The 288,358-nt window shown below is 36.9% G+C and overlaps 1 protein-coding gene and 2 non-coding genes across 5 annotated transcripts; all 3 read right to left on the reverse strand.

Moving 5' to 3' along the window:
* Positions 1 to 543: 543 nt before the first annotated feature.
* On the reverse strand, positions 544 to 649 carry LOC128592412 (U6 spliceosomal RNA). The gene has a single exon (XR_008381862.1). It is a non-coding gene; the product is annotated as a U6 spliceosomal RNA (small nuclear RNA).
* A 3,383-nt stretch (positions 650 to 4,032) lies between these two features.
* On the reverse strand, positions 4,033 to 4,139 carry LOC128592019 (U6 spliceosomal RNA). Its single transcript, XR_008381743.1, has one exon. It is a non-coding gene; the product is annotated as a U6 spliceosomal RNA (small nuclear RNA).
* Positions 4,140 to 78,583: 74,444 nt separating this feature from the next.
* RNF180 (ring finger protein 180) lies at positions 78,584 to 213,869 on the reverse strand. Of its 3 annotated transcripts, XM_053589936.1 has the most exons (8): positions 213,625 to 213,869; positions 174,063 to 174,197; positions 169,458 to 169,553; positions 167,119 to 168,078; positions 163,954 to 163,989; positions 114,022 to 114,247; positions 100,150 to 100,275; positions 78,584 to 79,601 (listed from the first exon to the last, which is right to left on the reverse strand). In XM_053589936.1, exons 2-8 carry the CDS (start codon positions 174,195 to 174,197, stop codon positions 79,402 to 79,404), a joined length of 1,779 nt encoding a protein of 592 aa, XP_053445911.1. In that variant the 5' UTR covers positions 213,625 to 213,869; the 3' UTR covers positions 78,584 to 79,401. The 3 variants fall into 3 exon arrangements, with proteins under 3 accessions (XP_053445911.1, XP_053445920.1, XP_053445929.1); XM_053589945.1 differs by lacking the exon at positions 163,954 to 163,989; XM_053589954.1 differs by lacking the exons at positions 78,584 to 79,601; positions 100,150 to 100,275; positions 114,022 to 114,247 and adding an exon at positions 149,366 to 149,438.
* Positions 213,870 to 288,358: the final 74,489 nt, after the last annotated feature.

Raw genomic sequence — 288,358 nt, forward strand, 5'->3', positions numbered from 1 at the left:
TGGGAGCTAATAAATGGGTGCAGACTTTTATAAAGGACATATGAAAAACCAAGAAGGGGGAAGGTTGGGAAAGTAAGTGAGGGATGAATACTTAACTTTTGTGTATGATGAACACTCTTCTGGTGATGGGCACATGAAAAACCCTGATGTAAGCATTGTGCAAGTTATCCACGTAACAAAAATAGTTTTGCTCCCTTAATTAATATTTATAAATAAAAGAATATGAAAGAACTCCATATGAAATCAAATATTAAGGTGAAAAGGAAAGTGTTTTGTTGTCAAATGATCGAATATTTTTTTCTGCTAAATTGTAGTTCTCTGTGCTTGAATCTGCATGGGCAGATATTGCTGAACCAAAATGTTTTTTCCTTAGCTCAAAGTGTTTACGAAACAATACACTAATTAGGTTGATACATGAATCGTTTTTACTTTCATTAACATTGTCAATCAGCCTAGCAATACATTTTATCAAAGTGGGCATTTCCAGTAGAGACGTTCTTTTTTTTTTTTAATTTTGAAGTTTTTAATGCACAAAAAGAACAAAAAAATATGGAACACTTCACGAATTTGCGTGTCATCCTTGCTCAGGGGCCATGCTAATCTTCTCCGTATGTTCCAATTTTAGTATACGTGCTGCCGAAGCAAGCGCTCTAGTAGAGACTTTCTGAACTAAACCACTTAGTTACCTTTCTGGGTTCACAGACACTCCATTCCCACTCTAAAACAGTCTGACTGATGCGTGACACTCATTGCTTTTAGCTGTAGCTTACTCCTTACAGTGCTCACCTACTTTTGTTACTGTTGTTTCATGTTCACAATCAGTTTTAGTTGTGCTCAAATTTGCTGATAACACTTGTGCTTAGATGTTTGAATTAAATATTGTATAAGGGAGACAAAAATAGAAATGCTTATTTCCCACATTAAGTGCAATTAAGAAGACTAAGCTATAGCCTGTCTTTCAAAGGCAGAAAAGAACATAATACATTTTAGTAAGTTTTCATAAGTAGTTGATCTCTTGATACTGAGTGTAGGCATGTATCTGCAAAGTGATTTCAAACATAGTTTTAATTGAGCCTAGATTTTATTTTTTTTATTTATTTATTTATTTTTTTTTTTGTGGTTTTTGGCTGGGGCTGGGTTTGAACCCGCCACCTCTGGCATGTGGGACCAGCGCCCTACTCCTTGAGCCACAGGCGCTGCCCTGAGCCTAGATTTTAAACCAACTTTTGTTTAGGTGGTTGGTTTTTTTCTTCAACTTATATTATATGACCTTACAGATCTTTATTCTATGTACTGGTATTGGTCATTTGCTCCAATTACGGAGATGGGAAGTAATAGGTTTTATGATGCTTACATGTATTTTGATCTTTGAGGCAGTTTTTCTTTCTTTTGGAGTTCTCCTCTTATGTCATTTGCCTCTTTGAATGTCCATGGTATCAAAAATAGCATCTTGTACTCAGTAAAGTATTTCATAAATGCTTAACTGATTTTATATATGGTAGTATGAGATTAGGAGTAGGCAAGAATTAATATTTTGACCTATTTTGCTGGAATAAAGGCTGAGAGGTAGGCATAGCAGGAGCAGGATGAAGTCAAATTTTCATTTTAAATTATTTTTTAGTGTGTCAGAATTGGGCTGACTGGGTTTTAGCCAAATTCTAATATGTTAATTTGAAGGTAATGTGATCTTTATTAGGAAGGATGAAGCAGTAGCAAGGAGATAATGTCAAATGTGTGGAACTACTTTTTTGTTCCTCTATAACAGCGTGGTTAATGGGTGTTCTAGGAGTAAAACTGATCTGAACTAGTTGACAGATGCTGCTGTTTGCCTGGAGCTGGGTACACTTAAACAGGCATCATTCAGCATTAATTGGGCTGTGAAGGGGAGACTGAGTCAAATGCCAAAATCAACTCAGCTTCAGGCACATAACACCACTTCATCAACTTTTCTTAGTTAATAGCTATTTGGCAAGCATTTGCATGTGCCCTTGTCAGGTAACCATGAAACTGCTGTGTACATAAATTCTTGTATTCTTTAGTGTTCACCACTAATGTATTTGCAGAAAAATCCTGAGTGATTCAGGTACTGAATCTGTCACTAGGGAAAGCCAGATTTTTTTCAGCTAAAGGTTAATTCTTTAATGCCAGAACTTACATTCTATCCTTTTGGATGAAAACTTACTAAAGTGTATTATGTTCTTTTCTGCCTTCAAATGTATCACGAAAGATTATCCTGTTTAACAACTCAAAAGTCAGTCATCATTAATTTCAGGTATTATAATGTACCAAAGATATACTTATTTTTATAATTATATATGCAAATATCAGTGATGTGACCTCTCAGAATTCATTTTGATTTTGCTTTCTTACAAAGTTTAAAATATTACTTTTAAGAAAATTTAATAGCTCTATTGAAGTATATTAATAATTCATGTACCATACTATTTACCCATTTAAAGCATATAATTGAATGATATCTAGTATATTCACAGAGTGTGTAACTATCACCAAAGTCAATTTTAGAATATTTTCATTATCTCAAGAAGAAACTCTGTATTCATCAGCAGTCATGCCCAATTTGCCCCCAAACTCCCAGACCTAGCAACCACTAGTATGCTCTCTTTCTGTATTGATTTGTCTGTTCTGCACATTTCAGAATTTGTAATTTGTATTTGTGATTGGCTTCTTTCACTCTGCCAGTATTTTCAAGGTTCATTCATGTTATAGTATGCATTTAATGTTTCATTCACTTTTATTGACAAATAACAGGCCATTATATGTATAAAGCACATTTTATTGAATTTACCACTTGATGGGCATTTATTTCTAATTTTGTCTATTATGCATAATGGTATATTAAATATTAATGTACAAGTTTTTGTGTAGACCTGTGTTTTTGCTTCTTTTGGGTGTATACCTAGGTAGAAGTAGTAGTTTTTTTTTTTTTTTTTTTGGCTATTTGCTTTTTTTCTCACAAAAATAAAGTGATAAGAGATGTTGGCCAGTATAGAATGTAGAATGTAGAATGGCTACCTTCCTATGAAATTAATTAACAGATAAAAGACTTGTTTGTTATAAATGCCTTTTCTTCTGTAAATTTATCTATTTATTTACTATTGTGTTTTCTTTCACTTGTCAGCACACTTTCAAAACATCATCTAAATATTATAAGATTGAAAGTCCTGGAAAGTACCTGCATGATGGAGCAGTGTTCTCATGAAGTATCTTCATAGTTTGAATAATACCCTTTTCCATAGACTGAGTTAGTGTGGGAACACTGGGGAACAGGAAAATGGAAAAATATTCCTACTCACCAGCAATACGTTTAGGGGTAAATTCTAGGTTTTTGTATTAACAGCTTTGATACCCTTTGGTAAGTCTGTGATTCTGAAAAGATTATTTAGAACCCCCCCAAAAGCTAATAAAGTGAGTGATAAATGTATCACTTCTTAGTTTATCACTTATTTATTAATCAAAAATTTGTTGAAATCCTGATCTGTGCTAGGCACTATAATTGGTTCTGAAGATTAAAAAATATATAGGGTATAGTTTATGCTCATGAGCAGCTTATGGTATAGTAGAGTTTATATTTATCTATATCTATATACACATGTGTATATATATTTCCTAAGAGTTACAGTACAGCAAGTCCTTGAATAATGCCATTTCATTCCACATCATTTCATTATAATGTTGATGAGAAAAAAAATTGATTCCTGTTGGGGCCGCTGACTGTGTGGAGTTTGCATGTTCTCCTCATGTCTGTGTGGGTTTCTTCTGGGCACTCTAGTTTTTTCCCACATCCCAAAGATGTGTGCCTTAGGTGAATTGGAGTGTCTACATTGTCCCTATCTGAGTGAGTGCTGAGCAGGATGTGTGTGAATGTGCTTGCAATAGGATAAACACCTGTCTGAGGAGCTGGGATAGGCTTCCTCCATCTTTGACCCAAAATGTGTAAATAATTATCTTACTTGCTTTTATTAATCTTTTTTAAGTATATGTATAGTGTACATTTATTTCTTTTTTTTTTTTTTAAATATGGAACGCTTCACGAATTTGCGTGTCATCCTTGCGCAGGGGCCATGCTAATCTTCTCTGTATCGTTCCAATTTTAGTATATGTGCTGCCGAAGCGAGCACGTGTACATTTATTTCAATGTGCAATAGTAGATGTATTTTAGGTCTTTATTTAGAACTTGAGAGATGTTTTTGTGACCAGAAATATCAGCCTGTGGTAAAATTGGTTTTTTTGTATGTCATTTTGCTGGAAGTTGCAGTTTACAAGAACTTATTGACAGTAGGTAAGGACTTAGTGTACACTCTAACTTTTATAATGAAACTATGTACTTAATATAGGAACAACTAATTTTGCATAGGGTATTTTCAGTGACCATTTAGTGGAGGCTAACTTTTAAGCTGGATTCTAAGGATGATTAGTGTGAAGTAAAGGGGGAAGGACATTCTAGGCAGAGGCACAGAGTGCTTAGATATAACACCATGAGCCATCCTAGTATGCTAAGCATTATAATGAAGTGGCCCTTATTAAATGTAATAGCAGAAGCATAGAGTGCATGTGAGAGAGAGAGATACAGCTTTGTAAAGATAAGGTAAGCCAACTTGGGAATATATATCCAAAATATTTGGGACCTTTTACTATACTTTATGGTGAGCTGTCACTCTCCTCTTTTTAGTAGGAGAGTGACATGATCTGAATAGTATTTTAGAAAAATAACTCCTGTTTTCTACTATGACAGAGTAGAGAATAATCTGTAGAGGTGCTGTGAGGGATGGAGGCATGAGATATTTCTAAGGTATAGTCAGTTGAAATTTAGACTTGTATGGTATGCTGGGATGGTGTCAAAACTTGCTTAGATTTGGTGGCGGGGATGTTGTCAGTTATCTTTAAATTGTGTTGAGGCAAAAGATACAGATATTTGGAGGCCAGTTAAATCAGTCTCCTAGTTATGTATTAAGTTGTTCAGTAGAATACTTGTTTTACATTCATATATCTTAATGTTCATTGCATTTCCTGAATCTGATACTCTGCTCTTTATATGTCTGTTTACTTAATTTCCTTAAAAAATCATTTTTACACCTCCAATTATATTTATAAGTGGACTAAAAATTACTATCTGATGACTGAATTTGCACACATCCAGCAAGTCTGTGTCATGCTAATTACAGGAGTGGTGGAGCTAAAGACAAATGTCTTTAATGTCTGGGTAAAACATATTGCTTCTAGTTGAGAAAAGAAGCGCAGAAGGAGGAGCATGGTTAGGATAAAAGCAGATAATGAACAAAAGAGAATTGTGTATCATTCTTGAAGTCTACATGGTAAAATGTTTTAAACTTTAACTATTTTAGGACTATGGAGCATTAGCCCAAGGAAGAATATCAATCTCTATTAAACTCGTAAGGTCTTGATTTAGTGGTTCTTGGCAGACCAGAAGTTGTGAAACATCAACAAAATTGTTATAGTTCATGAGAATTGTAAAGCTCTTGAGGGTATAACTTATCTTAGTACAACGTAAGTTAGACCATCATTTCTCTGCCCCAGACTCTAGTGTCTTCCAACTTAATTCAGAGTAAAATCTAAAATCTTTTTTGGGTGAGGTGGCTCATGTCTATAATCCTAGCACTTCGGGAGGCCAAGGCAGGAAGATCATTTGACAGAAGGAGTTCAAGACCAGCCCAGCAACATAGTGAGACCCAGTCTGTACATAAAATTGAATAATTATCCAGGCGTGGTATGGGTAATTGTTCATTGACAATTGGTGTATGCCAATTGTCCTAGTTATTTGGAAGACTGAGGCAGGAGGTCTGCGCTTGAACCCATGACTTTGAGAGTGTTGCCATTGTCCTCATGCCTTCATGCTCTCATGCAAGGCTCTGTCTAAAGCAACAACAACAAGAACAACAACAACACTTTACGTACACAGCCCTGCATGTACTGTTTCTTGTTAACTTTCTGTCTCCATCTTTTACTAGTCTGTTCTCAAGATTCTTTTGCTCCAAACTCAACTCTTATATTAAGTGTGATTCCTTACACAGGGAACTCCTTTTGCCTCAGGGCATTAGCATTTGACATATTTCTGCTTGAAATGCTTTTCCTCAATATTCACATGCCCTGTTCTCTAACTTCATTCAAATGTTTTCTCCATAGTTTTCTTTTTAGTGAGGACTTCCTGCCTCATTCTGCAAAATTCAATCACTTTAACATTTTATATCCTCTTCCTTTCTTTAACATTTATCACTGTCCAAATAAAATATATTTTATGTATTTATTTTATGGTCTCCTTTTCTCCGTTATTATAGAAACTCTTGTCAGGGCAAAGATTTTTTTTGTATCTTTTATATTTCCACTCTTACAGTAATACCTGGCATACAGTAGGTACTCTAAAATATTTATGGAATGAATAAAAGAGTGCATAAATTTTCTGTGATGACAGTACCCCTTTACTATGACTTTGATCAGCTATTGAGATCTTCTTTTAATTATCTGTCTCAATTTAAAAACTCAAAGCCAAAAACCTGAACATTAACACATGACTCAAACTCCATTTGCTTATACATTTTCTTCTGATTTTTCAGTTAACTTTGTACCAGAGGAAAGGGTACTATTAATGGTTGAATTGTTCTCTCTCTTCCTGTTACCCATTCTCAAATTCATGTGTTGAAGTCTTAATACACAGTACCTCAGAATGTGGAAACAGAGTGGTGGCTGATGTAATTAGTTAAGATGTGGGCTGAACCAGTGTTAGCCCATTATCAAATATGACTAATATCCTTAGGAAAGGGGGACATCTGGACAGAGACATACCAATGCAGAAAACATTGTATGAATGTTACCACAGAGATGTACAAGGTAGACTAATGCCAACAATTACCAGCAAACTTCCAGAAGCAAGGGAAAGGCATGGAACAAATTCTCCCTCACTGTCCTCAGAGGAATAGCCCCTGCCAACACCTTGATAGTAGAGTTCTACCCTCCAGATAATAAATTACTGTTGTTTAAGTCAGTTTGTTTGCAGTTATTTTGTAGGTCACCCACTCCTAGGGAACTGCATATGATATGGGCAATCTCAGATTCCCTCATTGGGAACCATTTATAAAGAATGATAATCTATAAATTTGAGTTTAAATATGTATTTTATATGGTATGTTTTTAGTTATGTCTTTGGAAGTATGTTTTAAAATACAGAAAAATGTTAAAGGATGAAAATAATCTATGTATAACACTTCAAATGAAATGATGGTCATTTATTCATATTTTCTTTTTAAAAGCATTTTATGTACAAATAATTGTACTGTCACATCTCATTCGTGATACCACTTGTCAGGGCCCAGGACCGGCCAGGTCTCGGGCCCAGTTTAACTAGGATCCGGACAGGGACCGCTAAGTTACCTTGCTCAGGTTTCTTAGGTGCCTGAGGGCTATCTACTTTAGCTGGAGAGAGAGAGTATGTCTTAGAGAGAGGAAGTCTTCTTAGAAAGATAGATTTTAGTCTTTAGCAGAGCTTGATAATCTTCAGCAGAGAGACACCGTGCTGGCGTTCTGCAGGCAGGAGAGGAGACAGAGTCAGAGTAAGCGGGTCCATGATAGAAGGTGCATGTTCCTGACTGCCTTCTCCTCCAGCCTAATATAAGGCTGATCTCGTGCCTCTCAACACCATAGGTGTAGAGATTGCCAATTCAACACTGCTCTCATCTCACGAGCTCTCATGCTTGTTAGGAGAGCTAAATCCCTCTCCGTGCCCTTTCCACCAAGGTGTTCCATTATTGAGCTATACAGGTATTTCTTTTTTTTTTTTTTTGTAGAGACAGAGTCTCACTTTATGGCCCTCGGTAGAGTGCCGTGGCCTCACATAGCTCACAGCAACGTCCAACTCCTGGGCTTAAGCGATTCTCTTGCCTCAGCCTCCCGAGTAGCTGGGACTACAGGCGCCCGCCACAATGCCCGACTATTTTTAGGTTGCAGTTTGGCTGGGGCCGGGTTTGAACCCGCCACCCTCGGTATATGGGGCCGGCGTCTTAACCGACTGAGCCACAGGCGCCGCCTATACAAGTATTTCTAATAACTCTCACTCCTCCTAGCCATAGGCTATACGGGCTGCTACATTGTACATTCACAGGAATTTGCAAAACCAGTACAAAGAGTCCCATATGCCTTTCCCTAAGTTTTCCCCAAGGTTACATCTCGCATGACCATGCGAGATCATGGTACCATGATCAAAACAAGAAAATTGATATTGTTTCAATGTGTATGTATAGTTTGGTGCCATTTTATCACATGTAAATTTGTGCCACTACCACCACAGTCATAATACAGAACTGGCCAATTATGGCAAAGGTCTTCTTCATGTTACCTACTCTTTATAGTCATACTCATCCCTTTTCCCCTCACCATCCCTAATTCTTAGCAACCACTACCCTGTTCTCCATCTCTATAACTTTTGGTTTTGAGACTATTAACTAAGTAATAAGACCTTTTGCAATTGGCTTTTTTGACTTTGTCTTATGCCCTTAATATCCATCAAAGTTATTGCATGTTTCAGCAATTAATTTCTTTTCATTACCATAATACATAGTATGGATATATAGTAGTCTCCCTTTATCTGAGGGGGATACATTCTGAGAGCCCCATTGGTTACCTGAAGCTGTGAATAGTACCAAACCCTTATATATTGTTTTTTCCTGTAGATACGTTACTGATTATATAGTTCAAATTATTAATTAGGCACAATACTCTTGATATTTGAGGCTATTATTAAGTAAAATAAGGGTTCTTTGAACATAAGCACTGTGATACCGTGACAATCTGATAACTAAGATAGCTACTAAGTGACAAATGAGCAGGATTTCATTAACTACTCAGAACAGATTTACAATTTAAAACATGATTGCTTATTTCTGGAATTTTCCATTTAATATTTTCAAACCATAGTTTACTATAGGTAACTGAAACTATAGAAAGTGAAACAGCAGATAATGGAGATTACTGTAGCATAGTTTAACCTTTCACCTGTTGAGGAACATTTTGTTGGTGTCTGAGTTTTGGCTACTACAATTAAACCTGCTGTGAGTATTTGTTCATGAGTGTTTGTTAAATGTAAAATTTCATTTCTTTTTAATAAATGCCCAGGAATACAGTTGCTGGAGCATGTCATAAATGCATGTTTATTTCCTTAAGAAACTGCCACACTTCAAACCATTCCCACCAGCAGTGTATGAGAGATCCTAGTCTCTCTGCATCCTCATTTCGATGAGCTACTGTCTGAGCATAGTTTGATGATGTTATCTCATTATGCCTTTAAAGTCTTTCCTAGTGAACAAGGATTCTACCATGTACTGAAAATAAATACACTTTTCTCAGAGATGTTAGGACATAACATGAACTGGGAAAATGTTCCTCCTCATCTGTTCATTATGTGTTTTTTGGATAAGATTATGTAGAATTAGTGTTAGTTCATCTTCAATAATTTTGTAGACTTTTTAATGAAACCCTCTGGACTAAGAGATTCTATTTTTTTGGAAAGATTACTACATTATAGGTATATACTAAAAAGTACATCTTTATTCTTTACCTAATTGTGGACCTAAGGATTGTTTCTGATTTTCTCCTTTTATAAACAGTACTGCTGTGTATATCCTAGATGTGCCAAGTTTATCTAGTATCTACAGCTAGAAATGGAACTGCTGGGCATGTATATATTTACCTTTACAAAGCCATATCCCATAGTGATCATAAAAATAACACTTTCATCTGCAGTGTTTAAATTTCACAGTTTCTCATTCGGCATTTTCAGATGCTTCATTTTTTTGCCAATCCCATCACTGAGGATTATTTTATTATAGATATCTATGGAGATACTGTACCATATAATGACTGAGCTTTATCATTGTGCTTTCTGTCTTTCCTTGTTTTATTTATTTTAACAAATTATCATATGATAAAATATTGCTATTTTTGTTGTACAGTTGTGAAATTTAACAACACATACAGATTTATGTAATAATCACCACAATCAGAAAAGTTCTGTTATTTTCCAAAAAACTTCCTCATGCTATCCTCTATATTGTACTAAACCCCTCCTTTCTACAACCACTGATCTGTTCTCAATCACTATCACTTCCTTTTACTAATGTCAACAAATGTAATCATACAATCTATAACATTTTGAAAGTAGGCTTTTTTGATTCAGCATAATACTTTTAAAATTCTTTCAAGTTTTTAAATATTTCAAAAGTTTGTTACCTTTTATTTTTGAGTAGCATTTAATTGTATAGATGTAGATCAGTATGTTTATCCACTCATCCATTGAAAGACCTTGTTGTTACCAGTTTTTACAATTATGAATAGAACTGCTATAAACATTTTTGTATAGGTTTTTGTGTGAAAGTAATTTTTTGTTTTTCTGGAGTAGGTGGCCCAAAGTGGGATTGGTTTGTAACATCATAAATGCCTATTTATTTTTACTACAAACTGCTATCGTATTTTTACATTTTCACAATCATAATATGAAAATTTTAGCTGTTCAGTGTTCTTGCCAGCACTTTTATTTTATCTATTTTAATAGGTTTTAATTTGCATTTTCCTTATAACTAATGATGTTAAGCATCTTTTCATGTCCTTATTTTTTATCTATAAATCCTTTTTGGTGATGTATTTAAGTGTTTTGTCCATTTTAATATTGGGTTAATTTGGCCACGCGTGGTGGCTCACACCTGTAATCCTAGCACTCAGGGAGGCCAAGGCGGGTCGATAGCTAGAGCTCACAAGTTTGAGACCAACCTGAGCAAAAGTGAGACCTCGTCTCTACTAAAATAGAAAAAACTGAGGCAAGAGGATCTCCTGAGCCCAAGTGTTGGAGGTTGCTGTGAGCTATGATGCCACGCACTCTACTCAGGGGCAACAGCTTGACACTCTGTCTCAACAAAAGCGTTAATTTGGGTGCAGTGCACACTGTCTGGGTGAAGAACAGACTTACAACTTTGACTCAGTCTCAAAAACAAAATATGTAATCAAAACGTGTATCTCCTAATACTCTGAAATTTAAAGAAGTAAAAATTTAAAAAAAGTATTCACAGAAAAAAGTCTGAAGTAGTAAAAAAAGATAAAAGAAAAAATTGGGTTATTACTGTTGAGTATTTAGAGTTTTCTAAATATTTTATACACAGGAAATTTAGTGTATGTTATTTGCAAATATTTCTATCAGTCTATAGCTTTTCATTCTTTCCAGTACGAGGGTGTTTTATAAAACATAATATTTTAACTTTGATAAATTTTAATTTACTTTTTCTTAATGGATCTTGATTTTGATATCAGATCTAAGAATGATTTGTCTGACACTAGGTCATAAAGATTTTTTTCCACGTTTTCCTGAAAATTTTATAACTTTATATTTGAGATCCATTTTGAGATATTTGTACAAATTGTGGGGTTGTGTTGAAGTTCATTTTCTTTTCCATATAGGTGCTCCATTGTTCCAGTGCTATTGGTTATGAAGACTATCCCCATTAAATTTCTTTTCCACCTCTGTTAAAAACCATATGGATTAGACAGATGAAGATCAAAAAGGGAAAAGACACAAATCATCAGCATGAGGAATGAAACAGGAGATTAGTACAGATTCTGTAGCCATTAACAGAATAATAAGGGAATTGTATAACTCTATACAGATAAATTTGATTCAACAATTTATATAAATGGACCTGGATTCCTTCAGCAAGCAGTGAGACATGAAAACTCTCACCCCTTTCTGAATTGCTGTGCTGATTCCAAAAAAAAAAAAAAAAAAAACCCACAAAAAACAACAACAACAAAAAATCCTTTCACCCCACAGGAAAGTGCCATGAGTGACCAGATAGCAGGCTTTCCTGCAGCTAGACACTTCCTCCTTTGCATCTCTCCAATTCCTAACGTCACAGAAAGCAATTTTGGCTCCAGCCAGCTTGTAGCCTTGGCCTCTACCCCATAGCAACTGTGAGTGCTGGGTTCTGAGAGACCTGCTTGTGCCAGTGTTTAGAGATACCATGAGAGTTCACTTCACCAGAGGCTTATTTGCTGCAGTAAGGGTTGTGCCCACTACTGAGAGCAGAGACACTTGCAAGCTCATCAGACTCTTGGACCAGAGAGCCAGTTTGCATGGCAAGGGAACTCACTGTACTCGGATCTGAGGAGAGAGAACTGTGGTATTCCAGGGAGCAAGTGCTTGCCCCACCCTGCAAAGAACTGAGTGAATAGAAAGGGATGGAAAGAATCTTCCTAGGGCCTTCACACACACAAATATGTCCCCCTCTCTCAGGGACAGTCTGGAGAAATTGCTTGGAACTGCATATTAGTGGCTTCCCCTAGGGGCCAGATTAATAAAGCTTCTCAGGCGCTTGGATTCTAACCGCAGTCTGTCTTGTTCCTCACCCATTTACAAGGTGAGTGGGGACCAAGCAAGCCCCTAGAACAGTGATTTTCAATTGGTGTGTTGCAGCACATGGCAGTGCCATAGGCGGATCTTAGGTGTGCACAAAAAAGTTTTAAAGATTATTGGTTAAATTATTTTCTAAAGAAGTTCAAAGCACAGTAAATATATTCTTCTTTTTTTTTTTGCTTTTTTTTTTTTTGATCAACATAATTTAAGTGTGCTGCAGAAGTTTAACTGTAGGTTCAAGGGAGCCAAGAGACGAAAAAGAAAGCAATTGAAAAATGCTTCTCTAGAGTTACAGGTTCCCTCCTAAAGCCTGGGGCATTTGTTTGCACCAAGGGGAGAACAACACCTTCAATAGAACATCTCAGCAGCTGGATCATCCACACAAACTTCAGTAAGAGAGAACAACTCTATAGCTAAACATAGTGCCTTCTAACTCAAGTAATTTGGGAACAGGAGATTTGTACCCACAAGTACAATCCACCAGCTTGCATATTAGGCTGGGGGACCAAACTCACTATACTTAATTGGGAAGAAGAGAAGACAACAGGCCAGAGGTAACCACAGAAGTTCATCAAACCTACTAGAGCACCCCAATGGCAACTCAGGACCAGCACTTCTCCCCCTGATCTGGTCAGGGATTGAAGTTTGGGGACTCAGAGATAGGTCCATAAGCCAGCCATAGTACCTCCAGCTCTTGATTAAGAGGCAAGAAAAGAAAGAACGGGGAAAAGAACCCTGGAAACATGAAAAACTAGAGGGAAAGAACACCCCCAAAAGAAATCAATACTCCTTACCAATGATTGTGAACCTAAATGAAATGGTTAAAATGATAGATGAAGAATTTTGATTATGGGTTGTTAGAAAGCTCAATGAAATAGAAGAGAAAATAGAAACACAACACAAAGAAGTCAAAGAAATGATGCAGGAAGTGAATGAAAAATTCTTTAAAGAAGGGCGGCGCCTGTGGCTCAGTGAGTAGGGCGCCGGCCCCATATGCTGAGGGTGGCGGGTTCAAACCCAGCCCCGGCCAAACTGCAACAAAAAAAAAATAGCCGGGCGTTGTGGCGGGCGCCTGTAGTCCCAGCTGCTCGGGAGGCTGAGGCAAGAGAATCGCGTAAGCCCAAGAGTTAGAGGTTGCTGTGAGCCGTGTGACGCCACGGCACTCTACCTGAGGGCGGTACAGTGGGACTCTGTCTCTACAAAAAAAAAAAAAAAGGAAAAAAAAATTCTTTAAAGAAATTGAATAGTAAACAAATTCTGGAAATGAAAAATTCAGTGGAGGCTTGGAGCCTGTAGCTCAGCGGCTAGGACACTGGCCATGTACACCCGGGGCTGGTGGGTACGAACCCAGCCCAGGCCTGCCAAACAACAACAACAACAACAGGTAGGTGGATGTTGTGGTGGATGCCTGTAATCCCAGCTACTTGGGAGGCTGAGGCAAGAGAATTGCTTAAGCCCAAGAGTTTGAGGTTGCTGTGAGCTATGATACCATGACACTCCACTGAGGGCAACAAAGTGAGACTCTGTCTCAAAACAAAAACAAAAAACAGTGGAAAGCTATGTTCTAGCTAGCCTAAGAATAGGCTAAATAACGTAGAAGACTCTTAGAACTTGAAGATAACACCGATGAGCTAAGTAAGTCAGTCAAACAGAGAAATAAGAGAAATGAGAAAAGTCTGCAGGAAATGTGAGATTATATAGAGACTCCAAAAATAAAAATCATAGGCATCCTGCAATCCCATTACTGAGCATCTACCCAGAAGGAAAAAAATCCTTTTATCATAAGGACACTTATAGTAGACTGTTTATTGCAGCTCAATTTACAATCGCCAAAATGTGGAAACAGCCTAAATGCCCACCAACCCAGGAATGGATTAACAAGCTGTGGTATATGTATACCATGGAATACTATTCAGCTATTAAAAAAAATGGAGACTTTGCATCCTTCATATTAACCTGGATGGAAGTGGAAGACATTATTGTTAGTAAAGCATCACAAGAATGGAGAAGCATGAATCCTATGTACTCAATTTTGATATGAGGACAATTAATGACAATTAAGGTTATGGGGGGGAGGACAAGCAGAAAGAGGGATGGAGGGAGGGGGGTGGGGCCTTGTTGTGTGTCACACTTTATGGGGGCAAGACATGATTGCAAGAGGGACTTTACCTAACAATTGCAATCAGTGTAACCTGGCTTATTGTACCCTTAATGAATCCCCAACAATAAAAAAAAAAAGAAAAGAAAAAAAAAATCATAGGCATTCTTAAGGGTGAAGAAGAAACCACACAAGGGTTGGATAATTTATTTGAAGGGATAATTGAGGAAAATTTGTTTGGATTTGGTAGAAATCTAGATATCCAGTACAAGAAGCACACAGGACTCCCAGGAGATGCACTATAAAGAGAAAATCACTATGACACATTGTCATTAGGCTATCCAAAGTAAAGGTGAAGGAGGCTTACCTTTGAGCAATAAGGCAAAAATAGCAAGTAACTTACAAAGGAAAAGCTATCAGACTAACTGCATATCTCTCAACTGAAACCTTACAAGCCTTAAAGGACTGGAGCCCCATCTTCAATCTTTTAAAACAAAACAATTACCAGCCTAGAATTTTGTATCCTGCAAAACTAAGTTTCTTATATTAGGAATAAGCAAATGCTGAGGAAGACTAGACCAACACTGCTGGAAGTGCTGAGACCTGGCTTGTACACTGATCAGTATAATAGACACCTAACAGTATAAAAATCATCCAAAGGTAATGCTCAGATAAGACATCACAATTGTTTAAGACATTTAAAAAAAGATAAGTAAGGGTCTATTTAACAGCATGAACAGAAATCCACTTATCAATTCTTCCAATAATTGGCTCAGCACCCATAGCTCAGGGGTTAGTGCACTGGCCACATACCCTGGGGCTTGAGGGTTTGAACCCAGCCCAGGCCTGCTAAAAATGACTACTACAACAACAAAAATAGCTGCATGTTGTGGTGGGCACCTATAGTCCCAGCTACTTGGGAGGCTGAAGCAAGAGAATTGCTTAAGCCCAAGAGTTGGAGGTTGCTGTGAGCTGTGAGGCCACAGCACTGTACCAAGGGCAACATAGTGAGACTCTGTGTCAAAAACAAACAAACAAAAAACCCAAAAACTTCCAATAAATGTAAATGGCTTGAACTCCCCACATAAGAGACATAGTCTTGTTGAATGGATAAGAAAACACAAGCCAACTATTTATTGTCTCTGAAAACACATCCAACCCACTAGTAGTTTAGATTCAGGTAAAAAGATGGAAAATAATATTCTATGAAAATGGAAACCAAAAGAAAGCTGGTATGGCTATTCTCATATTAGATAATATAGACTCAAATCAACACCACCAACAAAAAGACAAAAATAGTCATTATATAACGGTGAAGGTAATAATTCAACAAGATTTAACAATCCTAAATATTTATGCATCTAACATAGGAGCACCCAGATTCATAAAGCACATCTTACTCAACCTAAAGAAAATGATAAACAGTAGCACATAATAGTTGGAGACTTCAATACACCACTGACAGAAGTGGACAGATCCTCTAAACAGAATATTAGCAAATAAACAATTGACTTAAATGGAACTCTACAACAAATGGACCTAATAGACATTTACAGAGCATCTACCTCCCAAGTAATAAATAAATGTTCTTCTCATCAACTCATGGAATGTTCTTTAAGATTGATCATATCCTAGGCCACAAGACATGTCTCAATAAATTTAAATAAATTAGAAATTATACCATGTATCAGACCACAGTAGAATAAAACTAGAAATAAATTCCAACAGAAAAACTCATCTCTACACAGAGTCATGGAAACTAAACAACCTATTCCTAAGTGATAGTTGGGTCAAATAGGAGAAACAAATGGACATAAAAAGATTCTTTGAATTAAGTGATAATGGGGATACAGATTATCAAAATCTGTGGGATACAGCAAAAGCAGTCCTCAGAGAAAACTCTGCCTTAAATGCCTACATCCAAAAGACAGACCACAAATCAACAACATAATGAATCATTTGAAGGAACTGGAAAAGGAAAAGGAATGCAATCCCAAATCCAGCAGAAGAAAAGCAATAACCAAGATCAGAGAAGAACTACATGAAATTGATAACAAAAGAATTATACAGATTAGTGAAACAAAAATTTGGTTGTTTGAAAAGATAAACAAAATTGAGAGGCCTCTTGCTAGATTAACCAGAAACAGAAAACAAAGGACTCTTAATAAGCTCAATCAGACATGAAAAAGGACAAATCACCACTGAAATTACAGAACTAAAAAATATCATCTCAGAATGCTACAAAAATCTCTATGCTTATAAATTTGAAAATGTGGAAGAAATAGACAAATTATTGCAAACACATAACCTACCTAAGTTCAATCAGGAAGAAAAAGAACTCCAGAACAAACCAACATCTCAACATCCAACAGCCCAACATCTCTCTAATCATCAGAGAAATGCAAATCAAAACCGTAATGAGATATCTTCTAACTTGAATGAGAATGGCCCTTATCAAAAAAATCCCAAAACAAGAAATGCTGGCATGGATGTGGAGAGAAAGTAACACATACTGTTGGTGGGACTGCAAACTAGTGCAATCTTTATGAAAAATAGTATGGAGATACCTCAAAGAACTAAGACGCACCATTTGATCCAGCATTCCCACTACTAAGTATTTAGCCAAAGATAAAAAGCACATTTTATCAAAAAGGCACTTACATTTGAATGTTTATAGCAGCACAGCATACAGTTGCAAAGATGTACAAACAACCCAAGTGTCCACCAACATGAGTGGATTAATAAAATGTGGTATGTTTGTTGCGTGACCAGAGACACGAACGAGCAGCAGCTTTGGTGTAGGTGTAAACTCGCTCCTGTAATTATTATGTCAAGAAACAGACTATACACCGTGGGATGGCATATAGCAAAATTTTTTATTTCAAGTTTTAGTTTTATACTCTTCCAGTCACGTACACACCTAATCTATTATCTATTAGTTCCATCATCTTGTCTTCTTTTTTACATATCTGTAATTTAACTTGAAAGGAAATATTTATCATATCAATGCAACCATTTGTGTAGTAAATCTCTTCCTCTAAACAGTGACTAGTTTTCCGAGCAGGGCACAAAGACGAAAGCAGCCATAGGGGAACAGAGTTAATAGAAGAATATCTTCAAGCATTCACTCAGTTTACTCAGTATGAAGTAACGACTGTGTCCTTCCCTCAGGACAGAGTACCTATAGACCTCTGACAATATGTTGTTAACATATGTCAACCCTCTGGCCCATATCTCTGAGGAAGGGTGGCATACCCTTGGATCTCAGGCTTCACAGGGTGTACTGCTTCAGAGAAAAGGCCTAAGGAATTTTACAATTCCAAAAAAGCCTAACTCTGTGAGTAACCCAGGGGGGGTCCAGGTCTCTTTAAGCCTCTGGAAGAAAAGCAAGTCATTTTAAACTCACACTGAATTTACTTTGTGTGCTTGATGTAGGATAAGTTTATTTTTAAATATTAACCTACATATGTTTATATCATGGAATACCATTCAGATATAAAAAGAAAATGGTGATCTAGTATTTTTGTAACAAACTGGATGAAACAAGAGACCATTCTTCTAAGTGATGTATCTCAAGAATGGAAAAACAGTTACCACATGTACTCAATACTAAATTGGAGGTAATTGATCAACACTTGTGTGAACATAATGGAAGTGAAATTCAACAGAAATCAAGCAGGTGGGAGGGAGAGGAGGGAATGGATAAATTCACACCTAATGGGCATACTTATAACTTTGACTCAAACTGTACAAAAACAAATTACATAACCAAAACTTGGTACCCCTGCAATATACTGGGCTGGGGGTGGGGGAGGGGAGACATATAGAGATAGTTCACTAAAGAGATTAGTAAGATAGAAGATAATCTCACAAAAAGATATTCAATCTCATTAGCCATAGGAATAAAAAATTAAAACTATAAAATATGTCACTGAGTTCCTAACAGAATGGCTAAAGTTAGAAATAACAGTGACAACATGAAATGCTGATGTTGATGTGGAGAGACCATGTTGCTGGTAGGAACATAAAAAGATACAGCCATGCTATGAAAGAATATGGCAGTTTTGTTTTTACCAGAAAATCATGCACTTATCACATGACCCATCTATTGCATATTTGGGAATTTATCCCAGAAAATAAAAACTTACATTCACATAAAAATGTATACATAGATGTTCATAGAGCTTTTAAAATAATAGCCCCAAACTGGAATTAACCCACTGTTTTTTAACAGGTGAATGGTTAAAAAGAAATGGTACCTCTATATTTCTCCAAAACCTCATTCACTCTATTTTATAGTCTTGCATTTTAATTCACTGATCTATTCCCAACCACTGTATTTTTTCTTTTTAATGTCTCTATTTAATGTCACATGTTTAATCATACAGTATATTGCCTTTTAAAAGTAGGCTTGCACTCACTATAGTACCTATGAAAATCATTCGAATTGTTGATATACTATTCTGAAATAAAGAAATTGTTGATTCATTCAATAATTTGGATAGATCTTAAGGGCATTATGTTGAGTGAAGAAGTTAGTCTCTAAAGGCTTCATACCATATAATTCCATTATACAACCTTTTTTATGCCAAAATATGGCCATGAACTAACTAGTAGTTGCTAATGGGTCAGGAAGGCACTAAAAAAGGCTAGCTCTATAGGTCGTTGTAATGGAATTGCTCTGTATTTTTACTGCTGTAGTGTTCACATGAATTTGAACATGTAATAAAAGCACATATAATTAAATACACAGATCCATACTTAAATGCATTCATGTATTTCAGTTTTTTTTTTTGAGCTATAATAAATGGTAATTCTTTAAAAATTTTTTTTCTAGTGAACACTCATAGTATATTGAAATAGAATAGATTTTTCTTGCTGTTTGTAAGCAGTCACCCTCCTATATCTTGATGTAGAGTCCTTGGGATTCTGTTTGCAGATGACATAAACAGTCATATCATCTGCAAACAGGGACAATTTACTTTCTTTACATATTTATACATTTTATTTCTTTTTCTTACTTTATTGAACTGGCTAGGACTTCCAATATGATGGTGAATGTGTATGTCCTTGCCTTGTTTCTCATTCTAGGAAGAAAACATCCAGTCTTTCACTCTGGGTTTTGGGGTAGATGACCTCTATTATCTACTACATGATAGATGATTGAAGAAGTCCCCTTTTATTCCTAGTCACTGAGAGTTTTTTTTTTTTTTTATCATGAATAGATGTTAGAGTTTGTCAAAAGCTATTTTTTGCATTAATTTAAGGATCATATATTTTGTTCTTGTCTGGAGTATTGCTATGGTGGACTATATTGATTAATTTTCAAATGTTGAACCATCCATACATTTTTAGAATAAATTCTACTTAATTGTGGTGGTTTTCTTTTTTTGTATATTGTTGGATTTAATTTGTTAATATATTCTTGAAAAATTTTCATTACATCCATGTGAGAAATATTATTGTATAGTTTTCTTTTTCTCTATTGTCTCTGTCAGGTTTGATATAAAGGTAATGGTAGTCATATGAGTTAGGTAGTATTTCTTTCTCTTCTGTTTTCTGAAATACATTGTATAAAAGTATTGCAATTTCTTCACAAATTGGTGCAGTTTGTCAGGGAGACCATTTGGGCCCAGAGACTTTTTTTTTTTTTTCCGAAGGATTTTGACTGCAGATAAAATTTTTTAATGTAATACTATTCAGGTTGTCTCTTTAATTTTTGGTGTATTTGAGCAGGTTATGGTGTTTGAGGATCTGTTTTTTTTTTTAATTGAAGTTGTTAAATTTATTTGTGTAGAGTTTTTCACAGTATTCCTTTACTATATTTTACAATGTCTGTAGTGTATGTAGTGATAGCCTTTTCTTCATACTTTATATTGGTAATTTGTATCTTCTTTCTTTTATTCTTTATCAATCTTGTCTGATAATTATCAATTATTTTTATCTTGTAGAGAACATATTTTGATTTCATTTATTGATTCCCATTTTCGGTTTCTTTGATTTCTACTCTTATTTTTATTACTGCCTTCTTTGCTTTGTGTTTACTTTTCTCTTTCTAGTTTCTTACAGTGGAATCTTAAATGGTTGATTTGAGATCATTCTTCTAATATGAGCATTTCATGCTATAAGTTTCCCTCTAAGCTCTACTTTATCTGCGTCATACAAATTTAATATGCTTATTCATTTTTAGTTCATAATATCTTTAATTTTCCTTGAGACATCCTCTTTGAATAATTGATTATTTATAAGTATATAGTTTAATTTCTAAGATTCCTTTTACCTTCTTATTGATATATAGTTTAATTTGTGTAGTCAGAAAATATACTTCGTAGGATTTTACTTCTTTAAAATTATAAGATTTATTTTATGACCTTGGATGTGGTTTTACTTTATTGATGTTCCATTAGTACTTTCTTACTTACTTAAATATATATTCAACTGTTGTTGGTGAAATATGCTATATGTACATGTCAATTGAATTAATTTGGTTCAGTTTTTTTTATATCTTTGCAAATTTTCTGCCAACTACTTCTGTTACTGAGTGAGGACTGCTGAAATATTAAACTATAATTATCGTTTTATCTCTTCTCTAAGTTCTATTATGTATTTGTTTTTTTCTATTATGTATTTGAAGCTCTGTTGATAGGTACACGCATAATATACATACCCTTTTGACCAAGATAGGTATATTAAGACCATTTTACTTTTATATAAAGTGTATGATTCAACAAACTATGACTCTTTGACAAAATCCAGCCTGCCACCTGTTTTATTCATTTATGTATCTCTATGGCTTGTTTTGTACTATTATAACAGAATTATATTTTTGCAACAAGGACTGTACAGTTTGCTGCTTCATGATATAATGCCTCTATTTATCACCGATAATTCTTTTTGTTCTGATATTAATATATCCAGTCTAACTTTTTTGATTAGTGTTTTCATGATATATATACTTATGATATGTATATTATGATATATATACTTATGATATATATATATATATTTATCCTTTATTTTCAACTTATCCATGTTATATTTATCCATTTTTCAACTTATCCATGATATGTTTGAAGTCAGTTACTTATAGACAACATATAGTTTATTTCATTGTATTTCATTTTTATTGTTGGGGAATCATTGAGGGTACGAAGAACCAATTTACACCGCTTGCATTTGTTAGGTAAAGTATCTCTTAAAATTGTGTCCTTCCCCAAGAGGTGTGTCTCACCCTGTGACCCCATTCCCCTCCCTCCATCCCTATCTCTTCTTCTTCATTTCCCCACCTCCACCATGTACTAGCATTAATTGTCCTCATATTAGAGTTGAGTACGTTGCATTCTTGCTTCTCCATTCTTTTGATGCTTTACTAAGAAGAAAGTGTTCCACCTCCATCCAGGTTAATACAAAAGATGTAAAGTCACCATCCTTTTTAGTGGCTGAATAGTATTCCATGCTACACATATACCACAGCTTGTTAATCCATTACTGGGTAGGTGGGCACTTAGGTTTTTTCTGCAATTTGGCCATTATTAATTGAGCTGCAATTTCTGGTGAAAATGTCCTTATGATAAAATGATTTTTTTTTTCTTCTGGGTAGATGCCTAGTAATGGAATTGCAGGGTCAAATGGGAGGTCTAGTTTGAATTCTTTGAGGATTCTCCAATACTTCCTTCCAAAAAGGTTGTATTAGATTGCAGTCCCACCAGCAGTGTAAAAGTGTTCCCTTCCCTCCATAACCATGCCAGCATCTGTAGCTTTGAGGCTTTGTGATGCGGGTCATTCTCCTTGGGGTCAGGTGATATCTCAGGGTGGTTTTGATTTGCATTTCTCTGATGATTAGAGATGATGAGCATTTTTCATATTTTAGCCATTCATCTGTCTTATTTAGAAAAGGTTCTATTCATCTCCCTTGCCCATTGATAGAAGGGATTGTTGGCTCTTTATTTGATGATTAATTTGAGTTCTCTACACATTCTAGTTATCAAGCTTTTGTCCAGTGAATAATATGCAAATATTTTTTCCCATTCTGATGGTAGTCTGTTTGCTTTGGATGTTATCTCCTTAGCTGTACAGAAGCTATTAAGTTTAATTAAGTCCAATTTATTTATTTTTGTTGTTGTTGCAATTGCCACAGAAGTCTTCATAAATTCTTTCCCCAGGCTGATACCTTCCAGTGTTTTCTGCACACTTTCTTCAAGGATTTTAATTGTTTCATGCCTTAGATTTAGATCTTTTACCCACCTTCAATCTGTTTTAGTCAGTGGAAAAAGGTGTGGGTCCAGTTTCAGTGTTTTGCATGTGGTTATCCAGTTCTCCCAGCACCCTTTATTAAATAGGGATTCTTTCATCAGTGTATGTTCATGTTTGGTTTATCAAAGATGTGGTTGCTATAAGATATTAGTTTCACCTCATGGTTTTCTATTAGGTTCCAGATGTTGATGTCACTATATTTGTGCCAAATACTATGCTGTTTTGATAACTATGAGCTTGTAGTATAGCCTAAAGGCTGGTAGGCTAAAGCCTTGTTTTTATTACTAAGAATTGCTTTGGCTATATGTGATTTTTTCTGGTTCCATACAAAATGAATTCTTTTTTCCAAATATTGAAAGTATGCTGATGGTATTTTCTTTTCTTTTTTTTTTTTCTTTTATTGTTGGGGATTCATTAAGGGTACAATAAGACAGGTTACACTGATTGCAATTGTTAGGTAAAGTCCCTCTTGCAATCATGTCTTGCCCCCATAAAGTATGACACACACCAAGGCCCCACCCCCCTCCCTCCATCCCTCTTTCTGCTTCCCCCCCCCATAACCTTAATTGTCATTAATTCTCCTCATATCAAAATTGAGTACATAGGATTCATGCTTCTCCATTCTTGTGATGCTTTACTAACAATAATGTCTTCCACGTCCATCCAGGTTAATATGAAGGATATAAAGTCTCCATTTTTTTTTAATAGCTGAATAGTATTCCATGGTATACATATACCACATCTTGTTAATCCATTCCTGGGTTGGTGGGCATTTAGGCTGTTTCCACATTTTGGCGATTGTAAATTGAGCTGCAATAAACAGTCTAGTACAAGTGTCCTTATAATAAAAGGATTTTTTTCCTTCTGTGTAGATGCCCAGTAATGGGATTGCAGGATCAAATGGGAGGTCTAGCTTGAGTGCTTTGAGGTTTCTCCATAGTTCCTTCCAGAAAGGTTGTACTAGTTTGCAGTCCCACCAGCAGTGTAACAGTGTTCCCTTCTCTCCACATCCACGCCAGCATCTGCAGTTTTGAGATTTTGTGATGTGGGCCATTCTCACTGGGGTTAGATGATATCTCAGGGTTGTTTTGATTTGCATTTCTCTAATATATAGAGATGATGAACATTTTTTCATGTGTTTGTTAGACATTCGTCTGTCGTCTTTAGAGAAAGTTCTATTCATGTCTCTTGTCCATTGATATAAGGGATTGTTGGCTTTTTTCATGTGGATTAATTTGAGTTCTCTATAGATCCTAGTTATCAAGCTTTTGTCTGATTGAAAATATGCAAATATCCTTTCCCATTGTGTAGGTTGTCTCTTTGCTTTGGTTATTGTCTCCTTAGCTGTACAGACGCTTTTCAGTTTAATGAAGTCCCATTTGTTTATTTTTGTTGTTGTTGCAATTGCCATGGCAGTCCTCTTCAGGAAGTCTTTCCCCAGGCCAATATCTTCCAGTGTTTTTCTTATGCTTTATTGGAGGATTTTTATTGTTTCATGCCTTAAATTTAAGTCCTTTATCCATCTTGAATCAATTTTTGTGAGTGGGGAAAGGTATGGGTCCAGTTTCAGTCTTTTACATGTAGACATCCAGTTCTCCCAACACCATTTATTGAATAGGGAGTCTTTCCCCCAAGGTATGTTCTTGTTTGGTTTATCGAAGATTAGATGGTTGTAAGATGTTAGTTTCATTTCTTGGTTTTCCATTCGATTCCAAGTGTCTATGTCTCTGTTTTTGTGCCAGTACCATGCTGTCTTGAGCACTATGACTTTGTAGTACAGACTAAAATCTGGTATGCTGATGCCCCCAGCTTTATTTTTATTACTAGGAACTGCCTTAGCTATATGGGGTTTTTTCCAGTTCCATACAAAATGCAGAATCATTTTTTCCAAATCTTGAAAGTACGATGTTGGTATTTTGATAAGAATGGCGTTAAATAGGTAGATTGCTTTGGGAAATATAGACATTTTAACAATGTTGATTCTTCCCATCCATGAGCATGGTATGTTCTTCCATTTGTTAATATCCTCTGCTATTTCCTTTCTGAGGATTTCATAGTTTTCTTTATAGAGGTCCTTCACCTCCTTCATTAGGTATATTCCTAGGTATTTCATTTTCTTTGAAACTATGGTGATGGGAGTTGTGTCCTTAATTAGCTTCTCATCTTGACTGTTATTGGTGTATATAAAGGCTACTGACTTCTGGACATTGATTTTATATCCTGAAACATTACTGTATTTTTTGATGACTTCTAGGAGTCTTGTGGTTGAGTCTATGGGATTCTCTTAAGTATAAGAGAGAGGGAGCAAAGAGGGAGAGTTTGACCTCGTCAGCAAAGAGAGAGAGTTTGACCTCCTCTGCTCCCACTTTGATTCCCTTTATTTCCTTGTCTTGCCTAATTGTATTGGCTAGAACTTCCAGCACTATGTTGAATAGTAAAGGTGACAGAGGACAACCTTGTCTGGTTCCAGTTCTAAGAGGAAAAGCTTTCAGTTTTAATCCATTCAGTAAAATATTGGCTGTGGGTTTGTCATAGATAGCTTCAATCAGTTTTAGAAATGTGCCACCTATGCCTATACTCTTCAGTGTTCTAATTAGAAAAGGATGCAGGATTTTATCAAATGCTTTTTCTGCATCTATTGAGAGGATCATGTGATCTTTATTTTTGCCTCTGTTAATATGGTGGATAACATTTATGGACTTGCGTATGTTAAACCAGCCTTGCATCCCTGGGATGAAGCCCACTTGATCATGATGAATGACTTTTTTGATGATAAGCTGTGATCTATTGGCTAGGATTTTGTTGAGAATTTTTGCGTCTATGTTCATGAGTGAGATTGGTCTGAAATTCTCCTTTTTGTTTGGGTCTTTTCCTGGTTTTGGTATCACGGTGATGTTTGCTTCATAGAATGTGTTGGGGAAGATTCCTTCTTCCTCAATTTTTTGGAATAATTTCTGCAGTACAGGAATAAGCTCTTCCTTGAAGGTTTGATAGAATTCTTGAGTGAAGCCATCTGGACCAGGGCATTTTTTGGTTGGAAGATTTTTTATTGTTTCTTTGATCTCAGTGCTTGAAATTGGTCTGTTCAGGAGCTCTATTTCTTCCTGGCTGAGTCTAGGGAGAGGGTGTGATTCTAACTATTGATCCATTTCCTTCACATTGTCAAATTTCTGGGCATAGAGTTTCTTGTAGTATTCAGAGATGATCTCTTGTATCTCTGTGGGATCAGTTGTTATTTCCCCTTTATCATTTCTGATTGAGGTTACTAGAGATTTTACTTTTCTATTCCTCGTTAGTCTGGCCAATGGTTTATCTATTTTATTTATTTTTTCAAAAAACCAACTCCTTGTTTCATTAATTTTCTGAATGATTCTTTTGTTTTCAATTTCATTGATCTCTGATTTGATTGTGGATATTTCTTTTCTTCTACTGCGTTTAGGCTTAGATTGTTCTTCTTTTTCCAATTCCGTAAGATCTCTTGTGAGATTGTTGATGTGCTCTCTTTCTGTTTTTCGAATGTAGACATCTAAAGCGATGAATTTTCCTCTCAAAACTGCTTTTGCAGTATCCCACAGGTTTTGGTAGCTTGTGTCTTCATTGTTGTTATGCTCAAGGAAGTTAATGATTTCCTGTTTTATTTCTTCCTGCACCCATCTGTTATTCAACAGAAGATTGTTTAATTTCCATGCCTTTGAGTGGGGTCGACAATTTTTGTTAGAGTTGAGTTCCACCTTTAGTGCCTTATGGTCTGAGAAGATACAAAGTAAAATTTCAATTCTTTTGATTCTGTTGATATTTGTTTTGTGTCCTAGGATATGATCAATTTTGGAGAATGTTCCATGGGGTGATGAGAAGAATGTATATTCTTTATCTTTGGGGTGGAGTGTTCTATATGCGTCTATCAAGTACAGTTGTTCTAGGGTCTCATTTAAATCTCTTATATCTTTGTTTAATTTCTGTTTAAAGGATCTGTCCAGCTCTGTAAAAGGAGTGTTAAAGTCCCCTGTTATGATGGTATTATCAGATATCATATTGCTCAGACTGAGTAAGGTCTGTTTCAAGAATCTGGGAGCATTTAAATTGGGTGCATAAATATTTAGAATTGAAATGTCTTCTTGTTGTATTTTTCCCTTGACCAATATAAAGTGACCATCTTTGTCTTTTTTGACTTTAGTTGCTTTCAATCCACATGTATCTGAAAATAAGATTGCAAGTCCTCTTTTCTTCTGAATTCCATTTGCCTGAAAAATTGTCTTCCAACCCTTGACTCGGAGCTTTAATTTGTCTTTTGAAGCCAGGTGTGTTTCCTGCAGACAGCAAATGGCTGGCTTGTGTTTTTTAATCCAGTCAGCCAATCTATGTCTCTTCAGTGGGGAATTCAAGCCATTAACATTTATTGAGATAATTGATAAGTGTGGTAGTATTCTATTCGTCTTATTTTGTGAGAGTCCATTGCTTAGTTTTTTTTTTACCTTTCAAATACATTTATTTATTTATTTTTATTAAATCATAACTGTATACATTGATATGATCATGGGGCATCATACACTCGCTTCATAAAACATTTGACACATTTTTATCACAGTGGTTAACATAGCCTTTCTGGCGTTATCTCAGTTACTGTGCCAAAACATTTACATTCTATATTTACCAAGTTTCGCAAATACCCTGTAAGATGCACCACAGGTGTGATCCCACCGATCCCCTTCCCTCTATCCACCCCCACTTCCCACTTCCTCCTATTGTTAAGTTGTAGCTGGGTTATAGCTTTCATGTGAGAGTCTCAAATTAGTTTCATATTAGGGCTGTGTACATTGGGTACTTTTTCTTCCATTCTTGGGATACTTTACTAAGAAGAATATGTTCCAGCTCCATCCATGTAAACATGAAAGAGGTAAAGTCTCCATCTTTCTTTAAGGCTGCATAGTATTCCATGGTATACATATACCACAATTTATTGATCCATTCGTGGATTGATGGGCACTTGGGCTTTTTCCATGACTTAGTTATTACGAATTGGGCTGCAATAAACATTCTGATACAAATATCTTTGTTGTGTTGTGATTTTTGGTCTTCTGGGTATATGCCCAGCAGAGGAATTACAGGATTGAATGGCAGATCTATTTTTAGATCTCTGAGTGTTCTCCATATATCTTTCCAAAGGGAATGTATTAATTTGCATTCCCACCAGCAGTGCAGAAGTGTTCCCTTTTCTCCGCATCACGCCAACATCTGTGGTCTTGAGATTTTGTGATATAGGCTAGTCTCATTGGAGTTAGATGACATCTCAAAGTAGTTTTGATTTGCATTTCTCTGATGATTAAAGATGATGAGCATTTTTTCATATGTCTGAAGGCCGTGCGCCTGTCTTCTTCAGAGAAGTTTCTCTTCAAATCCCTTGCCCAGCCTGCGATGGGATCCCTTGTTTTTTTCTTGCTGATGCGTTTGAGTTCTCTGTGGATTCTGGTTATTAAACCTTTGTCAGAGATATACCCTGCAAATATCTTCTCCCATTCTGAGGGCTGTCTGCTTGCTCTGCTTACTGTGTTCTTAGCTGTGCAGAAGCTTTTTAGTTTGATCAAGTCCCAGTAGTGTATTTTTGAAGCTGCTTCAATTGCCCGGGGGATTCTCCTCATGAAATACTCATCCAGACCAATTTCTTCAAGGGTTTTCCCTGCATTCTTCTCTAGTATTTTTATAGTTTTATGTTTTAAGTTTAAATCTTTAATCCAATGAGAGACTATCTTAGTTAATGGTGAAAGGTGTGGGTCCAATTTCAGTCTTCTGCAGGTTGCCAGCCAGTTCACCCAGCACCATTTGTTAAATAGGGAATCATTTCCCCAGTGAATGTTTTTAATTGGCTTGGCAAAAATCAAATAGCGGTAAGTAGCTGGATTCATCTCTTGGTTCTCTATTCTGTTCCAGATATCTACTTCTCTGTTTTTGTGCCAATACCATGCTGTTTTGATCACTATCGATTTGTAGTAAAGTCTGAGGTCTGGTAGTGTGATTCCTCCTGTTTTGTTTTTATTTCTGAGTAATGTCTTGGCTATTTGAGGTTTTTTCTGATTCCATATAAAACGAAGTAATGTTTTTTCAAGATCTTTAAAATATGACAGTGGAGCTTTAATAGGGAGTGCGTTGAAATTATATATTGCTTTGGGTAGTGTGGACATTTTCATAATGTTGATTCTTCCCAGCCATGAGCATGGTATGTTTTTCCATTTGTTAACATTTTCAGCTATTTCTTTTCTTAGAGTTTCATAGTTCTCTTTATAGAGATCTTTCACGTCTTTTGTTAGGTAAATTCCCAAATATTTCATCTTCTTTGGCCCTACTGTGAATGGGATAGAGTCCTTAACTGCTTTTTCAATTTGACTGTTGTTGGTGTATATAAAGGCTACCGATTTATGAATGTTTGTTTTGTAACCTGAGACGCTGCTGTATTCCTTGATCACTTCTAGGAGTTTTGTAGTAGAGTCCTTAGTGTTTTCCAGGTACACAATCATATCATCTGCGAAGAGCGAGAGTTTGATCTCTTCTGACTCTATATGGATACCCTTGATCGCCTTTTCTTCCCTAATTGCGGTGGCTAAAACTTCCATTACAATGTTGAAAAGCAATGGAGGCAATGGGCAGCCTTGTCTGGTTCCTGATGTGAGTGGATATGATTCCAATTTAACTCCATTCAATATGGTATTGGCTGTGGGTTTGCTGTAGATAGCCTCTATCAGTTTAAGAAAAGTCCCTTCTAGAATCAAGTTGCTCATGTCTGTTAGAGTTTCTCTTATAAATTGAGGTGCATTCTGGTTGGGTGCATAGATATTAATAATTGAGATCTCATCATATTGAGTATTACCCTTAACAAATATGAAGTGACCATTCTTGTCCTTCCTTACTTTTGATGGTTTAAAGCCTACTGTATCTGCAAATAAAATTGCAACACCTGCTTTTTTCTGATTACCATTTGCCTGAAATATGGATGACCATCCTTTCACCCTGAGTCTGTATTTGTCTTTTAAGTTAAGATGTGACTCTTGTATGCAACAAATATCTGGCTTGAGTTTTTGTATCCAGTCAGCTAACCTATGCCTCTTTAGAGGACAGTTTAAGCCATTCACATTGATGGAGAGTATTGATAAGTCTGGTGGAATTTTGGGTATCGAGTTTTTCAAAGGTCCAGTGGACATTTTTAATCCTTTCGCCAGTGTGGAAGTTGGAGTTTGATCCGAAGTTTCTGAGTGAGTTTACTTTTGTGGTATAGGATTGGGTTGGTCATTGTGGAGGATAGGTCTGAGAACATCCTGAAGAGCTGGTTTACTTATGGCAAATTTTTTCAACATATGAATGTCATTGAAGTATTTAATTTCTCCATCATAGATGAAACTCAGTTTAGCTGGATACAAGATCCTGGGTTGAAAGTTTTTTTGCTTTAGGAGATTAAAAGTTGATGACCAGCCTCTTCTGGCTTGAAAAGTTTCAGCAGAGAGATCTGCAGTTATTCTAATATTCTTACCTTTGTACGTTATAGTTTTCTTTCGCCAGGCTGCTTTGAGAATCTTCTCTTTCATGTTAACTTTAGTGAAGCTAATTATGATATGTCTGGGGGATGACTTATTGGGGTTGAATCGTGCTGGGGTTCTGAAACTGTCTGCTATCTGAATTTCAGATTCTCTAGGCATGTCTGGAAAATTTTCTTTCATAATTTCATGCAGAAGGGCCTCTGTGCCCTTGGAGGCGACTTCATCATTCTCAGAAATTCCTATAATCCTTATGTTGCTTTTTTTCGAATTATCTGAGAGTTCTCTGAGTGAGTGATCCGTTTTTGCTCTCCATTTCTCTTCCTCTTTGAGAGATTGGGAGCGTTCGAAGACTTTATCTTCAATGTCAGAAATCCTTTCTTCTGCTTGCTGCATTCTGTTACTGAGGGATTCTACTGTATTTTTCATATCTTTGAGGGCTGTAAGTTCTTGCTTCAGTGTGTCTAAGTCTTTGATGGTTTTGTCTTTAAATTTGTTAAATTCTTGAGACAATTTTTGAATTTCTCCTCAAATTCCTAATTCCATTTTATTAATCTTGTCTGCAATCCAAATTCTGAATTCGATTTCTGACATTTCAGCCAGTTGTTTATGAATGGGATCTTCAATCATATCTGCCGTATCTTTTCTTGGGGGGGTTGATCTATTCTGGTTATTCATGTTACCGGAGTTTTTCCGCTGATTCCGCCCCATGGTTATTTTACTCCCTTTGGTTTTTCCCCTGGGGTTTTATCGAGGGCCTGTACAGTGTTGTGGCCTGAGAAAATGGGGCCCTGTCTGGTGTGGTGGAGTAAAGTGGTTCTGTCTTGCTTTCAGCTGGTTTCTGTTCGATGCTATTGCAACTTCTACTCTGGCTTGAAGTCTCAGCTGTGTGGAAAAATCAGCAATTAAGTCACCCCGCCTGCCCCCCTCTGGCCCCAGTTGGAAAAGGAGAATCAAACCTTCCTACAATCGCACACCCAGGGCACCACCTGAAAAGTCCTCAGTCTATTAGCCCAGTTCAAAAGGTCCAAATCCGCTGTCTCAATCGGCACTTGTCTCGGGTGGGAGAGTTCAAGAGGTCTCTGGGAACTGGATCACAGGGGCCTGGTGACTCCTCTGACATGGCTCACCCCAGTGCAGCGTGGAGTCAGGAGGAGCCACCCAGCAAACAGAACAGTCTAGGAAGGTTGATGTCTCCTTCCCCACTTTGCCCCTCCGTCGGACCCAGTCACTGGTATCTCTGCAGATGGCTAACCCAGTTGCCTGCAGTGAACAGACACTCCAGGGGTTTGCACCTGCCTGAATCACAAGGAAGTCTGCCAGGCCCCCGCAGACTGCCGCTATCTAGCAGGAGGAGATGGGGCCTGACATCTTTGAGTGTTTGATGCAGGTGATGGGAAGGAGGTGTTCACTCAGGCTTAGCCCCGTCCCTGATGGATGCTGCTAACAGAACAGAACAGAACAGAACAGAACAGAACAGACAACTTTGCGGGGTTCTGTCTCTGTTCCTGTCGAAATCGCCTACAGAAGACGGGCTGTTTTGAGTTCAAACGTCTTTGCTGCTGGAGATTTGCGTTCGAACACCTCTCTGGGCCGGCCCCGCCCTGGAAGTTTCCCGGGTTTGTGAGCCGTGTCAGGAAATCCCCCGCTCAGCTCACCAGTGGCCTCCTCTGGTTGCCCAGGGAGACAGGGGGTGTGGCCACAGAATATCCAGAAGTGAGCGTTCTGCCGTTAAAGAAAAAATGGCTGTCGATCTACCTCCAGGGAACTGCTGCTGTGGTGTGGGCACTCAGGCGACCCTTTTCTCCTCTGTCCCACGCCCCAGAGTCAGCACTGAGCGGCTGCAGTTTGTGCTGGGTCCACACCCCTCAAGAGATCCCCCAAGAATCAGAACTCTTGGGGGATGGGCCCCCAGTCCCCGATTGGGAGTGGGGGGGGAAAGCTAGAGTTTCATTCAGTTTTACGCAACACTACGGCCCGGGGAGGGCTCCTGCACTGCACCGCAGGGAAGTGCCACGAAGGCTTGATTTCCCCTCAGCAGAGTGCCCTCTCCTCGCTCACGTGTCCCAGAGTCAGCGCTGACCTGACGCAGCTCAGGCACTGTGCACTCCCCTCGAGAAATCACCCAAGGATCCGAACTCCGGGGGGATAGGCCCTCAGACCCCGAGTGAGAGTAGGGGCTCTCAGCTCTCAGCGGGGAAGCTAGAGTCTTATTCAGTCTTGTGCCCTGTAATGTTGCCCGGGGAGGGTTGGTGCACTGCACCGCAGGGAAGTGCCGCTGAGGCGTGACTACCCTTCAGCCCGGTGCCCTCTCCTCACTCGCGCGCCTCAGAGTCAATGCTGACCAGTTGCAACTTGGAGACTGTCCACTCCCCTTGAGAAATCACCCAAGGATCCGAATTCCTGGGGGACAGGCCTCCAGACCTCAGTGGGCGGGAGGGGAGCACCGGGGATTCAGGGTTGCCGGCAAAGGATTCCCAAAGTTTTATTCAGCCCTATGTCCGGCAGGAGAACGCCACGGCACCCCAGTAGGGGAGGTAGGTCCAGTTTTTAGAAGGTCTCTCCCTGGAGTGTAGTGGAAGGACCTTTAATTTCTGCCCGCTTGTTCAATTGTGGGCTCTTGAGCCGGTCTCATGGGGGAGGGGGACTCCCGTCCGCCTGGTGGTGGATTTTGTACCTTTTGTTTGTGTCCTTGTGATCACAGCTTGCCTCAGCGGTGTTGATGTACGTTCTTCAAACTTCTCTCTTGGTGAGGCTCAAGTCCACCAGGACACCTACTAAATTCCTGTCCCTTAACCCTCCTTCTGGACGGGAGCCTCTGTTGAAAGCTGGCTTCAGTCCGCCATCTTGTCTCCCTCCTACCCATTGCTTAGTTTTATCTTTTGCATCAGTGTGGAGGTTAGGTTCTGTCCTTTAATTTCTGAGTTCTTACTTTGCTGCTGATCCATTGTGGTGGTCAGTGTGCAGAACAGGTTGAAGTATTTCCTGTAGAGCTGGTCTTGTGGCGAATTTCCTCAATGTTTGTATATCCGTAAATGATTTGATTTCCCCGTCAATTTTGAAGCTTAGCTTTGCAGGGTACAGAATTCTGGGCAGGAAATTGTTCTGTTTAAGTAGATTAAAGGTAGATGACCATTGTCTTCTTGCTTGGAAAGTTTCATTAGAGAAGTCTGCCGTCACTCTGATGGATTTGCCCCTGTAGGTCAACTGGCGCTTACTCCTGGCAGCTTGCAGAATCTTTTCTTTGGTCTTGACTTTGGACAGGTTCATCACAATGTGTCTTGGAGAAGCTCAGTTAGAATTGAGGCGACTTGGGGTCCGATATCCCTCTGAAAGCAGTGTGTCAGAATCTTTGGTGATATTTGGGAAATTTTCTTTTATAATATTCTCTAGTATGGCTTCCATTCCTCTGGGGCATTCTTCTTCCCCTTCTGGAATTCCTATAACTCGTATGTTGGAACGCTTCATAAAGTCCCATAATTCTGACAGTGAACGTTCTGCTTTCTCTCTCTTCTTTTCTGCTCTTTTACTATCTGAGTTATCTCAAGAACTTTGTCTTCTACCTCTGAAATTCTTTCTTCTGCATGGTCTAACCTGTTGCTGATAGTTTCCATTGCATCTTTTAGTTCCCTAATTGACTGCTTCAGTTCCTTCAGCTCTGCTATATCCTTTTTATATTCTTCATGTCGTTCATCTCTTATTTGATTCTGTGTTTGGATTTCCTTTTGGTTGTTTTCCACTTTATTAGCAGTTTCCTTCATTGTTTCCATCATTTCTTTCATTGTTTTCATCATGTGTATTCTAAATTCCCTTTCTGTCATTCCTAACATTTCTTTATATGTGGAATCATCAGCAGTAGGTACCTCATGGTCCCTTGGCGGGGTTGTTCTGGACTGGTTCTTCATGTTGCCTGGAGTTTTCTGCTGATTCTTCCTCATGAATGATTTCTTTTGTCTGTTTTCTTGCCCTAATTTTCCTTTCACTTCCTCTTGCTCTTTAAGTTCTCGTGCCTGTGGACTAAGGGTTACAGGACCAGAAGGGTGAGAAGGTTGAAAAGCAAAAACGGGATGAAAGAAAGGAGGACCGAGTGATAAGAAAAAAAAAGAAAAATAGAGAAAGGAGAGGGAGTGGGTAAAAGGAATATTGACAAAAAGAAGAGAGGCACAGAAAGAGGGAGACAGAGCAATATAGGTGTACAGTATGGTACTTTGACACAACCTTAGAAAAACCCCACCTTCTGGGGGTGCCCAGTTGGGTGGTTCCCTTGAGGTCAGCAGCTCTTTGGTAACCTGATCAGACACAGTACCCCACCTCCACCAAGTAGAGAGGAAAGACAAAAATGCTATAAATCAAACCAAAACAAGAAACAGAAAACTTTACGGGATAAAATTGGGTGAAAAACCAAATAATAGTGGTAGAAACACTAGCAAAAATGAAGTTCTAGTTATTGAAAAAGGCAGCAATGGGAAATTATAATTAAACTAGAAAAATTGAGAAAGAAAAAGGGATCTGTATAGAAAAGGTTGAAATTAAAAAACAAAACAACATCAACAACATCAAAATATACAAAAAAAACAACCAAACCAAAAAAAAGAAGAAAAAAAACGCAACCAAAAACAAAGCGGTATGTATATGTTATTGAATATTGTCTGGGCAACACTTTGTCTTCTGGGGTATGAGATGTTAATCACAGTTCTGATACGACTGGAGGCTGCTGATTTCTCAAACCCCAGCAGGTAGACACCCTAAATCTCTCTTCAGCCCACTTAAAATGCACTTTGTACTTGTAAACTTGCTGAGCAGAAGCTTTCCCAGGAAAGTGCTTGTCGCTGGAATCACTGCTGAAGTGGCTATCCACTTACCCATTGTGCCAAAACCGGTCTCACTCTGTCCCTGAGGGTTAGGGCTGCAAGGCGGCTCAGACCCCACCCTTTGGCTACTTGGTCGCTGGGTTACCAGCTCCCACCTGATTCTAGCTCTGTGACCCTGAGGGCGGAGCTTGCCGGGGCAGATCTCTCACAATGGCTCCCTGTGACCCAGAGCCAAACACTATTAGCTCTGTCTGGCTCAGTGGCTCAGACTGGGGCCCTAGACAATGGCCAAAGTTCTCCGCACTCCTGCTCAGGCTCTCCCCAAGGCAGTTCAACTCAGTGCCAAGTCCAAAGAGACCAAAAAAGTTCACAGGTAAGGCCTTTCTGGTTTGCAGTCTCACTGCTACTGAACTTACAGTTGTGGGCGGGTTTAGACGGATTGAACACACGCGACCACTTGCTATTTTTCCACTGTTTTAGTCCTCCTCTTAGGGTCCAGAAGTCTCTCGCTGACTACCTGTATCCTTACAGGTGTGATGATAGGCAGATATACCAGCCAGAGATGCCTGGAGTCCTATCTCCCCAGACTCACGGTGCCCAGATGCAAGGAAGCTGTTACTCAGCTGCCATCTTGCTCTGCATCTCTGCTGATAGTATTTTAATGGGGATTGCGTGGAAATCTGTAGATTGCTTTGGGAAGCCGAGACATTTTTACAATGTTGATTCTTCCCAACCATGAGCATGGTGTATTCTTCTATTTGTTAATATCTTCTGCTATTTCTTTTCTTATGGTTTCATAACTTTATTTATAGAGTTCCTTCACCTGTTTTGTTAGGTATATTCCTAGATATTTCATTTTCTTTGAAGCTACTGTGAAGGGAATTGTGTCTTTGATTAGCTTCTCATCTTGACTGTTATTGACATTTACAAAAAGTACTGATTTGTGGACATTCATTTTATATCCTGATACATTACTGTATTTTTATATCACTTCCATTAGTCTTGGGATTGAGTCTTTGGGATTATCTAAGTATAATGCCATATCGGTGACAGAAAGCGAGAGTTTAGTGTCTTCTTCCCCCATTTGGTTGCCCTTTATTACCTTCTCTTGCCTGATTGAATTGGCTAGAACGTCCAGCACTGTGTTGAATAGTAGTGGTGAACGAGGACAACCTTGTCTTGTTCCAGTTCTGGAACAAGTAAAAAAAGTAAAAGCTTTCGGTTTTACTCCATTCAGCATAATATTAGCTGTAGGTTTGTTGTAGATGGCTTTGATCAGTTTAAGAAATGTACCCATCTGTGCCTATATTCTTCAGAGTTCTAATTAGAAAAGGATGCTGAATTTTATCGAATGCTTTTTCTGCATCTCTTGAAAAGATCATATGCTCTTTGTTTTTGCTTCTGTTAATATGGTGAATTATGTTTATGGACTTGTGTATGTTAAACCAGCCTTGCATCCCAGGGATGAAACCTCCTTGATTGTGATATATGACTTTTTAATGAGAAGCTATAATCTCTTGGCTAGAATTTTATTGAGAACTTTTGCATCTATATTCATTGGTGAAATTGGTCTGAAGTTCTCCTTTTTAGTTGGGTCCTTTCCTGGTTTTGATATCAGGGAGATGTTTGCTTCATAGAACATGTTGTGGGAAAATTTCTTCCTTTTCAATTTTGTGGAATAGTTTCTGTCGTATGGGTATAAGCTTCTCTTTGAAGATTTGATAGAATTCTGGTGTGAAGCCATCCAGACCAGTGCATCTTTTTGTTGGGAGATTTTTTATTGTTTCTTTGATCTTAGTTTGAGAAATTGGTCTGTTCAAAAGATCTAATTCTTCTTGATTAAGTGTAGGGTGAGGGTGTGATTCCAGGTATTGATCCATTTCCTCAACATGATCCAATTTATGGATATAGGGTTTCTTGTAGTATTCAGAGATAATCTCTAGTATCTCTTTGGCACCTGTTGTTATTTCTCCTTTATCGTTTCTGATTGAGATTATTAGAGATTTTACTTTTCTGTTTCTAGTTAGTGTGACCAAAGTTTTATCGATATTATTTTTTCAAAAAAGTAACTTTTTGTTTTATTAATTTTCTGAATGATTTTTTTTGTTTTCAGTTTTTTTAATCTGATTTGATTTTGATTATTTGTTATTTTCTGCTGGGTTTACAGTTAGATTGTTCTTCTTTTTCTAATTCCATAAGATGGTTTGTGAGTATGTTGATGCAGTCACTTTCTGCTTTCTGTTTTTTTGAATGCAGGCATCTAGTGCAATAAATTTTCCTCTCAGGACTGCTTTTGCTGTATCCACAGGTTTTGGTAACTTGCGTCTTCATTGTTATGTTAGAGGAATTTAACAATTTCTTCTTTTATTTCTTCCTGAACCCAACTATCATTCAGCATAAGATTGTTTAATTTCCATGCCTTTGTGTGGGAATGATTATTTTTGTTGGGAGTTAAGTTTCATCTTAATAGCCTTGTAGTCTGAGAACAGACAAGGTATAATTTCTATTCCTTTAATTTTGCTGAGGTCTGATTTGTATCCTAGGATGTGATCTATTTTGAAGTATATGCCATGGGCTGATGAGAAAAAAAAAGTATATTCATTTGCTTTGGGATGGTGTGTTCTATGTATGTCTGTTAATTCTATTTGTTCTAGAGTTAAGTTTAATTCCTTTGTATCTTTGTTTAGTTTCTGTTTGGAGCATCTGTCCATTTCTGTCTGAGGGATATTAAAGTCCCTGGCTATTATGGTATTATGGGATAGCATATTGCTCAGACCCATCAAAGTATGTTTTATAAATCTGGGAGCATTTAAGTAAGGTACATAAATATTTTAAATTGAAATGTTTTCTTGTTGTATTGTTCCTTTGACTAGTATGAAATGTCCATCTTTGTGTTTCTTAACTTTAGTTGATTTGAATCTATTTGTATCTGAGAATAAGATTGCAACCCCTCCTTTCTTCTGATTTCCATTTGCTTGCAATACTGTTTCCATCCCTTAACCCTAAGTCTTGATTTGTCCTTTAGGGCTGGCTATGTCTCCTGGAAACAGCATATGGATGGCTTGTGCTTTTTTTATCCAGTCAACCAGTGTGTTTCTCTTCAGTGGGGAAAAATCCGTTAACATTTATTAAGAGTATTGATAAGTGTGGTAGAATTTTATTCATCTTGTCATAAGACATTTGTGTAATTTTATCCTTTGTAGCATGGTGGAAGCTGAATTTTGGCTTTAGGTTCTAAGTGATTACTTTGGTGATGGTCCATTGTGGTGTTCATTGTTGAGAATAGGTCTAAGTATTTCCTGTAGAGCTGGTCTTGTTGTGGCAAATTTCCTCATTCCTTGTATATCTGCAAAAGATTTGATTTCTCCATCAATTTTGAAGCTTAGTTTAGCAGCATACAGAATTATGGGCTGAAAATTATTTTCTTTAAGGATGTTGAAGGTGGATGACCATGCTCTTCTGGCTTGGAGATTTTCAGTTGAAAAGTCTGCTGTCATCCTACTGGCTCTGGCCCTATAGGTCAGTTGGTGCTTAGTCCTAGCTGCTTGCAGAATTTTCTCCTTCATCTTGATTTTGGGCATGTTCATTCCAATGTGTCTTGGAGAAGCTCTGTTAGAGTGGAGATGACCCAGAGTTTGATATCCATCTGAAAGGAGTATGTCAGGGTCTTTAGTTAAAGACCTTTCTGTTAAATCTGTTAATTCTTTATAGCAGGAGTCTTCTGCAAAAGCTGCCTCATGGTTCCTTAGAGCAGTTGCTCTATTTTGCTTTTTCATGGTGCCTGAAGATTTTCTTGTTGATCTTTCTTCTTGTTCACTTTATGTTCCATTTTCCTTCTTACTTCCTCCTTTGCTTCAAATTACCTTGTCTGCAAGTTTAGGTAATGAATAAGCCTCTTGGTAAGAGGCCAAAATGAGGAAAAAGTTAAAGAGTGAGCAGGGAGTAACGAGGAAAAGAAAAAAAGAGGAAAAAAATGAAAGAGTAAAAGAAAAGAAAAAAAAAGAGAAAGAGGAGTAACAAAAACATCTTGAAGAGCTGGAGAGAAGGAAGTCAGGAGCAGAGGATAAGAATGATGGAAGAAATGGTATTGATCAGCATGTTGCTAAGGTGATGCCTGTAACTCAATGATTGTGAGGAGCTGGGCTGTTTGGGTTCCTTGAAATCAGGCATTCCTTACTAGCTTGAGCAGAGCCAGACTCTTCCTCTGCCAAAAAATAGAAAGAGAAGAAAGAGAGCAAAAACAAAAAACAAGAAGGAAAAATTAGGCAAGGATGAAAACAAAATAGCAAAATTATGTAGTGCTACCTTGCCAATACTTTCTTCCTAGGGCCAAAAGTAGAAAGGTCTTTTAGCCACCTTGAAGCAGACTACCTCTGTGGCCTGCCTACCAGACCATAGGTATTCACCCCAGCTCTCAGCAAAAAAAGAAAAGAAAGAAAAAAGAAACAATAATATAAGAATAGATAAAGGTAATTAAAAATATCTTTGTATTATCTTGTATTAAATAAAGGAGAGAGAGAGAAGAGAAGTGGAGTAAGGGCGGAGAGGAGGAAGACAACAAAAAGAGGAGGGGATATCTTAGCTGTTGGAGAAGCAATTTATGTGGGAGAGATGAGAAAGTTAGAAGAGTCTCTCTCCAAAGAGAGAATGTAGAGGAGTGAAATAGGGAGAGAGCATAAATGAGGCTAAAGTACTGTAAGCAAAAAATACAGGAGCCCTTGCTCTTGATGAAATTAAAAATGGAAGTTACAAAAAGAACCAACCAAACCAATTAGCAGGAAGCAAAACACATCAATACAAAATAACAAAAAGCTCTAATAAGCAACAATAAGCCATCTCAGCAACAAATAAAGGAACAAAAAGGAAAGAAGAAAAGAATACTAACAACAAGATAAAAAGAAACGAGAAAAAAATTATATATATATACACATATATACATATATGTAAATGCATATATGTATGGTGGAACAAGGGTCCGACTGTAGTAGAAATATATGTGTTGCAATGTGTTGCTGGACACCAGGTGGCGCTGTGGTTTTAGGGTATGGACAACATAGCTGGTAACTTCTTTTTCTTTTACAGGTATAAACCTGTTTCCCAACTTAATTGTCTGCAGTGATCACCTGATTATTTCCTCAGCTTTTAGGCCCTGCCGAGTTGGGATATCAAACCTCTCCAGAATCCTTCAGGGGCTGGTCTCATCATGCTCTCAGATAACAGTTCTTTTGGGTTGTGCGAGTCCCTGAGCTTATCACTATTGGAGGTCCAATCCCAGCAGGTGGAACTAAGAAGGCTGTGTCCCTGCAGGAGGCCTGCCCTCATAACCTTCCCCCAGTGGCTGCCCCCTGGTTGCCAAGACCTTCCCAGTATGTCTGTCTCTACTACTGCAATCCAACCAGGCCTCAAATCTGGCACTGTACGGGTACGCCCATTCTTCTAGGCTTTCCCCTTAATGTGCAGCTTAACCTGAGAAGTGAAAACTATAAGAAGGCTTCCTCCCATCCTGGATGTCTGCAGCAGAACTTGTTGCTCCCAACAGCTCATGCAAACTTGCCTGGTGTATCAGAACTTCGCTGCTTTGGTTCCTGCACTGTAACCAATACCACTCCCTGTACAACCTGAGCCATAGCTCCAGGCGAGGCCTCTGTGCTAAGCATAGCCTGGCTTTCTCCTGTTCCTCAGTTGTACTAGAAGAGTTTGGCTAAATGAACTTTGTGTTCCTCCGTCTTGCTCCTATTTTTTAAAAAATTAGTTTCACAATTTCTGTCTTTTCCCTTGTAGGTTAAGTACTTTTGCCTTTAATTTAATTATTTCAATGTTTGGAGTATTTCTAAAATTTTAGTTTTTAATTTTTTGTTTATTATTTGTTTTTCACTCTTGTCATCTTTTGTGTTATTTGAATATTTTCAGTGTTCCATATTAATGTATACTGCTTTACTATTTCATATTTTTTGTAGTTGCTGTAGGGCTTATTATATGTGTATTTAACTTTTCTATAAATACTTTGCCATTTAAAATAGGGCATAAATACCTTATCACTGTGTAATACTACATGCTCTCTATTTATGTTATAGTAGTCTTATACATTACTTCTAGTTACATTATAAATCTCACTATACAGTCTTATAATTTTTGCTTTCAACTGTTAGAACATATTTCAAAGAACTCGAGAGAAGAACAATCTCCTTTTTACCCATGTATTTTTTTATTTCTACTGCTTTTTCTTTCATTTTCCTATATTCCAAATTTATTTTCTAGTATTATTTCCCTTTCTCTGAAGAAGTTCCTTTAGAATTTCTTTGAAAGTATGTTAGTTGGAAGTGAATTCTCTTAGTTTTTCTTTATCTGAGAAAGCCTTTATTACTAAAGGAAATTTTTGCTGGATATAGAGTTCTTAGTAGACAGTTATTTTCTTTCAACTCTTTAAATTTGTTGTTCCACTCCCTTTTGAACTCAAGGATTTCCAATGAAAAATTTCAGTCTTTCGATTTATTTTTCCTTTATATATACAGTATTGTTTTTATCTTGTTTATCTTTCTTTTCAGCAGTATGATTATGATGTGCTTGGATCTAAGTTTTTTGCATTTCTAATCTTTAGGCTTTGATGAGTTTTTGAATCTGTTATATTGATGTCTTTTATCAAATTTATCAAATTTCTAATCATTAATGTCTTTAAAATTTTTTTAGTATCACAGTCTTTCTTCTCTTTATGGGACTCAGGTGACACAAAAATTGACATTTTATTATAGTCTTATAGGTCCTTGAGGCTTATTTCAATTTTGAAAAAGTCTTTTTTTCCCTCTGTTCAGATTAAATAATTTCTATTGATATATCTGCTAGTTCACTAACTATTTTTTTCTTGGTCATCTGCATTCTGCTATTGAGACTACCCAGTGAATTTTAAATTTTTATAATTTTATTTTCAGGTTAAAAATTTCTTTAGTCCTTTTTTATATTATCTGTTTCAGTGCAGAGAAATTGTATTTATTTCCAGAACGCTTTTGATTTGTTGCTGGAGAATTTTTATAATGGTTGCTTTGAAATCTTTGATAATTTCAACATCTGAATCATCTCTGTACTGACATTCTTTTATTATTTTTTCCCCTGTACTGTGACATTTTCCTGGTTCTTTGATGAGTAACTTTGGGTTATAATCAGAACATTTTCAAAATTATCTTATGAGACTTTGATATTATTTCAAGTCTAGGAAGAATGTTAATAGTTTTGTTTTAGTAGGCAGCCAACCAGGTTAAATTCAGGCCACTGAATTTGGATTGGTTCATTCCAACCCTCTTCTGTAGGCTATGGTTTCAATATTAGCACCATTTTCAAAGTCTTCATAGTGCTGTGTATCTTTCCTGCATATATGCCATCTAGGTGTTCAGTCTTGAACCTATATATTCAGTTTTCAAAGTCACTGTTAACACTGAATAGGACGAATTACATACTTGTACAGGTCACGGGTGAGCTTAAGAGTTCACAAATGATTTCATGGGTTTGCTTTCCTGAGCTTTCATCACTCTACAGTCTCTCTCTTATTTTCTGGTTTTCTAGGGGCTCATCTTTTCAGTTGTTTAGCCAGAAAGCTAAGACTTTACATTACTATACATTGCCATGTTCTTCTTCAGTTACCCTGCATTAAGGGCAAAGCGGCAGTGGCCAGGGGGATGGAGGGAGTAAAGAAGCAATTGGAGATTTTTTCATAGTCTTTGAAAACTTTCAGAGTTTTGCTTCTTGTAGTCTCCTGCTGGCTCTGCTTGTTGCCACCACCACTGTGTTGCCAGGGACATGGATGTAGGGGAAAGAAGCAGTCTCTTTGAGCTTTAGTAGTTATCTTTTCCTTTGTGGGATTCTCTTAGGGCTTTCAGTGCCTACATGCTGGTGTCCACTTCTGGTATGTGAAGGTTAGATTAGTAGTTACTGGAAGGGGAAAATTAGTAAACTCACTGCCAGTTCAATGACATTTCAAATTCTGTTTTAGTTTTTTTTTCCCCCAGAATCCACCTGCAACCATTTACTGTTCAAAGTCTTTAGCTATCTGTTCCATCCATTCTGTCAAAGTTTTATTGATGTATTCACTGGGATAGACATGATGGAGTATACTTCTATCTAACCTAGAATTGGAACCTCCTCCCTTAAATTGCAGATTGTGATTGTCTGACCATCTTTGCTCAGCCCAAGATATTATGCTATCAAAGACTTCCCAGGGCCAGCATCATGGTTCACGCCTATAATCTTAGCACTTTAGGAGGCCAAGGTAGGAGGATCTCTTGAGGCCGGGAATCCGAGGTCAGCAACATAGCAAGGTCCCATCTCTATAAAAAATAGTGTACACCTGTAGTCACAGGTACTTAGGAGGCTGAGGCAGGAGGATCACTGGAACCTAGGAGTTTGAGGTTGCAATGAGCTATGATGATGCCACTGCACATTAGTCTGGGCAATAGAGTGGAACCCAGACTCAAAAAACAAACAAAAGCTAAAAAGATGCATAAAACTACGAAAGGGCTGGAAAGGGTGGCTTACACTTGCAGTTTTAGCACTCTGGGAAGCCAAAGTTGGAGGATTACTTGAGGCCTAATTACTAATTGAGGCCAGGAGTTGAAGACCAGCCTGGGCAACAGAGTGAGGCCCTGTCTCTGCAAAAAGAATCTTCCCTATCCCCTTTCTTTTTAGAATCTGGTTGATTTTGATCTCTCACATACATTGGTAGAGGGGAAATAGAAGGGCATATGTGACTTTGTTTCTTTCTTTCATCCTAATGCCAAACTTGTTTTCTTAGTTTTCTTGTCATCCTTCCATTGGCTGAGCCTGCTCCTAGACATCTCTGTTAAAGTTACTCCATTATTGATGCCATGTCATCACTGCCAGCAGATCTGCTCACGGTCAGCTACCTTTATGCTTCTCATTCAGTTTTTTCCTCATTTTTATACCTTCCTTTTCTCATACTTCTCTACCTTTGTGAAAAATCCTACATGTAAGACAAGTTTTTCTTTTCTACCCATGTACTAATTACAGTGAAAATCAGGTATTTATTTTTCCTCACTGTCTCTGTGTTATTTCTCTTTGATCAGAACCTGTTGTGGGGTGTGTATGTGGAGGGGGTGGGTACTATATTTGTGATTTGGGGACATATTAGAAAGCCAAGGCTTTGAATAATACGGTTTTTGTTAAACCGTATTAAAACACCACTGCTATTTTTTCTTTTTTTGTGTGTTAGCAGGCTATATGGATTACTTATCTTAGTCTTGGTGTTGTATTTAGCACTTTACCATTACATGAAAGCTTAGAAGAAAGAATAGTTAGGAGATTTGTATCTAATCATGATTCTAGTACTATTTAGGTAATACTGAATATTAATTTTGCTACTTATTCCTCTTCTTTATTTATGAATGAAGTAATGCTGTTTGACTAATTCCTTCTGCAAATCTGGATACTGAAAGGTTAGTTCCTTTCAGTGTGAAACCCCAAGAAGCCTGGCAGGTATAAGTAGGCAAGGAAAAGAGAATACAGTGGAAAGAAAATGAGAAGTCCTCCAGGAAGGTCATGCAAGACTTGAGTTTATGAATTTACAAGGCAGACTGTATAGGAAGAAACCCATTCTGTATTTTCTTTCCCTACTTTTCCAGTCTCACCTAAAAATTACCAAAAGCCTAAAGAAAATTGAAATATCTATAAACAGAAATAATTATTAGAGAAAAATGAAAGATTATTTAGGTGTACATTTTAGAGATGAGAAAGGGACTTTGCTTCTTCCAGGCCAGGGTTTGATATTGTCTTTTTTGTGTGTGTGAATTCACAGCACCCTGTGCTCGCTTCTCTCTTAATTCTTATTACTCTGTGTAATCATTTCCTGTTTATTTAACTGTTTTCTAACTACATGACAGTATTCTTGATGGTAGGATTTGTATCTTTGTCACTGGATATTTCAGGTACCAAGCACAGTTCCTGATACATAGAAGGTACTCAGTGATTATGTTATTAATAAAATAACCAATAGCAATAAATTCACTGCAAGCAAAAGAAAATACATGAAAATTGCTTGTGTGTGGGCGGCGCCTGTGGCTCAGTGAGCAGGGCGCCGGCCCCATATACCAAGGGTGGTGGGTTCAAACCCAGCCCTGGCCAAACTGCAACAACAACAAAAAAAATAGCTGGGTGTTGTGGTGGGCGCCTGTAGTCCCAGCTACTCGGGAGGCTGAGGCAGGAGAATCGCCTAAGCCCAGGGAGTTGGAGGTTGCTGTGAGCTGTGTGACGCCACGGTACTCTACCGAGGGCCGTACAGTGAGACTCTGTCTCTACTAAAAAAAAAAAAAAAAGAAAATTGCTTGTGTATTCTGATTGTGAGGTTGAATAAGGCAGTAAATGCTTGTTGATATGAAAAGTTGTAACTTACTTATACGCTATATTACTCAGAAGAATAATTAACTATAATAATAACATTTTCAAAAAAGTCTACAGCTATTCACTTTGGGTACATTACATAAAGTTGCCCGAATGAGAAGCAGTTTGATTGAAATTTCAGATAATCTGTACTTAAGTTACTGAATTGGGGGTTTGTTGGAAACTATTTTTTTTCCTTCTGCCCAAGTTTTCTTATTTATGTCTTTAAAATGTCTTTAAAATTACACAAGCTTGTTATACTTTGTTCTCAGTTACTCTGGAGGATTTCAGCTCAACCCTTTTTTTTTTTTTTTTTTTTGTGGTTTTTGGCCGGGGCTAGGTTTGAACCCACCACCTCTGGCATATGGGACCGGCGCTCTACTCCTTGAACCACAGGCGCCGCCCTCAGCTCAACCCATTTAAGATGCTCCTATAGAAACCACCAAAGTAAAATTCACACTTCCTATAAAGTCTGTATTTCAAGACAGACCATTCCAATAATGGCCTAGAAATGTAGTAAAAAATCATTCTAGCCATTTTTTTTTTTTTGTAGAGACAGAGTCTCACTTTATGGCCCTCGTAGAGTGCCGTGGCCTCACACAGCTCACAGCAACCTCCAACTCCTGGGCTTAAGCGATTCTCTTGCCTCAGTCTCCCGAGTAGCTGGGACTACAGGTGCCCGCCACAACGCCCTGCTATTTTTTGGTTGCAGTTCAGCCGGGGCCGGGTTTGAACCCGCCACCCTCGGTATATGGGGCCGGCGCCTTACGACTGAGCCACAGGCGCCGCCCAATGCTAGCCATTTTTTAATGGCGTAATAATAGGTAAGCAGAAACTAGGTATTACTTACTTTTAGTATGAGCTGTATAAATAGCAAAAATTTTAACAGACAGGTACATTGTCTGCTTCACCACTGAATTTCTTTAGTAACTGAAGGTGCAAACTGAGACAACATAAGTTGTAGTTTAAAGTTTTTTTTTTTTTTTTTTTTGTAGAGGCAGAGTCTTACTTTATCGCACTCGGTAGAGTGCCGTGGCGTCACACAGCTCACAGCAACCTCCAACTCCTGGGCTTAGGCCATTCTCTTGCCTCAGCCTCCCGAGCAGCTGGGACTACAGGCGTCCTCCACAACGCCGGGCTATTTTTTTGTTGCAGTTTGGCGGGGGCTGGGCTTGAACCCACCACCCTCGGTATATGGGGCCGGCGCCCTACCCACTGAGCCACAGGTGCCGCCCTAGTTTAAAGTTTTAGGAGAATAGAAATTGTCAAAATTATCTTTGAGTGGAAGAAAATAGGGTAGAATTTATCATCATAGTTTTATTTCTTAAAAAAATAGGTTGTTTGGCCAGTTCTTTCTAGTTGTTCTAAATCTGTGAACATGTACCCACACTTTTGAGAGTTTAAGTAGCATAATAAAACATTCTTACACAAAATTTAATGTTTTCTTTTATTGGTAGTATTTCTTCTGCAGAATTATCAAAAATATATTTTTAAATTTCAGATTTCCTCAAGTTGCTGGAATAGAATTTGGATTTGATCCAGATGCAGAACCAGGACACCGAATCATAAGAGATACTGTAAAAGTTCAAGGACAATACTTACAGAAAAAAAAAATTTACCTCCTTGCTATTAAGGAGTACATTGCAAATGTGAGGTTACTTTCTTTTGAAAATGTTTTAAATAAAGTCATTGTCTTATGTTAATACATTCATGTAGATGGACATAACACATGTAGAATTTTCTGTCAATGATTTCGAACCCTGGGTAGTTTAAATATTTTCTATAGTATTTTTATGATTCATGAGTTAAATTTATTTTTATCTTACATGGAGGTATGATTTTACTGTTAATTTTTTGTATTATCAGATTTAAAAATACAAGATGCCCCAAATTTATGCTTATTAATATTCTTTAAAATGGTAGGCAAACAGGGCGATGCCTGTGGCTCAGTGGGTAGGGTGCTGGCCCCATATAACTAGGGTTGTGGGTTTAAACCTAGCCCCGGCCAAACTGCAGCAAAAAAATAGCTGAGTGTTTGTGGGCTCCTGTAGTCCCAGCTACTCGGGAGGCTGAGGCAAGAGAATCACCTCAGCTTAGAAGTTGGAGGTTGCTGTGAGCTGTGTGATGCCACGGCACTCTACTGAGGGCGATAAAGTGAGACTCTGTCTCTACAAAAAAAAAAAAAAAAATGCTGGGCAAATAAAGCCAGAGGGGGCTAAACAATTATAGAGAAAATGTCCTAATGAATTGCTGAACTTTACATAGTGATAAAGACTTCTAACACATTTAACATTCGTGTTTTAAATACATTTTGATTGCCTATATTTATATAATATTTAGTTATGTACAGTAAAGCTTAGATGGCTAAATATATAAGGACTTTTAAGTTTGACTTAGTGGGTTCTTTAATAATCAAGTCTAAAGCAGTGTTAGGGTAGTGGTAGGAAGCTTATAAAAGCTTATAAAAAGCTTATAGAGTTCCAATGCTGACAGCCATTTAGTAGATTTTAGATGAGTGTCAGTAGTGCTATTCTATAGAGACCTCCAGTTGATTTTATTTACAACCATGTTTAAGGATTATACCTAGCCCATTTCTAAAGCTATTAGGCAATAGAGATAAGAACAACAGGTTCATGGATGTCATGAGTGGATCCATGGAATAGGATAGGAATTTAAAGTGTATTAGTTTACAAATGTGGAAATGTTGTATGTAATTTTGTACATATATGTGAATTTGCATTTCAGTGCCAACTGTAAATTTAAAATATATATTCATTTGGATTTATTCATATTCCGTTTTAGAAAATTAAAATACGTTTTGCTATTTCAGGGGAAGGATGGTTACATTATGCTTAAAAGTTGTCCTCGAATGTTTGACACAGAAACTGCACAAGTACTTTCTACTGTGGTCATGAATCACTTTGAATCAATAAAAATTTTGCAGGGAAGAAAGCAGTGCCTTTCAGGCCATCGAATGAGTTTAATTACTACTACAAACAAATCACCATCACTAACAGGTGATAATATAGTTTTATTTTATTAGAAGCATCATTTTTTTGTGAAATTCTGGGCATTGTAAAAATAGTATTTAGTACTCTATTTTCTGAAGTTTGGGGAGATATAATAAAGGATAAACAGAATAATAAAGACTAAGCTTTATTTCCAAAGACAAAAGGTTAGGCCTGAGGGAAATATAGTTGTAAGATAGGCATAAATAAAAATTCAAAGTTAAAAAGCACAGGTCAGTTTTAGGAAATTATGTTTTTTTTTTGGTTGTTGTTTGTTTGTTTTGTTTTTTGAGACACAGTCTCACCATGTTGCTCTTGGTAGAGTGCCGTAGTGTCACAACTCATAGCAACCTCAAACTCACGGACTTAAGCAATTCCCTTGCCTCAGCCTCCCAAGTAGCTGGGACTATAGGTGCCTGCCACAACGACTGGCTATTTTTTGTTGCAGTTGTCATTGTTGTTTAGCAGGCCTGGGCTGGGCTTGAACCTGTCAGCTTTGATGTATGTGGCCGGCACCCTACTCACTGAACTATGGGCGTGGAGCTGAAATGATGTGTTTTTCAAGTCTTCTAATTCACAATCTTAATGACTTTTAAATCTTTTTTCTCTCACTTCTGTCTACATGAACTTTTCAGATTTGTCAAATTGGCTTACTTAGTGTTCTGTAAAATGTCTTACCTTTTCCTACCTAATAAGTACTGTACCTTGCCATACAGGGCCAATGTACATTATTTCTCTATATATGTTATTAGGACATAGAGAAATAATACATATATAATGTAGATAGAAAAATAATGTATACTTTCTGGTTTAGAAGGTTTATGCTTTTTAAGAAGTCACTTAACAATAATTTAAGACCAGATTGGACCAGATTCATGATGGGTTTTATATTGGTTAATTGCTTATAGAATAATTGTCTTCATAATTGTACCCAAATTCTGAAAGGAAAATCCATCATATTTTAGGAATCAATGTCCTTTTAATTATGTATATAATATATATATGTTTTTATTGAAATTTTATTCATGGTTATATAATTGTGGAGAATGGATATTCAGAGAAATTCTGGTTAAAATTTTCTAATTGATGTGAAGTTCAATTCATGCATTCTGAAACATTTTGGACTTAATTTTAGAATATTTATTGTGGGGGCCATGGTGTATTTTAACTGGTTTTACTGTACTCACAGCCTTTGAGGAAGACTCAAATAAACCATCAGCAGTAATTGCAGTACCTGGCATAGAAGGACGGATTTGTCATATTTCTCAGGACATGAAAGAACATTTGCATCAACTTAGAACTGAAAGAAAGCAAGGCTTAAGTGCTTTACCCACCATTAGCGATAAAATATCTGAGAATTCTGATTCGGATTGAAATACCTATAGGTAATATGTTTTATTAGTCAATGCCAAAATGAATCTGACTAATTAACATGCAACTTTAGCATTGTTAAGCATAGTAATATAATTTTGATTCTTTTTTATTGTTCCAGAATTATTTTTAATACTACGGATATTGCTCTATATGTTCTTCTATTCATTTTATTCTTATCAAGTCATGTAACTTTCATTGTTCAGTATGTTATACAGGAAACAATATATGTGCACTTATGAACATATTGTTTGTGATTTAAGTATACACATTGCATAATGTTTCCAGAGTAAATGACTTCTGTCTCACTTTTTCACAGTACGTATATATTTATATATTGTCCTTTCTTTTCCCTTTTAATCTTGCCTTGCTTATTTTTTTTTCTGTTGGAATGTCTCTTACCTTGTGGCTTAAAGTCACTTTATTCATTCGCTGTTATGACCCATACTTGATTCAGAATTGGGAAAAATAAGGTAAATGTATATACCACTGATTATTACTATTCTTTGTTCTAGTAAATGATGATGAAGTTGTAAAGTATAGCAATATGTTATAAAATATTTTCTTTTTATAAGTCCTGAGTCTTTCATCTTAATGAAATAATGTATACTTTTAATGCAATTTGCTTACCTATTACTATCATTTCAATCAAAACAATATTCTTGTCAGAAAGAAATGAGAGAGAATATTATAGCACTTATGAAGAAAATATGATACAAAATTTACTTCACACTAATTTAAAACCAGATGAAATTCATAATGAGTTTATAATTTATAATTGAGTGAAAAAATAATGTTCATTTCTAGATATACCTCATCTCTGGTAGTTATAAGTTTATAATTTTTGAAAGTAAAATGCACTACCCTTTTTCTATCATAGGAAGATAATTCCTACCTGATTAATGTCTAGATTAGAAGTAGTTTATAGTTTTGGATTTCATTTGATTTGTCAGATATCAGGTAGATTCTGAACTCTATTTTTAAATTAGAATGAGTATATAGACTCAGAGGACATAAGAACTTCATTTGAAATCCTCAGGCTATGTATTTGGCATTTAAGTGGGGTTCCAGTCATGGTCACTTCACTTAAGACTTGAGTATCATTTATAGAGTAAGTGAGCATTCATTCATGCAGTACATATTTATTGAACATATACTGTTTTTGCTTGTTGAATACATGAATGAATGAGGTGACTTTTGTAAATATGTGCTATTGCTGAGTTTTATTTGTATAGAAGTGTTATTTTATTTGAAAGTTTTAGAGTAAAGAGATATATAATTTAAGGAATTTAAAACCATAAATGGAGCTAATTCTAGAGGAAAACTGAAACAACAGCATCAGCTAGAATAAAAAGAAAAGGAAGCATGTGAAAAATGGAATATTACTTGGCTACACTTTAATAATACATTGATATTCATTCTGAACCTTCTATGTTATAGATAAAATTTAATTTCACTTGGGAAAGATGAAGAATGTAAAATGAACTTTCAAATCGTGATAATTAATATAGAAATTTTAGAGTTAAAGCTATTAGCTTAGAAAGGTAGCAAATATGATGCTTTAAAAGGTATCTATTCATTTAAATTGTTATTCAGACATAGCTGAATAAGAATTTATAATTTTTTGGCTCAGCACCTGTAGCTCAAGTGGCTAAGGCACCAGCCACATACACCAGAGCTGGTGGGTTCAAATTCTGCCCGGGCCTGCCAAATAACAATGACAACTACAACCAAAAAATAGCCAGGAGTTGTGGTGGGCACCTGTAGTCCCAGCTACATGGGAGGCTGAGGCAAGAGAATAGCTTAAACCCAGGAGTTGTAGGTTGCTGTGAGCTGTGATGCCACAGCACTCTACCCAGCATGATAGCTTGAGGCTCTGTTTAAAAAATAAAAAATAAAGAACTTATCATTTTCTTTGGAAACCCTATACAGTGCAAATGTATTTTATTATAGTTCACAATACTTAAGAGAAATTTTAAGCTAGCTTCTCAAGCCATTATGTATTGGCATGATTATTATAAGTCTTCTTTAATCTTTATAAAGGCAGATCCCTACTAGTGGAGGACTCTTAAAGTTTTCCTCTAGTTATCCTGAATGGATGAGTTTTATGGTAGTTTTTACTTTTCATAGCCTTGCAATTTAACACTCTATTTGCTTAAAGTTCTCTGTTTCACTTTTTTCTTCCATCAATCTACTTATCACTTTTTATCAGCGCTCAATTTAGCCATCAACTTTCTTTCAATGGACATGATGTCCATTGGGAACAGGCTTCCTATTGGGAGCAGGGGTGTGTTAATGGAAGCATCTATTTTTGGTTATTTTTCTCTGAATTGGATTGTCATTTTTGGAGATCCAGTAGTGCAAATGAACTAAAAAACATTTGAAGACCAAAAAGGTACAAGTGGGTAGAAATAGGAGATGCTATAGGTCACTTGTTCTCAAACTTCACATATTAGAATTAATTGAAGGAGTTTTTAAGAATTTCTATGGTTAACTAATAGGGTAGTTTGTTACTTAGCAATAACCAAGGTGTACATAAAACATCTAAATACTTTTATTGTATGAGAGAAGAATTATTACAAGTTCTGCTATAAACTTTTAGGTTTGTTCTGATTTTTAAAACCGGTTATTTTGTATCAATAGCCCAGGGTAAAATTTAGTGAAAGAGCACTTACTTGACCATGCCATGTGTGATGTGGTGTGTCATCTTGGCTAAGCTAAAAACTGTATTTCTTAGAATTTCTTTCTCAGTGGATTTCTAGATAAATGGCCTCTCAAGAGTTGGAGGATGGATGAGAAGTGTCAGCTGTTTTGTAGCACACACATGTTCTCTTAATTATTGAGTCAAGTACTAATCTAGCCTCTGCTGTGAAGCGATTCTGATCACAGCCTTAGTCATTCAGGGAGATTATCCTGGGTGGATCTCATTTAATCACTTGAAAGAGCTTAAAAGAGAATTTAGACATTTTCTGGAGAGAGAAATAAAAACTGCCTGTGGCCAGATGCGGTGGCTGATGCCTACAATCCTAGCACTCCAGGAGGCTGAGGCAGGAGGATCACTTGAGCTCAGGAGTTTAAGACCAGTTTTAGCAAAAGTAAGACCCTTTCTCTGCTAAAAGTAGAAACAGTTACTCAGGCTTTGCGATGGGAGCCCATAGTCCCAGCTACTTGGGAAGCTGGGGAAGGAGGATTGCTTGAACGCAGGGGTTTGAGATTGCTGTGAGCTAGCCTGATGCCAGGGCACTCTAGCCTGGGGCAAGAGTGGGATTCTGTTTCAAAAAATAAAAAACCCTCCAACCCCAAACAAACAAATAAACAAAAACCTAAGCAAAAAACTCTGCTTGTGGACAACAGCTTCATCCAGCGTCTGTGGAGCTCCAGCCTGTGATCTTCGCTTTCTGACTGCCTGTCTGCTCTATGGACTCTGAATTTGCTTAACCAGACTCCAATACTAGGTAAGGCAATTCCCTGTTACATTTACATGTGTGTTACACACACACACATATGCGTGGATGGACCTCTCCTACTGGTTCTGCTTGTATGGTTGAACCCTGACACAGATTTTTGTATCAGAAGTGGTTCTAGAGGAACAGATCTTAAGGATGAGTTTTCTGAATTGTTTCTGATTTTCTGGAATTGATTCTCTAATGTAATATAACTTAAAGGCACTAATAAGGCTGTTTCCAGTGATTTAAAAGATTCTGGTGATGTGGTGGAAGAGTTAATTAATTTATCACCTTCAGATACTCTAATTGAGTACCTGTAGAAAGAGAGAGATAAGGTGCCTAAATATGAGCCAGTTGAGAACATTTTAGACAAAATAATAGTAAAATTGAATTGGTTGGTTATTCTTAACTGCTCTTGACAAAGAGGGCAAAAACCCAAATGAACTTGTAGCTTTAAATTTTGAGTTAAATGATCTGAAAGTTTCAATATCTACCTTGAAATAAATTATATCCTATAGCTATAAGGCTGAGTTTTGGAAAATTAAAGCCAGAGATAAATTCCGTGAGTTGCAAACTGAATTCCCAGTCACTGCTTTTGAAGTTTAGTCATTGACTGGGAAATGATGGGCTCATACAAATGGAAGTGGGGGAATATGAATAGATTCTGACAGCTGGGGATCTCAACTTCCCAAAGAGACTGAATCTTTTTTTGCTGGGAAAAGTAGTCATTCCACCTTTGCCTCAGGAAGTGTGATGTTTAATTTTATGGGTCAACATGACTGGGCCACAGGTGCCTAGATAGTAATACTTGGTTAAACTTTATTCTGTGTTTACATGAGGGTGTTTTAGGTGAGATTAAGATTTAAGTCAGTAAAACAAATAAAGGTTGTTGCAGCCTCTATAGCCTTGGTCTCCATCGCCACAGGAAGGAACCAGGCGTGATGCGTAGTAGAAGTACAAGCTTACATGAGGCCGGCTAACTTCTTCTGCAGGGTAGCCCCGAGCAATCTCCGCAGTAGCCTTTTATTGAGACAGTACAAGACAGGTGAGGGGTGTATTAGACAATGACTGCATGCCTAAGGATCGCCATGGGCTCAGGCTCTTTCTTCCCAATGAACACCTGCAGACGAATTGCCCGAGGGTCCACCCTCCAGCTGCAAATCATCTTGCTCAGAGGTCTTTTGGTGTCCTCTACATTTCCCCCCTCTAGTGTACTAAAGACATTTCTGGGTAGGCAAGGGAGAAAATCTGTCGTTGGTTATTTCAGCCGTTCTCCTCACCGAGGAGCTTTCCTTCCTGTTAAGTAAAAGAAACAAAAGGGCATATAAGTATAACAAAATTACACCAATGGAACTAATCTGGGTATAAGGGAAACTATAGTAAGCAAACTAGGCAAAGGGGAAAACCTGTCCCCTTTGTGCTAATCACCACCCAACTACATGCTACAGACTGACTCATAGGGCCCATGACACTTTCATGGGAAGTATTAACCACCCGAAGTTATGTTAGGTGGGGAAAGGGCTGTACTGAACTCAGACCCTTTCCAAAGAGCAGTATAACTTTAAGATCGGGTGCCCAAATGAAACAGATATAAATCCAACAAGTGAACTTCTCTTACCTTGGCTAATACCAGTATAACCGTTACCTTGAAGCCTGCTGTTTGAGGTCTTTGTTGTCATAACCTTCAAAGGTTTAGAAGATGCATACTAAGCTTACCTGGAACTTGTTATTCAGCCCAAAATAATGAAATCCTGTATTAATCTTCCCACTCTGCATAGAATCTCCAACTGCCTCTTAGGGAAACAGGACGCTGACCCCTCTTCACTGCTTCCTGCTGAAGATGGACGGGGATATGGGAGAGGCAGCTAAAGTTCCCACAGAGGAGATTGATCCAGGGTTTCTCTATTATAAAATTACCTACGCTCCAAAAATCCTGTGAATAAAAGAAAAGTTAGTGAAAACAAATTTGTTAAGGTGCTGGCAAGGTGTCCTGCTCATGTTGAGGTTTAATCCAGTGGGCTGATAACTACTGCTTCTCTTGGTGCTCTATGATAATATGAGCAAACCTCAACCCCAATGCAGTACATAACCAGGCTTCCACTCTGACATGTCAGGTTTTCTATAAAAAATAGGTTGTTGTATTGGAGGGGTTAGTGAATGAATGAGAGATGTCCAATGGTGTTCTGCAGCTGTCTTTTGTTGTCGTTGAGATTCAGAAAATTGAGAGTGGAAAGCGCTCTAGTGAGCATGTACTTAGGACTATTATTTAAGGGGAGGATATCCTCTCCCCATCTCTATTTATCTAACATACCTTTCATTGTTTTATGATGTTGCTCAATGGCTTGTCCTTGAGAACTGTAAGGAATCCATGAGTTAATTGAATATTCCAAAAAATAGGAAGGTATTTAATTTGTGAATAGAATAAGAAGGTGCATTATCAGTTTTAATAGATTTAGGGAGACCCATAATATTAAAGCACTCGAACAAATGTTGAATGACATGGTGAGTCCTTTCTCCTGATAAAACGGTAGCCCAAGAGAAATGACAGAAAGTATCTATAGAATGATGATACCAAAGGATGAGACAATGGTCACATTCATCTGCCATATCTGATTTGCTGCTGCTTCTTTAGGGTTGGTTCCCTCCAGAAAGGGAGGTAAGTGTATCCTTGAACAAGAAGGGCTGTGAGGGGTGGTGCCTGTGGCTCAGTGTGTAGGGCACCGACTCTGCATACCAAGGGTGGCAGGTTTGAATCTGGCCCTGGCCAAACTGCAGCAAAAAAAAATAGCCAGGCCTTGTGGCGAGTGCCTTAGTCCCAGCCACTTGGGAGGCTGAGACAAGAGAATCGCCTAAGCCCAGGAGCTGGAGGTTGCTGTGTGATGTCATAGCACTCTACTGAGGGCAACAAAATGAGACTCTGTCTCAAAAAAAAAAAAAGAAAGAAAGAAAAAAAAGCAATTAGAATCTGAGACTGAATTCTTGTAAGTTGAAATTTCTTAACAGCGCATTTTCACATTAGCATGTGTATAAGAGGGAAAGGTAGAAGCTTTTTGAACAGTACCAATAAGGGCCTGATCTTTTTTGCATTCCATGAGGTCATTGGACCCGGTAGTATGGTGTGTGCTCCAATATGAGTTATGTAGATAGGGTGAGTACGATGTCTTATAAGTGCCTGAATAGACCGAAAGAGAGAAGAAATCTCATCAGTGGAAGTGATGGTTGCTGTCCTATCTTTCTATTAGCTATGCAGGCATACAGAGTCTGTGACCGTATTCATTGCACAAGGAAAGTCTGGAAGTAAAATAAAAATAGCATATATTTATTTCTTTGAACCAAGGTATAAGGACTTTGCACAACTTTGGAAGTATTACCATCTGTATATCCAACCATGCTTGCTTACATCTGTGTAAAAGATAACAGCGTCCGAAACTGGAGAGTCTCTAACAACATAAGGGAGAATCCAAGAAGTAAGCTTTAAAAACGGAAATCTTTTCTCATTAGGGTATTCATTAGTAATTGAGCCTGTATAGGATGCAAAAGCAATTTGTCACGATATTGATAATTGAAAATTGAGTTGAATTTGCTTTTCTGTGAAAGGAACAATAGAATAAAGAACATAACCTGTAAGTTTGCGAATTCTATTTCTACCCTTAGCAATCAGTTCACAAATTTTATCTAAGTATTGTTATAATTTTTGTGTAGTTCTGTTAGAAAGGAACAGCCATTCTAAAAGAGTATCTACTTGATAAATAACTCTGGCTGGGGAGTGACTAGTGGCTATAATTATTAGCCGAATCGTAAATCTGACATCAACCCTATCTAATTCTTTTGATGCAAACTCTTTTTCAATTAGCTGCAGTTCTTCCTTGGCTTCCAGAGTGAGTGAACAAGGACTATTTAAGTCCAAAGGTCCTTCCAGAATTTTGAAAAGATTAGACAAAGCATAGGTTGGTATTTCTAAAATAGAACATAACCAATTTGATATGACCTAATAGCTTTTGAAAGTCATTTAAAGTAGACAAAGAATCCAATCAGAGTTGAACACATTATGGAAGAATTTGAGTTTGAGTCAATGTATATCCTAATTATAAGGAGCTGTAGTTTGCCCCCTTTCTGAAGAAATTTGAAGACCATAAGACTTTAATATACATACAGCTTGTTCAAACATTTCCTGTAAAACCATCAAACTCTGATGTGCCAATAAGATGTCATCCATATAGTGAATAATATAGACTGTAGAGTATCTCCTTCTAAGAATCTGTAATCATTGATTGACAAACTGTTGACACAGTGTAGGACTATTCAACATACCTTGTGGCAGAACCTCCCACTGGTGATCACATTAGTGTACACAGCTATGATTTAATAAAAAAAAAAAAAACTAAAAAAAATAAAAATCTTTTATTTCTATTAATATCATTTGAAAATCTTATTTTAAAAATAAAACGTATTTTACCTTGAAAAAACAAACAAAAAAACCCAATCCTTTAAGTCAATAACATACCAATACCAATTGGAAGGAATCATAGAGGGTAAAGGAAGGCATAATTGCAGGGGTCCCATGGGAATAATAGTTTTGTTAACTTTGTGAAGGTCAGCAAGCATTCTCCAATTTCCTGATTTCTTATCACAAGAACAGGAGAATTCCAAGGGCTGGTAGAGGGCTTGATATGCCCTTGCTCGAATTGTTCCTATACTACTAATTTTAAAGCATCCAGTTGTTCAATAGTTAACAGCCACTGCTCCACCTACACTGGATTACTACTCTTCCAGGATAACCTGAGAGCAATATTTTGGGGCAGTGGCCTCTATGCTAAATTTGACATTTGCAAGGAATTAACATGAGGGAGTGGTATAGTTACCACAGCATTCCATTGTTGGAGCAAATCATGACCTCGTAAGTTAATAGCAATGTCATCTATATATGGTGGGATCTGAGCATTCTGCTTATCCAGCCCCAAGCAGGTCAAAGTAAAATACTCTGGAAGATTGAATCTAGAGTACCAATGTCAACAACTTATTTCGGCCATTCCCTGGGCCACTGATTTAGAGCCATAACCAAAACATCAGCGCCTTTGTCTAACAGGCTAGTAATGGTTTTATCCTTCAGAGTAAGAGTCAATTGAGGGCTACTCTTATCAACAGATGTTTGTCAGAAAATATGGTTTGTGTTATCAGTCTCACCAGTATAATTTTCCCCAGTACCTTGTAACTTGATGCACAGCAAGAGTAGCAATTGAGAGTCTTTTGTGCGGCCAAAATTTTGAGTTGGTTGGTTTTCCAAGATCATGATCTGTATTTCCCCTAAGTAATTACCATCAATTAACACCTGTGTGGACCAAACATTCCCTGAGATGCTAATTCACTTTTCCTGAGCAATAATCCAACAGTACCAGGGGGAAGAGGACCACACACTCCTGTTTTCAATTCTTTTGCTCCCATGCTGGGAAGCAAAAGGACATTATCATATGCCAGTAAATCCAAAGCGACACTGCCTGAGGTGGTGTTTAAAAGAGGCTGAACAAAGTGAAGTTGCTGGTGAATGAGTAGATACTCAGACTGTATTCTTTGCCTGTGGGCCCTGCCTACCAGTTTTTCTGTGATAAAGGTGTTCCTTTTTTATCGAACTGACAGCAGCACCCACTCACCCAATGGGGTGCTTTCTTACACCTGGGACACAACTCAAGGGGTTTCCATTTGCTTAAGTCTTTTGGTCATTGTTTTTTCTGTAGATCTTCTCTTTCCAACACTCTTTTCTCCTATGTCCCAATTTTCTGCAGTTATGACATCTAGGACTGTACGGACTGACCTCTTCTTTTAAAGCAGCAGTAAATAAATTAGCCTTGTGGGATTCCGTTCCTATATCAGCAAATGCTGGTATATATTCCTCTAAGAGAGCATTTTGTGCTCTCAAAGGTCACAACGCCTTTTGACACTCAGAATTAGCATTCTCAAATGCTAAAGTTTGGAAAAGCATGTCTCTGAGCTATGGCTGGGCAATGGCCTTATCGACTGCAGTTTTTAATTGGGCTAGAAAGTTGGTGTAAGGTTCATTCCCCGACTGCATTATCTTAATGAAAGATTTAGAGATATCTCCAGGATCCTGAACCTGTTCCCAGGCCCTAAGACAACACAGCCTTGTCTGGATTATGGCTGTGTCATTGTACTAAAGTTGATTCAGAATCCCCGGCCACTGACCAGACCCAGTGAGCTGTTCTGATGTTATAGGGACTCCTCTCTGCTGGTTTTGGTGACTCATCAGGTTGTCCTTCTCCTTCCACCAGGTTTTGAAGTGTAAATACTGTCCAGACTCAAAAACAGTTCTGACTGTCATGTCCCAATCATAAGGAATGAGCCGCTGCTCTTGTGTAAGCCCCTGTAACAGACCTCTAGAAAACGGGGATTGCAAACCATACCGTGCTACGGCCTTTTCAAGTCTTTCAGAACTGCAAAGGTGATCATGTGGTGATCAAAATGTTGGCCCCCTTGAGGGTGTTGTGGATCAGGAGGAATATCGGTAACTGTAGCCAGAAAAAGCCCCAAAGTATCTTCTCACTTAAAGTCACCAGTTTTACGCCCTTTTAACACAGCCTTCATAACAGAAGTCACAGGCACTTCATTTACATAGGGAGGCATTGAGGGCAATTTTGGGTGCTCTAAGTTGGCATTTTTGACTGTGAGATTATTTACTGGGTCTTCCAATTGTTTGATCTGAGCAGCCATAATGGCCACAGAGGTAATTCCTTGCTTATTTGTGTCTGTATCATATGCTCTTGATTCCCAGTTCTTCTTAGGTTGAGATTCCCAATGAACTTCACTATTCTCCTCACTTTCAAATTCTGCTTGAACATCACCTTCTTCCTCAGTTTCTAATTCTCGTGACTCCCCAAACAGGAAGTTGCCCATTGTTTATTTCTAAATGTCTTTGCTTATTTACCAAAGACGTCACTTATTCTGAGCAAGGTTCCCTAGTTTCTAGATTGGCCAAAGGTCCCACTTGCCTTGAGCAGAGTTTCCCTTTGGATTTCCTCCCACTGTCTTCCGAAAGCTTCACTTACTTCCAAGTGTCACTTTCCCCTTCAGTCCATGTCCCCGGTATCCTGTTGTGGCAGAATACACCAGATGTTGCAGCCCCTATAGCTCTGGCCTCAATCGCCACAGGAAGGAACTAGGCATGACATGGATTAGAAGTATAAGCTTGCAGAGGCAGGCTAACCTTGATTGCAGGGTAGTCCCAAGCAACCTCCACAGTGCCTTTTATTGAGATACTACAAGACAGGTGAGGGGAGTATTAGACAATGACTATGTGCCTAAGGATTGCCATGGACTCGGGCTCTTTCTCTGCAACAAATACCTGCAGATGAATTGCCTGAGGGTCCGTTCCCCAGGCACAAATCGTCTTGCTCAGAGGTCGCCTGGCTTTGGCATCCTCTACAAAAGAGGACTGTGTTCCATAATGTGGGTGGGCTTCATCTATCAGTTAAACGCTTAAATAGAGCAAAAGGCTGATCCTCTCTAATGAGAGAGAGAATTTTCTTGCTTGACAGCTTTTGAATTGGAAATCAGGTATAACTGGTTCTACCACATTTGGAGTAGCTTTTGGCCTTTGGACTTGAACTAGGACATCAAATATAAAGATTATAAACTTGCCAGTTTTCATAATTGTGTGAGCCAAGCATGTGTGTGTGTTGTTTCTCCGGAGAATGCTGATTCATACATGGCATAGCCCCTCTTTGCCTGAAGAACGTGAAATGGTCTCCTGAGGAAGCTGCTTGTGAAATACTCCTGATCCTCTTTAGGACCCTCTTCCCCACACCCTTCTTTGTTTCTATAAATAGACTCAAGTTGGTGACTCATGAAGAGGTATGGTATGTACCAAAAGAACTGCGTGACTTTTAAAAATTTATTAGAAATCTAGGGGATATAGGTGAGAATAGATATTAAGGGTATGTGATAAATATGGGGAAAAACATAAAGTTTTCAGGCTCACTAATCAGAGATTCAGTGTTTTAGCTTATGGAGTTAGGAAAGTCTGGTTGGTTGCTTGGTTGGTTGGACCAAAAGGGAGGCAGGCCTACAGTAAATAAAGTTTAAGTGCCTTTTTATATTGTAGAGGCTTGAGGAAATTGCAATGCTAGAGTGTATTTACCATGCAAGATTCTCTAATCCTGGGAGGATAAGCCTTTCACAATAGCTTGAAAAATAAATTTATTTGGGAATGTCAGCATCTTTGTAAGCTCTATGGTCTCTTTTTTCTCTAGGTCAGAAATTACAGAGAAAACTGTTACCATTCAACTAGTGTTTCTAACCTAAATAGAGATAATGGGTTCCTGGATGTCAGGGCACAAATGGTATTCCACTTATTTGTCAAACAGAGGATTTACACTGTTGGCATAATGGAAAGCAGAGCCAAAACAGTATAGAATTGTTTGACTTGCAGACATTATGGTACTGGTGAGTTACTATCATGTCCCTTGAATTGAAATAGATGGACAGCCTAATAAATTCTTAATCTGTATAAGCAAAGGAGTTCTAGTGAATAGAAGTCTGATTTGAGTTCCCCAAATTCCTTCAATCAATTCCAAATTTGAGTCAGGTAACAGACTCACAACCTCTTGAGAAAGGATACCACTCCACTGTCCAAACCAGTGTTAATATTCCTCTCAGTGTTCCTCCAAAGAAGCCTAAGTCTTCTCCCAGGTTGACTATGCATTGGGGAAAGGGAATTCTGGGGAATAGAGTTTATCCCAACTGGGTTGACAGACAACAAAGCCATCACAGTGTACTGTGATGTCAGCTTGGTACCCATAAACATTTCCTTAAAACATCTCATTAAAACATAGTGCATGGACATTTGGAGGGGGCGGAGCAAGATGGCAGCCGAGTAACAGCTTCCTTGCATCTGGGCACCATGAGTCTGGGGAGATAGGACTCCAGGCATCTCTGGCTGGTGGGATCTGCCTATCATCACCCCTGAGAGGATACAGGGAGTCAGCGAGAGACTTCTGGACCCCAAGAGGACGACTAAAACAGTGGAAAACTGGCAAGTGGTCGCGTGTGTTCAATCCGTCTAAACCCGCCCACAGCTGTAAGTTCAGTAGCAGTGAGACTGCAAACCAGAAAGGCCTTACCTGTGAACTGTTTTGGTGTCTTTGGACTTGGCACTCAGCTGAACTACCTTGGGGAGAGCCTGAGCGGGAGTGCGGAGAACTTTGGCCTTTGTCTAGGGCCCCAGTCTGAGCCGCTGAGCCAGACGGAGCTAATAGTGTTTGGATCTGGGTCACAGGCAGCCATTGTGAGCGATCTGCCCCGGCAAGCTCCGCCCTCAGGGTCGCAGAGCTGGAATTCGGTGGGAGCTGGTAACCCAGCGACCAAGTAGCCTAAGGGCGGAGTCTGAGCCGCCTTGCAGCCCTAACCCTCGGGGGCAGAGGGAGACCATTTTGGCACACAGGGTAAGTGGATAGCCACTTCAGCAGTGATTCCAGTGACAAGCACTTCCCTGGGAAAGCTTCTGCTCAGCAAGTGAACAAACTCAAAGTGCCTTTTAAGTGGGCTGAAGAAAGATTTAGAGTGTCTACCTGCTGGGGTTTGAGAAACTAGCAGCCTCCAGTCGTATCAGAACTGTGATTAACATCTCATACCCCAGAAGACCACGTGTTGCCCAGACAATATTCAATAACATATACATACTGCTTTGTTTTTGGTTGTGTTTTTTTTTTGGTTTGGTTGGTTTTTTTGTTTATTTTGATGTTGTGGATTGTTGTTTTGTTTTTTAAGTTCAACATTTTCCATACAGATCCTTTTTCTTTCTCAATTTTTCTAGTTTAATTATAATTTCACATTGCTGCCTATTTCAATAATTAGAACTTCATTTCTGTTACTGTTTCTACTGCTATTATTTGGCTTTTCCAGCCAATTTTATCCCGTAAAGTTTTCTGTTTGCTTGTTTTGGTTTAATTTATAGCATTTTTGTCTTTCCTCTCTACTTGGTGGAGGTGGGGTACTGTATCTGATCAGGTTAGCAAAGAGCTGCTGACCTCAAGGGAACCACCCAACTGGGTATCCCTAGAAGGTGGTTTTTTTTTTTAAGGTTGTATTAAAGTACCCTACTGTACACCTATATTGCTCTGTCTCCCTCTTTCTGTGCCTCTCTTCTTTTTGTCAATATTCCTTTTACCCACCCCCTCTCCTTTCTCTATTTTTCTTTTTTTTTTTTCTTATCACTCGGTCCTCCTTTCTTTCATCCCTTTTTTTGCTCTTCAACCTTCTCACCCTTCTGGTCCTGTAACCCTTAGTCCACAGGCACGAGAACTTAAAGAGCAAGAGGAAGTGAAAGGAAAATTAGGGCAAGGAAACAGATAAAAGAAATCACTCATGAGGAAGAATCAGCAGAAAACTCCAGGCAACATGAAGAACCAGTCGAGAACAACCCCGCCAAGGGACCATGAGGTAGCTACTGCAGAGGATTCCACCTATACAGAAATGTTAGGAATGACAGAAAGGGAATTTAGAATACACATGTTGAAAACAATGAAAGAAATGATGGAAACAAGGAAACTGCTAATAAAGTGGAAAATAACCAAAAGGAAATTCAAAAACAGAATCAAATAATAGATGAAGGATATAGCAGAGCTGAAGGAACGAAACAGTCAATTAGGGAACTTAAAGATGCAATGGAAAGTATCAGCAACAGGTTAGACCATGCAGAAGAAAGAATTTCGGAGGTAGAAGACAAAGTTCTTGAGATAACTCAGATAGTAAAAGAGCAGAAAAGAAGAGAGAGAAAGCAGAACGTTCACTGTCAGAATTATGGGACTTTATGAAGCGTTCCAACATACGAGTTATAGGAATTCCAGAAGGGGAAGAAGAATGCCCCAGAGGAATGGAAGCCATACTAGAGAATATTATAAAAGAAAATTTCCCAAATATCACCAAAGATTCTGACACACTGCTTTCAGAGGGATATCGGACCCCAAGTCGCCTCAACTCTTAACTGAGCTTCTCCAAGACACATTGTGATGAACCTGTCCAAAGTCAAGACCAAAGAAAAGATTCTGCAAGCTGCCAGGAGTAAGCGCCAGTTGACCTACAGGGGCAAATCCATCAGAGTGACGGCAGACTTCTCTAATGAAACTTTCCAAGCAAGAAGACAATGGTCATCTACCTTTAATCTACTTAAACAGAACAATTTCCTGCCCAGAATTCTGTACCCTGCTAAGCTAAGCTTCAAAATTGACGGGGAAATCAAATCATTTACGGATATACAAACATTGAGGAAATTTGCCACAACAAGACCAGCTCTACAGGAAATACTTCAACCTGTTCTGCACACTGACCACCACAATGGATCAGCAGCAAAGTAAGAACTCAGAAATTAAAGGACAGAACCTAACCTCCACACTGATGCAAAAGATAAAACTAAGCAATGGACTCTCACCAAATAAGACGAATAGAATACTACCACACTTACCAATTATCTCCATAAATGTTAATGGCTTGAATTCCCCACTGAAGAGACATAGATTGGTTGACTGGATTAAAAAACACAAGCCAGCCATTTGCTGTCTGCAAGAAACACACCTGGCTTCAAAAGACAAATTAAAGCTCTGAGTCAAGGGTTAGAAGACAATTTTTCAGGCAAATGGAATTCAGAAGAAAAGAGGAGTTGCAATCTTATTTTCAGATACATGTGGATTTAAAGCAGCTAAAGTCAAAAAAGACAAAGATGGTCACTTTATATTGGTCAAGGGAAAAATACAACAAGAAGACATTTCAATTCTAAATATCTATCCACCCAATTTAAATGTTCCCAGATTCTTGAAACAGACCTTACTCAGTCTGAGCAATATGATATCTGATAATACCATAATAACAGGGGACCTTAACACTCCTCTTACAGAGCTGGACAGATCCTCTAAACAGAAATTAAACAAGGATATAAGAGATTTAAATGAGACCCTAGAACAACTGTGCTTGATAGACGCATATAGAACACTCCACCCCAAAGATAAAAAATATACATTCTTCTCATCACCCCATGGAACATTCTCCAAAATTGATCATATCCTGGGACACAAAACAAATATCAACAGAATCAAAAGAATTGAAATTTTACCTTGTATCTTATCTTCTCAGACCATAAGGCACTAAAGGTGGAACTCAACTCTAACAAAAATGCTCGACCCCACCCAAAGGCATGGAAATTAAACAATCTTCTGTTGAATAACAGATGGGTGCAGGAAGAAATAAAACAGGAAATCATTAACTTCCTTGAGCATAACAACAATGAAGACACAAGCTACCAAAACCTGTGGGATACTGCAAAAGCAGTTTTGAGAGGAAAATTCATCGCTTTAGATGCCTACATTCAAAAAACAGAAAGAGAGCACATTAACAATCTCACAAGAGATCTTACGGAATTGGAAAAAGAAGAACAATTTAAGCCTAAACTCAGTAGAAGAAAAGAAATATCCAAAATCAAATCAGAGATCAATGAAATTGAAAACAAAAGAATCATTCAGAAAATTAATGAAACAAGGAGTTGGTTTTTTGAAAAAATAAATAAAATAGATAAACCATTGGCCAGACTAACGAGGAATAGACAAGTAAAATCTCTAGTAACCTCAATCAGAAATGATAAAGGGGAAATAACAACTGATCCCACAGAGATACAAGAGATCATCTCTGAATACTACCAGAAACTCTATGCCCAGAAATTTGAAAATGTGAAGGAAATGGATCAATATTTGGAATCACACCCTCTCCCTAGACTCAGCCAGGAAGAAATAGAGCTCCTGAACAGACCAATTTCAAGCATTGAGATCAAAGAAACAATAAAAAAATCTTCCAACCAAAAAATGCCCTGGTCCAGATGGTTTCACTCAAGAATTCTATCAAACCTTCAAGGAAGAGCTTATTCCTGTACTGCAGAAATTATTCCAAAAAATTGAGGAAGAAGTAATCTTCCCCAACACATTCTATGAAGCAAACATCACCCTGATACCAAAACCAGGAAAAGACCCAAACAAAAAGGAGAATTTCAGACCAATCTCACTCATGAATATAGACGCAAAAATTCTCAACAAAATCCTAGCCAATAGATTACAGCTTATCAAAAAAGTCATTCATCATGATCAAGTAGACTTCATCCCAGGGATGCAAGGCTGGTTTAACATACGCAAGTCTATAAACGTTATCCACCATATTAACAGAGGCAAAAATAAAGATCACATGATCCTCTCAATAGATGCAGAAAAAGCATTTGATAAAATCCAGCATCCTTTTCTAATTAGAACACTGAAGAGTATAGGCATAGGTGGCACATTTCTAAAACTGATTGAAGCTATCTATGACAAACCCACAGCCAATGTTTTACTGAATGGAGTAAAACTGAAAGCTTTTCCTCTTAGAACTAGAACCAGACAAGGTTGTCCTCTGTCACCTTTACTATTCAACGTAGTGCTGGAAGTTCTAGCCAATACAATTAGGCAAGACAAGGAAATCAAGGGAATCCAAATGGGAGCAGAGGAGGTCCAACTCTCCCTCTTTGCTGATGACATGATCTTATACTTAGAGAACCCCAAAGACTCAACCACAAGACTCCTAGAAGTCATCAAAAAATACAGTAATGTTTCAGGATATAAAATCGATGTCCACAAGTCAGTAGCCTTTGTGTACACCAATAACAGTCAAGATGAGAAGCTAATTAGGGACACAACTCCCTTCACCATAGTTTCAAAGAAAATGAAATACCTAGGAGTATACCTAACAAAGGAGGTGAAGGACCTCTATAAAGAAAACTATGAAATCCTCAGAAAGGAAATAGCAGAGGATATTAACAAATGGAAGAACATACCATGCTCATGGATGGGAAGAATCAACATTGTTAAAATGTCTATACTTCCCAAAGCAATCTACCTATTCAATGCCATTCCTGTCAAAATACCAACATCGTACTTTCAAGATTTTGAAAAAATGATTCTGCATTTTGTATGGAACCGGAAAATACCCCGTATAGCTAAGGCAGTTCTTAGTAACAAAAATAAAGCTGGGGGCATCAGCATACCAGATTTTAGTCTGTACTACAAAGTCATAGTGCTCAAGACAGCATGGTACTGGCACAAAAACAGAGACATAGACACTTGGAATCGAATTGAAAACCAAGAAATGAAACTAACATTTTACAACCACCTAATCTTTGATAAACCAAACAAGAACATACCTTTGGGGAAAGACTCCCTATTCAATAAATGGTGTTGGGAGAACTGGATGTCTACATGTAAAAGACTGAAACTGGACCCACACCTTTCCCCACTCACAAAAATTGATTCAAGATGGATAAAGGACTTAAATTTAAGGCATGAAACAATAAAAATCCTCCAAGAAAGCATAGGAAAAACACTGGAAGATATTGGCCTGGGGAAAGACTTCATGAAGAAGACTGCCATGGCAATTGCAACAACAAGAAAAATAAACAAATGGGACTTCATTAAACTGAAAAGCGTCTGTACAGCTAAGGAGACAATAACCAAAGCAAAGAGACAACCTACACAATGGGAAAGGATATTTGCATATTTTCAATCAGACAAAAGCTTGGATTTATAGAGAACTCAAATTAATCCACATGAAAAAAGCCAACAATCCCTTATATCAATGGGCAAGAGACATGAATAGAACTTTCTCTAAAGACGACAGACGAATGGCTAACAAACACATGAAGAAATGTTCATCATCTCTATATATTAGAGAAATGCAAATCAAAACAACCCTGAGATATCATCTAACCCCAGTGACAATGGCCCACATCACAAAATCTCAAAACTGCAGATGGTGGCGTGGATGTGGAGAGAAGGGAACACTTTTACACTGCTGGTGGGACTGCAAACTAGTACAACCTTTTTGGGAGGAAGTATGGAGAAACCTCAAAGCACTCAAGCTAGACCTCCCATTGGATCCTGCAATCCCATTACTGGGCATCTACCCAGAAGGAAAGAAATCCTTTTATCATAAGGATACTTGTACTAGACTGTTTACTGTAGCTCAATTTACAATCGCCAAAATGTGGAAACAGCCTAAATGCCCACCAACCCAGGAATGGATTAACAAGCTGTGGTATATGTATAACATGGAATACTATTCAGCCATTAAAAAAAATGGAGACTTTACATCCTTCGTATTAACCTGGATGGACGTGGAAGACATTATTCTTAGTAAAGCATCACAAGAATGGAGAAGCATGAATCCTATGTACTCAATTTTGATATGAGGACAATTAATGACAATTATGGTTATGGGGGGGGAAACAAAGAGGGAAGAAGGGAGGTGGGTGGGGCCTTGGTGTGTGTCACACTTTATGGGGGCAAGACATGATTGCAAGAGGGGCTTTACCTAACAATTGCAATCAGTGTAACCTGGCTTATTGTACCCTCAATGAATTCCCAAGGAAAAAAAAAAAAAGAATTACCAAAAAAAAAAAAAAAAAAAACATAGTGCATGATTCAAGTACCATGGATAACTGCAAAAATGCCAACCCTTTTCCCAGAAGAGGATACAAAATTCCTGGGTGATATTCCTCCTCTTTTTTGTAACTTGAATGCTAAAATTAACTATCATTAACACATTTTGTGTTATAAAGTTAGCTATTATTAACACATCTTTGTTAGATAAGAGGATAAAAAGGGGGAAATATTTGGTTAATATTTGTACAACATGTTCATATCAAGAGGAAGAAATTGTCATAACTAATGCAATCTACGTTTCTACAACTGGTTATGTGGTGGTCATAAGTATTGTAACTTCTGCCTTACACCACCCATTCCATTATACCTTTGCCTTCAGCACTCATCTTGGTAGGCCATGGTTTTAGCCTGGTGGGGTGACACAAACCCTTATTCCTGAAGGTCTAGACCAGTGGTTCTCAACCTTCCTAATGCCCCAACCCTTTAATACAGTTCTTGTGGGTTGCAACCCACAGGCTGAGAACTGCTGGTCTAGACCATTTAGGCACTAGTCCTACTTGAAATGCATTTTTGTAGTTTTTCAATTGACTACAATCACAAGATGTGAATAATAGGAGTCACTTTAGGGGAACTTCTGCGTTCCAGACATATTTTTCCTTGCCTCCATTGTGTAGTAGCAACCCAATCTGCTCTTAATAGGAACAATCGTCTTGGCTATTATAGTAAACCCCTTTGTTTGCTTGTTCATTCAGAGGCATAAGAAACCCAGGGACCAGGTGGCAGTTTCAACTTCCAATTCAGTGGAATTATTCTTGTATGCTCTAGTAGAAGCATTCCTTCCTCTGGAACTAAGACCTCTAGACCAGCAGAGTTTACAATTATGATAGGAAGCAAAAATTTTGCTAGTATATTAATGGTAGTACAGAGGCCTCTACTGTTTCCATCTCTTGATTCCTGGTCATGTGAATCTTGGCTGTGGGGAAAAAAAACACCATATACTGCATGCTAGTTTAGACCATATACCACATCCTAGAGACATTTAACCCAGGCTTGAAAAGTCATACCACCTAGGTTGGTGCCTGTAGCTCAGTGGTTAGGTTGCTGGCCACACACACGGAGGCCCAGGCCTGCTAAACAAGGACAGCTGCAACAAAAAAATAGCTAGTGTTGTGGTGGTTGCCTGTAGTCCCAGCTACTTGGGAGTCTGAGGCAAGAGAATCGCTTAAGCCTAAGAGTTTGAGGTTGCTGTGAGCTGGGACGTCATGGCACTCCACCGAGGGCAACATAGACTCTGTGTCTCAAAAAAAAAAAAAAAAAGTCTTACCACCTAGCTCTTACCTTATCTGGATCTTCAAAAGGCCCTTCCACAATTCTGTCAAACCAGCTACTTCTGGATTATGGGGAAAAAATAAAATGAACAGTAACTTCCATCAGCATGGACGCATTGCTATACTTCATTTGTTGTGACATGAGTTTTTGACTAAAAATGATACTGTGTGAGATACTATGACAGTGAACAATGTATTCTGTAAGTTTGTGTTTGATAGTTTTGGCAGAAGCATTGTAAGGAAGGAAAATTCATACCGAGAGTAAGTGTAATTTCTGCTGTGCCTCTAATACGTTTTGTAAGTTTATTAGAACTTTTGTGGACTAGTTTCAGAATCCTAATTGTAGAATTCTTCTTTTCTATGACAATATAGTCAATGTTCCAAATAAAATAAACTTAGAAGGAAGAGTGTCAGTAGAGTGTTTAAAGTATAAACACTAAATGACTTCAAAATGTGCTCTTATTATTACATCAAAAATTAATAGCCTTACATTAAAAAGTTTTACTCAGTCATAGTTGAAAATTATATAATTTTTAAGATCTTTATTGTCTTTGCCAAAAGTTATAACTTGCGCCAGCTACCATATACCGAGGGTGGCGGATTCAAACCCAGCCCTGGCCAAATTGCAACAAAAAGCTGGGCGTTGTGGCGGGCGCCTGTAGTCCCAGCTACTTGGGAGGCTGAGGCAAGAGAATTGCCTAAGCCCAAGAGCTGGAGGTTACTGTGAGCTGTGACAGCACAGCACTCTACCAAGGGTGATAAAGTGAGACTGTCTGTACAAAAAAAATAGTTTGGTATGATATTCTGAGAGTTTTGGCTAGACCTACAACTCAGCAATATAGTCTTAAGTTTTATGATTTACTATATTACTATACTTATAGTACTCTTTAATCTATAACTACACGTAGAATGAGGCTTCTTTTGCCAGTAATGACATGGAATGGCATGTATTATAGTATACATGCTACACTTAAAAAGTGCCAGTACAAAAAATTATTAAAAGCATTATTTATCGAATTTATGGTAATCAAAGTATGTTTGTAGGTTAAATACTATAAAATATAACACTGTAATTCAAAGTTTGCAAGTAGGTATCATCAGTACCATTTTAAATGTTAAGAAAATTAATGAATACCAAAATTGATAACAAATATTTATTTCATTGAACATAAAACTTTCTGGATAACATTAAATTTAAGAAATCATGCTCTTCAGCCTTTTGAGTAATTTTGTAAATTTAGACTAAGACAAATGCATTTGCTCTAAGTTCATAGTAAATTTCTTTTGGTGTAGTCATGTGGCAGTAGCCATGTGACACAATGCTATTAAATCTATGGTTAAAACCAAGTGGGACCCATAAAAGAATTTAAGCAGGCGGCACCTGTGGCTCAAGGAGTAGGGCACCGGTCCCATATGCCGGAGGTGGTGGGTTCAAACCCAGCCCCGGCCAAAAAAAAAAGAATTTAAGCAGGCTTTAGTTCTGTAGTCTGGAAAATTTGACCTATAATCCAGTTTTGCCTGAAGGCTCAGTTAATGGCTCCATATTTTGCTACACTATGGTTATTAACTTAAGGGAATATAAATTATAGTGATAATTAAATATTCTCGTTATTGTATATGAGCAACAAATGTATTAATACCCTATTAATATCTTTAAAAAAGTAAGACCTTTTCTGTAGCTCTTTCAAAAGTAATTTGTTATATAAGGGGAAGGAAAGAAACATTTATTGAGAGCTAGTAATGTTTAATGGTATTATTTCTTAATTCAAAATACTGTATTTTCCGTTTTTATAAATGAAGAATCAGAAGATCATAGAGGTTAAGTAACTTGCCTGTTATCAAATAATTGATAAGTATTGCTCCATCTTTGCATAACCCTTTTCTTTTCTTTTTTTTTAGAGACAGACTCTCACTCTGTTGCCTTCAGTAGAGTGCAGTGGCATCACAGCTCACAACAACCTCCAGCTCTTGGGCTTAGACATTCTTGCCTGCATAATCCTTTCCTTAAACACCTTTTTATCTGTTCCCTAATATTCTTGTGAATTGGATTTTATCCTAGCAAAATCCTGTGAAGGTTTGTTTTGTTATGCATTGTTTAGTTTTTTTGTTTTTTTTGTTGAGACATAATGCCTACCTATGCCCTGAGCAGAGTGCAAAGGCGTTGTAGCTCACCGCAACCTCAGACTCCCTCAGATTCGGGCTGTGGGCATCCTGCTGCCTCAGCCTCCAAAGCCGCTGGGATTACAGGTGCTCGCCATGGTGCTCCACTGGGTTTTCAATTTTTTCATGAATCAGGGTCTCACTGTTGCTCAGACAAGCCTCAAAGTCCTGAGCTCAAGCAATCCTCCTGCCTCAGCCTTCCACAGTGCTGGGATTACAGGCGTGAACCACCGTGCCCGGCCGTTATGTATAGTTTCGTAGATTAGGAAAATGAGGAAAGAATGGGTAAGCAAGTTTTAGTCATATAACTCAGAATGATAAGGTCTCTTGATTTTTGCAATTACACTGCATCATACTAATTAGAAATGAACAGAAATACCATAGCATATTTTCTATATCTACATGTGTGATATTATTAATGATATATCATCTCACATTAATTCTAGTCCAGATAGAGATATGAAGATAAAAGGATGAGTAATGAGAGAGAATAGGAAAAATGTAGGGAAATTTTTTGTAAAAAAGTTTGACTTACAGATGTTTTTTTTTTTTTTTGCAGTTTTCGGCTGGGGCTGGGTTTGAACCCGCCACCTCCAGCATATGGGGCCAGCGCCCTACTCCTTTGAGCCACAGGTGCTGCCCTGATTTATAGATTTTTTTAAAAAATAAATGACTCATATTTATAATACCTAGACTTTAAAATCCACCAAATAATTTCAAAAGCTTACTAAATAGACTTATATAAAAGTATTTATAGCATAATTCATTATAATTCCTTTATATTGGGTAGCCAGTATTATACAATTTTCAAATGCCAAAACAATGTGAAATTTGTCTTCTTGGGACATTTGTTTTTTTAATCTTAAGAAAGCAGGATTAATTGCCTTCTTATATGAGCCACTTGCGTTCCTTGCAATCCAAAATGTAGAAGAGGGGCCCACAGACTGGTGTCACTGATTGCTTATTAGCAATGCGAAGTCTCGAGTCTACTCCACACCTTCTGTATAAAAATACACATTTTAACAAGATTACAGGCCTATGAAGGTTTAATACTGCCGTTAACTTCTGATCTAGGTTGACTGCTAGACTATATGCTTTGCTGATTTAGCTACCTTTAGATATTGAAATCAGAATAGCCAGTAGCATCTATTTCCAAATAACTCGCTAATCAGAACTCCTTTTTTTTGAAATGATAGTTTATATTTTTCTGAAATGAGAAAATTAAACTACATCATTGTCTTTTAAAAATCTTCTACGTAGGGCGGCGCCTGTGGCTCAAAGGAGTAGGGCACCAGCCCCATATGCCAGAGGTGGCAGGTTCAAACCCAGCCCTGGCCAAAAAAACAAAAAACTCCCCCCAAAACTGCAAAACAAACAAACAAAAAACACTTCTATGTAATACACAGCTAGGTCCCTATTAATCTTCTGTTTAAAGGCAAAATGAGAAGAATGAGATTGGAAAGTATAATAGTTTACTATTAATTATATCATAGCTAAAGTGGAATACATCATTGTGTTATTATATATGTAGTAAGAAAACTATATTCCCCCCCAGCAGAAGGCAAGCCCAGATTCTAAAACATGAATGACTTTCTGTGCCCTTATCCAAGTATGAAAAATATCTGATATTGCTAGATTGTCCCTCAATAGTCTGTCTCTTGAATTTGAGGAGCAATGCCAGTAGATCAGAAAGCTTTTATCCCCCATGGAGCCCAGATGTATCCTCAGAATCCTTCTCAATAAAGCATTTTAGGCAGCCACTACAAATCTAATTTGGCACATAGAATGAAAGTTAGTATCAAATGTAATGTTGCATATTAAGTAGTGTCCTATAAATATTAAGAAGTTTTTAATTGGCATAAGACTTGTCATAAAGTGCAAGGAGTTCATTCCTGCATTCTTGATTCAGATCATCTCTTATTTTTCAAACCTCTTTGGTAGTATTACCAAAACTTCCTCAGTAAATATCCAAATTGATCAAGTTATCAGATATTACTGACAGTATAGAGTAGTAAAAGAGCACACATCTTGAAATTGGACAGAAAGTTAATCACTTTCTGTGTGACTTTGATCACATTTCTCCTTTATCTGTAATATGAGGATATCATCTTATTCAAAGAGTATTGAGAAGGCTTGGTGCCCGTTGCTCAATGGTTATGGACCCGGCCACATACACCGAGGCTGACAGGTTCAAACCCGGCCCGGACCTGCTAAACAATAATGACAATTACAACAAAAAATAGCTGGGTGTTGTGGTGGGTGCCTGTAGTCTTAGCTACTTGGGAGGCTGAGGCAAGAGAATCGCTTAAGCCCAAGAATTAGAGGTTGCTGTGAGCTGTGGCGCGACAGCACTCTACAAAGGGCGACATAGTGAGACTCTGAAGATTAAATTAGATAACATGTTAATAATGTGATCAGCTATCAAGGATTTAGAAATTCCACAAGTAAAAGTTAGCTGTTGTCTTTTCTCATTTCTCTTTCCCTCAGGGTTTTTTGGGATAGACATGTTTACAATATTTACAAGGTTCTTACAAGAATAATATTTGTTTTTTTGCAATGTTGTTATTTATTTATTTTTTTTTTGTAGAGACAGAGTTTCACTTTATTGCCCTCGGTAGAGTGCCGTGGCGTCACACAGCTCACAGCAACCTCCAACTCCTGGGCTTAGGCGATTCTCCTGCCTCAGCCTCCCGAGCAGCTGGGACTACAGGCGCCCGCCACAACGCCCGGCTATTTTTTTGTTGCAGTTTGGCCGGGGCTGGGTTTGAACCCGCCACCCTTGGCATATGGGGCCGGCGCCCTGCTCACTGAGCCACCGGCGCCGCCCCGCAATGTTGTTATTAATAATAAAAAGTCATCGTAGTAGCCAGTTTCTTACCTAATATGCTTTGGGTGATGTTCTCAGTCTTAAAAAAGAATAAGGGAAACTTAGAAGGACTGTGTCTTGTAGAACTTAATAGATAGATGGTTACTTGCGTAAAGAGAGGTAACCATCAACTTTATGGCAACAGTCCAACAACTATTTTATAAGTGTTAAAATAAGAAAAATGTTACCTACTGTATTATATGACAGATAATAAACAACAATGGGAATGGTAAAGTATTTGTTTTCCTGACCCTATAACAGAAACATGAATGAAAGAAAAGTACATTTTACACTGGATACTTATTGTAATAGGGTGTTAACACCATGATTTACTCTAAAGATACTTCTTTTTTTTTTTTTAATTTTTTTATTAAATCATAACTGTATACAATGATATGATTATGGGGCATCATACACTCCTGTGGTGCATATTACAGGGGTATTTGCGAAACTTGGTAAATGTAGAATATAAAGATACTTCTTGATGATGTTTCTTCTAGGATGTATGTAAGAAAACCTAAAAACTGAAATGTGTAAAGCAATTCTTATTATAGGTGTTGTCTTTAAGAAAAAGCAAAAACATACATATATATTTTGCAGAAAAACATACAGTAGTGGAATTATAATGTTCTTTAAAAATTTACTGAAAATCAGAAACTCTTCAAGAAGAAAGAATTGAGCTTGTTTAAGTACGCAAAACCTTCAGAACACTTTCTGACAGTGTTCTCTGGTTTCATCTGTAGAATTCTATGAAGAATCCATTGCATTTAATCAGAGAATGCTCTTCTATAAGACATTCCTTAACAGATGATCCATATAAAAATCAGGCTTTTAAGAATATGTATTCATTTAGGAGCAAGATTCCACGGCAGAAGTGAAACTGATGGTGGCACTATTGTTATATGTAGCATTTAATACTAGAGTGACATTAGTCATATAGCAGACACAGAAATATTGTTTCTATCCACCATTCTCGAATTTGATTTACAGTAGAGTCTCTGTAAAAACCTAAATTCTGATTCTTTTAAAATTTTGTCTAATTTAGATTCTCTTAACTTCTCCTGAGTATAAAATAAATGGATCTGGGATTGTGAATTTTCTTTCTTAAAATTAAGAAATAAATTACCTGCCAAAAGTATTCAGATACATACCTCAATCTGGGCATTGTTCTAGTGACTGCGTGAACATGTTTAAAATTAACCTTCCTCACAGTTAAGTTCAGCAGAAATAGAAATTGTTAGTGATAACACATAAAATTAAATTTATTAAATATTATACTACTAGGGAAAATTTTGTACTACATTATTAGTTTTAGAATTTTTCTTTTTCTTTCTTTGGTTTTTCATTGAAAAATTAGTTTTTATGTGATTAATTCTGTGAAAGACACCACAGAACAGCATAAGAATTTTTTGTTTTACTTTAAAGCTCATCCATGTATTTTACTTATAAATTCAATTATCTATTGAATGGCTATCATGTTCTACATATCAGAAGAAAATAGTTTTTCTTCATCTCTGGTTTTATCTGGCTTCTTATAAACTTGCAGCTTTAAGAAATGGTATACTTATGAATAGCAGTTTTTAGCTCCATTTGTATAAAAATTGAAAACACTTTAAAGTAAAATTTATGATTTATAATTTTCTAAATTTGCTTTTAATTTTAATATGCCAAATGACATAATTTTCAGATGAAGCTATTAATCAAGATGTATATAACTAAAAGATTTAGAATGCACTTCCAGGATGGCACCTGTGGCTCAAGGAGTAGGGTGCTGGCCCCATATACCAGAGGTGGTGGGTTCAAACCTGGCCCTGGCCAAAAAAAAATTATTTCCAAATTTTGTTTGTTTGTTTATTTGTTTTGAGACAAAGTCTATATCGCCCTCGGTAGAGTGCTGTGGCGTCACAGCTCACAGCAACCTCAAACTCTTGGGCTTAAGTGATTCTTTTGCCTCAGCCTCCCAAGTAGCTGGGACTACAGGTACCTGCCACAACGCCCAGTTATTTTTTGGTTATAGCTGTCATTGTTGTTTAGCAGGCCTGGGCCAGGCTTGAGCTATGGGCACTGAGCCCAAATTATGCTTTCTTTTTTTGAGGGTATTATATTTATTTCAGGCTTTTATATATATTTGTATATAATTTATAGGTGAAGAACTATAAACTGATAAATATTGCTGATAAACATCCCTATAACAAATATATAGCGAATCACCTTTGTTTCTGAGAAATCTGTTATCTATACTACTACTTATTTACTTTAATTTGTATATAATTAAATTAAACTTGTAAAGTCATTTAGGGATGAATCAATACATATTTGCTAGAACATATGCTCAATCTTGGAGTTCCTTGGGAAATGGATGCAATTTATTTAAAATTTTTTTAAAACATTGTATTCTCTATATACATGTTTTGTTAGTTTTAAATCTTAACATATATTTCAATATAAGGGCTGACATTATCCCTTATATTTTTACTTTGAGCAATAACTTAATGATTAAAATATCCATTTATGAGAATAAATTTATCTGTTTCTATGTTGTATTTAGTTTTCTGCTTTCTGGATTGGATGACATTTAATGTACACTTATTGATATAATTGTAAACAAAATGAAAACAGTATTCAAATACAAATTTGTAACATTCTTTTATATTTCTTAGAACATTTACATACCATCAGTGAAGTGCTTTTGTTTGAAGTACAATTAATAGAAATTAGGCTAAATTTTGAGTGGCTCAGCACCTGTAGCTCAGCGGCTAGGGTGCCAGCCACATACACTAGAGCTGTTGGGTTCAAATCCAGCCCGGGTATGCCAAACAACAATGACAGCTACAACCAAAAAATAGCTGGGCATTGTGGCGGGCACCTGTAGTCCTAGCTACTTGGGAGGCTGAGGCAAGAGAATTGCTTAAGCCGAAGAGTTTGAGGTTGCTATGAGCTGTGACGCTACGGCATTCTACCCGGGCGACGTAGTGAGACTCTGTTTCATAAAAAAAAGAAATTATGCTAAATTTTGACTTTTCATAGATTGAACTGTTAAAACCTGGCTGATCCCAACATTTTTTTGGATGGTGGTAGTATTTGTTGTGCCATGAGAGATTAATTTCTTTTATGTAAAAATATGCCTATTGAATTATCAGATATATGATATCATAGTGTAGTAATGTTGGATTAATAGTTCATAATTAAAACTTTTGTCCTAGGTTTCCCACAGATCACCTGAGTAACTGAGTAAATAAACTCACATCTCTTTGTACTTAAGTTTTCTCACTTTTAAAATTGGAATACCTGCCCCTGTTTCTTCCCACATTGTAATGATTCAGATCTCTTTTTTCTTTTAATAAGAAAAATATTACAAAATTATTATAATTATAGGTATAAATAAATGTCAGTGTGTTTTTTCTATAAATCCATAAGCCTATTTCCAACAATTCTTTATTCCAGACTTTAAGTCACTTAATAACAATAAAAATTTAAAAGCCATTTTTTTATTGCACATTACAATATATTTGACAATCTTCTAGTTAAATAAATCACTTAATTACATTTTGGACATACATTTTTCTTTCAGACTACTGAAAATTGGTGAATATTTTATTTCTTCAGGTTTTTTATCCTGCAATTTGCAAAGTGTTAATATAGCTCTCTAAAGTGTCCATAGGTAGGGGGTAGTCATATACTTTGTAGTATTAGTTTTACTGTTCTGCTTATAACAATGAAAATCATTGCACTAATTAGGTCTGTATAAAAAGGATAGTCAGTTTTCTTCGTAATAGAAGGAAACATAAGTAAAGATATTTGGAAGCAAATACTGAATATACCCTGCTAGTTTAGTTCCCAGAAAATGTTTAATGCATATAATTTGCTTGAGAATAAGTGATGATTGACCGAATGTTTTATCAGTTAAGATACTGTCTATTTAGATTATAATTTTTTTCTGTATTTTTACTATTTTTAAGAGAGAAAACCTCAGTCTTTACAATCAAAATAAGTATAAAAATTATATAGTAAAATTAGAACCCCAAATCCTAAACTAAGAACCGCTATGAAATTCATAGCGCATTGTTGCTAAGTTCTGGATAGATTAGCTCTTGAATAATCCATCCATCTTGTTACATGAGAAAACATTAATAAGTCCATTATTCTCAGGCTTTCTATAAACACCAACAATTTATATAGCACAACATTATAAAAATTTCAAAGCACACTTAAAAATGTTTAAGCAACTGTTATTTACATCATTTACGATTGTTCAACTGTAGTAAACTATGAAAATTCCTAAAACGGAAAGAAAAAATAGCAAAGAAAGCAGAAAACAAGGAATCCAATAACCCAGTTCACTGAATAAATATAGATGATCACCATATCCATGTCAAACCACCATCCACGGCTATCATCCTCAAAATGCAAGTAATCCATTCTATGTGCACCATGTGGGAACTGCCTTCTTGTAACTGGAGCTGCACGTCTGCGGAAACCTAGATGTATGAACATTAACAAAGCTTATTAAATTCAGATAAGTGCTCAGAAAGAAAGCTGCATTGTACAAGGACCATGAACAAAGCACATCTGATTTCACAGAGTGGTATGTTGTATTCCTGACTTTTTTCAATGATGAACACCTACCTGAAGCCTCTTCCAATTTAGGGTGTTAAGGGCTGGGACAGTAAAGTTAGCAAAGAGCACAGGATATAGACTCAGGAGACTTGCCTACTTCTGTCACTTAATTGGGGGCAAGTTATTAATCTTTGAGTCTCAGATTTCTTATTAATCACTTCAAATATTTGTGAGGATCAAATGTAATTATTTCTTCATGAGAACATTTCTAAATGTAAACTTTTTACAAGTGTTACTCCTTGTAATTTCTGATCACCATCTTAACCTTCTATCTTAAGCCTTGAGAATTTTATTCAGTCCAATTATTCAATCAAAATTCTGAGAAGAATGTTTCTTTTTTGGTTTGAGCATTGAATAAACTGGATGACATATGGTTCTGTGAAGCTCTAGCTCAGGGTGTCCATCCTTTTTTCTTTTCTTCTATACATTAAAAGAAGACTTGTCTTGAGCCCCACAGTATATATACAATCACTAACAAAAGCTGATTAGCACCAAAAAAAAAAAAAAAAAAAAAAGTCTATGAATACTTTTCATGATATCTGACACCACAGACAAGCAAAAAAAGTCCTTACAGAATGAGGATGCCTCTGCTAGATTGAAGCAAATTCTGGTTCATCCATTTTAACCGTTAAGTAATGTTAAATATTGTGCCGTAGACCAGGGTGTTTATTCTGACTGTAAGGTTGCATTCACTTGGGTATTAGAATAGTTATTTAGAGTCAAACCTCTTTAGTCAATACAATTCTATCTTGTTGCTTATGTATGCTTATTTGTAAATTATATTTACATGAAATTAAAAGGGATGAGAAAATGAAATAAGTGATGTCTTACAATAAATTGTAAAGTCACATTTCAAATAGTTTTGATAATTTCTAATTGTTTTTGGCTGACTTTCTACCAGATTTGGTTTGATTTTTAAAAAATGATACATAATACTTGTTTATGGAGTATAGGTGAAATTTTTTGCATGTATAGATTGTAATGATCAAGTCAGGTTATCTGGAATGTCCACTACATTGAATATTTATCATTTCTATGTGTTAGGAACATTTCAAGTCTTCTCTTTTAGCTATTTTGAAATATATGATAAATTGTTAACTATAATAGCCCTACTATGCTTTTAAACATTAGAATTTATTCTTTTTATCTGACTGATGTTTGTGGCCAGTAACCAACCTCTCTTTATTCCCCACCCACCCCGCCAAATGCCCTTCCCAGCATCTGATATCTATTACTCTTTCTACCTCCACAAAATCAACTTTTTAAAGCTCCCATATATAAGTGAGAACATGTGACATTTGTCTTTCTGTATCTGGCTTATTTCACTCAGTGTAATGATCTTCAGTTCCATCCATGTTGTTGTAAATGACACCATTTCATTCTTTTCTAAGAATTAAGAGTATTTCACTGGGCATATATAGTACATTTTCTTTATCCATCTGTTCACTGATGGACACTTAGGTTGATTTCATATCTTTGCTATTGTGAACAGTGCTGTAATAAACATGCAACTTTATATATTGATTTCTTTTCCTTTGGGTAAAAACCCAGTGATAGGATTGCTGGATCAAATGGTAGTTTTTAGTTTTCTATGAAATCTGCATAGTGGCTGTACTAATTTACATTCCCACCAACAGTGCACAAGAGTTTCCTTTTCTCTGCAAAGATATCTCATTGTGGTTTTGATTTGTATTTCCCTAATGATTGGTGATATTGAGAATTTTTTTCATATACCCTTTGGCTGTTTATAAGTCTTCTTCTGAGAATTGTCTATTCATTTCCTTTGCCCACTTTTAATAGGATTATACTTTTGCTGTTGAATTGTGTTCCTTGTGTATTCTGGATATTTATCCCTTGGTGGATAAATAATTTGCTGAATAGGTTGTCGCTTCACTCTGTTGTCCTTTTAATATAATCCCATTTGTCTTGGTTTTTGTTGCTGCTTCTTTTGAGGTATTATCTCATAAAATTTTTGCCTACACCAAGATTCTGGAATATTTCTCCTATGTTTTCTTCTAATAGTTTTATAGTTTCAGGTATTATGTTGAAGTTTTTAATCAATTTTGAGCTTATTTTTGTATCTGGTGAGAAGTAAAGGGTCTAGTGCATTTTTATACATATGGATAACTAATTTTTCCAGCACCATTAATTGAAGGTGCCAATGAATATTATCAGCATGTTTGTTGAAAATCAGTTGGCTGTAATAAGTACATTTTATTTCTGGGTTCTCTATTTTGTTCCATTAGTTTATGTGTCTGTTTTTATACTAATACCATCCTGTTTTAATTACTATATCCTTGTAATATGTTTTGAAGTCAGGTAGTTGTTCAGGATTGCTTTGAATATTCAGGCTCTTTTTTGGTTTCATATGAATTTCAGCATTTGATTTTTTCTATTTCTGTGAAAAAATGACATTTTGATAGGGATTGCACTGAATCTGTAGATTGCTTTGGTTAGTATGGTCTTTTTAATGATGTTAATCCTTCTGATCCATGAGTGGCCAGATGAGTATGAGATGCCTTTCTATTTATTTATGTCCTCTTTAATTTCTTTCATCAATGTTTTATAGTTTTCCGTGTATGGGTCTTTCTCCTCTTTTTAAAATTGATTCCTAGGTATCTTATATATTTATTTTTTTTGTAGCTATTGTAACTAGGATTGCCTTCTTGATTTCTCAGCTATTACATTATTGGCATGTAGAAACTGTATTCATTTTTTGTATGTTGCTTTCAGATCCAGCAACTTGACTGCATTTATTCATCAAGATACACTCATTAGAGTTTTTTGATAGAGTTTTTGTATTTTTCTAGGTCTACAATGAGGGACAATTTTACCTTTTTCCAATATGAACACCTTTTATTTCTTTCTCTTTTCTGATTGCTCTGGATGGGACAATGTTGTATATATTGGTGTGCTGAAAGTGGGCATCCTTATATTGTTCCAGTTCTTAGAGGAAAGGTTTCAGCTTTTCCCCATTGAGTACAATGTAGGCTGTGGGTTTGTCAGATATGGCCTTTATTATGTTAAAGTATGTTCCTTCTTTGACTAGTTTGTTGAAAGGTTTTTGTCATGACAGGATGTTGAATTGTTTTTGCATCTATTGAGATGATCATATAGTTTCTGTCCTTCATGTTGACTGTATCATGTTTATTGATTTTCCTATGTTGAACCACCCTTGTATCCCTGGAATATATATCCCTTATCATGGTGTATTATCTTTTTGATGTGCTGTTGAATTGGTTTTCTAGTATTTTGCTGAGGAACTTTACATGTATATTCATCAGGGATAGTGGCCTGAGATTTCCTTTGCTGTGTCTGTTTGTTTTGGTGTTAGGGTCATGCTGGTCTTACAGGATGAGTCAGGGAAAGTTCTCCTCTCTCTAAATTTTTGGAGTGGTCAGAGGAGAACTGGTGTTATTTTGTGAAATTTTGGTTTTGCAGTGAAGCCAACTGGTCCTGGACTTTTCTTCATTGGGAGAATTTTTATTATGGCTTCAATCTCATTACTTGTTATTAGTCTGTTACAGATTTCAGTCTTTTCTTGAATCAGTCTTGGTGGGCTGTGTGTGTCCAGGAGCTTCCCATTTCTGTCATGTTTCCAGTTTGCCAGTGTATTGATATTTGTAATAGTCCCTGATGATCTTCTTCTGTATTTCAGTGGCATCTGGTAATGTCTCCTTTTCATTTTTGATTTTTATTGGCATCTTCTCTTTTTTCTTGTTTCATTTTCTTTTTTTTTTAAATTTTCTTCCTTAATTTCCTCTTTGACCTAATGGTCATTTAGGACATTTTCTTGAAGATATATGGCTATGGTGTTGGTTGGGTAGAGCACTGGCTTTTGTCTGGTGCATACAGTAGTGTAGTCTCCATATGATTTCTTTGATTATAAACAGCATAAGTGGTTCTGTGATTTCCCTATTGGTTTAGGATGTGGTTAGTTGAGGTTGTGGTGAAGTTTTCTTGGGGACAGGGATTACCAGTGAGTAGTGGGCTTTCCTGGAGTCCCAGGGCACTGTAAATTTACACTGGTGTTAGAGGGTCTAAATGGGCTGATACTTGGGCCTGCAAATTTGGATGCTGGTGGTGGCAGTGGCTGGGCATCTGGGTGGGTTCTCAGGACCCTGGGAAGTATGTGTGGTGTGGGCAATGGCAGTTGCAGGAAAATATTTTGGCTTCCAAGCAGGCCATGCTGATGTTTGTGGCACCTGCAACATGATGGGCAGGCCAACTCCCAGGACCATAGGTAGCATGAGAAGATGGGTGTCAGCTGTGGTGGTAGTGGCAGGTAGAATGGGCCTGACTTCTGGCCCCTAAGAGGAATGCTGCACTGTTAATGGTAGGGAACTGAGTTTGGCAGTCCCCAGGGCCTTGAATAGCATGCTTAAGGAACTAAGGATTGGAGCTGAATCAGGTGGATCCGTCATCAGCCCCCGGGTGGTGCATGCAAGAGCTGGTTGTGGTAGGTAGGGGTGGGATGATCCTTAGGCTTCTGCTGTAATGCTTAGGTTGGGGTGCCAGTGGATGTGCTATACATCCCTGCTACTGAGAAGGACAGAGTTGCTTTCAGTGGCTGTTCGCAGGCAGCTGGGGAATGTGTGAAATCCACAGTGGCTGCTGTAGACAGGGGATTTGTCCTCAGGGTACATGAAAATGCATGGTGGTTTTGCTGCTGGGGGCAGCAAGATCAATGCCAATGGCTTACGTTTCAGCCCTGCAGATAGCATTCCACCACAGGTGGGGAATGTAAGTGAAGCTCCTGGGGGTGGAGAGGCAGAAGCTGAGAGGTCCCAGGACTCTGGTAGGGACTGTGCTCTCCATATAGTGCCTTGCTTTGGGTGCTTAAGACTTGGGGTGTGTGTGAGATGCAGTATGAGCTAACTCTCTGGAGCAATGCCTTTGCGCGGTCTCTAGGAGCTCCCTTTGTCAGTGTCAGGGCCCACAAGGGTATAGAGGAGCCTTCTCAGGGCTAGGATCATAGGAGTGTGTGGTGAGAAGGTGGACCAGGAGGAGTATTTCACTTATCTTTTCTCTGCCTTGGGAAGTCTTTCCAGGTTCCCAGCTGACCCTGCTGAGCAGGTTGCCTTGATTTTTCTCTCCTTTCCTCTATCATTTCTTCATTTATTTCTAGTGTTTTAGAGAGGATCTATCATTTCTTCATTTAATTCTAGTGTTTTAGAGAGGATCTAGTGTTTTAGAGATGCTGTGTTTGAAGTATGGTTACATATTCACTATGTTGGTGGTTCTTTGTGGAGGAAGCAAGTACCAGATGCCTGCATTCAGCCATCTTGAAACCCCTCCTCCTGATAACTTTGATTTTAATTATTAATTTTTATAGCTTATAAAAGGTTATATTAGGATGATGTGTCAGCTCCTCCATTGTTTTTGATTTGCTTTTGTTGGCATTATTAGTATTACTTTCGATCTGGTTCTGTTTAAGTCCCTTGTCCACTTTGTACTGGTCATTTAGCTAAAACTAGATTATCATTTAGCTGGGCATTAGTAAACTTTAAAATATGTAAACTTAAATATATTAGAACACAGAAAATTAATGAAGTCAGACCTTCTGTGTTGTCAAACTTCCAGTTGTTCCTGTCAGGCCTCAATAAATATTATTAAGGGTTGATTTTTCTTCCATCAGATAAACATAACATAAATGTTAGTGTTATCTTCCCACATTCCAATGGATTGCCATGCACCCAATCTGTGGGCATATTACTTTGCAGAGTACCTGTATAGGGAATTTCAAAACCAATAGTTTTTACCAGTGTGATGAAAATGTGTCAAACGGTCTATAAAACTAGTGTATGGCGCTCCATGATCACATTAATGTACACAGCTATGATTTAATAAAAAAAATAGTTTTTTCTAGACTAACCACTGTTTTTAAAACTATAGTCAGTATTTGAAGGGCAAAAGGACTTTTCATTTGTGTAGGTAGGAGAAAGGTTAAGTGGGATGAGTGTTTCCCACATATCAAATATTATTTATTGTATAAACACAAATATTCTCAGTGTAGTCATGTACCTTTTAAAAAATTTCCTCACAAATATAGGTGAGAAATTCTTATTACTAAAAATAGATTTTTTTTTTCTCTCTAGAGGATTTGTATAGGCTTTAGATTCTTCAGATTCAGAAGTTTTAGTTTGGGTCAAAGGAGTAAGGATATTAATGGTATAATAGTTTAAAAAAATACTACAGCTAAAAAAATACAGCTGAGAATAGATATGGCACAAAAAATGAAACATTTTGAGTAGGGTGATTATACATTCTGTTTTCTCTAGGACAGCCCCAATTTAATTTTGTTGTCCTGCCATAAAATATAATTAATGCTAACTTCCTTTGTTGGTAGAAGAAGGGAAAGAGAAGGCAGAAGATGCTGGATTAGAAATTTATCAACTCTGAATGTGAGAAAATGATGTTGACTCATGATGGCTTAGGAAACATGATTTTATAAGTAAGGTGTATAATGACTATTGGTTGGTTAATGTTAATTTATATTTTTTCAAGTGAGCGAGTAATTAGCTATTTAAAATAAATTTTAGAGTTCCAAAACTAAGTTGTATGGGATTAGTACAATTTTAAAATCAAAGTCAGATTAACAGAAAATCACCTCACAGATAACATGTTATTGTTATTATATATTATATGTTGCTATTATTTGGTAAGCATTAGATCAATATGATATTAAAAATTTCCAGAATACAACAGTGATTAACTGGAGATTCCACTGTAAAATGATAATTAAACTACCTAATTCAGTAGTTATGAGGAATAAGAAAATTAATATGTGTAAAGCACATGCCTGACCCACAGTAAAATTTCAATAAATGTTAAATTCTTTTTACTTTATTCATTATCTCCATAAGGAGAAAAATGTTATCTCTGTGTATCTGAACGTATTGCAGACAGAGGCAGCAACTGCCCGTGTTCTGGACTGTATTTTGAAAGATACTTATATAGCAAACAGTGTTGGAAGACAGTGTCCCCTTTGAGGCAGAGGGCAGGTTTGCTTATAGTCTTGGAACACAGAATATTTAATGCTTGTTATAAAAGATTTGAGTTTTGTAAGCCCACAGTTCTCTATAGCACACCTCAATGCATGTATATATATTATGATACACCATGGAAAATGAGGCTCAGGAATCCATCACAAGTGTTGCTACTCTGGCTATTGCTATGAGTAACAAACTACCCTTTGCTTTTGAACCATGAGGCTATTGTCCGTGAGCATCTGTGAAAATGGCTGAATATAACTTGCTAGCTTACATATAGGTAAAAATCTCAGGCCCCTTAACAGTTCTTACCAAAGGTAATCTTGCAATCTCTTTTAGTCCCTGAAACAGTTTTCATAAAATTAGAATCCTTGAAAAAAAATAGAATCCTTGACAGTTTGATAAATTTAGATTATGAAACCACTTGGGCCTATACTCTTTTCAGGTGTAGAGGCAGATTTTAAAATACCAATTGATTTATTTAGTTATTGGTCTACTCCTGTTTTATAAGGTGTTTTGAGTCATTTTTAGTCAGTTTTATATAAAATTACCCATTATATCCAAGTTTTCAAATGATTATGCTAAGATTTTTATATTGTTGTACACTTAAGACTCTTCACAAATATTCTAGTCTCTTTCTGAGTGCATGTTTTATTTGTACTTTGGAAGATAGGCATGGTCGCGAGACTTGACAAGTGAAAATGACTGCCAACGAAAATAATGTGTGTTGTTTCTGGGTAGAAGCATTTAGCAGTTTAAGATTCTGAAGGAGTCTCTTTTTCCTCTGCTACAACAATCAGCAGAGGTCCAGAAAGAGCTATTGTGTCATCCTGGGTCCCAAAGTTTTGGATGATGTGGCATGGAACCTTCAGCAGTTCAGGGAAAATTATTTCAATTTTAGTATAAATTCTGACAGAAAATAATGAGATAACTTATAAAACTATAGAAGAAATAGGTGATAAAAATGGAAGTTGAATTTGACGTGTTTTCCCACATGGAAAAAAAGCTCTTGGAGAAATTCATTGTGGTGAAGTCAAAGAGCAAGAAAGACCATGAAGAAAATCTCCAAGCTGCTATCAGGTTTAGAAGATTATAAAGATTACAAATAGATACTTCTGTCTCGTCTTAAATACTATACTGTAGAAACAATTTTACTTCATAATTACTTCTCTCTCATAGCCTAGAAAACAAAGCTATGGTTTTTTTCCCTATAGAATAATTCAAACTTACATTCATCATCAAGGACCATAAAGTAAGCTTCATTATTAATTTTTTTTCAGAGATAGAAAAACTGTCTCTGAACAGTTAACACTTTCATTTTTACAATTTCAGCCATTTGCACTGTGCTTATAGTGGATACTCAATGTTAGCGGAATGGATGGAGGAATGCCTGCATGTAAGGATAGACTTTAGAGAATAAGATGAATAATTAATATTTTTTGAGAATGTCCTAAGTCAACTCTTCTAAATGTATTTTCAGCAAGGGTTAAACAGTATTATGAATACACCTGAAAAACATTTTGTGGTTTTTATGAAAAAGTATTCCTTAGAAACTAATGTGGAGAGCCTTGAAATTGGTATTTGTGTTCTCTTTCACATGTGATGGGACACACAAAAGGTTAAGCACAGTGTTTTACTGTTCCATATTCTTCATATTACATAAGAATTTTGTTGTTTCAAAGTTGATTGATATAAGTAGGTCTTAGCAGAGGTGGAGTGATATATTTAAAGTCACAAATAGGTATAGAGCTACTTTCAATATACTTGCAAAATTAATGCAAAATAGATTTCAAATTTTATCTTTTCTTCTATATCTTTAGGCTCCCAGAGTCAAATGTATTATTCCTGTAAATATTAACCTTTTATAATGAAAACACTAAAATGTATTGTAGATTATTTGCAACTCTGTAACAACTACTCAATATAGTTTAGGAAGTTAGGCTAAATTACAAAATTTTTAAATGTTTTGGTTCTATAACCAGGTAAAAAGTGAGTACCAAGTGTTTTGTAAAAATATTTTTTATTGGCTAAAATATATATAACAAAGTTTGCATTTTAACCATCTTAAGTATATGATTAAGTTAGTAGCATTAATTATATTTATTTCTGGACTTTGTATTTGTGTTGTATAACTATCACTACTATTATTTCAATTTTTTTCATTATCCTAAACAGAAATTATGGCTATTAAGCAATAACTCTGTTCTCTCCATAGCCCCTGGTAATCTACTTTCTGTCTATATGAATTGGCCTACTCTAGATAGTTCATATAAGTGGGATCATATAATATTTGTCCTTTTGTGTTTGACTTATTTCATTATTATACTAATAATGTTCTCAAGGTTTATCCAAATTGCAGCATGTATCAGAACTTCATTCATTTTTATAGCCTTTGTTCTTTTTTTATCCAGCTATTTACCTGTATATACTACATTTTGTTTGCCATTCAACTATTGATGGAAGCTTTGGTTGTTTCACCTTTCGGCTATTGTGAATAATGCTGAAATTAACACTGGCATGAAAGTATCTGAGTCCCATTTTTCAGTTCTTTTGGGTATATACTCAGCAGTGGTACTGGACAGTCATATGGTAATTCTATGTATAGCTTTTTGAGGAACATCCAAACTGTTTTCATGGTGGGCTGCACCATTTTACATTTCTATCAGCAAAGTATGAGGATTCCAGTTTCTCCTTGCCAACACTTTATATAGTCTGGTATGATTTGCAATATTTTCTTTCATTCTGTAGGTGACTGGGTTGCCTTTTTACTTTATTGATAATGTCCTTTGTACAAATCTTTAATTATGTTGTTTAATTATTTTTTTGTTGCTTGTGCTTTTGGTGTTTTATCTAAGGGTCAATTGGTTATGAAGATTCACATTTTTGTTTTATCCTAAGAATTTTAAGACATATAGCTCATAATTAGGGTACTGATCCATTTCCAGTTAATTTTTGTACATATTCTGAAGTAGGGTCCAACAACATTCTTTTGTTATAAATCTAGTTTTCTTAGCACTATTTGTTGAAGAGACTATTCCTCTCCACATTGAATGTACTTAATTAGCAGTCTTGCTAAAAGCAATTTGCCATAGATACATGGGTTTATTTCTGGACTTTGTATTCCATTGCTCTGTGTATCTAGCCTTATGATAGTACCATACTATTTTGATTACTGTAGATCTGTACTATGTTTTGAAATGTACACTGTGCTTTTTCAAGATGTTTTTGTTTATTGAGGACCCCTTGAAATTCTGTATGAATTTGAGGATCAGCTGTTCCATTTCTGTAAAAAGCCCGTTGAAATTTTGATAGGGATTATATTAAATCTGTAGATGGCATGGGGTAGTACTGATATCTTAATATTAAATCTTCTAATCCATCAACATGGGATGTCTTTTTATTTATAAGGATCTACTTTGATTTCTTTCAGCAAATGGTTAAAATTGTTCCTGGGTGTCATATTCTTTCAGATACAGTTGCAAATGGAACTGCTTTATTTATAACCTTTCCAGATTATTCATTACTGGTGTACAGAATTTATTTTTGTCTATTAATCTTATAACCTGCAATGTTGCTAAGTTTATTAGCTCTAGTAGCTTTGTTTTGAACTCTTTGAAATTATCTCTATATAGAACTATACCATCTGTAAAAAATAGATTTACATTTTCTTTTCCAATTTGGATTCCTTTTATTTATCTTTCTTATCTAATTGCTCTACTTAGTAATTAGAATGTTATGATGAACAGCAGAGGTGAAAACAAGGATACTTGCCTTGTTCTTAATTTAAGGGGGAACTTTCAGTTTTTCACCATTGAACGTGATGTTAGCTGTGAGGTTTTCATAAATGTTTGCTACCAAGTTGAGGAAGTTCCCCTCTGTTCATAGTTTTTTTTTTTAAATAATTATTACATTTATTTATTTATTTATTTTGTTGTTGAGACACAGTCCCACCCTATGCCTTGAGCAGAGTCCAGTGGCATCTGCAATAGCTTACAGTAACCTCAGACATCCGCTGCCTCATCCTCCGGAAGCCACTGGGATTACAGGCGTTCGCCCTGGCGCCGGCTGGGTTTTCTATTTTTTTTTTTGGCCGGGGCTGGTCTTGAACCTGCCACCTCCAGCATATGAGGCCAGCGCCCTACTCCTTTGAGCCACAGCCGCCACCCTGCTCATAGTTTCTTAAGTGTTTTTTTTTTTCCTTATCATGAAAGGTACTAGATTTTGTTAAGTGCCTTTTCTGTATCAATAGAAAAGATCATTCTCCCCGTTTATTTCATTAAAGTGATATATTACATTGATTTTCTTAATGTTGAACCATGTCTGAATTCCCAGGATAAATCCCATTTGGTCATGATGTGCCATTCTTTTCCTGTTACTGGAATGCATTTGCTAGTGTTTTGTGGAGGAATTTTGCATCTATACTGGTATATAATTTTTATTCTTGTGATATCTATGTCTGGCTTTCATATTTATCTTTCTTATGCAGGGGGTATGCTGGCCATACAAAATGAATTATGAGGTATTCACCTCTCTTGAGTTTTGGGGGAAGAATTTGAGAAGGATTGGTATTATTTCTTTGGTAGAATTCATGAGTGAAGTTATTTGGTCCATTTTTGTTGGAAAGTTTTTATTACTAATTCAGCCTTTTATTATAAGTCTGTTGGGATTGTCTCTTCTCCTTGAGTTAATTTATGTGTTCCCATAAATATGTTCATTTTAAATAAGTTATTGAATTTGTTGGTATACATTTGCTCATAGTATTCTCTTATAATGTTTTATATTTCTGTAAAATTAGTAGTAATTTCTCCACTTTCATTTGTGATCCTGTTTATTTGCATCTTCTCTCATTTTTGTCAGTAGAAAAGCCTTGCCAATTTTATTGATCTTTTTCAAGAACAAACTTTTGGTTTTGGTGATTCTATTGTTTTTTCTCTCTCTCTCTCTTTCTTTTTTTTTTTGAGACATAGTCTCACTCTCACCTTGGGTAGTGCTGTGGCATTCTAGCTCATAGTAACATCAAATTTTTGGGTTAAGAGATCCTCTTGCCTCCAGAGTAGCTGGGACCACAGGTGCCTGCCACAATGCTTGGCTAATTTTTCCTATTTTTTTTTTTTTTTTTAGTTGAGACTAAGTCTGCTCTTACTCAGGCTGGTCTCAAATTCCTAGATAGAGGCCAAGTGCAGTGGCTAATGCCTGTAATTGTTCTTTTTTCTTTTTTTTTGAGACAGAGTCTCACTATTTTGCCCTCGGTAGAGTGCCATCGCATCATAGCTCACAGCAATATCAAACTCTTGGGCTTAAGTGATTCTCTTGCCTCAGCCTCCCAAGTAGCTGGGACTACATATACCCACCACAACACCTGGCTATTTTTTGTTGTTGTTGTTGTTGTCATTGATGTTTAGCAGCCCTGGGCTGGGTTCGAACCTGCCAGCCCTGGTGTATGTTAATGACACCCTAACCACTGATTTACAGGCACTAAACCTATTTTCAATTATTTCTACTTCCAGAGTAAATACAGAGTAAATATACCACAAGGCAATGTTTCTGTTAAAAAGCCAGGTGAACAGTAATTTTGCAATCATTTAGTGATACTACTTTTGACTGAGTGGTTGTTTTCTATAATTGAGATAAATACAATTCCTAACTTTGTTTTACTTAAAAAATTATTTTTACAAGAATACTCAGAGACCTAAAAATAGACCTGCCATTCGATCCTGTAATTCCTTTACTAGGTATATACCCAGAAGACCAAAAATCACATCATAACAAAGATATTTGTACCAGAATGTTTATTGCAGCCCAATTCATAATTGCTAAGTCATGGAAGAAGCCCAACAGCCTATCGACCCACGAATGGATTAATAAATTGTGGTACATGTATACCATGGAATATTATGCAGCCTTAAAGAAAGATGGAGATTTTGCCTCTTTCATGTTTACGTGGATGGAGCTGGAACTTATTCTTCTTAGCAAAATATCTCAAGAATGGAAGAAAAACTATCCAATGTACTCAGTTCTACTATGAAGCTAATTTATAGCTTTCATATGAAGGCTATAACCCAACTATAGCACAAGAATATGGGGAAGGGGCCAAGGGAGAGGAGGGGAGGGGGAAGGTTGGGGTGGAGGGAGGGTAATTGGTGGGGCCACATCTATGGTGCATTTAGAATGGGTATAGGCAAAACTTACTAAATGCAGATACAAATCTCTTCATACAATAACAAAGAAAATGCCATGAAGGCTATGTTAAACAGTTTGATGAAAATATTTCAGATTGTATATGAAACCAGCACATTGTACCCCTTGACTGCACCAATGTACATAGCTACGATTTAATAATAAAAAATAAATAAATAAAATAGAGATGATAATAAAAAAATTATTTTTAATATGGGTATATAATAGTTGTATATATTTATAGGGTACATGTGATGTTTTGATATAGGCATGTAATATGAATTAAAATGGATAATTGAATGTCCATCACCTCAGGCATTTATAATTTCTTTTTATTAGGAATATTACAATTCTACTTTTTTAGTTGTTTTATAGTATACCTGAACTTACTATTGATAATAGTCATATTTTTGTGTTATTAAATATTGTTAATTATATCTAACTCTCTATATTTTGTGACCATTAATCATCCCCACTTTATTTCCCCCCCTTTATAAGTATTTTACTTCAATGGTATTAAGTTGCTATATAATTAGATTCTAATGTGATCATATTTTATTCAAAATTTATGATTTTTTTATGTAGCAAAATTTAATGTTTATATTTCCAAACAAATTCCCATAAAACATTGTTTTTCTTCCCTAAGATATAGAAAATGTTTTGTTTTTCTTACTGTCAATATGAAAATAGATCAATTAAGAATTAAATTCATTAGTCAAGTTTTTTTTTTTTTTTTTTGGCCAGGGCCAGGTTTAGAACCTACCACCTTTGGTATATGGGGCTGGCGCCCTACTCCCCTTGAGCCACAGGTGCCACCCTTTGTTAGTCAAGTTTTAAGAGTATATGTAGCTCTTAAAATATCTTAACTCCTACGGTTCATCTTAGAAGGGTACAGGTGAAATTTACTAAATGTAGAATAAAAGTCTGAACACAATAACTATTTAATGCCATGAAGGCTATGTTAACCAGTTTGATGAAAATATTTCAAGCTGTATATAAAACCAGCACATTGTACCTTATGATTGCATTATTGTACACAGCTATGACTTAATAAAAATATATCTTAACTCTTAAATTTAATCTCTAACATATTATCAAAGAATGTCTTATCAGGAAATATGTAAAAGAACCTCATCTAGATTCTGAAACAGAATATTGAATCATTATAATTTTCAGTAAGTCATTTAGGATAGATATGTCCTCCCATTTTACAGATTAAAAATTTAAAAAGACTCTAGGCTTTGAGAGTTGTTGATTTGCCATGGGTCACATATAAGTGACAGAGCTGAATCTTCAGCCAGTTTCCGTTTATGTATCTATGACAGTGCTATAAATTTTAGATATTCCAAAGCTGTAAGATAATTGTAATACTTTCTCTTAGTAGCCTGATATTTTATAAAATATATTCACAAAATTGCTTTTTGAGAAGACAGCTATTTTTTTTAAATCATGTATTCTGTTCCCTCTGAATATTTAAATATATCTCACTTTAAATTCTTTCTGTGACATTAAAAAACAAGCAACCCTAATTAATGTTTGAATCCATTTGTAACCTCAGTAGTTCTCAAGAAGTGATGATGGAAGAAATTTGGAAATATGTGGGGACTATTTTTTATACAATGAATGGAGGATCTATTTCTGGTTAGGTATGTTAAATGATCTTGCTGTTAGATTAGCCTCAGCGCTGTTGGGTTAGAAAACACACCTGACCAAGAGGTGTGCTTTTGGAAACACTGTAGGAATCACTGATTTGGCAATCTTTTTGAAACAAAGACTTGACAAGAAAATGACCCATGGGTGGTTAAAATAATAACTAAACATTATTATCAAATAAATCTATCTTATCAGATCATAGCTCAGATGAGGTATCACTGAAGTAGCAATATATTATATCAAACATAAAAGTTATTGTTTCTATAATTTCTAAATGTACAAGTAGAACTTAGAATGACTTGCTGAATAATTCATGTTCTAAGTTATGTCTCTTGGTAATCAGGTTTATAAATATATATAGTCATTTAGAGAATGAAAAGGAATTTATTTTGTGATTTTTGACCTATTTAGAGATCTTATGTTATTTATTATTAATATTATGAATATCATCCTAACAGGATATGTTCAGAAAGGCAGACTCCACCAATTTAATGATAATTCAAGAAAAGCCATTTTATCTGCTTGAGAAATTATTTTCTTTTAGGGTTTAAAAGAAAAAAGCACCAATGACTCAGCTATTTATCTTTTTAAAGCTCTGCTAGTGTTTCTGACAAAGTCAATACCCATTTGACAGGAAATTATATTATCAAATTCAGCCTAAAAAACTTTTCATTATATATGGCCACCAGTTATTTATATAATCTTTTTTAAAAGTAAACTGTAATTTATCCTTTCATTGTGTGTGAATTCTTAAGACATACCCAAGGAATGCACAATAAAATAACGTGACCATCTAATGCATATTTCTTAGTGATCAAAATTTCAAGTCCTCTATATTCCCTTTGGAATGTTTTGAGAAATTATGCTATGGCCTTTCATTTTCTCAGACCAGGAAAAAGTAATAAAAGAGAAAGCAGTCCCTGTAACATGTATTATTGTTCTCTCTCTTTGCTATTTTAGGGAAAAAAGGATAAAATACAGTACTAAAGAAAAATTGAATGGGACAGAAACTAGTCAGATAGTTTATATTTTAGATATTATACAAATCTATGTAACATTACATTATATCCAATCTACCTATAAAATAAGCACATGAGAAATACAGATGGATATAGATTTGAAGTGAAAATATAATGCAGTAGCACTCTGTTGTATTACCAAAATGTTGGTCTTCTTCATAAAATACTAGTGTCTATTATTTTTCCACAAAACCTGAGTTCTTACAATATAATCTTAGTAAAATTAAAATATGTATGCAGAGTAACAATAAAAACAGTACATTCCCATCATAGTTATGAAGTTTTTCTATAACACTTTATTTTGGGGTGAATAAATTCTTAAGCTGCTTTGATTAGTTGTGGCACAAGCCTAATACTGGTGAGGGTAAAGAGTAAGTTTTAAAGTGTTCAGTTTTTTGTAAGTTTTCAATATCAAGTATAAATCTACAGATACTGAAACATTTTCATATTATCCTATGAATCTTAATGAATACTCTAAGGGTTGTTGAAATTTATGAATATATTGTGTTGTACACAATAAACCTTTACTTCCATATGCGCTGCAAAAAATGAAAGATACAGCTATAGCTATGGTATGGTAAATTATGGTAATAGCTCCACCAGCTGGTAAAAAAGGTCTGAAACTTTCAAGTATATCATTCCTTTTGTCCACAAAATAACTGGGACTGCCCTGATTCTCTTTTCCAGATACTTGTTACTTTTCATTTTGGAACGATTTTTCCTCTGCCAGGACACTTTGCTATCTATTTTAACCCACTTCTTTTTTACTGATTTTTTTAAAACGTAAGTTTTTACAGATGAAAGACAGACAAACTTAATGCCTTGGACACAATATTGAAATGCTAGAAACACTTTGGTCTCCCAAATCACATGGCATTCTCCCTGAGGTATTGCTTGTTCTCAACATATTGGCTAAATGCTAATTTGTGTGATTACTTGAAGATTTCTAAAATTTGCACTGTATTTTCAATTAAATTTGTATTTGCTATCTAGAACAAACAAAAAATTATCATGCACTATTAAACTCTCGCTATACTATGCCAGAGTTAACTTCATTTCACTGTAAGATAAACATTGTTCATTTTACTTGTAGCATTGCTTTCCTTCCAATTAATTCATTCTTTATAATAATTCAGATAAAGAGAGGTTCTTTCAAGTTTCCTTTGCATTCTGATCCACAATTCTGTTCTGCCTTATATTCCCCAGCCCTATCAGCTTCTAGAGCAGTGTATCTTATTCTTTATACTTTGGCAGCACATTAGAATCACCCAGGGACCTTTAAATAATACTGATGTTTGGAACCCATCTCTCAAGAGTCTGAATTAATTGGTCTGGGTTATTGGCACTGGGATTCATTCAAGGTCATAAGTGCAAAGGAATAGAACCTAGTACCTAGAACTGTTTTGCTTCAAAAAAACAACACAAAGCCTTAGGTATTCTTTTTTCTCATGTAAAAAAAAAATTCTTTTTCTTTCCCATCTGCCAAAGTGAGTTGAGGAATTTTCCAGGATTAGATGAAAAGTTCTTTTTCATAATCATAATAGTACTCTTATTTTATAGTTGCTCTGCTTTGGGAAACCCAATTCCTGAAATTTTGGATTAATTTTATGAATGTTGACAGTTATCTCTCCTGGAAGTTCTTTACGTCTTTATTGGTATTATCAAGCTAACTGCTCATTTGATTGATTGAAATGAGTCTGAGAAGTTTATTTTACTTTCCTTAAGGAATCAATGATTACAAACTAATTTCCTAGAAATGGTTATTTTATGTCATTTTGAAAAATATTTTAACTGTGCGAATACAATCATACTTCATATAAAAAATCAGAACAAAATTTCCTTCCATAACTTCAGGATTTAGGGGATTCTAAAATATAAGATATGATATATATGTATGTATTATATACATATGCATAACAGCTAATGAAAGATTGTGGACTTCTGGTCAGTAATGCTAGATAATTAACCAATCCTTAACTTACATAAAGGAAAAAAAAATGTTTATAGTGCTTCTTTTTGTGTCTGTCATGACAGGTGTTATGAGTGTTGCTGGTTAGAAGTAGCCCAATCTTTAAAGAGAAATCCTAGTTTTCAAATCATTTTATAAATGAATGTGTGGAAAAAATTTCACTAACAAATTGGTTTGACTACAGATAGCATATCTTCAATATCTTTAATATCTTTTATTAACATATTTTACATTTATTTAAAGATCATCTCATTTTTCTCTTATATAAATGTTTGGGTTACTGCAGTACTTTTTGATAAAGTTATACACAAAGGCCAAGAAATACCCCTATGAATGGTTATCTTTTCCCATGGAGAGGCTTTCCTCAGGATCAAGAAGCCAAAACTGTAAGTAAATATAAGCCCCGTTTATCAGCAAAGAGGACAAGATGTGGAGTGCCATATATGGACATTGCTGCTATGTGCTACAGAACTCTAGAGAGTGCCCTTCAGACAACTATGTCAGAGATACTTCCTGGACTTGGGAAGTAGCATCCCTGACTTCACTGCTCTCATTGCTTTCCAATTTTGAAGAATCCAAGATGTAGATAAACTCAGGTTGATGATGCTCTATGATGGGCTAGAAGCCTCTTAGAGGGATACAAGCTAAGGCTATGAGCCATATCTTAAAAAACTATATTATCTAGAGTCTGGAGAGTAGTTCACTAACCAAATGAGAAACACAGCATTGCTTTCATTAGTACAGGCAGTCATCAGTAATCCCCACAATGAATGCTTATGAGGAAACTGGCTTGAAAATGCAGGGGGGTCCTTCCTACCCTTTTCCTAGTCTACATCTTCGGCTCTATACAGAGAGTAAGAGGTAGAACTGAGTCTACAGACTGAACTCTCAGTTCATTTATTCAGGCAACTCAGCTGCATAGATGAAGGAGCAGAACTAAGAAAAGTACGGCATGTTTATACACGTATCATTCAACCTAGAACAGCCAGAATAGAATGAGAACACTGGACTGGCTAAAAAGCCCCTTGAATTTAGAGAGTGGAAGTGCCAGGCCACCCACTGAGCTTCGGTATAGGAAGTACAAGAAGTAGATGGAAAAAGAGTAGGCAGTGCCACTTCAAAGTACTGACTTTGAACACAAAGACCCAAGCTATTAATAACATGAGCCCCAAACTTTGAGATTAGCCTCTACTATTCCCTGGGGAAGGATCTTCTAGATCCTTACTGTATATGTGTATTTCTTTTTTTCTACCAGTTCCTGAGAAAGATGTATTGAACTCTTCAACTGTGATTATGGATTTTTATCTATTTTTGCTTTTGAGCTCTGTCAAATTTGCTTTATATATTGTATTTTTAAATTGTTTTAAGTTGTATGCAAATTTATGGTTTTGTATTTTCCAGTTGAATTGTCCCTTTTTGCTGGGATCAGAGCATGAGCCACTGTGCCTGGCAGTTGTTTTTATTTTTTAATAAATGTCTTATTTTAGAACAGTTTTTGGATTTACATAGAAGTTACAAAAGTAGTACAAAGTTCCTGTATACTCCACACTAAATTTCCCCTATTATAATCAACTTATATTAGTACAGTACATGCCATAATTAATGAACCAACAGTAATACATTATTATTAAAGTCCGTATTCATTAGGATTCCTCTAGTTTTTACCTAGGGTCTTTTTTCTGTTCCAGTATCCTATCTAGGATGTTATATTAGATTTAGTCATCCTGTCTCCTTAGGCTACTCTTGGTGTGACAGTTCCTAAGGCTGTCTTTGTTTTGAATGTCCCTCACCTGAGATTTGTCTGATGTTTTCTCCATGTTTATACTGGGATTATGGGTTTTTGAGAGGAATTCCTGAGAGGTAGAAACTCTATTCAGAGACTCTATTCACTTTATAATTATATGTTCCTTCATTTTTCTTTGGTTACTTCAATGAGTAAATGAGTAAATATGCTACTAAGTAAATTTAGTTTATAATAATGAATCCTTTTTATTGTTATTTTTGAGACTGAGTCTTGCTTGTTGCCTGAATAGAGTATAGTGGCATCATCATAGTTCACAGCACCCTCAACTTCTAGGCCCAAACAATCCTCCTGCCTCAGCCTCCTAGGTAGCTGGTACTACAGGTACGTACCACAATGCCTGGATAATTTTTCTATTTTTAGTAGAGATGGGGTCTCACTCTTGCTCAGTCTGGTCTTGAACTCCTGAGCTCAAGCAATCCCCTCACTTCCGTCCCCAGAGTGTTATGATTATAGGTGATCCACCATGCTAAGCTGATGATAATAAATTAAGAATCTTTATGGGAGTACTAGTGCTTCTGTCAAATACAGCTTTGGTCAAATCTGATACTTTTGAGATACATTTTAATTATCTGTATCTACATATTAAACATCGATGGCAATTAGAGTCAACTTAGTCATGGGTTTCTCACATTTGCATTCATTTTATAGTCTTCATTTTCTTCGTATCTATAGCTTTTTGTGAAGGGAAGTTAGCAAAATTACTAGTTAAAATTGATCAATACAGAAATACGAAATTACCTTTAAGAAAAGATCTTAGACTAAGTTACTATACGTTAAAAATATTAGTTTCCTTACCTCCAAAAAGATGGAATGCTTTTCTGCAGCTTGGTAGAGGCCATTTTGCACAGCTGGATTTATGAAAGCTTTGTTTTATTTTCAAATATTCTTTAGTAAAGAATGTTTTTGTGGCATTGTTCAATTCTAAAGGAAAAGAAAACAGCATTTTAAACCATAAATTTGAGTAAAATGGCAAGAACATGACCAATGATTACTGGAGTATTTTGATAATAAAGTTCGTATCTCTTTAAGTCAGTGAAGACAAAAGTAGATTCAACTTTTTAAAAAAATTCAAGCATATACAACTTCCCCCAATTCACATTTGATCAGCAATGGTATGCCCCCATGTAGTATAGACATCTACTGAGTGAACCCTACGTCAGGCCCTCTGCCATGTGGGGAATATACGTAAGACAGTGCTGACCCTCAAAAACACTGTAGACTAAAAGATGGAAATAAACTGGAAGACAAAAAAGGGGAATAATGTGCTATGGGGGTAACAAAAGAAGAGCTAGAGTCCATCAGGGCTCAGGAGTGATACTTTTTATTTCATAACTCATCACTTTTTATTTTCATAACCCATCTATTGTGCTTTTAATCAGCTCATTGCTACAGATTTTGTACAGCTCTGACAGTTTAAAAAATGTAAAAATACTCAAACTTTCAGAAGCTTACTAAGGAATTTAAAAGGAAATAGTCACTTGAAGTGCACACAGACCAATCAAAGAACACATACGATGTATTCACTTTAAACAGTAGAAAGTATATATGAGCCGTGGAAGACCAAAACTGAGTCTGTTTAAATGAAGAAGTTCCTCTTAGGCCCTTCAGAATCGGTTACTAACCTAAGAAGTAAACTAGGCTTTCCCTCACCCATCCACTGTTGCTTTTTATCCCCTAGTTATCACCTGCAGTGTATCCTTAGTTTTCTTACTACTTTAGGCTTTGAGCTTTAGCTTAAGCAAGTTGCATTATATTTTCTTTAATGTTCCTAATCGCTGCCTGAGACTGATTCTTAGTAATGCAAAGGGAAAGGGATTCACCAAGTTCATAATAAACAACAAAAGGAGCAATGTAAAAAACTGACTATTCTAGGTAAGTGATGTTATATATTAAACCTGAAACTCTAATTCCCTTCCAAATTGCAACCTATGAACCAGTATACAAGTTAGAGAAAAGGTATTTTTGTAGTCTCATCATGCATGCTGGGGTTGGAGGTATTATGGCAAGTGCATTTTTTCTCCCTTACATGTTTAATAGTTAAATCATTTCAGGTTGGATATTCTCACACTAGTTTCTACAGCAATGCACAGCTAGCTCTTTTATTAAAGTCCACTTTGCCTACTGCCTATTTACAGTCCTTTACTACAAGATGGTCATGATATTATCACCTGATTAAAAGGGCTCCTCAGCGCTATTCATGTGATGAGAATGAATAAAGTTATCAAATGATTTATAACACATTCATTTATAGTAACAGTGGTTTTCTTGTAGGACTTTAAGTACTGATGACTATTATTCAGAGTCATTTTCTGAGAAGTTAAAATCCCCTGGTCAGATTGACTAATGAGGAACTAAAAAGAAAATCTCCTGAGTACGGAGTAGTGTATTAATAATTAACTCTTAGGAAAACTGAGTTTACAATTTCCTTGTAAATGTGACCCACGTGGCAAGTGAACAACACAAGTTAGAGAAAAGTTTGGGTCTTCTGTTATATTCAACAGAACATGATCAGTTTGAATCACAGAAATAGGTAACATTAAGTTTGTAAGTCTTAGATCCAACTCTCATGACCTGGCAGTACTCACCATGTGGTTGCTGCAAGGTATGTTGATAAAGTGCACACCCTATGCAAGGGTCCTCAAACTTTTTAAACAGGGGGCCAGTTCACTGTCCCTCAGACTGTTGGATGGCCGGACTATAGTTTAAAAAAAAACTATGAACAAATTCCTATGCACACTGCACATATCTTATTTTGAAGTAAAAAAACAAAATGGGAATAAATACAATCACACCGCCACATGTGGCCCATGGGCCGTAGTTTGAGGACCCTTGCATAGGATTTGGGGGCTAAGAGGGGGTTTGTATGCTAGGAAAGGAGAAGGCAACCAGGAATATCTCACCCAATACTAACTAATACTTACCTATGAAGTAAGACAATTAAGTTTGAGAACTTGCCTCCATGCACTGACATTGGCAGCACTGCACAAACAACTTGGTAAGGTTTTTTAACCATGGCGTATCAGTGTCTCACATTGTGTTCATATCAATGTGTGGTGGTGTCTTACTGAGTGGCATTCATTACTGTTGTTGCATGCTTTTGTGTGCCATCATGACAATGCTGTAACTTATAGCAATGAATATACATTCATACATTTATTAAACTTGGCAAGAGTGGAAGTAAAATCAAGACGTGTTAGTGCAAGTGTATATGGATTATGTGATGAAGAAAATGGCCACGTACAAATGGATTAAATGTTTTTCTGAGGGGAGAGAAAACACTAATAAAGGGAGGTCAGGGCCAGTAACAAGAATTGACAAACATTGCAAAAATTTGTCAAATTGTGCATCAAAATCGTGGGCTGAATGTAACATTGAGTATACCTTTCAGAGACAGACTATTTTGAAAAAGATGAACAGAAAAATGAAAGAGTAGAGGTAAATATAGAGTCAAGTACAAAACCAGTATTCGCATAAGAATTAACAAACCAGGGCGGCTCCTATGGCTCAGTGGGTAGGGCACCGGCCCCCACCTGGCAGGTTTGAACCCAGCCCTGGCCAAACTGCAACAAAAAAAAATAGCTGGGTGTTGTGGTGGGTGCCTGTACTCCCAGCTACTCCAGAGGCTGAGGCAAGAGAATCGCCTAAGCCCAAGAGCTGGAGGTTGCTGTGAGCCACCACAGTACTCTACAGAGGGCAGCAAAGTGAGACTCTGTCTCTTAATTCTTTTTCTTTTTCTTTTTTTTTTAAACCAGACTTATAGATACAGAATAAGACTAAGTGTGAAATGGCCATAATGGAAATACGAACAACAGAGCAAGAGAAATTATAGACTCCTGATGGATAAAGAGAAAAGAAGTCTGATATTCTTGCAGATGAGCTGTATGTCCTGGAGAAAGCTTAGCAGGACATTAGAAGGACAGAAGATAAATTTCCATTGTGTGGGACTGGCCCCATAGGGTATCTGTCATTCTCACACTATGACTAGATGCTAGTAGAATACTCCAGTTATTGTGACAGCCTAAATGTTCCCAATGAAAAATCACAGGTCTGTTTCATGCTTTAAAATCATAGATAGCTTGTCAAAACAGGTTTTCTTGAATAAGAAATTTTGGATCAAGAATGCAGCATTACCCCATCCCCAAGAATTTCCCACAGATTTCAGAGCTGCCAGTTCCCATACTCACGTGAGCCTATTCTTTATACACATATTTATCTAAAATGCAATATAATTCTATACATATAAATATGTAAAATATTTATATTCTGTACTGGTGTCGCTTTACTGATTATTTCTCTGTAGAACCCTAATACAGCAAATTTTTATACTTGAAAGTGGGGTGCTGTGGTAATAAATATTTAAAACAGTGAAAAAAAATAAAATCATAGATAGCTTGTCATTTCCTTACTTATGTGGGACTTCTATAGACAAGGTAAAGCATTACCTATTTCCATCTCCTTTTCCAATGTAATTCACAAGCGTATCTGCTCATCAGCACCTAGTTGTACTATGTAAAGGCCCAAGAGTAATGGCACTGAAGGGTAAGTGGTCAAAGGGGAGAGTAATACTGAAGACAGGAAAATAACGGAACAGGGGTGGGAATCTTCCTTGCCAAGGTTTTGGTGCATTGTGACTGGGGAGGGGTGAGAGCAGGGAGTGGTTTCAAAGTGGGTAGGCTGCACTGGTCCTGTGACTCCCCTGGTAACCCCCCGAGAAGCTACCATCTTCCATGTGACTCTGGGCTGGGATCCCTGAACTGTTGATACTATGTTATATGTAGGTAGGAATGCCTGCAGGAGGGCCCTCCAGAGTCTGTTCACAATGGGGGAAATGGATGTTTGGTATGAAGGCTACAGTCAGAAAACACATTCAAGAAAAGCTGTTGTCTTCCTTCACAATAAGACCATGATCTCCTTGGTGGAGGGATTCCTCCTTACTTGGATAATGCCACTCCACATAATGTTCACAGGTTGGCTTTCTCTCTTCCTTGGTCTGTAGATTCTATTGTGAGGCATTTAGCACCTCCCTAAACAGGCCTACTACTCTTGGGTACTAGCGTGAGAGCTCCTAGTATGAAAATACAGAGTGAGGTTACCCCCGTTTCCCCGAAAATAAGACAGTGTCTTATTTTAAAGTGTGCTCCCAAAGATGCGCTAGGTCTTATTTTCAGGGGACGTCTTATTTTTCCGGTAAGTAGGTCTTATTTTCGGAGGATGTCTTATTTTCGAGGAAACAGGGCAGGGTATCAGTCAGTGAATGGAAAATGTTCCTCCTATCCTGAAGCTTTTCTCTCAAGTCCTACCCACACCAGGGTCCTTCTCATTTCCACAGATAAAAGAACTCTAGTTAGGTGGTCCCTGTAGCTCAGTGGCTAGGGTGCCAGCCACATACACGGAGGCTGGCAAGTTTGAGGCTGGCCTGGGCCTGCTCAACAACAATGACAACTGCAACCAAAACACAGCAGGCGTTGTGGCGGTTCCTGTAGTCCCAGCTACTTGGGAGGCTGAGGCAAGAGAATCACTTAACCCAAGAGTTTGAGTTTGCTGTGAGCTGTGATGCTATAGCACTCTACCGAGGGTGACATGGTGAGACTCTGTCTCAAAAAAAAAAAAAAAATTCTAGTTAATTTGGGACATAACAGTATTCTCCTCAATCCACAAGAAAACTTTAGAATCTGTAGTGTTGAAAATTAATTCATTTTTCCCCAAAGTGATTGCATATTTTAAATTCCAACCAGCAATTTACAAGGGTCCTGACTTCTGTCTCCCCACCAACACTTGTTGGTCTTGATCACAGACATCCTTGGGTGTGAAGTGATATCTTAAAACAGGTTTTGCTTGCTTGTCATTAGTGAACAGTGATATTGACTATCTTTTCATGTACTTACTGGCCATTTTTATATCTTATTTGAAGAATTGTGTATCATTTCTCTATTTTTAAACTAGGTTATTTGTCTTTTTATTGAGTTGTAAGCATTGACATATGCAGATAAGATTATTATATACATGATTTATAATTTTTTTTCATTCTGTAGCTGTCTTTTCACTTTCTTGATAACATCCTTTAAAGCAATAACATTTTCAACTTTGATGAAGTCTATATTTTCTTTGTTTTGTACTTTAGGTGTTGTATCTAAAAATCCACTTCGTAACTCAAGCTCACAAAGACTTATACCTGTGTTTTCTTCTAAGAATTTCATATTTTTAACTCTTACATTTAGATCTGTATTCTATTTTAAGTTAACATATGTATGGTATGAGATAAGGGTCCTCTTTTGGATAAGCATATGTAGTTGCCCCAGTACCATTTAATTTGGGATGTAACAGAATTCATCTCAATCAAATGACACAAAGACTTATTCCTGGAATATGTGTTACAAATCCGTTGACCACAGATGTATGAGTTTCTTTCTGGACTCTCCTCCACAGGGCTTGTTCTGTTATTGTTTATTTCTTCAATGACTTGGATGTACAGTTTAGTGAAGCCTATTTCCCCCACTGTGTGCAGCTTCTCAATAATGCTCCACAGAGTGTGCTCTGGCACAAGCTCAGTCTCACTGACCACAAGGGAAGATTGGACATAGTTTTAGCCAGGTCTGCTTTAACTCTCTTTCCCTGATCTCCCCTTTAAGCTTGGTCAGCCTTTATAATCATAGTATTACACACAGCTGTTGGCCACTACCAATTGCTTGGTGATTGCTTTATTGTTTTCCACAATGCTCTGTGATTCATTTAAAGTCAGGCTTTTTTGCATGGGCACTTTGTTGACACTCTTTGAGGCTTACTGCACCTTAGGAAGGCTGCTCTTGGTCTTTTCCATGATAAGTATTTTGTATTTTCCTTTTTGCTACTCGAGTCATGGAGCTACCAGTCTCCCCTAAATTGCTTACCATCTCCGTTGTTTTCAATAACAGACTTAGGCTTAACTTCCCCACATTCTGTTCTAAATAAAGTCAGCTCCCTTAGACAGAGCTGCGGAGCTCTCTGCTCTTACAGTCTGCCTCCCCCTTGGCAGAAACTCTGCATCACTGCATTGACGCTGGGCACCGGACAGTCTTATTCACTCCTGCTCTGAGTGGGGCACTATACAGGGATAGCAGCTCCAGATCATTTTTGACTTGGCTTGGCTCTCCGGGCTTGGAACCTCTGCCCTATGAGCAAACTGATGAGGGAGAGCAAGACTCAGGATACTTGGACTACTGTGACTACAGCAGAACTTCTCTGCCACGAGGGTATAGGTGCAGAAGGGAGCTCCAGCCTTCTCACCTATGACTGGCTGAAATAGAGCTTCTGTATCACAGAGCTAGAGGATGAGATATCAGTAGACTACTTCACCTAGGGTGAAACTGTAGCCTTAGACTGGGGGTGAGAGAAATGGATGGAGGGAGCCCCATCTTCCTGGATGCATCCACCTAAAGTAGAACTTGTAATCATGTTGAGCTGGCAATGGGGGTTTAGAAGCAGTCCTGTATCAAATCCTACAGGCTCTTGCTGTTCTTACAACAGTTTAGATAGATTTTAGTAACAACAGACAATTTTGAATAAATGATTTTTCATTTGCTCTATGTCCTTAGGCTAATTTATAGAGAATTTGATTTAAAAAAAATCATTTTTCATCAGTTAAATGGTTGTCTTGCTGGGGGAAGGGTCCATTGAGCATCTCACACCACCATTCTGGAAATTATCTTTACTATTTCTTGATTTATAAAATTGAAATATTATTTACTTCCTTCTAAGAGGATTTCATTCTTCCTTCCTTCTTGCCTCTTTAAATTTTTGTGAATGGTATCATTTTTATGTTTTTCCCCATGATTATCGTTATTATTATATGCTTTCATCATTTATTTTTCTTTATTTCATTGTTTGTTTGTTTTTTTTTGGCTGGGGCTGGGTTTGAACCCACCACCTCCGGTATACGGGGCTGGGGCGCCTACTCCTTGAGCCACAGGCACCACCCTCATCATTTATTTTGCTCTTGGTTGCAAGTTAACTCAAATTGACTTAATCAGTAAATTTAATATTTCACATAACAGAAAATCCAAAGGGAGGCTGAACTTTAAACTTGGCTGAACTAGTGATTCAACAATGTAGTTCAGTCATCCAAAATAAAGACTTCATAGTAAGGCTGGTTCCCAATTGCTTACAAGATGGCTGCCAGTAACGATCCCATTAAACTCTTTCTCATTCCTGTCCAAAGTCAGAAAGAATGGCTTTTCCATTTCATGTCTTTTTTTCTTTTTATTGTTTGGGATTCACTGAGGGTACAAATAATCCAGTTATACTGATTGCATTTATTAGGTAAAGTCCCTCTTGTAATTGTGTCCTGCCCCCAAGAAGTGTGCCATACACCATAGCCCCCATAACCTCCTCCCACATCTCCTCTACCCACTCCCTCATTCCCCTACTCCTCACCTTGTATTAGATCATCTACTGCCTTCATACTAGAATTGAGTATATTGGATTCTTGCTTCTCCATTCTTGTGATGCTTTACTAAGAATGTGTTCCAACTCAATCCAGGTTAATACAAGAGATGTAAAGTCTGCATCTTTTTTAGTGGCTGCATAGTATTCCATGATACACATACACCACAGCTTGTTAATTCATTCCTGGGTTGGTGGGCCTTTAGGTTGTTTCCACATTTTGGTGACTGTAAATTGGGCTACAGTGAACAGTCTAGTCTAGTCACATAATGCAAATGTCGTTATGATAAAATGATTTTTTTTTTCTTGTGCCTAGTAATGGGATTGCAGGATCAAATGGGAGGTCAAATTTGAGTTCTTTCAGGATTCTTCATACTTCCTTTCAAAAAAGTTGTATTAGTTTGCAGTCCCACCAGCAGTATAAAAGTGCTCCCTTTGCTCCACATCCACACCAGCACCTGCACCTTTGAGACTTCATGATGTGGGCCGTTCTCACTGGGTATAGGTGATAGTTCAAGGTGGTTTTGATTGCATTTCTCTGATCCGGGAAGATGAGCATTTTTTCAAATGTTTGCTAGCCATTTATCTGTCTTATCTGTTTATATCTCTTGCCCTCTTCATTTCATATCTTAAATATAGTTTCTTCTCATCCCATTGGCCAGAACTGGATCACATGCCCATTTTCAAACCAATCACTGGCAAAGGGAATAGATTACTGAGGAGCAGAGATGGTATCTGCTACACAGCTACCAGGTCTATGTTGAGAGAGTTGATTAATCAGGGTTATGTTAGGAAGAAAGAATGACAATATGGATACTAATTAGCAAACAACAGGGAGTGTTACAAATTTGATGTTTTCTATCAACTGTCAACAGTACGTAATGACTTCCATTAAAAAAAAAACCCAGATATTAATGCCTCTACCCTTTTTTTGTACATATCCTATACCACTTTAGTTTCTTAACAACCAACTGTGGTAAGTAATTTACACAAGAAACTAGTGAATGTTATAATTTAGATTTAAAGTCACTAATTTGCTAGACAACACTCTCTATGGAATATACCTTGGAGGAATTCATTGAACCACTGTAATATTATAGACTTATGTTACAAGTAACTTTTTATTCATTGTATTACAAATGAATACAATAAATACATTGTAATACAACTATACAAATATCTTCCTTTAAAAAAGGTAGTTATTGCCAAAGGTTAATGTGGTAAAGCTATCTTCCCTGGCTTGTACACAGTAGGAATGGACACACAAAATAATGGAGGCAATAATTAATTATTTAATAACTCTCAGGGTTCAGTAAGGTGATTGGTAACAGAAGAGTCTAAGACTGGAAGCTAAGTTTCTCATAATCTCAACAAAACAATAATGAACAATAATGAGAAGAGGGAAAAAAAATCTCACAATAGCAACACCAAAAATACGTAGGCATAAAGCCAACAAGAAATGTGGAGAGCCTTTAGGAAGGAATTATAGAACTTTACTGAGAGATGATATACCATAACAACAATACTTAATATTATGAAATGTTAATTAAAATGCCAATATCCTCAAATTAATATTAAAATAAGAATATAAATGAGAAGTAATATGATATGATAGAAGGATAAATGGAAAAGCATGACTGCTAAGAAACATTTTAATAGTAATGATTTTTTGAAGGAGAACAATCAGTATAGAAAGAATAGATCATTAAATGAATATTACTGGGATATATATCTAAGGAATGGAAAAAATGGTACTTTACTATTATTATTTTTTACCAAATCATACACCACAATAAACTGGAGTTCAATGTGGAGAAACAAGGACAAAATTAAAAAAGTTTGCTCACTTTATAGCCCTCGGTAGAGTGCCACTGGCATCATAGCAACCTCCAACTCTTGGGCTCAAGCGATTCTCTTGCCTCAGCCTCCCGATTAGCTGGGACTACAGGCACCTGCCACAACGCCTGGCTATTTTTAGAGACAAGATCTTGCTCTGGCTCAGGCTGGTCTCCAACCCATGAGCTCAGGCAATCCACCCACCCCCGCCTCCCATGTGCTAGGATTACAGGTGTGAGCCAGCATGCCTGGCCCCTATTTTCATAGGACACAATATTCTGGGATAGCTATTATTCTTTTTAAGAAAACAAACAAAAAATTGGACCCCAATTGCTTCTGTCTTGTAATTTTCTGCTGAGAAATCTTCCAATAGTCTGATGGGTTTTCCTTTGTAAGTTACTTGATTTCATCACCACAACTTGTAGGCCAATGACTTCATGTTGACTTTGGCCAGGCTGATGACTATATGCCTTGATATGACTTGGTGATGTATTTTGCAGTGAATCCCCTAGGAGTTCATTGAGCTTCTTATCCCTGAATGTCTAAACATCTAGGTTAGGGAAATTCTCCTCCATTATTACATTACCTCAAGTAGAGTTACTATGCTCTTTACTTTTGCTTTTTCTCCTTCAGGTGTACTTAGGATGCTTTACATATTCTCATATTTCTCCAAGATTTTATTCATTGCTTTTGATTTATCTTGCATTTTCTTAAAAGGATTTGTTCTGTAAAGTTTGGACTTGGTCAAAGGGCTGCACTTAGGGATCTGGAAGTCCACACATGGCCTTGGGGTTGCATGTTCCCATCCCAATTCCCTATATGACTCTTATGTTTCAAGAAGTTCTGGGTTTTTTTGTTTGTTTGTTTGTTTTTGGCCAGGGCTGGCTTTGAACCCGCCACCTCTGGCATACGGGGCGGGTGCCCAACTCCTTTGAGCCACAGGTGCCACCTGAAATTCTGGTATTTTTAAAAAATAGCTTTCTCTTTAGTGAATTTTTATTCATGTCCTAAATTATTATTATTATTTTTGGTTATTTTGTATTAGTTTTCAACTTTCTCATTAATCCCATTGAGCTTGCTTGTAATTCTATACCTGACTTCAAACTTCCTTTTGGTTGGAGTGCATTGCTGGAGAGCTAGCATAATCCTCTCGGGGATGTTCAAACAGCCTGTTTTTTCATACTGTCCAGAGCTCTCATGCTGTTCCTTCTCATTTGGAACTGCTTCCCTCAACTCAAAACAGATAGCTTTGCAATTCACCTGTTCTCCTCTTCTGGGAACTCGGTGTAGAGGACAGGCATCCTGACTTTTGGTTTGTGCAGGAAGTACCCAGTGAAGTGTAGCTGGAAACTTGGGTGGGTTTGGACCTCAGGCTCCTGGGATAGAGTTCATTGGTGGTGAACTAGGTTAGGTCATCCCCAGGGCCCAGGCCAATGGTGGGGTGCTTGAGTCCTGGGACGGTGGGGGCTCAGATTGAGAATTTCCCCTTAGAGTTCAGGTGCTGATTGTGATATGGAATGGTAGGGTCATCTACTTGTCTGGAAGAGGATCAGTAGGAGAAGGTAGGATAAGACGGGATGCACTGTGAGCCTGCCATAGGATAGGCGCGTTCCTCTTGATGAGATTAGCAGAGGCAGGCAACTGTGATATGCACAAACCCTCATACCTTTTATCCTCAGTTTAGGTGGTACTTTTCATCCTTAGGGCATCTGAAAGGGCTCAGATTCCCAGCTTCTTTCCTGACCTGGCCATAGGAGAAGTGGTGGAGAAAGCTCAAATGTCTATATGCTGGGCTCTCAGAATGGTTGGGCACTGGTGAAATACTCCAGCAGGGAAGGTGCAGTTTTACCCTGGACTTAACCTCCAGGGATAGTTAGAAGAGATAGACAGCTCAAGAAGGGGAGCACTTGTTGTAGCTTTTTAAAGGGAAAGGGGTTACCCCACACTCCATGGAAGGCTAGATGTGATAGGTGCTTTGTCAGGGGTGAGGGGATAACTTCTTCCTACCATCTTGGCTTCACTGTCCCTTGTAAAACCCTCATCAGCCCCAAGCAGAAACCTTTCTGTAGGCAGCCAGAACATTTAAAATCAAATACTTCATTTAATTGTAGTTACTATGTTCGACAGTGATTTTTCAACCAGTATGCCAGTTGAAAGATCATTAATTAAATTATTTTTGAAAGAAGTTCAAAACAGAGTAAGTATATTTTTACTCTTAAATTTTTTTCCTTTTTTTTTTTTTTTTACACATTTCTTTTTGAACAACATTATTTAAATATGTAGAGGAAGTTTAACTATAGGTTCAAGTGTGCTGTGAGATAAAAAAGGTTGAAAAATACTGAGTGACCATATGGCTTATATATGTGTCTATTCACCCTCACCTGGTCTTTATATTTCATTTTAATTTATAATTCCCTCATCCTGCTATTTCATTAAATGTATTTTATAAATTATTTCAAATCCTTTTCAGGATATAAATTTTAATTAATTAATTATGGACAAGGTCTTGCTTTGTCACCCAGGCTGGAGGTACAGTGTCTCATAACAGCTCACTATAGCCTCAATCTCTTGACGTCAAGCCATCCTTCTGCCTCAGCCTCCCAAGTAGGTAGGATTAGTGGTGTACTCCACTGTGCCCAGCTAATTTATTTTTTGTAGAGATGAAGTCTGTCTACATTCTCCAGGGTGGAAACAAATTCCTGGCCTCAAGCAATTGTCCTGCCTTAGCCTCCCAACACGATGGAATTACAGGCATGAGCCACTGTGCCCATGCAAGTGTATAAATAAGTAGGATAATCCCATTTTTATTATCAGTCTCTAAATGACAGTACACAATGAAATATAGTCTACATTGGGAAAGACTGTAAGTATTCCCAGTATGATTTATTTTAGAATCATTGATTTTTGAAATAAAAGAAAATATGAAATTATTTTGGTAAATGAACCAAGATAACTTGAGTGATACTATTTTATGATGTGAAGGAAATAAATTTTATAATTCCCACCAGTGTTAAACAAGATCATGGAGGGCAGGGACAATATCTGTACAAACACCACGTATACCATCTAGATGTTTCCTACCAAAACAAACTTCTAGTAAATGTTTGCTTGCATAGCTGGCCAGGAACAACATTGAGAAGGAGGTATCATTGGTGTTCTCTTTTTGGTCACCCCAACGAGGGGATTCAGTAGTGAGAAAGAACGCTTTTCTGCTACCTCAATGTTCCAGCCATAATTGAACAGAGGAATGTCCAATAAGCTTCTGCCTTCTCATGGAGTATTTCCTTTCCTTTCCCCACCCTTTACTTGCTCTTCCTCATAAAAGATGGAGTAACTGAAGTACTGGGCCGGCAGGACTGAGGACAGCCTTGTGTCCTGATTACACTTCTCTACTGGGTAGAATCACAGCTGTGTTTGGCGTGTCCTTTTGTCTCTAAATCTGCGTAAGCTCAGTGCAGGGAATTTGTGCAGCAGGCTACATGCAGTAGGCGGAGCAGGGAGGCATATCTTTCTCTTCATAATTTGATTTGAGCCTGTAAGGCACGTTTGTAAGTCTTCGTGCAGCTGGTGAGGTTAGAGCACTTCAAGCTTACTTTAATAATCTGATTCTTCTCTGCTGATTGTTTTTCAGGGAAGGAAAATGTGTTTTACTGCTAATGAAGTACATAATTTGATCCTCATTTGGCTTCTCTTAAAATATTTAAAATATTTTAATATTTTAAATATTCCATCTATATCTGACAATTAGACCAAGAAATCCTTGCTTCAATTTTACTTTTTTCTGGCTCAAGAAGGAAGACCTCAAAAGACTATTAAGAAGTTTCAGATTTGGAGTTTTGGGGAAAGACATAATTATTGTCCTCAGATATTTACAGCTCTATTCTCTGTGACTGCAGAGGAAATAACAAGGGCCAAAGAATGAGTAGTAGTGGAAGGCAGAAATGAGGAATAAGTAACACCTCAGATGGGATTTCCTTGACACTGGTAATGTTCAAGTAAAGATGGAATAACAACTAGTTATGATGCTTTAGAAAGGATCTGAATATAGAGGAGCTAACTAGAGATGAGGCTCCATTCTTATCTATAATTCTATGATTTTTTTTTTCTTTTTGTAGTTTTTGGCTGGGGGTGGGTTTGAACCCATCACCTCTGGCATATATATGGGGCCGGTTCCCTACCCCTTTGAGCCACAGGCACCACCCTATGATTCTATGATTTTAACATAGTTGTGAGGTGAATAACCACTGTTTAAGAGTAGAATCTAATCAAATTTAAAAGTGGAATTTAACAGATTCTGCTGTACATGATTTTTAATAATTTTTACATAGTTTATAAATTATAAGGACCTTAGAACTAGAACAAAGAAGCAGTCAGAATAATCGGACAATCATGTTAGTGAGAGAGAACAGTTACCTGTCTGGAAAAAGACTCTAGAGATAATTGTCCGACACAGTGGGCAAGGAGTGCTTGCAGGATTGTCTTTGGCCAGAGTTCGTAAGCAGGGCTCACAGAAGATGTGGTGGCAAGGGTAGCACATGTAAGGGTTGAAGTAAACATCCAAACACACTGCACAGATGTAGCTGTCCTTTTCTTCTGCATATTCATTGTCATCATCTGTGTTCATATCGTTATTCAAAGTCTGCAAAACACAAAAACAACTTTTATTAGTTCAGTACCAGGTTGGTTTCCTTGAGATTGCCTTTACATTTTGTTAAAATGAAAAGTATTTATGAAAAGCAAGTATCTTTTTCTGTGACATATTCAAAGTGACAGAAATGCTACCTTTCAAAGTGAAAAGAAACTGAAAATATGCATGAAAAACCAAAGTCTAATTATTCTTTTTAGTACTTTTACATATTGCTAAATGCTACAATACACCAAAGCACATTAAGTATATCTGTGTCTCTCCTTCCCTAGCCCTAGTTGAGTGTTAGATGTACTAGTCCCAGGAATATAGATCCTCCTCCTAGCCCACCTTTACACAGCAAATATGCTGATTGTCACAAAGTTCTAGACCTTACTATGGGCATCCACATATGATGAAAAGTAAAAGCAAGAGGCTGCCATACTTCATCTTCACCCTGTGCATGAAACATTGTCTATGCTGTACTTTGCAGCTTTCAGGACCTCAAAGTCAAGACAGATCCAAAGCCTAGAGTTGTTAGAAGGTAGACATGGCAAAGAAACTTGGGGTAACTATGGGATGAGCCATGCAGCTGGGAAATATGATGAGCTTCTCCACCTTCCCAAATGTAAGAGTTAGAAAGACAGTGTATCAGGTCCTCTGATAAAATTGTTTAATGTCATTTAATTATAATGTTGATAAGGAAAAAGATCACTTCCTAGTGTGTGGAATTTGCTTGTCCTATGTCTATAGGGGTTTTCTTTGAGTCCTCTGGTTGCCTCCCACATCCCAAAGATATACCTGTTAGATAAACTGGCATGTCTCCACAATCCCAGTCCTAGTGGGCATGCATGAGGGTGCACACTGCAATGGGATGATGTCCTATCCAGAGCTGGCTCTGCCTGGTGCCCTGACCTGTAGGGAGAGTCTCCAGCTACTCACCCCCTTGATCTGGAATAACTAGGTGGGTAAATATCTTACTTGTTTTTATTCATCTTTTAAAAATGTATGTATAGTTCACATATTTTAATGTTTAATAGTAGAAGAATTATTAACAAGTTTGGTGATGTTTTGTGACTAGAAATAAGCTGTAGGAACTTAACTCTTGTTAATTAGCCCATGGTAAAATTGGTTTCATTATGTTATTTTGGTTAAAGTCATAGTTTCCAGGAACCTATTGGTAAGAACTTTGAGGACTTACTATGGTTAGGAAATAGGCAGCTCAGAGGTTAGTAGGACAAAGTCTGTTAGCAGCATTCCTATTACTCATCAACCTCACAATTTCATCATTTTTGAAGTAGTTGTAAGGATGGAATGAGGGAATCCACTTAAAGGGTTTAGTATAATACCCAGCACACAGTAGGTATTCAATAAATGTTAGCCACAGTAATACTCCTGTTCCCTCACTCATGCCTTCTCTTCCTTCTCCACAGACTCTGTAGTTTATGCTAAATCCCTAAACACTTTTTCCCAAACCAGGCCTGGATTCCGTCCAGTAAGACATAATGGTAGTCTACAGGGTGTATTTCTTTTCTCCTCACTTTGATGTTTATAAAAATGCAGATCAGTGATTAATATTTGAAGGAGTCTTGGGTTTAATAAATATTCATAAGTTATAAGAAATGTATAAGTTATGTAAATGAGACAACAGAAGTTTGAGAACACAGAAAAACATTTTGCTATGGTTTGATGTTTGTGTTCCCTCCAAAATTCATGTTAACATTTTAAATCTCAACCAAACAGTATTAAGAGATCAGATATTTAAGAGGTGATTAAGTCATGAGGGAAGAGTATTATATTCACATAAGCAACCTTATGTAAGGGCTGAAAGGAACAGCCTTGATCTTTTTTGCTCTTTCACTATGTAAGGAAACATCTTCGAAGCAGAGATTGGGCCCTCTCCATACCCCAAACCTCCTGGGACCTTAACTTGGACTTCCCAATCTCCAGAATTGTAAGAAATAAATTTCTGTTCCTCTAAATTACCTAATCTCTGGTATTTTTGTTACCATAGCACAAACAGAGTAGAATAGCTTTCTATTCCTACTGAATAAACTATTATTTGACTTTTCCAGATGGCTTTGCTTCCCCTCTGCTATCTTTCTGCCACCTCCTGGGAATTTCTCCTTTGTGGAGGACATATTTAAGTCTTTAGCCTATTTATTTTTAATTGAGTTGTGTGATTTTTTTTTTCTTATAGACACGTAGGCATTTTTACGTGATCTACTTACTATTGGTTAAATGTGTTGTGAATATTTTTTCCTGTTCTCTTGTTTTCTTCACTTTTTTATGTGCTTTGATAAAACGAAGTTTTTAATTTAATGCAGTATGTGTAATCATGATATTGCCTTTATGGTTACCTTTTTTTTTTTTTTTTGGTAGAGACAGAGTCTTACTTCATTGCCCTCGGTAGAGTGCCATGGCGTCACACAGCTCACAGCAACCTCCAACTCCTGGGCCCAGGCAATTCTCTTGCCTCAGCCTCCCGAGCAGCTGAGACTACAGGTGCCCACCACAACATCCGGCTATTTTTTGTTGCAGTTTAGCTGGGGCCAGGATCAAACTCACCACTCTTGGTATATGGGGCCAGCCCCCCACCCACTGAGCCACAGGTGCCGCCGTTTGGTTACCATTTTTTATATGTTATTTAAAAATTCTTACCCTTTCCTTAGGTCATTAAGAGCATAATTTTGCATTTCATAATATTTTGTGATCCTATAACACCCCTCAAATTGACTTTCATGTATGACATACCATATGGGTAAATTTAATTTTTCTTTTCTATAGTTATTATTAATAATTGGCCTAGTTTATTTATTACAAAGATTTTCCTTTCCTGTATTGCTTTCAAGTACCAGTTTGTCATTAATAAGAGGTCATATTTGCATGGGCCTGCTTCAGGGATTTTAATTCTGTTCCATTAGTTTACCATCTATTCATATGATATAATCAGTCTCTTCTAGCTTTTTTTTTTTTTTTTTTTTAAGTCTCTTGTAGCTTTATGATAAGCCTCAATATCAGGAATGCCCTTCATCTTCTTGTTATTCTTCAGCAGTGTCTTGGCTATTTTTGGCCTTTTCTATGACTATATATTTAGAATGACCTTGGTATAATCTTTTTTAAAAAGTTAAAATTTTTATTGGAACATCTTTGAACCTAAAGTTAGGAAGAGTTACAAGTATTTACACTACAGTTTTTAAATACATAAACCACGTTTATTTCATTTATTAATTTTTTTTCTATGAAATTCCTCATACGCCTCACTTGAATTTTTCCTGTAATCATTTAATGCCTTTTTCTATAGATTTTTCAGGGTATAGACTCTTTTTTCTTTTTTTTTTTATTGTTGGGGATTCATTGAGGGTACAATAAGCCAGGTTACACTAATTGCAATTGTTAGGTAAAGTTCCTCTTGCAATCATGTCTTGCCCCCATAAAGTGTGACACACACCAAGGCCCCACCCCCTCCTTAAAAATTATCTTGGTATAAGTCTACTTGTATTTGAGCCAATATTTTCTCTCCACTTTTACTACTCTCCCTTTTCTCAACTAGACCATTCATAGTATATGTGACACACATGCTCTTATCCAAATCAAATTAATAAGCAAGTAAAAATAATCTCACCAGTTCATGTAACATTCTTCTATTCCCTTTCACAGCTAAACTTCAGAAGAGACTTGCCATATTATAGCAGTTTCTGCTTTCTTGCTCCTATCTACTCTTCAACTCACTTTAACCTGGCTTCACACTCTGCTGAACTAACCTCTGTATAGCTGAATCCTGGACTCTTTCCTGACCTATCTTCCTCACTCTCACCAGCATTTCCCATGTAGACCAGGACCTCTTCTTTCTCATCTGGTTAATGTTTTCTTTTTACACTTGAAAACATCAGACTCCCTACAATGATCTACAGGACTATGCATGATGCAGCCTACCTTGTTACTTGACCTACTCTGTATTCACTGGTCATCTTCTGGCTCAACAAACACAACAAATATTTTCTTGCCTTAGGATCTTGAGACATGATGCTTTTCTCCTCCTAAAAAGCTCTTATTCTGTGTGGTGGATTACAAAATACATAAAATTCTCCCTATCTTTTAATGCGCATCCCCATACATTTCACTAAGATGGAGAGATTCTTTTTCTTTTTAATTGCTCAATCTTGGGTGGCTGAATGACACTTGTCCCTCTAAGAGGTTGGGGGACGTGGACGCTCAAGGGTTGCGTAACTAATGGGTTACCCGCGCGTGCAGGTGTAGGCTGGGCACACGCTGAGCCAGTCAGTGTAGTACATGTACAGCCCTGGACATCTAAGGGCATCACAAACCTGTTATTGCTCAATCTTGGGTGGCTGAACGCCACTTGTTCTATTTTTTTTTTTTTTTTTGAGAGATTATTATTTTTTTCATCCTCTGAATTTTGGCTCTGCCATGTGACTGGCTTTGGCCATTGGGTCATTAACAAACGTAATACAAATTTAAAAAATGGGTATGCATTGGAAATGGCCCTCCCTTGCTGTTCTTGGTTCTGAGTTCATTATCATGTAAAAAAGGCTAGACTGGCCTGCTGGAGGATAAGTGACACATGGGCCAATTACCTCCATTGCAACTGCTGACAAGCAGCCAAACCCCACATGTGTGAGCCAGTAATTGTTAGTTGACTACAAATATGCAAGTGAGCCAAGAAGACATCATGTGGTACAGAGACATGGCATCACTGAACTCAGTCCGAAGTGCCAACCCAAAGTATACATGGATAAAGGTCTTCTGGGTTTTAAGTAACTAAATTTTAGAGTGATTTATCACAAAATAAAACTTCACTGGCACATCCTTTCCTACACTTGGCTAGCTTTGCACTTTATCCTTAAAATCTTAGCTTAACTATCAACTGCCCATAGATAATTTCACTGGCTGTTTTATCCAATCCCCATGTGATTCTCTGTCACTTGTTTCCTTTATAGTTCTTATACTTTTTATTTGCCTATTTTTCTTTCTTCCCCAATAGAATGCTACCATGTATAAAGGGAGTGTCTCACATATACTCTCGTGTGTGTGCATCCTTGCCGAATGAATTAGTAGATAGGTTCTAAAGCTGACGTTACCACTCAGTGGGTCTTGATTATGGGCGCTATCATCCTTAAAATGATCACAGGGTCAGCTTGTACAAAATTTTATTGATATTCATCCTCTAGTGAGTACCTAAGCTAAGCGTTTTTAAGTATTCTTGTGGAACTTTTGGATATTTCAAGATGGATAATCATTCTTTGAAATCTCATACAACATACAAAGTTTAACACGGGATAAAAAATAAATTTCCCTCACGAACAGAAAAACTGTAGCTATGAGTTGAACAATGATGAAAAAAATCTGCTGAAAAGGTAACAGGATCAGTAATTTTTACTCATTATTGACACATGACTCTTTCCTCCTGAATTTAAAAGACATTTAAAAAAATGATAGCTAAAAGTGGGGATTACTGGTACTGAATTGGGTGTCCCAGATAAAAACCTCTTTGAACCTACATGCTTACTTACCAAAATTTTATTTCATAATGTGGACTTATTCTGTTTCTATTAGACCCTCAGGATCGTGCCTTGAGATTTGAACTAATTAACCACAAAGAAACCTATGCCATTAAAAAAAGCATAATTTGAGGAACTTCTTATTCCATTACCAAATTGTGGCCCAAATTTGTGTGCAGATTCTATTTCCATGAAGTATCTTATACTTACACATATAACAAAAATGACTACACTTCACTAAAAATTGAAATATGTTATTTCATAAAAGTATTTTCAAAATAAACTTAGTGGTGGAAGTTAGAAAATAGAAAGTAAAGTTAAAACTATTCATCTGTTATTTAAATTAATCAAACCACAAAATAGAAATAACACAAACCTCTAGGATCACTGTTTTATTTTTAATTTTTTCAGGCTGTTTAACTTTATTTTTAAAAATTTGATAAGGTATACAATGTGAGTTAATCAAATAAGGGTAATTGGGATAAATATCATCTCAGGTATTTATCATTTCTTTGTGTTGGGAACATTCAAATCTCCTCTTGGTTATTTTGAAGTATATCCTAACTTACCATTGATTATAGTCACTTTGTTCTGCTATCAAATATTGTTCATTCTATTTAACTAGATGTTTGCATACATCCCCTCTTTATCCTTCTCTTGCTACTATCCTTCCCAGCCTCTGGTGATCATCATTTTATTCTCTGTTTCCATGAGATCAATTATTTTTAGTATTTACTTCTCACATGTGACTGAGAACATGTGAGATTTGTCTCTCTGTGCTCGGCTTATTTTGCTTAACATAACATCTCCAATTCTATACATATTGCAAATGGTAGGATTTGGGTTTTTTTTGGTGGCTATGTAATATTCCACTATGCATATATACCACAGTTTCTTCATCCATTCATCTGCTGAAAGACAGGTTGATTCCATATCTTTTGTGAATAGTGCTGTAATAAATATAGGAGTACAGCTATCTTTTTGATACACTGAATTCCCTCTCCTCTAGATATATACCCAGCAATGGGATTGGCAGATCATATAATAGTTCCATTTTTAGTTTTTAAAGAAATCTCCAAGCTGTTATCCACACTGGTTGCACTAATTTACATTATCACCAACAGTGCAGGAAGGTTTGCTTTTCTCTATATCCTTGTCAATTTTGTTACTGTCTTTTTGATAAAAGCCATTTTAACTGGGGTGATATGATATCATTTTAGTTCTGATTTGCATTTCTCTGACTAATAATATTGAGTATTTTTTCATATACCTGTTGGCCATCTGTTTGTCTTCTTTTGATAAATGTCTATTCAGATCCTTTATTCATTTTTAATCAGATTATTTGATATTTTTAATTGAATAGTTGGAATTCCATACGTATTTTAATTATTAGGTCCTTGTCAGATGGGTAGTTTGCAAATATTTTCTTCCATAGTACTAGAAGTTCTAGGTAGAGAAATCAGACAATTATCCTTGTTTGCAAGTGATATGATCTTATATCTAGAGCAGCAGTTCTCAACGTGTGGGTTGTGACCCACAGGAACTGTATTAAAGGCTCATGGCATTAGGAAGGTTGAGAACCACCAATCTAGAGAAACCTAAAGACCCTACCCCCCAAATTACAACTGATTAATAAATTGAATAACATCGAAGAATACAAAATCAACATACAAAAATCTGTCACATTTCTATATGCCAATAGCAAATAATCTGAAAAGGAAATCAAGAAAGTAATCCCATTTACAAAAGGTACAAATAAAACACCTAGGAATAATGTAACCAAACAAGTGAAAGATTGCTATAATGAAAACCATAAAACACCAAAGAAGGTGAAGAGAATAAACAAAAAAGGAAAGATATTCCATGCTCATGGCTTTGAAAAATCAATATTACAATGTCCTACTACCCAAAGCGTCTATAGAGTCAATGCAATCCTCATCAAAATATCAGTGACATTCTTCACAAATCCTAAAATTTATATGGAACCACAAAGATCTGGACTTCTTTGATGAAGCTTCTGAGAACGTATAGTGGAGAAAAAGAGTCTCCTCAATAAAGGTGCTGGGCAAACTGGATGCAGAAGAATAAAACTAAACTTTTACAGTCTGTCACCATATAGAAAACTCAAAATGAATTAAAGATTTAAATCTAAGACAAACTACTTAAAGGAAACATTGGGGAATCTCCTCAGGACATTGGTCTAGGCAAGGACTTCTTGAGTAATAACCCCACAGCACTGGCAATCAAAGCAAAATTGAGCAAACAGGATCACATCAAGCTAGAAAGCTTCTGCCCAACAAAGGAAACAACCAACAAAATGAAGAGACCACCCACAGGATCACTGTCTTAAAGAAGACATTCAAGAGTTTTCATTAATCCAGAAAACTGCACATATGTATATATGTGGTAATAAAAACTTAATACCCAAGGATAATAAATTACCTCAAGGTTAGAACTCCAGTGATTTTTCTCTAAAATGGAGAGATGTAAGGTTATAAAGTAAATTTGCTATTAGTTATATTTTTAAAAAATCACTTATTAATAGATGAATGTTAGCTTGCCTATGAAATCATTCTCCTCAGTAAGTTCTCATAGATGAAAACACAACTATGATTATCAAAAATATCATTGTTGAGGGAATAGAAAGATAGCTAGGCTGGTTAAGAACAACCCGAATCCTTTCTTGAACAAAGAATGGCATAAATAAATACTAAAAAAATATAAACTAGGCTAATCCAGATGGCAGCTTTTCTAAAAATTCTGAACAGGTTCCTGGGCTGATATTGAGATGAAATTTATTAGGAATAAATATAAATCCCTATTTAAGACTCTCAAATAGACTGCCAGTGTACATATAGAAGGAAAGTTAGCTGAAAGCAATTCATGTAAAGATGACCTGAGGATTTTAATTCACTAGAAACTCAATATACTTTGTTTGCTTAAAGAACAAATGAAACTTGGGTTTCCATCCCTGCCATCATACTTGGAACCATACAGACTTGGTAACGAATTTAAGGGACACAGACTAGAGTTATCCATAGAAACATGTTGAAGGCCCGGACAATACAAGTTCTGAAAGTATCTCATGTGAAGTATGGCTAAATGACTGAGGATTATGAATTCAGAAAAATATTAAGAGACAAGATGAGTACGTTTAAGCATTTGTGTGAGGGAGATCATAAATTTCTTCCATGTAGTTCTCATGATTAGATTTAAAGATAAATGGATATTATGAGAAAACAGACTGTGCACACTGTACCCCATAATTGCATTAATGTACACAGCTATGATTTAATAAAAAAAGCTTATAAAAGAAATATCTACTTATAAACCAAAGACATGAACACAGAATAACATGATCATTCTTATAATAGTATATTTATCGTGGAGCTAAACATTTATTTTGTATTCCCTACTAAATAGCTTACAAATAAGATGTTGAAAGTTGTACACATCAACTCATTTCCTCAACACAAAAACCCTACAAAATAGGTAGTATGATTATCATCAGTTTTCAGGTGAAAAGGAATTGATACATAGAATTTCACTCGCTCAAACTACTAGGGTATAAACACAGCCAACCTGGATCCAGAATAACACTCTTGACTATCACATTTTTAGGTAAATTAATACACTTCATATAGTCTTGGGAAATACTAGATGTTCAATAAATAATAACTGATGATATGGAAATAGGTTAAAAGATAGAGGCAAATTTATACAGGACCTATGGGGAAGTTAGAAATAGCAAGTTATATCATAATCAGCAAATTTATCACATTTATCATAATCAGCAAATGAATATAATAGGTGCCCAGGTGCCTATTTTTAACTCCATGGAGATTATTCTGTGAATGGAACCAAACACACTCAGGCGTCTTTCTTAAGAAATAATTAAGTTATACATTCTACAAAGCAAATAAGCTTTTTAAAAATCAGTAAAAAATTAGTATACAATTTAAGACTGTGTATTAACATTAAAAACAAAGCAGCAGTGACATTTAACTCATTTATAATGTTTGCAACCTTTCTTGCTGAATATGCCCTTAAAAGTTCATGTGTTGGAAACTTAATCCCCAATGCAACAGTATTAGAAGGTTGGACTTTAAAGAAGCGATTAGGGCATGAGAGCTCTGCCCTAAAAAATGGATTAATTAGATTATTACAGTAGTGGTTTCCAGATAAAGGTTGAGTTTGGCCTAATTTTCTCAGTCTGGTGCCATGCTCTGAACTTCCCTGTCTCCAGAATTGTGAATCAAATAAACTAGTTTTTTTTTAAATAAATTATTCAGTTTGTGGTATTCTCTTATAGCAGCAGAAAACAGAATAAGACATCTCCCCACCTTATTTTTTACACGAAGCAATAGTAGTATGGTGGTTAAAAGCACATACTCCAGAACCAATCTTTCTAGACTCTGACACTAATGCCTTTGTGACTTTATGCAAGTTATTAATTCTCTGAGTGACACTTTCCTCATTTGGAAGGTGGGGATACATAGAACTGTAAGAAGAAATGAGTTAATATAAAGCATCCATAATGCCCATAATAGAAAACATGTCATATGTTTTTACTCTGTTGCTATATCCTATTTCTTTTCTTATAAAGATCAATCTCAACTTTTAACACTTGAGATTTGAATTGAACAGTATCTGTTGTCCCCATTATAAACAAGGCAGAACCCATTTTACTGCTAACTCCAAAATGCAAAGACTGATCTATGCCTTTATTTTATATTTATTAGGAGTACCTTTTTCAAAACTGAATTAATCTATATTTAGTATTAACTGTTGTATTCTTTTTCTATTTTCTTCAACTTAAACACTCCATCACCCTTATTCTCCTCTTCCTTGAATTCATCTTCTGTTTTACTCTACTTTGTCCTTGAGAATTTTTATTCAGAAAATACTAGTGGGTGGCATATTCTTTCATATTGGATCTTCACATTTTCATCCTATTAGAGTGTAAAATTCTAGATTAAAAATAATTTCATTTAAACCTTTGAAGATATTGCTGCACTGTTTTGTAACATGTACTCCCTAAGAAAAGTCTGATATCAATCTTATTTTTGTTTCTTGTTGAAAGTCTTTACAGTATCCTTTTCTAAGTGGAAATGATTTCAATTTCACTCCATTCAATACGATATTGGCAGTGGGTTTGCTGTAGATGGTCTCTATTAGTTTAAGAAATGTCCCTTCTATACCAATATTCTTAAGTGTTCTGATCATGAAGGGATGCTGGATATTATCAAAAACTTTTTCTGCATCAATTGAAAGAATCATATGGTCCTTATTTTTTAGTTTGTTTAAGTGCTGAATTACATTTATAGATTTATGTATATTGAACCAGCCTTGAGACCCTGGAATAAATCCCACTTGGTCGTGGTGTATAATTTTTTTGATGTGTTGTTGGATTCTATTTGTTAAGATCTTATTGAGTATTTTAGCATCAATATTCATTAGTGATATTGATCTATAATTTTCTTCTCTTGTTGGGTCTTTCCCTGGTTTGGGGATCAAGGTGATGTTTGCTTCGTAGAATGTGCTGGGCTTTTTCTATATTTTAGAAGAGGTTCAGTAATATAGATATTAGTTCTTCTTTAAATGTTTGGTAGAATTCTGATGTAGAGCCATCTGTTCTGGGCTTTTCTTTTTAGGGAGATTTTGTATAGTTGATGCTATTTCAGAACTTGACATAGACCTGTTCAACATTTCCACTTCGTTCTGGCTAAGTCTTGGTAGGTGGCGTGCTTCCAGGTATTGGTCGATTTCTTTCAGATTTTCATATTTCTGAGAGTAGAGTTTCTTGTAGTATTCGTTAAGGATTTTTTGAATTTCTGAGGAGTCTGTTGTTATTTCATTGTTACCATTTCTGATTGATGAAATTAGAGATTTTACTCTTTTTTTCCTGGTTAGGTTGGCCAAAGGTTTATCCATTTTATTGATCTTTTCAAAAAACCAACTTTTTGATTTATTGATCTGTTGTATAGTTCTTTTGTTTTCAATTTCATTTAATTTTGCTCTGATTTTTGGTTATTTCTTTTCTTCTGCTGCGTTTGGAGTTGAAGTATTCTTCCTTCTCCAGTTGCTTGAGATGTCCCATTAAGTTACTAACTTCCTCTCTTTCTGTATTCTTGAGGAAGGCTTGCAGTGCTATATATTTCCCTCCTAGGATTGCCTTTGCAGTATCCCAGAGGTTCTGGTAATTCATGTCTTGATTGTTGTTTTGTTCCAAAAATTTGGTGATTTCCTTCTTAATCTCATCTATAACCCATCTATCCTTCAGCAAAAGGTTGTTTAGCTTCCATGTTTTTGTATGGTTATGCAGGTTCCTGTTGTTAGTTAGTTCAACTTTTATTCCATGATAGTCTGAGAAGATGCAAGGAATAATTTCTATTTTTTTAAATTTGCTGAGGTTAGATTTGTGGCCTAGGATGTGGTTGATTTTGGAGTATATTCTGTGGGATGATGAGAAGAATGTGTATTCAGTTTTGTTGGGATGAAATGTTCTATAGATGTCTGTTAAGTTCAGATGTTGAATGGTTAAGTTTAAATCTGAAATTTCTTTGCTTAGCTTCTTTTTGGAGGATCTATCCAGCACTGCTAAAGTGGTATTAAAGTCTCCAACTACTATGGAACTGGAGGAAATCAAGTTGCTCATGTCTGTTAGAATTTCTCTTATAAATTTAGGTGCGTTCTGGTTGGGTGCATAAATATTAATAATTGAAATCTCATATTGAGGGATCTTTATTTTCTAACTATAAAATTAATACATGGTAACAAATGAAACAATAGAATAATTTATACAGGCAAAGAAAACTGTGGCAGCTACTATTAGTTGGATAACCCAATACTTTTCCCAACCCTCTTCTTTATAGAATGATTCTCCATTACAGATCCCAAAACCTAAAAAGTTGTTTGGTGAGGTTTTCTTACAGCTAGAGTTGGCCTAGTTTTGGCCAATGAGACCAAAGGATAAGTATGTTAAAGGTTTCTGGGAAAGCTTTTGATTTCTTGGTGAAAATGGAAGGAATAGCTGACACGATCCTTTTTCCTCCCTTCAACATGATTTATCCTGATATATGGATCTGTCACCCATCTTGCAACAAAACGCTATATACAGGAGAAGAAAGGAAGTTGAACACAAAGTTATTCTGTATCTTTGATTACAGAAACTACATTTACTGAAATAAACATCAACTTACCAAGCTCCTGTCATTCTCCTTTCTGTTATCTACTGCTAAAACCATAGTAACCATCTCCATCCCACTTGCCCCTTCCTACCTTCCAGAGGCAACCATCCTTAAGGTAGCACTGGTGAATCCTTTCATGCCTTTTCTTGGTTCACACAAGCCTGTGTGCCCACAAATACCCAGCTTCTGTATTTTTCTCTTACCAGCACATCATGAATATTTAAGTTAGTATATATTGAACTTTTCCCTTTATTTTTTAACCTAGATACACACATATTTTAAATACAAAGGATGATTTAATATCCAATTTTTATATTTTGGCTTCCATTGATTTCCATTTTGATTGCCTTCCACACTCTTATAATCTTTTTTTTTTTTTTCATCATATTAGTTTATTGCTAGCCACACTATAGCTGCATCCTTGAATTTATCCACAGGTAGTTTGATTTTCGTTTTTTTTTTTTTTTTTTTATTGTTAAATCATAGCTGTGTACATTAGTGCAATCGCCTGTACCCATTCTAAGATGCACCACAGATGTGGCCCCACACATTACTTTCCCTCCACCAAAACCTCCCCCCTCCTTCCCCTTCCTTGGCCCTTTCCCCATAGTCTTGTGCTGTAGTTGGGTTATAGTCTTCATGTGAAAGCTATAATTTAGCTTCATAGTAGGGCTGAGTACATTGGATACTTTTTCTTCCATTCTTGAGATAGTTTGCTAAGAAGAATATGTTCCAGCTCCATCCATGTAAACATGAAAGAGGTAAAGTCTCTATCTTTCTTTAAGGCTGCATAGTATTCCATGGTATACATGTACCACAATTTGCTAGTCCATTCGTGGGTCGATGGGTACTTGGGCTTCTTCCATGACTTAGCAATTGTGAATTGGGCTGCAATAAACATTCTGGTACAGATGTCTTTGTTATATTGTGATTTTTGATCTTCTGGGTATAAACCTAGTAAAGGAATTATAGGATCGAATGGCAGGTCTATTTTTAGGTCTCTAAGTATTCTCCAAACATCCTTCCAGAATGAACGTATTAGTGGGCATTCCCACCAGCAGTATAGAAGTGTGCCCTTTCCTCCACATCCACGCCAACATTTCTGGTTTTGGGATTTTTTTATGTGGGCTACTCTTACTGGGGTTAGGTGATATCTCAGAGTAGTTTTGATTTGCATTTCTCTGATGATTAAGGATGACAAGCTTTTTTTCATGTGTTTGTAGATCGTGCGTCGGTCTTCTTTAGAGAAGTTTCTCTTCAAGTCCCTTGCCCACCCTGAGATGGGATCACGTGTTCTTTTCTTCTTAATACGTTTGAGTTCTCTGTGGATTCTGGTTATTAGACCTTTATCGGAGGTATAACCTGCAGGTATTTTCTCCCATTCTGAGGGCTGTCTGCTTGCTTTACTCACTATGTTCTTGGCTGTGCAGAAGCTTTTTAGTTTGATCAGGTCCCAGTAGTGTATTTTTGATACTGCTTCAATTGCCTGGGGAGTCCTCCTCATAAAATATTCACCCAGGCCGATTCCTTCAAGAGTTTTCCCTGCACTTTCTTCAAGTATTTTTATAGTTTCATGTCTTAAGTTTAAATCTTTTATCCAGTGAGAGTCTATCTTAGTTAATGGTGAAAGGTGTGGGTCCAGTATCAATCTTCTACAGGTAGCCAGCCAGTTTACCCAGCACCATTTGTTAAATAGGGAATCTTTTCTCCACTGAATGTTTTTAATTGGCTTGTCAAAGATCAAATAATGGTAAGTAGCTGGATCCATCTCTTGTTTCTCTATTCTGTTCCAGACATCTACTTCTCTGCTTTTGTGCCAGTACCATGCTGTTTTGATCACTATGGATTTATAGTACAGTCTCAGGTCTGGTAGCGTGATTCCTCCTACTTTGTTTTTATTGCTCAGTAATGTTTTGGCTATTCAAGGTTTTTTCCAATTCCATATAAAATGAAGTATTATTTTTTCAAGATCCTTAAAGTATGACAATGGAGCTTTAATAGGAATTGCATTAAAGTTATATATTACTTTGGGAAGTATGGACATTTTAACAATGTTGATTCTTCTCAGCCATGAGCATGGTATGTTTTTCCATCTGTTAACATCTTCGGCTATTTCTTTTCTTAGAGTTTCATAGTTCTCTTTGTAGAGATCTTTCACATCCTTTGTTAGGTATACTCCCAAATATTTCATCTTCTTTGGCACTACTGTGAAAGGAATAGAGTCCTTGACTGTTTGTTTGGCTTGGTTGTTGTTGGTATATAGAAAGGCTACAGATTTATGGGTGTTGATTTTGTAGCCTGAGACATTGCTATATTCCTTGATCACTTCTAGGAGTTTTGTAGTAGAATCCCTAGTGTTTTCCAGATATACGATCATATCATCTGCGAAGAGTGAAAGTTTGATCTCTTCTGATCCTATGTGGACAACCTTGATTGCCTTTTCTTCCATAATTGCAATGGCTAAAACTTCCATTACAATGTTAAAGAGCAATGGAGACAATGGGCAACCTTGCCTGGTTCCTGATCTAAGTGGAAATGATTTCAATTTAACTCCATTCAATATGATATTGGCTGTGGGTTTGCTGTAGATGGCCTCTATTAGTTTAAGAAATGTCCCTTCTATACCAATTTTCTTAAGTGCTCTGATCATGAAGAGATGCTGGATATTATCAAAAGCTTTTTCTGCATCAATTGAAAGAATCATATGGTCTTTATTTTTATATTTGTTTATGTGTTGAATTACATTTATAGATTTACATATATTGAACCAGACTTGAGACCCTGGGATAAATCCGACTTGGTCATGGTGTATAATTTTTTTGATGTGTTGTTGGATTCTTTAGTTAGGATCTTATTAAGTATTTTAGCATCTATATTCATTAGTGATATTGGTCTATAATTTTCTTTTCTTGTTGGGTCTTTCCCTGGTTTGGGGATCAAGGTGATGTTTGCTTCGTAGAATGTGCTGGGTAATATTTCTTCTTTTTCTATATTTTGGAAGAGGTTTAGTAGTATAGGTACTAGTTCTTCTTTAAATGTTTGATAGAATTCTGATGTAAAGCCATCTGGTTCTGGGCTTTTCTTTTTAGGGAGATTTTGTATAGTTTATGCTATTTCAGAACTTGATATAGGCATGTTCAACATTTCCACTTCGTTCTGGCTAAGTCTTGGTAGGTGGCGTGCTTCCAGGTATTGGTCGATTTCTTTCAGATTTTCATATTCTGAGAGTAGAGTTTCTTGTAGTATTCGTTAAGGATTTTTTGAATTTCTGAGGGGTCTGTTGTTATTTCATCATTACCATTTCTGATTGATGAAATTAGAGATTTTACTCTTTTTTTCCTGGTTTGGTTGGCCAAAGGTTTATCTATTTTATTGATCTTTTCAAAAAACCAGCTTTTGGATTTACTGATCTGTTGTATAGTTCTTTTGTTTTCAACTTCATTTAATTCTGCTCTGATTTTGCTTATTTCTTTTCTTCTGCTGCGTTTGGGGTTGAAGTGTTCTTTCTCCAGTTGTTTGAGATGTTCCATTAAGTTATTGACTTCATCTCTTTCCGTTTTCTTGAGGAAGGCTTGCAGTGCTATAAATTTCCCTCTTGGACTGCCTTTGCAGTATCCCAGAGGTTCTGGTAATTCATGTCTTGATTGTTGTTTTGTTCCAAAAATATGGTGATTTCCTTCTTTATCTCGTCTATAACCCATGTATCCTTCACCATAAGGTTGTTTAGCTTCCATGTTTTTGTATGGGTATGCAAGTTCCTGTTATTTAGTTCAACTTTTATTCCATGATGGTCCGAGAAGATGCAAGGTATAATTTCTATTTTTTTAAATTTGCTGAGGTTAGATTTGTGGCCTAGGATATGGTTGATTTTGGAGTATGTTCCGTGGGCTGATGAGAAGAATTGTATTCAGTTTTTTTGGGATGAAATGTTCTGTAGTTGTCTGTTAAGTCCAGATGTTCAGTGGTTGAGTTTAAATCTAAAATTTCTTTGCTTAGCTTCTTTTTGGAGGATCTGTCCAGGACTGCTAAAGGGGTGTTAAAATCTCCAACTACTATGAAAGTGGAGGAAATCAAGTTGCTCATGTCTGTTAGAGTTTCTCTTATAAATTGAGGTGCGTTGTGGTTGGGTACATAAACATTAATAATTGAGATCTCATCATATTGAGTATTACCTTTAACTAATATGAAGTGTCCATCCTTATCTTTAATTATTTTGGTTGGTTTAAAGCCTATTGTGTCTGCGAACAGGATTGCAACACCTGCTTTTTTCTGCTTTCCATTTGCCTGGACTATAGATGACCATCCCTTCACCTTGAGTCTATATCTGTCTTTTAATGTAAGATGAGATTCTTGGATGCAGCAGATATCTGGCTTGAGTTTTTGTATCCAGTCCGCCAACCTATACCTCTTTAGAGGACAATTTAAACCATTCACATTAATTGAGAGTATTGATAAGTCTTTCGAGAGACTGGTGGACATTTTTAATCCTTTTGCGACTGTGGAAGTTGGAATATGATCAAAAATATTTTGGGTGGGTTTACTTTTGTGGTGGAGAGTTACACTGGTCTTTATGGAGAATAGGTGTAAGAATGTCCTGGAGAGCTGGTTTAGTGTTGGCAAATATCTTCAACATATGAATGTTGTTGAAGTATTTAATTTCTCCGTCATAAATGAAGCTCAGTTTAGCTGGGTACAGGATCCTGGGTTGAAAGTTATTTTGTTTTAGGAGATTAAAAGTTGATGACCATCCTCTTCTAGCTTGAAAGGTTTCAGCAGAGAGATCTGCAGTTATTCTGATGTTCTTCCCCTTGTAGGTAATGGTTTTCTTTCGTCTGCCAGCTTTCAGAATTTTCTTCTTCATGTTAACTTTAGTGAAATTATGATTTGTCTGGGGGATGTCTTATTTGGGTTGAGTCGTGCTGGAGTTCTGAAACTGTCTGCTATCTGAATTTCAGAATCTCTTGGCATGTCTGGAAAGTTCTCCTTCATAATCTCATGTAGAAAAGACTCTGTGCCTTGTGAAGCCACTTTGTCACTTTCGGGGATCCCTATAAGACGAATATTGGTTTTCTTCAAATTATCCGAGAGCTCTCTGAGAGACTGGTCTGTTTTTGCTCTCCATTTCTCTACTTCTTTGAGGGTTTGGGAGCATTCGAAAGCTTTGTCTTCAATGTCAGAAATCCTTTGTTCTGCTTGTTCCATTCTGTTACTGAGGGATTCTACTGTGTTTCTCAGATCTTTGAGGGATGCAACTTCTTGTCTCAATGTGTTGAAATCTTTGGTCATTTAGTCTTTGAATCCATTGAATTCTTGAGATAACTTTTGGAATTCTAATTCGATCTTATTTGCTATCCAGATCCTGAATTCAATTTCTGACATCTCAGCTATTTGTTTGTGCATGGGGTCTTGTGCTATTTCTGCCCCATTGATCCTTGGGGGAGTTGATCTACTCTGATTATTCATATTGCCAGAGTCTTTCTGTTGATTTCGCCTCATGATTGTTTTTCACCGTTGCCTCTGGCTATCCTCAGAGTTTGGGGGGGTGTCTCTCCAAGATGAGACCCCAGCGGGATCACTCTATTGTTGCTGGATCTTTGTAGGGAATGACCCTGTGTAGTTCCTCTGGGGCTGCTCTAGCTAGGGAGTTCTGGTTGTGGAAGCAGCTCCGGTTTGCGACACACCCGGATCCAGCAACAGGGCTGGGGGTGGTGGGCACGTTTCTGGGAGTGCCAGGCACCTGGTGACTTTGGCACAGAGAGCCCAAGGCTCCAGCAGTCTCTGGCCAGGAGAAGATCTCTGCACAGAGGCAGGGAGGGCTCCAAAGGGCACGCAGCTACCACAGTCCCTGTCCAGATGAACAGGGTAGTGTGGAAGCTGGGAGGACACAGGAGGGAGGACGCAGGGTTGCGTGGCTCCCGCAGTTCCTGGTCAGGGAATGTGGACGCCCGGTGGGTGCAGGTTACCGGTCTGGGGTCGCTGCACAGCTCTTATGGAGGTCTGGGCGGTGCCAAGCCCAGGAGTTTGAGGTTGCTATGAGCTGTGATGTCACGGCACTCTACCCAGGGCAACAGCCCAAGGCTCCAGTGTGGCAAAACTGTCTCACTCTGCCCCTAAGGATTAAGGCTGTAAGGCAGCTCAGTCCCCGCCTTTAGGCTGCTCAGTCAGTAGGTTACTTTGACCCACCCAATCCTTGCTCTGAGACCCTGAGGGCGGAGCTTGCTGGGGCAGTTCTTTCACAATGGCTTCCTGCGCTCAGCTCAGTGGCTCAGTCTGGGGCCCCAGATAATGCCCAAAGTTCTCCACACTCCTGCTCAAGCTCTCCCCCAGGCAGTTCAACTGAGTGCCAAGTCCAAGAACACCAAAACAGTTCACAGGTAAGGCCTTTCTGGTTTGCAGTCTCACTGCTACTTGTACTTACAGTTGCCGGCGTGATTAGGTCCATCGAACACACGCAACCACTTGCCACTTTTCCACTGTTTTTGTTCTCCTCTTGGGGTCCAGAAGTCCCTTGCTGGCTCCCTGTATCCTCAAAGGGATGATTATAGGCAGATCCCACCGGCCAGAGATGCCTGGAGTCTTGTCTCCCCAGACTCGCTGTTCCTAGTTGCAGGGAAGCTGTTACTCGGCCACAGTCTTTAATCTCTCCCACACACCCTTATAATCTTGCTCCTCTTGCCACTTTCTCCTGTCTCATTTCTTGTGGTATTCTGTCTCACACCTTTTCATTACTCCATGAGGTCCATCATATTCTGTTTCACCCTCTTAAAATGCTCTACCTCTTTCTTTTTGTCCCTACTATTCTTTTTATGCCTTGTACAGCACCTGAATTGTTTAGCTACATAAGTCTTCCTCTGCTACATTTGTAAGATCCTAGTAGACACGGAATTTTATTTATTTTTCCATAATTCCTGCACATGAAGACTAAAAATTAGAATCAAGGAGATGAATGGAAAGCAAATTTGAGGCAAAGAGAACAACATGAAGTATGTGGATGAGGCACCTGTCAGTCTGTTTGAATGAGAACTTTTCCAAGTTAGGGAGTAGTGATAATCCTTGGAGAGCCAGATAGGTTATTTGCTGTTGGCAAACTGTGAACCTGTGGGCTAAATCCAGTCTGCTGTGTCTGCGAATAAAATGTCATTGGAACATAGCCTTGCTCCTTTGGGTATGGCTGCTTATGTGCTACAATGGCAGAACTAAATACAGATGCTCCTTAACTTATGATGAGGCTGCATCCTCATTTCATTTTGTTCTTAAATAGAATATAGTATGGTTAATTTCCACAGCAATCAACAAATATTCATTGAGTGGGCTAAGCATTATTCTAGGCTTTGACGATTATCTTAATCTGTTTGGGGTACCATAACAAAATACCACAGACTGGGCAGCTTAAACAAAAGAATTTTATTTCTTAACAGTTCTTGAGTACAGACGTCTAAGATGTGGTTAGTTCCCAGTGAGGGCTCTCTTCCCGACTTGCAGATGGACACCTTCTATGTGTTCAATGTGTGTGCGGGGTAAGAGATGAAAATAGAGAAAGAGATTGCTCTTGAGACCACCAATACTATTGGATTAGGACCTCACCCTCATTTAGCATGTTTACCTCCTATCTTCACATATAGTCATACTGGGGGTTAGGGCTTAAACATATGAATTTGGGGAAGATAAATTTCATCCACAGCAGGAACATACAAGGTACAAGTGATGCTATGGCAAACTAATTAAGACTTATGAACTAATTCTGTATAACATAAGAAAAACACAAAGAGAAGGTATCTTCAAGAATGTGAGTGCTGAGTAGAAAAAAGAGGCAATTATCAAGCCAGGGATACAAAGTGACTGAATCACAGCAATTACAGTCAGAATCTGATATGTTGAAAGCAAAATCAGGAGGAGTTAATTCTCATTTTAGAGGATGCACTACAATTGCCAAGGGGGTCTTCTTCATGAAATCTTTTCCCAGGCCAATATTATCAACAGTTTTCCCCAACTTCTTTTCTAGCATTTTTAGTGTTTCATGTCTTAAATTTAAATATTTTATTCATCATGAGTCAATTTGTGTAAGTGGTAAGAGACGCGGGTCCAGTTTCAGTCTTTTACATGTGGCTAGCCAGTTTTCCTAGCACATTTTATTAAATACGGATTCTTTTCCCCCAGTTTATGCTTTTGTTTAGTTTATCAAAGATCAGATGGTGATATGTATGTGCCCGGTTTTATCTCTAGATTCTTTATTCTATTCCATAGATCTGTGTATCTCTTTCTACATAAGTTTTGATCACTATAGAGTTGTACTATAACCTGAGGTCTTGTAACATGATGCCTCTAGATTTATTTTTGTTTGTTATAATTGCATTGGCTATTCATTTTTTTCTTGTTATGTATGAAATGAAGAATTATTTTTTCAGTTTGTCAAAGTATGATGTTGGTACCTAAATGGAGATTGCATTAAATCTGTAGGTTGCTTTGGGAAGTATGGACATTTTAACAATGTTGATTCCTCCCACTCATGAACACAGTATGTTCTTCCATTTGTTAATGTCTTCTGCTATTTCTTTTTGCAGTTCCCTCTGTAGAGATCCTCCATATTGTTTGTTACATTTATTCCCTGGTATTTCATTTTCTTTGAAGTTACTATGAAGGATACTGTGTCTAGGATTTGATGCAGCAACACCAAAAATAAATAAATGGGACATGATCAAGCTAAAAAGCTTCTGCACAGCCAAGAATACAACAACTAAAGCTAACAGACAACCTTCAGAATGGGAGAAGATTTGCATGCTACAAATCTGACAAAAGGGCTCATAAGTAGAATCTATAGAGAACTCAATCAACAAGAAAAGAGCAAACAATCCCATTCATAAGGGGGCCAAGAGACATGAACAGAACCTTCTCTGAGGAAGACATGAGCGGCCAACAAACACATGAAGAAATGTTCATTGTCCTTAATCATCAGAGAAATGCAAATCAAAATCACCTGAGATATCAGTGAGACTAGCTCACATCGCAAAGTCCCAAAGCTGCAGATGCTAGTGTACATGAGAGAAGGGAACATTTTTCAATGGCTGGTGGGATTGAAAATTAATACAGCTCCTATAGAAAGAAGTATAGAGAATCCTAAAAGAGCTAAAAGTAGACCTTCCATTTGATCCTGCAATCCTATTACTATGTATCGACCCAGAAGAAATAAAATAATTTTACCATAAGGACATTTGCACTAGAATGTTCCTTGAAGCTCAATTCACAAGTGGAGCAACCCAAGTGCTCATCAACTCATGAATGGATTAATAAACTGTGTTATATGTATACCACAAAATACTATTCAGCCATTAAAAAAGATGAGGACTTTATAAATTTTGTATTTACCTAGATAGAGTTGAGGAACATTCTTGTTAGTAAAGTACTGCAAGAATGAAAAGTAAGTTTCTAGCGCATGCAATACTAATATGAAACCAGCAGATAAATAATTATACATCCACATGAGAGAAAAACAATTAAATTTGGGTTCAGGGAGGGAGAAGTGGGAAAAGGGAAGGGGGGTATTTGTAAGCTCTCACCTAATGGGCACAATATAAGGGTACACAGCCACAGCACACCTAGGTGAAGGGCTCAAGGACAACTTGACCTTTACCTAACAAATACAAATAATATATATATAACCTAATCCTTTGTAACCTAATTTATATATATAAATATATGTAACCTAATCCTTTGTATCCTGATGTTAATCTGAAATTTAACAAAGAGGATATAGATTTTATAATGAATAGTTTTAACTTTTTTCCTTGTTTGCTTTAAAATAATTCAAACTTTAATTTTTATATGCTTTCAGTCATTTTGTTCAAAGATTTTACAAAAGGAGTTAAAGAGCTTCTGTTTTCCAGGTAGGTAAGAAGTCCCACTGGGCTGTCACTGAGAGAGAACATATTTCCATAACAAAAGTCATCTTTCAGCTGCCAGCAACAGTCCTTACACCTGTCAGCTGGTTCCAGAGCCACTAAATCCAGCTATTCCTAAGTCTGAATATGTCATGCATTTTCCATTTATTCCATCCTTCATTTATTTGTAGAGATGGGGTCTAGCTATGTTGCCCACGTATGTTGCACATTTAAAGAGAACAGACGTCTTTTAGTCTTCTCTCTTCTTTACTAAATCTCGTGAGCCTCTTTTCCTTTCTTCTATTTCATTTTGTTTCTTTGTAGAAAAAAGAAAATTTATAAATTAACCAATGTGGTTTTTTTGGTTTTTTTTGTTCCTAGTTTTGGTTATCTATGACCCTTCTTCATTAAGGCAGAGCAGATACTGTTTTACTGGCTCAAGAAACTGATGACGGAGCACTATGTAAATAACAAATTAAATTACTAAATTTTTGGTATTTGATTTTCAAAAGCCAAGGATTATGAGCACAACTGATCAATTTGGAAGATCTTTTTCCTGCTTCTCTTTTACACATTCCCTTATGCTTGACACACAGTAGATGAAGATTGTACTGGGTTGGGACAACATGAACTCTGGGAAGGTACTGTGGAAGATACTCATCTGGGCTGAGTATCTGTGGAAGATACTCATCTGGTGAGAGGATGATGGACAGGATAGAGCCTTCCATCAGGCTTGGAGTTTTGTCAGCAGCGAGGCCTACTCTGCACCATGTCCAGAATATAGTCTAAGAAGAAAGCATGTTCTTAGAATTTTCTCATGCTTAGGGTAATAAAGAATCAGCAGAGGATGACACTAATATGGTACTGAGTAGATAGTAAAGATTTTTTAGTCAGTACAAGAAAAAATACAGGGACTCAGTGAACTGACATCACCTGGTAGGCATCAACCAAGCCAAATAGTCATCATCTGCCAACATATTGACATGTGGAAGGCATTAGAAACTTAAGACACAGACTTAAGGGGCACAAGAAAAGGACTTGTATTGATTAAGAGGTGGTTTCAAGCCTCTGATAGCACATGTGCTCAAAATAGAAATTAATTCAATAAGTATAATATAGTAATTAAAATTAATATTTTATATTTCCTAAATATATGACCTTGTGGACCAATTTATTCTTAGAACAAATTCTTCCTTTTCATTATATCATTTAACCTTTTCACACAAACTTGAAGTATGTTTACTGTTCTCTAAATATTACTATTACATTTTTTATATGCCTGATACAAAGTCCACATATATCATGGAAGAAGTTTAGATACTAAGGTTATCAGAAAATAGCAGTGATTAAAAAATAACATGGAAGTTGCTTTAAAAATATAGACATATATGTTACAAGATTCTTTTAATTCCTGGTTCTTAAAGAATGTAAATTTTTATAAATGTCATTGTTGTTTCAGAATATGACTTCAAATTTACATAAATACATATTCTAAATCTGACAGAATTGGATGTCTAACATATGCTAGTTTCCATACCAGTTATCAAAATATATTTAAGAAACTAGAAAAGTTTTTTATATAATCATAAAAAGACTCCTGGACTATATGTGAAACCAACCTGAAACAGGAAGTCTCCCTCTAGTGCTAATTAGATAAAAATTCCAGTTAAAAGATTCAAAACCCCTAATAAACAGAGGGTACCAAAAAGTGTATACACATTTTAAGAAAGGAAAAACCACCGTATTAAAATTACAATAATCAAGTCACATTTGACTTTTGCAATTATGAGAGATATAAGATACGATACACAAGATAACAAATATCACTGGCATACATTAAGTATTATAATTTTAACACTTGTTTTTAGAGAAATATAGTTAATAAGGCAAGAATAGGACATAACAATAAAAAGTTAATTTAAAAAAAGTATTCAAATGGAGATTTTAAATATGAAAAGTTAACTAGGAAAACACTATTAAAGAAACATATAGAACAATTAACCTCTAAGGTTCTCAGTTTATTTTAGAGAGAGTAGGTAGAGGCTCCTTGATCCCTTCTAAGCATGACATTAGGGCTATAAATAATTTTTTAGAAAATCTTCTCATTCAAGATTAAAATCAGTTTCTCTGCAAATCTTTCATATTATGCTCTATACTTTTTCAATAATTTTGCTCTATACTTTTTCAATAATTTTACTGTATTCTTCTAAATTGGCAGTTGTTAACTCCAGTGATGAATCTGCACAACACTTCTAATGTATTTTTTATGGCCAAGTTATTAAGTCACTGGCTCTCTTATATGACTGATGAATCTTCACCATTCCTTTTTAATTCTTCCTGGTTCTACAACTTTTCTCCAATAGCTTCTCATATTTAAAAAACAAAAACACCAAATCCAATAGAACTTTCTTACTTTGCTTTCTCTCTCCAGCTACCACCCCCTCTTTCCTGTCCTAGCCAAACTTCTCAAAACACTGTACTACTTTTTTTATTTCAAAGTATTACCGGTGTACAAATGTTTTTTGTTATATGGGTTGCTACTGTAATACTCGAGTTAGGGTTTTAAGTGTGCCATTCACCTAGATGGTGTTCATTGTACCTGTTAGGTAGGTTTTTATCCAGCTCCATCTTCTGCCGCTCCTCTTTTTTGATTTCCATTGAGTTATAGTTCCCACTATGCACATGTGCACTCATTGATTAGTTCCAATTTAACAGTAAATTGAGGTGTTTCTTTTTATGTTCGTTAGTAATGTCACTTAGAATAATGGCCTCTAGTTCCACCCATATTGTTGCAAAAGGCAGTAAGTCATCCTTTATGGATGAGTAGTATTCCACGGTATACATATATCACATTTTGTTAATCCACTCATGAATTGATGGACACTTGGATTGATTCCACATCTTTGTAATTGTGAATTGTGCTGCAATAAACATTCTAATGAAGATGGCTTTTTGATAAAATGATTTTTCCTTTGTGTAAATACTCAGTAGTGGGATTGCTTGATCAAATGGTAGGTCTACTTTTAATCCTTAGTGGAATCTCTCCAACTGTTTTCCATAGAGGTTCTACTTATCTGCAGTCCCACAAACAGTGCATAAGTGTTCCCTTTTCTCTGTATCCACATCAGTATCTATTGTTTTTGGACATTTTAACTGGATTAAGGTGATATCTCATTGTGGTTGTAATTTGAATTTCCCTAATGATTAGTGATATTGAACATTTTTCATGTTTATTGGCCTTTATCTCCCTTCATTTGAAAAACTTAATGTCTTTTGCCCACTTTTTATTAGGTTGACTTTTTTTCCTACAGATTTGCTCAAGTTCTTTGTAGATTCTGATTATTAGTCCTTTTTCAGGTAGATAGCTTGTGAATATTTTCCCATATTCAGTAGGCCATTTGCTGTCTTGATTATATTCTTATCCATGCAGAAGCTTTTTAATTTATTCAAGTGGCAATTAATATTTTTATTGTTGTCGTTATTGACATTGGGCAAATTCTTTACCTAGGACAAAATCTAGAAGTGTTTTTCCAACATTTTTGTATATAGAGTTTTCATGACTTAAATTTAAGTCTTTTATCCATTTGAATTAATTTTGTGAGTGTAAGAGATATGGATCTTGTTTTATTTTTATGCATATGGTTATCAAGTTCCCTAGTGTATATTGTTGTGTGCTTTGTTAAAGATCAGTTAGCTGTATATGGATGGTTTTCTGTCTATAGACTTTGGGCTATGTCTCTATTTTTGTGCCAATACCCTGCCATTTTGGTTACTATACCCTTGTAGTAGTCTTTGAAGTCTGATAATGTGATGCCTCCACATTTGTTCCTATTGCTTATGAATGCTTTGGCTATTCAGAATCTTTTCTGGTTCCAAACAAAGCACAGATTTAATTTTTCTAGATCCTGGAAATACTGTGTTGGTATTTTGATGGAGGTTACATTGAATCTGTAAATCACTTTGGGTAGTACAGACATTTTAACAATGTTGATTCCAGTGATCCATGAGCATAATACATTTTTTATTCATTTGTATTGTCTGCAATGTCTTTCCTCAGTGCTTTGTTGTTCACTTTATATAGATCTTTCACCTCCTTGGTTAAGTATATTCTTAGGTATTTTATTTTCTTTGTAGCTATTTTGAATGGTATTGAGTTTTTTATTCAACTCTCAGCTGAACTCTTATTGGTATATAAGAATGCTACTGATTTAGGTACATTGATTTTTACAACCTGGGAATTTTCTGAATTTATCAATTCCAAGAGTCTTTCAGTGGAATATTTGGGGTTTTCGAGGTATAAGATCATACTATCAGCAAAAAGCAAAGGTTGACCTACTATTTCCCCATTTAGATACCTTTAATTTCTTTCTCTTGCCTCATTGCTATGGCTAGGACTTCTAGCACTACTTTGAATAGAAATGGTGACAGCAGGCATCCTTGTCTTGTTCTGGTTCTTAAGGGAAACACTTTCAGCTTTTCCCAATTCAGTATGATGCTGGCTGTGGATTTGTCATATATAGCTTTTATAATCTTGAGATATATTTCTTTGTATGCCTAGTTTGTCAAGTTTTAAAGTGGTGCTGAATTTTGTAAAATACTTCCTCTGCATCTATTGAGATGATCATATGGTTTTTGGTTTTGCTTCTATTTATGTGAATATTATTGATTTATGTATGTCAAACCATCCTTGAATACCTACAATAAAGCTCCTTTGGTCATGGTTTATTATTTTTTCAATGTGATGTTGAATTCAGTTTGTTAGTATTTTGTTGAGGATTCTTCCATTTATATTTATAGGGGACATAGTTTTTGTTGTTCTTTCCTGGCTTTATTATCAAGATGATACTGTCTTCATAGAATGAGTTGGGGAGGATTCTCTCCTTCTTGAAGTTATAGAATAATCTCTACAGTATAAGTACCCATTCTTCTTTGAGGGTCTGATGAAATTCAGCTGTCAATTCATCTAGTCAAGGGCTTTTTCTGTTTGAAGATTTTTTCTTGCTGCTTCAACCTCATTGCTCATTATTGGTCTATTTAGGAATTTCTATTTTTTTATTATATCATAACTGTACATTAATGCATTTATGGGGTATAATGTGCTGATTTTATATATAATTTGGAATACTTACATCAAACCAGTTAACATAACCTTCACCTCACATATTTGTTAAGACATTTATAGTTAATATAAATATAACTATAACTATATATAACTATTATATAACTATAATTTATAGTTAATATAAATGTCTTAACAAATATAAACTCTTAATAGTTTTCATGTGTACCCTTGCTTTAGTACACATTAGGTGAGGTCCCACAAAATACCATCCCTCTTTCTGGCTTTCTCCCTCCCCTCATCTCTCCTTCTCTCTCCTACCTCTTCCCTCCTTCTTTCTGGATTATAGTTGTGTTTTATCATTTGTATGAAAAGTGTAGGTGATTATATATAGGTTTTATAATAGCATTGAATACATTGGACACTTCTTCCATTCTTGAGATACTTTACTAAGAAGAATATGTTCCAGCTCCATCGAGGTACACCTAAAAGCTGTAACGTCTCCATCTTCTTTTTATGGCTGCTTAGTATTCCTTGGTAAACATATACCACAATTTTATAATCCATTCATGGGTCAATGGGTACTTGGGCTACTTCCATGACTATTTCTTACTGGTTGAGTTTTGGGACTCAAGGAGGTTGTGTGTCTAGGAATTTTCATTTTCTTCTAGAAATTTTAATACTGACATGGTATTTTATATTTCTATGGCATCTGTTATGTCTTTTCTAATCCTGATTAATATAAAAATAGGTTTATCAATTTTTATCTCTTCAAAGAACTGACTTTTTGTTTCATTGTTCTTGTGTATTATTTTCTTTTTCTCCATTTCATTTAGATCTGCTCTAACCTTAGTTATTCCTTTTCTTCTGCTGACTTTGGATTTAGTTTTCTCTTCTTGAGACAGGTCATTAGATTATTAATTTGTGATATAGGTATTTAAGACTATGAATTTTCCCCTTGGGACTGTTTTTGTTGAATCCCATATATTTTGATAGCTTGTGCCTCTTTGATTTACATCTTAATTTCATTTTTGAAATAATTGTTCAGCAGCAGGTTGTTTATCAGAGAAAATCCCAGAAATATAAAAAATCAGGAAAAGGACACCCCCAAAATGGAACATATTGGTATCCATTGCTCTCTAGCAAAACAAAAATATTGAAAGGTCAGATAAAGAATTCCAAATATGGATAACCAGGAAGCTCAATGAAATCTAAGAGAAAATGGAAACAAACTCGAAGAAACCAGAAAAACACTTTAAGAACTGAGTGAAAAATTCACTAAAGAGATGAACATATTAAATAAACACATAAAAACCCAGATAGAAGTTCTGGAAATGAAAAATTCATTTAAGGAAATATAAGCACAGTGGAAGTTTTAATAATAGACTAGACTAGGCAGAAGAAAGAATTTCAGAACTTGAAGACAAATCTTTGGAATTAAGTCAAAAATAAAAAATGGAGAATTAAGAGGAATGAACAAAGCCTACAAGAAATATGGGATTATGTAAAACAGCCAAATATAAGAATCATAGGTATCCCTGAGGGTAAAGACAAAAATGCAAGGCCTGGAAAAGCTATCTGGGAAAATAATTGAGAAAACATCCTGTTGATTCTAGTCCTTGAATTTCTCCATTCCTATTTTTCTATGTTTACAACCACCATTCACTCTCACTTTGACCATTTTAATAAGCTACTAAATGTCCCTTACATCCCTTCTTGCATCTAATAATTTTTATACACTTTTCCAGAATGCTTTCTTCAACCCATCGTTCTATCATGCCATGCCATAATTTGAAACCTCCAATGCCTTCCTATTGCTCTCAGGTTAAAGAACCAACATCTGGTCCCTCCTACACCACACAACTTCACCTATTTCATCTTTCACCACTTTCCTCTGGGTCCCAGCATGTCTTTTTTTTTCTTCCTTAAATGTATACTGCTTCTTTAGGATACATTTCTTGGCATGTATTGGTCTGTTTATATGTAATGTTTAGCCCTTATACCTCTTTACCTTACCAATTACTACTCATATTGGTTGGTAAGGTAAAGACAGTTTTTCAAGAAATCCTTCCCTGACTCCTCAATCTAAAATAGGTCCCACACTTACACATTCTCACAGCAATGTGTATTTCTCCTATATAGCATTTATCATAGTCTGAATTTTACATATTTATGTACAACAGCTTGATTCAATCTCTATGCCTAATACTTTGCCTGTTATATAGTAGCCACTCAATTTTACATATTTATGTACAACAGCTTGATTCAATCTCTATGCCTAATACATTGCCTGTTATATAGTAGCCACTCAATTTTACATATTTATGTACAACAGCTTGATTCAATCTCTATGCCTAATACATTGCCTGTTATATAGTAGCCATTCAATATTTACTGAATGAATCTTACAACAATGTGTTTAATAGTTACCCATATTTATAAATAACTTAATTTTTAAGTTCCTTATTTCTAGTTTATTCTGTTTTATATACTTGAAGTGTATCCGAATTCTAATATTGTTCTTGACTGGGAGAGACAAGGAAGGGCTGTTATAGGGCAGTTGGGAACTGTGCATCAACTTAGGAATGTTCCTGAGAATGTGTGTGAAATTCTCCCTCATTTGTATCATCATAAGAAAACAAAAAATAAAAAATAAAAATCAAAAACTCATAATTGCTGCTCTAAATTGCCAACCAGTAGCTTGTTTCTTTAAATAAAACTAAAGTCTAAGAATATTAAAAATAATGTTAAAACACAGCATGCCTGTTTAGGCTAGTCAGCAACATCTGACTGAGAGAAGTCACATTTTATTAACTCCATTGTATCTACTGTATGGCATCCAAGTTTTACTCTTTCCTCAAGGAATAACAAGCTTTTCAATAAGAAATTGTAATAGGCAGAATGTAGAACAATTCAGATCTCCCAAATAATGCTTCAAGTGTAGGGGATATTATATTCCTTGTACTGGTAGTTACATAAAGAAAAGGAAAATTGGGCGGTGCCTGTGGCTCAACAGGTAGGGCGCCGGTCCCATATGCTGGAGGTGGCGGGTTCAAGCCCAGCCCCGGCCAAAAATAAAAAAAAAAAAAAAGAAAAGGAAAATTAGGTTCATGCTTTATTATAGTTTTGTGAAGATCAATATAAATTAAATCTGCATACGTTATATGTACATTAGCCTTTCATGAATGATATAGTATGTAATATTCTGAAGTAAATTAAAAAATTTATTCTAAAGTAAATTTAAAATTTTTGCATTACCTGGAAATTTTAGTATCTTCCATTTAAATTATTGAATATTACATAGAATACATTATTTTTCTGATTAAAAAGGTAATAAATTAAAGGAAAAATGCAAGAAAACCCTAAATCCCATTTTAATCACTGTTAATATTTTTATATATCATTTAATTTAATCTTTGGGTTTTTAAAATATCCATAGATATGGATGATATTCCATTGTGAATATTTTGCAAATGTGTATTCTTTCCTGTTCTTCATAATGAATGCAAAGTACTCTACAGCAGTGGTTTTTAACCAGGAAAATTTTGTCCTAAGGGGACATTTGTTAATGTCTAGAAACACTGCTTTTTGTTATGAATGGGCAACGACTCGGGATGTGAGAATACTATTGGCATTTAGTGTGTAGAGGATAGATAGTTTGCTAAACATAATATAATGCACAGGGCAGCACAGTTATTCAGTCCGAAGTGTCAACAGTGATCAGGTTGAGAAATCCTGTTTTAGTATACGGTGCATTTTAAATGCTGCAATAAATTGATAGTGAAATTAAACTTTACACTGCATTGTCATTAATCTCTGAAGATATATTATTAAATCTTCGCTATACTGTTTCTATGAGAATGCATAAAGTGCCTTTTAATATTCCTAAAATTCTTTGTGATTTATTATGTGTATTGTGTAGTTTTTGTAAAGCAAAGAAAAATCCTGACAATCAATCCGTAAACATTCAATTGTGAAAAGTAATTCTTAACTCCGCATTTTATACTTTCATACTGCCATGAATTTCTTCTTCCTAGAATTTATAACAATGTAATTTTACATTGATTTATGTCTCTTTCACTAACTCCTATCTTTCATAACAACAAATACCTTGTCTTACCTTATGTTCCCTAGCACAAGGTTTTACACATAGTAAGCACTTATGAGTAACATTAGATACCAGTACAATAATGTACAGTTAAGTGTGGTTTAATGACAAAGATACATTCTGAGAAATGCATCATCATGTAATTTCGTTGTCATTATGCATACGTCACAAAGTATACTTACACAAACCTAAATGGCGTAGCCTACTATGTACCTCGGTTATATGGTAGATAGGCTATTGCTCTTAGGCTGCAGACTGGTGCAGCATGTTACTGCCTTATCGGATCACTGCCATAAATTCAATCTGTTAGTGACTGACACATCAACATATGACTATAATCACCTTTTATGCTTTAGCTATAAAAATCAAAGAAAATGTAAATAAAATGAAAGTGAAAATGTATAAATTGTATTCAATATTCAAAAGCAACATATCCATTTCTTACATCAAATATCTAACATTTGAGGGATTAGAATTAAAATGTAAAAAAATACCAATAGTGGGTATTTACATACCTGCACTTTGTGATTGTTTTTTTAAAAATAAATGATTTCATACAATAATCTTGTTCACAACTATTAACAGCTATAGTTTAATTTCTACAATTACTAATCAATCTCTTTACTTTTAGCTTCAAATTAGCACATAGGTATGGAAGTTCAATCATTAGCAAGTACATGAAATACTGAATTTCTTCAATTAAGTATTTTATTGACCAATTCTGTTTTGTTTCGTCAACTCTAATAGGGCTCAATGACCATGAATTACATTTATAGAAGTCAATTAAAAGTATTTATAAGACTATAAGCTAATATTTTAATGGTACAAAGTGAATAAAAAATAATTCAGTTATTTTGTTGTCATAATTTAATCATTTCCTTATTAATTATCTAAATTTACCTCAGGTAAAATTTTTATATGAGCATAAGATTTTGAAATTATACCCTTTCCTCAGTAACTAATTCTAAAGGGAAAAAGCCAAATTGACAAACAGCTAACAATTAGAGTATAGGTAAGATACAGACACAAAATTTAAAAATTTTTAAAAACTATTGCTTTAGAAAGACGTAAGTTGAATTCCCAATTTTGACATTTAATGGATTTTGTTATCTTAGACAAATTATTTAGCCTTTCTGAGTTTCAGTTTACTCATCTACACAATGAGAATAATGCTACTTCAGAGTTGTTTAAAGAACTAAATGAGATCATATACATAAAAAGCCTAACACAAGAACACATGAAATAAATGTGCTTCACCATGAGTATTTTCAGTAAATATAATCCAGATAGCCTCAAATTCCTGGGGAAGAGAGGTAATAACATTTTGCAGTAGTTCTGAAAACTTACTGGTTAGATGGCTGAACAGAGAATGAATAAGCACATTGATGCGATGAATTTTCCTTTGCCCTACCCAGCAATTTACTATCCTACTGAAGAAAAGATACTCACTGCTTTGGTGGTGTAAAATCTGGCACCACTGAAGCCCACCACTTGAATTTCTCATTTGGGCAGGGCTGGTTATCAATACTAATACTCCCCTCTAAAAATATGATAGAGACAAGGCAAATACGTGGTTGATTCGTTTATTCCAAAGGCATCTTTTCAAGCATTTCTGTGAAATATATTAATTCCTTTGTGATGTACTGAAAAAAAGAATTTGAATTTTTGTTTTTGTGGTTGTATGAGGAGAAGGGAGAAAGGAGGTAACTCTCCTCAGCAAGTCATTATGGTGGGCTGGTTTTATGAATGCCTGCAATACCTGAAAATTGATGGCTACCTTTAAGTTCCAAACTAAAGTTTTAAAAAGTAGGTCATTATTTCAGCTATACACCAGAACATTTGGCTCTCTATTGGAAAATCAGCTGTATTTTAAAAACAAACTCTGAAGTTAGAAAATAAAATCAGAGGTGAACTGTGGCCCTAATCATAATTTCCAAAGGCACAGATGATTTACTCTAACGTCCTACAGTTTAGCTGAATAGTGGCTTATTAGAACAATTTATCTCAGACAAACTCATCAGAGGCTTCAATAAGATTTTTTTAAAACAATATCCACTTTTACTTAGAAAGGAACGCACAATTTTTAAGCTTTTACCTGGCCACATAGGAATACTAAAAGAGACTGCAGTGCTCTCTGAGGTACAAGGAGACACAGAAGTACCTCAAATCTGCCACATGTGGCCTGCTGCTGGCAGTGACAGTTCATTATGGGGGAAATTTTAGGGACAGCAAAACCATCACACACTTCCTCTTTAAAATTATGACACAAAGGCATAATAATTTTCAATGAGGAAATATATAAATGAAGACAGCATAAAAATAGTGAAGGCATGTCCAAAAAAGTGGCTAAAGTAGGATGGAGTTAATTTAACGGTGTGTCACCTGGTGGACTGTTAGAAGTGACAGAATCGTGAAGAAGGGAGAGAGAGAACACACAGGAGACAAGAACAGCGTCAGCGAGGCTACAGCCGTGGGGACAGCAATGTGGATGTAGGAATACACGACTGGCAAGGACACTAGGAGGAACAAGAGACACGTGCGGGCTGGGAGTTCCTGAGAGGGGATTTTGATGCTGTGCCAGGAATCAGGGGAGGACTGCTAGGATAAAAAGTGCATTTAAAGAAGAATGTGAAAGGAAGACTAAGGAAGAGCTGGCAGGCAGCTCTACAAATAACTGACAGAAGTTAAGAGGGACTAGTCAGGACACCTCCCCAAGGCTGTTGCTATAGTCCCAATACAAAATGACAAGGGGCTACCAGACTATGTTTTCTCTGGTAACATTGTAGAGTAATGAGCAAAACCAGACCGCACATTTTGCTTTGGAAGGAAATTAGAAGGCATCAGTTCTTTGGGAATTGTCAGATGGTTCCTGAAAGTTGAAATTCAACATCTCACTTTGGTACGTTTTTCGTCATGTATAAGAGGTATTTTGATTTTAAAACTTAAAGATTCACATAGCTGGTAGTACTAGAAATGTCAGCAGAGGATAAACAGAGAGGTTTTTATCCCCTCCATATAAATTCTCTCTTTCTAAGATATATGGAAATTTATAATAAGAGGAAAAAGTATCTCTTTTTTCAACTACTTGAAACAAATATTATGGACTCTAAAAAAGGGAGGAAAGATTTGAATGAAAATGTTTCATTGCTTCCTAATTTATAACCTGGCCAGAAGAAGACAGATTTTGAAAACTAGTATTTTAGTTAGAATTCAACCTATAGATTCACATTCAAATACTTTATTATACAGTAAAACTCAGAATACAGAATCCATCTAAAATAACACTAGCTAAGAGTAAAGGTATAATTTGAACTCCAGCTTTATCACCTTGTGAACCTGAAGGAATCAACATCAAGATGACAGATGTATTTATGGTGAATAGAGTTGCATCCATGGTCCAAGAAACCAGGCTTTAAAACTGTGGCTCATGAATAAAATGCACAGGAAATGGTCTATGAACTTGGATAGAAAAAAGAATTACATACATATCTATTTTCTCTAACCCTCTATTTGAAATTTATCATTTCCTTGATGAATACAGGAGACAAATTTCAGCAGTATCAGTACATATTTCTGTGACTTTGTCAACAGAAATCAGATATTTACAGAGATTGCAGGTATCACCAAGTATCATTTACACTCATCACTGCAATGACTTTACAATAATACATGTCCGGGAGTAGACTAAGGCAGCATCCCAGAATCAAATATATTGCTATTTCTTCAGCAAAAAATATAAAAACCTAGTAAGTAGAATAAATTAAAGCAATAAATAATTTTCCATTAGTTCAAGTCAGGTTTTGCAGCCAAATACATTCAGATCAGGACAAGGTCTTTGATCAAATCAATTATGAAAACAAAAACTTTTGGTTTTAGTTTTTGAATTTTGGAATTGTAATAAAGTACTGTAGTCTTATTTTTTATAGATGGAAAATACTCATCTGCTCCACACTTTTCCCTATTTATAGCCATTCTCTACCTCTGTAATGCTGAATTAATTTTTACTCTGCATTAAATTTTGATCATTAATAGCAAGATATTCTTTAAAAGTTTGGTTTTAAAAAGTTAAATTTGTAGCAGAAAGCCATCCTATGCCCTTTCCTATAATTTAAGAAAATCAGATAATGAATTTGGATGACAGGTAATTATCCTGAGTGAGCATCATCTTTTTTAGTGAGAAGACTGTTTTTGGTTACTAGTAGCCTAAAATATTCTGTGCTCATTTTCTTAGTAACAATTTTTCCATTCAGTAACATATAAGAGATACACGTTATAATGGTGATAACGTTATAAAAGGAGCTGAAGCCTATATAACTAGTCTAGAACTATTCTAGTTATGAACTATTTAGTCATAATAACAGTGAAAGTAATTTGAAGTTGAAATTTGAACCTGGTGTCACTTTCAACTCTCAGTTTGTTCTTTGTTAACCATCACAGAATCTCCCAAGATAAATTTTTTTTTTCCTGTGTGGCACTGATACACATTAAGATGTTCTATTGACTTATGATCCACTTTGAGGAAAATGCATGCACTTGCCAAAGAACATGAACTTGGGAAAAAGACAAGAATAGAAAAAGTAAGAGGGAAAGGCATTTTATAATTCATTAAATTGTGAAAAAAGACACCTAAAATAAATAAACAAACATAACACAATACACCTCTTACCCTGCTGAAAAATTAGATGAGTATACCAAGACTGAAGTAAACCAAGCCATGGAAAACACTGGACAAAAGGTATGTAGAATTATGTTATGAAAATGAATAAACCACATTTGAAAACAACATATTAATGGATAAATCTTAGTAACACAAAGTTAAATCACAATGTAAATCCAGAACAGTAAGCTGTTTATGCAATCAATATGTTGTTTAGTTTTATATAATCAAATGTGAGTTCATGTGTAATGTAACTAAATAAAATAAAGCAAGAAATGCATGTGACTGAGGATGTTCTAGTTTTGGGGTTGGGGTAGTGGGTTCATAAGAATTCATCAAATCATTAATAGATTTTTTCAAACCAAATAAGTAAAAATGATACAGGGTTTCTCCATTCAGAGCTGGACAGGGACCTCCATTTTCTAGACCGAGGTGAGCTCAGAAATCAGCCTCATCACAGACCTCCATCTTAGGCTCCAACAGGTCCTTTACAGACTGCATCCTCTGGACCCAAAGCAAAGTCATGAAAAGAGCAGCCTGATGGGTACCTCATCTGGGCAGTTCCTCCTGAGCAGGGAGCACATACTCTAATGCCTCGCCTAGGGCAAGGGCTCCAAGGACCACATTCCTTTTCTCATTTTTGGATTATTTTCTGCTTCCAGGCCCCCTGGACAATTGTGACATGTTCCAGACTTACGTTACCAAAACTCCCCTGCCCACAGGAGAGGAAAAGCAGTATATGAACCCCTAAACAGAAGGTCCACATCAGCTTCCCACTTGGGTTCCCTGCCTCTGCTGCCAGAAGTTCTGTTCCCCTCCATTTATCTTATTTATCTATCAATAAACTCTGTCCTGCTTACTCATGGGGTCCATGGTTTCATTCTTCAAACCCCAAGATCAAAGACCTGACAGAGTAATTCCAGCTACAAAATAAGTAAAACAAAAGTCATGCAGGAATCAACGATGTTTTGTCATGATCTATAGATACTGAAAAGCCAATTTTATACAACTGAGGAAACAAGTATTTTATATTACAAAAAATTTCATAGGTCTTCATGAAACCATTCTGTCAACTGTTTTTTCATTTTATTGACTGCTAACAAAAATGGAAGAGAGGATACATTAGGGAATAGTTAAAAGGTTCATTACTAAGTTAATTATGTTAAAAGTACATTTAAATAATAAAAAAAATAAAAGTACATTTTATCTAGTGATGTGCTGAAGACACTCATACCAGCCTTTTGGAGTTGATTGTGTACATCTCTTCCCAGTGGCTTTCATTCAGTGATGTAACTGAAATCAGGTGTACTAAGAGAACTTATGCCACAGACATTGACAAGTGCCTAAATCAGAGCTCCCTCTACCCCAGAGAAATATTTACCAGCACACTGCTGTTTATATTTAGATGTAACTTACATAGAAAAAATTTTCACAAATTCATGATGATTTCTTATTTTATAAAAATTTTCTTCATTTTTTGAAAATATTGTAGAAGGCGTGATGAATTCTAACAAACTAAAAACACCAGAGTTATTATTATCTAGATGAAGAACCAGAACCTTCCAAGTTGAAGGGCCCTCTCATGCCCCCTCCCAGTTAACTAATTCTCAAGACAGGTGGCTTACTCAAAGAAAAGAGATAAATTTAGAGCGAGGGCTTGTCTTTTTTTTTTTGCAGTTTTTGGCTGGCGCAGGGTTTGAACCCACCATCTCCTGTAATGACTATTTCTATTGACAACAATGGGCCCTGGTAATCTGAAGGTCTTGACATAGACTGGTGCAATGTGGTGGTATTTTTGTTCCAAGATGTATTTTGTGTTGTCTAATGTGTTTTTACTCAGGGCCCTGGGTCCAGGCAACACTACAAGGTTGCAATATTAACGTCAGTATCATAGCCCTTGCATTCATGAGAGTTTCTCTGTTCAAAGTCATCTATACCAGTGATTTTCAAACAGTATGCTGCAGCACACCAGTATACCGCGAGAGGATCTTAGGTATACTGTGAAAATTTTTAAATTATTTTCAAAAGAAGTTCAAAGCACAGTAAGCATATTCTTTTCCTTTTTTTTTTTTTTTTTGATCAACATAATTTAAGTGTGCCGCGTAAGTTTAACTATAGGTTCAAGTGTCCTGTGAGATTAAAAAAAAGTTGGAATTAGACACTGGTCTAAATCTTTTCAAACAATGCCTTATGCCTCCTACGTTTTATGATATTGCTCCCCCATCCAAAATTAATTGCCCTTAACCTACTTAGGCAAGACCCAATAGACTAATCTGATCATTTTTGCGAAATTATGATACTAATGATAGATACATAATTAATGAATTATGCCCTCTAGAATACATACTCATTTTCAGAAACTCAAGAAAAACTAGACAAATGAGTAATGTGGAAAATTCCAGGGAAGGTCAAAGAAAACATTCATTTTTCTAGACGCTATCAAGACCTGTAAGTAGTTGCCTCTTTTCTTTCAACCCTGGCCTTACTCAAATATTCCACCAAAACCATCTATGACGAAGAGAATAATGTCCCCTCCCCCAGGGATGTCCACATTCCAATCCCTGGAACCTATAAATATATTATGTAAAATGGCAATAAGGAATTAAGACTTCAGATGGAATTAAAATTGCTAAACAGCGGACCTTAAAACAAAGAGATCATCAAGGATAATGGGGTAGGCCCAGTATAATCACAGGGTACTAAAATGTGGAAGAAGAAGAAGGCAGAAGAATTAGAAGGAGATGGTACCATCAGAGACACTCAGCCAGCTATTGTTGGCTTTGAGGAGGGTAGTTAGGAGGATACAGGCAGACTTTAGAATCTCAAAAAGGCAAGAAAACAGATTCTCCCCCTGGAGCCGACAAAAAGGAATGGCACACTGGCTGAAAATCACTGAACTAGTTGCGTTTCAGCCAACCCCTAGATTTTAGCCCAGAGAGATCCATTTTAGACTTCTGAGCTCCAGAACTGTAATGAATTTTTGTGTTTTATGCAACTAAATATGTGGTAATTTTTTTTTTTTTTTTTTTTTTTTTTGAGACAGAGTCTCAAGCTGTCGCCTGGGTAGAGTGCTGTGGCATCACAACTCACAGCAACCTGAAACTCTCGGATTTAAGCGATTCCTTTGCCTCAGCCTCCCAAGTAGCTGGGACCACAGGCGCTCGCCACAACACCTGGCTATTTTTCTTTTTTGTTGTTGTTGTTGCAGTTGTCATTGTTTTTTTAGCTGCCCCCGGCTGGGTTCAAACCGTGTCAAATGGTTTATGAAGCGAGTGTATGATGCCCCATGATCATATCAATGTATACAGTTATGATTTAATAAAAAAGAAAAAAAAAAACTCAGGGTTTGAGGCCATTGCCCTCCCACTGAGCTATGGGTGCCACCCTAAATTTGTGGTAATTTGTTACAGCAGCAATAGGAAACAAATGTACCATCAAAGTACACAGAAGGACCTAGACTAGTGTTTTTCGACGTTTTTTATCTTGCAGCACACTTGAACCTACAGTCCACAGCACACTTAAATTATGTTGATCACAGACAAAAATAGTAAAAAATAGAATATATTTACTGTGTTTTGAAAGATCATTTAATTAATAACCTTCAAAATTTTTCACAGCATACCTAAGATCCTCGCATGGCACACTAGCTGAAAATCGCTGAACTAGTGCCTTATAACTTCCTTAAAATGCATGCTTTGTATTTATCCTAGTGGAATATGCTACTGCTTTATAGAAGTTGCATCATTTGTATTTGCTGGTGATTAGACAACCTAAATAGATTATCAAATATTGTGGCTGAAGATAAAAGAGAAAAAGGAAAATACAATAGCCAGGGATACTTTAATGTTCAATATCAAAATATCTTTAAAGGTTTAATTGGACCAAAAAAAACATAATTAGTGAGATCATCGACTAGTGTTCCAATCACTTTTATTTAAGAATGAAGAAAGGATAGTTTATTAAATGGAAGTTAAGAAAACTCTGCTAAACATCCATGTGTGTAAAAGGCTCACTGAAATCTACTGGCTTACATCATTCCACTCCTCTCTGTCAGCACCCCACTCCCTGCTGAAGCACAACACAACCCCTGCCATTGATTTATCCTTAATTTAGGGAACAAGCCAACTTTCAGAGAACTGCACATGCTGCCTAAGAGTTAAAATAAGAATAGATGACATATCTATAGAGCCTTAGAAATAAACTATTTCAAGCATTAACCCAGAATAGCAGTTTTATGCCCTCTGAAGAAACACACAATAAATATCCCTAAAAAGCAGTTTAACAAAACCATTGGCAGATTCTTAACCAATGGCAGTAAAACAAAGCCTTACTGATCCTCCAAAACCCTTTCTCACAAAGCACAAACTCTTGTGCTTGATCTGTCAAGAAACTAAAAACATACGATGCCATAATCTAACAAGTCTATAAAATTCTTTGATGGGAAAATGATTTTGATTGTTTTGCTCCCAGAGTAAATTTGGTGCCCTCTGGTGTTGGAAAGCGAGACAATCATTTTCACCTTTACAAACAAACAAGATTAATGAAAGCACAGAAAAGTGGAGGGGCTGAATTCCATGTCCCAGGGTGCAGCATAGAGCAGAGGGGCTGAATCCCATGTCCCAGGGGGCAGCACAGAGCGGAGCTGAATCCCATGTCCCAGGGTGCAGCACAGCGCAGAGGGGCTGAATCCCATGTCCCAGGGGGCAGCATAGATATGTTATTACTTTAATGGAAATGTTTGGTCATTATTAAATATTCCGTTTTTATTCTGATGGAGGAAAAATGTATTATTAAAAATTGAGCCTCTTGTCCCAGCTGCTCGGGAGGCTGAGACAGGAGAATCATGTAGGCCCAGGAGTTGGAGGTTGCTGTGAGCCGTGTGACGCCACGGCACTCTACCCGAGGGTGGTACAGTGAGACTCTGTCTCTACAAAAAAAAAAAAAAAAAAAAAAATTGAGCCTCTTAGATAAAAGAATACTTTCCTATAAATCTGTTGGAGAATTTCCCACTAAAGTTTTACAAGGAGAACAAAGGTGAGTGATTTAAGATTTTGAAGCAAAGTAACGACCAAAAAGTATGACTTTATTAGGGTAGCATGATTTACAACCAATTCTTCCATGTTTTATAAAATACTGGGGACATACAAAATGGAACAAAACAGCACAACTGTAATAATACCAGCCACCTTAAGAAATAAGACATAGCTAATGAAGTTGGAGTCCTCCATATAACACTCCAAATCATATTTCTTTTTCCCTTCATAGGTAACCACTCCCTTAAATTTGGAATTTAAATTTTAAATATATTTTTCAGTGTTCTACATGTTGTCTAACACTGTTATATTGTTTCAAAAATCAAAAATTAACTTTAAAATATTCTTTGTAAAAGAAACCCCAGGTGATAACTACAGTTGATATGCTGAGCCAAGCAGAGGATTCCAGGTACCTTTCCCATTTGGGGGCACATGGAAGCTGTTATTGTGAGGTCTCCATTGTGTGGGAAAAAGGGGTAGTATTTGTCTCAGCGTGGGAGAAGCCTTAGGGAGGTTTGAACAAGACAAGGAGACAGTGTCAACGATTGTGGTTTTAAAAATGGGACAATGAGGCAGAAAAACAGGTGGGCAGTATTTACCCTGGTTGATGGAGTAAAGAAAGCCAAAAATACGGGTTTAGAATTAAAACCAGATGCAGTCTTCTCACTGCACACAAGGACAAAACTGCCCAGTTCCATTAATCCAACCCAGCTAGCACGAAGCTCAGGCCTATATGGCAAGTCCCAGTGTTCTCTGTGTATCACTGTGGGGCTAACTCACTGATGATTCTGATTTTTCCCTTCCCTAAACAAGTTGATCTTACACGATACTTTAGTGTCTTAGTCTGTTTGTGCTGCTGTAACAGAATACCAGAGGCTCAGTATTTTATAAAAAAACAAACTTTTGCTAAAACAAAAGTTTACTTCTGAAGTCTAAGATCAAGGTACCAGCATGTGGTCTGGTGAGGGACTTCTTGCTTGTTCTCACATGGCAGAAGGTGGAAGGGCAAGAAAGCACGCTAGACCAATGCTGCTTGACGCCTGTTTTACAAGGGCCTTAATCCCATAAATGAGAAGAAGTGCTCATGGCTTAATAACCAATTAAAGGTCCCATCTCTAAATACTATTTGTGGTTGGGACACATCCAACCACAGCACTCAGGAAAGAGAACATGCATCTTGAATCTTTTTGTTTTCCTACTCCACAACCGCCTTTCTCCCCCAGTGCCTGAAGTGGTCAGTGCTCCAGTCCAAAGCCTTTTCTCCTCAGAGCTTCCTTGTCCTCAGTGACCCAACAGCTCATGTCAATCATGTAAGACAAGTAAAGCTGTACCTCCTACTGTACGAAGCACACAGTGAAGCTCATTAAATGTTAACTACTGCTATCATCACTCATTCCCTCCTGTGTGCTCCTACTCAAAACTCTCTCTCAACACCAGGTTAAGGAAAGCTATCTGAATAGACTAAATGTTAGAGTATAGTATATTGATATCAAAATCTTGCACATAGATATTTATACTGTCTTTTACTAAGTGCAAGGAGTTATGCTATGAAAAGGTAGGATCAAAATATCTTGTTCCCCTTAAGTATGGTTATCTAATTTCTTCTATGCCAGCTGACTCTCTCTCTGTAACATCCATCAGAATTAATTCTCTTTGCTCTTGTTAAAAAATACTTCATCAAGAACTCTATCAACTCAAGTCTAATTCTCTCTTAATTCCTTTCAGTTGATGTCCCTTCCTTCTAATACTGAGGTTGGTCCCCACCCCTGGGCCACAGGCTGGAGTTGAGCAGTGGCGAATGAGCAAAACTTCATCTGGGTTTACATCACTCACATGACCACTTAAGCTCAGCCTCCTGTCACATCCCCAGCACAAACTCTATTGTAAACTGTGTGTGGGGGGGTGTCTAGGTTGTACGCTCCTTAGAGAATCTAATGCCTGCTGATCTGAGGTGAAACTGAGGCAGTGATGCTAGCACTGGGGAGCAGCTACAAATACAGCTTATTAGCTGAGAGGTTTGACTGCATAGACCATAATAAATCCATTGCTTACAGATTCTTATCAAAACCATGCTCTGTCCCCCCACTCCATGGAAAAAATGCCATCCATGAAATTGGTTCCTGTTGCCAGAAAGGCTGGAGAATGCTGTCCTAATAGTTCTCAATAACCCTAGATCCACACTGGAATCACTTGAGAATTTAGAGATAGATTACACACACCCTATCTGCCCAGCCTCAGCCAAATGAAGCTAATCTGAAAGAATCCGGACCACTGAGATATTTTTAGGTTCTAAAGGGATTTGGAGCAAAGATTAAGAACCACTGTTGGCTTTTACCCTCAAGTCATTTACTACACCTAAAGCATCAGATACATCATTTATTCAATTCATCCACTAAGAACTATTTACTGAGCTCAGTGAGCCAAGTGTGGTGCCACTCAGAACCCTTTAGCAGCTACACAGCATCCTCAGAATCAAACAGAAGTTTCTGACCACTGCATCATAATTCTTCATCATCTGACTATTCCCTCATCTTCAATTTTCTCACTTCTGCACAATCTTCCCACCCTCTCCTAATAAAACTTGCTCCTTTGTGACTGCTCTAGAATTCTGAGTTTCATATCAAGGTCTTGGCCAAGTAATCAAATTTTAAGTAAAACCTGTTGACCTTTTGGTTCTCTGTGATACGGGATTTTTGCAAATACTCAAGAAAACGTAACTGAAAAAGGTCTGTGAGGGGAGGAGTGATATTTCATTCATTGTTATATCCTCAATATTTAGCAAAGAGTAAATGAAGGAAAGGGTATTGCAGAATAAAAGTATATGATAGTAAAATATTTTCTGAATCAAAGAAAGGTAAAATGGGTGGGAGATTTTCTTTCTTGAAAGGCTAAAGAATCAATGGTTAACAGAAACATTAGAACCTAGATCTATTATCTATTACTAGGTTTTTATGCCTAGGGAAATTATTTAAACTCTCTGAGCCTTGGTTTCTCATTTTTAAAATGGAGATACTAACAGGGTGGCGCCTATGGCTCAAGGAGTAGGGCGCCGGTCCCATATGCCAGAGGTGGTGGGTTCAAACCCAGCCCCGGCCAAAAAACACACAAAATAAATAAATAAATAAATAAAATGGAGATACTAACAGAAATTATCTCATAAAATCGTGTCAGGATTAACTGAAATAAAGCTCAGAAAGTTAAGGTGAGGTAGGTAGAATAATGATTCCCTGAAGTTGTCCACATCCTAATCCTATCCTAGAACCTGTGAACATGTTACTATACATGGCAAATGGGACTCTGCAGTTGTGATAAGGACCCTGAGATGGGGAGATTACTTTGGATTATCCAGATGGACCAAGTGTAATCACACGGGCACCTAAAAGGGTCAGAGAGAATATGTGATGAAAGAAAGGACTCAAGTGATGCCACTGCTGGAAATCACAAAGCAAGAAATGAGGACAGACTTTAGAAAAAGCAAGGAATAGACTCTACCCTAAAGGCTCCAAAAGGAAGGCAGCCCAGCCAATACTGATTTTAGTAACACAAGGCCTAGGACCAGATTATGACCTCCAGAACTGTAGATGATAAAACTACTAGTTTAAGCAACCATGTATGTGGTAATTGGTTATAGCAGCAATAGAACACTAATATAACAGATATATAAGTGTGACAATTGTTTGTTTTTTTTTTATTTCAAACTAATATGAGGGTACAAATTTTTAGGTTACTTGTTCTCACTTTCAGAGTAAAGTTCCAGTTGTAAAAAGAGCCCCTCACTCAGGGGGCGTTATACACCTCACAACGTGCACATTAAGTGAGATCTTGCCTCATGCCCTCCCTCCTTCTGCCAATCGTCCTCCCCTCCCACCTCCCTCTACCCCAGTACTAGACTATATTTGTGTTTTATTCATATGAGCATGTAATTGTTTACATATTGGTTTCATATTAGTATGGAGAACACTGGATATTTATTTTTCCATTCTTGGGATACTTAACTAAGAAGAATGTAATTGACAATTGTTACTCTTTTTTTTTTGTTACAAAACAGTCCTGAATTAACATCAACAATTTACACAATGTTTATAGTATACATAGTATATTCTTACTATATATTCATACATATTCTATGTATGTGTGATCAGAATGGCATTTTATCTCTGTGGTCTTTCTCCTAAAAATCCATGTGCAGACATGACTTAATATAGCAGGCCTGTCTTCACTTACAAAGCTAGCCCTGGGCTGGCATCAGAAACTTGTTAGGAGAGTTTCTACAACCCTAATTGATAAGAGGGCTTCACTGTGCCTAAACTTTTTGTACAATAAGGTTTAAGCTGAATACCAGTGTTTTCCTTCAAAGAGTCTAAAATTTTGGTATGTGCCCCAGACAGAGGGTGCCTATATGACCAGCCCCCAATACAAACCTTAAGCACTAGGTCTATAATGTGCTTCCCTAGTAGATAGCATTTCACCCTTGTAGTCAGAGCATATTGCTGGGGAATCAAGCACATTCTATGTAACCCCAAAGAGAAAATTCTTAGAAGCTTGTAATTTATTTCCCCTAGATTTTGCTCCATGTACTTTTTCCTTTTGCTGATGTTGGTTTACATCCTTTTGCTGTAATAAAACATAGCTGGGAGTTTGACTATATGTGGTTTCTAAGAGTCCTCTCAATGAGTCACTGAATGTGTGATGGTTTTGAGAACCCATGACACAACCAATAACTCTAGTTTAATCATGGGGAAAACAACAGACAAATACCAGTTGAGGGACATTTTACAAGATACCTAACAAGTAATCTTTAAAACTGTCAACATCATCAAAAACAAGGAAAGTCTGAGAAACTGTCACAGCCAAGAGAAGCCTAAAGAAACATGACAATTAAACGTAATGTAGTGTCCCATATGGAACCTGGAACAAAACAGTGAACAGTAGGTAAAACTAAGGCAATATGAATAGAATATAAACTTTAATAATAATGTATCAATATTGGTTCATTAATTGTGATAAATGTACGATACTAAAGAGAAAAATTAATAGTAGGGAGACTGGGTGTGGGGCATATGAGAATTCTCTGTACTATCCTTCACATCTTATCTAAAACTAAATCTAAATCTAAAACTAAATCTAAAACTATCTTAAAGTAAATACTTATTTTTTTAAATTTCTGAATAGCAGTCATTGGAGACTCAGAGGTAGGGAGGGATGAGAAATTACTTACTGGTTACAATGTACACTATTCAAGCAATAATTACACTAAAAGTACAGATTTCACCATTACACAATACATCTATGCAACAAAACTGCACTTGTACCCCTTAAATTTACAAAACAAAAAAGTAAATAAAAGCAAATAATTAAACTCAAAATTCATGAGCATCTATTATGTACAGAGTGTTGTACTAAGCATTAGAAAATTTAGATCTATGTAATTAAATGCATTATCAATTCTATGCAGTTTTGCTTAATACCTGCTCAATTATCTATATTCTATAATTAATCAAAGTAGCCAGAAGGCAAAATTAAAATTATTCAGTCATGTTTATTTAAACAGCATATTTTTATCTTATCCTACTAAATGGTGACCTCCTGGAAAGCTGAGGCAAATTAGTTGTATCAACTAATAGAGCAAGATCTAGATATTTTTGTATTCATAAAATGAAGAGAATGGCAAACTGACACTGCAACAGTAACACACCACAAAGCAGAGTGAACAACGAACATTGATGATCATGATGTTCCTTCAATTTATTACCTTCTTACCTAAATTACCATTTCATGACTATGACTCTGTGCTTAATAAAACCATTAAAAATGTATGTTCTCTAATTAAAATATTCACATTTTTATTAGTTAAGCTTTTCATTTCAACAAACCATTAAGTTTCTGCTTGAGGAAGAGAAGAGTGAATAGCGAATTCTTTTACATTTGAATTACTATTATTATTCTGAAACACAGACAACCGAATACGTATCTAGAGCATGATTTATACAAGATTTAAAGATGATGAGTAAAGTGATAGAAGATTAAATGGACATTTTTAAAAACGGAGAATTTCAAAATAATCCCCATGTGCAAATCCATAAAAATGAAACTTAGTGCCTTCGCAGAAGATAAATCTTTTTTAGATAAACCTGAATAGGTTGGTCTTCAGTATAATTTATTGGTCTATATCCTCCCCAGTACCTAAATCACACTTTTAATAATACAAATTGCCTTAACTCATTTAGCTCACTAAAAACAATGTAATAGAATTACTGTAGATGATTCAGTGATTTTCTTACAAATAATAATAGACGGTCAATTATTTTTAATTTTCATGCAAAACAGAAACCTTAGGCAAACTATCTTTTTATGATGACTTCCTGTGGCCTTTAAAGAGACATTTTCCTTTACTTATATTAAATAGGAAGAAAGTTAAAAAATGCAGTCACAGCCACCTGAAACATTGTTTAAGCAGAATTATTTAGAAATATTATGCAATTATACTAGTGGTAGCTTTATTTTCTTTTAATCCAAAGAAGAAAATATTCTGCCCCAGAACTAAATTTTGTATTAATTTCCTCAAAATGCTGATATTTTAGCCTTTGCATGATTATATTAACAGTGTAGACAAACTAAGTGGACCAGGTGAAGTCTCATAAAAAGTAGAAATATTTGAATTGAATTAAAATAAAAATACAACACAATAAAATTTATGATATATAGCTAATACACTAACTAAAGGAACATTTATGGCATTAAATGTTTAGATGAGAAAAAAAGTTCAAATACAAATTTCTATCATTAAAAAATTACAAAAGGAAACAAAAATAAATTTAAAGCAAAAGAAGTAAATAGTGAAGATAAATGCAGCCATCAATAACTATAAAAATAGTGCAATACAGAAAAACAACAGAAACCAAAAGGTGTTTCTTTGAAAAGATCATTAAAATTTATAACCCTCTAAAACTAAAACAGAAAAAGAGAGAAGACCTAACTTGCAATTATCAGACTGAAAAGAGGATATCATTATAGACCCAACAGACATTAAAAGAACAAAAAATAAGGAATTCTAAGAACCTTACACACATAATTTTTACAACTTCCTTGAAAACAAACTACCAAAACTTACCTTATATGAAATAGATAACCTAAACTGTCCTATAATTATTAAAAGAAATTGCATTTATAGTTAAATGACTCCCAACAGAGAAATCTCCAGGCCCAGGCAGTTTTAATAGTAAATATTTAAGTAAAAATATTAGTTCTCCACAACATTTTCCAGAAAATAGCAAAGGAGAGAACTCAGTTTATAAGGCCAGCAATGATTAATCCATAGATTTAATATAATTCCAGTCAAAATACCAACAAGATTTTTTATAATTATAAATAGGTTGATTTTAAATTTCATATAGAAAGTCAAAGAAACTAAAATAGCTAAAACAATTTTGAAAAAATAATAAAATCAGAGGATTTTATGACTTGTAATAAAAAGAAAAGGTGCTACTAATGAAAGTGTAAACATAAAAATGTACTAAACAGACAGACTCTGGAAATAAACCACACATATGCAGTCAGTTGATTTTTGACAAATTTGCAAAAGCATTTCACAGAGAAAGGACAATTGGTGCTAGGACAACTGAGTATCTGTATGCAAAAATAATGAACCTCAGCTTAATTTCACACCTTATCTTAAAAAATTAATTCAAAATAAATTCAGGTCAGTGGAGATTTAGAAGATGAGAAAAAAAATTAATTTAGTAATAAAACCACATAAGAATATGTTCGTAGGGTCAGGCAGAGTTCTTAATATGACATCATTATAAAAAGTTTGAGAAATTAGACATCAAAAATAAATGTTTGCTCTGCAGGAAAAAAATGTTAAGAGAATAAAATGACAAGCTTCATACTGAGAAAAACTATTTAAAAATCTCACTTCCAGTAAAGGCCTTATATCCAAAATGTATGAAGAACTCTCAAAACTCAATGGGAAGAAAATAACCCAATTAAAGAGTGAACAAAAGATGTGAATAGACACTTCACTAGACATATACGAATGGAAAATAAGCACATAAAAAATGTTCAACATCATTAGGGAAATGCAAATTAAAATGATAATACGATACTTCTACATATTTATTTGAATGACTAACATAAAAGATATTTAGAATACTAGGTGCTTGCTTTCAAGGATGCACAGCAAATGGAACTCCTAGACAGTGTTGCTTGAAATGCACAATGGTGCAGCCATGCTGGAAAACAATTTGACAGTTTCTCAAGCGTTAAATATGTACTTACCATATGATCCAGCAATCCCATTCCTGGGTATTTACCCTAGAGAAATGAAAATTTAGTTTCACAGAAAAATACCTACATGATCATTAGAAACAGTTCTACTCATAATGGCCAAAACTTGAAATGACCCACCTGTTGTTGAAAAGCTGAATGGATAAAACTGGTTCATTTACACAATGGAATAATACTGAGCAATATAAAAATAAGCAAATTGTAGATACACGCAATAACTTGAATCAATCTCATAGGCAATTTTGGCAAGTGAAAGAAACCAATCTCGAAAGGTTATATACTATGTGAGTCTAGTTTTTATAACATTACATATGTTTCATAACATCATCAAAGAGACAAAACTAAAGTAACAGGAAACAGAGAAATGGTTTTTAGGGATGAGGAATGGGATAAAGGCGTGGTTATAAAGGTGTGTAGAACAAGGAAGTTTGGGGGGTAATAAACTGTTCTGTGTCTCCACTGTGGTGGTCACGGCATGAACCTATACATGATTAAATCATACATCTGTATGCCAAGAATAAATTTTGTTGCATGATAATTTAAAAACTAAAACTAAAACACTAAAGGATTATGTTGGATTAAAACCCAGCAGCTACGGTAGTTAAATGCAACTGAGTGCTATGTTTTACTTCAAAGTAGATCTTCAATGAATATTTGCTTAACAAAAACACTGAAAACTGGCTGCACTTTCTGCTTTAATAGCAATCTCATCTAAATCCCTAAGATTCAAAAGTTTAAATAACTTCTTGTAGTACCATTAACACTTTCTATTGTAGTATAAATCAAAGATGTCTAGCTTACACAAAAATTCATCAAAAATGTCAGGTGGAAGTCAGAAATCCAGATTTCCCAACCAATTATTTTAAGCCTTTATTAAAATTATTATTTTTTACAGTTTTGGCCAGGGCGGGGCTTGAACCCACCACCGCCGGTATATAGGTCCGACGCCCTACTCCTTGAGCTGCAGGCACTGCCCTATTTTAAGCCTTTTAATAAGTATCATTAGTGATTATAACTCTTACTTTATGTATTGTATGTTTAGCCACCTCAGTAAAAAAAAAAAAAAAAATGGGAGGATCTGTATGGAAGTCATTAACCACAGACACAGTTATTTCAAACAAGCACTTGATAAAGGTTGGCGGAATTTATCTTTAATAAACATGGAATAAGTTGTACAACTGCACTGTTAGTATCTCATATATTAACACTCGCTAGGATTCATCTTTTTGCTTGAATTAGCAAGACAGACTTAAAAATTATAAGTATTATTTCTGGCTCTAACTGTGATGTGTACTCACATCATTTTTGTACAGAATTTCTATGCTGCTCTATCTACTCTTTTTTTTTTTTTTTTTTTTTTTTTGTGTGTGGTTTTTGGCCGGGGCTGGGTTTGAACCCGCCACCTCCGGCATATGGGACCGGCGCCCTACTCACTGAGCCACAGGCGCCGCCCTGCTCTATCTACTCTTAAATTTTCTTTACTAAAGAGACATTGGGCATTTGTTTGCCTCTATCTAGCTCCTGTGCAACCAATCAGACCTACTAGAATCCTGCCTTCTTTCCTACACTGACCTGTGACAACAGGTTTGACGAAGAACCACTAATTCTGATTGATTGCCTATGCATATTAAGTCATATATGTGAATGAATAAAAATAACTTTGACAAAAATAAAACCCCCTAACTGTGCAGTTACTATAAACTGCATGAAACAGAGGTATCCCCAGGCTAGAAAATGAAATGATTAATAATATAGCTGAGGTCTTCCAAAGCACCTAGCCCCAAAAAATCAAACATGTTTTTAAAATCACAAAGATGTTATCTACATACATCTACAGTAAAAAAGAAGTATAACTTTCTCACATCTCTTAAATTTCTATTTGGTAGAGAATAGTTTTGAAGTCCTCCACATTACATTAATCATTTTAAGGTATTATTTCTGAACATTCACTTAACATATGATCATCTCCAATTTATCTAAGTCAAATTCTCAAGACAAATTTTGAATTTTATAGCTTCAGTAAGTTAAACTATGAAGTATATTATAATGTTTCTAAAATATATTCATTTTTTCACTTTCTATAATATATGCTTTGATGTTACATTATACCATCACTCGCAGATAAACCAAACCAGAATGTTCTTGTTAGCAATCAGTCAAAAATATAATGAACAAATACCTATAATTATACTATGTAAAAGATGAAAAACAATTTGACTGAAGCAGTGGTAATTTTTCAATGTGGTAATTTTATTTTATTGCGTCTACAACTAAGATCATAAGACATAATGTGTTCACTTAACTTTTTAAAGAATAACTATTATATGAAATTGTAGCTTTTTATATTTTAGTTCCAAGGATACTGTTAATATGTAACACATTGATTAATAAGGACTACTATGTATAATAAATAACTAATAAAGGCAATTTGCAAAAAAAGGTCTATTCAGAAATATTCCAGTCCTCGAACTTCCAAATTTTCCTAAGTGTCTCGCCCACTGGGTTTAGTTGGTTTCCACAGCACCTAACGCTTATCATTCTGTCCCTTCACACATCCCCCCCAGGACAGGTCATCATGGGCACTGAAGTAGTTCAAAACACGAAGAAGCACACCACCTATAAAATCACTGCAAGGGTAAACAGCCCTGTAGACAACTGTCACAGTTTAGCACAGTTCATCCAGATCATGTGGGCACACAATTAAATAAGGATTCTTAAAAATAACATTTAAGCTAAATGTGATGAGTGAATTTGTCACTGATTGAATTTAGAGAAACACTTTTCAACTTAACCTAAAACAAAATCAATGCAAAACAATTCAAACGTGTAATAAATGTAAAATGTATGTGACAAATAATCCCAGTCCCAGTAGCATGACATTAATGTCCCCTCTAAAATATTAGAATTGGGTAAAACTACACTATAAAGACTCTTTCTAAACATGTGTGAAGCACAGAGATAGGGTTATACATGTCAATTATAACAGGGTTATACATGTATGATTACAATATATTATGCATGATTATTAAGTGCATTTAGAAAGAATATTTCAAAAACTATTAAAACCAAGTTTTTATAAATATAGGTATTCAAAGATAGCTTGTCTCCCCAAATCCCAAAAGAGAATTTTTAGTAAACCCTTTTTTCAAAAATTACCTGCTTCTGTAGCCATCTTTCATGCCTTCGTTGTTTTCTTCTTAGATTCTTCAACTTGCTCCTTTCTTTCTTATTGAGCCTCGGATTAATGGTGCCCAACGAAACACTGGCTGAGTGTAGGAAGTCCAGAGGCGAGAGGTGCTCTTCTTGGTCTGAGGCCTCCAGCATGCTCCTGCCAGCTGAGGGCAGGTCCATCAGGAAAGTGAGGTTGTTAGTATTAGCGTGGTCAGAGTACACCGAAGAAGCTTCCAGACCAAACTGAAATCCTCCTCCTCTTTGTGTCTGTGTCTCGTGGGGGGCCGCTGCAAATCTTTGCACCAGCACATTAGGATCAAAACTAGATGGGTTTTGAAAAGAACAGGTATTTTTACTAGATGGCAAAGGCAAGCCTGAAAGGTCAATAGGCTGTGTTTCATTTAGACCAGAATAGGCAGTAGACTTACTATGGATTTCATATAAAGGGGGTATGAAAGTCAGTTTCTCACTGATGTTCAGATCCAAACTATGTGATTTTCTATGAAAAGCTCTTGTAGTGCATCTGCCAGTCACAAGCTGGGGAACAAAAAACTGGAATTTTGCTTCTGGTTCTTTGAAGAGCAGTTTTTCATTCTTCATCTCAAAATATGTTGATCGCACCTCCAGGCAGAGTGCTTCTGTTAATCTTCCAGGGTCATTATTATTTTGGGCCATGTTTAAAAGCCAGTGATTTCTGATTTTGGAGCCACCACCTGTCAGCAGAGTTTCCTTGTCACGACCTGACTGAACTCTAGGATGTGACAAGTATTTCAGTGATGGTCTCATTAGTCGGCCTGCCTGTGTTGGCTGATAATCCGTCCGGCTCTTGGAGAGATGTACAGCTGCAAGCTGGCCACAGGAACATTTTGGAGTGCTGACAAAATTAAAGCCCCCTAAACGGGCCCCACAGAAAGGGCAATTCAGTTTTCCAACTGTCCACTGGGCCTATAGGTAATAAAGGAAAATAAGAACAATGCTTTCATTGTGAAGTAACCAAAGAGAATGTGAGTTTAAAAAAAAAAAAATAGCAGACCACATGAAAGGTTTTTATGCCACCGAAAGGGCTAGCTTCCTGTTTTCCGATTAGTAGACAGAATAGCAAATGGAAACCAGCCTTCCAATAAATAGAGATAAGCAGCACCAAAGTTCTGGAATGATAAATAATGCAAATCATGTCCATCCAAATATTACTCCTGAGAATTCCAAAACAGAGTCCTTAAACAATAGGTTGAATATGGACATACCGTGAACTAATGAAAAGAAATACACCATGTAACCAGGAAGCAAATTAGTGTACAGAGCTTAATTTGCAAGTAAAATCTCACAGAAAAGTGTCTGTTTTGATACACTTCTTGCATACCAAGCACCCTGGGAGGGAACTTTACTCAACCAACAGAATAAAGCTCTTCCTGGTTTTTCATATACGACCAAAAGATATTGATTACATATAACAGTTAGTGCATTTTCTACGCTCAGATTGAAAATTAATAATGAACTGGTTTCAAATTATCTTTTCAATAGAGACAGTGACACATCTGCAGTGTCCTAACATAGTTTTTAAAGTTCAGGACATTTATAAGCTGTGCACTGGCATTTTCCCAGGAAATCATTACAATGTGAGAATGGATGCAAGGGACAGCTATCAAATGTTACTTTAAAAAAAAAAAAAAGTAAGCTATTCAGTGGAGAGATGTAATTATAGTTTTCTAAAATCATGTTACTTGTACTTTTCTAAGATAAGTATTTTGATTGTGAGAAATTACTATGCCATATTAACACAGTGCGTTCTCACTCTTATAATATTTCACTAAGGGTCCTTTAAAGCATAGTATTTTCACTTTGATTATACTAATAATAGTGATTAATTATTCAGTTTATATGTATGTACCTAAGTGTATGGATATTAATGATACACATAGGATAGTTCCTTAACTCAATAGATACTAATCTAGGTGCTGAGGATATAGTAGTGAAAAAAATATAGAAGTCCCTCTCTTCTTGGAGGTCATATTCTAGTGGGGAGCTAGGCAAGTAACAAGATTATTAAGCTATGGCGTGTGTATGCATAATAATAGATATTTATGTCATGCATCCTTATGTATATTTATAAGCAATGTATGTTACTGACAGTATGTATGTATCTTTACAGCATAAATAGGTATACAGGACAGAAGGGAGAAAAGTAGTGCAAAGAGGTATAAAGGGGGTGGGGACAGCTAATGGTTAGCTAAGCAATGCATCCAAGAAAAATAGCTCTAAAATGAAAACAAAAACATTCTGAATATTGTATATTCCTAATTTTACTCAGCAACGAAGACACTTACTTTTTGTATTAGGCAGTTTATCCATTCTGGAAGGGCTTCTATATTCATGTGCCACACGTGACAAATATTTTCAGCATCACCTGGGTCACCTTTATCCTGTTAAATAAAAATCAGTGATATTTGTAATTACTAGTTCAGGATTCATTTCATAAATTTCATATTTAATTATAACTCAAAAATACAAATTCAGTTTTCACTACAAAGCAAATATACACTGCCCTCCTTTCCTCATTCCCACAATCAAAAACAAACCACAAAGTATGCAAAATGTTTTTTTAGGAAATAGCAACCTGTGACTTAAAACAAAACTCCATTCAACTGAGTTTACCAAACAAAAACTCCTGAGCAGGTCAAAAAGCTAGGAGGGATTTTCTGACATCCCTTAAAGCAGGTCATGAAAAATCTACTGTGAGAGGTGCCCTCCCCTATACCAGGAATAAAGGTTTCTTCAAAACTGCAGTTGAAGCTGCTCCTCTAAATAAGTCTACCAATCCACCAAATAAACCGGGCAGAAGTGGGCATGCTTCAGTGCAGGTCTGTACATGGAAAAGCATATGGCAGATTAATACATCTTTTGAAAAGCAAACCTTCCATTTTAGCATGAGAAGAGAAACTTTAAGTTACAATCTGTCTACATGGGTTCGGCAGCAGGAAAACTACATGAAAACAAGCAAGCACCCTTGTATTCTTTTTCCTAACCCCGCAACATAATACAAATGTTAACAGATATTAGCAGATTTGCCCTCTACAGGGAGAAATTCTGGCATTGTTCAGTCACTGGTAGTTCCAGAACGTTAAACTTTGATTACTCTGAGAAATCTGTGGGTGCCAATTTCTACAGAGAATTTGAGACAGACCGGCAACATTATGATAAGTGCCAAGTTCTCTTCTGATTAGCACTAAAGTAACCTCGACCAACAGCTCAATAAAGGGCTACCTTAAGAGAGAATTTCCACAAAGATGGTCTCTACATCAGAAGCATCAAAAGTACTTATACTCTTGGACCAGAGTGACTACACTCTAAGTAACTTCTACTATAATTCTCATACATTAAGAATCCAGGCATCTTTTTTAGAATCTGATTTTGTGTGCTTTTACCATCTGTCTTTTCCAACACTTTACGTTCTTACAGTGATTAAGTTCAGTCATTACTGGCTTTTCTCTCTCACTTATGTAAAAATTAGGATGACTTAGAGCAAAGCATTCAACTGAAGATCTTCCCTAACCGCAATCTACCAAGCAGTCTGAGAAACTTACCTTTAAATACAGAATAACACTAAAAGATGGAAAGGATCTGTACCATTTAATTTTATATGTATAGTTTTATAAAGATATCTATCTATATATATAAAGGGTTGTCCAAAAAGTATCAGGCCAGGGAATATGAAAAACAGACACACATGGCTGATCCTTTCTGGACAGTCCTTGTATGTTTAAATGATTCTAAATAATTATGTTGCTCCAGATTTTCAATACTTTTAACTGTACTTCATGTTAGTATTTATAGTATTATTGCGCTTACAAATATATTCTTCCAGGAACAATATATTCCAAATATATATATATATATATATATATATATATTATATATATTTTGTTGTTGTTGTTGTTGGCCAGGGCTGGGTTTGAACCTGCCACCTCCAGCATATGGGGCCAGCGCCCCACTCCTTTGAGCCATAGGCGCCGCCCCCAAATATTTTTATTTTCTATAAATCCAAAATGAAATTATAATTTCATTCTGTTTATACTCATGACACATGACACTGGTTTTCATCCTTTTATTTTCTGGAAAAATCTCTAATCCAAATAGTAGAGGGCTTTTTTGTTTTAATTCCCAGGTTATAGTTTAATCCCATTAGTTGGTAAGTTCCATGGGGCATCTGCTTAAGTCTTTATTGTAACCTTAGGTCATGAGACAGTGCCTAAAATATAAAAGGTACTTAATAAATGCTGGGTGACTGAAAGATCCCTACTTCGTATTTTTCACTCTATTCTTTATCCTGTACCTTCCCTAGCCCCTTTAATTTTTAAAGTATTTTCTCCTAAATATTGAAGACTACCCGAAATGTACACTGATAAAAGTGTGCTTGTTTTTACTTTTTGTATTGTCAGAAGTTTTTCATTTAAAAATCTTAATTTGCAACAATTTGGACTTATATAAAAATTTTAAATGACTATACAAATCTATTTTTAAAAGAACATTAGAAATTTATTGGAAATGACAATAAAATAAAGAATATAGCTTTACCTAAATATTTTGCTTCAGAAACAAAATAAATGTGTGGAAAAAAAGTTTTGAAAAATAGACTTAATCTTGTGAAACATCCACATCACACACATCAATTCCTTCCTTTAGGAACTGACAGTCATTCAGATTAGTATAACTCTAATTCCTTAGAAGACTCTTATAAAGAGTATCTATGTCTTAATTTGCTTAATTAAAAAATCATGTATATATGATGAAACAAGTTTAATGGATATATTTTAAGAAGAATGATGAAACTGAAAGCAAACCGATTTGAGGAATTTAAAGCCTTAAAGTATTGGCACAACATGTTATCTCCATGGAAAAATTAAGCTAAACATTAGGAATGATGATTATAGTAGGATTTAAAAATCTTAATAGATTTTTTTTCTGTATCTCAAATTTATCATATGAGGGAAGGAGAAAGGGAAAGAGGAAAACATAATTAACAGCCAAGTTCAAATAATGCCATCAAAAAAAGGTTGACTAAATGCTTATAAGTGAAATAATTTGTTCAAGCAGCAGAGGGAGCTAATGTATTGTTATTTTGTTTCTTATTTAAGAACAGGAAATGTTTTCTTCACTTAATTTAAAATTATAAATGTAATATATTTTTATCACATTATCTTTAATATTTTGATTAAGTGGAACATGTTTAAAGTAAAACGTTAAACAATTTAATATTAATATATGTTTTGAAAGATCTTTAACACTTAGTATTTCCAAAGTAAGCAATAAAATTCCCCTAGCTAATTCTTTAAAAGTGAGTCAACTACATTATTTAATTACTGAAGATATAAACACCACAGAGAAAAGATTATATAACAAAACGTATTTAATGTAATTAAATGTTTAATGTTACAAATGTAAACAATCTAAAATTTTATTAGACTACCTGTTTTTCCTAGTTGTACTTTGAGAAGGCATAATAGTTTCAACTTTATACCAAAGTGATCTTGTTAAAATTCAGACTGTATAACTCCCTCTCATTGACTTCTCAGCTCCTAGAATAAAGATCATTGTCTTGAACTTGACTATGAGACCATAAATGATCTAATCAATACTTATCTTTCTAATCCTGAATTTTGCAAAACTCCTTCTTGATCTCTGAACTTCAATCACGACAATCTCTTTTAGCTCTGTGGATCCACTACAAGGCTTTTGATTATTTATTTTTATTTTTCACTTTATTATTTTTTTATTGCAAAATATTAGGGGGTATACATGTTTTATTTACATACTTCGTTTTCGTACAGATTGAGTCACAGTTGTAAGAGTGCCCTTTGCCCATACAGTTGTACACTCAACAGTAGGCCTTTAAACATGGTGGTTCCGAAACTCTGAAATGTCTCCTTTCTATACTGTCCTCACTTGTCCATCACATCTTCACACAAGTTGCTTCCTCAGAAAAACCTTCTCCTTATAGTATCCTGTCTAGGTCCAGTATCCTGTCTATATCCTAACTCTTATGGCTGCCTATGCTTTTCGTTTTTGCCACTTATATAGTTAATAATTTATATTTATATAACTGACCAATATCTAATATTTTAATGATTGGCCAATATTATAAACACTTAATTATTTTAATATTTAATTAAAAATTTAATATTTAACTATTATATAATAATTAATGGTGATATAATACATTATTACATTAAATATTATTAAATTATAAATCCTGAAAACTTCACAAGGACAGACCATCTTTCTTCTGCCCATCTTTGAATTTCCAGTGTTTGTTATAGGACCTGTGGTTTCTTAGTCTGCTGGGTCTGCCCAAACAAAATGCTATAGACTCTGAATGACTTAAACAGAAATTTATTTTCTCACAGTTCTGGATACTTAAAGTCTAAGATCGGGGTACCAGCTTGTGTAGGGTCTCTTTCTAGCTTGCAGATGGCTACTCTCTCATGTTGTCTCTCTCTCTCTGCCTTTCTTTTCCTCAATAGAACCAGAAACCTATTGGAGTAGGGACTTATCCTTATGACGTCATTTAACCTAAAGACCCTATCCTCAGATACAGTCACATCGCAGCTTCAAAATATACATCTAGGGGAACACAATTCAATCCACAGCAATGCATTCTATTTCTCACTAGAATCCTGAATTTAATAGTGCAGTAATCATTAAGGTACACTCACGGTAGGGGTAAAAAATAATGACTATGTTATTATAGTTAAAAATTTGCCTTTAACATTAGCAGATAAAGGTATAATTCATCATAACCATGGAAGGTAAGTCAGGTAAAATGAGATAAAAGCTTCATCGGCTGCAAAGTAGGAAACATGCCCATGTGTGAGTCTACCCATAGCATTCCAATACTAGGAAATTGTTTCAAGATTGGAGTTAACAACACTCACCTTAATCACTTGGTTCTCAGGATATTCCATGAAACAACCATAACTTGCAATACATTTTCTACATTTCCAACAGCGAAGAATACTTATTTCCTCTTGGTTATGATTTTTAATGACCAATTCTTCACTTCTTTTCATCTGTGGGAACATTAATAAATTTTTAGACTATTAAACTGTCACATAAACTTGATTTGCTAAATCCTTAACACAGCAACTTGATTTGCTAAATCCTTAACACAGCATTAGCTACAAGTGGAACTTAAAGTAAGAGAACCATCATTTATTGAGGTACCTACTAGTTTCCAGGTCTTAGGCTAAGGGTACTCTATAAACTACGTCTGAGATGGAGAATTCCATTTAATTATGAGGATGATGCATTATGTTGGTGACTACAAGCTTATTTCTTTTTGTACAACATTTCGTGTCTATCGCTTTCCATTTGTCTCTCACTAAAAGTGGTGAAAAGCAACAGCTGGATAGTCAATTCAGTTAAGTTACTACAGTGATTTCAAAAGAGTTATGACAAAGATTTACAAATAATTCTTCTAAGTAGGATGTTTTGAATAGCTACAGGATTAAATTTTAAGTATAATAAATTTATTGAGTTGTAGTTAACTCCGAAAACTGCTAGTGCTTACCTTAAATTGATGGTGAAAATCTTTCAGTGTGAATGCAATAATTTCTCCTTTATATTATACCCACTGGAACAGTTAACTATACTACATCTCCTGATGTATATGCTCAACAAGAATCACCCCAGAAATTTTTCAGTCTGTTTTTATACCTGAGATTGTATGTCAGTACTTGGATTTAGACCAATTTGAGGTAGTAGTTTCACACTAATATGTAAGAATTCCAAAACAGTACAGTATATTTAATAACTTGCCTGATAATTATCCATTATAAAGAAAGGCAATGTCATTTGGTCATTATAGGCATTGAATGTTGTGTCTTAAAAATGTAACTGTGAACTCATGAAAAGCACTCCTCTTTATGTAATTCTATTCTTACAATCAAAAAACATGGTACCTGGCACCAAAAAGGCCCTCCACAAATGTTTGTTGAAATCAAGTGAACAAGATATGGCAGAGAGCTCAGCTCACAGTCCTCTTTCTATACTAAGTGCTAAGTATGTCTGGCCAACTAGTGAAACAAAACAAATAGAAGTACTTTTGCAATGATGGTGAGAAGCCTATTGGGGAGAAATACAACTATGTTTATAAATATTTGAGCTTGAAAGGAAAACTGCAGGCTATACAAGAGAGATCATTTTATAGGACAACTAAGGTGGTATGTGTCAGAAAATTTATGCTACAAGCAGGGGTCAAACACGGCAAATCAATCTGTTAACAAGATGGTGGTCTGTGAAAAGATTTGAATACAGCATATTTGTTGGCTGCCAACTCAAATCTATCCCCAATTCAACACCAACTAGTATGGGTTTTAGGAAGAGAGGGAAATGCATAAATAAACTTAAAACTCTTATTTTCTGAACTCTGGTACATATGGGGTCCAAAGAATTTTGGGCAGCATACACCCCAGGGGTTTACACTTTGAGGATGCCAAGGAGCAACTGCAGAACTACTCAAATAAGCAGAAGGAGCAAAGACAAGGTGATTTTGGGAGACAGTACAACAAACATGAAAACGAATTTATTGCTAAGTACATTTAAGATGCCCACATATTCAGAAATGCCTGGAGGGACTCTTCAGTGGATTAAGTTCTGAGTCAACAAGTCAGGATAACAAACAGTAAGATTCTGACATTAATATTCATATGACTGCAGAACTTACGGACTTACAGAACTTACAGAAATTACTGAAACTTGCAGAAATTACAGAAATTCAGGCATATTAGTCTTCTGTTTTCTTCCCAAATCCTGTTTCTCGTCTCTTATTCCAGTTTTAATCAGATCAGATACATATGTTTTCTAAGATGGGATGCTCCCTAGACCTCAGCTCTTCCTACCTATGTCACAGTTTATGTCACCCAACCTTATTTCTTGTCTTACATTTGGTCTCTTCAACCAAACTATGTTAGTGTTTGCTTGACTTCCTTAATATTGGCTTAATATTGCGCATGGATTTCCTCACTACCTATCCTTATATTTCTGTTGCTTTCTGGAATTTCCTGAATGCATTGGGTATTTGGAAAATAACATTTTGTTGAGTTATATCTATTTCTCAAAAACTGAAACATTTCACTATGCAATATGGAAAAATCACATTCATTAATATCACCACCAATCTTAGCAAAGTAAGTTCTTCATTAGGCAGCAGCAGTCAAGGTCATAATTTTCCAACTTTGTTTTAGTTTAAAGTTCAAATTTTATTAATTCTAACACCAAATATCCATATCTGAATAACTATAGTTTGTCAATCATTCAAATAAAAATGATGCACTATAGAAAGGTGCCTAATTCAGCTTTCAACTAAAAAATTGAACAAGGATTCTTCCGTAAAACCACCATCAGCGGAGGCAGAGCAAGATGGCAGCCGAGTAACAGCTTCCTTGCATCTGGGCACCGTGAGTCTGGGGAGATAGGACTCCAGGCGTCTCTGGCTGGTGGGAACTGCCTATCATCACTCCTATGAGGATACAGGGAGTCAGCGAGAGACTTCTGGACCCCAAGAGGAGGACTAAATCCGTGGAAAACCGGCAAGTGGTCGCGTGTGTTCAATCCGTCTAAACCCGCCCACAACTGTAAGTTCAGTAGCAGCGAGACTGCAAACCAGAAAGGCCTTACCTGTGAACTGTTTTGATGTCCTTGGACTTGGCACTGAGTTGAACTGCCTTGGGGAAGGCCTGAGCGGGAGTGCGAGAACTTTGGCCGTTGTCTAGGGCCCCAGTCTGAGCCGCTGAGCCAGACGGAGCTAATGTGTTTGGTGGTGGGTCACACGGATCCATTGTCAGTGATCTGCCCCGGCAAGCTCCGCCCTCAGGGTCGCAGAGCTAGAAACGGGTGGGAGCTGGTAACCCAGCAACCAAGTAGCCTAAGGGTGGGGTCTGAGCCGCCTTGCAGCCCTAACCCTCAGGGGCAGAGTGAGACCGGTTTTGGCACACTGAGTAAGTGGATAGCCACTTCAGCAGCGATTCCAGCAAGAAAGCTGGGAAAGCTTCTGCTCAGCAAGTTTACAAGTTCAAAGTGCCTTTTAAGTAGGCTGAAGAGAGATTCAGGGTGTCTACCTGCTGGGGTTTGAGTAATCAGCAGCCTCCAGTCGTATCTGAACTGTGACTAACATCTCATACCCCAGAAGACCACGTGTTGCCCAGACAATATTCAATAACATATACAAACTGCTTTGTTTTTGGTTGTGTATTTTTTTTTTCCTTTTTTTGCTTGGTTGTTTTTTTTGTTTGTTTATTTTGACGTTGCTGATATTCTTTTGTTTTTTTAATTTCAATCTTTTCCACACAGATCCCTTTTTCTTTCTCAATTTTCCTAGTTTAATTATAATTTCCCATTGCGGCCTTTTTTAATAACTTCAACTTCATTTTTGCTAGTGTTTCTACCGATATAATTTGGTTTTTCACCCAATTTTATCCCTGTAAAGTTTTCTGTTTGCTTGTTTTGGTTTGATTTATAGCATTTTTGTCTTTCCTCTCTACTTGGTGGAGGTGGGGTACTGTGTCTGATCAGGTTAGCAAAGAGCTGCTGACCTCAAGGGAACCACGCAACTGGGCACCCCCAGAAGGTGGGATTTTTTAAGGTTGTGTCAAAGTACCCTACTGTACACCTATATTGCCCTGTCTCCCTCTTTCTGTGCCTCTCTTCTTTTTGTCAATATTCCTTATACCCACCCCCACTCCTTTCTCTATCTTTCTTTTTTTCTAATCACTCGGTCCTCCTTTCTTTCATCCCCTTTTTTTTTGCTCTTCAACCTTCTCACCCTTCTGGTCCTGTAACCCTTAGTCCACAGGCACAAGAACTTAAAGAGCAAGAGGAAGTGAAAGGAAAATTAGGGCAAGCAAACAGATAAAAGAAATCACTCATGAGGAAGAATCAACAGAAAACTCCAGGCAACATGAAGAACCAGTCTAGAACAACCCCACCAAGGGACCATGAGGTAGCTACTGCAGAGGATTCCACCAGTATAGAAATGTTAGGAATGACAGAAAGGGAATTTAGAATACACATGTTGAAAACAATGAAAGAAATGATGGAAACAATGAAGGAAATTGCTAATAAAGTGGAAAATAACCAAAAGGAAATCCAAAAACAGAATCAAATAAGAGATGAACGATATGAAGAATATAAAAAGGATATAGCAGACCTGAAGGAACTGAAACAGTCAATTAGGGAACTTAAAGATGCAATGGAAAGTATCAGCAACAGGTTAGACCATGCAGAAGAAAGAATTTCAGAGGTAGAAGACAAAGTTCTTGAGATAACTCAGACAGTAAAAGAGGCAGAAAAGAAGAGAGAGAAAGCAGAACGTTCACTGTCAGAATTATGGGACTTTATGAAGCGTTCCAACATACGAGTTATAGGAATTCCAGAAGGGGAAGAAGAATGCCCCAGAGGAATGGAAGCCATACTAGAGAATATTATAAAAGAAAATTTCCCAAACATCACCAAAGATTGTGACACACTGCTTTCAGAGGGATATCGGACCCCGGGTCGCCTCAACTCTAACCGAGCTTCTCCAAGACACATTGTGATGAACCTGTCCAAAGTCAAGACAAAAGAAAAGATTCTGCAAGCTGCCAGGAGTAAGCGCCAGTTGACCTACAGGGGCAAATCCATCAGAGTTACCGCAGACTTCTCTAATGAAACTTTCCAAGCAAGAAGACAATGGTCATCTACCTTTAATTTACTTAAACAGAACAATTTTCAGCCCAGAATTCTGTACCCTGCTAAGCTAAGCTTCAAAATTGACGGAGAAATCAAATCATTTACGGATATACAAACATTGAGGAAATTCGCCACAACAAGACCAGCTCTACAGGAAATACTTCAACCTATTCTGCACACTGACCACCACAATGGATCAGCAGCAAATTAAGAACTCAGAAATCAAAGGACAGAACCTAACCTCCACACTGATGCAAAAGATAAAACTAAGCAATGGACTCTCACCAAATAAGACGAATAGAATACTACCACACTTATCCATTATCTCAATAAATGTTAATGGCTTGAATTCCCCACTGAAGAGACATAGATTGGCTGACTGGATTAAAAAACACAAGCCATCCATTTGCTGTCTGCAAGAAACACACCTGGCTTCAAAAGACAAATTAAAGCTCCAAGTCAAGGGTTGGAAGACAATTTTTCAGGCAAATGGAATTCAGAAGAAAAGAGGAATTGCAATCTTATTTTCAGATACATGTGGATTTAAAGCAACTAAAGTCAAAAAAGACAAAGATGGTCACTTTATATTGGTCAAGGGAAAACTACAACAAGAAGACATTTCAATTCTAAATATTTATGCACCCAATTTAAATGCTCCCAGATTCTTGAAGCAGACCTTACTCAGTCTGAGCAATATGATATCTGATAATACCATCATAACAGGGGACTTTAACACACCTCTTACAGAGCTGGACAGATCCTCTAAACAGAAATTAAACAAAGATGTAAGAGATTTAAATGAGACCCTAGAACAACTATGCTTGATAGACGTATATAGAACACTCCACCCCAAAGATAAAGAATATACATTCTTCTCATCACCCCATGGAACATTCTCCAAAATTGATCATATCCTGGGACACAAAACAAATATCAACAGAATCAAAAGAATTGAAATTTTACCTTGTATCTTTTCAGACCATAAGGCACTAAAGATAGAACTCAACTGTAACAAAAATGCTCAACCCCACCCAAAGGCATGGAAATTAAACAATCTTCTGTTGAATAACAGATGGGTGAAGGAAGAAATAAAACAGGAAATCATTAACTTCCTTGAGCACAACAACAATGAAGACACAAGCTACCAAAACCTGTCGGATACTGCAAAAGCAGTTTTGAGAGGAAAATTCATCGCTTTAGATGCCTACATTCGAAAAACAGAAAGAGAGCACATCAACAATCTCACAAGAGATCTTATGGAATTGGAAAAAGAAGAACAATCTAAGCCTAAACCCAGTAGAAGAAAAGAAATATCCAAAATCAAATCAGAGATCAATGAAATTGAAAACAAAAGAATCATTCAGAAAATTAATGAAACAAGGAGTTGGTTTTTTGAAAAAATAAATAAAATAGATAAACCATTGGCCAGACTAACTAGAAATAGAAAAGTAAAATCTCTAATAACCTCAATCAGAAACGATAAAGGGGAAATAACAACTGATCCCACAGAGATACAAGAGATCATCTCTGAATACTACCAGAAACTCTATGCCCAGAAATTTGACAATGTGAAGGAAATGGATCAATATTTGGAATCACACCCTCTCCCTAGACTTAGCCAGGAAGAAATAGACCTCCTGAACAGACCAATTTCAAGCACTGAGATCAAAGAAACAATAAAAAAGCTTCCAACTAAAAAATGCCCTGGTCCAGATGGCTTCACTCCAGAATTCTATCAAACCTTCAAGGAAGAGCTTATTCCTGTACTGCAGAAATTATTCCAAAAAATTGAGGAAGAAGGAATCTTCCCCAACACATTCTATGAAGCAAACATCACCCTGATACCAAAACCAGGAAAAGACCCAAGCAAAAAGGAGAATTTCAGACCAATCTCACTCATGAATATAGATGGAAAAATTCTCAGCAAAATTCTAGCCAATAGATTACAGCTTATCATCAAAAAAGTCATTCATCATGATCAAGTAGGCTTCATCCCAGGGATGCAAGGCTGGTTTAACATACGCAAGTCCATAAACGTTATCCACCATATTAACAGAGGCAAAAATAAAGATCACATGATCCTCTCCATAGATGCAGAAAAAGCATTTGATAAAATCCAGCATCCTTTTCTAATTAGAACACTGAAGAGTATAGGCATAGGTGGCACATTTCTAAAACTGATTGAAGCTATCTATGACAAACCCACAGCCAATATTTTACTGAATGGAGTAAAACTGAAAGCTTTTCCTCTTAGAACTGGAACCAGACAAGGTTGTCCTCTGTCACCTTTACTATTCAACATAGTGCTGGAAGTTCTAGCCAATACAATTAGGCAAGACAAGGAAATAAAGGGAATCCAAATGGGAGCAGAGGAGGTCAAACTCTCCCTCTTTGCTGACGACACGATCTTATACTTAGAGAACCCCAAAGACTCAACCACAAGACTCCTAGAAGTCATCAAAAAATACAGTAATGTTTCAGGATATAAAATCAATGTCCACAAGTCAGTAGCCTTTGTATACACCAATAACAGTCAAGATGAGAAGCTAATTAAAGACACAACTCCCTTCACCATAGTTTCAAAGAAAATGAAATACCTAGGAATATACCTAACGAAGGAGGTGAAGGACCTCTATAAAGAAAACTATGAAATCCTCAGAAAGGAAATAGCAGAGGATATTAACAAATGGAAGAACATACCATGCTCATGGATGGGAAGAATTAACATTGTTAAAATGTCTATACTTCCCAAAGCAATCTACCTATTCAATGCCATTCCTATCAAAGTACCTACATCGTACTTTCAAGATTTGGAAAAAATGATTCTGCGTTTTGTATGGAACCGGAAAAAACCCCGTATAGCTAAGGCAGTTCTTAGTAACAAAAATAAAGCTGGGGGCATCAGCATACCAGATTTTAGTCTGTACTACAAAGCCATAGTGGTCAAGACAGCATGGTACTGGCACAAAAACAGAGACATAGACACTTGGAATCGAATTGAACACCAAGAAATGAAACTAACATCTTACAACCACCTAATCTTTGATAAACCAAACAAGAACTTACCTTGGGGGAAAGACTCCCTATTCAATAAATGCTGTTGGGAGAACTGGATGTCTACATGTAAAAGACTGAAACTGGACCCACACCTTTCCCCACTCACAAAAATTGATTCAAGATGGATAAAGGACTTAAATTTAAGGCATGAAACAATAAAAATCCTCAAAGAAAGCATAGGAAAAATACTGGAAGATATTGGCCTGGGGGAAGACTTCATGAAGAAGACTGCCATGACAATGGCAACGACAACAAAAATAAACAAATGGGACTTCATTAAACTGAAAAGCTTCTGTACAGCTAAGGAGACAATAACCAAAGCAAAGAGACAACCTACAGAATGGGAAAGGATATTTTCATATTTTCAATCAGACAAAAGCTTGATAACCAGGATCTATAGAGAACTCAAATTAATCCACATGAAAAAAGCCAACAATCCCTTATATCAATGGGCAAGAGACATGAATAGAACTTTCTCTAAAGACGACAGACGAATGGCTAACAAACACATGAAAAAATGTTCATCATCTCTGTATATTAGAGAAATGCAAATCAAAACAACCCTGAGATATCATTTAACCCCAGTGAGAATGGCCCACATCACAAAATCTCAAAACTGCAGATGCTGGCCTGGATGTGGAGAGAAGGGAACACTTTTACACTGCTGGTGGGACTGCAAACTAGTACAACCTTTCTAGAAGGAAGTATGGAGAAACCTCAAAGCACTCAAGCTAGACCTCCCATTGGATCCTGCAATCCCATTACTGGGCATCTACCCAGAAGGAAAAAAATCCTTTTATCATAAGGACACTTGTACTAGACTGTTTATTGCAGCTCAATTTACCGTTGCCAAAATGTGGAAGCAGCCTAAATGCCCACCAACCCAGGAATGGATTAACAAGCTGTGGTATATGTATACCATGGAATACTATTCAGCCATTAAAAAAAATGGAGACTTTACATCCTTGTATTAACCTGGATGGAAGTGGAAGACATTATTCTTAGTAAAGCATCACAAAAATGGAGAAGCATGAATCCTATGTACTCAATCTTGATATGAGGACAATTAATGACAATTAAGGTTATGGGGGGGGAAGCAGAAAGAGGGATGGAGGGAGGAGGGTGGGGCCTTAGTGTGTGTCACATTTTATGGGGGCAAGACATGATTGCAAGAGGGACTTTGCCTAACAATTGCAATCAGTGTAACTGGCTTATTGTACCCTCAATGAATCCCCAACAATAAAAAAAAAAAAAAAAAAGGGCGGCGCCTGTGGCTCAGCGAGTGGGGCGCCGGCCCCACATGCCGAGGGTGGCGGGTTCAGACCCAGCCCCGGTCAAACTGCAACAACAAAAAAAAAAAAAAAAAATAGCCGGGCGTTGTGGCGGGTGCCTGTAGTCCCAGCTACTAGGGAGGCTGAGGCAAGAGAATCGCGGAAGCCCAGGAGTTAGAGGTTGCTGTGAGCCGTGTGACGCCACGGCACTCTACCCGAGGGCGGTACAGTGAGACTCTGTCTCTACAAAAAAAAAAAAAAAAAAAAAAAAAAGAAATAATACAGAGAGTTGGGCCTGACCCCCGCTCCCCAGGTCGGCGAATCGGCAGGCAGTGGCCGGAGCGAGGCCAAGGGCGGGATTGGACTCGGCTCGGGCGCGAGACTGTGGCGGCCGCTGTGAGGGGCACCAAGCAGAACCTGTGGGCTGAGCTGAACCAGCGTCTGCCAGCCCTAAGTGTTGAGGAGCGGCTCCTCCAGTCCCATCTACTGACCCAGAAGCGGGACTTGATCTCATCTTCATGCTGGGGATTGAGTTTGACAAACACGGCAACCGACTGGGGAGGGGCAAGTGCTACTACGACGCCTACTTGAAGCACTGCTTGGAGTATGGAGGGGGTGGGTGAAGCCCTACACCCTGGCCCTGGCTTTCAAAGAACAGATTTGCCTCCAGGTCCCAGTGGATGAAAATGACATGAAGGTAGATGAAGTCCTTTATGAAGACTCCTCAACATGTTAAATCCCCCAGATGACCACGGCCCAATAATCAGTGTTGTATATGAGAGTAAAATAAAATGTGTATTTTTCCATTGTCAAAAAAAAAAAAAAACCACCATCAGCCTTTCATAGGCTGCAGGAAGTTTTATGCATTCCTTTCATTTTTTCACAAAGAACTTTAAAAAGACATGTATTTAAAAGTAAATACTTCATAAAAAAAATAGTTACTACTTCAACAGTTCTTTAACTACATGTATATGGCAGTAAAGAATAAAATGACTCCTAAAATTTTTAAGAAGGATAGATGAGTCCCTATGGAGAAAAATATTTATAAAAGATTAAGTTGGGCAGCACCTGTGGCTCAAGGAGTAGGGCGCCGGTCCCATATGCCGGAGGTGGCGGGTTCAAACCCAGCCCCGGCCAAAAACCACAAAAAAACCCCCAAAACAAACAAAAACAAAAAAATATTAAGTTGAAATTTTCTATAACACAAAGCACTAGAACTATAATCTTCCATTTCTTTGTCTACCTTTTGTTATCTGTTACTCTTTATGGTAAAAAAAAAAAAAAAGTGTAGCATTTGGCAGAGGTGCAATTCCACACTCCTGGGTCTCCAATCTTTGATGACCTCGTTACTCATAAATTTAAAGTTGAGATGAAGTGTATAAAACTAACCTAAAGTTAGAAAATGAAAGCAATTTTCGGAATTGAAATAGAACGCAGTTATTGTCTCAAAAAAAATTGAAAGGGAATTAACTGAAAATTTTTACCCATATTTTAACAACTGGACAATACGTATAATTATAGTTCATAAAACAGAAAAGGACAAACAACTCCCCCAAATAATTCTATAAGACAAATATTACTTTGACATATAAAGAGACAAATATTTAAGTAGACTAAGGTATATGAAAATTATAGACCAATCTATGAACAAAGATGCTAAAATCCTAAATAAAATATTAGCCAAGAGAACTATCAATTATAAGAATAATAGACTTTGACCAAGAATTCAGGAAACAAAATCTATTCAATATATTTAAGAAAATAAAAGATAAAAGGAGAAAAACATGTTCATTGAGAAGTTGCAAAAATAAAATTTTTGGTGGAATTCAGCACTTAATCATGATTAAAAAACAAAAACTCCGGCTCGGCACTCATAGCTCAGTGGTTAGGGCACCAGCCACACGTACCGGGGCTGGCAGGTTCGAACCCAGCCCAGGCTTGTGAACGATGACAACAACAACAACAAAAAACAGCTGGGCATTATGGCGGGCACCTGTAGTCCCAGCTACTTGGGAGGCTAAGGCAGGAGAATCACTTAAGCTCAAGAGTCTGAGGTTGCTGTGAGTTGTGACACCATGGCACTCTACTGAGGGTGACATAGAAAGACTCTGTCTCAACAAAACAAAACCAAAAAAAACGCATTCTAACAATAAAAAGAAACATTCTTATTCTGCTCAAGGAGTTTATCAAAAATTTTAGCAATTGTAATACTTGATGATGAAACTTTAAAAGCATTCCATGAAAATATGAAAGAGCACAGTGATTCTGATTATCTGCCCTTTTATTCACGTTTGTACCAGCATTCCTAGCTAAAGCAATAGAAAAAAAGTTAATAAGAGGTATAGGATTGGAAAGAGTTAATCAATGAAGAAGAAACTAAGTGCCTGCTAATACATGGCATCCTTTTTCTTTTTTAGGCTATAGATATTTCCATCTTGTTAGAACTATAGCAGTTCCTTGAATAACAACATTATTTTGCTCAATATTGTTGTTATAACATTGATGGGGAAGAAAAATTTGTTCCCAGCCAGGGATACGGTGCCACTTTCTCTGTGGAGTGTGCACATTCTCCTCACGTCTTTGTGGGTTGTCTCTAGGTATTCTGATTTCCTCCCACATCCCAAAGATGTGCATGTTAAGTGAACTGTTGTGTCTAAATTGTCCCAGTCTGAGCAAATGTGGCTGTGTGTGAGTGGGCCATGTGGGGGGATGGCATCCTGTCCAGGGCTGGTTCCTGCCTTGCACCCTGAACTGCCAAGATTAGGCTCTAGCCACCTGAGACTCTGAACTGGAATAACTGAATAAATCTTATTTGTTTTTATTAATCTTTCGTAAATGTATATATAGCTCACATTTATTTCAGTGTTTGATATTAATGGAAGTATTTTGGTGTTTAGAAGTTTGGTGACCTATTTGTGACCAAAAATAGGCCATAGGAAATTAACTCTTATTAATATCAATTAGCCTATGGTAAAATTGGTTTTGTAGTTTCCAAGAACCTATCCACAACATTAAGGAAGTATTTACTGTATATAAATCCCACTGGTTAGCAAGTTTGTTCCTTGATGCTGAAAGCTGAGAATACATGTATAAATAAACCATACTTAAGATTACACACACACACGCGCGCGTGTGCATTTGATGTGATATTTCTTAATTCCCTAACTACATAGCAGGTGGTTAATGACTATTTGCTCATTGTAATGATTTCATCTCAACTACATCACTTTCATATACAGTAGAACCTCTGTAAATTGACTACCCAAGAGACTGTAACAAACTGATCATCATATGAAGATGGTCAACATAAGGAGCTAGGCATTCTGCACTGATACATGTACTTTACTTTCTTGCACAGCTTTGATTAGAGAATATCGTACAAAATCATACATAATCAAAACACAGTAAAATCATATATACGGTGTCATACAAAATTAATACATTTACTGTTTTCTCAGGGTTTAATCATTCCTTCAGATAAAAGAGCCAACCTTGATCTGTTTCTCATTCTTATTACAAATGTAAGTGGAGAAATCATTCTCAATGCTGTCTACACCACTTAGCAAACCTAACGACTTCAAGTGCATTATGTGACTGACATTCTCTTCTTTTGGAGTCTCTGAAATTTCTGTGTCATCCTTCTTCCACTTCATCACTGCTTCATGCCTTTTTACACTGGTCTATACTTCAGTCAATATTGCTTGGAAAATTGCTTTTGGGTCTGTTCATCATAGGTTGCCACCTTATCATCATCTATTGCAACAAAACCTTCAAAGTCTAATCCTTCAAAGTCTGCTATGGGAGATGGACTATCTGATGGGGCCAAAACACTTCTGTATTGCTTCTGGATGAACTTTATTCTAAGCAGAACTGATCCAGAGGACAGCAAAGCATTAACTGAAGCAGCAGACGAATTTATTTCCAGAGGCAGACCACAGGTTTGTATTTTAGTAATGACTCACTTTAGGAGCTGGGCTTGGTAGCACATTTTAAGTGTTTTGATGATGCCTTGGTCAAGAGGTTGGATACTGGAAGTCATGTTTGTAGGTAGAAACTTCACTGTCAACCTTAGTGAGATGATTCACTTGCAGGTGGCCAGAACAGTTGTCTACTGTCAGTAGAACAGACAATTTCTTTTCTTTTCTTTTTTTTTTTTTGCAGTGTTTGGCCAGGGCTGGGTTTGAACCCACCACCTCTGGCATATGGGGCCGACTCCTTTGAGCCACAGGCGCTGCCCCAGACCATTTCTTCTTCATTTCTCAATCAATACCCCTTACCCACTCCTCAAATAGGGGACCAGTCTTCCATGCACATTTGCTTGATCACTAAGTGACAGGGAGTTCTTTGGGCTTTAGGTCCTTGCAGAGCATGGCTTTCCCAATTTGTCAGTCATCATGGGCTTCAGTTTCTCTCTGGTTGAGTTAGCACAAAGCAGAACTGTGAAATATTCTTTGGACAGTTTTCCACTCTTACATTTGTCACCCTTCATGATGAGGATCCTGTCAGGCAGCACCTTGAAAAAGAGTCTGCACTCATTAGCTTTAAAGACGTTGTCATCTTTGAAGCCTCTGGCAAAGGCCAGGGACTTTTTCATGAACTCTTCTGCAACTTCTACTGGAACAGCCCCCAAAAGTCTTAACCCATGTCAGTATCAATTCCAAGACCAAAGTCTCATCTAACTACCATCAATATAAAGTGTAGTTGAGGGTTGAAATACAATTAATTCTGAGGGAAAATTGCTCTACACCTGTGAAACTGCAAAACCATACAACTTACCTGCTCCTAAAATACAATGGTGGGGCATGCATAGAATAGCCATTCCCATTCTAAAAAAAGAGAAATCAGAATGAAGAAAAGGGTGGTAGGTCTCAAGCAAATCCAAAACCTACTACAGGTAATCTCTTTATGAAAAGATTGTCCAGCACACACTGGATCTTCTGTCCAGAACATCTTCATACAATAAGGACAGACTGATATTCTTCTAAATCTTAGTTCCTCACTCCTTTTTGCTTAACAATTCCTCCTACAATAAATCTCTCTCCTCTCAAATTTTATGATAAGCAGTAGAGAAACTAAGTTATAACTTCAAGACTTTGCTTAGAAATTTACTTTGCTAACTATCCATGGTCATTACTCACAAGTTCTACCTTTCAAAAAACACTAGAACACAATGCAGCCAAGTCTTTCTCACTTTATAACAAACATTGCCTTTTTTTTTAGCTTCTTATAACGCTACTCATTTTTATCTGAGACCTCACCAGAATCATCTTTAAACATCCATATTTCCACCAAAGATTCCTTCAAGGAAATCTAGACCTTTTCTAACATATGCATCAAAACTCTTCCAGCTTCCACACATTACTTAATTCTAAAGCCTTTCCACATTTTTATGTATTTGTCACAGTAGAACTCCATTTCACGCTACTAAAATCATCATTCTGCTCACGCTACCATGACACAATACTGAGTAGCTTAAACAACAGAAATTTATCTTCTTAGTTCTGGAGACTAGAAGTCCAAGATTAAGATACTGGCAGGATTTCTTTTTAAGTAAGGTCTTTCATTTCTGGCCTATAGATGGCCTTTCCTCTTCAAATGCATACTTTAGTAAGTACCTCTCTGTCCTCATTCACTAGTATTATCAGATCAGAGCCCCACCCTTATGACATCATTTAACCTTACTTAAAGGCTTTATCTCCAAAAACAGTCACATTGAGAGTTAGGGTTTTAATATATGGATTTAGGGAAAGAGGGTAAAATTCAGTCTAGGACAGTACCTACAGAACCCAAGTCAGCCTTTTCAATTTCTATATTGTTAGAATGCACCTTTTATTATATGTTTTTTCTATTATACTTCATGCACAGAATAAAGTCATGGCATAAAATACCGAATTAATAATTCCTCAAAAGTAAAAAATTTCATTAGTGAACAAGAAAGAAAAATTTAAAAATGAAGTGACCAAAGAATTTGAGGCTCCCTTATTAATCATCAGTATATTTCTTAAAAAGTAAGACAAGATAAAAATCCAAGTGAGGTAAAATTGCGAAATGTATGAAAGAAGCAATATATCTCAACTTAGAAAAACATGCTTAAATGACTTAGCTAGCTCAAACCATCTCAGAGCAAATAATATTTCTAAATTTTGTTCTTTTATTTTTAAACTGTCTATACCCTCTGGGAATTTATTTACCTATTTTTACATTTTTATTTATTTATTTTGAGACAGAGTCTCACTCTGTTACCCAGGCTACAGTGCAATGGAGTCATCATAGCTCAATACTTCAAATTCCTGGGCTCAAGTGATCCTCTTGCCTTGACCTCCCACAGTGTTAGGATTATGAGCATAAGCCACTATATCCAGTGGCCCCCTAAATCCCCATAGGAATTTAAATTAAAATGTGTACATTTTCTACAAGCACCATAATATATTTGTAGCCATAAGATTACAGCATAATCAATCACCCAAAAGTTGTATGCTGGAAATACTGAGTACATTATGTCTCCATAAAATGAGAAGGAATATTTCTTTTGTAGAAATAAAGAAATAGCATGTCCTTACTGTAAGAAATATCATTCTTACACAGGACACAGTAATCCCAGAAGTAATCCACAATTACTCTGTAGAAATGGGTTTGGGAATCAGCAACTGTTCACATGGACACATCATATATAATAACTGTGAGGAATGAGATTGAACAGACATTAATTGTAAAATTGATAATGTGTCGGTTCGCCCTACTGATGTTGAATCTTTTTGATGTCTGTTATGAGCACAGAAGAACTGGAATAAAAGGTGCCCAAATCCAAACAGGCCACAGCAAGAAATACCAACATTATAATCCATGATCACTGTAAAATATTGCAAACATGTAAATGATTGAGTTTTCGAAGCAACAGAGAAACATTAAATTTGTGAATCACTGAAGCATGCATCAGGACATAAAAGGTAATCTTACATTAAGTAAAAATTAAAACAGCTTTTTACAGTTATGACAAGGTTCCTGTGGAATTTATGTGGTTTATTTAGTTCAATGAATATTTTAAGCACAAACATTATTTAGTGAAAGCTCACTTGTAATCCATGACCCTTCTCGTATTAGCTTTCAGTTGATGTCAAGGATACGAGATACTTCATACAGGAGATTGGATCAGGCTGTTTCTAAACTGTCAATTTTGTAATTCTAGGCTTGATAGCTGCAATGACTAAACAACATTTGAAGCTTCTAATTTAGTTAACTCTTAAACTGTTTAAATCATGACTTACATAGAACGACCTCAATCTTCTTCAATTATTGTTAATGCTATACTCTTCTCAGTTTGAACATGATGAAGTCAACCTCAGTAGTTTAAATGGTTCTGCATACACTTTGGTGTTCACATTCATGAACATTTTTCTTAGAAAGTACCAAACTTTCAACTTATTTCCAGCTAGCCACTTCTCACTCTGCTTACCTATACTTCTTGTCTACTTCCACTGGACTTGGTGAGTCCCCAGGCATGATTCAATGCATATTGACATTAATGAGAAATAGTAAATACATTTGACCCTGTAGTAGCTACAAATATTCCCTTCCTACCCTATCCCAAAGGTTTTTAAGCCATGCACTTCAACTGAAGTGGAACACGACCTCTTTATTCTTGAAAATTTCCTCCTTTCCCCTTTTCCTTCTCTCACAAACATAACTCAGGCACTTAGTCGTGATGCCTACTGTAGTATTTCAATCCAAGTGACACCTGTAAGAATTGTAAAATATTACTGAAAAAATGCATATTCTATTTAATTTTGCCCATTTAACTGCTACAAGTCTTCTGTAAAAAAAAAGAATGAATTTTAAATATGACTAAAAGTAATGAGTAGGACCCATATACTGAAGTCTCAGTCACCATTTTCTTGTGGGAAAAATATAAGAAAAGGTAGAAATTACATGAGGAATTAAGAAATACTGAAATATACTTTTCAAAATGGTGTGTGTGTATTTGTAAAACTCTTAGAAATCATTATGAATCCATAAGTTTTTGTTCCAATGAATAGGTTTAGTTATTTTTAGAGATTCTTAAGCAATATAGCAAAGACACGTCTAAACATAATTTTAATAAAAGTGACAATAATAGTTTTATTGGACCAAGAAGATATGGTAGAAAGAATAATACAATCTGGTGATTTGTTTGTTTTCCAGTTAATTTTAAGTTGTATTTTAGGGCTAAAACACATTTACTTTATGCAAAATATATTAGTATGATATGAAACATGGTTTTAACCAAATGTTGATAAAGTATTTGTCTAATTTGCCATCCTTTTACTAGATGCATAGCTTTATTCTTTTTGATGGGTGAAAGTATCAATAATCAAGAAAAGATTCAGCTGAAAAGACAGCAGGCTACAAATATTCATACAATAAATATTTGTGGAGCAACTACTGCTTTGTCAGAGAACACAAAGAATAACAAAGACTTGTGAAAGCATATGAGAGAATGAGGGGTTCTTGAGCCAGTTGCTGGGGTGGGGAAGAGTAGGCAAAATTCTTCAGGGTCCTCAAGGGGAAACATCTAAGACAAGACTTGAACCTGAAGTCAAATGGAGCAGTCTTTCCTCAACTGCTTTTTGGGCTGACTTCTTAGAAAGGGAAATAGGGCTAAAACACATTTACTTTATGCAAAATATATTAGTATGATATGAAACATGGTTTTAACCAAATGTTGATAAAGTATTTGTCTAATTTGCCATCCTTTTACTAGATGCATAGCTTTATTCTTTTTGATGGGTGAAAGTATCAATAATCAAGAAAAGATTCAGCTGAAAAGACAGCAGATAAGCACATTGACCTCACTTTAAAATCCTTTTCTCTTAAAGGCAAAAGGAGCAGTTACACAGAGAGACATTTTTAGCTTTTATAGAGAGAGGGTCTCTCTCTGTTACCTAGGCTCAAGTGGTCCTCCCATCTCAGCATCTGGAGTAGCTAGGACTTGAGGTACACATATCACACCCAGCTCAGCAAGACTTTTTATTGGATATAGAGGGGTCAATTCTAGGCTACCCCAAAGGATTTTTAGTTCCCCCAAATTGCTGTCTAGAGAGACAAAAAAGTAGGTCTCTTCTTCTAGATAAAACACTGACCAATGAAGAACTGACCAAGAAGCCAACAGACCTGAGCGTCTTAACTTATCTTAACCTCTTTCCCAAAAGAAGCGTTAAAGGTCCTTGCACTTTTATTGTTTATCTTAACCTTTCATTTGTTACCTACGTCTCTGTTTAGTACTCATGACAGTGCATCACCAAGTAGCATGCTAATGTGTATGTTTACTCATAAGCTTCCAGAGGAAAGGCATAAGAGTATCTCAAGTCTTTGTAGTTCTTCACAAAACCACAGTTTGACTAATATGTGACTATACAACTTGCTGAAATGAAACAGAGGCAACTAAAGCCACTGTTCTTTCTGGGCATTGCAAGGAAATTCAAGCATATCAAATATAAATTACATCCTTCATTTCATTTAAATTCGCCTTTGAACCAAACCAACTGATTTACATGGAGGTGGGGGGCTAATTCTGAAAGTAAATTATGATTTGCAGTTTCATGTGATTCTGGTTGAATCAAAATTTGCATGCTAGTATACAATGTGCTTCTACAAGATTCTGTCCCCTCCCTAGTAAACTCTTACTTACAATTAAAGTTGGAAAAGAAAAATAGGATAAAATTGCACTCCATAAAGGAATTGTGTGATTTTGTTTTAAATGGAATTCTCTGAATACAAAGAGGAAATAGGGTATAAGAACTACCACTAATTATACATCATGACCAAGTCAGTTTTATCCCAGGGTCTCAAGGTTGGTTCAATATACGTAAATCTATACATATAATTCAGCACATAAAACAAATTAAAAAACAAAGACCATATGATTCTCTCAATTGATGCAGAAAAAGCTTTTGATAAAATCCAGGATCCCTTCATGATCAGAACACTTAACAAAATTGGTATAGAAGGGACATTTCTCAAAATGATAGAGGCCATCTACAGCAAACCCACAGCCAATATTGTATTGAATGGAGTTAAATTGAAATCATTTCCACTCAGATCAGGAACCAGACAAGGCTGCCCATTGTCTCCACTGCCCTTTAACATTGTAATGGAAGTTTTAGCCATTGCAATTAGGGAAGAAAAGGCGATCAAGGGTATCCATATAGGGTCAGAAGAGATCAAACTTTCGCTCTTCACAGATGATATGATTGTATATCTGGAAAACACCAGGGATTCTACTACAAAACTCTTAGAAGTTTAGATCAAGGAATACAGCAGCGTCTCAGGTTACAAAATCAACATTCATAAATTGGTAGCCTTTATATATACCAACAATAGTCAAGCTGAAAAAACAGTTAAGGATTCTATTCCATTCACGATAGTGCCAAAGAAGATGAAATATTTGGAAATTTATCTAACAAAGGACGTGAAATATTTCTATAAAGAGAACTATGAAACTCTAAGAAAAGAAATAGCTGAAAATGTTAACAAATAGAAAAACATACCATGCTCAAGGCTGGGAAGAATCAACATTGTTAAAATGTCCATACTACCCAAAGCAACATACAATTTTAATGCAATCCCTATTAAAGTTCCACTGTCAGACTTTAAAGATCTTGAAAAAATAATACTTCGTTTTATATGGAATCAGAAAAAAACCTCAAATAGCCAAGACATTACTCAGAAATAAAAACAAAGCAGGAGGAATCACGCTACCAGACCTCAGACTATACTATAAATCAATAGTGATCAAAACAGCATGGTACTGGCACAAAAACAGAGAGAGGCAGATGTCTGGAACAGAATAGAGAACCAAGAAATGTATTCAGCTACTTACCGTTATTTGATCTTTGACAAGCTAATTAAAAATATTCATGGGGAAAATATTCCCTATTTAACAAATGGTGTTGTGTGAACTGGCTGGCAACCTGTAGAAGACTGAAACTGGACCCACACCTTTCACCATTAACTAAGATAGACTCTCACTGGATTAAAGATTTAAACTTAAGACATGAAACTATAAAAATACTAGAAAAGGGTGCAGGGAAAACTCTTGAAGAAATCGGTCTGGGCGAGTATTTTATGAGGAGGACCTCCTGGGCAATTGAAGCAGCTTCAAAAATACACTACTGGGACCTGATCAAACTAAAAAGCTTCTGCACAGCCAAGAACACAGTAAGTAAAGCAAGCAAAGATCCCTCAGAATGGGAGAAGATATTTTCAGGTTATGTCTCCAACTAAGGTTTAATAACCAGAATCCACAGAGAACTCAAACATATAAGCAAGAAAAGAACAAGTGATCCCATTGCAAGCTGGGCAAGGGACTTGAAGAGAAACTTCTCTGAAGAAGACAGGTGCACGGCCAACAGACATATGAAAAAATGCTCATCATCCTTAATCAGAGAAATGCAAATCAAAACTACTTTGAGATATCATCTAACTCCAGTAAGATTAGCCCACATCACAAAATCCCAAGACCAGAGATGTTGGCATGGATGTGAAGAAAAGGGAATACTTCTACACTGCTGGTGGGAATGCAAATTAATACATTCCTTTTGGAAATATGTTTGGAGAACACTTAGAGATCTAAAAATAGATCTGCCATTCAATCCTATCATTCCTCTAGTAGGTATATACCCAGAAGACCAAAAATCATATTATAACAAAGATATTTGTACCAGAATGTTTATTGCAGCCCTATTCATAATTGCTAAGTCATGGAAAAAGCCCAAGTGCCCATCAATCCACGAATGGATTAATAAATTGTGTTATATGTACACCATGGAATATTATGCAGCCTTAAAGAAAGATGGAGACTTTACTTCTTTCATGTTTACATGGATGGAGCTGGAACATATTCTTTTTAGTAAAGTATTTCAAGAATGGAAGAAAAAGTATCCAATGTACTCATCCCAACTATGAAACTAATTTATGGCTTTCATATGAAAGCTATAACCCAGTTATAACCTAACAATATAACCTAAGAATTAGTGGGATTACACCTATGGTGCATCTTACATGGGTACATGTGAAACTTAGTAAATGTAGAATATAAATATCTTAGCACAAATAACTAAGAAAATGCCAGGAAGGCTATGTTAACCAATGTGATGAAAATATGTCAAATGGTCTATAAAACCAGTGTATGGTGCCCCATGATCGCATTAATGTACACAGCTATGATTTAATAAAAAAAATAAAAATAAAAAAGAACTACCACTAACTCTTCTCACAGTATATATAAAGTATACTGTGATGAAAAACATTACTACAGTAATATAACCAGTAATATAAATGTTAAGGTTCAGATCAAGATGCTGGCAGTGAAGATAGTAAATAAAAGTCAACTTCTGGATATAGTGGAGGAAATACAGACAGGATTTCCACACAGATTGGATATAGAGTTTAAGAGGAGTAAAGGATGGCTCCAGGTGGAACAGAAAGGGCAGATCTGGAGTTTTGTTTTGGATGTATTTAGGTTGGAGATGTCTGAGTGGGAGATTTAAATGTGGGCGAATTCTCTAAGGCCATGAAAGTGAATGAGATCCATAAGGCTGTACATATGAAAAAGGAAGATAAACAAAGTCTGAGCCCTGGTTTCACGTAAATTTTGTAAGGATATACATTTCCTCTCAGTTGTATTAACTAAGTCTCATTCAATTCCTCAAGTAAACCTTGCAGTTTTAGATATGAATTCGTCTGTACCAGGAGACTTTCACAGGACCTTGTTGAGAACCTGTCCCTCTAGGAACGATGAGGGACAATGTTCACACTGTATCTGCCAGGTACTCCAGAGGCATCCACAGCCCAGGAATACCTTCCATGAAAGTTTCTCAGATTGGGAAGTCCTTGGCTCACCACAGTAGTATAAATTCAAATGTTCTGGAGGATGTTAGAATCTTAAAATGAATAAAGAGAAAGAATCCAATCAAGCGCCTATCCTACCTTTGCTATACAGACTATTTCAGGGTAACCAAATAGTTGGTGAGCAAAAATTCTTCAGTATAAGTATAATGCTTCTACTAAATAAACTTAAGATTTAAGAGATGTACCTATTGGTCAAGGATACAAAGTTTCAGTTAGGAAGAATAAATTTTTTGAGAACTAATGCACAAAATGGCAACTACAGTTAATAATAGCATATTGTATATATTCGTATATATGGTAACATAATATTTCAGTCAACAACCAACCATATACTGCATATGTAGGGGTCTTATAAAATTATAATATTTTTTTCTGTACCTTTTCTATGTTATAATACACAAATATTTACCACTCTCTTACAACTGTCTACAGTATTAGGTACAGTAACATGTGGTACAGGTTTGTAGCCTAGTAGCAAAAGGCTATACCGTATTGTCCAGGTATCTAGTAGGCTACACCATCTAGGTTTGTTTAAGTGCCATCTTATGTTTGGACAATGATGAAATTGCCTAATGAAGCATTTGTTGGAATGTATCCCCATTCTTAAGTGATGTGTGATTATATGTATAACACGATTGTATATCTCACAAATATATATAAATATAATTTGTCAATTTATAACAAAAATACATTTAAAAAAAGATTAAGAACAACAAAAAAAAGAAAGAGACATATATATTAAATGCAATGCATGGACCTTGTTTGAATCTCAATTCAAACAAATCAATTCTAAAAAAGATATTTGAAACAACTAAGGAAAATCATACATAAACTGATATTAAAAAACTCAAATGGTTTATGAAGTGAGTGTATGATGCCCCATAATCATATCATTGTATACAGTTATGATTTAATAAAAAAAAATAAAAATAAAAATACAAAAAAAAAAAAAAAACTAATCTTGTTGGATGTGACATACAATACTGTTTATTATGCTTTCTAAAGGCTTACAAGCTAGAGATACTGAAGATTTACAGGCAAAATTATATAATGTAGAAACAAATTATATAATAAAGAAAAAAAAACAAGAACATCAATAACTATTAAAACTGGCCAATAGATATATGAACATTCATTATCCCACTCTATTTTTGTGTATGCTCCAAAATTTCCACAAGGACTCTTTTTTTTTTTAAAGAAAACTTAATAAATAGAATTTTCAGATTAGACGTTTCTTCTATTCACAGACTATGTATGCCCATATAGACATCCATATAACCCATATCTTCACTTGACTTAGGAGTCTCAGTTCCCAACTCTCTGCCTCATGTGTACCAAAGGCTTCAGTCTCCTATGTGACCGCGGATATGAAAACCCACATCCCAAGATTAGTGAGGCTAGCGATCCCACCCTCAGACCTAGGGCAATTTTTTATGTCTATTTCTCAAACTCTCCACATTTTTGTTCTCTTTGTCACTGAGGTTTTCCTTTCCTTTATTACAAGTTCATCTAAGTATCTTTGGAGTGTTAAAATATTTCTAGAGCAGATCTAGGTATTTGTAGCTTAAGTTTTCAGATTATCCCAACTATCCCCCCCTTCTGTTAATCACACTAATAAAAACTAATTCCAGTTCTGTGGCAATATCACTAAGAGATATATTCATGTTTCTTAGAACTTCGTTTGAAAACTTCAGAAACCTGAAAGGAAGGGACAAAGAAGAAGGAAGAGGATTAAAGTAGGTTGTGGGAAAAAGTATCCTTCCAGTTGTAAGATGGGGCAGAATTTCTCTCTCACAGACCAAGGAAGAAACATGGGAAGTGGTAGATCTCATCCCATATACACTATAAAACAATAACCAAGTGTGTGACCTCAAACATTCTGGGCCAGAAATTATGGTTCTAATCATCAAAGTTTTACTTTATGAAAAACAGAAGCATTTTCTTTTTCACACTGAAGGTGGACTCCTTCTTAAAAACACAAAACACACTATTCTTCTGCTCCCTTTATGGGCTTCCTGGTCCTCTGCTGACCAGGCTGTTGCCAATGCACTGCCCAAATCTGCTTTACTGTCCAGAAACCCAGCACTTCTTTCAGTGGCTCCAATTAACAGGCTCTCTCTTCTTGGTTCATCCCTGGATCCCTAGGAATCTTGTTCTTAGCCTCTAGGGAGTAATACGGTATCTTTCAGGTCTAAGATTAAATGGACTTTCTGGAGGCAGGGGCGAGGGTATCGAATCTTCCTTAATTTAAGTATGACCCCTTCTTATTTTTCTCGAAAGGCCTATTTAAATTCTCCTTCAGAATATACATCACACTCATACGTATTCCATGTCTGTCTTTTTTCCCTGAGGAAATAAAGATGGCATAAAAAGGCTAATGTGTGTATAACCAAATGAAACACTTGTTAGATGATACGTTTACAGTGCTGGATGTGCTTTGCTTCCTCCTTCAGATCTACTCTCTATCTTGCTCTAATATGTGTACCCAGAAGGCTGACTTCTGGACTGCAATAACAGGGCTTGGTAGCTTCCTGGTGTCCAATACAGTTGATCAGTGTGAAGTACTAGCAAGATATCAGAGGGCTGGAAGAGAGTAAAGCTGCAGTATATATATATATATATATATATATTCCCTCTGGTCTTCCTCCTGGGCCCTGCCTCCCATAACATCACTGATTGATAGACCAGAGATTTAGTTTTAGTAATGGTCCTCTTCAGGTCTAGGGATGATAACAACCCCCACCATTGCTAGCCCTGGGTGCTTCACCATCTGTTACTGGTTTATTTTAACCCAGACAAACCTTTTTAAATTAATATCATTTCACTTACCTCATTTGTGTATGACATCTATTTTTCACCAGAATACAAACAACGTAATTATGAAGCATAAATTATGCCTCAAACTGGAATATTTGAATAATGAATTTCTTCTACATATTGAACCCTATAAGCTGATATATCCAGATATTATCCACTGTTACAGGTGCTGTATATGCTGCAGGGTACATACATATATGTAGCATTATTTGTACTTTTAAGGAAAAAAAAATCTATGTAAAGAAAAAGTTGAAGGCAAAAATAAATAAGTGAGAAGATAGAATAGTACTAACTAATAATACCAGTTGGTAAACTAAGTACAAGAATTAAGAACTATGACATCAGAGAAGGCTTTGTGGAGAAAGTGGTATCCCAGAAATCTCAAGGGACAGGGCGGACTAAAATAACATTAGTCAGGTAAGTGAAGAGGAATGGACAACTTGAGCAAGAAAAAGTAATAAGCAAAAACACAAAGTTAAAGGTTATGATTATTTGGACAGCAATAAGAATAATGCTTGAGTTAAGCAGAGACAGCTTTATTTCTGACTGTACAGTCTCAGAAGTTCTAAATAAAACAGATATAGCTATATAAATATCTACTATACAATCTATTATGTATATAGTGCAGAGGATAAATAGTCTGGGAAGACTACCTTGAAACCAAAGATTTGGGCAAAATTTGGCCAGAAAGATATACTTTACTTTAATTTCTATCTCTGTTTAAAAAATGTGAGTAAACAGCCCCCAATTTACCCATTACATCATTGACATACATGTCTACAAGGTCAGACAATTAAGTTCATGAACCCCTCCTAGAAAAAGTGCTACATACCTCATTGCTGATTGTCACTATGGTCACCTTCAAAGTACTCTCCTTGGAAAGCTATGCACCAATACCAGTGCATAGTCCACCCTTCAAAGGAATTCTGGAACTCGTTTTCTAGAATGGCCAGAGTTGTCATCATGAGGTATGACAATTAAGTTCATGAACTTATCATACAAAAAATGCTACATACCTCATTGCTGAACATCCCTACAGTTACCAGATAGCTAAGAGGAGAACTGCAAACTATGGCTAGGCACTGGTATCAGTTCACAGCTTCCCAAGGAGTATCTTGAAGGTGACCATAGTGATATTCAGCAATGATATACATATATAACACTTTTTCTAGGATGAGTTCACAAACTTAATTGTCCAACCTCATATACTATTCATTCCATGCTGTCCAAAATTTGTTTCCATATGTCAGGTTTGCCTCCTTGGGTAAGTTTTTCAGCAGGTTTCTGAACAGACCAGACAATTCTCATTCAGAACAAGCTTCATTGCTTATCTCTCTTACGTGGTTATTTTAAAGTTATTTTTAAAATATGTAGTTGTTTCCAAAGTTTCCAGTTACGTGGCAATATTGCTAATAGTTATATTCAGGCAAAAGATTAGAGAAAATATTCTATTGCCCCCCTCACAAATAAAGGACCAAAACAATGGATAGACAACTATATCAACCAGAATATCTGAAGCAGAATGGCAGAGGAATGAAGACTCTGTAAAACAAGATGGCCATATAGAGAAAGGAGTGAGACACTCTGCTGTTGCTACACTATCTTCCCAGTTGGGATCAGCAAGGAACAAGGAAGGACTTCCCTAAATAGAAGAAGCAATAATAACTGTAAATACATTTGTACACAACTTTGGAAAGCACCAAAATATATGAAGTAAATATTAGCTCTAAAGGGAGAGAAAGGCTATAACACAAGAATAGTAAGACACTTCAACACCCCACTTACAGCAAAAAACCCTCATCCAAACACAGAATCAAGACAGAGATATTGGATTTAAACTGAACTCTAGAATAAATGGACCTAAGATATTGTCAGAACATTCTACCCAGCAGCTACAAAATTCAAATTCCTCTCAAGAGCACAAAGAACTTTCTCCAGATTATATCACATTCCAGGCCAAAAAACAAGTTTCAACTAATTTTTTTTTTTTTTTTTTTTTTTAGGGAATGAAAACTATGATAAACACGCTGAATGTTCATACCAAAAGCAATACAAGAACACCATTCGAAAATCATGTTTAAACTTAGAGAAACATGTTTTAAAATACAAAGTTTAACATTCCTTCTTCTATAAAGCAAAACAAGTTTATTTAAAAACAACACTGGAGTTTTTTTTCTCAACTAACTTTGTAAAAAAAAAGAAAGAAAGAAAGAAAAGTGCTCAATTCCCCCTGGAATCTCATCATTTATAAAATAACATGCTCAAATGTCACTAAAATAAACAGGTGATAAACCTAAACACAAATTTTTTAGTGAATGAATTCAGATCCCAAGAGTACACACTTATTTTATAGCTGGGAAGGAATAGCTTATATCACACCTGGGTCTTACCAAATACAAATAAATACAAAAGATGATTAAAAACAAACTATAAAATCTAAATCTTTCTGTAGAGTAGCAGCTTTTACAAAGTAAAAGGAACCCAGTTCCAGAGTTGTATGTTCTATTTTGTTCCCAGAATCCTTCTGTTCTGCACTATCAAAATAAAAGTATCTTTGTCTTGGAGTCTGCTGAAAAAGGCCCAAAATCCTATCCTCTTCATTCCCCCAAATAATATTAATAATACTCTTATCAATCCTTTTGAGATGATTTCAGCCTCATTAAGAGTTAATGTTCTAAATATCTGAAGATATACAAGGAAGGTCCTATTCTCTGTCCCTCTCAAATCTTTCTCATCTGGTTTACCAAGCAGAACCACTAGATAGGACAAAAATACTTTCCCATGTTCACTATCCATTAAATAAACATAGCCACTTGTGTGGGAAGCCTTAAAAGTTCCTAACTTTTCTAATGTTTAAGAATAAACCCATCTCTAAATTTTTAAAATTCAAAATCATACCATCTATCTTTTCTGATCACAATGGAATAAAGCTAGAAGTCAATAACAGAACTATACAAACAATAGGCATGAAACAACATACTCCTAACTAACCAATGGATTAAAGAAGAAATCTAAAAGAAAATTTAAAATTTCTTGAGACAACAAAAAATGTAACATCAAAACCCATAGGACACAGCAAAAGAAAGTCTAAGAGGAAAGTCCATAGCAATGAACACCTACATTAAAAAATGTAGAAAGATCTCAACTAAACCTAAAATTACATCTCAAGGAACAAGGAAACAATAACACAAAATCCAAAACTAGTAGAAGAATAACATAATAAAAAAATGTAACATAAATAAATGAAATAGAGCTTAAAAAATACAAAAGGTCAAAGACACAAAGACTTGGTATTTTAAAAAGATAAAATCAACAAAACATTAGCTAGACTAAGAAAAAAGAGAAAGGGTTTAAATAAATAAAATCAGGATGAAAAAAAGAGACATTACAATAGATAATACAGAAACACACACAAAAAAAATTATTAACTATACACCAACAAATTGCAAAAACTAGAAGAAAGAGATAAATTCCTGGACACATACAACCTACAAAGATTCAACTATGATGAAACAGAAAACCTGAACATACCAATAACAAGTGAGGAGACTGAATTGGTAAAAAAGGAAAAAAAAAAAAAAAGTGTCCCATCAAAGAAGAGCCTGGGACCTAATGGCTTCACGGCTGAATTCCCTCAAGTGTGCAAAGAAGGACTAATAGCAATCCTACTTAAGCTATTACAAAAAATAGAGGAAGAATACTACTCACTTTCCAGCATTCCCAAGATAACAAAATTAGACAAGGACCCAACAATGGAAAAGAAAATGAAAGGCCAAAATCCCTTGTGACCAGAGAGGCAAAAATCCTCAAGAAGTACTAGCAAACCAAATTCAAAAGCATACTAAAAAGATCATTCACAATGATCAAATAGAATTCATCCCAGGAATTCAAGGATGGTTTAACATATGCAAATGAAAAACATGATATATCACATTAACAGAATCTAGGACAAAAAACATATGATCCTTTCAGTAGACACATAAAATACATTTGATAAAATTCAATATCCTTTCATGATAAAAAAAATTAGGTATAGAAGAAACACAAAAATGGCCATATATGACAAATCCATTGCCAACATCATACTAAACAGGGAAAATTTGAAAGCTTTCCTCTTGGATCAAGATAAGGATTGCCTACTTTCACCACTATTATTCAACATACCACTAGAACAATGGTTCTCAACCTTCCTAATGCCTCGATCCTTTAATACAGTTCCTCAAAAGTATACCTTTGTAGTATATTTTGAAGTAGATTGTGTGATGCCTCCAGCTTTGATGTGGTGACCCCAACTATAAAATTATTTTTGTTGCTACTTCATAACTGTAATTTTGCTACTGTTATGAATCATAAACATAGCATGTTTATCTGATATGCAGGATGGCCTTACACGACCCCTGTGAAAGGGTCGTTTGACCCCCTTGCAACCCACAGGTTGAGAACCGCTGCACTAGAGGGTCTAGCCAAAACAATTAGGTAAGAAAAAGACTTAAAAGACATCCAAATTGAAAAGGAGGAAGTAAAATTGTTTCTATTTACAGATATTTCATATTTAGAAAAGCAAAAAGACTCAAAGAAAAAAAATCACAAAACAGAATAACCAAATTCAGCAAAGTTAAAGTTGCAGGATACGAAATCAATATACAAAAATCAGTAACACTTCCATATGCCAACAGCCAACTCTCTGGAAAAGAACTCAAAAAAGCAGTATTATTATAGTAGCCATAAAAAACAATACTTAAGAATAAATTAAACTTAGGTTCTCCGTAATAAAACTATAAAACACTGATGAAATTGAAGAGAACATACAAAAAAATTAAAAGGTATTCCATATTCATGAGTTGGAAGAATGTTGTTAAAATGTCTACAATACCCAAATCAATCTATTAAGAACAATGAAATCCCTATCAAGATGCCAATGTAATTGTTTGAAGAAAAAGGAGAACCAATCCTAAAATTCATATGAAACCACTAAAGACCCAGGATACCCAAAGCAACCTAGAGCAAAAAGAACAAAGCTGGAGGCATCACACTATCTACTTCAAAATATACTACAAAGGTATAATAACTAAAGAAACATGGCAGTGGCATAAAAACAGACAAATAGAACAGAACAGAAAATACAGAAATGAACACACTTAGAGGCCAGGCACAGTGGCTCACAGCTGTAATCCCAGCACAATGGGAGGCCGAGGTGGGTGAATTGCTTGAGCTCACAGATTTGAGACCCACCTAAGCAAGCGTGAGACCCATCTCCAAAAAAAAAAAAAAATAGCTGGGGCGGTGCCTGTGGCTCAAAGGGGTAGGGCGCTGGCCCCATATGCCAGAGGTGGTGGGTTCAAACCCAGCCCCGGACAAAAACCACACATACACACACACACACAAATATAGCTGGGCATTATGACAGGCGCCTATAGTCCCAGCTACATGGGAGGCTGAAATAAGAGAATCCCTTGAGCCCAAGAATTTGAGGTTGCTGTGAGCTGTGATGTCACAGCACTCTACCAAAGGGTGACAAAGTGAGACTCAAAACACACACACACACTGGGGAAAAGACGGTCTCTTCAATAAATGATGCTGTAAAAATTGGATATCCAGGGCGGTGGCTGTGGCTCAAAGAGTAGGGCACTGGCCCCATATACCAGAGGTGGTGGGTTCAAACCCATCCCTGGTCAAAACTGCAAAAAAAAAAAAAAAAAAAAAAAAAAAATGGATAGCCACATGTAAAAGAATGAAACTAGACCCCATCTTTCACAAAATAAGACATACAAGTGGTGAACAGGTATATGAAAAACTGCTCAACATTACTAATCATTTAGGAAATGCAGATCAGAACCACAATGAGATATCACTTTACCTCATTAGAATGGTTATTATCAAACAGGGAAAAAATACCAAATGTTAGATGTGGAGAAAGGAGAACTCATACTCTGTATTCTGGGAGGAATACAAATTAGGATACCTATTACGTAGAAGTGTAGGGAAGTTTCCTCAAAACTAAAAATCTAACTACGATATGATTCTGCAATCCCCTATATATCTACAGGAACTGAAATCAGTATGCCAAAGAGAGATCTGCATTCCCATGTTCACTGCAGCATTATTCATAAAATCCAAAAGACAGAATCAACCTGTGTCCCTCAACAGATATACACAAAAGAATATTATTCAGACATAAAAATAATGAAATCCTATAATTTGCTACATTATAGTAAAGTAAAATAAGCCAGGCACAGAAAGAAAATCTGCATGATCCCACTCATATTAGAATCTAAAAATGTTCTCACAGAAGTAAAGAGAATTGTGGTTACCAGATACTATGGTGAAGATGGGAGGGGGTGGGGTCAATAGGTAAAAAGTTAGTTAAGTTGGTGATCTATTACACAGTAAGGTAACTACCGCTAACAACACTGTATTGTACATTTGGAATTCACTAGTACACAGACTTTTAATGTTTTCATCATAAAGATATGATACATTTTTGACACAATGAATGTTAAGTACCCTGATTTGATCATTACACAATGTCTACATGTATCACATCAGTGCACTCTACAAATATGTACAATTAGTATGTGTCAATCAAAAAAAAACGTGTCGATCAAAAATAAAATAAAATTTTTAAAAAGCCCAGTCAAATAAAGGGCTATTTTTAAAGAATATAGCATTCAAGAATATGCAAAATGATTCTCACTAAAATGTTCATGGGTGGTTATCTTTAGCTGGGAATTCAAATGATTGAAACTTTGTAAATAAACAAAAAAAATCTCGTTAAGTGGTTAATGTTGACTATACCAAGGATACTTGTTTTTGATTAATACAAGTCTATGTTTTGTATACTTTATTGTATACTAGGGACAAAAACCCTGGAGACAAAAACCTAATAGTAGAGAATGGGAGTTTTTTCCAGACCTAAGAGTCATTTCCAGAATAGTAATTCCTCATTTCCCAGCGGTTCCAAACTCTTTTGATATCACATTCTCTCAGATTCTAATGAGTTTACAGTGGTGGACTTATGTTCAGCCTTTTTTACCACGCCAACTAATCCTGACAATCAATATTTGCTTGCTTTCACTTAGAATCAACAATGTACCTGGAAAGTCATGTCTCAGGGGTTCAATGAAGCCCATTCCTATTTCTCTCAAGTAATGCATCAAGACCTGAGCATCTTAAGAGTCTCCTAAAGGCTCAATTCTCCTGCAATATGTGGATGACCTCTTTGTATATTCACTTAAGAGGCGCCCTAATGGTATTCCATCTATTTATTACAACAGTTAACAGAGAAGGGATATAAGGTCTCCCAAGACAAATTACAGTTATCATCAGATACTATACACTATTTTGGACATAGTCCAAATGACGTAGGTATCCATTGTCTCCTTTAAAGTTATCTCCTATCCATTGTCTCCTTTAAAGTTAGGCTTACTCAAGACTTCCCTAGGCCATAAGAGGCAAATTCATAGGTTATGAGAGTTAGTTGGATTGTATCAACTAGGTGTTCCTAATTTTTGAGTCTGAGCATCCTCACTCTATAAACTCCACTAAAATCTTACTTCCTGAATCATTTCCTTGGAAAGAAAAACATACAGCTTTGTAGAATGAAAAAGGGCAGTGCTACCACTCTGCTTTAGGATTGCACAGTTATTCAAAATCTCCTACTCTTTTTATACATAAAAGCAGGCCTCAGGGAATGCTTGCACAGGAACATGGTGAGAAGCTCAGGCCCCTCACTTATGACAGTGCTCAGTTACATTCAGTAATCCAGAATATCCAAACTGCCCTCAAGCTATAACTGTGGCTGCAAAACTGAGCTACAGATCTGCTTTAGGTAATCATGTTTATCTCTACACACTACATGCAGTACAAAGTCTTCTCTACTCTGAGCTTATCCAACATCGCTCTGTGAGAAGACTAACTTCTCATGAAATCCTTTTACTCTCCCATCTCTGAAACTTCATTTGAAATGGGTGGCGCCTGTGGCTCAGTCGGTAAGGCGCCGGCCCCATGTGCCGAGGGTGGCGGGTTCAAACCCGGCCCCGGCCAAACTGCAACCAAAAAATAGCCGGGCATTGTGGCGGGTGCCTGTAGTCCCAGCTACTCGGGAGGCTGAGGCAAGAGAATCGCTTAAGCCCAGGAGTTGGAGGTTGCTGTGAGCTGTGTGAGGCCACGGCACTCTACTGAGGGCCATAAAGTGAAACTCTGTCTCTACCAAAAAAAAAAAAAAGAAATGTCAAAATGTTCTTGAATTTGCTTCTTTGTTTCCCTTATATGACAAAGATGAACTATATGACTGTAAAATGGTAACTTTCTAATTAGTTACACTTCATCTAATCTGCAGGACATTCTTTTACAAAACTGATTTTATCATTTTTATGGATGGGTTTTATTTTTATTTTCAGCATAAAACATGAGCTCACTAAAAGCAGCAAATTGCCCCACCTCAAGTCAGCTCAACAGGTAGAATTTTATGTACATATCGATGCCTGCGTTTTATCTATAGTAAGTCTATCCACATTTATACTGACAGTCACTGTCCCTTTGGAGTAGTTAATGGAATAATTTTGAAAGCAGAGATATTTCCTCACTTCTGCAAGAATACCAAAAAAAAAAAAAAAAATGGCCCACAAACTGATAAGCTCCCAGAGACATAAAAACAGAGGCTCATACACAGAGTACAGAGCCTGAATATCAGGGAAGTTCTCTAGCTAACTTCCATCCCAAAATGTTATTCAACTCTGACGTTGCTATCTGAATCCAACAGCTAGAAACAATAAGGAAGACTACCTGACTTTGCTTCCTTGTACCCAGATTATTGCCTATGGACAGCAAAATGTCTCTATTAAAAAGAATACTGCAAATGAGAAGAATGCTATTTTAACTTCCTTTCTAAGTTGAAGGAAAGCCGAGACAGTCACTTAGTGCTCCCAGACTCCCTTAAGGGAACCTTTGTTATGATTCTTACATTCCCTTAACCCATAATAGTATTGGTAAGACGGTACAATCAATCAAGTATTAGGGAAATTGTGAAAAAGTTAGAAAAGCTATTTATAATTGATACTTAACCTGCCAAACTCATAAGCCAGGAAATTTTTCTTTAAGTTCTCCCTAAATGACCTAACCATCCATCAGGCCCATTAGAATATCTACAGCGAGACTTCATCCAATTCCCACCAAGGATAGGTTATGTGCATATCACCACGTACTTGTTATAGTATTTCAGACTTTCTCTAGTCCAAAGATAATGCCCTCACTGCAGGGGGTGGGGGAACCTAGCAGAAGTAGTACTTCTAACCTGAGGTATTCCAAATATCATTTCAAATAACTAAAAACTAAAAATAACTAGACAGGTAATTCGAGTACTACATAACTTTTGACAAATAGTCTGGCATTATCATTGTCTTTACCACTCAGTCCTCTAAAAGGTCAAAAGAACTAATGGGATACTTAAGTTCAGAATTTCCAAATTACCTAAACCATTGGCCTTCAGTGGCCTTAAAATTCTGCCTCTGGCTCCCATGACTCTTTGGAGAACCCCTATTGGAAAACACAGGTTGATTCCTTATGGAATTATTATTGGTCACCCTATGCCTCTGGATATTATTACACCAAAGGCAGACTCCCAATTCACCCAGCTGAAATGACACAGTTATCCCATAAATTGTCCCATAAATTCTTAAAGTATTTTATTAAAAGTTATCATCATCGACAGATCAAAGCAGCCATTCAAGACAGAGATTGAAAAAGTCTTCTTGGATGTAGCCTAGAATCTGGTGATTTTGGAAACACCATCAAAGAAAGATAACCCTTGAACACCACTGGAAAGGACCCTACACCAAGTGGTTGTGACAACAGACTGCAGCTAAACTCAAACTATAGGAACAACTCCTGATACCACCTATAACTCTCAACTACAAGAACACCTCCTGATACCCAAATGGTCTTCATGAGACAGGACTGCACAAAAACCCAAGTGGAGTTTCTGGCAAACTAACTTATATGCCAAGGTGTCATTGTGCTCTTTTAATCTGTAATAGCTCCATCTCAGACCCTTGGCTAGGAGTGATAAATCCACCACTTCAAGCAACATAATCAAACAGAATTGGAAAGAAGGCCGTATGTGCATCCAAAAAGTACATCCTTCATTTGTGAAAGATTTAGTGGCCAATCTTCATTCCTTGAGAAGTAGAGAATGAAGAGCCAATGTGAGTTGATAATTTGGATGATACCCTCAACACTCAATAATCAGTCAGAAGTAGAGCACTGGTCCTATCCTCTGAACCTACATCATGAGTAAAGAGAACACTGCCACGAGACATAACCCCTTCTGGATGAACATTATTTGTTAGGCCCTTTTTCCTGTGGCTCAGAGTAAATATAAATGAAGCAGTGATTAGAAACTTATTGCTAACAATAGCCTCTATAGTAGACTCTACTGCAAATGCTATAATTGTACAACAGATTTCTTTGAATTCTCTTGCAAAAGTTATACTTCATAATAGAACTGCTCTAGATTATCTATAGGCCAAACAAAGAGCAGTCTGTGTAGTTGCTAATACTTCTTGCCACACATGAAAAAAAAAAAAAATATATATATATATATATATATCAGGTATTGTGGTGCCCGCCACAATGCCTGTAGAGACTTTGCTACAAAAAACTGAAGAACAGGCTACTTGCTTTTTAAAATGGGTAAATTCCTTATCTGGCTCATTCCTTGATCTGTTCGATTTTAATTGGTTTGATTTATGGGGACCTTGATTAAGGAGCATATTCCAAACTCTTGCTATTATCCTCTTGACAGTCATAACAGTAGTCTTCCTCCTGTTCTATAGTCTCTCAAATGTTTTAAATGACTATATACAGCCAATTGCTGAATGACAAAGGCTCTCTTTTCAGTCAGAATGACAAAAGCTAAAAGAAATCATGATAATGAGGATACCTGATCTATGAAAAACAGGTTGAGACAGGAAACCCAGAATGACAATAACTGAAAATAGTGCCAGTGCCCTAAGTTTTTGTCATGCACCTAAGTGGCAGTCCAAAGGGAAGGATTTGTAAAATAAAATGCATAGGAAGGCATTGTTTAGACTGATCTCCTGTACTAGGCCTCAGTAGACCAAACCAAAGTGGAGTCACTGCTAACTGCCACATAATCAAAATGAAACTTTAAGGAAGCAGATAAAACCTCAAACAGAAGTTTTTTCCTGAAAACAGGAGATTTGCTTCAACCAATCTGAAGGGGCCCAGTCAACCTGAGCTGACATGATAAAGAAGTCCCCTCTACATTAATCCTTTCAGAAAAGTAACCTGAAATAATCAGATGTCAACTTATTCCCCCTTTAATTCTGTTTCTTTATTCCCACCTGACAAAAATCAACTATTATGCCATATCCAGCAAAGCACACATTCTATTTTATAAAAGGAGGTGTTGTCCAATTCTAGAGTTGTTAATAAAAGCCAATTACATATTTAAACAAAATTTTAGTAAAATTTTTTCTCTTTCTTTCTTTCTTTATTTTATAGCAACCTCAAACTCTTGCGCCCAAGTGATTCTCTTGATTCAGCCTCCCAAGTAGCTGGGACTACAGGTGCCCGCCACAATGCCTGGCTGATTTTTCTATTTTTTAGTAGAGACAGAGTCTCACTCTTGCTCAGGCTGGTCTAGAACTCCTGAGCTCAAGCAGTCTTGGCCTTGGCCTTCCAAAATGCTGGCATTACAGGCTTAAGCCACCACACCCTGCCTGAAATGTTGTCTTTTAACAGTGGTGTAATAAGAAAAGTCTGTTGCTAATAATTTTTTGAAAATATTAACTTTATATTTAGATGAGGATAGTTTGCCACAGCTGTATTACACTCAAAACATATAACATGAAGCCAAATTCTATGATTCTAAGTACTTAAGTGAAGTTCAAACTTCTGTATGATATATACTCCCCACCTAATACTGCTCCAGTATGATATATGATCTCCAGTATCATATCTGATCTATTTAATGTAGTTTAATTAACCTATCTGTGGGGCCAGGCACAGTGGCTCAGGCCTGTAATCTTAGCACTCTAGGAGGCTGATGGGTAGATCACTTGAACTCAGGAGTTCGAGACCAGCCTGAGTAAGAGACCCCTGTCTCTACTAAAAATGAAAAACTGAGGCAAGAAGATCACTTGAGCCCAAGAGTTTGAGGTTTCTGTGAACTATGAGGCCACAGCACTCTAACAAGGGCAACAAAGTGAGACTCTGTCTCAAAAAGAAAAAAAACCAAACCAAGAAAAAACATGTACATGAAATCTGATTATCAAGAAATCAATGTGATAAAAAGAGGTGATTATTCAGTTTATAATACAGATTATCAGTTTCAAAAAGATTTAAGAACATGCAAGTTTAACCAATTGCTTCTGATAAGAAGGCATTACTCCCATCAGAGTAGTCCCCTGGGAAGGTGACAAATTCATACCACTAATGTTTCCCACTATTTTAAAACATTTTTAAACTGTTATTTGAAATTGCCTTCATAGTCATCAAGATAATCCTTTAAATATCTTTAACAATGATAACATCTAGAAGGTAGAAGTCAGTTTTGCAAACATGTGGAAATTACATTCTCCCAAGTTTAGCAGATAAAATAAGTACTAAAGCTAAGTTTTTTGATCAAAAAAAAGTTTATAAAAGTGACTCTAAAATGTTGTTTATAAGTTGACTAGAAATTTCAAAATATTCAAAATAATTACAAATTGCAGTAGCACTACTAGAATAAGTTTTTAGCCTATTAAGGTGACTACGCGGAATGACCATTCTTTAAAAACATAAAGAACAGCATGTTTAACAGAGGAAAGTCTTTGAAAAGTCTATAATCACACTCTGAAGTTACAAACAGCTTTCTTCCATGGAACTCAAACTTTTCCCAGACATTAGTTCATTAATTCTCCAAATATCCCTTTGAAGTAAAGGACAGGTCACCTTTCTTTTCTCAGATAGCTGAGTGGAGGTGGTAGGAGGGAAAGAAACTTAACGTTTGTTCCATGAGGCAACAATTAAGTCTAGCTATATTGTCCCCTAAAACTAGTGCTGTGTATGTAAGTTAGCAAATTTAAGTAAAAATTTTACCTTTATGCCCCTTGATTTAAAAAGGTATTCTATGAGTAAAAAGTATTATTCAGGTAGGTATGTCGTAAAATATTACAGAGATCTATTATAAGCAGTTATTAATTTATTACATATTTGTCTAAAAGAATATCTGCTTGACAAGTCAGAGTTATTTATTAAAGAGGGTGGTATGGAGCCTCGGACACACTCATAAAAGTCCTGGTTAAGTCTATTTTATTAAGAATGCAAGTTTGTTGTCTCCTTTTTTCAATGCTCTTTCTTATATAAGAAAAAAATCGTTACTTTGAAAAATCAATACATAAAACACAAAGAAAGGAAGAAAAACAGGGTAATAAAAGATCCATTGGCAAAACTATTTAAGAGCAACCCCCAGAAAACTGGTTAATTGTTGATGGCTCTGGAAAAATAAAAAAAGCAGAACACAGCATGCACACAATTAGAAGTTAATTTTCATTGAAATAATCAAAATGACTATTCTCTGAAATTTTCAATTCTTTATGAGAAAAGAAAACTGTTGCTGCTCAATATTCAGGAATATCTAGCAGCTTGCCTCCGTCATATCATACCACATATTTATTAAATACATATTTACAATCTTTGCTATTATCATCACCAAGTATCTTTGGGCAGTATCACTTTTAGGGATACTATTCCAAGAGCCTGACAGGATTCGACTCTATTAAGATTTTAATATTTAATAAGTAAATGAAAATAGAATGATACCAGATCAACACTCTTTGCTTGATAAACTTTGTTTGAGAGACAAACTGGACCAAGGATGACTCTCAGTGAGACATGTTCTAATCACAGCTTCCACAACGACTGCTTAGTTTTGATGAAATCACTTCTTTCCTGGGTGCCTCAGCTGTCTAGTCTATAAAATGGGGGTAGTTTAATAGTAACCTGCCCACACAATACTGCTTTGAAGTTAACTAATGAACATTCTCACGGGTGTACTTTAAACTATCAGATGTTAGAAGACTACTGAGCACTGTGTAGAAAGAACACGGTAATAAACACGTTTGTGCTAACAGCGGCGCTAATAATACTTTCCCCCAAAAGACGCCCTCCCCGCTTCCACCGCGATGCATTTCAGAGCTTGCTTGTGACCTCTGCCTAGAGCCAAGTCTGTACACTCCCGACCCAAAGCTGCAACAAAAGCCACTGAAACGCCGATACTGAAATGGACCAAACAAAAGAAAGTCATCTGCGCTGACTAGAGGCCGTGGAAGGGGGTGTGTGCGGGCTCTCCCTCCCGGCGAGCTCCGAGATTGACCGGGACGCAGTTCCTCGCCGCGCCCTGGACAGTGTCCAGCCCCGGACCCCTCGCACCCTCCCCGCCGGCCCACCCCGCCCCCGCGCCGGCCGCCTGGGCTCGGGTTTCAGACCCGGGTAATTCCACCCGCTGGCGGGGCAAGCCCGAGGCCGCCAGGCAGGAGCTCAGGTGCCACAGTTAAGCCGCCGCTGCGTCCCTTGAGGCCCGGGCGGGAGCTGCCCGGCCCGCTCAGCCCAGCCCGGCCCCTCGGCCGTCCCGGCTCGGGCCAGCGTGGAGCCCGACCACCGCGTCCCGGCAAGGCCTGGCCGCCTCGGGAGGCGCGGCCACCGCGCCTCGCCCTTCTCCCCGGCCGCCGGCCCTCACCTGAGTCGGCGTCCCGGGGCGCCCGCTCCGCGCCCTCCCCGCCCGGTCGCCCGCGGCCCGGGTCGCCCGCGGCCCCGCTCCGAGGACCCGCGGCGGCTCCCGAGGCGGTGATGCCGGTTCGGCGAGACGGGAAGCGACAGGAGCCAAACCCGGAGGAAAGCGCTCGAGCTGCGCCGGCAGCCGGCCCCGCGGCCTCAGGCTGGGAGCCGGGCGCTCGCGGCCGCCCGCCGGCCCTGCTCGTCCCCCGCCGAACCGCGCGGGGGCGGCGCCGGACTCTGACCACGCGCAGGCCGCGGGCCGTGCCGCGGGGCAGGACCGTGGGAAAGTTTTCCTCTCGCGTGGAGCCCTTACCAGAGCAATAGAAATGGCCCTCACGGTCATGGTTGTCCGCCTTCAGCCCTTTCTGGAGTTCCAGATCCAAGCCCGCTGCTGGGTCTGTCCCTGCTAAACTCGGCAGGCGTCCCAGCCGCCCACCTTCATGCCCAAGACTTCCCAAAGCGGCACCATTACCTGGATTTAGTTTTACCTTGTGATCTCAAAGCCTTGGTTGCTTACCTTTTTATGCCTAAGTTTCCACACAGGTGCAACTGGGCTTAACCACTTAAGTATACTTGACACTACTGTTGACAAATTACAGTTTGGAGGTAAATCAAACACGCTCATTCAAAGAGCGAGAGGGTTGGCTGCTTGCAGTTAAATGTAGACTTGCCACTTCTTTTCACATTATACTGGAGTTTCTAGCCAGGGCAGTTTGTCAAGGAAAGGTGGAATATGTTAACAGGACAATAGTTCTCATAACTAAAGGCCAGCAGCATAAAAGCTTTCGGCTCGGCAGACAAATATGATCTATACCAGCTCATATTATTGCAAAATCTCAAAGCACATGAGTCAGAGAGTTCTTAATAGCTTTCTGGGAGGTAAAAATAAGAGATTATTTATGAAGATTCAGAAGTCATTGAAGTCCATTGCACTGGACTTCCCAATAGGAATATAAAGAAAAGATAAATTATGAAGACAATGATTTCCAATCTTGAAATTGATTAAGTACGAGGTTAAAAAAAGGCATTTTCAAACACGCTAAGTTTTAAATCTTTTTCACTCAGGAAGCAATGGAGGATGCGTTCTGTAACACTGGCAGGAGGCAGAGGCTCTGACAGGAGAGAGGTGAAGGTTACACCTGAGACAACTGGGATGGGCAGAATTGGCCCTCCCCCAAATGACCACACCCTAATTCCTGAAACCTGTGAATATTTTTCATTAGATAGCAAAGGGACTTTACTAATGTAATTAAACTTAGGGACTGAAATAGGGAGAGGATTTTGGATTACCCAGGTAGACCCGATGTAATCACATTAGTCTTTTTTATTTATTTATTGTGATTTTTGGCAGGGGCTGGGTTTGAACCCGCCACCTCCGGCATATGGGACCGGTGCCCTACTCCTTGAGCCATAGGCGCCGCCCACATGAGTCTTCTAAAAGCAGAAAATTTTCTCCAGCTGGAGTCAGAAGAAATGTCAGGAAGAAATGTCAGAGATATTTGAAGCCTGACAGGGATTTGACTTTCCATTATTGGAGAGAACCACAAGGGAAATGCAAGGGAGAATACACAAGGAAAGAACGATCAGCCACCTGGCTGAATTTGCATTGTTTCCTTTTTAAAGAAATGAACTTTTAGAGGTACAAGGTTTATTACCAGCAGGCCCCCCAAAAGAAAAAGAAGTCAAAAAGTCTTAATGCTTAAGAAACAAATGGATAGTGTGCAATGCTGCAAAGGTTTAAAGATGAGGAAAGCTGCTGAATTTGCCAACTCAGGAGGATCACTTGGAACCTGGGCCAACAAAGCCCTCAGGAGTGGGGAACTTGAGGCCTTAAGGCCACATTGTTGCCTTCTAGGTCTTTAAGTGTGGCCTTTTGACTGGAACCCAATTTTGCAGAATAAATCTTTTTAAGAGAGGTGCAGCAAAGAAAGATGAAACTTTTCTTGTCTCCTTTGGTGCTTAAAAAAAGAACAATCTTGAAATCAGAAGCCCACAGGTTTCTCATCTTGTCTTTAGGACAAGTTTCTTAATTTCTCTGTTAGAAATTAAAGTCTAACTAGGTATCCATATTTATCTAGCCACCTCCCAAAGTATACCCTCTGAGCAATGGTTCTCAGCTCTGGAAGTGTATTGTAGTCACCTGAAATGCTTCTGAAAATACCAACACCCTTTTGTCACTGTAATGTAATTACATCAGAATTTCTTGGAGTAGGAACTAAGGTGGTTCCAAAGACTGGTCAAGTCTGAAAAACATAGCCCTGGAGAGGAGCTAATTTGAACAATTCTCCTGTAGTGAAAGAACACAGTTTTCTTCAATAAAATATCCTAACAAACATATATTCTTAGTCTCAAAGTTACAAATAAAGAGTATGAGTTTCAATATTTCTTTTTTTATTTGCATATAATATTTTTTTCAATTTTCTTTTTTTTTAATTAAATAATAGCTGTGTACATTAATACAAACATGGGGCACCATACACTGATTTTATAGACCATTTGACATATTTTCATCACCCTGGTTAACATAGCCTTCCTGGCATTTTCTTAGTTATTGTGTGAAGACATTTATATTCCACATTTACTAAGTTTCACATGTACCCTTGTAAGATGCACCACAGGTGTAATCCCACCAATCACCCTCACTCCACCCTCACCCCTTCCCTCTCCCCCTTCTCCATATTCTTAGGTTATAACTGGGTTATAGCTTTCTTTCTTCTTCTTCTTCTTTTTTTTTTTTTTAACATAGCCTTCCTGGCATTTTCTTATTGTGTTAAGACATTTATATTCTACATTTACTAAGATTCACATATACCCTTGTAAGATGCACCACAGGTATAATCCCACCAATCACCCTCCCTTCTCTTGCCACTCCCTCTCCCCCTTCCCCCTATTCTTAGGTTGTAACTGGGTTATAGCTTTCATGTGAAAGCCATAAATTAGTTTCTTAGTAGGGCTGAGTACATTGGATACTTTTTCTTCCATTCTTGAAATACTTTACTAAGAAGAATATGCTCCAGCTCCATCCATGTAAACATGAAAGAGGTAAAGTCTCCATCTATATTTAGGGCTGCATAATATTCCATGGTGTACATATACCACAATTTATTAATCCATTCGTGGATCAATGGGCACTTGGGCTTTTTCCATGAATTGGCAATTATGAATTGGGCTCCAATAAATATTCTGGTACAAATATCTTTGTTATAATGTGATTTTCGGTCTTCTGGGTATATACCTAGTAGAGGAATGATAGGATTGAATGGCAGATCTATTTTTAGATCTCTAAGTGTTCTCCAAACATCTTTCCAAAAGGAATGTATTAATTTGCATTCCCACCAGCAGTGTAGAAGTGTTCCCTTTTCTCCACATCCACGCCAACATCTCTGGTCTTGGGATTTTGTGATATGGGCTAATCTTACTGGAGTTAGATGGTATCTCAAGGTAGTTTTGATTTGCATTTCTCTGATGATTAAAGATGATGAGCATTTTTTCATATGTCTGTAGGCTGTGCCCCTGTCTTCTTCAGAGAAGTTTCTCTTCAAGTCCCTTGCCCAGCCTGTGATGAAATCATTTGTTCTTTTCTTGCTTATACGTTTGAGCTCTCTGTGGATTCTGGTTATTAAACCTTTGTTGGAGACATAACCTGCAAATATCTTCTCCCATTTCGAGGGCTGTTTGCTTGCTTTGTTTTCTGTGTACTTGGCTGTGCAGAAGCTTTTTAGTTTGATCAGGTCCCAGTAGTGTATTTTTGAAGCTGCTTCAATTGCCCAGGGGGTCCTACTCATAAAATACTCACCCAGACCGATTTCTTCAAGGATTTTCCCTGCACTCTCTTCTAGTATTTTTATAGTTTCATGTCTTAAGTTTAAATCTTTAATTCAGTGAGAGTCTATCTTAGTTAATGGTGAAAGGTGTGGGTCCAGTTTCAGTCTTCTACAGGTTGCAGGCCAGTTCACCCAGCACCATTTGTCAAATAGGGAACATTTTCCCCACTGAATGTTTTAAGTTGGCTTGTCAAAGATCAAATAATGGTAAGTAGCTGGGTTCAACTCTTCGTTCTCTATTCTGTTCCAGACATTCACTTCTCTGTTTTTGTGCCAGTACCATGCTGTTTTGATCACTGTCGATTTGTAGGATAGTCTGAGGTCTGGTAGCGTGATTCCTCCTGCTTTGTTTTTATTTCTGAGTAATGTCTTGGCTATTTGAAGTTTTTTCTGATTCCATAAAAAATGAAGTATTATTTTTTCAAGATCTTTAAAGTATGACAGTGGAGCTTTAATAGGGATTGCATTAAAATTGTATATTGCTTTGGGTAGTATGGAGATTTTAACAATGTTGATTCTTCCCACCCTTGAGCATGGTATGTTTTTCCATTTATTAACATTTTCAGCTATTTATTTTCTTAGAGTTTCATAGTTCTCTTTATAGAGATCTTTCATATCCTTTGTTAGATAAACTTCCAAATATTTCATCTTCTTTGGCACTATCGTGAATGGAATAGAGTCCTTAACTGTTTTTTCAGCTTGACTATTGTTGGTATATATAAAGGCTACCAATTTATGAATGTTGATTTTGTAACCTGAGATACTGCTGTATTCCTTGATCACTTCTAAGAGTTTTGTAGTAGAATCCCTGGTGTTTTCCAGATATACAATCATATCATCTGCAAAGAGTGAAACTTTGATCTCTTCTGACCCTATATGGATACCCTTGATCGCCTTTTCTTCCCTAATTGCGATGGCTAAAACTTCCATTACAATGTTAAAGGGCAGTGGAGACAATGGGCAGCCTTGTCTGGTTCCTGATCTGAGTGGAAATGATTTCAATTTAACTCCATTCAATATGATATTGGCTGTGGGTTTGCTGTAGATGGCCTCTATCAGTTTAAGAAATGTCCCTTCTATACCAATTTTGTTAAGTATTCTGATCATGAAGGGATGCTGGATATTATCAAAAGCTTTTTCTGCATCAATTGAGAGAATCATATGGTCTTGGTTTTTTAATTTCTTTATGTGCTGAATTATAGTTACAGATTTACGTACATTGAACCAGCCTTGAGACCCTGGTATAAAATTGCCTTGGTCATGATATATAATTTATTTGATGTGTTGGTGGATTCTGTTTGTTAGAATCTTGTTGAATATTTTTGTATCTATATTCATTAGTGATATCAGTCTATAATTTTCTTTTCTTGTTGGGTCTTTTCCTGGTTTGGGGATCAGGGTGATGTTTTTGCTTCATAGAATGTGTTAGGTAGTCTTCCTTCTTTTTCTACCTTTTGGAACAGGTTGAGTGATATAGGTACTAATTCCTCTTTCAAAGTTTGGTAGAATTCTGACATGAAACCATCTGGTCCTGGGCTTTTCTTTTTAGGGAGGCTTCGTATGGTTGATGCTATTTCCGAACTTGATATGGGCCTGGTCAACATTTCCACTTGATTCTGGCTAAGTCTCAGAAGGTGACGTGCTTCCTAGTATTGGTCAATTTTTTTAAGATTTTCATATTTCTGAGAATAAAGTTTCTTGTAATATTTATTAAGGATTTTTTTAGTTTCTGAGGACTCTGTTGTTATTTCGTCTTTGTCATTTCTGATTGATGAGATTAGAGATTTTACTCTATTTTTCCTGATTAGGTTAGCCAAAGGTTCATCTATTTTATTGACCTTTTCAAAAAACCAACTTTTTGATTTATTGATATGTTGTATAATTCTTTTGTTTTCAATTTCATTTAATTCTGCTCTAATTTTGGTTATTTCTTTTTTTCTACTGGGTTTGGGGTTGGAATGTTCTTCCTTTTCCAGTTGCTTGAGATGTCCCATTAAGTTGTTAACTTCTTCTCTTTCTGTTCTTACCTTAGTGTGTAAGGGATTTCTTACGTCTGGCTGAATTTTCTGTTCAGAATTTTCTCCTTCATATTAACTTTAGTGAAGTTAATTGTGATATGCCTGGGGGGATGTCTTATTTGGATTGAGTCGTCCTGGGGTTCTGAAACTGTCTGCTATCTGAATTTCAGAATCTCTTGGCATGTGTGGAAAATTCTCTTTCGTAATTTCATGGAGAAGGACTTCTGTGCCTTGCGAGGCCACTTCATCACTTTCAGCGATTCCAATGAGGCAGATATTAGCCTTCTTTGAATTATCCCAGAGCTCTCTGAGAAAATGATCTATTTTTGGTCTCCATTTCTCTTCCTCTTTGAGAGTTTGGGAGCATTCAAAGGCTTTGTCTTCAATGTCAGAAATCCTTTCTTCTGCTTGCTCCACTGTTACTGATGGATTCTACTGTATTTTTCATGTCTTTGAGGACTGCAAATTCTTGCTTCAATGTGTCAAAATCTTTGATGGTTTTGTCTTTAAAGCCATTAAATTATTGAGAGAACTTTTGAATTTCTCCTCGAATTTCTAATTCCAACTTTTGAATTGCTCCTCGAATTTCTAATTCCAATTTTTCCTCCATTCTATTAATCTTGTTTGCAATCCAAATTCTGAATTCGATTTCTGACATCTCGGCCAGCTGTTTATGAATGGGGTCTTCAGTTACATCTGCCATATCCTTCCTTGGGGGGGTTGATCTACTCTGGTTATTCATGTTACCAGAGTTTTTCCACTGATTCTGCCCCATGATTATTTTACACCACTTGATTTTTCCCCTTGAGCTTTGTCGAGGAGCCATACAGTGCTACAGCCTGAGAAACTGGGGACCTGTTTGGTGTGGTGGGGATAAGTGGCTCTGTCTTGTTTTCAGCTGGTCTCTTTCTGACCCTAGTGAAACAGTTACTCTGCGTTGAAGTCTCAGCTGTGGAGAAATACCAGCAATTAAGTCACCCCGCCCCCCCACAGGCAACAATTGGAAAAGGAAAATCAAACCTTCCTACAACCACACACACACCCAGGGCACCACTCGGATAATCCTTGGGCAATTGGCTCTGTTCAAAAGGTCCAAATCAATTGTCTCAGTCAGCACCTGTCTTAGGTGGAAGAGTTTGAAAGCTCTCTGGCAACTAGATCGCAGGGGTCTGCTGACAACTCAAATATGACTTGCTCTGGTGCTCTGTGAGGTCAGGAGGACCCTCCCAGAAAATAGATTAGTCTGGGAAGGTTGATGCCTCCTTCCCCACCTTGCACCTCTGTCACACTCAATCACTAATAACCCCGCAAGTCTGTGACCCAGTTGCCTCCAATGAGCAGATACTCCAGGGGAGGGGTTTTCACCTGCCTGAATCACAAGGAAATCTATGTCTCCTCAGTCAGGCCGCTGCTCTCTGCCACTATCCAGCATGGGGAGGTGGGGCTTGATGGACGCTGGGGGTGTTCACTCAGTTCCAGCCCCGCCCCTGATAGATGTTACTGACAGAACAGAACAACTTTGCGGAATTTGTTTCTGTCCCAGCTAAATTCCCCTGCAGAAGAGAAACTGTTTTGAGTTCATGGAACCTGCACCTCAGGCCCTGTCTTTTCTCCTGCAGGTTTGTATTCGCAGCACAGTTAGCTATCAGCTCTAGCCTCCTGCCCTCCTTTGTCTAGGCTGATTATTCCCTGGGGGCCCGGTGCATCTTAGGCTAAGAAAAGCTGTCCTCTGGGTCAGCCCCACCCTGGGAGTCAGCTGGCACTGCACGTGCATTTTCTAGTCTTCGCGCTCCACCCAGGCCAGTACCGCCTCAGGCAAACCCTTTACCCATGGGGCCTGCGTTTCCATCCCAGATCTGTTCCGCTGGTGGTTGTCACCTGAGAAGATGCCCGCCCTCCTCTAGTTGCCCAGAGAGCCAGGGTGTGTGACTCCAGAACATCCAGGGGTGAGCCCTATTGTTGCCAAAAATGGTTGCTGTTATGTGCCTCGGGGCACTGCCACTCCAGCTTTGTTCCCTCTCAACCGACTGTCCTCTCCTCACTCCCATGCCCCACAGTCAGCACTGACCAGCTGCGTTTAGGCCCTGTCCACAACTCTCGAGAAATCACCCAAGAATCTGGACACCTTGGGAACAGGCCTCCATACCTCAGAGTGAGAGTGGAGGGGAGGGCTGGGAGCTCAGAGTTGCAGGTAGAGAAAATATACAGTTTTATGCCTGGCAGGAGAACGCTGTGGTACCCTAGTAGGGGAGGTAGGTCCAGTTTTTAGAGGGTCTCTCCTGTGGAGTGTAGTGGGAGGACCTTTGAACTCTGCTCATTTGTTTGTGGGGCACTCCGAGCCGTTCTTATGGGGGAGGGGACTCCCGTCTGGTGGTGATGGATTTTGTACCTTTTTTTTTTTTTTTATTGTTGGGGATTCATTGAGGGTACAATAAGCCAGGTTACACTGATTGCAATTGTTAGGTAAAGTCCCTCTTGCAATCATGTCTTGCCCCCATAAAGTGTGACACACACCAAGGCCCCACGGACCTCCCTCCGTCCCTCTTTCTGTTTCCCCCCCATAACCATAATTGTCATTAATTGTCCTCATATCAAAATTGAGTACATAGGATTCATGCTTCTCCATTCTTGTGATGCTTTACCAAGAATAATGTCTTCCACGTCCATCCAGGTTAATATGAAGGATGTAAAGTCTCCATTTTTTTTAATGGCTGAATAGTATTCCATGGTATACATATACCACAGCTTGTTAATCCATTCCTGGGTTGGTGGGCATTTAGGCTCTTTCCACATTTTGGCGATTGTAAATTGAGCTGCAATAAACAGTCTAGTACAAGTGTCCTTATGATAAAAGGATTTCTTTCCTTCTGGGTAGATGCCCAGTAATGGGATTGCAAGATCAAATGGGAGGTCTAGCTTGAGTGCTTTGAGGTTTCTCCATAGTTCCTTCCAGAAAGGTTGTACTAGTTTGCAGTCCCACCAGCAGTGTAAAAGTGTTCCCTTCTCTCCACATCTATGCCAGCATCTGTAGTTTTGAGATTTTGTGATGTGGGCCATTCTTACTGGGATTAGATGATATCTCAGGGTTGTTTTGATTTGCATTTCTCTAATATATAGAGATGATGAACATTTTTTCATGTGTTTGTTAGCCATTCGTCTGTCGTCTTTAGAGAAAGTTCTATTCATGTCTCTTGCCCATTGATATAAGGGATTGTTGGCTTTTTTCATGTGGATTAATTTGAGTTCTCTATAGATCCTAGTTATCAAGCTTTTGTCTGATTGAAAATATGCAAATATGCTTTCCCATTGTGTAGGTTGTCTCTTTGCTTTGGTTATTGTCTCCTTAGCTGTACAGAACCTTTTCAGTTTAATGAAGTCCCATTTGTTTATTTTTGCTGTTGTTGCAATTGCCATGGCAGTCTTCTTCATGAAGTCTTTCCCCAGGCCAATATCTTCCAGTGTTTTTCTTATGCTTTCTTGGAGGATTTTTATTGTTTCATGCCTTAAATTTAAGTCCTTTATCCATCTTGAATCATTTTTGTGAGTGGGGAAAGGTATGGGTCCAGTTTCAGACTTTTACATGTAGACATCCAGTTCTCCCAACACCATTTATTCAATAGGGAGTCTTTCCCCTAAGGTATGTTCTTCTTTGGTTTATCGAAGATTAGGTGGTTGTAAGATGTTAGTTTCATTTCTTGGTTTTCAATTCGATTCCAAGTGTCTATGTCTCTGTTTTTGTGCCAGTACCATGCTGTCTTGAGCACTATGGCTTTGTAGTACAGACTAAAATCTGGTATGCTGATGCCCCCAGCTTTATTTTTGTTACAGAGAACTGCCTTAGCTATACGGGGTTTTTTCCGGTTCCATACAAAACGCAGAATCATTTTTTCCAAATCTTGAAAGTACGATGTTGGTATTTTGATAGGAATGGCATTGAATAGGTAGATTGCTTTGGGAAGTATAGACATTTTAACAATGTTGATTCTTCCCATCCATGAGCATGCTATATTCTTCCATTTGTTAATATCCTCTGCTATTTCCTTTCTGAGGATTTCATAGTTTTCTTTATACAGGTCCTTCACCTCCTTCGTTAGGTATATTTCTAGGTATTTCATTTTCTTTGAATCTATGGTGAAGGGAGTTGTGTCCTTAATTAGCTTCTCATCTTCACTGTTATTGGTGTACACAAAGGCTACTGACTTGTGGACATTGATTTTATATCCTGAAACATTACTGTATTTTTTGATGACTTCTAGCAGTCTTGTGGTTGAGTCTTTGGGGTTCTCTAAGTATAAGATCATGTCGTCAGCAAAGAGGGAGAGTTTGACCTCCTCTGCTCCCATTTGGATTCCCTTTATTTCCTTGTCTTGCCTAATTGCATTGGCTAGAACTTCCAGCACTACGTTGAATAGTAAAGGTGACAGAGGACAACCTTGCCTGGTTCCATTTCTAAGAGGAAAAGCTTTGAGTTTTACTCCATTCAGTAAAATATTGGCTGTGGGTTTGTCATAGATAGCTTCAATCAGTTTTAGAAATGTGCCACCTATGCCTATACTCTTCAGTGTTCTAATTAGAAAAGGATGCTGGATTTTATCAAATGCTTTTTCTGCATCTATGGAGAGGATCATGTGATCTTTATTTTTGCCTGTGTTAATATGGTGGATAATGTTTATGGACTTGCGTATGTTAAACCAGCCTTGCATCCCTGGGATGAAGCCTACTTGATCATGATGAATGACTTTTTTGATGATAAGCTGTAATCTATTGGCTAGGATTTTGTTGAGAATTTTTGCGTCTATGTTCATGAGTGAGATTGGTCTGAAATTCTCCTTTTTGTTTGGGTCTTTTCCTGGTTTTGGTATCAGGGTGATGTTTGCTTCATAGAATGTGTTGGGGAAGATTCCTTCTTCCTCAATTTTTTGGAATAATTTCTGCAGTACAGGAATAAGCTCTTCCTTGAAGGTTTGATAGAATTCTGGAGTGAAGCCATCTGGACCAGGGCATTTTTTGGTTGGAAGATTTTTTATTGTTTCTTTGATCTCAGTGCTTGAAATTGGTCTGTTCAGGAGCTCTATTTCTTCCTGGCTGAGTCTAGGGAGAGGGTGTGATTCCAAATATTGATCCATTTCTTTCACATTGTCAAATTTCTGGGCATAGAGTTTCTGGTAGTATTCAGAGATGATCTCTTGTATCTCTGTGGGATCAGTTGTTATTTCCCCTTTATAATTTCTGATTGAGTTTACTAGAGATTTTACTTTTCTATTCCTCGTTAGTCTGGCCAATGGTTTATCTATTTTATTTATTTTTTCAAAAAACCAACTCCTTGTTTCATTAATTTTCTGAATGATTCTTTTGTTTTCAATTTCATTGATCTCTGATTTGATTTTGGATATTTCTTTTCTTCTACTGAGTTTAGGCTTAGATTGTTCTTCTTTTTCCAATTCCATAAGATCTCTTGTGAGATTGTTGATGTGCTCTCTTTCTGTTTTTCGAATGTAGGCATCTAAAGTGATGAATTTTCCTCTCAAAACTGCTTTTTCAGTATCCCACAGGTTTTGGTAGCTTGTGTCTTCATTGTTGTTATGCTCAAGGAAGTTAATGATTTCCTGTTTTATTTCTTCCTGCACTCATCTGTTATTCAACAGAAGATTGTTTAATTTCCATGCCTTTGGGTGGGGTCGGGCATTTTTGTTAGAGTTGAGTTCCACCTTTAGTGCCTTATGGTCTGAGAAGTAACAAGGTAAAATTTCAATTCTTTAGATTCTGTTGATAATTGTTTTGTGTCCCAGGATATGATCAATTTTGGAGAATGTTCCATGGGGTGATGAGAAGAATGTATATTCTTTATCTTTGGGATGGAGTGTTCTATATGCGTCTATCAAGCACAGTTATTCTAGGGTCTCATTTAAGTCTCTTATATCCTTGTTTAATTTCTGTTTAGAGGATCTGTCCAGCTCTGTAAGAGGAGTGTTAAGGTCCCCTGTTATTATGGTATTATCAGATATCATATTGCTCAGACTGAGTAAGGTCTGTTTCAAGAATCTGGGAGCATTTAAATTGGGTGCATAGATATTTAGAATTGAAATGTCTTCTTGTTGTATTTTTCCCTTGACCAATATAAAGTGACCATCTTTGTCTTTTTTGACTTTAGTTGCTTTAAATCCACATGTATCTGAAAATAAGATTGCAACTCCTCTCTTCTTCTGAATTCCATTTGCCTGAAAAATTGTCTTCCAACCCTTGACTCGGAGGTTTAATTTGTCTTTTGAAGCCAGGTGTGTTTCTTGCAGACAGCACATGGATGACTTGTGTTTTTTAATCCAGTCAACCAATCTATGTCTCTTCAGTGGGGAATTCAAGCCATTAACATTTATTGAGATAATTGATAAGTTTGGTAGTATTCTATTCGTCTTATTTTGTGAGAGTCCATTGCTTAGTTTTATCTTTTGCATCAGTGTGGAGGTTTGGTTCTGTCCTTTAATTTCTGAGTTCTTACTTTGCTGCTGATCCATTGTGGTGGTCAGTGTGCAGAATTGGTCTTGTAGAGCTGGTCTTGTTGTGGCGAATTTCCTCAATGTTTGTATATCCATAAATGATTTGATTTCTCCGTCAATTTTGAAGCTTAGCTTAGCAGGGTACAGAATTCTGGGCTGGAAATTGTTCTGTTTAAGTAGATTAAAGGTAGATGACCATTGTCTTCTTGCTTGGAAAGTTTCATTAGAGAAGTCTGCGGTCACTCTGATGGATTTGCCCCTGTAGGTCAACTGGCGCTTACTCTTGGCAGCTTGCAGAATCTTTTCTTTTGTCTTGACTTTGGACAGGTTCATCACAATGTGTCTTGGAGAAGCTCGGTTAGAGTTGAGGCGACCTGGGGTCTGATAGCCCTCTGAAAGCAGTATGTCCGAATCTTTGGTGATATTTGGGAAATTTTCTTTTATAATATTCTCTAGTATGGCTTCCATTCCTCTGGGGCATTTTTCTTCCCCTTCTGGAATTCCTATAACTCGTATGTTGGAACGCTTCACAAAGTCCCAGAATTCTGACAGTGAACGTTCTGCTTTCTCTCTCTTCTTTTCTGCCTCTTTTACTATCTGAGTTATCTCAAAAACTTTGTCTTCTACCTCTGAAATTCTTTCTTCTGCATGGTCTAACCTGTTGCTGATACTTTCCATTGCATCTTTAAGTTCCCTGATTGACTGTTTCAGTTCCTTCAGCTCTGCTATATCCTTTTTATATTCTTCATATCGTTCATCTCTTATTTGATTCTGTTTTTGGATTTCCTTTTGGTTATTTTCCACTTTATTAGCAGTTTCCTTCATTGTTTCCATCATTTCTTTCATTGTTTTCAACATGTGTATTCTAAATTCCCTTTCTGTCATTCCTAACATTTCTGTATAGGTGGAATCCTCTGCAGTAGCTAGCTCATGGTCCTTTGGCGGGGTTGTTCTGGACTGGTTCTTCATGTTGCCTGGAGTTTTCTGCTGATTCTTCCTCATGGGTGATTTCTTTTATCTGTTTCCTTGCCCTAATTTTCCTTTCACTTCCTCTTGCTCTTTAAGTTCTCGTGCCTGTGGACTGGTTTCCACTGCTCACATCCCACGGCTCCAGCACCCAGCGGACACCCCGCCGCGCCCCCGCCTCTGTCTGCTGATCCCCAGGCCCGCGGTTTGCCGGATTTTGTACCTTTTGTTTGAATCCTTGGGGTCGCAGCTCGCCTCAGCAGGATTGATGTGCATTCTTCAACCTTCCCTCTTGGCGCAGCTCTATTCCGCCAGGTTACTTGCTAAATTTCTGTCCTTTAACTCTCCTTCTGTATGGGAGTCTCTGTGGAAAGATGGCTTCAGTCAGCCATCTTGTCTCCTCCCTCACATTTTCTGGTCCTTCTGCAGTCTCATGGCCTGCAGGACAGCCTCTTTCGCTGGTTCTTTCTCCCCAGCCACCGGCTCCAGAGGTAGAGTGGTTTGAAAACAGCTCCAAGGGAGGATCCTGGCCAGCATGGGGGAGGCACCGCGGTTGCCCTGGTAATGGCAGCGGTGGCCCAGGTGTTGCCCGTAGGTGAAGGCAAGCTGGCCTGCTAGCGCTGTGCTGGTTCCCTGGCCAGGAATGCAACCATGTTTCAATATTTCTGAGATGACCTTTTACTTTTGAGTAAAAAAGACAAAAACCCAACTTTATGATTATAAGATACAAAATAAATGCTGGTTTATTGTAACTACTAGGTAATTGGTATCTAGATATTTATTCGCATTCTCTCTTGTTTCACCAGATAATGGCTATATGACTTAGTCATCCTGAAGTATCTGTGTCAATAATCTTTCTTTTACCTGGTGGCTGAATTTTATTACCTCTGCTAGGATTTATCATTTCCATCCAAGGAAATTTTTTATGTTAATAACTTTTATTATTTAATTCAATAATAATAAAATTATTATTAAATAATAATTAATTAATAAAAAGGTTATAACTTTTTCCTAAAAATCCAATACTGTGTGACATAATTCATGCCTTATTAGGACATTTCAGTGATTTGAAGACAGCAGGCAGTTTAAAATAAAAGTCTTGTGTTAATTTTACCATTTACAGAAGTAGTATTTGTGAAATTGTGAGATAACCAAGAAAAGAGTAGGGAGTTATTAGGAAAACTCTAGATTTGGAAGGCATGGCAGAAGAAAAGTTAAAGGAGTTCCTATTAGAAGGATTGGAAAGCAAAGGCTTTCTGGGAGAGTTTGAAGAACAAGTAAACAGTGCTCAATGGGGCAAAGAGGATAAGAAGGAAAAGGAAATCCCCTGGGTTTGCCAGCTCATGAGGCAGCATAATGTGGAATCTGGGGCTACTGTGTCCTGGCTCGAATCCCAACCCTGCCACTTACAAGTATATAACCTGGGGAGAAGTTTCTTCATCTGTAAATAACAGGTGATAGTAACGTTACAGAGTTACTGTGAGGTTTTAATGATTTTATCTGAGTTAAGTGCTTAAAATGATATCTAAAATAGAGTAAGCACTCAATAAATATCAACTGTTATTATTATTATTAATGATAATCTTTAAGAAAACAGTTGCTGCAGAGCATTAGTTAGGACTCATTTCAGTGAAATGACAGAAACCTGACTCATGCTGGCCGAAGGCAAATATTCAGTAGTTTATAAGAATAAGGCTCTGAAAGCTTCAGGCAGGTTTGGATCTAACTGTTCAAATGATGTCATCAGCAAAATATTTTCATCTTTTGGCCCTGAATTTCTTCTTTGTTTGGCAAAATCAGGCTATTTAGTGGCAAGATTGGCCAATAATAGTTTAACAGTTTAGTGACCGAAAGGCAGAAAGGACACCTCTCTTGCAATAGTGCTAGCAATGTTTTGAAACCAGGTCTCAGTATACAGACTTGTACCTCATGCTCATTCTCACAGAAGAAGAGAAACAGCAAGTTGGTCACTGTATATCATTTGCTTACCCATAAAACTGGGCCGGGTGGTGGGAAACCAGCCCCGCTACTCACACCACATAGGTTGAAAGTGAAAGAGGCATAATTATCCAAAGGAACACTGAAGTGCTGTCATGAGAAGAAATGGAAATGGATATTTTGGCAGAATAAAAATAAAAGATGTTAATTTTAAGTGGTAAATGTGTGGTTATTTGAGCACAAAATACTAATAAAAGATTGCTAAACATCAAAGGGAGCCCAGCTGAGGCTTGAATGTTAGCAGAAATTTGGGGGGAGGCGGGGGCTGGGTTTGAACCCACCACCTCTGGTATATGGGGCTGGAGCCCTACTCCTTGAGCCACAGGCACCGCTCAGCAGAAATTTGTATGTATGATTTGAGGCTTTCTTCAAAAGGTTCAGTAGTCCAAGAAGAGAAACAAAGAAAGTACAATTATGTAATTTACATAAGATTCAGGATTGGGAAAGTGAGCAAGACTGGGCTAAAGAATGAAGGTGTCATTGAAGCACAGTTCATGGTCTAGGGGCTCGGGTTGTGCAAGGATGCAGTAAGGCCAGAAAGATACTGACAAAATAATACCAACATTGTATCTGGTGGTTCTTGCAGTAGAAAAGTCATGAAGCTAGTGCTAAAATTATTGAGGAAGTTAGGCAATACTCCCAGAGATTTGTAGGTAACAGGATGGGAGATGGAGAGAGATCTCAGGAAAATGTACTTTATTTTTATTTTTCACTCTCTCCTCAGCAAGTGTTGGACTAAGTGGACATATTCCAAATGTATTTAATTATTTATTTAATTTTACTCACCATTATACTAACTAAGACATATTCCAAATTTAAATGAGGTTGCATAAACTCTGAAAATGATGAAAAAAATCTGATTTTGTACTACTACTAGAATGAATGTAATTCCATACAAAAATACTCTAATGTTATGAGTTTATTTGTTAGCATCATATTGTTATTATTGAAAACTTATATGTAATATGGTTGAATATGCTAATAATATGTTTTCTAATAGACATATAATACAAAAATTAATATTAGTATTATTCAAACCAGAATTTTTTTTTTAACCAGGTATTATCATTTCCCATACCTTAAAGCAAATAATAGGAAAAAAGGTTCTTTCAAAGAAAGAAAAGCATAGTATTGTGAAAATACCAAAGAAGACTTGAGACTCATAATTTTCAGCCATGTGACCTTATACAAATCACATAATAACTTTAGCTCCAGGTTTTCTCAACTGTAACAATGCTTTATCTTAAATAGTATGTTTTAATTTGTTGTGATTATAGACTGGGAACAATATGTAAAGGTGTTTTGTAAACAATAAAATCAGTTAAGTACGTTATTTTCTTCTACTAACTATTGCACAGTTTAGATAAATAGTATAATAATCATTAGGTAGAGTTAGCATTAATTTACTCATTTAAAGGATATGTTACCAGAATTACTTTACCTCATTTTAAAGGATATGTTACCAGAATTTCTTCTTCAGTAGGTCCTGGTCTGGAGATTCCAAGAACGAGTCCACAGACCATGGATCAGGGGTAATGATATAGGACAGGTGGCGCCAGGACCTGCAGCCTTAGCTATAGCAGTGTCGGTGTAGCAGCAGCCAGCAGCAGAACCAGCAGGCTGGAGGGTAGGTGGGGGGGGGTGGGGGGCTAAGAGGCTCCAGTAGGAGGAGGGGCCAGACAACTGCAGAGAAGACAACGCAGCCTGGGTGTCTCCTTCCCGGTGCACTTCTGGCTGAAGGGGAAACCCCCACCTTTTCTAGGGCTGGTTTGTTTCACGGCCTGGTCAATTTCACATAAGTTTCCAAGGCCTGAGAGTCCTGGTCCCGGCTGCTAAATGTAAGGCTGAATGTCATTTTAAGGGGACCCATGCCCTAAATGTAACCATTGAGTTCTGACAAAATAACCCACTGCGATTATATCCACCCCTACGCAGAGAGCTGAAGACAGAGAGAGAGGGAGCGAGAGCGCTTGTTCCCCCACCGGGTTCTCTCTGCCAGGAGCTTTGGCATTTTGGTATTTTTTGTTTCTGTAAATAAATCCTATCTTACCACTGATCCGTGGTCTGTGGATTCATTCTTGGAATTACCAAGACCAAGAACCCAAAACCCCGGTATCGTATTTGGTGATCACGAAGGGACTGAAGATGAAATTTCAGTATCAGTAAGACAGGATTTATTTTACCGGAAAGAACACAGAAAAAGCATCAGAGCTCCTGGCACAGGAAAAGACTTAGGTCAGAAAAATCTTAGCCTGGTCCTTTGTCTAGGGGTGTACATATATCCTAACAAATGAATGGATACAGTCCCTTCTGTCGGGGTAAGATGAATGAGTAAATCAAAGAATGGATACAGTCCATTCATGAAATTGTTCAGGCCTAGGAAACTTAGCTGAAATTGCCAAGGCCTAGGAAATGAACGGTCCCTATTCAGCCCTGAATGGGGGAACCCTGTATCACCCTTGGGCCTGTGAAATGCTCACAGAGGAGTAGTGCAGCCACAGCAGGGCTCTCTCTAGGTTCAAGGTGCTTGGGGTTGGCACCGGCAGCAGGGGGCACTGTGCCATGATCTCCATTAACAAACTAGGGACCCATGGCTTCCACTGTGTTTGCCCTCTCTGCTACACTTGGTTCTCCAGCTCCCACTTCCCCGCCTTGCTGCACCAACACCCCCAGGGCCAAGATGCAGAAGGTGCAGCTGGTCCTCCCAGGTGGCTGGTGCTGACCAAGCAGGGGTGCACCCACCCTGTATCAGATATATATTTTTTTGTGGAAATAAGTTTTAAATTTTTTTATTGTTTGGGATTCTTTGAGGGCACAAAGAGTTAAGTTATACTGATTGCATTTGTTAGATAAAGTCCCTCTTATAATTGTGTCTGACCACACAAGAGGTAAGGATGCTGAATTTTATGGAAGCTTTTTCTGCATCTATTGAGAGGACCATATGGTCCTTGTTTTTGCTTCTGTTAATATGGTGAATTTCATTTACGGACTTGCATATGTTAAACCAGACTTGCATCCCTGGGATGAAACCTACTTGATCGCGATGAATTTTTTTTTTTTAATGTATAGCTGTAATCGATTGGCTAGGATTTTATTGAGAGTTTTTGCATCTATATTCGTTAGTGAAATTAATCAGAAGTTTTCCTTTTTAGTTGTTTTTTTTTCCTGGTTTTGTTATCAGGGTGATGTTTGCTTCATAGAATGTGTTGGGAAAGATTCCTTCCTTCTCAATTTTTTGGATTAATTTCTGCAGTATGAGTATAAGCTTTTCCTTAAAGGTTTGATAGAATTCTGGTGTGAAGCCATCTGGACCAGGGCATTTTTTCCCGTGGGAGATTTTTTTTTTCTTCAACAGAGTCTCACTATGTTGCCCTCAGTAGAGTGCCATGACATCACAGCTCACAGCAATCTCAAACTCTTGGGCTTAAATGATTCTCTTGCCTCAGTCTCCCAAGTAGCTGAGAACATAGGTGCCCACAACAATGCCTGGCTATTTTTTTGTTGTAATTGTCACTGTTTTTAGAAGGCCTGGGCTGGGTTCAAACCAGCCAGCTCCAGTGTATGTGTCTGGTGCCCTAGCTGCTGAGCTACAGGCACTGAGTCCCCTTGGGAGATTTTTTATTGTTTCTTTAATCTCAGTTTTTGAAATCGGTCTGTTCAAGAGATTTATTCCTTTTTGATTAAGTCTAGGGAGAGAGTGTGAGTCCAGGTCTTGATCTTTTTCTTCCACATTGCAAATTTCTGGGCATAGAGTTTCTTGTAGTACTCAGAGATGAGCACTCATATCTCTTTGGCATCTGTTGTTATTTCCCCTTATCGTATTTGATTGAGGTTATTAAAGATTTTACTTTTCTGTTTCTAGTTATTCTGGCCAAAGGTTTATTAATTTTATTTTTTTGAAAATCCAACATTTTGTTTTGTTAATTTTCTGAATGATTCTTTTCAATTTCATTAATTTCTGATTTAATTTTGGTTATTTCTTTTCTTCTGCTGAGTTTGCTGGTTGTTCTTCTTTTTCCAATTCCATAAGATAGTTCATGAGTTTGTTGATGTGCTCTCTTTCAAATGTAGGCATCTAATGTGATAAATTTCCCTCTTAAGACTGCTTTTGCTGTATCCCACAGGTTTGCATAACTTGTGTTTTCATTGTTGTTATGTTTGAGGAATTTCATGTTTTCTTCTTTTATCTCATCATTCAGCATAGGTTGTTTAATTTACAAGTCTTTGTGTGGGGATGAACATTTTTGTTGGAATTGAGTTCCACCTTTATTGCCTTGTGGTCTGAGAAGTAACAAAGTTTAATTTCTATTCTTTTAATTTTGCTGAGGTTTGACTTGTATCCTAGGATGTGGTTGATTTTGGTTTATGCACTGTGGGCTGATGAGAAAAATGTATATTCCTTAGCTTTGGGAAGGTGTGTTCTGTATATGTCTATTTTTTTTTTTTTTTTTTTTTTATTGTTGGGGATTCATTGAGGGTACAATAAGCCAGTTACACTGATTGCAATTGTTAGGTAAAGTCCCTCTTGCAATCATGTCTTACCCCCATAAAATGTGACACACACTAAGGCCCCACCCCCCTCCCTCCATCCCTCTTTCTGCTTCCCCCCCCATAAACTTAATTGTCATTAATTGTCCTCATATCAAGATTGAGTACATAGGATTCATGCTTCTCCATTCTTGTGATGCTTTACTAAGAATAATGTCTTCCACTTCCATCCAGGTTAATACGAAGGATGTAAAGTCTCCATTTTTTTTAATGGCTGAATAGTATTCCATGGTGTACATATACCACAGCTTGTTAATCCATTCCTGGGTTGGTGGGCATTTAGGCTGTTTCCACATTTTGGCAATGATAAATTGAGCTGCAATAAACAGTCTAGTACAAGTGTCCTTATGATAAAAGGATTTTTTTCCTTCTGGGTAGATGCCCAGTAATGGGATTGCAGGATCGAATGGGAGGTCTAGGTTGAGTGCTTTGAGGTTTCTCCATACTTCCTTCCAGAAAGGTTGTACTAGTTTGCAGTCCCACCAGCAGTGTAAAAGTGTTCCCTTCTCTCCACATCCACGCCAGCATCTGCAGTTTTGAGATTTTGTGATGTGGGCCATTCTCACTGGGGTTAGATGATACCTCAGGGTTGTTTTGATTTGCATTTCTCTAATATATAGAGATGATGAACATTTTTTCATGTGTTTGTTAGCCATTCGTCTGTCATCTTTAGAGAAAGTTCTATTCATGTCTCTTGCCCATTGATATAAGGGATTGTTGGCTTTTTTCATGTGGATTAATTTGAGTTCTCTATAGATCCTGGTTATCAAGCTTTTGTCTGATTGAAAATATGCAAATATCCTTTCCCATTGTGTAGGTTGTCTCTTTGCTTTGGTTATTGTCTCCTTAGCTGTACAGAAGCTTTTCAGTTTAATGAAGTCCCATTTGTTTATTTTTGTTGTTGTTGCCATTGTCATGGCAGTCTTCTTCATGAAGTCTTCCCCCAGGCCAATATCTTCCAGTGTTTTTCCTATGCTTTCTTTGAGGATTTTTATTGTTTCATGCCTTAAATTTAAGTCCTTTATCCATCTTGAATCAATTTTTGTGAGTGGGGAAAGGTGTGGGTCCAGTTTCAGTCTTTTACATGTAGACATCCAGTTCTCCCAACACCATTTATTGAATAGGGAGTCTTTCCCCCAAGGTAAGTTCTTGTTTGGTTTATCAAAGATTAGGTGGTTGTAAGATGTTAGTTTCATTTCTTGGTGTTCAATTCGATTCCAAGTGTCTATGTCTCTGTTTTTGTGCCAGTACCATGCTGTCTTGAGCACTATGGCTTTGTAGTACAGACTAAAATCTGGTATGCTGATGCCCCCAGCTTTATTTTTGTTACTAAGAACTGCCTTAGCTATACGGGGTTTTTTCCGGTTCCATACAAAACGCAGAATCATTTTTTCCAAATCTTGAAAGTACGATGTAGGTACTTTGATAGGAATGGCATTGTATAGGTAGATTGCTTTGGGAAGTATAGACATTTTAACAATGTTGATTCTTCCCATCCATGAGCATGGTATGTTCTTCCATTTGTTAATATCCTCTGCTATTTCCTTTCTGAGGATTTCATAGTTTTCTTTATAGAGGTCCTTCACCTCCTTCGTTAGGTATATTCCTAGGTATTTCATTTTCTTTGAAACTATGGTGAAGGGAGTTGTGTCCTTAATTAGCTTCTCGTCTTGACTGTTATTGGTGTATACAAAGGCTACTGACTTGTGGACATTGATTTTATATCCTGAAACATTACTGTATTTTCTGATGACTTCTAGGAGTCTTGTGGTTGACTCTTTGGGGTTCTCTAAGTATAAGATCATGTCGTCAGCAAAAAGGGAGAGTTTGACCTCCTCTGCTCCCATTTGGATTCCCTTTATTTCCTTGTGTTGCCTAATTGTATTGGCTAGAACTTCCAGCACTATGTTGAATAGTAAAGGTGACAGAGGACAACCTTGTCTGGTTCCAGTTCTAAGAGGAAAAGCTTTCAGTTTGACTCCATTCAGTAAAATATTGGCTGTGGGTTTGTCATAGATAGCTTCAATCAGTTTTAGAAATGTGCCACCTATGCCTATACTCTTCAGTGTTCTAATTAGAAAAGGATGCTGGATTTTATCAAATGCTTTTTCTGCATCTATTGAGAGGATCATGTGATCTTTATTTTTGCCTCTGTTAATATGGTGGATAACGTTTATGGACTTGCGTATGTTAAACCAGCCTTGCATCCCTGGGATGAAGCCTACTTGATCATGATGAATGACTTTTTTGATGATAAGCTGTAATCTATTGGCTAGGATTTTGTTGAGAATTTTTCCATCTATATTCATGAGTGAGATTGGTCTGAAATTCTCCTTTTTGCTTGGGTCTTTTCCTGGTTTTGGTATCAGGGTGATGTTTGCTTCATAGAATGTGTTGGGGAAGATTCCTTCTTCCTCAATTTTTTGGAATAATTTCTGCAGTACAGGAATAAGCTCTTCCTTGAAGGTTTGATAGAATTCTGGAGTGAAGCCATCTGGACCAGGGCATTTTTTGGTTGGAAGATTTTTTATTGTTTCTTTGATCTCAGTGCTTGAAATTGGTCTGTTCAGGAGCTCTATTTCTTCCTGGCTGAGTCTAGGGAGAGGGTGTGATTCCAAATATTGATCCATTTCCTTCACATTGTCAAATTTCTGGGCATAGAGTTTCTGGTAGTATTCAGAGATGATCTCTTGTATCTCTGTGGGATCAGTTGTTATTTCCCCTTTATCGTTTCTGATTGAGGTTATTAGAGATTTTACTTTTCTATTTCTAGTTAGTCTGGCCAATGGTTTATCTATTTTATTTATTTTTTCAAAAAACCAACTCCTTGTTTCATTAATTTTCTGAATGATTCTTTTGTTTTCAATTTCATTGATCTCTGATTTGATTTTGGATATTTCTTTTCTTCTACTGGGTTTAGGCTTAGATTGTTCTTCTTTTTCCAATTCCATAAGATCTCTTGTGAGATTGTTGATGTGCTCTCTTTCTGTTTTTCGAATGTAGGCATCTAAAGCGATGAATTTTCCTCTCAAAACTGCTTTTGCAGTATCCCACAGGTTTTGGTAGCTTGTGTCTTCATTGTTGTTATGCTCAAGGAAGTTAATGATTTCCTGTTTTATTTCTTCCTTCACCCATCTGTTATTCAACAGAAGATTGTTTAATTTCCATGCCTTTGGGTGGGGTTGAGCATTTTTGTTAGAGTTGAGTTCCATCTTTAGTGCCTTATGGTCTGAAAAGATACAAGGTAAAATTTCAATTCTTTTGATTCTGTTGATATTTGTTTTGTGTCCCAGGATATGATCAATTTTGGAGAATGTTCCATGGGGTGATGAGAAGAATGTATATTCTTTATCTTTGGGGTGGAGTGTTCTATATACGTCTATCAAGCATAGTTGGTCTAGGGTCTCATTTAAATCTCTTACATCTTTGTTTAATTTCTGTTTAGAGGATCTGTCCAGCTCTGTAAGAGGTGTGTTAAAGTCCCCTGTTATGATGGTATTATCAGATATCATATTGCTCAGACTGAGTAAGGTCTGCTTCAAGAATCTGGGAGCATTTAAATTGGGTGCATAAATATTTAGAATTGAAATGTCTTCTTGTTGTATTTTTCCCTTGACCAATATAAAGTGACCATCTTTGTCTTTTTTGACTTTAGTTGCTTTAAATCCACATGTATCTGAAAATAAGATTGCAACTCCTCTTTTCTTTTGAATTCCATTTGCCTGAAAAATTGTCTTCCAACCCTTGACTCGGAGCTTTAATTTGTCTTTTGAAGCCAGGTGTGTTTCTTGCAGACAGCAAATGGATGGCTTGTGTTTTTTAATCCAGTCAACCAATCTATGTCTCTTCAGTGGGGAATTCAAGCCATTAACATTTATTGAGATAATGGATAAGTGTGGTAGTATTCTATTCGTCTTATTTGGTGAGAGTCCATTGCTTAGTTTTATCTTTTGCATCAGTGTGGAGGTTAGGTTCTGTCCTTTGATTTCTGAGTTCTTACTTTGCTGCTGATCCATTGTGGTGGTCAGTGTGCAGAACAGGTTGAAGTATTTCCTGTAGAGCTGGTCTTGTTGTGGCGAATTTCCTCAATGTTTGTATATCCGTAAATGATTTGATTTCTCCGTCAATTTTGAAGCTTAGCTTAGCAGGGTACAGAATTCTGGGCTGAAAATTGTTCTGTTTAAGTAGATTAAAGGTAGATGACCATTGTCTTCTTGCTTGGAAAGTTTCATTAGAGAAGTCTGTGGTAACTCTGATGGATTTGCCCCTGTAGGTCAACTGGCGCTTACTCCTGGCAGCTTGCAGAATCTTTTCTTTTGTCTTGACTTTGGACAGGTTCATCACAATGTGTCTTGGAGAAGCTCGGTTAGAGTTGAGGCGACCCGGGGTCCGATATCCCTCTGAAAGCAGTGTGTCAGAATCTTTGGTGATGTTTGGGAAATTTTCTTTTATAATATTCTCTAGTATGGCTTCCATTCCTCTGGGGCATTCTTCTTCCCCTTCTGGAATTCCTATAACTCGTATGTTGGAACGCTTCATAAAGTCCCATAATTCTGACAGTGAACGTTCTGCTTTCTCTCTCTTCTTTTCTGCCTCTTTTACTGTCTGAGTTATCTCAAGAACTTTGTCTTCTACCTCTGAAATTCTTTCTTCTGCATGGTCTAACTGTTGCTGATACTTTCCATTGCATCTTTAAGTTCCCTAATTGACTGTTTCAGTTCCTTCAGGTCTGCTATATCCTTTTTATATTCTTCATATCGTTCATCTCTTATTTGATTCTGTTTTTGGATTTCCTTTTGGTTATTTTCCACTTTATTAGCAATTTCCTTCATTGTTTCCATCATTTCTTTCATTGTTTTCAACATGTGTATTCTAAATTCCCTTTCTGTCATTCCTAACATTTCTATACTGGTGGAATAATCTGCAGTAGCTACCTCATGGTCCCTTGGTGGGGTTGTTCTAGACTGGTTCTTCATGTTGCCTGGAGTTTTCTGCTGATTCTTCCTCATGAGTGATTTCTTTTATCTGTTTGCTTGCCCTAATTTTCCTTTCACTTCCTCTTGCTCTTTAAGTTCTTGTGCCTGTGGAAGTTGTGGGCGGGTTTAGACGGATTGAACACACGCGACCACTTGCCGGTTTTCCACGGATTTAGTCCTCCTCTTGGGGTCCAGAAGTCTCTCGCTGACTCCCTGTATCCTCATAGGAGTGATGATAGGCAGTTCCCACCAGCCAGAGACGCCTGGAGTCCTATCTCCCCAGACTCACGGTGCCCAGATGCAAGGAAGCTGTTACTCGGCTGCCATCTTGCTCCGCCTCTCCCTGTATATGTCTATTAATCCCATTTATTCTAGGGTCACATTTAAGTCCTTTGTATCTTTGCTTAGTTTCTGTTTAGAGAATCCTTCAAATTCTGTCAGAGGGGTATTAAAGTCCCTGACTATTAGGGTGTTATAGGATATCATATTGCTCAGACCCATCGAGGTCTGTTTTATAAATCTGGGAGCATATAAGTTGGGTGCAAAACTTTTAAAATTGAAATGTCTTCTTATTTTATTCTTTGTTTCAGCAGTATAAAGTGTCCATCTTTGTCTTTCTTAACTTTAGTTGCTTTAAACCTGTTTTTATCTGAAAATAAGATTGCAACCCCTCCTTTCTTCTTCTGATTTCCATTTGCTTGAAATATTGTTTTCCATCCCTTAACCCTGAGACTTTATTTGTGCTTTAAGGCTAGGTATGTTTCCTGGAGGCAGCATATGGATGGCTTGTGCTTTTTTATCCAAGCAGCCAGCCTATGCTCTTCAGCAGTGAATTTAGTCCATTGACATTTATTGAGAGAATTGATAAGTGTGGTAGAATTCTATTCATCTTATTTTGGGAATGTCCATTGTATAGTTTTATCCTTTGCACAATTGTGGAAACTGAGTTTTGACCTTTAGCTTCTGGGTGTTTACTTTGCTGGTGGTCCATTGTGATGGTCAATGTTGAGAATAGGTCTAAGCATTTCCTGCAGAGCTTGTCTTGTGGTGAATTTCCGCAATGCTTGTATATCTGCCAAAGATTTGATTTCTCCATCAATTTTGAAGCTTAGTTTGGCAGATTATAGAATTCTTGGCTGAAATTATTTTAAGAATGTCAAAGGTGGAAGACAATGCTCTTCTGGTTTCAAGGTTTCAGTTGAAAATTCTGCTGCCATCCTAATGGCTCTGCTTCTGTAGGTCAGTGGCAGTTACTCCTGGCTGCTTGCCGAATTTTTTCTTTTATGTTGACTTTGGACAGGTTCATTACAATGTGTCTTGGAGAGGCTTTGTTTGAGTTAGATGACTCAGGGTTTGATACCCATTTGAAAGGAGTGTGTCAGGGACTTTAGTATAGCTTGGGAAGTTTTTATTTATGATAGTCTCCAATAGGGCTTCCATTCCTTTGGTGCAATCTTCTTCCCCTTGAGTAATCTCTATTATTCATATATTTGAATCCTTTATGGAGTCTCGTGGTCTTCTAAGCACCTGTTCTGCTTTCTCTCTGTTCTTTTCTGCTTCTTTATCTAACTGGGTTAACTCAAAAACTTTATCCTTTGTCTGTGAAGTTCTTTATTTTTCATGGTCTAACCTATTTTTTATACTTTCTACTGCATCTTTATATTCCTTGATTTATGCCTGTGTTTCCTTAAGCTCTGCCATATCCTTTCTATATTCTACATATTTCTTGTCCGACTTGGTCTGTCTTTCCATTTTCTTGTCCATTCCTTTTATTGTCTTTATCATCCATATTTTAAAATCCCTTTCTGTCAAGTCCATTATTTCTTCATAGGGGGAGTCTTCTGCAGTAGGTGCCTCATGGTCCCTTGGCGGGGGGATTTCCTCTGTTTTAGTTTATCATGTTGCCCCAATTATTCTGTTTGTTCCTCCTCAAGTGTTCTTTCTTCTTTTTCACCTCCTTGCCCTCATTTTTCTTTCTCCGTATCTCTTTTGCTTCAAATTACCTTGTCTCATAGCTTAGGTCCTGATGTGGCCTCAGCCTGAGCAAAGCCAAACTCTTCCAAACAAACAAAAATCCTTGCTCCTGATGATAGTATGTTGCAATATGCTTCTGGGACACCAGGTGGTGCTGTGGATTTTTTAGGAGACAGCATAGCCAGCAACCTGTATGGTCCTTATTCCAAACTTAGTTTCCATCAGTGATTGCACAATTGTTTCCTCAGCATTTAGACCCTGCAGGACTGTGATCTTAAAGCTTACAAGAATCCTTCAGGGGCAGCTCTCATAGTGCCCTCTGACTCCAGTTCCTATGTGGTGAAGAAGTACCTCAGCCTGTCCCAAGAGTGGAGTTCTGATCCTGGCAGGTGACATTAAGATGGCTGTACTTTAGGCCCCTGCTAAAACATTCTCTTAACATTCCCACAATGGCAGCCCCCTGGCTGCTGAGACCTTTTCAGTATGGCTTCCTTGCTAGCCACCAAACCTATGGCAAATCCACTCCAATCGACATTCAAATGTGGTTGCTATATATTGTTCAAGTCTGCCCACTCTTTCAAGCTTTCCACTCAACCAGCAGCTTCCTCAACAACTGAAAACTCAGGAAAGGCCGACCTCCATAGAGAGCCAGCTGATCCTAGCTGTTGCAATCACTTCACTAGTTCATCAGATTTCCACTGCTCCAGATCATGTGCTGTATTCAGCTCACCACCTCCTTGTTGTGCTCCCTGAACTCTGGGTAAGGTTCCCTAGCCACGTATGCCCGACTTCTCTCTTTTTTCCCCCAGTTGTTCTAGGAGAGCTCAGCTAAATGATCCTACTGGTCCACCATCTTGCTGTGCTCTCAGGATATACATTTTTAATACTTAGGTTTCATTTAAGTAGTTTCTTCCAGATTATTGAACTTCCCAACCAAGGATAGTCTGCCGCCCCTCACTTAGAGTTGTCTGTTTTAAGTTAATAATTCAAAGCAATCTTGTACAACCAATTCATTTATCTACACTGAGAATATTACTAGTATCAAAGAGATTACATATCCTTTACCTGTTTAAATAATGTTATGGACCCTTTTGCAAATGCTGGGTGTTTAGTTTCAGTGTTTAAATATAATTGGCTTGTGGAAGCAATTATTCATCAGGAAGTAAGAAAGAGGAAGAGAAAACAAAAACAAAAACAAAACCTGTGATTAATTTTTTATCTCTTCAAAGTAATCCAAGCAAACATAATCTCTTAAATATTGTGATTTAGCCAGGTGTGATGGCATGAGCCCATAGTCATTAGATACTCAGGAGACCAAGATGAGAAGATTGCTTGAGCCCAAGAGATCAAAGCTGTAGTATGCTATGATCACACCACTGCACTGGCCTGGCTGACAGAGCAAGTGATATATGTAGTGATACTTCTCACTTTAATTCACTCTCTGGCAGCACTAAGATATGAATCTGTCACACACAGCCTATTGCTTTCCCTGCAAAAGGCTGAATTTATAGTGTGTTCTAATATTTTAAAGTTTATGGTCTTGTACTTTAATGAACATGAAATTTACAAATTTACCAAAATAGCATCGTTCACACTGATGTTATTCACATCATTCACATATAATTTCACATATTTCTCTTTCCATATCCTTAATATTGAGAGTGGCTGTCACCTATGCCCTTTTCTAAAAGATCTCAAGTTTGCGGTTTATAGTTTCATTTGCTAACTTTTCTGTTAGCTACCCAATAACAAACACGTGTAGCAGTTCTTCAACAACAACAAAACAAAAAATTGTAATTTGAGATTTGCTCTGACAGAGTATTAGTTATATGACAAAGTTCTAGATCAGGCATCCTCAAACTTTTTAAACGGGGCCAATTCACTGTCCCTCAGACTGTTGGAGGGTCGGACTATAGTTTAAAAAAAAAAAACTATGAACAAATTCCTATGCACACTGCACATATCTTATTTTGAAGTAAAAAATAAAATGGGAACAAATACAATTCACACCACTTCATGTGGCCTGTGGGCCGCAGTTTGAGGACACCTGTTCTAGATACACTGCATCCATGAAATTGGATATTTTAATTATATATTTAATAGTTTTATCATTTGAAATATGCACTACAGATCAGTATCAACATGACTCTGATAGAAGGTCTCAGCCATGTTCCTACATTAACTGTGCTACTTTTGGAAAAAAAATCACTCAACCTGCCAGAAACTCATTTTCATTATCTGTAAAATAATGGAATCATAAAAGTTTTGGACTGAAAGACAACCTAGAAACCAGATGTACAAGGAAGTTTAGCTGTACCTTATCTAGTCAAAATCTGAACTCTTGAGACAGTATTCAGTTTGAACTCTGGGAAGGAAAAGGCCTAGCTAAAATAATAATAATCAGCCACTGTCCCTCAGTTGCTTGATAATAGTTAGTCACTGTTCCCTCGTTTGCTTCTATATAATTGCTACTCTAGAGGACACAGATGGCAGTTGTAAAGATTCTTAACTCTTCTCTGTAAATAACATCACTTGTAGGAACCTAGGGATAATTTTTGAGATATCTTCCAGATTCTGCATTCCAGTGGATTGTCTGACCCACCCAGGCCAAGGAACTGACTCTAGTGGTCTTGGACCTCTTGCCCAACAAATTGCATTCTAGTGGCTTGGCTGGCCTAACCAGACAGAGGCCCATACCAAAGGATTGCTGATTCTGCCCTGAAACCAGCCAATTTACTGACCCTGATTGCCTAACCCTTGGCCCACCAAACTGTCCCTACCCCCTCAATTCTCAACAAGGCAGATTTACAACATTTCTCTCATCTCCCCACTTAGCACTATGCAGAATAAATCTTTCTCTGGTATAAACTGCTGTCTCTGGACGTTGGCTTTCTCTTGGGCAGCAAGCAGATGAACCTGGCTGAATGACAAGAAGATTAGACTTTTAAAAAGCCTTTTGAGGCTAGAATTACAAACCAAGGACTTGCCATCAGATTGTGCCTGTTTCCATGGAATTGAACTTAAGATAATCATTGTCTCGTTCTAACATTCTATGAGTCTATGATTATATCACATGCGTGTGTGGAGCAGAGGTAGAGTTTAGACTAGGTTATGGCTAGCTAACAGTAGAGAAGGCCAGAGCAGACAGGAAGCAATTCCTTTAATCAGTACAATTTGGTAGATGGGTTGGGCAGAGTCTAGTACACTAGCCATTTAAAGGGAATGGCAAATATGTAATGAGAAGCTGCAAATTATATCAAAATTAAATAGTATTTATTGAGCAGCTTATGCATGCCAAAGGCATAGACAAAGAGTGGGTGAGTCATTATTAGTGGTCATTGTTAGTTTTGGTTTCTGCCTCTTGAATAAACTCATCACTTAGAGACTTTTTTACCTGCAAATTCTTAGTGTGCATTTCTAAGAAATTCGCAGGTGACACCTGTACTGCTGATGCACAGACACAGTTTGAATGGTAAGGCTCTAGACCAGAATGGTGCAATAGAAACATCACATAAGACATGCGTAATTCTAGATTTGTTAGCAGCCACATTAAAAATGGTGAAATTAATTGTATATATACTTTGACTCAATATATCCAACATATTGCTATTTCAACATAAGTTGTATGAAAATTATTAATGAGTTATTTCAAAAACACATTTAAAAAATTAAACCTTCAAACTCCATTGTGTATTTTATACCTATTGGACATTACAATTAAGATGTTTAATTTTTATTGAAAATATATACATATATTTGTATTTCATAATATTTACAGTTCAAAGTATGTTCATGTACACAAGTTATTCCAAATATACTTAAACATTTTGCAATAACTGAATAAGGCATGAAATTTTAAAGGTAAATGAATTAAAATTAGATAAAATTTAAAATTCATTTCCTCTGTTTTATGTACTAGGTTACATCTACAATGTTCTAGAGCAGTGGTTCTCAACCTTCCTAATTGCTGCGTTGTTACAAATGGAAAAAAGGGGTCGCGACCCACAGGTTGAGAACCGCTGTTCTAGAGTCACATGTGGCCAGTGGCTACCATATTACACAGAGTAGCTCTAAATTGTGCAACAAAAATAAGAAGAATGGTCAGTGGAACATGAGGAAAAAGGAAATTGGGAAGTAGCTTGAAAAGATAAGGCATGAAATTTTATCTTTATTTATTCTTTATCATGAAAAGATAAAGAATGAGAGTTGAAAGAACCATGTTATTGTTATTTTTTTAATTTAGGGAATAATGACTTCTTAGGAAGTAATTGACCAAGTGAGTGAATAATGGAAAAAGCTTCTTTTTTTTGCAGTTTTTGGCCGGGGCTGGGTTTGAACCCGCCACCTCCAGCATATGGGGCCGCAGGCACAGGCACCGCCCAAACCTCTGTATTTTTCTCACCAATTATAGTTAGAATTATTTTACCCAGCTGTGATAATTCAAAAGCATCACTATCTCTCTTCAGGGGAAAGACAATAATTAATAGATAATAAAAACTTGTCAGAACACTTTCCCAGAGCCTGGAGGAAACACTATGAGGCCATGTATTGATAGGGAAGCAAGGATCTGCAGAAACAGCCATTCTAGGCCTAGAATCAGAGCTTACTTGCTGGTGCTGTTTCCTGCCTCTGAGGTTTACTCAAGGGCCTCAGGAGGGCTGAAATACCCTATGCCAGTTCTTCACTGGGTGATGGGTTATTCTGTAAATGATCTCAAGTCTCGTCCTCTCTATACGCTTTGTCTTCTCTAGAGGAGCTTCTATCCTTCCCTTCTACCTTGCAAACCTCAGTTTTTATATTCCACCCTCACTCTCTGGCTGCATTCCAGCCCCAGAGGTTTCTTTTGAGTTTCTTAAACTTATCATTCATGCAGGGCCTTTGCACATACTCTCTTTTTCCTCTATAGTGCTGGTTTTCTTCTGCAATAACCTTCACCTAAGCGCTTTCCATTTTTCTTTTTATTGAACAAAGGACAAGGTGTGGATCATTTCAGTGATTAAAAGAAACACTGCTCTCAGGAACCAAATGTTGGGACTGGCATAATTCACCACCTGTCTTCTTAGCATAGGCACAATTTGACTCCCAGACTCTGGATATGATTACAAATAGACTAATTTGAAGGGGGTGAATCTCTGTGAATATTCCCAATAGGTTGCCTGACTTTGCTGGGATAATTTGCCAAATTCTTTGGCACCTGTTTAAGTTCCCTCACAACCTAGCTGTTCACTCTGTAAACCAAAAGGGTGGGTCTTACTCTCCTGGTCAAGCCTTGTCTTTCCTTCTCTCTTCCTGCCTTTCTCTATGCTTCTTGGTGAGGACACAGTCTTTACTAGCTCTCTGTTCTCACCTCCTTCAGCTCAGAGGCGCTGGCGGAGACTGCTCTGCCTTATCTTCAAATAGTTGCCCCTCTGAATTGCTGACCCAGCATGACGGTTGGTGGCTGGGCCAATGAAGCTTTGCTGCCCCCTTCTGGCGCCAATGTTTAGCAACTATAGTATTTGTTTAATGAATTCTGGAAATAGAATTGCATACATTTCCAGATGCTAATGTGCAATGAAAAGCAGCATTTAAAAAAATTAAATACTATTTATTGAGCATATTCTGTGTGTAAGAAATACTAGGAACTGGAGAAAAAGGAGCGAGTGAAATAGACAGACATTTGTGCCCTTGCTGAAGAGTTAGCAGGAGACAGACTTACATAAACAAGAAAACATATGGTAAACCAGAGACTGCCTGAATAATAAAGTTGGCAGCGGACATAGAGAGTGGGTGGCACTTAAATTTTAGAAAAGGCCAGGGAAGATCTACCTTAGGCAAAAAAGTTGTGAAGGAAGTGAAAAAGGGAGCAATAAAACATGGAAGCAAGAAGCTGCTTGGCATTGTTACCCTGGGCAGTTAATTGGACAGGAGCAGGTGGATGGCAGATACAGATAGGCTATTTTGGACTGGCGTGGGTCAGGCTGACCTGGGCTATTGTGGGAATGGGGCTAATTGCTAATCATGGCCTTGCAGGTGGGTTATTGGGGGAACTGGTTGTTTTACGGGAAAAGATTAATGTCCCTGAGACTTTCTGATGTAGACAGGGAGATACAAATTGTTATGGGAACAGAGTTGAGCAAGACCCTGAGAATTTCCAAGAAGCAGCTGACACTCCTCAGAAGTTGTGCATGAAATCCAGCACTGCACTCTGCATGATGCCTGTGTTTGTTAGGATGGGGTGTGGTTTGCTGTCTAAACAGTTAAAATAAACTTTTCCTTCCTTGTAAAACCCTCCTTGCTCTTGTTCCCTTTAATTATTTCAGTGACTATCTTGAGCTGTTACCACACTGCCCTAACAGTATGTTTGAGGAATGTCAGGGAGGCCAGTTTAGCTGAAGAACTGGAGCAGAGGAACCAAGGGGCAGAGGAGGAGGGAACAGGTGAGGGAGCTGAGCACCAAGGCAGATGGGGGCGGATCACACAGGATCTTGTGGACAATTGTATGCGTATGTATGCATGGGTGATACATGTACACATACACTCATTCATATGTATGGGTATAGTGTCTATACACACACAGAGATGCAGGGAACTCACACAGACACAGATGCACATACAGACACACACACAAATACTCACACACATACAATGACACACATTTATATCCAAATCAGATTGGAAGGTATTGGAGAGTTTTGAATGACATGTTTAAGTAGATCACTCTGAAGACTGTGTGACCAATGGACTCTAGAGGTAACAAGGGACAAGTAGAGACACCTCTTGAGAGTCAAGGAATAACAGTCTGCCTGGTAAAATGGCATGGTTATGTTCTGGTTATGTTTTGGAAGTAAAAGATTTGCTGATGGATTGACTGAGGGGTGTAGAAGACTCAAGGATAACTGGATGGCTGAGCAATGGAACATCTGGAATTGTCATTTATAGGGATGGAGAAATCTGTGGGAATGGAAGGTTGGAGGAATGAAGGTAAAAAGAACAAAGAGTTATTACTTGGAAATGTTAGTTTCAGATGCCTACTGCATATATACCAAAGAGAAGATCAGAGGAGAAATCTAGAGTAGTGATAAAATATTTAGAGATATACTCTATAAATGGTATTAAGAAGGATGTAAAAACTGGATGCAATCAAATTAAGAATATTAATTCATTGTGGTGGAAGTTATCACTTCTAATCTGAACATTGTTCTGACTTCAGTGCAGCTTTGAGATTTGAATTTCCACTTTTGCTGTGTGATATTTGATGACTTTATTCTACTGTCCTTTGTCTGAACTGTTGTGAACTGTGATTCCCATAGTTCACTCTGTGCTTATCTGTTTCTCATGTGGCCATGACTATATCCGTTATAGATTAATCTACCTCTGTCTTTGTCCACTTACTCGATCACAGTTAAAATAGCTCCCAGCAGTGACAGGACTATGAATACCGCTGTAAACCCTGGCTATGCTATGGATGGCTTTCCATCTTCCCCACTCCCTCATCCTCTTAGTCCACTAGGAAACTTCTGCATGTCCTTTAAGACTCTGTCGAAATATCTCCTCTGAGAAGCCCTTCTTGACGTCTCTGGACGGTACCTACTGTTCTCTTTTCTGTATTTTCATCATGCCTTGTTTATACCTTTTTAATAGCCCTTTTCATGTAACTATTTATAGATTTCATATTCTTTCTGCCATGGATTTTAATTCCCAAGGAGGAAGGGATTGTATTTTTCTCACTTTTATATGCTTGGTGACAGGGTTATTGGCAAATAGTAAGTGCTTGATAAGTATTAAATGAGTAAATAAACACCATGTGTGCTAAACATAGTAACGGGCTTTACATGTGAGCCATTTTACTGTTGAACAAATCAAAATTGCATAATTTCATAAGCTATTGAAGGTCCAGGTGCCTTCAAATAAAGCAGGAAAAGGGCTCTTTATTTCTCTGTGGGCTGTGTAAGTTGCTGCCTAGGTTTTTATTTTGTTTGACATTAATTTAGTTGGCCAAAGCAGATTCCATCTGAAGAGCTGTCAGACTTCATTCTTCACTGCTGCTCTTTGGCAAGTCTCACAGCACAGGGCTGTTTGGAAGTTTATTCATGTTGAAGCTTTCTAGCCTCTTGTATCAGTTTGGAATTGTTATCTATTTGGAACATTAACTGTGTGGTTCCCTGGCATTGGTTGAATATTTTTGTCAAGAATTATTGCAGTGATTTTCTTTGACTGAATCATAGACCTGTTTCTGGGCAAACGGCCTAGGAATTTTGATTCTTTACATTTTTTTTTTCTAATCCAGTTTAAATTTTTTCGCCATTAGCTATTTATTTTACAAGTCTTTATCTAGCTATTAAGTAATTTTCCATATCAGAAAGTGCTTTTTTCCCTCTATTCTAAGAAGTTCAGATTAAAAACAATAGTCATTCAATCTTGTACTTAGGCAAATAATCTTTAGAAATATGTGGTATCTATCAAATACTTCTTATGTGCCAGGAATTGTTTTGTTTTATTTGTGTTTTTGTTTTTGAGACAGAGTCTCTCTCTCCCTGGGCAGAGTCCCTTGGGATCATAGCTCACAGCAACCTCAAACTCTTGAGCTTCAGCAATCTTCTTGCCTCAGCCTCCTGAGTAGCTGGGACTACAAGCCATGTACTATGACACCCAGCTAATTTTTCTATTTTTAGAAGAAAGGTCTCTCTCTTGCTCAGGCTGGTCTTAAACTCCTAGGCTTAAGCACTTCACCCACCTCGGCCTCCCAGAGTGCTAGGATTTTTGATGTAAGTCATGGCACCTGGCCCAGGAATTATTTTGAGTGCTAGAGACCCAGTAGTGTGTCAAAGTCCCTTGCTTTTGTGAAGCATACTTTATAGAAAACAGATGATGGGTAATAACAAATAAACAAGTATGGCAATTTCAGATAATGACACGCCATAAAGTAAATAAAATGGTGCAAGGTGTATGAGGGTGATTCATCACTTAGTATGTGGAGGCCAAGGCAATTTGCACATTTAATGTTCCCAGCTGCTGGTTTCTTCTTTGAAATCCTGGTGTTTTGGGTTTTTTCCGTTTGCCCCCACACTACCTCAGAATCTATTCTCAGCTGTTCTCTATGGGGTTCTATGTCTTGGAAGGCTGACATCTACACACCATTTCCTGGGATTCCTGGCTTCTGATTGGGTTCTGGAAACATTGACTTGTGATCCGAGAGTGGAGGGACATAGAGACTGAAATATTTCTTCCCCTCCTTCCATAACTAGCAGCACTATCTGGCAGCCCTGCCTTACTCTATAGACACACATCCTGTTGAAGCGCACATCTTCCGTGGTCCAGCTCTTGCCACTTCTGATCATTTCTTTGCCCCTTTAGACCTGAGGGTGGTAATAGCTTTGAGTTAATAATCACACTGCTCACACCTCTATAAATATGAACTTCATTTAAGTATTTTCACATAAACCCTTTTTGGTGTGGCTCGTTTCCTGTCGGTGCCCTGAGTGATCCAGCAGAGATGTGATATATTAACCACCCACCTGCGGAGGTGCGCCCTCTACCTGTTTCTATGGAGAAAGCTTTTCCTCAGATACTCCAGCTCTGTCTCTTGCACATAAGAGATATTTACACAGATTTTGTTATGGAAGATAAGAAATCTCATAAAAATGTATTCTGGAGGTCCCAGAACCTTTGGAAAATAGAATAACACAGACAATACTTTTTTGGAGGTTTATTTTACCTATAACCGGTTTTCACGAGCTTACACTATTATTTCTCTGCATAGCATTTCTTCAGGTGACACTCTAAAAACCAAATTGAAAGATTTATACTTTAAGAGACCAGAAAATCTCTTCATATTAAATGGAGAATTAATGTTTTTGAGGGGATAGAGGCTTAATGAATTAATCAATGTGAATATTACTATAACTGTCAATGGTGAAAGTGTATTTGCAACATGATTTACCCAGTAGAATAAAAGTGTGTCTAAGGTGCTTTATTTCCAGGTGTGTTGACTTCTGGCTTACCTCTTGGTTAGAGAAAATCATATGCTTTAAAATCTAAGACTTTCAGAATAATATAATGCAATATTCCAAATAATAAGAGATTAATTTTTATTATAAAATTTTCAACAAATAGCTTTCAAGTTTTTGCCATAATATTTTCAGTTTGTGAGATATGGTACTACCTTAAAAGATAATCTATTGCATTTGTGATACCTTTAAATATTAGGAAATATTATTAATCTCAATTCAATGTCTTCATAACTTCATTCCCTCCCATTTTTTATTGTGGTAAAACACATGATATAAAATTTACTGTCTTAACCATTTGAAATGTACAGTTTGGTAAATGCATTTATGATGTTGTGCAACTATCACCACCTTCCATCTCCAGAACTCTTTTTGACTCACAAAAACCATTCCCTCCTCCTTGAAGGTCTGGATCACTGCCATTCTACTTCCTATTTCTATGATTTCGGGTACTCAAAATACCTCATGTTAGTGTAGTCATACAGTATTTGTGTTTTAGTGACTGGCGTATTTTACTTAGCATAACATCCACAGAGTTCATCCATGTGGTAGTGAATTTCAGAATTTCCTTCCTTTTTAAGACTAATATTTTATTGTGTATATAAGCACACGACATTCAGCTTATCCCTCCATGAACATTTGGACTGCTTCCATGTTTTAGTTATTGTGAATTAATGTGCTATGAACACGGGTATACAAAGATCTCTTTGAAACTGTTTTTAACTCTCTTAAGTTAAAGAGAGTTTAACTCAGAAGTGTAAGTGCTGGACCATGCGGTAATTCCTTTTTTAAAAACATTATTTTTTTCCTTTAAAAAAAACTTTTTATGGACTTGTTATGCTATTTTCCATAGTGGCTGTACCATTTTATATTACTACCAATAGTACACAAGTGTTCAAATTTCTCCACATCCCCACTGGCAATTATCTTCTATTTATTTTTGTTAGAAGTCCATTCAATGGGTGTGAAGTTGTATAAAGTTGTAGTTTCAATTTGAATTTCCCTAATGATTAGTGATGTTGAGCATCTTTTCATGTGCTTATTGACTATTTGTATATCTTTTTGGCAAAATGTCTGTTAAAATATTTTTGCCCATTTTTGAATTATATAATTTTTCTCTCTTTTTTTTTTTTGGAAAGGTATAAAACATGATAGATGGAACAGTGGACATACAACTTGAAAAACAAGTCACAGTGCATTGCGCCATAAGAACACCCCTCCCACCCGCCTACCCCATTTTTCCCTTTTTTTTTTTTAATTAAATCATAACTGTGTACATTAATGCTATCATGGGGTACAATGTGCTGGTTTTATAGACAATTTGAAATGTTTTCATCAAACTGGTTAACGTAGCCTTCACAGCATCTTCTTAGTTATCGTGTTAAGACATTTATATTCTACACTTAGTAAATTTCACATGTACCCTTGTAAGATGCACTGTAGGTGTGGTCTCACCAATTACCTTTCCTCCCTCCATCCTCCCCCTTCCACTCCCTTCCATCTCCCCTATCCCCTTCTTTTTGGGATATAATTGGGTTATAACTTTCATATTGAATTATATAATTTTTGTTGTCAAGTTTTAGGAGCTCTGTATATATTCTGAGTATTAATCCCTTAAAAGATGTATAATTTACAATTTTTTTCTTACAAATATTTTCTTTCAATAGGTTGACTTTTTACTCTATCGATAATTTCTCATGTATGATTTAAAAAAATTTCACAAAGTCCAATATATATAAATATACAGATTTTTTATGAAGCCCAATTATATATATACAAAATTTTCACGAAGCCCAAAAATCATACATGAAAAGATCATCAATATATCTATATATAGTCTCTCTCTCTCTCTACACACACACACATAGTTGCCTGTAGCCTTTGGTGTCGTATCTAAGAAATTACTAACCTTTTGCCCTATGTTTTGTGTAGCAGCCTATGTAACAGAATATGTAGCAATCTATGTAACAGGATGTGTAGCAGCCTATGTGATGAGATATGTGGCAAGGTATGAAATAGGATATGTAGCAGCTTATGTAACATGTGTAGTGATCTATGTAACAAGCTATGTAGCAACCTATGCAGCAAGGTGTGTAGGAACCTGGACAGCAGGCTTGCAGAGACAAAGTGGCAGTTACTGAACTTTAATGATCAGACTTGGGCAGTTGGAAATTGATCAGCTGTGGAACTCCAGTGAAAGGGGCGGGGCTCGGGGGAGGGGCGCATGTTCTCAATAAATAGCAGCTGCAGAGGTTGCTTGGGCCTTTTCCCCGGACGCCTATGGGAAGGTCCGCTTCCTGCAAGCTTCAAGCTTACAATCTATTGTATAACCTGCTTCCTTGGTCACGGCACTGACAGTTTTGTTCTAAGAATTTTATGGTTTTAGGTCATGAATCAATTTTGAGTTAATCTTTGTGTGTCCTGTTAGGTAAAGGTTTTATTTCATTCTTTGGAATTTGGATATCCAGTTTTCTTAACATCACTTGTTGAGAAGACTGTTTTTTCCCCGATTGATGGTCTTGGCATCCTCGTGGAAAAGTATTTGACCATGTATATGAGAATTTACTTCTGGACTCTGTGTTCTATTCCATTGGTTTATGTCTGTCTTCATGCCAGCAATACATTGCTTTGATTACTGTAGCTCTGTAGAAAGTTTTGATATGAGGAGGTGTGACTCCTCTAGCTTTCTTCTTATATTTCAAGATTTTTTTTGGCTATTTGGTATCCTTTGAGATTTCATAGGATTTTAGGCTGGGTTTTCCTATCTTTGAAAAAAGTTCATTGAGATTTTTATTTGGATTGCATTATATCTATAGATAGTTGTGAGTAGTATTGACATCTTTAAAGTATTAAGTCTTCCAGTCCAGGAATATTGGGTATTTTCCCATTTATTTTTATCTTCTTTCTTTCAGAAATGCTTTATAGTTTTCATTGTGTAAGTCTTTAATCTCCTTGGTTCAGTTAATTCTCAAGTATTTTATTCTTTATGATGCTACTATGTGATGCTACTATGTTGAATGTGCTTTCCCCCTCCCAAATTCTTTTGTTGAAACTTAATTGCCAATGTGATAGTATTAAGAGGTGAGGCTCTTAGGAAGTGATTAAGTCATGAAATCCACTTTCATGAATGGAATTATCAGTCATATAAAAAGTGGGTGAGGGCACTGTTCTCTTTTGCCATGTAAAGACTGGAGGCACTGTCTTGGAGGCAGAGAGCAGCTCTCATCAGAAGCTGAACCTGCTAACACCTTGATCTAGGACTTCCCAGTCTGCAGGACAATGAGGAAATAAATTTCCCTTTTTTATGAATTACCCAGTCTCAGGTATTTTGTTATAGCAACAGGAATGCTATTGTAGATTGTTTTCTCAATTTGCATTTCAGATTGCTCAGTGTTAGCATAGAGAAATGCAGCTGATTATTTTGTATTTTATGTTCTACTTTGCTGAATTCATGTACTGGCTTTAATAGTTTCTTGTGGACTCTCTACATATAAGATCATATCATCTGTGAACAGAAAGAATATTACTTCATCCTTTCCAATCTGATTCCCTTTTATTTCTTGCCCAATTGTTCTTGTTAGGACTTCCAGTACTATGTTAAATGATGAAAGTGGGCATTCTTGTTTTGTTCCCGATCTTGGAGGGAAAATTTCGGTGTCTCACTGTTGAGTATTATGTTTGCTGTTATTATGTTGAAGTAGTTCTTTTTTTTCCCCTACTTTATTGAGTGCTTTTTGTCAAGGAATTTTGAATTTTGTGAAATTCTTTTTATGCTTCAATGAAAATGATCATGTGTTTTAAAAATTCATTCTCTTGGTGTGCCACACTACATTGGTTGATTTTTGTATGTTGCATCTTTCTTGCATTCCAAAAATTATATGGTCATGGCATATAATCCTTTTAATATACTACTGAATTTGGTTTGCTAGTATTTTCTTGAGAAAGAAAAAGAGGATTTTTGTATCAATGTTCTTAAGAAATATTGGCCTGTAGTTTTCTTATAGTCTCTTTGCCTGACTTTAGTATGAAATTAATGATTTCTTCCTAGAATGAGTTATATTCCCTTGTCTTCAATGTTTGGAAAAGTTATAGAGAATTTGTGTTAGTTCTTCCCTAAATGTAGAGTTCTCCAGTCAGCTATCAGGTCCAAGGCTCTTCCTCGTTAGGAGATTTTTGATTAGTGATTCCATCTTCTTATTAGCCATAGGTCTATTTATATTTTCTTTTTCTTCTTGATTCAGTCTTGGTAGATTGTATGTTTCTAGAAATTTATCCATTTATTTTGGATTATCCATTTGTTGGTGTATAATTGTTCATAGTACTCTCCCATAATCTTTATTTCCATAAAGCAGTAGTAATCTAAATTTTAACTCTGATTTTAGTAACTTGAGTTTTCTCTCTTTTTTTCATAGTTTACCTAGGTAAAGCTTTGTTAATTTGTTGATCCTTTCAAAAAACCAACTTTTGGTTTTGTTAATTATTATATCTCTATTGTCTATTTCATTGATCACTACTCTAATCTTCATTATTTACTTATGCTAGTTTTGTTTTTATTTTCTTCTTGTTTATCTGGTTCTTTGAGATGTAAAGTTAGGTCAGTTTGAAGTCTTTCTTGTTTTTTTTTTTTAACTAGCCAATATTTTAATAATCCATAATATTGTTGATATATTACAAATGCTTTTATGACCCGAACCTCTAAATAAAAGGCCCACAGCTTCCCACTTGGGTTCCCTCTCTGCTGCCAGAGGTTCTGTTGCCTTTTTTCCCTTTTTTATTCCTTTCTCTATCCATAAACTCTATCCTGTTACCTATCCATGTGGTTGTGGGTTCATTCTTTGAATTTCCAAGATCCAGGATTCAGCATGTAGAGAAATTCTGGCAACAAGATGAACCACTATGTTGCCACTTTTCTCTAGGTGAAGATAAGGTTTCTGCTGCTTGAAAAACTGATTTAGAAAACTATGGGGATCCCTCTACCTTCTCTGCTCCTTCTGGGAGACTGTGATTGAGAGTGGCATCCTCCCTCTCAGGCACCAAGTGCCTCAACTTCCCAGGGACTGCCACTGGGGCAGCTAGAACAATCCAGCCCCTGTAATGCTTCTTCATGCTCTGAGGCCCAGTCCTAACATTTAACTCTGCTACCAGCAGAGCATGCCTGGCACTCTGTAGTGCCCCTTCTTGTTTTCTTAATGTAAGATTTTATAGCTATACATTTTCCTCTTAGCATTGCTTTTTCAGTATCCTGTAAGTTTTGTTATTTTGTGTTTTTTTTCTTTAAATTAATCTTTAAGTATTTCTTATTTTTCCTTGTGATTCCTTCTTTGATACATTATTTAAGAGCATGTTGTTTAATTTCCACAAATTTGTAAAATTTCAATTTTCCTCTGTTGTTGATTTCTAATTACATTCTGTTGTGTTCAAGGAAGATACTGTGCATGATGTCTATTTTTTAAGTCTATTGAGAATTAATTTGTGGCGTAACGTACAGTCAATCCTGAAACATGGCTCATGTGCTCTTGAGAAGAATGTGTATTCTGCTGTTAGGATGAGTGTTCTGTATACATCTGTTAGCTCCATTTGGTCTATTGTGTTTTGTTTATTATCCAGTTTGTCTATTTCCTTACTTATCTTTTGTCTGGTTGTTCTACCTATTATTAAGAGTGGTTGTTCTACCTATTATTCAACTCTTTATTGTAGACTATTTTACCCTTCAATGTTGTCAATTTTTGCTTCATGTATTTTATGATTTTGTATTCAGTGCATAAGAGTTAATAATTGTTATTTTTTCTTGCTAGATTGAATCCTTTTTTAGTACATGCTGTCCTTCTTTGGACATAGTGTCTTTGGTAATCTTTTTGACTTAAGGTTTCTTTTGTCTTATATTGGGATAACCATGCCTCCTCTCAGGTTCCATTTGCATGGAATACCTTTTTCACACTTTCACTTTCAAACGATTTTGTGTCTTTGGATCTAAAGTGAGTCTTTAGTACACACCACATAGTTGAATCACGTTTTTAAAAGACATTCTTCTAAGGTCTGTTTTCTGAAAGTTTAATCCATTTACATTTAAGTAATGACTTACAAGAAAAACTTCTTTCTGTCATTTTGCAGTTTGTTTTCCTATCACTCATTTTCTGCATTTTTATCTTCTTTATTGCTTAGTCAATATGATTTTTTTAAAAATAGTGAAACATATAAATTTGCTTCCCCTTTCCTTTCATATATATTCTATAGCTATTTTCTTTGTGGTTGCCATGAGGATTCTATTTAACATCCTAAAGTTCTACCAGCTTAACTTCAATAACATATAAAATTTTTGCTCCTTTCACAGTTCTGTCACACTCCTTTCAGTTATTAATGTCACAAATTACATCTAGATGTACATAGCCCAGACCTCGTAATTCTGTTAAATGTAATAATCTTGGTCCTCTTTGTCTACTTGTCCTGTCTGTGGTGAATGTACACTGCCCTGTAAGCCTGCATCGTGTTCTGACTCTGTAAACTTCTCTTTTCTTTCTCAATAAACTTGGTTCCATGCTTGCCTTAAAAAAATTGAAATAGTCTCTTAAATTATGTATGAATACAATGTAGAGTTATAAGTCAAAGTTATAATAATACTAGTTTTTAAACTAACAATTCTCTTTTAAAATATATTAATCTCTTAAACTATGTGGAAAATAAAAAGTAGAGTTACACACTACTGTTATAATAATACCAGCGTTTATAATTGCCACTACATTTATCTTTGCTGAGATAATTGTTTCTTCATAAACTTTTGAATTCTGTCTAGGGTCTTTTCATTTCAACTGGCTGGGCTCTCTCTAGCATTTCCTCCAGGACAGGACTGGTGGTAACAAACTCCCTTATCTTTTGTTTATCTGAGAGTGTCAATTCCTTACTTTTGAAAGACAGTTTTGTCAGATACAGCCCTCTTGGTTAATAAATTTTATTTTTAAAGAATTTTTCCTTTTAGCACTTTGTTTATATTAGCCCAGTGTCTTCTAGCTGCCAAATCTCTGATGAAAAATCTGCTAAGAATCTTTTTCTTTCTTTTTTGTGTCAATTTTATTTATTTATGTTCGGATCATTATATTCCTTTCTTTTTTTATTTTATTATTTTTTTATTAATATTAAATCATAGCTGTGTACATAAATGCGATCATGGGGCACCATACACTGGTTTTATAGACCATTTGACACATTTTCATCACACTGGTTAACATACTCTTCCTGGCATTTTCTTAGTTATTGTGTTAAGACATTTATATTCTACATTTACTAAGTTTCACATGTACCATTGTAAGATGCACCACAGGTGTAATCCCACGAATCACCCGCCCTTTGCCCATCCTCCCCCCTCCCTCACCTCCCTTTCTCCCTTCACCATATTCTTAGGTTATAACTGGGTTATAGCTTTCATATGAAAGTCATAAATTAGTTTCATAGTAGGGCTGAGTACATTGGATACTTTTTCTTCCATTCTTCAGATACTTTACTAAGAAGAACATGTTCCAGCTCCATCCATGTAAACATGAAAGAGGTAAAGTCTCCATCTTTCTTTAAGGCTGCATAATATTCCATGGTGTACATATACCACAGTTTATAAATCCATTCATGGATTGATGGGCACTTGGGCTTTTTCCATGACTTAGCAATTATGAATAGGGCTGCAGTAAACATTCTGGTACAAATATCTTTGTTATAATATGATTTTTGGTCTTCTGGGTATATACCTAGTAGAGGAATGATAGGATTGAATGGCAGATTTATTTTTAGATCTCTAAGTGTTCTCCAAACATCTTTCCAAAAGGAATGTATTAATTTGCATTCCCACCAGCAGTGTAGAAGTGTTCCCTTTTCTCCACATCCACGCCAACATCTCTGGTCTTGGGATTTTGTGATATGGGCTAATCTTACTGGGGTTAGATGGTATCTCAAGGTAGTTTTGATTTGCATTTTTCTGATGATTAAAGATGATGAGCATTTTTTCATGTGTCTGTAGGCAGTGCGCCTGTCTTCTTAGAGAAGTTTCTCTTCAAGTCCCTTGCCCAGCCTGCGATGGGATCACTTGTTCTTTTCTTCCTTATACATTTGAGTTCTCTGTGGATTCTGGTTATTAAACCTTTGTTGGAGACATAACCTGCAAATATTTTCTCCCACTCTGAGGGCTGTTTGCTTGCTTTACTTACCGTGTTCTTGGCTGTGCAGAAGCTTTTTAGTTTGATCAGGTCCCAGTAGTGTATTTTTGAAGCTGCTTCAATTGCCCGGGGGGTCCTCCTCATAAAATACTTGCCCAGACCAATTTCTTCAAGGGTTTTCCCTGCATTCTCCTCTAGTATTTTTATAGTTTCATGTCTTAAGTTTAAATCTTTAATCCAGTGAGAGTCTATCTTAGTTACTGGTGAAAGGTGTGGGTCCAGTTGCCAGCCAGTTCACCCAGCACCATTTGTTAAATAGGGAATCTTTTCCCCACTGAATATTTTTAGTTTGCTTGTTAAAGATCAAATAATGGTAAGTAGCTGGATTCATCTCTTGGTTCTCTATTCTGTTCCAGCCATCTATTTCTCTGTTTTTGTGCCAGTACCATGCTGTTTTGATCACTATTGATTTATAGTATAGTCTGAGGTCTGGTAGCGTGATTCCTCCTGCTTTGTTTTTATTTCTGAGTAATGTCTTGGCTATTCAAAGTTTTTTCTGATTCCATATAAAATGAAGTATTATTTTTTCAAGATCTTTAAAGTATGACAGTGGAGCTTTAATAGGGATTGCGTTAAAATTATATATTGCTTTCGGTAGTATGGACATTTTAACAATGTTGATTCTTCCCAGCCATGAGCATGGTATATTTTTCCATTTGTTAACATTTTCAGCTATTTCTTTTTTAGAGTTTCATAGTTCTATTTATAGAGATCTTTCACGTCTTTTCTAAGATAAACTCCCAAATATTTCATCTTCTTTGGCACTACAGTGAATGGAATAGAGTCCTTAACTGTTTTTTCAGCTTGACTATTGTTGGTATACATAAAGGCTACTGATTTATGAATGTTGTTTTTGTAACCTGAGATGCTACTGTATTCCTTGATCACTTCTAAGAGTTTTGTAGTAGAATCCCTGGTGTTTTCCAGATATACAATCATATCATCTGTGAAGAGGGAACGTTTGATCTCTTCTGACCCTGTATGGACATCCTTGATTGCCTTTTCTTCCCTAATTGCAATGGGTAAGATTTCCATTACAATGTTAAAGACCAGTAGAGACAATGGGCAGCCTTGTCTGGTTCGTGATCTGAGTGGAAATGATTTCAGTTTAACTCCATTCAATATGATATTGGCTGTGGGTTTGCTGTAGATGGCCTCTATCAGTTTAAGAAATGTCCCTTCTATACCAATTTTCTTAAGTATTCTGATCATGAAGGGATGCTGGATATTATCAAAACCTTTTTCGGCATCAATTGAGAGAATCATATGGTCTTTGTTTTTTAATTTGTTTATGTGCTGAATTAAACTCATATATTTACATATTTTAAACCAGCCTTGAGACTGTGGAATAAAACCGACTTGGTCATGATGTATAATGTGTTTGATGTGTTTCTGGATTCTGTTTGTTAGGATCTTGTTGAATATTTTTGCATCTATGTGCATTAGTGATATTGGTCTATAATTTTCTTTTCTTGTTGGGTCTTTTCCTGGTTTGGGGATCAGGGTGATGTTTGCTTCATAGAATGTGTTGGGTAGTCTTCCTTCTTTTTCTACATTTTGGAACAGGTTGTGTAATATAAGTACTACTTCCTCTTTAAAGGTTTGGTAGAATTCTGATGTGAAGCCGTCTGGTCCCAGGCTTTTCTTTTTAGGGAGATCTCGTATGGTTGATGCTATTTCAGAACTTGATTTAGGCCTGTTCAACATTTCCGCTTGATTCTGGCTAAGTCTTGGAAGGTGATGTGCTTCCAAGAATTGGTCAATTTCCTTCAGATTTTCATATTTCTGAGAATAAAGTTTCTTGTAATATTCATTAAGTTTTTTTTGAATTTCCGAGGAGTCTGTTGGTAATTCTTCTTTGTCGTTTCTGATTGATGAAATTAGAGATTTTATTCTTTTTTTCTTGGTTAGGTTAGCCAAAGGTTTATCTATTTTATTGACCTTTTCAAAAAAACAACTTTTTGATATATTGATCTGTTGTATAATTCTTTTGTTTTCAATTTCACTTAATTCTGCTCTAATTTTGGTTATTTCTTTTCTTCTACTGGGTTTTGGGTTGGAATGTTCTTCCTTTTCCACTTGCTTGAGATGTCCACCACACCAAATAGGTCCCCAGTTTCTCAGGCCATAGCACTGTACGGGTCCTCGACAAAGCTCCAGGGAAAAAGTCAAATGGTGTAAAGTACTTATGGGGCAGAATCAGCAGAAATACTCTGGTAACATGAATAACCAGAATAGATAACCCCCCCCACCAGGAAAGATAAGGCAGATGTAACTGAAGATCCCATTCATAAACAGCTGTCTGAGATGTCAGAAATCGAATTCAGAATTTGGATTGCAAACAAGATTAATAGAATGGAGGAAAATTTGGAATTAGAAATTCGAAGAGCAATTCAAAAGTCAGAATTAGAAATTCGAGGAGAAATTCAAAAGTTATCTCTAGAATTTAATGAATTTAAAGACCATACCACCAAAGATTTTGATGCACTGAAGCAAGAATTTGCAGCCCTCGAAGATCTGAAAAATACAGTAGAATCCCTTGGTAACAGAGTTGAGCAAGCAGAAGAAAGGATTTCTGACATTGAAGATAAAGCCTTCGAATGCTCCCAACTCTCAAAGAAGAAGAGAAATGAAGAGCAAAAACAGATCATTCTCTCAGAGATCTCTGAGATAATGCAAAGAAGGCTAATATCTGCCTCACTGGAATCCCTGAAACTGATGAAGAGGCCTCGCAAGGCAAAGAGGCCCTTCTCCATGAAATTATGAAAGAGAATTTTCCAGACATGCCAAGAGATTCTGAAATTCTCATAGCATATAGTTTCAGAACCCCCTCATGACACAATCTGAATAAGACATCCCTCAGGCATATTATAATTAACTTCACTAAAGTTAATATGAAGGAGAAAATTCTGAAAGCAGCCAGACACAAGAAATCCATTACCTACAAAGGGAAGAATGTTAGAATGACTGCAGATCTCTCTGCTGAAACCTTACAAGCCAGAAGAGGGTGGTCATCGACTTTTAATCTTCTAAAACAAAATAACTTTCAACCCCGGATCCTGTATCCAGCTAATCTGAGTTTCATTTATGTTGAAGAAATTAAATACTTTAATGACATTCATATGTTGATGAAATTTGCCATTACCAAACCAGCTCTTCAGGATATTTTCAGACCTATCCTCCATAATGACCAGCCCAATCCTCTACCACAAAAGTAAACTCACTCAGAGACTTTTGATCAAACTCTAACTTCCACAGTGGAGAAAGGATTAAAAATGTCCACTGGAATTTGGAAAACTCCATACCCAAAATTTTACCAGACTTATCAATATTCTCCATTAATGAGAACGGCTTAAACTGTCCTCTAAAGAGGCACAGGTTAGCTGACTGGATACAAAAACTCAGGCCAGATATTTGCTGCATATAAGTGTCACAGCTTACCTCAAAAGATAAATATAGACTCAGGGTGAAAGGATGGTCATCTATATTTCAGGCAAATGGTAATCAGAAAAAGCAGGCATTGCAATTCTATTTGCAGACACAATAGGCTTTAAACCAACAAAAATAAAGAAGGATACGAATGGTCACTTCATATTTGTTAAGGTGAATACTCAATATGATGAGATTTCAATTATTAATATTTATGCACCCAACCTGAATGCACCTCAGTTTATAAGAGAAACTCCAACAGACATGAGCAACTTGATTTCTTCCAGCTCCATAATAGTCAGAGATTTCAACACTTCTTTGGCAGTGTTGGATAGATCCTCCAAGAAGCTGAGCAAGGAAATTTTAGATTTAAAACTAACCATCCAACATTTGGATTTAGCAGACATCTACAGAACATTTCATCCCAACAAAACTGAATACACATACTTCTCATCAGCCCACAGAACATACTCCAAAATTGATCACTTCTTACATCACAAGTCTAACCTCAGTAAATTTAAAGGAATAGAAATTATTCCTTGCATCTTCTCGGACCACCATGGAATAAAAGTTGAACTCAGTAACAACAGGAATCTGCATACTCATACAAAAACTTGGAAGTTAAATAACCTTATGCTGAATGATAGCTGGGTCACAGATGAGATCAAGAAGGAAATCGCCAATTTTTTTTGGAACAAAACCATAGTGAAGACAGGAATTATCAGAACCTCTGGGATACCACAAAGGTAGTCCTAAGAGGGAAATTTATAGCACTGCAAGTCTTCCTGAAGAGAACGGAAAGAGAGGAAGTGAACAACTTAATGCTAAGAATCTTATTGAGGATCTTTTGCATATGACAAGTCAATTTTCTCTCCCTGCTTTAAAAATTCTGTCTTTGTCCTTGGATTGCAACAATTTGATAACAATGTATCTGTGCTCCTCTCTCACAGAATGCCCACATCCTAGATTAAGAAGAAAAGAAAAACTCTCTTTGTCTGTTCTTGGCTCTAAGCAACACCCTTTTCTCCCATCTAGAGCTTTCTCTTCTTACTACTCCTAATTTAACCCAAACATTTTGATCTGTGGTAGCATCATTGGACTTATCAATCTGGAAGAGGGAAAACTCATTTGACTACAGTCTGATGTTTTAAAATTAAAATTTTATTTTGCAATTACATATCAATTATAAGTACATTAGTATCTTGATATCCAAAAAAGCAAATTGAATAAAAAATTTAAAAACAAAAGGACCAAATTTATTTCAGATATATCTTGTTTTGAGAAAAGTTGTATACAATACCTCTCTACAAGAGTCTAGCTGCACTCTCTAAGAATTTCGTAAAAGTATCTGCAGTGAGTGAATCCAAACATGGTGCAGGACTGTTTCCACAGGGATAGCTCTACAATTACAATGCATTGATCCACAGATAAATGCCAGGGGAATGCAGAGTTTCATGCATTATGCTAGTTTATTGACACACCTGCCTGCTAAAATGGATAAAGCTATGTATAGATTGACCCAAACGATGTAATATGTCTGACCAACCTGAGTCAGAGGCATGTGTTTTGCCTTTTAAGTCCTCTGAACATTATTTCTAACTCTCTTCCCATTCTACAGATCCATTAAACAATTCCCCGATTACTCCAAACAAGACTAACATGATCACTCTCCTACCTCTACCCATTAAAAGAATAAAATCCTGAACATAATATCCACAGGATCTTGGTTATGTGAACCCTGGATAACCCATCTTTCTTGACTTCTATAAAAAGAAGATAAAAAAGAGGGAAGGAAGAGAATTAGATTAATGATGACAAGAAAATAAAATAATGGAATCTTTTCTATTTCCTTACCTTTTTACTCTGAGTACATTTCACATACTATGATCAATCTCTCTGTGTGGACAGCTTCTGTCTACAATGTGATTTTGTTCTTAAAGCTTCTATTCTCACTTTTTTCCTTCTGGTAGAAATGGCCAGAGTTGAATACAAGTGCAATCCACTCTAGCAATTCACTTCTCAAAAGGCTTCATTCTTTGAAGGCCTCAAATGAAGGGTTTTCTGTATTTTACACTTTCTAAACATACTGAATTTTTTCTTTTTGTTTGTTTGAGACAGAGTCTCACTATGTCACCCTGGGTAGAGTGCTGTGATGTCATAGCTCACAGTAACCTCAAACTCTTGGGCCTAAGTGATTCTCTTGCCTCAGCCTCCCAAGTAGCTGGGACTACAGGTGCCTGCCACAATGCCCAGCTAGTTTTTGGTTGTAGTTGTCATTGTTGTTTGGCAGGCCTGGTCTGGATTTGAACCCACCAGCTCCAGTGTATGTGGCCGGCACCCTAGCCACTGAGCTATAGGAGCCGAGCCTAAACATAGTGAGTTTTTCCCATAAATTTCCTGATTCCTTTATGTTGAGATATATGTATATATATTTTCTGAATACTTTGCCTTGTATAGTAAGCCACAGAATCACAGAATTCTAGATCTGAAAGGACCTCAGTGATTAACTAGTAAAGTGGCCCCAAGGTTCCCAAATTTTGAGGAAAGTTAGCTCTTACCCCAGACATTCTGATTGAATTGATCCCAAGTAAAGTCATTGGGACTTTAAAAAGCTCTCCAGGTGATACAGTGTGAAGCAAAGTTTGGAAAGTTCTTATATAGTATTAATCTCTACCTTTTCTTAGAACACTGGTAGGTGCCCAACCCAGGACTTAAAAGAGGGTCAGGTGTTACTTGGGCCAGCATGCTTTTCATTGGTCAAGTTTTATTTCTTCTGAATGAAATAGCACCAGATGATAGTTAAGTGTGAAAATCAGAACAATGCTCAAGAATTTATTAATATATTAAGTATGCTGAATGAACATCGAAGTGGAGGTTAGCATAGGCCATTCATAAAAAAAAAAAAAAAAGCTTAGTAAAAGTGGGGGCAGTCCCTGTCTCACAGTCAGTAAGGTGCTGGCCCCATATGCCAAGGGTGGCGGGTTCAAACCCGGCCCCGGCCGAACTGCAACCAAAAAATAGCTGGGCGTTGTGGCGGGCACCTGTAGTCCCAGCTACTTGGGAGGCTGAGGCAAGAGAATCGCTTAAGCCCAGAAGTTGGAGGTTGCTGTGAGCTGTGTGGGGCCACGGCATTCTACCGAGGGCCATAAAGTGAGACTCTGTCTCTACAAAAAAAATAAAAATAAAAAAAATAAAAGTGCATTATTTTAGTATTATGAGATATAAATGGCACTAGCTGATTGCTATCAATAAAATACTTGTAAAATAAAAACACCTTTGGGGGTGGCACCTGTGGCTCAGTGAGTAGGGCACTGGCCCCATATACCAAGGGTGCAGGATTCGAATCCAGCCCCGGCCAAATTGCAACAACAAAAAATAGCCGGCTGTTGTTGCGGGTGCCTGTAATCCCAGCCACTCTGGAGGCTGAGGCAAGAGAATCACCTAAGCCCAAGAGCTAAAGGTTGTTGTGAGCCATGATGCCACAGAGTGAGACTTTGTCTCTAAAAAAAAATAAATAAAAACAAAATAAAAACACGTTTTTAGCAGGCAAATGAATATGCAGTTCTTCGTATCGAATTATTAAATAGTGGGTTGAAATGATTTACCTTTTTATAGGATGATCTATCCATCTGTTAATATTATTTTATAAACTAGACAGAAAATTATGTTTATAGAGGCATCTGAATAAAGTTTCCTCCATTCAGCTGATTAGGAATTAATTCTTTAGAAATGTTTAGATATTTAGCATACCAAAAGTAGTAATAGGAAGGTCATAAGCAAGTAGCATAAAAGCCATTTGAGATAACAGAACACCAAATAAAATTTAACAACCATAAAGGCATTCAAAGGCCCTTGGTCTCAGTGCCACCATTAATAATTGACTGTCTGACCTCCTTGTTGAACATGTCACAGTAATGAACGTGCAGTTGGCCCTCGTTGTCCTTGTGTTCACTATGCTCTGTCAATACCTCCTAGGTAGCCATCAAATCTCTTAGTGTTCTCGCCTCTGTTGTTTTTATTATTTTTATTAACAGCAGCAAGACACCTTTTGCAGTTGTGATTTAAAGACAAAACTTTGGCTGTAAGTTGAGGCATCAAATTTATGTACAGTGCTACTCACAGTCTTTATTAAGGTTGCTTGTATATTGAGGGATTTACAATTTTTGAAAGCATTCTGAATTTTCATGAGTGACATTCATTTCTGATATGCTCTTTCAAAAATATATAACATGTATTAATCTTGGATCAAGAAAATGTAAAGGTGTTTTTTTTTCTTAAATTTATTTTATTTTATTTTTTTACAGTTTTTGGCTGTGGCTGGGTTTGAACCTACCACCTCCAGCATATGGGGCCGGCGTCCTACCCCTTTGAGCCACAGGCACCACCCTTATTATGCTACTAAATTTAGAATGATTTTTTACACTGCAACAGTAACTGGAATAGTAGTGGACACATTGTTCTGTTCGTTTGGTAAAAGACTTTCTCCCTAATACAACATTTCTCCTTTGGATGCTTCAATCAGCATAGGGGTGGGATATGGCCTAGATTTGAGTGATAATAATTTGATGTCCCCTTTGCTAAAGTGATTCATCTAAGGTATGGCACATAACCTAAATAGGGCCAGTCTGAGTTTATTCCTGGAAGCCTCTTCCTAGAGTTGGAGGGAAAAACTCTTTCACCCTTAGGTCCAGCAAGCAGCCTCACCACAGTGTAGATAAAGCTTCCTGCAGAGGAGAGAATGGAGCTGCGCAAAGAACCCAGAGAAAAGAGGAAGAGAGGGAGAAACGACTGTGCTTGGGCTTCTGGTTTCAGTCACCAAGTTCATGTGAGTTTGGATTTCTCTTTCTACATTTCTGAGAGCTGTCCTGGTATCTTTTCAATAAATTATTCTATTTTGTGTAGTCTACTTTGAGCTAGCATTCTGTCACTTGCAATTTGTAAGAACCTTTTCACAAGGAGCTTAAATTTCACTCTTATCGTCAGAGATCCTTAAGAGTACATGATTTTGAAGAAAGTGGCCATTTGTGGGCCAAAAGGAGAATTACAAGGTCATATTGAGGGAGAGCATTTGAAAATAACAAAAAATGCTTGTTAAATAGAAGGGTCAAATTAAAGGCAGGTACGTCTGACAAATAGACGAGATCAATTAATTTATAAGTGTTTTTTCACAGGTAGGAGTAGAACCCTCCCAAAGTTGTTTTTCGTTTCAGTTCTTTTTCTCTCTCTCCTTCCTTCCTTCCTTCCTTCCTTCCTTCCTTCCTTCCTTCCTTCCTTCCTTCCTTCCTTCCTTCCTTCCTTCCTTCCTTCCTTCCTTCCTTCCTTCCTTCCTTCCTTCCTTCTTTTCTTTTTCTTTTTTGAGACAGAGTCTTACTATGTTGCCCTCTGTTGAGTGCTGTAGCATCACAGCTCACAGCAACCTCAAACTCCTGGGCTTAAGCGATTCTCTTGCCTCAGCCTCCTGAGTAGCTGGGACTACAGGTGCCCGCCATGACCACCCGGCTATTTTTTTGTTGCAGTTGTCATTGTTGATTTTAGCTGGTCTAGGCTGGGTTCCAACCTACTAGCCTGGGTGCATGTGGCCGCTGCCCTACCCACTGAGCATGGGCACTGCCATGTAATACCATATGTCTTGAGGTACTGCTGCTCATCTCTTTTATTCCTCAACCATACCCCTGGCCCAATATTAATTTCTCCTAATTTAGGGTTGTGGCAAAGTTAATATGATTTGTTTAGAATCTGGCAGCCAATTTAACATGAACAACACAATTATTATGTAGAGGGCATTAAATGGCCAGAAAATCAATACCCACAGAGAAAACACTGGATACTATTTAATCACCAGTACCTAATCAGTAGGAAATAAAAATATGACAAAGAAACAATCTGGGGGTCTTAAAGACCTAATTGAAAAGCAAAATTTAAGCAAAAAGAAAAAAGAAAATGTAAAACCTTAAGCATTTTTTTGATGTTTCTTTTGGATAGAAAATGACCCTTCATGAACATTACCTAGAGTCTGGATGGCCATTGTTTGCTACTTGTTTGGTACTTTAAAATTTGTCTCACTGTGGGAGTCTTAGCTAATAAGATGGCATTTCTGATAAAGACAGATAGTTTGCAATGTTGGTTAAGGGAAAATAACACTTGGATTATGTTTTAGATAGAAATACTCATTTAGAAAGATGCCTTAAAAATTGAGTTGTTAAACATTTAAAAGTTCAGGAATTTTAGCAAAGTAACTAATTTTGTCTTGATAATATATTACTGATATATATGTGTTTAACCTGGTGATTTAGCCTCTTTTTGTTGGTATTCTTGGCTCAACTTTTACCTACTTCCCAGAAGTCTCTTAGGCTGTTCTTCTTTTCTTATTTTTACCCAAATGTATACTGATGGCGTAAAAAGTAATTTAGTAGAAACCTTAGCAAAATATAATCAAGAAGATTAATCATGGATCATGAAAGTTTAGAACTGAAGGAGACTATGGAGCTCATTTGGTTTGATAACTATTTTATCGGTTAGGAAGTGAGACTCAGGGAGATTAATTACTATTCATCCCAAAGTGAAAAAATAAAATGCTCCCCAAATATATGTAAATGATTCTTAGGTTATCCATAGTTTTGGTGTTTCTGAGCTTTAGTTTTTCTTTCTTACTCTTTTTAGGATTGTATCTGTTTGAATGCTGCATATTTAGATTACTGAGTGATATGGTCTAGTGCAGCAATTCTCAAAGTGCAATCCCTGGACCAATAGCATCAGCACCACCTGGAAACTTGTTAAAAATGCAAATTCCCAGGCCCCAGTTCAGATGTAGTGAATTAGAAATTCTGGTAGTGGGGTTCAGCCATCTGTGTTTTAATAAGCACCTAGGTTATTCTAATGTACTTACCTGGTTTGTGGAATGACATTTGGTCTGAGTCTTAGGAAAATGAGGTCTTAGTCCAAATTCTGTAACTAACTGGTGACTATGGGCAACTCACACCTTAAAGCAAATTTAATATTCTTTTTTCCTTTCCTAAAAACATCTAAAGTTCTCCCATAGACTACAGAACACAAACTAACCTTTTTAGCCCTATATGAACAGATCTCTATCTCAACAACTTCATCTCCCTTCAATAATTTCCTCTGGTTTTGTCCCCAACAGTGCCAATCCCTCTGTCCCACTTCTCTGATTGTTCCCTTCCCAGGAATGCTCTTCCTTCCCTTTTCATCTGACTCAGCTCTACCATGAATCAGACTAGAGGCCCAGGAACTGTAGGAAGTCTTCTTTGGTTTCCTCTCAGGATGGGTTCTATGCCTTCTCTATCATTTTCATAATATTCTATACACATGACATCTGTGAGAGCTGAAAATATGTGGGTATTAACCAGTTAACAGAGGACGCATGAGGTTCCCGGGACAAGAGAATGGATCCTCCAAATGTCCTGGGAATCTCATGTGTCCTCTGTTAAGTAGTTAATACCTACATTCTAGGTATTAGGTATTACTATGTCGGGAGGACCCGAACAGGGGGCCAAGAGGAGTGGCAGTGTGGCAGGAACAGAGAGTGTTTGAAAAGAGCAAAATGAGGGGGGAGATAGGTAGGGACCAAATCATGCAGAGGGTTGCAGGAAACAATGGGTAGATTTGTCCTTATCCTAAGAGCAATAGTAAAATATGGATATATTTTAAGAAAAAGGTAAATGCAATAAGATTTTCATTTTAAGAGGATCACTTTGGTTGCTGCTAGTGGGTAGAAAGAGCAGCTTTTTAGGCAACCAGCTAGGGAACCATTGCAGTTAGTGCACAGAAAAGACAGTGGTACCTAGGATGGTACTTCTTTTGGTGGTGGTGGTGGAATGAAGGGGCATGGTTTTCAGCACTTCAGAATGGTGGCTTTGTCTCATATGTGCTCCTTGAAGTACGAGAACCTGGGAAGGGAAAATTCCATTCTCGGCCATAAGCGAGACTTGGGGGTTAATTCCTCCCTGCTTGCTGAAAAGGCCTTGAGAAATGTTTCCCTGAGGTCCCCACCAAGTTGTAGCTGGAGATTTAGCACCTGTCTGGAGCTGAACTGTTGCTCTTCATTCCCTAACTTCAAATTACAAAAAAGTTTCATTTAACCTTTTAGGGAGGTGGGCGAACAGAACAGACAGCCTGGTGTCCTTGTAGTTTATCTTTAAGTTACATGCTCCAGACTTAGAAATGACGTGTATGTGCTTTGTAACATTTATGCTGAGGAGAAATTTTTATGGCAGTCTCAACTAGTGCTTTTGTTCTTTATTCTTACTTACTCTTATCTGATGAGTTTGGATATATAATACAGTGAATAAAGATGAACAATTGCTGTGGGCCTGAGTGAGCCTCCAGTCTTCCCTTAATAAATAATTCATTCCATCTGCAGTGATACCTCTGTGTCACTTTGATTGGGCTAGCAGACAGCAACAGTGGAAATGGAGAGATCAGATGGATTTCATGAAATATTTTAGGAGTTAGTGATGGCTGGATAGGATGACTCCAAAAACCTTGGTTTGCATAACTAGTGCTTTCAGTCATTTAGTTGGGGGATACTAGACCAGTTTTGGAAGAAAGGTTATGGCTATCAGGAATTTGAGGCGATACAAGGTAAGTAGTTAAACTCAGAGGACGTCAGAGATAATACAAACATTGGGGGGTTATTGCTCAAAGGGGGATCTTGATGAGACACGTTTTACTGGTTAATAGGGATGGAAGTCACTTTGTAGTGAGTTTAGAAGTGATATAAAAGTCAGGAAAGAGAAAGAGGTTTTATTAACCATCTTGAGAAGTGAAAATGTGAAAGAAAAGAGAAAGATAAGGGAGTTGCTAGAAGGGGGACTGTAGACCAATTATAGTGTTTTACCTGTTTTAGGGCCTTGAATGTATATAAAAGCTGATGAGGACTCAGTTGATGGAGAGGATGATAATTGACCATAAGGGAGCAGTAAGTGATGGAATCCAAAGAGAGCAGTAAGTGATGGAATCCAAAGCACTGGTGAAGGCGCTAACTTTGGATAGGAGTTGGGATGGCTTCTCTATTACAATATTGCCCAAAGGTTTGTAAGTTTGATGATCAGAAAGTTGTGGGAGTTCCTGTCCAAAAGCTGATATTCCCTCAGTAAACTTAAGGGCTGGAACATCTATTGATTCGGAGGGGCTTTGCAAACCTTCCTGCTGTTGGTTTACATTATAGGGATTACTGCAGGGTATCACCGTAGTACCCTCTCTTACTAACAGGTGCCTTGTGCACTGAATGATGCAGTGAGACCATGGGTTTTACCTCAGTGGATTTTAGTTCAAGTCTCTGTCTGCTCTTAAGAATACTGAACCTTGGTCACCTTCCCCAACCTTATTTTACTCAGTTGTATTTCCTCATTAGTAAATTGGAGAGGATAGTTCTTATCTCACAGGGTTGTTGTAAAGTGTGAGTGTAAATGCCAAAACTGCACAAATGTTAGTTATTTTCGTACAGTAGTGTCTAGAATCATGCACTTTTAAGCTTGAAGTTTCCTTACGAATCTCTAGTCTGACAACTCTCTGGCAATGGTCATGAGGGAACTGCAGCCAAGGGCAGCAGAGTTAAAATGGGTGCTAAGGATCCCATCTATTATGTGTTTTCCATTATTTTATGTTGTTGAGTGTAACTTTTGTGGTTACTTTTTGTTATGTTTTGCTGCCTTTTATTTTTATTAATTTTTTTCTATTATATATATTTCTAAAACAGAGTTTAAAACAACTTATAATAAAAATGCTCATTTTCTTTTGTTTTGGGTAAGTATAGGTTTTAAGTCAGTCTCTAGCCACTGAAGACATTGGTTGTATTGGTTAAACAGACAGATTTACACTTCACATGAGGGGAACACTCACATTTTAAAACTATAAACAAAAGTAACATACTGTATTTAGTCTCTACACATTCCTAAGGTGTGACCGGTTTATTGTGAACATTGAATATTCTAGTACCTCTTTGAGATTATCTTTAAAAAGATGGCAAATAAACCAGATTTAATGGTTAATCTCCTTCTGCTCCTGGTACACATTCACACATAGCAATGGAGAACAATCATTTAATTAATTGTCCTGGGTTATTTCTGTAACATTCATTTTAGTTGTCATCCTTGTCATCTTCTGTTCCCATTAATGCTCCTTGTTCTGCTTATAAATATTTCACATTCATATATTTTTCTTCATGTTGAGGTTTAATGATTCTCTTTTTCCTTTGCTGTCCCTTTGATGTATTATCCAAATTGGAATGGAAGGGCAAGGGTCCAATGTATTTTTTGAACCAAGACTAAGACTTGTAAAATTTCTAAAATTTCCTGCTTTATTTATCAAACTTGTGATTTAAAAAATCTGGCTTGGAGTCATATGGGATGTATTTAAGGGACAGATATTGATTTGTGATCATAATTTTTCGGGGGGTAGCATAGAAAAAGAAAACATTTTAAATGTGAAAAATCCTTAGGTTCTGCATGAAATAGTTAACCCAAATGACAATCCAATTTCAACAATTTTAGAAGGTTGACGGAAAGTAAGATGAACATGTTGTTATAAAACCAAGTCATTGGAAGAAACCTGACGGGGCCTATAATTTTTTTTTTTTTTAATAAAAAACAGAGTTACCATTAAGGATTGCTGAACAAATCCATAATGATTATCTGCACACAATAAAGGATGTATTATAGTTGAAGCTCATCAACAAGTGAGTCTGCTTGTAAGAAACATTTTCTCTTTTCAAAGTACATGGCAGCAGGAATTCCATGTACGTCAATAAGATGTTTCTAGTGGAAGATCACTGCAGGACCATCCTTGTGTTGTGTACTGTGAGTTTGCTTTATAGATGAGAGGACCTGCTATACAGTGATAGTTTTGATTTGTCAATAATCAAGATGCGGTATAAGACAGACTGGCTTCTTGATGAAAAAGTCCCATAGTTAATTGTTTTGGAGAGAGGTTTCTTTCATTCTATTTGCATTTGACAGATGAACAAATTAGTTGCCAGAGTTTCTTGATGAAATAAACCAAACTGTTAGAGGATTGCAGGCCAGGTCACTCTAATCGATGTCTAGACCTGGCCTAGGTACTTCCTCTGGCCTTCAGGACTGAATGAAACCATTCATAGTTGACAGGAATTGCTTATTTCCACTGTGCATCGGGTAGCTCATTTAAACATGCAGCAATAGATGCTCTGAATCTATTGCATTATGTTTTAAAGTTGTCTTCTGAATCCTGTCCTCTAGAAAAGGCCTAGCTGATCACCATTTTCTTTTTACTTACTGACGTTAAAAATTCTTATTGCTGTCTCTTTTGTCAGCAGAACAATGCAAATTTATATAACCTCTGTACATAGAACGTGATTTTCTCACCCCTGACTTCATCCCAAAACCGTCTTTGGGTTCTTCTTGTCCTTGGATTTAACAATTTAATGAGGCTGTCCTGATACCCCAGGAGTCCTGGCTCTTGGTCCCCAAGGCTCTGCCTGCCTCTTTATGCTGCAGCCTCCCACTACCCGCCTTCCTAATATTGCTCTTCTCGGATCTCTGCCTTGGGAGACGTGCATACAACAACTCCCCACAGAGCTTCCTTATGACTGGGACTAAGAGGCGTTCCAGGTTTAACAAGAAGACCCTCCATTGCTCACCTCCTTCCAGGAGTCTGCTCTTCCTTCTGTAGGAGGCAAAGCCTTAAATCCACAATTTGATAAAGCTTGAACTGTAGCCTTATTTGTATGAAATTATAAATGACTAATTTAAGACTGTATGTTTGAAGGGGAGGGAGTGTGAGAGACTGATGGAGTAAGGCAGGGCTAGAAAAAGTGTTAAATTTGACTTTCCTTACTCCATCCCATTTTCACTTTTTATTAGAAATCGTAATGGTCCCTGAAACTAGTGGGTAGTAAATGAATGCCTTTTCGGGCTCTCAGCAAGAGCTGACCTAGCCATTGCTTAGATCTCGCCCTTATCCTATCTGCCACACTCCACGATTCTTTACTTGGCTATGTTCAGTCTACTGGAAACTCATCATAGGCATTCTTCATTTCTGTTACAGTGTTTTTAATTTCTAGCATCTTCCTTTGATTCTTTCTTAAGAGTTTCCATCTCTCTGCTTGCATTATTCATATGTTCTTTCATATTGTCTGCTTTCGTATTAGAGCTCTTAACATATTAATCACAGTTATTTTAAATTCCTTTTACGATTATTCCAACCTTCATGTCATATCTCAGTTTGGTTTTGGTGCTTGCTTTTTCTCTTCAGATTGTGCTTTTTCCCTTGCTTTTTAGTGTGCTATGTAACTTTTTTGTTGAAGCCTTACATGTCTGTACTGGAATAGGAACTAAGGTAAACAGGCCTTGATTATAAGAATTTATGATAATCTGGATAGGAATTGGGCTGTGTTTAATGTTTGCCATAGCTTAGGGTTTGAAAGCTTTCAGATTCCACTGGTGTCCTTGTTTTGTTTCCCCTCTTGACTTTGGCTTTCCAGTAGACTCCTCCTCCAATAGACACGCCCAGCCAAAATGTGTCTTGTAACTCTTTAGCTGTAATTTACTGTTATTATACTATGGCACTGTTGGTGTGGCCGTACGGAACTGGGGTGAGAAAAGCATTCTGTAATATAATTATTGGGCTTGTATCTCTTATCTATGACCTTCACAATTATTTTTACATGGTACAGACAGGCTAGAGAGTACAGGAAGCTGAGGAATGTCCTTTCCCCAGCTGGGCTAAGGTTCTAATAGTCTCTTCCCTTGCCGAGAAAGCCTTTGTTATGGAGAACACTTTGGGTCTGTTCTCACTGGTTATTCTTTACTTTTATTTATTTTTATTTTTTTGAGACAGAGTCTCACTCTGTGGATCAGGCTAGAGTGCTGTGGTGTTAGCCTAACTCACAGCAACCTCAAACTCCTGGACTCAAGCAATCCTCCTGTCTCAGCCTCCTGAGTAGCTGGGACTATAAGTACCTGCCACAATACCCAGTTATTTTCCTATTTTTAGTAGAGACATGATCTCGCTCTTGCTTAGGCTGGTCTCAAATTCCCGAGCTCAAGACAGTCACTCAGCCAAGCCTCCCAGATTGTTAGGATTAAAGGCGTGAGTCACCATACCTGACCTCATTGGCTATTCTTTTCCTTCTCCTGCCAAATCCCGTAAGGATATCTTTCTTAAATCTTCACCGTGCAAACCTAGTGGGATTCTTGGATGTAAACCCACGGAAGTGTGGATCTAAACAACTATTACGTATCGCTTTGTCTCTCTCTCCCTTGCTCTTTAATAATTTAATGAGGTTGTCCTGATACCTCAGGAATCCTGGCTCTTTGGTTCCCAAGGCTTCTACAAGTTTCTCACTATCATACTGGTCCACTTTTAGCCTCCAGCAAGTCATCAAAGTTATTATTTAAGTTTTCTGACCAGTGTATGGATTGAGCAGCTTTTGCTTCAGGTAAACGGATCTCAGCTGTGAACTTCTAGATTTGTCTTTCTCTTGTCAGAGTTTGGGTAGTGGTTCGACCTCAGTTCCCTGATGGGTCCAAGAAAAGTCACTGGTTTCCCATTTGTTTAACTCCGGTAGGGACAGGAGTGATGACTTTCAAGTTCTACATCAAAGCTGAAATCAGAAGTCTATATTACTTCTTTATGCAGCATCTCTTCGGTGTTTTAATCGCACACATCCCCGTTATTTCTCCCAGTGCATTCCTCTTGGAGCAAAATGGCTATTTTTTAAAAAAATTGAAGTGGCTATAGTTTATTCATAGTTATACATAAATCAGGTCTAATATTAGAGGACTTGAAACAATGACTTTGGAAGATAGAGCATTAAAATGGATTTGAAATTTTACTTATGTGATCTTCTTCACCAGAACCATTCCTCTCCCATGACATGTTTTGTCAAAGCTCCCTTGAGATGCTACTCAAGCTGATACAGATGAAACACTTAAAAACAGTTTTGTTTTTTTGTTGTCTTAAATATCTCTCAGTCAAATCTGATTCTTTGATCTGCCTTTGTAATTTTTTTTATTCTACAACATATATGAACAGTTTGCAAAAATTCTAGTCATCACACCTGACCTGATCTAGAGTGAAAGTAACTTCTCTAATCTTATCATTAATTATTACAGAAGTATGCTGGAGGCAGTTCATATTGGCTCACAAAAGCAGAACATGAGTGAATTTGTTCCCAATTCTGTGTTGGTTGATATCACACTGGTACACTGAAATCAGCTATAGAGGGAACATCTACCAAGTAAATTGGAAAACACTATAAATTAGGAATTTATTTTTCTTATAGAGCCAATTAAACATTTAACATCACACCTCTGTGTGTGCCTGTGTGTGTGTATGTCTGGGTATGTAATTAGATAAATGTATAGATAGATAGGGAGAAAGAGAAGCAGAGAGAGAGAGAGAGAGAGAAAGAAAGCGATACGTAATAGTTGTTTAGGTGTTTATGACTTATTCTTCTAGTCTGTTGTTTCTCAAGTGTAGATGTAGTGGGCAGGTATTATTTTTTTCCTCCCAAAATCCACTCCCGTTTTTTAACTGAGGAACCACTGATCCACTATTTTGTTTCTGATCCTTTGGGTGAGGCCTAATTATTTCTTGGTTTCTTATTTCCAGGGGTAGAGATGAACTTGGTAAATGAGTATACTGGTTCTCTTTGCCATAGCAATTGCTCATATCAAATTTCATTCATTTCTAAAGAGGAAGAAGTTATGTGTTATTATGTGACCTTTATTGCCTCTCTGCTATTTGACTTTTGCTTATTTGTTATTTGAAAAAAATAATTTATTCAGATAAATAAGTACTTCCATCTTGGGTCTTTCAAGGTAAAGAATTCCATGCTTTAAAACATAAAATGAATTATAAAAATCCATGTTATTTAACAAATAAATTACTTAAAAGTAATATTTTGACATACAAGAGAACATTAAAATGGTAAAAGAAACTAAAAAAGTACAAATTTTAGAAGGTGACAACATTATAACTACAACAAAGTATAGAAAAAATGATTTTTTAAAATTAAGTAATTGCCTAAAAATCTTTATAATAATTATTTCTTTCTATTTGCATACTATTTGGTTGCCTCTTCTTATGACAATTATTTTGTAACATCATTTTCCATAGAGAAAATAGATTATCCAGTCTTTCCTGTAGAATGATTTTTCTTTTTTGAGGTCATCCTTCATAGTCTTTCATTCAATAAACAAAATAAAATCTATGCCCTTTTTTTGTGGCTGGTGTTGCCCTCTTCTGTGCCCTATCTTTTCTTGGATAAATGTGCTTGACTTTAAACAATTGAAGAGGAAAAGGTTTCATGCTTGGCCCATAAATGCTCAGCTCAGGGACACACGGACGTCCTTTCTCTTTCCTTGGTAGTGAATGAAAATTCATTGTTAAAAAAACAAGAATGTGGCAATGCATTTATTCCATTTTTAGAAGTTGTTTGAACAAGTAAGTGAAGATGCTGAGAGCAATTTTCTTTTCATTACTTTATGGTAAGTGGATTTAGCCTGCCCTTCTCTATGAGGTTTTAGTTGTTTTACCAAGTAATTGGGTGGAGAACCAACTTTCTCCTTATCATTTTATTTTCTCTTTTCAGTGCTTAATTGTTGATTCGGAAATTAACAGAAGACACTAAAAGAAGACATGCTACCCAGAGCTAGTCTGTAAGTTGTAATTAAAGTGCATTTGTGTATCTAGAATATTATTTCCAAGGACAGCCATAGAAATTGAGCCAGGTAGTGAACTAACATGGCATCCCATGTACTCCAATATTTCACCCGCAGCTAAACCAACGGAGGGAGGAGGAGACTACCCATGCTTATTAATTAGTATTTTAAAATGAGTGGAGACCCGCTCAGAGAAGGTCCTACATACACCAACATTGTATGAGCTCTGGCATTTGCGATGTTAGTTGATCCAAAAGATAGGAGTTAAGAGATGTGTTAGAAACTATATGGAACTAGCAGAAAGCATTTATATATGGGCAATAATTACTGACGATGCTGAAGCAATGAATCAGTTTTATGGTAGAAATAGTTAATCCAAAACTCTTAGTAGATTACTTCGCTTTCCCATTTATACATGTAAGCATTTAATAACTATCTACTTAATCATAGAATACCTTTTCTTATTTTGTGTGTAAAATGTGAAGAGATATCACTTTACTTCAAATTTTAACAAAATGACACTTAATCTTAAAGTTATGTTGGGATACTGTACATTTGCCAAAAAGGTACTATTGCAATAACTTAAGATCATCTAGAGGAGAGGATAACAGACGATGATTCACAGGATCCAGTTCCATTTGACAATTTGATGTGGTATTCTAATTATCTCTCACTGCTTAACAAGTCACCCTGAAACTTAGTGGCTTAAAACAAAATTATTATTTTCTCTCATTGGTCTGTGGATAGACTAATACCTGCTGGATGGTTCTTACTTTGGATCTCTTATATAAATGAAATCAGATGGCTGCTGCGGCATGAGTGGTCTGAAAATTATATTGGCCTGAACATTCAGATGATTCACTCTCATGGCTAAAAATGCTTTCCAGCTTTCCCCTGGGAGCTCAGCTGGGGTTGTTGCCTTGGGACAACACGTAGATTGGGCTTCTCATAAGATGGCATCTAGATTCTCAGATGAGTATCCCAAAAGAAAGTTTTCCAAGAAAGAAGAAATAAGAGTGCCAGGCCAAAAAAGCTAGACCATAAAAGTGCCATTCTGCTATACTTGAAAGGTTGAGAAGTACAATTCTAACCGAGATTTAAGAGGCTGGAAAAATTAACTCCTCCATTTCATGGTGAGGGAATATCAAGGTCACATTGCAGAAGAACATGTGATATGTGAAATGTTTTTAAGTCCATCTTTGGAAAATAAAATCTGTTATGCATAGTAATTAGATTCCAAGATAATACTAAATTCAAGAAAATATTTGTGCTTGAGAAAAAGAGATTAAAATTGAAAAGATAAGCTTGTACAGGAAAGACTCTTCATTTATTATGATATCTTTCTGCAGCCTCAATTATAGCTTCTCCCTATTTCTCCCAACTTTCCACTAAAAGAAAAAAAAAAAAAAACAACGAACAAGAAAAGGATTGCCTCCTCACATTGCCTCCAAAAACTAAGACCAAAGAGCAACATAATATTAATAGTTCTTTTCCTGGCATTTCTGGGATCTGATTCATGATATAGAATACACCTTAACAAATAGGAGGACCCTGCCTACCATTACTATTGCCTGTTCCTGGACACAGAGCCACAGGTTCTGAATCACTCAGAAAATTAGGCAGTTCTCCCTAAATTGCTTGCCCATTTGACATACCCTCAACCTTTAAATACTATTCCTTTCTGACAAGTAAATGCTCTTATTGAAGATATTTCCACCAAAAATATGGGCAAGAACTGGAGAGGGGAAGTGGTTCAGGACTGTTGATGCCACAGAGCATATGGACGGAGTGATACTAAAAAATAAAGTACTTTGGGTGAGGGTTGAAACAGGAGGAGCTCATTTTGGAGGCGAGGTGTTGTAAAGTAATACAGCTCTAGGCAATGAAGGTCGGCAATGATGCTGTTTCAAGAGTGCAGAGGTACCCAAAATGAAAGCCTGTGAGAGCTGGGAGCTTATCTTGGAGGGAAGCACATTAGTCTGCCCTGTAGCTATAAATCTGAGAGAAGGAATGAAACACCCTCCAGTAGAAACAGACCACATCAGACGTCTGTGGACAAACATTACACACAAACGGAACTTGTCCTGTTCGAACAGAACAGGAAGGTCCTAGAAGAATCACCACTAAAAATGATCTGTGAGGTCTGACAATTAAGTTCACGAACTCATCCTAGAAAAAGTGCTTTGAAGGGTGGACTAGGCGCTGGCATCTGTGCGTGGCTTCCCAAGGGGAGCACTTGAAGGTGACCCCTGTGAGATTCAGCAATGAGGTCTGTAGCATTTTTTTCTAGGTTGATTTCACAAACTTAATTGTCCAACCTTGTATGGCAAAGTATAGAAGGACATCTCAAGAATTGTATGATATTTTCATCAGAGTTCAAAAATTTACGAGTATTATAAAATAGAAAAAGGAAAACAAGAGATGCAAAGAGAGATAGGCAATTTAGAAAATACGACAAGAAAAAATTATTTTTTCTCCCTCTTAATTTTCTAAGCTAATTAAAAAACTTAAGCAAAGTTTCCTCAAGGACAAATCAAAGTTTTAAATTTAAGAAGAAATAAAAACAAATAGAACACTCAACTATAAGATGGGAAATAACTGGTAGGACTAATAATGGCATAAGCTCTTGCAGGGGTGTCCAACCTGTGGCCCATGGGCCACATACAGATTATTTAAGGACTTGTGCTTATCTGTGGTGGCAGATAGCATGAAAAGTCAAATGGAACTTATTTTTTGCTCATCAGCTTTTGTTAGTGTTTGTGTATTTAATATATGGCCCAAGACAACTCTTCTTTTTCCAATGTCTGGTAGAGAAGAAAAAAGGTTGGATGATGGCCTAGGGGAATTTGAAATGTTTTAGTGTTTTATTGCTAAATCAAATACATCAGCAATTTTAGAGACTTAAGGACAGGACATGAAAACATTCTATCATGATGTTTTTATTGATCAGTTTCAGCTAGTTTATTTTAGGATGGATGTTTTGGTGAAAGTAGAAAGACAGACTAATAAAAGATGAGAATAGTGGGAAATATTTAATCTGGAGAACACAATGTTGAATGCTAATTGAATAACCACAGATGTGTTTGGACTAGGGATAGAGATTTTTCATTATATTGGGGAAATATGGCTTTGGGAGAAGAATGGTGGTCTCAGAGTGGAAAGGGAGCAAGAACAGTCTCACCTTCTTTAGGGACTGAAGGATTAGGGTTTGCAGGAGCAATGTTTGGCTGGCACTTTGGGGCAGGCAGAGAGGCTCCAGGCAGCTGTAGAGTGCTGAAGCTTTAGGGCTTGGGGAGCAGAAGGAGAACAACAATGGTTACATAGAAAAAGAAAAGGAGTTGTTAGTGGGGAAATAGGGCTTGGGATTTTGGGAACAAATACACATACAGAATGGGGTTAGGTTCAGTCATGGATGTAGGGCTGAGGATAATTCATATTCTGTAATTTACTGGAAAATATTTTGGTGAAGGAAATCTCATGGCATTCAGGAAAAATATCTGTTTACAGGTCTTTTTTTCTTTTTTCCATTCAACCATTTTTATGTCAGGAAATAGCAGACAAGTAGGTAGACACTTGGTTCTCAGTACCCACTCCAGGTAAAATGCACCCCTCTGAATAGAACAACATTTAAAAAAAGAAAAGAACAAGAACACATAATCACCAGTCATTCAATGGGTAGTGGTTGTGTTTTTAGATCTACTGATCAAGAGCTCCAGAATGGCCGAAGGTCCCCTGTGTTGCTGAGCCAGGCAGAAGCAGATCATTTATTTTCAGTAGCACATGTGCTCGGCATCCATATGCATCAGGAACTTTTTTTTCTGTGACACTTTTAATATCTTGTTTAATGACACAAAAATTTATTCTTATTCCCAGCTGTTTTCTTAAGCAGAAGCATTGATATAATTTGGAAAAGAGATAACTTCAGTTTCAGAGAACTTAGCAAAATTCCATAAATCTGTGAAGTTTTTTCATGGTTTCTCATTTCCATGATTTAGATAATTCTGTCTCCATTTATGTTTATCTACACGTGCTTTTGAAATCCACTGGTCTGAATAAACTGTAAAATAGGCTCAGAGGTATTGCCCACTTTCTTTTTATTAAGTTATGTAATGAGAACACCTCTACTTTCCTCTTATGCCTTCTTCATTTAGCTTAGAAATGTGCTTCCAAATTTTACAAATTTTACCCTTGAAGTGGCCCTTAATGGCCTGTAGTGACAGTTAAAGCTTCTCCTCTGAGCTGAGTTTAAGAGAGAAGGCTACTGTGTCTGGGCCAATTGCGAGATGTTGCATAACTTCCTGTTATGATCCATACATTACTCTGGACTTTAGCAATTAGCTTCAAGTACATTTTTCCTTTCCTTTATGTTTTACAAAAATATTGCAGTTAGCATAGGATTTAGGGTATACATTTCCAAAGCTAAATATATGACTCGGAGATTAGTGTTCTTAATGTGTCACTGTTGTTTTAAAAGTGTAACGAGAGCTAGGGGCCTTCTTCCCTGAGCGAAAGCAAATAGACATCAATTTTGTACACAGTTTTAGAAAGTTCAGAAATCCCTCTGCCCAGCCATGAAATAGTTTCAAATCTAGTTACATTTCATGTATTTTATTTTTTCAATTGCTTATTTTTTACGTAGGAAACAGCTAAGCATGTGGACAAAGGTTTAATCAGGGCGCTTATTACCACTTATGTTGAAATGAGCTTAATTTCAGTTTCCATTAAATTAAAATTGTTCGCCCCTCCCAATCCAGATGCCTTTTGACCTATTTTGACAACTGATTAGACTCAGGTGTACTCTATCTTGTCCAGTATGTGAGTTTGATTAAGGCAGACGGATCACCCTCTTCTTCCCTCCAAGTTGGCTGGGGGGATTATGCAGATAGGAGGGGGTCAACTTCCCTTCAAGCAGCCCCCCACCCCAAGCCATCGTACTTGTATTTCCTTCTTGAAGTTATGCTCAACTCATTGAAATACTTATTTAATTGAAGATAAATGCTATTTGTGAATCATTGTGTTTAAAATAAATCATGCTTACTGATTCAGAGAAATGTCCTTTAACGGTCCGTAACCTTAATCTGGCACCAGTTTCTATTCATAATGTTTTATACATTTTTCCCTTTTGTTTAGGTAAGCATTCGTAAGTAAAACTTCGGTCATTTTTTATGGTTGTATATTCCATCCTGATTTTTCCTTTTAAATTGATAGATCAGCCACACTGCTATGATATTATTATTACATACTATCAGCTTTCTCCTCATTTGCAGCAATTGCTATTTAAGAACTATCTAATCACTAGCCAATCTGTTCTGCAATATCTTTTCCTCTAGTTACCATAACAACTGAAAAGCTGGTCAAAACTTCATATCCAGTTTCCTTATAATCCAGACAGAGGACTTCCAGAAATACAAGTATGCCTAAAGGAGTTATTTAAGGGCCAATAGTAGCAAAATCAACAGATGACTTTCAGCTAGAAAGTTTATAGAACATACGTAGACTTAGAATTGGAAAGGGTCTTAGGTTTCATGCATTCCTCCTTCCTGCCTAACTCAGGAAATCATCTGTATTAGATCACGGGCAAGTGGCCTTCTAATCTTAGAAATTTCCTGACAGGACATCGTCACTGTTCAATGCAGCCTATTCAACTTTAATGATTATAAAGTTCTCTCTTCTGTTTTTTAGATATATGCTTTCCAGTAATTTATACACACTAATTCTTTTTGTGTAATGCGAGATTGCACAAAATAAACTGGGTTCATTTTTAGTTTGTCAAATATTCAAATATTTAGACAGATATTACTGAAATGATCATCTCCGTTGGCCCACCTGGGATCCATTTCCGTTTCTTTCCACAGTAAGTCAATTTCCCAATGAGAAATTATCTTCACCCTATTTCATAGAGAAGGAAACTGAGTCACAACGAAATTAAATGGCTTTCTTAGACCATTCAACTGGTAAATAGAGGTAATGAGATTCAGATCTATATTTATGTAAGCCCCACTAATGGGTTCCACCACACATGAACAGTACAATAACAGGAAAGGGTCGCAATTATAATTCAGAAATATAGCCAGCACCTGGAATGCTCTCTCACACACATACATACACACATCTGTCCTCATTACAGCTTTTAATTATGATACATCTTAGTATGTTTTAGTTCTTTGGTAAGAAGCCAAGGTACATGCAGTAACCTTTATTTTTTGGTGTTTAGTGAATCACTTGCTGAATAGTGTTATTTTATCTGGTAACAGACCTATTATATGGAAATGTACATGTTACAATTTTACTGCCTATTGATATTTTAGTAAACATTTAGAATACAGAAAATATTGCAAACGTTTGCAATAAATTTTGCAGAGTTTCACAATGGATTAGAATTGAGGCAAAATATTAATGGATGGCAACTGTGAGAACAGGAATTTGTATTATACTAATTAAACTCATTATCTAAACTCTCATAATTCTGTTCTATTTGTGATGAACAAGTAATGTTTCAATGATTAATCTTTAAGAGATGAAAATCTCAGCAAAATAAAACTTTCTTTATTTGAAGTTAGGAACAATATGGACACTTTTCAATGTATTTTGGGTCTTGGCTCTGGTTTCCCCCAGCCCCCACCAGAATTTTTAGGCATAGGAATGTTTTCGTTACATGAATTGCTTTTGTATGGTTTGAGTCGAAGTTATGTATTCCTGTCACTTAGATAATGTGCATTGTACCCATTATAGGTGTGAGTTTACCCTGTCCCTCCTGCCCCCTCTCATCTGCTTGCTTTCCATTGAGTTTTATCACTAACATGGATATTGATTAGTTCCAATTTAATGGTGAGTACTTGTGGTGTTTTTTTTTTTCAATTCTGTGATACTTCACTTACAAGATTCATATGGTCTCCACTTCCCTTCAGGCCATTACAAAAGGCGTTAGTTCACTGTGTTTTATTTATTTATTTTTTATTATTAAATCATAGCTGTGTACATTAATGTGATCATGGGGCACCATACACTGGTTTTATAGACCGTTTGACACATTTTCATCACGCTGGTTAACATAGTCTTCCTGGCATTTTCTTAGTTACTGTGTAAGACATTTACATTCTAATTTACTAAGTTTCACATATACCCTTGTAAGATGCACCGCAGGTGTAATCCCACCAATCACCCTCCCTCTACCCACCTCTCACGTCCCTCCCCTCCCTTTCCCCCTTCTCCCTATTCTTAGGTTATAACTGGGTCATGGCTTTCATGTGAAAGCCATAAATTAGTTTCATAGTAGGGCTGAGTAAATTGGATACTTTTTCTTCCATTCTTGAGATACTTTACTAAGAAGAATATGTTCCAGCTCCATCCTTGTAAACATGAAAGAGGTAAAGTCTCCATCTTTCTTTAAGGCTGCATAATATTCCATGGTGTACATATACCACAGTTTATTAATCCATTCGTGGATCGATGGGCACTTGGGCTTTTTCCATGAATTGGCAATTATGAATTGGGATAAAATAAATATTCTGGTACAAATATTTTTGTTATAATGTGATTTTTGGTCTTCTGGATATATACCTAGTAGAGGAATTATAGGATTCAATGGCAGATCTATTTTTAGATCTCTAAGTGTTCTCTAAACATCTTTCCAAAAGGAATGTATTAATTTGCATTCCCACCAGCAGTGTAGAAGTGTTCCCTTTTCTCCACATCCACGCCAACATCTCTGGTCTTGGGATTTTGTAATACGGGCTAAACTTACTGGAGTTAGAAGATATCTCAAAGTAGATTTGATTTGCATTTCTCTGAAGATTAAAGATGATGAGCATTTTTTCATATGTCTGTAGGCCGTGCACCTGTCTTCTTCAGAGAAGTTTCTCTTCAAGTCCCTTGCCCAGCCTGTGATGGGATCACTTGTTTTTTTCTTGCTTATACGTTTGAGTTCTCTGTGGATTCTGGTTATTAAACCTTTGTCAGAGACATAACCTGCAAATATCTTCTCCCATTCTGAGGGCTGTTTGCTTGCTTTACTTACCGTGTTCTTGGCTGTGCAGAAGCTTTTTAGTTTGATCAGGTCCCAGTAGTGTATTTTTGAAGCTGCTTCAATTGCCCGGGGGGTCCTCCTCATAACATACTTGCCCAGACCGATTTTTTCAAGGATTTTCCCTGCACTCTCTTCTAGTATTTTTATAGTTTCATGTCTTAAGTTTAAATCTTTAATCCCATGAGAGTCTATCTTAGTTACAGGTGAAAGGTGTGGGTCCAGTTTCAATCTTCTTCAGGTTGCCAGCCAGTTCACCCAGCACCATTTGTTAAATAGGGAATCTTTTCCCCACTGAATGTTTTTAATTGGCTTGTCAAAGATCAAATAACGGAAAGTAGCTGGGTTCATCTCTTGGTTCTCTATTCTGTTCCAGACATCTACTTCTCTGTTTTTGTGCCAGTGCCATGCTGTTTGATCACTATCGATTTATAGTATAGTCTGAGGTCTGGTAGCGTGATTCCTCCTGCTTTGTTTTTATTTCTGAGTAATGTCTTGGCTATTTGAGGTTTTTGTGATTCCATGTAAAACGAAGTATTATTTTTTCAAGATCTTTAAAGTATGACAGTGGAGCTTTAATAGAGATTGCATTAAAATTGTATATTGCTTTGGGTAGTATGGACATTTTAACAATGTTGATTCTTCCCAGCCTTGAACATGGTATGTTCTTCCATTTGTTAACATTTTCAGCTATTTATTTTCTTAGAGTTTCATAGTTCTCTTTATAGAGATCTTTCACGTCCTTTGTTAGATAAACTCCTAAATATTTCATCTTCTTTGGCACTACAGTGAATGGAATAGAGTCCTTAACTGTTTTTTCAGCTTGACTATTGTTGGTATACATAAAGGCTACTGATTTATGAATGTTGATTTTGTAACCTGAGACACTGTTGTATTCCTTGATTACTTCTAAGAGTTTTGTAGTAGAATCCCTGGTGTTTTCCAGATATGCAATCACATCATCCGTGAAGAGTGAAAGTTTGATCTCTTCTGACCCTATATGGATACCCTTGATCGCCTTTTCTTCCCTAATTGAGATGGCTAAAACTTCCATCACAATGTTAAAGAGCAGTGGAGACAATGCGCAGCCTTGTCTGGTTCCTGATGTGAGTGGAAATGATTTCAATTTAATTCCATTCAATATGATATTGGCTGTGGGTTTGCTGTGGATGGCCTCTATCAGTTTAAGAAATGTCCCTTCTATACCAATGTTTGTTAAGTTTTCTTATCATGAAGGGATGCTCGATATTATCAAAAGCTTTTTCTGCATCGATTGAGAATCATATGGTCTTTGTTTTTTAATTTATTTATGTGCTGAGTTATACTTATAGATTTACATATATTGAACCAGCCTTGAGACCCTGGGATAAAACCAACTTGGTCATGATGTATAATTTGTTTGATGTGTTGCTGGATTCTGTTTGTTAGGATCTTGTTGAATATTTTTGCATCTATATTCATTAGTGATATCGGTCTATAATTTTCTTTTCTTGTTGGGTATTTTCCTGGTTTGGGGATCAGGGTGATGTTTGCTTCATAGAACATGTTGGGTAGTCTTCCTTTTTCTACATTTTGGAACAGGTTGAGTAATATAGGTACCAGTTCCTCTTTAACGGTTTGGTAGAATTCTGACGTGAAGCCATCTGGTCCTGGGCTTTTCTTTTTAGGGAGATTTTGTATGGTTGGTGCTATTTCAGAACTTGATATGGGCCTGTTCAACATTTCTACTTGATTCTGGCTAAGTCTTGGAAGGTGGCGTGCTTCCAAGTATTGGTCAATTTCCTTCGGATTTTCATATTTCTGAGAATAAAGTTTCTTGCCATATTCATTAAGGATTTTTTGAATTTCTGAGGAGTCTATTGTTATTTTGTCTTTGTCATTTCTGATTCATGAGATTAGAGATTTTACTTTTTTTTTCCTGGTTAGGTTAGCCAAAGGTTCATCTATTTTATTGACCACTTCAAAAAACCAACTTTTTGATTTATTGATACGTTGTATAATTCTTTTGTTTTCAATTTCATTTAATTCTGCTCTAATTTTGTTTTTTTCTTTTTTTCTACTGGGTTTAGGGTTTTAATGTTCTTCCTTTTCCAGTTGCTTGAGATATCCCATTAAGTTGTTAACTTCCTCTCTTTCCATTCTCTTGAGGAAGGCTTGCAGTGCTATAAATTTCCCTCTTAGCACTGCCTTTGCGGTATCCCAGAGGTTCTGATAATTCATGTCTTCATTGTCATTTTGTTCCAAAAATTTGGCAATTTCCTTCTTAATCTCATCTCCAACCCAGCTATCATTCAGCATAAGGTTATTTAACTTCTATGTTTTTGTACGAGTATGCAGATTCCTGTTATTACTGAGTTCAACTTTTATTCCATGGTGGTCCGAGAAGATGCAAGGAATAATTTCTATTCCTTTCAATTTACTGAGGTTAGGCTTGTGACCTAAGATGTGATTGATTTTGGAGTATGTTCCGTGGTGTGATGAGAAGTATGTGTATTCAGTTTTGTTGGGATAAAATGTTCTGTAGATGTCTGCTAAATCCAAATGTTGGATGGTTAGTTTTAAATCTAAAATTTCTTTGCTCAGCTTCTTCTTGGAGG

Source organism: Nycticebus coucang, chromosome 1, assembly GCF_027406575.1.
Source record: "Nycticebus coucang isolate mNycCou1 chromosome 1, mNycCou1.pri, whole genome shotgun sequence".
Taxonomy (NCBI): domain Eukaryota; kingdom Metazoa; phylum Chordata; class Mammalia; order Primates; family Lorisidae; genus Nycticebus; species Nycticebus coucang.

What these genes read in the sequence shown, in the direction of transcription:
- RNF180 (XM_053589936.1), bottom strand. Translation starts at nt 174,197, where the DNA reads ATGAAAAGAAGTGAAGAATTGGTCATTAAAAATCATAACCAAGAGGAA. An exon ending in TGGGATTGCTGGATCATATG is followed by an intron (nt 114,248 to 163,953) that starts GTAAGTACATAT and finishes TGTGTTTTGCAG; the next exon opens with ACTTTGAATAACGATATGAA. An exon ending in TAGAGTCTTTTTCCAGACAG is followed by an intron (nt 100,276 to 114,021) that starts GTAACTGTTCTC and finishes CTTTTCCTTTAG; the next exon opens with AATTGAACAATGCCACAAAA.